The 232,762-nt window shown below is 49.6% G+C and overlaps 2 protein-coding genes and 1 long non-coding RNA gene across 15 annotated transcripts; 2 read left to right on the forward strand and 1 right to left on the reverse strand.

Moving 5' to 3' along the window:
* The first annotated feature begins 236 nt into the window (after positions 1–236).
* On the forward strand, positions 237–2,360 carry LOC121134018. The gene is made up of 3 exons (XR_005871020.1): positions 237–341; positions 901–1,137; positions 2,212–2,360. It is a non-coding gene; the product is annotated as an uncharacterized LOC121134018 (long non-coding RNA).
* Positions 2,361–3,371: 1,011 nt separating this feature from the next.
* On the forward strand, positions 3,372–49,228 carry Piwil1 (piwi like RNA-mediated gene silencing 1). Of its 7 annotated transcripts, none has more exons than XM_021233344.2 (23): positions 3,372–3,485; positions 8,043–8,220; positions 29,987–30,068; positions 31,509–31,589; positions 32,088–32,202; positions 33,238–33,363; positions 33,810–34,024; positions 34,303–34,424; positions 35,681–35,761; positions 36,210–36,407; positions 36,672–36,783; positions 37,782–37,908; positions 38,010–38,127; positions 38,583–38,697; positions 39,825–40,012; positions 40,346–40,418; positions 43,000–43,200; positions 43,311–43,414; positions 44,057–44,127; positions 44,245–44,398; positions 45,662–45,787; positions 47,629–47,776; positions 47,902–49,228. In XM_021233344.2, exons 4-23 carry the CDS (start codon positions 31,512–31,514, stop codon positions 48,016–48,018), a joined length of 2,589 nt encoding a protein of 862 aa, XP_021089003.1. In that variant the 5' UTR covers positions 3,372–3,485; positions 8,043–8,220; positions 29,987–30,068; positions 31,509–31,511; the 3' UTR covers positions 48,019–49,228. The 7 variants fall into 7 exon arrangements, with proteins under 7 accessions (XP_021089003.1, XP_021089006.1, XP_021089005.1 ...); XM_021233347.2 differs by having other exon boundaries at positions 31,512–31,589; XM_021233346.2 differs by lacking the exon at positions 3,372–3,485 and adding an exon at positions 3,565–3,580.
* A 5,380-nt stretch (positions 49,229–54,608) lies between these two features.
* On the reverse strand, positions 54,609–226,256 carry Rimbp2 (RIMS binding protein 2). Of its 7 annotated transcripts, none has more exons than XM_040731246.1 (23): positions 225,609–226,253; positions 174,323–174,435; positions 130,833–130,920; positions 123,423–123,537; positions 112,032–112,136; positions 106,055–106,105; positions 99,007–99,211; positions 96,071–96,207; positions 94,694–94,770; positions 92,823–92,932; positions 89,866–90,678; positions 86,304–86,455; positions 84,471–84,929; positions 83,063–83,209; positions 81,395–81,553; positions 78,533–79,243; positions 76,999–77,116; positions 70,827–71,011; positions 70,116–70,284; positions 68,423–68,526; positions 67,144–67,215; positions 58,081–58,215; positions 54,609–56,010 (listed from the first exon to the last, which is right to left on the reverse strand). In XM_040731246.1, the coding sequence occupies exons 5-23, from the start codon at positions 112,131–112,133 to the stop codon at positions 55,822–55,824; spliced, it is 4,095 nt and encodes a 1,364-aa protein (XP_040587180.1). In that variant the 5' UTR covers positions 112,134–112,136; positions 123,423–123,537; positions 130,833–130,920; positions 174,323–174,435; positions 225,609–226,253; the 3' UTR covers positions 54,609–55,821. The 7 variants fall into 7 exon arrangements, with proteins under 7 accessions (XP_040587180.1, XP_040587183.1, XP_021088972.1 ...); XM_040731248.1 differs by having other exon boundaries at positions 55,868–57,604; positions 225,609–226,256; XM_040731247.1 differs by having other exon boundaries at positions 55,868–57,607; positions 225,609–226,256.
* Between the last annotated feature and the right edge of the window lie 6,506 nt (positions 226,257–232,762).

Below are 232,762 nucleotides of genomic sequence, written 5' to 3' on the forward strand. Positions count from 1 at the left end.
CACGCCTTTAATCCCGGCACTTGGAGGGAGGCAGAGGCAGGTGAATCTCTGTGAGTTCGACACCACCCTGGTCTACAAGAGCTAGTTCCAGGACAGCCTCCAAAGTCACAGAGAAACCCTGTCTCTAAAAAACAAACAAACAAAACCCTAGATAAAGAATAAATACATAGAATTTATTTCAGTTCAAGGTTTCAGAGATTTCCATCCATGATCCGTTGTCTTCTTGCTTCCTGGCAGTGGCGAGACAGAAAATGACGGCGGTTAGTTTGCTGTGGAGCAGAGCTGTTCTTATCTCATGGAAGATAGGAGGTGGAGACACAGAGGAAGGGGACAGGAACAAGGTACATCCTTCACACCCACCCTTCCAGCTTTTCCATCCTAATTCTGCCTCCTATAGGTTCCACCACTTCCCAACAGTTACCCAGCTATAGCCCGGTCAGTGGCTTATTCCAGTGAAGAGATCAGATCCCTCACGACCTCTGAACACAGAAGCCCCTGGAGACAGGGCCTTCCAAACCTAAGCTATGGGAGGGCATTTCAAATACAAACCATAATAATAACTCATCGGGGGGGGGGGCGATGACCACACCAACCTAAATCCAGCTACCCAGCTCCTCCTCAGTCAGCTTCACACAGCTTTTAACACTCAAGTCTTTAGGGTGAGACCCTCCCTCCCCCCGCTCTGTGGCACAAGTATAGTCTGAGTCTACGACATGGTTTGAAACTCTAAGACTTCGGATCCAAAACTTGAAAATGGGCTCTTAGTTTTCCATAAACAAAGAGATTTACAAATTGCAAGGGTCAACAGACCTGGCTTTGGCCCAACCCCCCTCACTGCACTAGCTTGTTACAAAGTGGCATCTTCACCAAACATGATTGGAATGAGACTGTCTCCCGTAGGCTCCTGCGTTTGAACACTTGGCCTCCAGCTGGTAGCGCTTGGGATGTGTGATCTTACTGAAATAGGTCACTGTAGTGGGCTTTGAGAGCTTAAAGACCATGCCGTTTCCAGTGTCTCTTTCTGCTTTGGGCTTGTAAGACCGGAGCTATCAACTTATTGCTGCCATCGCCAGCCATGCCTGCCTGCTGCCACGGCTCCCCACTCTGAAGGGGATGGACTCTAACCACACTGGAACTGTAAGTCTAAATAAGCCCTTTCTCCTATAAGTTACCTTAGCCATGGTGTTTTATCACATCAGTAGAGAAGTAATGAAACAGCAATTCGAGATTTTTGGTCTTCAACAGACTGCCACATGCAACTGTGTTTTTTGTTTTTGTTTTTGTTTTGTTTTGTTTTTGAGACAGGGTTTGTCTGTGTAGCTTTGGAGCCTATATATCCTGGAACTGGCTCTGTAGACCAGGCTGGCCTCGAACTCACAGAGATCCAACCTGCCTTTGCCTCCGAGTGCTGGGATTAAAGGCGTGTGCTACCAACGCCCAGCTGCAAATGTGTTCTTGACTTCCTCTGGTACCAAAAGACATTTAGGGGCTGAGGCTATGGCTCTATCACTAAAGGGCTTGCCATGCAGGCATGAGGGCCTGAGTTTGGATTCCTAGCATCTATGTAAAAAGCCAGGCATGGTAGACAGCACTCATAATCCCAGCACTAAGAGGTAGAAATGGGTGGATCCCTGAGGCTGGCCTGCAGCTAGTCTAGCTGAATGGATGAGCTCCAGCTGGAGGGCTGGCGAGATGGCTCAGTAGGTAAAGGTGATTGCTACCAAGGCTGGCAACCTGAGTTTGATTCCTGGAACCCCCATAGAGGAGGGCAAGAGCTGACTTTTGAGATTATCCCCTGACCTACACTCATGTGCCATGACTCAGATACACACACATGTATGCATACACCACACACAAGAATAATTTTAGGAACATTTAATCTGCATAAGGTAAGTAGCTATGGGGATAATTGTAAAAGACTGTAACATAAGCCCCAGGAAGCAGCTCTGGGCACTCACAGACACAACTTAAAAACTCTATAAGACAGTCGGGCGTTGGTAGCGCACGACTTTAATCCCAGCACCAGGGAGGCAGAGGCGGGCGGATCTCTATGAGTTCGAGGCCAGCCTGGTCTATAGAGCTAGTTCCAGGACAGCCTCCAAAACAATATAGAGAAACCCTGTCTCAAAAAAAAAAAAAAACTCTATAAGACTGAGTAAAGTGTGAGGGTCTTCTGCTGTCAAAGTGATGTGCCTTGAAATTTATTTACAGATCCTACACCACTAAAAGGTTCAGGGCGTGGTGGCAGACCTGTAACACCAGCCCTTGGTAGAATACAGGAGAATCAGAAGTTCAAGGTCATCTTCGGCTACATAGTGAGCTCAAGTTCAGCCTGGGCTACATGAGAACCCGTCTCAGAAAACAAAACAAAACAAAATAAAAACATGCATGCATGCCATCCCTCTCCCCTCCTTTTAAATAGTATTTTTATTAATTTAAAATTGTAATATATTTTGATCATAACTCCCCCAAGACCCATCCTCCTCCACCCTTACTTCCTAACCACCTAGCTTCCCCCCACCTCCTCCTCCTCCTCCCCAGCTTTCTCCTCCTTCCTAGTTTGTGTTGCCCAACTGCTCTTGGGAGTGGGGCCTTCCCTGGAGTGTGTTTGAATTACCAGGAGGTCACACCATTAAATAAAACTCACCCCTCCACCTCCCCTTCCCTTCCCCTCCCCTCCCCCTCCCCTAACCCTCCCCTTTTCTCCCCCTTCCCTTTCCCCTCCCCCTCCCCTCCCCCTCCCCCTCACTATGTATCCACTGCCATTGCATTATGCACGGAGATTTCAGAGCTTTGAAATCCCTCTCTGCCTGCTCATTCATCTTTCCCTCCCCCAACTCCTGGCAACCCCGGGGTCATTCTCTGTCCCCATAGTTTTGCCTCCCTGGGAATATCATGGGATCTTTGTTTTTCCAGAGTGGCTTCTTTCACCTGGTAATGGCCATCTAGGTTTCTTCCTTGTCTCTGTGTGGCCCTATGGCTTTCCCTGCTGCACAACAGTACTGACAGGTTGGCCTATGGTCTTTTCATCCACTCGCTCATTGCAGGACGAATCAGTTGCCATCAAGTTTGGGCCATCACGAATAGAGTTGCTACAGAACATCTGTGTTGGTTTTTCATGTAAACTTTTTAATTCTCTGGGTAAACATCAAGAAAGGGGCCCTGGTTAGTTTTTGTCAATAGGGCACAAGTTAGAGTCACCTGGGAAGAGGGGCCCTCGGTGGAGGAATCGCCTCCATCAGGTTGGCCTGTGGGCAAGCGTGTGGGGCATTTTCTTGATTACTAACTGCTGAAGGAGGGCTCAGCCCACTGTGGGTGGCCCCACACCTGGGTAGGTGATCATGGGTTATATAAGGAAGCAGGCTGAGGACGGCATGGGGGAATGAGTCAGTAAGCGGTAACTTAACATGGCCTCTGCTTCAGTTTCCGCCTCAAGGTCCCGCTTGACTCCCTGGCCTTACTTCCCTGGACTGTGATGCGGAAGTGTAAGTCAAAGAAATCCCTGCCTCCCTTGGTTTTGGTCTCGGCTTTACCGGGCAATAGAAAGCCACCTAGAACAACACAATTATTTAAGCCTGCAGTGAGTATTATGTTGAGTTTTGCAAAAGCCTGTTCGGTAGCGGCTGTAGTACCCTTACCACAGTGGGCGAGTTCCTCCTTTCTCTGTCCTCCTCAGCAGTCTTCCGTGGTTGGTGTTCTACATTTGGGGTATTTTAATAGCTGTTGTTTTAACTTGCCATTCCCAGGGCTGAGAGATGACTGGTGTGTGCTGCTCTTATAGGGGACCAGAGTTCAAGTCCTAATTCCCTTGTTGTGCAGCTCACGGTTCTCGTAACTCCAGCTCCGGGAGAACTGTTCTCCTTCAGCTCTTCCCACGCACCTGTACATGCATGTGCATACAAACACAGACACACACATGTATATGACATTTGATTATAAAAAATAATCTTATTTACAATCCCCTAATGACTTTATGTTGAATGGCTGTCCCTGGATGACCTTGCCATTCCTAAGAGAATTTCAATATTTGCTTCTTAGACTAGTCAGAAGCTCCGATACAGCCCTGATGAACTTCTTCTTTCCCCCAGTAGCTGGAACGGGCCATTCCACTCCTCTGACAGACCACTCTGGTTCTCATTCCTTGCAGAAAATGAAGCCCCAAGCTTGTGCTTGGATGAATAGGACTTGGGATCGAAGCTTAGCGGGTGCCAGCCTAACTCTTAGAGCAGAAAGGGCATGCATCACTTAAGAATGAATTGTCAACATTAAAAGAAAAGACAATATAGTCCCCCCAAGATAGGGGTTAAAGTGAGGACAAATACAATCTTGGCTTCATTTGTGGACAAGTGTCAGGGGTTTGCACAACAGGGGCACATTCCAAAAGGCAGATTGCTCGACAAATTAAAAACAATTAAATCATGCAGTTAGTGAAAAATCTGACCAATGCCCAGAGTGCTCCTGTGCCCTGGCACCAGGAGATAAAGACACTTGACTGGCCATATGTGGTGGTGTTGACACATTTGTCCTGCCTGTCCCAGCCCGAAGACCCATTGCACCCTGGGAAGCCCCGAAGACAAACTCGGGAAGCCCTGCGCCATCCCCTGCTATGTTAAAAATGTGCGCCTATTTTCCCAAGCACACTTCGATTAAAGAGAGCACATCTGTTTTAAGTCCCCCTTTTATGAAAATTACTGTGCTTCCTCTGCATGCTTATCTTTTAATTTTGAAATTCTTTGTAGCAATAACTCAAGATAATAACCAACCATATTTCTGGCCCCTTTAAAAAATAAAGGGGGGGATGGGAGGAAAAAAAGAAGCAATGTGTCATTTTTTGAGCTTTGAACTCCAGGTTCCGATCCTCCCCCCTTTGGGCTCAGGGCCTCTTCATTTGCGTTTAGAATGGAGAAGCCCCCTGGATTATGCTGCCAGCCTCCCGGCCGCTGCAGACAGGCCCAGCTTGAGATTTGGGACTATTCATCACGCCCCCGGCAGGGGGGAGCCTTCCTCTCCTCACCAGCTCATCAGAGCGGCTCAGCTTCCTTTTCCAGACTCTGCCCTACCCCCAGCCCTTCCCCGGAGTCGCTCACGGGAGGGAAGACAGCTACAACAATACCGTGTACCTCACATGTACAGGCCTGCACCCCACCCCACCCCACACCAGGTCACACATTGACACCCCAAGCTCCCACCCATCTGGCATCTTTGTTTTGAGTAATTCAAGGAAGGTAGGGTTTGCTTGCAAATTGTTCTTTGATATTTAACAAGCTTTGTTTTTATTTAATGTGTGTGTGGGAGGGAGCTTTGCAAGTCCGGAAGGACAACATATGCCTGCAGTGCCCACAAGGTCCGGAAGGGGGCGTCAGGTTTCCCCGAGACCGGATTTACAGCTGATTGTGAGTCTCCACGTGGGCGCTGGGAATGATACCCAGGTCCTCTGCAAGAGCAGCCAGCGCTCTTAGCACTGAGCCAGCTCTCTGGTTGCATGTCTTTTCTGCTTTTAAAGTGTGTGTTTTGAGAAGCGTGTGTGTGTGTGTGTGTGTGTGTGTGTGTGTGTGTGTGTGTGTGTGTTTTGATCGTGCATGCCGTAGTGTGGACATCGGAGGACAACTTTGTGGAGTTGGTTCTCTCCTTCCACCTTTCCGGTTGGCTAATGGGATCAAACCTCAGGTGTGTAGGGCTCCGTGCCTGAAAAGCCAAGCGCCAGCCTTTGAGAGCCCAGGTGGTTGGTTCTCGGGTTGAATTTACCCTCCTGACTTCTTGCTCTAATCTGTTAGTTCCAAATAGCACAGAAGAACAGGGGCTTGCTTAACAGCAGTGGTGGGGCACAGCCGTAGTTCCAGAACTTGGGAGCTGAGGCATGAGAAAAGCCAAGAGACCTAGGCCAGCCTGGACTATAGAGTGAGATGCTGTTCCCTTCCCCCACCCCAAGAGAGATGGGTATAGAAGGGAGCACCCTGGGAAGGGGCCTAGAAATGTTTGTCAGGCATGCAAGGAGAGCTGGGGTTCTGGAAGACTCAAGCACGTGGATGTTCTGGCTAACTTACCCTCCTGGTAGCAAGAGACACATTCCAGACCCCACCCCTCCCACTCTGGGAATGTACATAAAACAAATATTTTTCAAAAGCCGAAGACCTCAAATGTTCTCATGCTCCCAAATGACAAAGGCCTTGCCTCCTGTCAATCATCTTTGCCGTCCAGAAGAGAAAATACAATTTTGGATTCTCAGGCCTGTTGGACGGTACAGAGAAACTTTCCGCGCATGCGGACTTCACAAAGAATCGGGCCGCTTCATTGTGAGACCTCCCGTGTTTTCCCACCAGCCACTTGGGCGAACGTCATTCTTCATCACTGCACACGCTCCATCCTGCAGTCCCTCCTCAGCTGGGCCTACAGAAGCTCTACCCCCACCCCACGTAGAACGGTGTTGTATGTGAACAGTCTTCAGTCTTTCTGAGTCACGTCTTGAAATGGGGGTAGAAAGATGGGAAACTAAGGGGATGCAGGGAAGAAAAGGAGTCTGGAGTCTGGCTGAAGCCACCGGAGGATCGAGATTCCAACACAGTTGACAGAAATTGCTGAAGCTTGCCAACACAGAAATGTTCCTTTCATACAGTGATATCTCAAATGAGAACATTAAAGTGAGGGGCTGGAGGGGCTGGGGAGTGGTTAAAAGCACTAGCCGCTCTTCAGAAGACTTGAGTTTGATCTCCAGCACCCACACAATGACTCACAATCATCTGTAACTCCAGTTCCAGGGGGAATCTAGCGCCCTCTCTTGGCCTCCATAGGCACTGCGTACAGATGGTGCATAAACAGGCGTGCATCCAGGCAAAGCAGGCATACATACGTTTGAAAAAATACAAATAAGGGGCTGAGCCGGCTCAGTGGTTAAGAGCACTTGCTACTCTTCTAGAGGACCTCCTAGATTTGGCTCCTAGCACCAATATTGGGCAGCTCACAACCACCCTAACTCCAGCTCCAGGGGTTCCAATACACACACAGGGAAGACACATGAAAATAATTCCAAAAAGAATATTAAAATAGCAATAGGGCAGGCACATGAAAATAATTCCAAAAAGAATATTAAAATAGCAATAGATGCTCAGTAACACCTCAGTGTACATGACAAAGGGTGACTCTTATCTCTTCTCAGATACAAAGCTGGGATTTCCCCAGGAATCTCACAGGAACCCACATTTACAAAGGAAGATTGTCTTTAGGTTTCTTTTTCCTTTAAGTATATATGTTTTGTCTGCATGTATGCAGGTGTGCCATGTGTATGCAGGCGTATTAGGCCAGAAGAGGGCATCAGATATCCCAGAATTGGAGTTACAAAGTCTGTAAGCCGGCATGTGGGTGCTGGGACCCGAATTCAGATCCTCAGCAAAAGCAGTCAGTGCTCTGAATCACTGAGCCATCTCTCCAGCCCCATGAAAGATGACATCGCCTCATCATGTGACCTTTGAGTTCCAAGGTTTTACTTTATCAGATTGTAATCCTACCTATATGACATATGAGAGTCCTCCTAGTATCTTTTAGAGGGAGGGAGGGAGGAGGGGGGAGGGACTTAGAAACTCTTTGAACAGTGTAATTCCCAAAGCTTCTAGAACCCTCTTTGCAGCTACACATAGGGGAGTTTGATGAGCCTGCACCCATCCTTGGATGCATCTTATGAACGGGTTTTCCAGCCCAAGGGCATCTTAGCAATCGGGAGCCAAGGAATACCGAAAGGTCACACCGTGCAACAAACCTCATACAACAGATGTTGGGGAGAAACGTGGAACGGAGACAACAGCGGGCTGGGTGGAGAGGGTGAGCGGTATAGGGTTTTTGGAGCATGCGCAGTGAGCTAGTGGAAAAGTATGGCCAGACGCACTGTTTGGCTGTTAACCCTGAGTTATGGGGGTGTGAATTTTCAAGTCCCAGGTTCAGGGACAGGCCAGGGGCAGGGTGATTTTCTTCTAGCCTGTTACCCTCCCCCCCGTATTAACTGCCATGCTTTAAAAGCCTATGTTAAAAGATTTTTTTAACTTAAATTTCAGCTCTGCTGTGAAATCCTCTTCTTCAGTGAATTCTCCACCTGAGCAGAGAGAGGTCTGTTGAGAGAACTCCTCTGGCCATCACAAGCTGCACAGAGCAGGAATAGAGCCCTGACTCCAGACCACACCACTGCAGCTGATAGTCCCATCCCCCCGATCACATCTAACACCCCATACAAAGGTAAGCGCCCTGTAGACACTAGTGCCGTGTTACTTAGAGGATGACACCCATGATGAAGCGTGTGCGCATTCCATGTAGACAAGACCATCACGTGTGTACAGGGGCCTGATGATGTTGGGTATCCTCAGGAGACATTCACCATGCTTTTCAAGACAGCATCTCACTGGCACAGGGTCCATCAGATACCTAAATTAGGCATGCCAGCCAGAGAGCCATGGGAGTGCTCACGTCTCTGCCTGCCCTGTGCTAGGACTGCAAGTGTACACCGCCATGCCCAGCTCTTTACACTGGTTCTGGGGATCAAACTCAGGTTCTCATGTCCTAATGGCAAGCACTATACAGAGGAGCCATCACCCAGCTCCAGGAAGCGAGTCTGCCGAGGTAAATGGAACGGCTTGTTTGTGTTTTAGCCTGGCCATCTTCATTCCTTAGCTGCTTGCTCTCTCTTGTTCCTCGCCTTCTAGAAGCTGAGGCTGCTGGCTCCAGATCTACTCCTGCTGCCACGGTCCTCAGGGTGTTCTCTTGTATATGTGCAGTGTCTGTTACCATACCCACCTTCCGTTACTGCCCTGCTGTGCCAGGGACAGGCTCATCTGGGACAGTGGTGTGGCACTCCAGTCTAAAGCCTCTCTGATCCCACTGTGTCCACACAGACTCATCTGGGACAATGCTGTAGCATTCAAACCTGGATCTCCTTGTCACAGGATGTGTCCCTCGGAGCAAAACGGCCTCTGTCTTTATCAAATCGGCAGTGGCTTGAGTGGGCTTGTGGACAATTGATACACCCTCAGAGAAGGTCACTGGACCCTCATGTAAGATTCTAGTTGCTCTCCTGTCCCTCTCAGCCATTCGTGTGTGATTATGCCTTAACTGTTTCAGGCTTCGGGTCTCGGGGGTATTAGAATATACAGGCTAAGGAAGGTTAACTGAGGGTGTGCGTCTGCTCCATCGATGCAGTTAAGGGGAAGTCATGATCCACACTGGGTGCAAGCTTACCCTGGCTGCTTTAAATCCCTGCCCCCTCCCCCCATTCCTACCAGTAAGTCTTCACCCAAGCTCTCTGAGTTAGCCCAATAAACTCCTTGGCTCCCCCGGGGGGGGGGGAACTTTGGTGGCATGGCACATAGGGTTATTGGGAGGACTTTATGGGGGAGGGAGGTGACATCTTCCTGGGGATGGAATTCTCCAGACACTTCTTGTCCTGTGTGCTCTGTCCATGAGCGCTGCAGCACGGTGGTTAGCCACTCTGCACAGAGAGGCTGTCTTCCACACCCAGTCCCTGGCCTTGCTTTCCTCATCTATAATTGGTCAACTCGCCCCTTTCCAAACCTTATAATCATCGTGCATGGCCAGAGAAGTGTTCGATTGATGACCGTGTACGTAGGTTCTGTGCACACTGTGCTATTTGCTGTTCCATTGGCTTCAGGTTTGGTGAAACTGCCAGTTGTCATTCAATGGATTAGCTTCCTGGCTCTGTGTGAGTTAGGTGAGGCCACTGAGATCTCCTGAGCCCACCCACTCACTAAGAGGACCGCAGTCTCTCTCCTTATTGGGTCCAGTCATCTGTTGGGACGGTCCCTTTCCTAGGATTCCTCTTTGCTGCGTGTGACATTTTCTGACTGCCTGTGACTCTCCTCACATACATCTTCACCCAGCAGGTGGTTTGCTGTATAGGAGACAGACAGCCTGTGCCTTTCTCAGCTGGTCCCCTCAGAACACACACACACACACACACACACACACACTGCCTCCTATGCTGCTGCAGGTCGTCATGAAGATCCCCAGAGTCTTCCTCTGGTGGCATCCATTGACCATGTTTGTCCTAAGCACCATGGACCAGAGGCTGTGCCTCCCTTTCTTGATGCTGCTATATGACATGTGATAGCCTCAGCCTTGTACACCTAGTCCCGCCTGGCTCCATCCTCAGACTCACCTCTGCTATTGGAGAACACCGCTCCTTCATGGGTTCTGGTCCCGGAAGCACATCGAGGAAGACTGGGGTGTCTATGGTCTGCCATTTCCAGGCCATTACTACAGAGAAGCACTGGGGAAACTTGTGGCAGCAGAGTCAGATAGCAGGACCACTCTAGTGATGCTGTCATGTCATAGTCACTGTGGGCAGATGTGACATGGTGTTGGGGACCTCACGAGAGTCAGGGACTAGCAAGCAGGAAGTGGGGCAGGGCTTCAGGGTCAGGAAACCACCAGCCTCCCTCCCCTGAAACCAACACAGTGGTCCTCTATCCTTATAGCCCAGCTCCAGCACATCCCCTTCTCCTGACTGCATTGAACACTGTGACCTTGGTGGTTCCCCTTTTCCCTTCCTGGGTCACTGGCTCATCCATCTCACAGCCTCAGAGTTACCTGGATCCCATTATGCTCCCCTCAGACACCACCTTCTCAGCAGGAACACTTACATCCTCTGACCACACACTTCCTAAACTCACAGCATCCCCATCCTTGGTCCCCTCCTTGCCGCTTTCTTCCTTCTTGCTTTTGCTCTTTATTGTCCCACATCACTGACGGGGCTCAGAAGTTTGCACAGCAGCTCTAGTCCGCAAAGGACCTTCATGAGGCCTGGGAGCCAATGGGCTACCCCACAGTGGCCAGGAGGCAGGCAGCACCAGCTCAGAGCTTAGAAAGAAGGTCTGCTCCCGCTGAGGCCACGCCCACTCCAGAAAGACCATGCCTCTTTTCTCGCCATGGTTCTCTACAAAGTGACTGGCAGATGGAACCCCAGGTGGGCACTTGCTAACTGCTCCTGGGTCTTCTAAGTATCTAAGTCGGACTCCCAAAGTAACAAATACAGCTGCTGATTAAGGCTTGCAGAGAGGAGGCATATTCTTAGCCCAAAACCACCCACAGATGTTTTCAAATTTGATTATCATGATGAACTAAATAAGTATCTTAGGTCGGAAGAAGAAAAAAAGAGGTCTCATCATGTTGTACTACTCTCTGCTCAAAGATGAGTTGTGTCCTCATGAGGCATTTAGCAATTTGTTTTGTCTTAATACTTTATTAGTATTTTCATGTACACTGATGTTTTGCCTGCATGTATGTCTGTGTGAGAGTATTAGAACCTCTGGAACAGCAGTCATAGATAGTTGTGAACTACCATGTGGGTGCTGGGAATTGAACCCAGGCCCTCTGGAAGAACAGCCGGTACTCTTAAACACTGAGCCGTCTCTCCAGCCCCCTAATTTAGCTATTTTGATAAATACTGTCTTAGGGAGAGGAATAACCCTTTTCTATAGAACCTCCGAAGTCACATCTTTTTAAATCCTTATTTATTTATTTATTTATTTATTTATTTATTTATTTATTTTGGTTTTATGAGACAGGGTTTCTCTGTATTGTTTTGGAGGCTGTCGGTCCAGCCCGGCCTCGAACTCAGAGATTGGCCTGCCTCTGCCTACCGAGTGCTGGGATTAAAAGCGTGCGCCACCACCGCCCGGCCAAATTCTTATTTTTTATAACGGTGCTCTCCATCTCTGTCTCTCCCTCCACCCCCACTCCCACCCCTCTCTGTATGTGCATGTGCACATGTGTGTGCATACACCTTATGCATGCAGTAACCTCAAAGGTCAGAAGAGGGCACCAGATAGCTTGCAACTGGAATTATGGAGGCTGTGAGCCACTATGTGGGTTCTAGGATTGAACCCAGGTCATCTACAAGAGGGTTACTTGCTCATAACTGCTGAGTCATCTCTTCAGCCCTGAGGTCAAACCTTTACTATATGTAACATGGTTTTAATTTGTTTTTATTCATTATGTCTTTATGTGCACGTGCACACAAGTGCTCAAGGAGGCCAGAAGAGGGCATCAGATTCCCTGGAACTAGAGTTCCAAGCGGTTGTGAGCCACCAAAAGTGGATGCTGAGAACTGAAACCTGGGTCCTCTGCAAGAGTAGCAAGCGCTCTTAACCACTGAGCCATTTTTCCTTCTTTTATAATGTGATATAATGAGTCATATTAGCAGGATGATTAATTCTGAAACAGTTTTTTTTTTTTTAACTTACAGACCATGAGTGGTATACATTTAAGAACAGTCTTTGATGTTTACAAGCACAAATGTTTTTATTTCATCGCCGGAGAGGTGACAAAATGTTCAGATGTGAGAACTTCAATCAGAGGGTGGATGGACTTCAGGGCTTTCAATGGGAATGCTCGGGCCTGAGAAGATGGTACAGCTGAGAGCACTCTATGTTCTTGCAGAGGACCTGGGTCCCCCCAGTTCCCCTTAATTCCAGCTCCAGGCAATCCAGTGCCCTCTTCTGGCCCATGTAGGTGCTGCACTCACATGCACATAGTCAAACATGAAACAAATCTTAAAGGGGAGTGTTTGGTGCTGGGGAAATTGCCCAGCTAATAAAGTGCTAGTTGCACAATGATGGGGTCCTGAGTTCGAGCCCTGAGCACCCATGTGAAAAGCTGGGCACGGCAGCATTCGTCAGCAACCATGCGCCAGGTGCTGCAGGGGTGGAGGCAGGGGGATCCCAGGAACTCACCGGCCAGCCAGTCTAGGCAATCAGTGAGCCCCAGGCTCAGTGAGAGGCCCTGTCTCAGTTAGGCAGAGATTAATTGAGAAAAACCTCCAGTGTTGACCTCTGGCCTGCACACATATGCACGTACACACATACAAACACACACAAGCAAGCATCCCCATAGAATAAAAATTTACATGTAGCTCCTCCCTGCCCTGCCGAGGACCCTGCATGGGAAAGCAAACCCAGATGACCTGACTAGGAAGAGCATAAATCACACAGCCACAAATGGTAATGACCCGACTCTTGTGGGAAATGGCAAGGCTTTGAAGAGATTTCAACAGATACTTTTTTAACAAAGGTCTTGGCAGGCTTGCATGTAAGGAAATGCGTTATTTCCAAGAGGCTGGAGTTTGTCCAATGTTTTCATTCATACTCCACATTCAAACTTAAAAGTTGTCAAGTCTCCAGTCTGATGATTGTTAGCGTATTTGTGTAGCTGCGGGGCTGTCATCGGTGTAGGATTTAGAACATTTTTAGCCACACAAGAAGCTAGCACATGTTGGTGAGAAATTGCCACACCTTCTACCTTCCCCAGATATCTGCCAGGACTGGTTTGCCTCTAAAATGGGCTCAACTCAGCCAGAAGTTTTCAAAGTTTACTCTTCCCATGGCAGGCGTGTTGCGTTCCTTTTCCTGGTTGAATAATGGTCCATTTCATGGCTACACCACATCTTGGTTAGCCTACTGTCCACGGATGAATGTATGGGTTGTTTCCACTTTAAAGGCATGAAAAGCATTCAGGCACAGACCTTTAAGTAGCCAAAGCACTTTCAGTTCCCTTGGATGTGTACCTATAGGTCTAATGGCTGGATCTCATGGGAAAGCCATGCTTGTAAGTTTCGAATGAACTAATAAACTGCCTTCCAGCATAGCCACTCTATGACACAATCAAACTAGTAATGCACAAAAGGTCCCAGTTTCCCTTTGCTCCTTGCAAGGAGGCTGTGCGTGCTGCTGTCTGGGAGTCTCCTTCCTACCCACTCCACCTTCTGGGAGTCTGATGGGACAGTTGCTTCACATCCTAATGCGACAAATGACCCCGGGAAAGAGGCCTTGTGTGCCCTGGGGGTTTGAACTCCCTCAGGTCTTCATGATTGCAGATCAAGTACCCTTACACAGTGAACATCTTCCCCAGCCTCTTATTTTGGTTTCCACATGTACTTCTGAGTGACTAATTAGGCTTCTTGACGTCTGTCTAAACCTCTGCCCGTTGCCCATTTTCAAAAGCTGTTTGTGTTCTTTGCCATGAATGGGTTACAGGAACACATAGGCCAGGTTCCAGGTTCCTGTCACATGTGTAACTTCAAAATGCATTCTTGGCTTCTGAGAATTCACTTTCTACCTTTGTTTTTACGCATTGGTGCTTTGCATGTACGTCTATGTGAGGGTTATCAGATCCCCTGGAGTTACAGACAGTTGTAGGCTGCCATGTAGCTGCTGAGAATGGAAACAGGTTCTCTGGAGGAGCAACCACTGCTCTTAACGGCTGAGCCATCTCTCCAGCTCCACTGTCTAGATTTTTGCTAGTATATTTTGATGCACTGGAATTTTTTTTCAATTTTAATGGGACTCACTTTGTCTTGTTATCTCTTGTGCTCCCTGTGTCATACCTTTTAAACCAGGATCCAATCCAACGCCGTGACGTTTACATCTTTAATGCTTAGTGGGCATCTGCTCCATTTTGGTGTTTGTTGTTATTAGGGTTAGCATGCTATGGTGTGAGGTTGGGCTACACCTCCATTCTGTTGGTTGTGGGGGTTACTGCTCACAATTTATTGAAAAGATTAGTCCTCACCCCATTGTGGCACCCTTGAGTATAACGATGCAAGTTTCTATCTGGGCCTTAACCTCAAGCATCCTCATCCATGAGCCCCTTCCCCTGTATCTGGCGGGAGGTAGCCTGTTGCCTTTGTAGGAAGCTGTTTTCCACATACATGGAAGCTGTGTGTGCTATTGTCTGTAAAGAGTTTACGCCCCACCTGCCCACATTTCAGGGTCCCACTCCATATCCTAGGAGGTTGATGGGGCAGTTGCATCTGATCCTAAGGCTAATGTGACAAATGAGTCACACCAGGCCTTGAATAGCAGAAATTTACCGTTTCACAATACTGGGGGTCTGAGGCCGGGATGTCAGCAAGGGCCCTAGAAAACTTTGGGTTTCTCCTGCTTTTTGCAGGCTGTCATAAGCTTTCACACTCCAACCTTTATCTCCCTCTGCATGTGACCTTTTCCTCGGTGTGTCCCTCTGACTTCTCCTTTTAAGTCACTGGTCATTGGCTTCAGGGCCTGACTTAGGAATGTTGTTAGTAATTATATTCATGGGGATCACTTCTGAATAAGGCTGACCACCCTGTGATTGTGTGTGGACATGAACCGCAGGGCAAGGGGGGGGGAGATTCTCACACTTAGGCCCACCCAGGCTCTTTTGCAGAACTGATTCTAGCTGTGCTCATCCATTCCAGGCAGCAGTTGGAATCGGGCACAGAGCTGTGGCATCCGCAAGGTCTGGCTATGACCTGGTGAACCAGTTCCAAGCCTTCCCCTTTTTCCCCAGACCTGGGGACAGTGACAAACCCATTGCTATTTGTCCCTGGATCGTAAGCATCCTCTTGCTGTCTCCCTGACCTCCGTGGGGGAAAACCCTTATTAAGGACAGCCACCGAACCACCTGAAGGGAGTCTGTTTTCCCACGGGGCCTCTGATTGAGTCAGTGATTGCAGCTGCTTTGCTACGTATACGAGATAAAGGTGATCTCAGCCGGGGTGAGTGGCTTTTGCATTTTATCTACACGCCAGCAAAAAGGGGATCTGTGGGGCTGTGCTGCACACTCTAGTAACACTGATAAATTAAAATTCCCTTTAAAACCAGGAGTGCAGGAGGATAGCTGTCCCAGCTAAGTCAGCAAGCCTGATGTTCTTGCTTCCCGCCGTGCCTAGATTCTCCAGGGCCTCTCCCGCCCAGGCTGCTATCTTCCTACTGTGCCTGGTGGTTTGATTACCAAGCGCGGCTGGTGTCCCGTTTGATAATATTCCTCTGAGGGACCAAGCCGCAAACCTTCGCATGCGCTGTTGCATCCTGCCATGCTCATTGAGGCCTGGAAAGGCAGGCGCCCTGTGATCCTGGCTGCGAGGTCTGGCTGCCAGAGATAGGAGCATGCCCGTGCTGGGGCTGGCTGGGGTGGGGCGGGGGTGGAGGGGCTGTCATTTCTGAGGGAAATTCTGTGCCCCCACATGGAGCATAGGCAGGAGGGTAACCTCAGCTGTGCCGACCGATGGTGACGTCATTCCCCGCCCCCCAGAAAAGCTATCTTACGGACAAGCTCAAACCAGACGTAGATACTTACTCTGTTCCGACTACACTGACTGTTGGACCCAGGTCCCTTTAACAAGTGAGAATCTGCGTCCTGTAAGGGTGTGTGATTTGTGTGCATAAGGGAGTTTAGCTTTATTTTCCCCTTTAAAATACAGCACAAGTGTTTTCACTTGCTACCAAGGGTTCTCCCATGGCTGCCAGTGATTACTGCATAGATTCACGCTCTGAGCCCCATATGGGTTGCGTTAGCTGGTCATCTGTATTTGGCATGGGATCTGCTCAAGGCTTTCCAGTGTTATCACCGACACCACCATATGAGCATCCTTGTTTCAACCCTCAGTGCTTTTCTTCTGACCATCTCCCTGCGTCGGGTTCTTTGTGAGAGAGTTCCGGTGTCCAAGGTCACCACATCTTAAAGAACGTTTACGTGTGAACTGATACCACAGGGGGAAAAGTGGTGGTTGTCTGTGTCCCACCAACATGCTGCTATACCCTCTCATTTTAAGGTTTTATTATTGTGTGTATGCACGGGCACACAAAAGCCGGATGACAATTTTCAAAAATGGACTTTTGCCTTCCACCTTTACATAAGTTCCAAGAGTCGAACTCGGGTCATTGGACTTGCACGACAAGTGCTTTTTCATGCTGAGCTATCTTGTCGGCCAGCTACTGTCTCTTAGACTATGTGACGAGGTGAGAAGTTCAGGTGATACTGTTCTGCTTTTGTCTCCTGCTGAGTGACACCACACATATGGACACACATGGTTTTTGTTCCAGTCATGTATGACTATCATCCCCATCCATTTATTCACTGGGTTCCTTAGAGGTGCTGGCTAGAGCGGTAGGAAGTCTTTCTATTTTGAAGTTAGCCTTTGTCGAAGGCAGTGTTCCTAGTTTGTCACGGATGCTTTTACAATTCCTTTTGAAACTCTTCAGGGTTTTTGGGGTCTAAAAGTGTGTGCGCAGCCATGCTCATGGGGCTTTTCCTTAGTCCTCTTTTGCGAATCATCCTTTCTCATCTTCTTATTTGTGTATGTGTGTATGCCAGGGCACGGGTGGAAGAAGGCATCAGCTCACTCTAGGCTGGAGTTAGAGGCATTTGCAGGATGCTTGCCATGTGGGTGAGTGCTGGGATGTGAACTCTGGTCCTCAGGATTGGATAGCAGTCATTCTGAAGCACTGAGCCATCTCTCCAGCCCTTCTTCATCCTTAGAGGGATTTGTAACCATGGATTTAAAGATTTATGTGGATGAGTGTTTTGCCTGCATATATGTGCATACACCATATCACATGCAGTGCTTATGGAGGCCAGAAGAGGGCGCCTGATACCCTTACTGGAGTTAGAGGCAGTTGTGAGTTACACCATGTGGGTGCTGGATTTTGTACCCAGGTTATCTGCAAGGGCAGCCAGTGCTCTTAACTCCTCCAGCCTCTGTTTTTGCTGCTACCTCTTTAAACCACTTTAGATGTGCTTCCTAGATGAAGTTGTAAACTAGGGATTTTGATGAACTAATTTTGCCCTTAGTGGTCATCTAGTTGTCTAAAAACAAGTTACTGAATTCTTTTGGCCTCTAACTTTGGTTTGAGATGTTGTGTGTTTTAATTGATCTTGGCCCTTCTGTCTTGTTCTAATGACCTATTTGATTCTTGCCAATGACCTTTGCCTTAATAATTGCATGTGTACAATTTATATATTTGTGCAGTTTGGCTTCAGGCTGTAAATGTACTCTATTTAAGGGCATTGTGTGCAGGCACGTGCATAATCTGTGTTACAAGTTTTTCCCTTGTGTCCTTTTTCAGAGATGGCCACCTGCTAAATATTGGTGAGGGTCCAGTTGTGACACAGGGGCCACAGATCAATATAAACAGACATTTTAATACAAAGCATAAAAGATTAACCTCCAAACCTAGGATGGGGAGTGGGGGACACAGACACTCAGCTCTGCTCAGAATTCATGGAGGTGACTTTGCAGTGCCCTGTGGGACAAAGAAACCCTGGTCTTCTCAGGTCACAGGGATTCTCAGACACTGGGCCAGCAGGAAGCCCCTTTGGGTGCAGGTGTGAGCCCTACACGGTTTGTCGAGAGAGGCTTGTTCAGGTGGGAGCCTAGCACTCAGAGCGTTCCTGCCAGGGGCCCCAGGAAAAGTAGCCTCAGGTAGGGTCTGCATATCGAGGTCATGGGCCGCCAGGTGCTTGGAGTGCACAGCTGAGCATCCCTGCTTCCCTGGGCCTGTGTCGATGTCCTTGTGTCTGCACGTTAGAACCAGTTCACCTGACTCAATCACAGTCTTCAGTATCCGCGTCGTTGGCCAGGGATGGACATTCATTCACTTCCATGTTCCCGTCGACATCAGCAAAGCTGTGTTTTCTGTTCATTTTTTTTTTCCCCCTGGCATTTACTCCCACAGTGTTGATTCCTTTACTCATTCGCTAGCTGGGCTATCAGATCTGAGCAGAGATGCCCAGTCAGGATTCCCATCTTTGTGAGTACCGACCTCCTCTTCCCTGTAGGTGGCCCTGTATGGGCAAGGGGTGTGCCCTATCCCAGATGGGGCTATTCTTCCATGCAAACAAGACCTAGAACTTTCTGTGTCTTTGTCAAATAGTCCCAGGCCCTCATCCGCCCAACCCCGAGGCCTTCCCTTTAGCAGATCCACTTGATGAGCTCTGTTAATTAGCATCTAGAAAATGAGCTGCCCCACCTTACTAGAGTCAACCTTATTAGCCATTGGTGGCGGCGTGTCATCTAAGCAGTCCAGCCTTGACTTGGATTTTTCTAGTGTTTTGTTAGGATTTAGAGCCTTTTGGTGGGAAAGGAGAATGTCTTTGTTTTCTTTCTTGAACTGTTTGGGAAGGTGGATTAGGCTGGCATTAGAAATCATACTGTAGCTAGGCGGTTGTGGCACCCGCCTTTAATCCTAGCACCCGGGAGGCAGAGGCAGGCGGATCTCTGAGTTTGAGGCCAGCCTGGTCTACAGAGTGAGTTCCAGGACAGCCAGGGCTACACAGAGAAACCCTGTCTTGGAAAAGAGAGAGAGGGAAAAGAGGAAGACATCACACTGTGGTGGTTTCTATCTTTCTCTGAGTGTCTAAACTGAGTGGTTTTCAAAGCTCAGTGTGTTCTGAGATCCACACAATCTTTCTCACCTCCAGCTAGTCCCTCATGGCCCTTGCTCCTGCTCTAACCAGTGACTCAGCCTGCTCTCTCTGCCCCTGGGACCCACAGGGACAGGTGCTTCTGGCCACTGGCCTGCGTCAGCTTCTCTGGTGGTCAGGGGAGGCCCCCTGCTGCTTTGCGCCACACCCTGCCCCTCCCATGTGCTGTGTGACCCAAAGAAAGCACCTGTCACCTCTCTGTGCCTATGAGAGAATACAGATGACCTCGTGGCTGTCAGGAAAAATTTCCCCAAACTTAGCTTACCCAGTGGGAGTGAGCATCTATAGGTTCCACAGGCTAAACACGTGGGAGATACTGGTTCCTTTTGAGGTTCTTTGGGAAAATCTGTCCCAGGCTTCACTCCTGGCTTTTAATGGCTCTTGGTCATCTTTGGAGTACCTTGGTTTTCAGCTACATCATTCCATATTGCCTTTATCTCCATACCCTCGCTGAATTCTTGTCTGTGCCCCAGTTGCCCCTATTTGATTTGGTTTTCATTTTGAGACAGGTCTAATGTGTCCCAGGCTGGCCTTGAACTTGATAATACAACTTCAGGGTAACTGTGAACTTCTAATCTTCCTAGTCCTACCTGTTGAGCACTATAGAGGCCCAGCTCCTATAGGCATGCTATAAGCTTGCACCACCACTCCTGGCTTATGTAGTGCTGGGGATCGAACCCAGGGCCTCATATATACAAGACAACCACACTGAGTCATACCCTCAGCCCCCTAGTCTCTCTTTATAAAAATACTGGCCAAAGTAGCAAGGGCCCATCCTTATGACCACATAGCAACAGTGACATCTCCAAAGACAAGTTTCCAAATGAGCCAGCCTGAGCCCTTGGGGGCTAGGCTAGCAGAGGACATAGCTCGTCTAGACCACCTCTCAATGGGGCTTTGGGGGATCACATGGGGTCATATGTGTACGATATCAAGAGAGGTGCCTGGGTGGTCTCGGATCCCGACAGCTGCTGTTGCTTTTGCAAAGGCTGTTCTCAGACACACCCACTGCCGCCCCAGCTTGGGAGGAGCTCTTCCCCTCCCCTCCAGGGTCATGTCGCCTTTGGCTTTGGCAGATAAACGCACAACTTGACCTCTTACTTCAGTTTCCTGCCCCCTCAGTCCACTCACCCAGCAGGCAGACGACACTGATCATGAACTCCTGTGTGAACCTGCCTGTCTTCCTTCCTTCTTTCCCATCCCTTCTCCTCTCCCTCCCTCTCCTCCTCCTCCCCCCATCACCACCTCCAAGAAAGCAGGACCTGGACCTATAGCACAGAACTGTCATTCCAGCTACTCAGGAGGCTGGGGCAAGAGGGTTGATTGCAGCTTCGGCATCTGTCTGGACTGCAGGATGAGTTCAAGGTTAGCCCAGGATACATAGTGGAACTCTGTTTCAAAATAAGAAGTGGAAAGGTCCGGGGATGTAGGTCAGTGGTAGTGTGCCTGCCTAGCATGTATAAGGCCCCAGGTTCCGTTCCAATGACTGAGGGGTCGGGGAGGGGGGGGGGGAGGGAAGGACCAAACACCAAAGAAGCGTTGAAATTGCCTATGACCAAAGCACTAGGACTGATGGCCAGAATCACTGGCCTTTCTAAGCCTTCTTGTAAGGTGCATGCCACCCTCTGCATTTTGAGAAACTGCCGTGTGTAACCCAAATGTCCTGTCTAGATAGGCATCTTCCTCTGCAGTGGCAGGACAGAACTTCCCCTGGTGCGAGCAGGCAGATGAAGGGTGAGCATTTCTGAGCCCAGGAAAACATGCACCAGCAGTTGAGTTTCCTTGTCTGCGTGTAAGCAGGCTGACAGCGCGTTGTTGAACTTTAGAGCCAAGATTCTTTCATCCTGGCTGTGACTCCAGGTTCTCCCTGCTCTGTATGAATGGGAAAGGGGAGGGGACCAGCCAACTGCTGTCAGCAAGCAGAAAGAGGAACGGAGGGGAGGGACTCCACTGACTAGGAATGAAGGGCTGCAGCAGGGAAAGGGTTAATCTCTGGGCTTTGCACAAACCTGGGGCTTCACTACACATGACACCCTTCCACCTCCTGGGCACTTGTCAGATGAAATAACCAGTGAGACATGTGGCATCTGATACCTGATACCCTTCTTGGGGGAAATGCCATTCCAAGAATACCCAGCACTTTGGTCTTCATTTGATGCACCTCCCCTCTTTTGATGAGTGGCCTAGTGGTCACCTTAGTGGGAGTCTACAGTCCAGAGATTAAAATGAAATGGTAGCTGGGCATGGAAAGCCACAACTGTAACTCGAACACTTTGAGAGGCTGAGGCAAAAAGAATATTGCAAGTAGGAGGTGAGGCTAACCTGAGCTACATGCTGAGATCCTGTCTCAAAAATCAATATGTGGGCTGGAGAGGTGGTTCCGTGGTTAAGAGCACTTGATGCTTCTTCGAAAAACCTGAGTTTGGTGCCCAGAATCCATGTTGGGTGAATCACAACTGCTTGTAAGTCAAGCTCCACAGGACTTTAGGCGAGTGCATGTACACACACACACACACACACACACACACACACACACACACACACAACTTAAACATAAAATCTTATTAAAACTCAATAAAGGGCTGGAGAGATGGCTCAGGTTAAGAGCACTGACTGCTTTTCCAGAGGTCCTGAGTTAAATTCCCAGCAACCACATGATGGCTCACAACCACCTACAATTCAATCTGGTGCCCTCTTCCTGCATGTAGGCAGAACACTGTATATGTAATAAATAAATAAATCTTTAAAAAAACTCAAATAGCCGGGCGTTGGTGGCGCACGCCTTTGATCCCAGCACTCGGGAGGCAGAGGCAGGCGGATCTCTGTGAGTTCGAGGCCAGCCTGGTCTACAAAGTGAGTTCCAGGACAGCCTCCAAAGCTACAGAGAAACCCTGTCTCGAAAAACCAAAAAAAAAAAAAAAAAAAAAAAAAAAACCTCAAATAGGGCCAGGAGCTATGGATTAGTAGTTTAGAGTGTTTTATGCTCTTGTAGAGAGCCCAAGTTTGGGTTCTCAGCACCCCACACAGTGACACACAACTGTAACTCCAGCTCCAGGTGGTCTGGTGCCTTCTTCTGACCTGCACAGGGACTGCACATGCTCAGGGACCGCACATGCATGCATGCAGGGAAACACTCAAACACATAAGTATACTTCAGAAATCAAAGTTTCAGAGGAAGAATCCAGGAAATACTGTTAACACATATGGTATGTGCTGGTTCCCTTTAGGACTCTCACAAACTCTGAATTGTGGATGGAACCTCACTTAGTGCAATGTTACCAGTCACTAACTCATCACAAGACTCCATGCTGCAGCCTGTGAAATGGAGCTGCTATGATGTGTCATGGTTAGTCTTGTGGCCTTGACACAACCTAGGATAAGCTGGGAAGACAGTCTTAGTGAGGATTGTTTCCCTCAGATTGGCTCGTGGGTGTGTCTGTGGAGGCTGTCTTGACTCCATCAGATTGGCCTGTGGGTGGTGTGTCTATGGAGGTTGTTTTTATTCTGTTAACTGATGTGGGAGGACTCAGCCTGAAAGGAGGGGACACGGTCCCTGGGTTTGAATCCCGCATTCTAAGAGAAGAGAAAAGGAGTGGAATAATTGTAGGCTTATTCATTCTCTCTCTGCTGGACCATGGATGTGATCAGCTGTTTTGAGCTCGGACTCTTGACTTCCCCACACACTCAGCCAGCAATCTGGAGTTGTAAATGCTTAATAAGCCCCCTCTCCTAACATTGCTGCTGCTGCAGCAAAAGGAAATGGAGCTGAGACAACCAAGTGTGCTACAGCCCCCAGCCCTCCCCCTCCAGTGGAGTTATACTGCATAGACTTCTCTAGCAAGTTTCATACTCATTTTATTGTTAATAAGAAAACCACTGGCCCTGGAAAGCTAATCAGAAAGCTAGGTCTTCTCATGTCCCCTCTGGTCCTGACTCCAACATAGAACCTAACTGCTGAAACAAGAGCTCCGTGGGGGAAATTGAAGTTTGCGCGCGCTTGTGGAAACCAATCACTCTCCACACCTCACCTGTTGAGACCAGGTCTCTCACTGAAAGCCAGGATGACCAGCAGACTTGAGGGATTCACGTATGTCACCTTCCCCAGTGCTGGGATTATAGAAGTGCCCTGCACCCAGGATGAGCTTCTACAAGGGTGTTGGAGATTCAAACTCAGGTCTTCAGATTGTGCAGCAAGTACCCTGTGGACTGAGCCATCTCCCCAGTGCCCTCCCCTGGGGTGGAGACTAGGGGGAGGGACTCTTAACGAAACAGCAGGCTGCAAGCTTGCCCGCAGCTTCTCCAGATGCCCCCCACTGTCACACTGCTGATGAAAGGATAGTCTTGAGTTCTCGGGAGCTGCCACAGGAGGACAGACATGTGTTTGTATCACATGCACAGCAGAGTGACGAAAGGCTGTGGCAGAGGCAGAGGGGTGTTGCCACCAAAGCCATCATAGAGCCTGAGACCAGTCACATGGTCCCCACCCCTCAGGATGCTGTAGCCCTGTTTTACCGGCTCTCTGACAATTGCAGTACCTGAAAACAACCCCCCTCCTCTGCTTGCACCCCAAGAGATGCCTTACACCCCTCGGTGTGGAGTGAAATAGACGAGGCCAGGAGAAGACAGCTTTGAACTGGCTCAACCCAGGAATAACTCATGCTTTAGCCTTGGCTTGGGGGAACAGGGGGACAGTCCAATCTGGCTTTTCTGGATTGTGACACTGCTGCCTTCTAGGGCTTGCTTCTGACCTCCCCCTCGCCTCTCTACCCGCCCCATCACGGGCCATTTAAATAACATTGTTCTAAGGCTTTGATGATCTCACTGTTTATCTTCCCGAAGAAGCTGAGCACAGATGACTCTCATCATATTTATGTAGCTTTAACCCCCTGACCCACCAGAGAGCCCAGCAGGTTCCCGCTTAACAAATGTCCCCCCTGTAGGGAAACAGCTCAGGGCTAACACGGCCCGCCTCTGAAAGCCATGAGCTTTCATCTGCATGGATGGGCACAGGAGCCCTGAAACCCTGAAACCCTGGGAAGAGTAGTTCCTCTTTGGAAGCGCAGCCTCGGTGTGCTGAATGTCTAGCTTCCAAGGGTCACCAGGAACTGGACTTGGTGGGACATGCTCATAACCTTTACAATGAACTTGACATGCAAGAAGACTCTGACACACCATAGCTGAGGTCTGTGTTCTGAAGTGTGGCTTTAAAATGGAAATAAGCTCCAAGTTTTGAATCACACCTCAATACTCAATACGGCATAAAAAAACGCATAATGTGGGCAGCAAAAATTACTGCCATCCCCTCAATCCAGAGTATCTGTCCTTCTGGATCTACAGATTCCTATGCAATGTGCATATGCACATGCAAAATGTAAGTTCATGGCTAAAGAGATATGCGAGAGAGAAAAAAGATGGTCCATAAGGAAGGCACGAGGAGAAGGAATGGAGAGTGGCTCTCTGAGGGAAAGATTGAGGGAGGCTTACCAAAGAGGTCCCTTAACACAAAGCAATGTGCAATTGCTTCACTGTGTACTGTTTTGTGATAAAGATGCACCTATATGTAACTTTTTAATGACTGAAAATTATGCTAACTTGCTCAACACCCACACAACTGGATACTTCTGCGGTTGCCACACAATTAATTCTCTTGACACTTGCTTTCCATAATTCTTTTTCCTTGGGGGCTGATGGGCACAGTCGCCCTGAAAAGGGGATTAATGAAAGCCAAATTGGAAAGGCACTCATAGGCAGTGTGATTGAACAAGAAATGTCTCCCATGGGCTCAGTAAGTGGCACTGTTTGGGAAGGTTAAGGAACCATTAGGGAGTAGAGCCTTGTTGGAAGTGTGTTATTGGGTTTGAAGGCCAGCAACAGGGAACTTTCTGTGCTCTCTCTGCTTCTCACATGCAGATGAAAATGTGACCAGCCACTGCCACCATGCTTTCACTGACTGTTGCCATCTTCCCCTCCACGAGGTCTCTCTCTCTCTCTCTCTCTCTCTCTCTCTCTCTCTCTCTCTCTCTCTCTCTCTCCCTCCCTCTCTCTCTCAAGTTGCTTTTGGTTATGGTGTCACATGACAGCAACAGAAAAGTAACCAATCTAGACATCTAATGCCTAGCTTGCATCCACTTAGCTCATCAGGGTATTTTTCCTTAATTTGAAATAGCAACTTTCCAGTTAGCACAGAAAAGAAAGGAGAGGAATAAGAAGAATGTGGCCATGTTTAAGGAAACCTTTTAAAAGCCTCATAGCATTCACAAATGTGTGATAAAATTCAAGTGCATTTGTGAAAACACCATAGTTTGTGTTTAAGTCCCCAGGGTCTCTCTTGATGGGCAACTCATTCTCCATCCCAGCCTCACCCCTATACCTCTGGTGATTAAGGTCTTTTTCCATCTCTGCTGTCCATCCTGGGTTGCCCACATCCCCTGCTCCTCTTTCTCCAGTCTTGAACTCCTGATACACCAAGGCAGGCCTTCTCACAGTAGGTTCCCTGCACCTTCAGCATCACCTAGAACCTGTTGGAAATATGCAATGTGGTCCAGTCCTGACATGCGGAGTTCACAGCACAGGGCAGGCTGGTCCATCGGCATGTAGCCAGCCACGTTTGTTCCGATTCTTTTCTCCTGGGGGAATCGCTGAGCTCAGAGGTCCAGCTTCCCACCCCCTCATTCTCAGGATGACTCACTGTGAATGCTGTGATCTCCAGTTACCTTAGTGTAGGAGTCCTGAAGTCTGTACCCAGCTTGAACTCCATACATGTGTGTATGTTCCTCAGCAGTCACTTTACCTGACTCATGCCTGCTCCCCTTTTGGTTTGGCAGAAATGCTCAGTTGGAGATGTACAAAGCAAAAGTAGGAACAGATAGGATGTAGGACTAAAATTATTGTTTTAAATAGAACAAATTAAGTGCATGCACCCCCCCCCACTTTGTGTGTGTGTGTTGTTGTTGTTGGAAATGGAATCCAGAGTCTGTCATCTGCTAAGCAAACACTCTACTATTGAAGTACACCCCAGTCCAAGATTAAGCTTTAACAATACAATGATCCCTTAGTATCCAAAGCGGGTTGGTTGGTTCTGAAACTTCATGAACACTAAAGTCCTCAGATCCTCAGGCTCTTGTAGGAATGGCGTCCCACATGCCTTATGGGATTGTGGTTCATCTATAGACTACTTAGGGTAGTCAATGCAATGTAATTCTATGTGATCCGTTGCACTGTGTGATCATGAAGTAACAATGAGGAAAAAGGCAGCAGTGTTCAAAACGTTGGCTGCATCCACAGGTGTAGAGCCCGTTGGTGACAAAGTATATGGTTTTTCTGAATTGCCATAACTGAAAGCAACATAAGAAGAAAAGGGCTTACTTTGGCCTACAGTTTCAGAGTGACAGAGCCCAACGTGGCAGGGATGCCATGGCAGCAGGAGCACAAAGTGACAGATCACATTACATCACCCATAGGAGGCAGAGAGAATGTGAGTGACGGCAGGAAGTGGGTTGAGGCCATAGGCTCCCAGAGCCCGCCCCAGTACTATACTTCCTCTAGCAAAGCTCTACCGCCTAAATGTTCCATAACCTCCCCAAGCAGCGCCACCTACTGAGGACCAAGTGTTTAAACACCTGAACCTGTGGGGTACTTTTCTCATTCAGACCACCACAGCAGGGCTGGCCGGATTAGAGTGTGTTTGAGTCACAGCACCTCAGAGGCTGTAGTCAGCAGTCTGAATGCCCACTCGTGCTGTGAGAATCTCAGACAGATCCTGGAACATGATACTTGGTCTGTGCAGGACACCTGCCGGTAGCCTGAAGAATCCCAGCATCCTTCAGGACTTCTTGCACTCACAGGTTGAGGAGCAGCCCTCTCCTTATTAGCTTCCAAACCAAGAATCCATTTTGTTATTGCTGTTTTGGGCCTAGAACTCACTATGTACACCAGGCTGGCCTTGAACTCAGAGATCCACTTACCCCTGCCTCCCAAGAGTGGTGGTTAAAGGCGTGCGCCACCATACCAGGATCGTTTGCTGTTTTGTTTGACAAGTTCTTGCTATGTAGCCCCCTGTTTGCCTGGGACTGCCAATCCTCCTGCCTCGGCCACCCAAGGGCTGAGGTTACAGGTGTGTGCTACCGTACCTGTGAAGGTATAGTTGTACCTAATAACTGATACTCCTAGCTGTCAATATAGGAAAAAAGTTAAAATTATAATGCTCTCCTAGTTCTTCTCTGGGTAGTTTAAAAACTTGAGGTGATCTTGGTGACATCAGACGAAGGCGTCATTGGGAGAGCCTAAGGCATTGCAGGCAGCTCGTGGTCGTAACACGTCCCAGGTATTTATCACTGGCCATTTGGTGCTTCATGTACCAAGCCATTCCACACTCCACATGGATGCTGTCATCCCTTCCTTCCACTGCTGTCCATTCATGACAGGATTGTTCCTGGATGCAATGTAAATGCAAGTTTCTTGCTTTATTGCACCATCTACTGGCACCCTTGTGGAACAACTTGCTTGTCACCAATGAAAAAGTTGAGTAGTTTTTCAAATCATGACTTGAGTGTTAAAAAAGTGAAAGTGTTGGGCGCACTGGCACAGGTCTATAATCCCAGAATTTTGGGGGGCAGAGGTAGGAGGATCATTGCAGGTTTGAGGCCAACCTGGCCTTCATAACGAGGTCCAGGCCAACCAGAGCTATGTAAGGAGACCCTATCTCAAAAAAAAAAATCATTATGAAGCTATTCTGTTTTTCAAACTGCTTTGCTTCAAGTGCCTTGGCATTTCTTATTAACTTTCTAAGACTAAGTGAGATTGTCTTTTTTTTTTCTTTCCCTACATATACCAGGTTAGTTTTGCCCCACCCATACCCCTAGTCCTCCAGCCTCAGCCTCCAGAATGCTGGTATTAACTGACATGCTCCCCCATACCCCAAATATGCCAACACTTTTAAAAAGAAAATTCCTTTCTCCCTTACCATGTTTACTGAATCTGGGACGTGTGGGTGTAATGGCCTGTGCTCTCCCCACTTTTAGAGACAGGGTTTCTCTGTGTGGCTTTGGAACCTGTCCTAGAACTTGCTCAGTAGCCCAGGCTGACTTCAAACACACAGAGATCTTCCTGCCTCTGCCTCCCGAGTGCTGGGATTAAAGTCGTGTGCCGCCACCACCACCAGGCATGGCTTGTTATTTTTAAGCCCAGCTAAAGTTGGTGGTCCAACTCTTTCTTTGCAGGCTGCTGGAAGGACACCTGGGTGCAATCTCATCCATTGAGTGAGGATTCTCACCTGGAGCAAGGACCAGGAGGAGGGGGTATTGGGCGGGGTCTCGAGGCCCCGCCCCACGCAAAACCGCCACCTGTGTGGCAGCCAATCAGGGCGCAGCACGTGTCTGCCTCGCCGTTAACCCAGAAGTCTCAGGTGGCAGCCCTGGGGGGCCTGTGTGGAGGGGCGGAGGGATCTGGCAGTTGGGGCTGTTGGCAGGTGCTGCGGAAGGTGCTGCAGCAGCAGTGTGAGGTGGTAGCAGCCGGGTACCCGCGAGAAGCCTGCCGTGTGAGGGGCTCAGGGGCTGCGGACCTAGGCGGGCTGAGCACGGGGGCAGGAGAGGACCGGACGCTGCTGGACCACAATTATCAGGGTCTGGAATTGAGCTGTGCCCACCTGTGCCTTGGCCTCGACAGACCTGTGCCCAGGCCTGATCCCCAACTAGGTCCTGGGCTTGGTCGCCATCTCTCTGTGTGTCTGTGGTTCCTACATCTCTCTCTGTTTGGGCTTCATCTGTACCTCTTTCTCTGTCTGGACCTTGTCCTCTCCTCTCACTGTTGAGGGCCCATTTGCCTCTTCTTGTTCCCAGCCTTATTTCCTCTTCTCCCAGGACGGAAGCCTGGTCCATGTCCCTCCTCCTGCCTGGCTTCCCTTCTCCTTGTTTCTGGGCCTCCTCCATGTGTCTCTCCGTGTCTGTGTCTGGGCCTGGTACCTACATCTCCATGACCAATCACGTAATCACATTTCTGCCTGCTGCAGTCCCCAGCCCTCTCTCCCTGCCTCTATAACTGGTTTTCCTACCAGCCTACCTGTCTTCCACATAGAACTCCAGTAATTGCCACTGCTGGTGTTACCACATCCAGAGAGAGCTGGCTAGGCTAGCTTACATGGTGCGCTCTGAGTTCATAGGGTGCCTTTGAGATCAAGCCACAGGGGCTTTTCTTACCCAAATATCCAACTCCTTGTGGGGTCCAGACCTCTGGAGATAAAGGGATCAATTCAAGAAAAGGTGATGTCTCTTGCAGTTGGCGCTACGGGGATGAGAGCCAGGGAACCACAAAATAGTGGGCAGGTGGTTTAGCGCCAAAAAGTTAGCTGGTAGGTGTTGGAGTTGAGTAGCCTTGTAGATTGGGGATACAAATTCCTCCAGGCAGGAATTTGAGGGCTCCAGATGTGGGGGCTGGAGGGAAAGTAAGGGGCGCTTTGGGATGGAAGAAAATTGGCACCTTAAATTATTGCCATCCTCTGTGAGTCCTCTGGTGGCATGGTCTGATGCTAGGCAGAACAGTGGCATCTTCTCCTCTGCTTTCTCTTGGTGCAAACTACCCACGTACCATGAAGTTAGCATCTTTGCCAGCCTTAAGCACTCCATGAAATGGCATTTTTTTCTTGCTAGCTGGAGCTAGTTTTGTCTGTAAGCTAGTGCCAGAGCTGTGTTGCTAGGTATGGAAGCTGTGTTTGAAGCTGTTCTCACTTGGCTGGGCCTCTGGCTCTTTCCCTCAGGAGTGTCCACACCAGCATCCAGACTGGGACATCTGTGGGACTGGAAGGAGGCCAAGCTGAAAACCTGAGCTGAGCTGACTAGGTGAGCCCAGGGAAGTTGTTGTAGGACCAACTTCTGCATGCTGGTCAGACAGCCCTGCAGCACTGGTTGTGTCGGGTCTGGGGCAGCGCAGGAGGAGACTTCCCTCTCCATAGAGCTTGCACCACCAGCGTGCAGTACATCCTTGCCAGTCAGAGGCAGCTCTGAGGACATCCCCTGTAGGTGGCCCCTGTTGAGCCCCTTACTGGTGCACTTTGGGATCCTTTAAATGTTACATCAGGTAGTCGTTGCCAGCAGGCCAAGCCCTGGACCCAGCACAAAGGAACAAACTGACGACACCCCAGGTGGAGTTGAAGTGGGGCACCTGGGCCTGTGGAAGGAGCTGTGGGGAAAAGATGAGGCTAGACAGTCATTGGCCCCGCCCTTAAAGGATGCACTAGGTTTCTTCAGTTCACAGAACAGAAAGCTGATCCCCGAGCCATGGGGTTGACAGTAGGTACCTGTGCTTAGCATGACACTTGACACTAGCCATGGTGTGCTGCACCTGACATAACCGTGTATGACGTGCTTTGAAAAGAGCTGGTCCACATGGTGCTTGCTCAAGGTTGAGGCTCTGGAGCCCGGATGACCCCATCTTCATCTTCTTCCCTGTGGTGGGTGATGAGCCTGCTGCTCACACCCACGTAGGACATAGGAGCAACTTGGAGAGAGACATCCCTGTAGTTTCTCCTGGTAGACCATGGCTAGGCATGCACATGTGGGGATAGGAATCTGAGAGATACAGGAGATGGGGTGCCTTGGGTTTGGGCAAGCTCCTTTCAGGATGTGGTTGGAACTGAAGAAGGGTTTGGAGGGAACCATGGGTCTGAGGAAGGACTCTCTGAGGTGCTAGAAATGCCCCTCTTCATTGAGTTATATTGGTGCGTGTGACACATAGACCCACCTGGGAAAGAAGGAACCTGTCCCAACACCACAATCCTCTGCACACTGGCTCCCTAAGTCTTAATCAAAATCTTTTTTATTATGTATGTATTATGTATCATTATGATTTATATGCATGTGTGAGATGCCTGCCTACCTGTGTGCATATGTGTGTACCTGGTGCCTGTGGAAGCCAGAGGAGGCCATCAGATCCCTCAGAACTGGTGGTTGTGAGCCATGGTGCTAGCCAAGCCCATGTCCACTACAAAAGCAGAAAGGGTTCTTGGCTGCTGAGCTACCTCTAGCCCCCTTGAAAACAAAGTATTTTATTACAGTACATTTCCACTTGAGCACTGCCATCTAGCACAGTGGACAGTCCCCAGTGCGTATCCGGTTTCCCTAAGAGTGCTATGTTGGGATACTAGCCCTGCATGCATGAAGCAAAGCCTTAATAGGAAAGATTCCACCATACAGAATTTGGGGCTTAAAATACTGGTGACAAAATGGTTGAATACACATGGACCCATTGAGCGCTATCTACAGTTATTTCCTCTCTGGCAGAAGATGACGGGCCGAGCCCGAGCCCGGGCCCGCGGCAGGGCCCGCGGTCAGGAGACGGTACAGCATGTTGGGGCTGCTGCGGTGAGTACCCACCTTTTCCAGCTCAGCAGTGTCTTGACACCCAGGCAGTGTGGCCTGTGGCAGGGAATTAAAAGACTTGTCCTAGAGCTCAGTGGTAGAGCACTTGTCCAGTATACAGGAGGCTCTGGGGTCCATCCGCAGCATATGTAACCTGGGAGCTGGGAGGAGTTAAGACCTTTTTTGGTGGGTCTCACTTAGATCCGCCCCCCTGCCCCTTTTTTGATTTTTCAAGACAGGGTTTCTCTGTAACAGCTCTAGCTGTCCTGGAACTCGCTCTATAGACCAGGCTGGCCTTGAACTCACAGAGATCCACCTGCCTTTCCTCCTGAGTGCTGGGGTTAAAGGTGTGCATCACCACTGCCTGACTCAGATCTCCTTTTAACAATCATATGCTTAATGACTAAGTTTCTGAATGCCGGGGACTAGTTTAGGACTGATGAGTTCTCTGGTGTCCACCCTGTGGCATACGGGAATTCAGTTGTGTTTATGCATAAGCAGAGCCAGCAGCCTGGGTGCATCCCACCGAGACCTCAGCAGTCACCCGCAGAGGGGGACTTGGTTGGCCGAGGACGACAGAGAGGAATGGTAGTTGGAGCCACGTCCAAATCACAAGGTAAGCAGGGAGGCAGGGAAGCACTGCCATGTGCAGGGTTCTGGGTGCTTCCACGAGGGCCCAGCACCAAGCTGCAGAGTGATGGCATGGATGCCACCACATGCAGGATGGAAATGAGACTGAAGTTTGCCAGGGCCATCTCAGCGACACACAATTAAACTTCAGACGTGGCCTGGGTATGCCTACATTTTTAGCATGTTTTCTTGCATCTGTAGTGGTTTCCTCACAGCCCTACTATGGGGTTGACTTACTGTGTCTTCACTTGTTTTGGGCTGGGCAGAGAATCAGCACAGGCAACTGCCAGCTCTCAGGCACTTTGCCAAAGTGTGCCCGGCTGCCAGCGGAGTGGGAAGTCTTGTCTTGGAGGGACATTTCTCCCCACATACATCTTCCTCCTCTGAAGGAGGGGAGATTGGTTTCTGGGAAGTCCACTAGTAGTTGCTGTTATAAGAGCCATACCCATGACTCCAGCTAGAATGCTACCACCAGACCACAAAGCCAGGGTTGTCCTGTGGCATGCTCTTGTTTTTAGGTCTCTGGCTGTGTACACACTGCACATGGAATGGCTTGGTAACTTTAGACTCCTAGGACTGTTTGCACAAAGATTGTTAGTGACCAGTGTGACCCAGTACGGGGGTGTACATGCCCCTACTGCTGGGTATAAGCAGAACTGAGAAGTCAGGAGGCTACCTGTCACACTCATGTATGTTCTCACCCAGGTTATAGAGTCAAAACCCTAACCCCTTGGCTCCCTGCAGCTGTAATTACAGCATGCCAGCCTACAGAGGACATGAAGGCTGTGAGACTCAGATTAGGAAAACCTATTTCCCAATCAACAAATCCATGCCTCAGATCCTGGTATCATATCCCAGGCACCTGGTCTGTTAGAGTGGCCAGAGCCAGGGTAGATAGCTCTGTGAAGGATGAGGTCACAAGATGGACAAGAGCGGGGTGCTTCTCCCACCTTGAGCCATTGGGAATACTGCCGTCCTCCAACCCAATCCAATCAGTGAGTTGCTTTCCTCTCTTCTGAAGAACTGCAGATCTCAGCTGGGTTTCAGGAGCTGTCATTGGCAGAGAGAGGCGGTCGTCGCCGAGACTTCCATGACCTTGGTGTGAACACCAGACAGAACCTTGACCATGTCAAAGAGTCGAAGACAGGTGGGCTCACAGAAGCACCTCTCCAGGGGGCATTCTTCATGTCACTGGGCTGTCATGCTCTGGCTCAGGGAGGAGGGGATGGTCTGCTCAGCAGCTGCAGCCTCTCCAGCCCCTCCCCTCTGTCTGTCTGTCTGTCTGTCTCTCTCTCTCTCTCTCTCTCTCTCTCTCTCACACACACACACACACACACACACACACAGCTGTGGCCACACATCTGGTGTACGTCTTAGCTGTGACTTCTGGCAGGTTTTGCTAAACATTTCATAAACCCCTTCTACAGAGATCTGTCATTTTTGTGGTGGGTATGTGGTCTTCCCTGAAGCTCCCCAGGGACAGCTGTCTTGAAGGCAAGTGCTGATCACTGTCCTCAGCTCTGCTGTGTCTGAAGGAAAGCTTTCATAGAGCATAACCATGCCAGGGACTGACTGTGTGTGGCGGCTCCTCAGGCTCCTCAGGCATCATCGTGAAGCTAAGCACCAACCACTTCCGGCTGACCTCACGCCCACAATGGGCCCTGTACCAGTACCACATCGACTATAATCCCCTGATGGAGGCCCGCAGGCTGCGCTCTGCACTGCTCTTCCAGCATGAAGACCTTATTGGAAGGTGTCATGCTTTTGATGGGACAATACTGTTTTTACCCAAGAGACTACAGCACAAGGTTATTTTCAAATGTCTCCACTGGCAGAGGGGTTGGGGGTGTCCACCTCAAAGCAAAGCTCAGAAAGGATCTGGAAGGGGCATAGGACCCCTCGAGGTCCTTTATGACTCACTGTGTCCTTGAGAAGGGCTGTGGAAAGTTACCTGAGGGCCGTCAGCTACTTGGCCAACTCTTAATCTGTGTTCGGGGGAACTTGTCTTAGTGCAGGGGCCGCAGGAGCCTGGACATGCTTTTCTCCACAGAAGGTAAGAGCTGGGTTCTCACCTCTCTGACTTTAGGTCACAGAAGTTTTCAGCCAGACTCGGAATGGGGAGCACGTGAGGATCACCATCACCCTGACCAACGAGCTGCCGCCCACCTCACCCACCTGCCTGCAGTTCTATAACATCATCTTCAGGAGGTGTGTGCCGCGGCAGCGTGTGTGCACCGTGGTTTGTGTTGGGGTGGGAGGTATTAGCATGTCTGCGCTACGTGGTCATTTTCAAATGTGGGTTTCTGACAGGAAGTTAATTTATCTGCCTCCAGGATTCTGCCCCTTCCCCAGCAGTGCTGACAGTATGCCTTGGAAATACTGTTTGAGCTGTTAGCACCTCGACTGCTCCTTCCCCAGGCCGGGTGGGCGGCTGCTGGGGCAGGGGGCAACCAAGTGGGAAGCAGCCAGCTTTTGGTGCACACAGTGCACTTTGCAAATAAGGAGACATGTTCTAGGAACTCAGGAGATGGCTGTGCAAGTGTGAGGACCTGGATTCAAATCCCCAGCACCCACAAAAAGTCAGGCATGACCATTTGCATGTAGCCTCAGTGCTGGGGGTGGGCAAGGCAGAGGCACTGGGCCTGCTGGCTGCCAGCCTAGCTCCAGGTTCACTGTAAGACCCTGCAAGGGGGTGAGTGAGGTGTGGAGAGGGATATTTGATGCCTTCCTTGCTTATGCATTGGGTACACACACCTGCACAAACCCCACACATAACACACACACACACACACACACACACACACACACACACACACACACACACACACACACACAAAGACATGGCCTACAGAAGACACCTCCCTGTGAGAAACCATCTAAATGAGGCAGCATTTGGGTTCATAATGTACTCCACTTCTAGATGGCTCACTGTGGAAGGATAGCTCACTGTGGAAGGATAGCTCACTGTGGAAGGATAGGATAGCTCACTGTGGAAGGATAGCTCACTGTGGAAGGATAGCTCACTGTGGAAGGATAGGATAGCTCACTGTGGAAGGATAGGATAGCTCACTGTGGAAGGATAGGATAGCTCACTGTGGAAGGATAGCTCACTGTGAGGAATACTTGACCCCAGGGAATGCATTTGCTTGGTGCATTTTTCTTCAAAGGAAAACTGCCCAGTTAGCACTAGTCAGCTGTTCACCCCTGCTTCTGCAGCTAGACACAGCCACAGACAGCATGCAGGTGGGTTATCCTGTTGCATCATGATAAAATGGAACCAATACAATTCAAATGTGTCTTGAATTTTTTCCAAGTTTTAGACATTTTAAGAATGTTAACTCCTAGGCAGTTTGGAAATGACTGGCCTGGCTAGGGGTGATAGCTTGCCACCCCTGCTGAATGTATGTGGCTCCAGGTAGCCCCTAGGATTTGCTGTGCTCACTCTTTTGACTTTCAATTTGTAGGCTCTTGAAAATCATGAATTTGCAACAAATAGGACGGAATTATTACAACCCAAGTGATCCGATTGATATTCCAAATCACAGGTTTGTAGAAAAGTTCACCATCCTTCAGGCTGTACAGACTTTGCAGTGTTCTATAAACTAGAAACAGCCTGTTGTTGGTGCTAATGAGTTAGGAAGTACGTAACCTGGCTTGAACGATGCAGATCATACCAGACTGCTTAGATTACAAATCAGGCCCATCCCAGGCAACAGCATGGACGGACCATGGACACTGCTGTCGGTCCTCAGCAGCAGCAGCTGAGGGTGCTGAGACATGGTGGCTCAGGGTGTTAGATGGCCCAAGGTAAGGGTGGGTTCAATCAGGTCAGAGTATAATTAGCAAGCTGAAGCTGAGGGAAGAGACAGGGCTCTGTCTAGAATCCTGTACTAGGAGGTGAGCTGGCTCTGCACTCTCTGCTTCAGACACGGGCGGGGGGGGGGGGGAGGGGAGGAAGCATGAGGCTGCACCTGACTCACCTTGTGTTGACAGGTTGGTGATCTGGCCTGGCTTCACGACGTCCATCCTCCAGTATGAGAACAACATCATGCTCTGCACGGATGTCAGCCACAAGGTCCTCCGCAGTGAGACTGTTCTGGACTTCATGTTCAACCTGTACCAGCAGACAGAGGAGCACAAGTTCCAGGAGCAAGTGTCAAAGGAGCTTATAGGCTTGATTGTCCTCACCAAGTAAGGCTCCATCTCAAGAGCCCGGGGCTAGAGAGTGGGACCGGGGGAGTCAGACAGAGGTGAACAGAAGGGAGCCAGATGTGTCGGATGTGTGGTACTTGTCTCTCCTGTGGTCACGTACGAAGGTCATGGCCTCCTGCTCTTCTCCCCTCTCCATTCCCTGTTTCCAGCCATTGTTTAGTCCCTCCCCCTGCCCTTCCCCATCACACATCTCCAGGGGGACTGGGAATGTGAGCTGGGGCCTCATGTCCCAGATGCCCACAGGTACAACAACAAGACCTACAGGGTGGATGACATTGACTGGGACCAGAATCCAAAGAGCACCTTCAAGAAGGCAGACGGCTCGGAGGTCAGCTTCCTGGAGTACTATAGGAAGGTAGGTCATCCCTTGGGTGGTGTCCAGGAGCACAGGCCCTGCTTAGTCTTGCCTGCATCACCGAGAAATTCCCCACGTGTCAGAAGCACCCTGCCCTAGCAGCTTTGTCCAGAAGAATGGTTGCATTTGATAGTGTATCTGGGACAGACAGGTACTGCCAGCGGTGGCAAGCAGCTTGCTGTGGTCCCTTGCCTGTAGCTTTTCCTGGCCTTTGCCAGCAGCTCCACTGTAGTGGGATCTCTTTTTCCAGCTCCTAGAGAGGTCTCCGTAAGGAATAGCTTGCTGCTTGGCAGATGACAGGAGACCAAGGGTCATCCCAGCACCTGTAGACTCCAGCACTACCTACCTGGATCCTGTGGCTGGATTCTAAGGAAATGGGGACAGGGAGACCTCAAACTCCTGCCATACTAGCCATGCATGTCTAGTGGTGTGTGAGGACAGTGTCTGAGGGAACATGAGCTTTTTTAAAACTCTAGTGGCTAGTTCTTTAAAGCAGAGTAAGCAAAGACATGTATCAGATTCTCTGATGGCATGGCTGACTGGTGACATTTTGCCCTAAGGTGGGCATTAAGACTAGACTAGCACAACTATGGCTCTTGGATGTGATGACACTCCTTTTGTGCTCAGTGAAAATATTTTAATCTAAATTAAATATTAAAATGGCTGTAGAATAAGCAGCTCGTGGTACAATAGATGACAGGAAAGAGCCTTCACACCCTGGGGCTGGGAGCATCATGACAGTAGTCTGAGAAGGCTGGTCTCCACAGCTAAGTCCTGAGGACTTGGTTACATGGAGCTCATCCACTTGGGAGAGCTGGGCCAGGCCCTCAGTGGGCGGAAAGAACTGGAGTACGAACACCGCCCCTCAGGACGGTGTGACACTGTATCTAACCCAGTTTGGGTCTCAGTTTCCCTTGTTAACTAGGCATCCACTGCACCCACCCATGAGCCACACTCCCTGGTTGGTGTGTAGCATGCCTTCCTTTCCTCCTGAGCAGCAGTACAACCAGGAAATCACGGACTTGAAGCAGCCAGTGCTGGTAAGCCAGCCCAAGCGGAGGAGAGGCCCCGGAGGCGCACTGCCTGGCCCAGCCATGCTCATCCCAGAGCTCTGTTACCTCACAGGTGCTTAGTGCTCCCCTCTTCTCTTCACTCACCCCTGTCTGCACCCACTGGGGGCACACAGTCTTGTTGACAGGCCCTCATCGGCCCTTCTCTGGTTGCAGGCCTGACTGATAAAATGCGCAATGATTTCAATGTGATGAAGGACCTGGCTGTGCACACACGACTGACCCCTGAGCAGCGGCAGCGGGAGGTGGGCCGCCTCATCGACTACATCCACAAGTAGGCCAGCTCGGCACTTGCTGCTGTTTTGGGTTCTCTATGGGTCTGGGAGGGATCTGGGAAGCAGGAAGTGTGGCCTCCTGTGTTGGTAGGGCTGTGGAGGGCTGTCCTGAGTTCCTGATACCAGTTCTTCTCAGGGAGCCAAGAAATGAAACTCCATATGCACATGTGTCCTCTCCAGTCCTGTCAGGGAAAGGCAGTGGGACGGAGCAGAGCAAGCAGTTCTTAGACACGCATTTCCCTGCTTGTGTAGACTGGCTCACTCATTGGGGCAGCCGTTTGGGCACTGGGACTGTTCAAGGGGTGGAAAGACGCTCATCTGTGTGTGTGTTCTAGGCCCGGGATGGCCTTGAAGTGTGCTGCAAGTCACAGTGGCACTCTGTCCACCGGAATGTGGGCGGCCAGCCTGACTGCTGCCTGCTCAGCAGTGCTGGCTCCGTGTGTTCAACTCACAGGGATGACAATGTGCAGAGGGAGCTTCGCGACTGGGGCCTGAGCTTTGACTCGAACTTGCTGTCCTTCTCAGGAAGAATCTTGCAATCTGAGAAGATCCACCAGGGTGGGAAGACGGTAAGGTTGGCGGGATGGTGTCTGGGCTAATTCTCACCAGAGCAGGAGACAGCCCACCATGCACCAGATGGCTCTTTGCAAACTCTGGGAAATCGCCAGAGCTACTTGATAGGGTCATTCTGCAAGAGGCAGCCCGTGACTCTAGTGCATGCAGAACCCAAAGCCCAGCCCTCAGGACAAGTGAAGATCTGCTAAAGGACTAAAAAGCTGAGAGGTGGTGGTGCACACCTTTAATCCCAGCATTTGGGTGGTAGAGGCAGGTGGATGAGTTCAAGGCTAGCTTGGCCTACAGAGTGAGTTCCAGAACCCAGGCAGGGCAGGGGTGGTGGTGAGGGGGGAGACTGAAGTAAGCAACAGGACTTGGGGTGCAGAAAGTCCTGCCAAGAAGTCCGGTTAGATTGGCTTTATCTCTGCCTGGGCCATGAGTCTCTCAGGAGTCATGCTAAATATTTAGAGTGTTTTCATGTTTTGTCCTCAGGAGAAGGCAAGACAGGGTTTCTCAAAAATAGTTTTATGAAATCAAATGCTTCAAATACCTACTCTTTTGAGCTGTTTCTAGCAATCCATACCATCCTGACCGAGGCAGGACTGAAAGATACAGTCTAGCAGGTGAAGCGCCAGAAGACTCACAGGGACCTTAGAAGCTCTGCGTATTTGCTGTAATGGTGACCACCAGAGGCTGTTCCTGAACTTGCTGTTGGCAGAGGACACCACCTACCATCGAGGGGCTCACCTCCCTTCCCTGCCCCACGCTGTGTAGACCAGGCTGGCCTCTACCACGTGGAGAGCTACTTGCCTCTCCCTCCTGATTGTTGGGATTAAAACAATGAGCCACCACCCCCAGTCTGAGTCTTAATTTGTATACCTTTAGTATAAGGAAAATGATACTTAAGTGTTTCAATAAGTCTTTGGGAGGAACGATGGAGAGTTTGTCCTGGGTACGCAGAAGAGTATGGTACAGGAAGATCCTCCAGCTGGATCTGTTGTCTTCTTTCCATTGGGGACTTGATCTGTCATTCTGATTCAAACTTAAGTGTGGTAGAATATGGCTCCAGATGTATGATGGGATTGTGCAAGACCAGTGTCTTCATCACAGCTGACAGTAGCATCTCTGCCCTTTATTCTAGTTTGATTACAACCCGCAGTTTGCAGACTGGTCCAAAGAAACAAGAGGCGCACCGCTGATCAGCGTGAAGCCACTGGATAACTGGCTGCTGATCTATACCCGCAGGAATTATGAAGCGGCCAACTCCCTGATCCAGAACCTGTTCAAAGTCACTCCGGCCATGGGCATCCAGATGAAAAAGGCGATCATGTAAGTGTCTGGGGCCAACTACTCTCCCGTCTGCAGAGTGATTGCAGTTATCAGAAGAGGGGGAGCATGTTCCAAAGTGATGCACCAGTGAGCTCATGACAGCTCTAAGATCGTCCATGGCTCTGCGTAACACAGAGGCATTGGATGGGAGAAAAGATCAGGCAGGGATGTTCTAGGGAGAAGTTCTTTAAACCAGGATGGTGGCACCGCTTGTTAGCCACACCCTTCCCTGAGCATCTAACCTGTGTCTGTACCATTTGGCACTGGTGCAGGGATGTTGACTGTGCTAAGGTCTGAGGGTTGCATACCGCCCATCGTTACTGTTGATCTTAGGATCGAGGTGGATGACAGAACAGAAGCTTACCTGAGAGCCTTGCAGCAGAAGGTGACATCAGACACTCAGATAGTAAGTAGCTGCTCGATGCAGACCGTGCTGGGACGGGGGTGGGGGTGCTCAGGGGACAGAGGACTGAGGTTTTGAGCTCAGGTGTTTTGACCTCAGTCAGGCTGCAGAGCTGATGCCCAGGTGGGTGTTGTGCCTTGCACAAGGTGAGAAGCCAGGGAGAAGGCCACCTTTGGCCTTGAGGCTCTGGTTCTAGAAGCTGTGGAGGTCACAGGGTGTGGTCAGCAGCCCGACTGCAGACCCCAGGGTGAGGCCAGTGTGCATGGGCTGCTGAGCACAGAGCATGCTGCCATGGGCACCTCTCCTGAGCTGGGGTGCCTTGACATTGGTGAGTGCCATCCTTCTGTCACGTGAGACTTGGCACCCAGGAGAGGAATGGTGACGAGGTAGGCTGGTGACAGCAGGTCCCATGTGTGCTTGCAGGAGTCCTCACAGTAGCGGTGTGAGTTGTGCCTGGAGAGAACACGGAGGTTGCAGTATTTGGGTTACCACTGGGAAGAACATCTTCCCGTCCTCACACTCCCCAGCACTAACTTCATCACAGTTTTAAACTGGTCTTGGAAGTGTAGACAGTCACCTGGGCCACTAATCCCAGGCATGCTGTCTGTGGCATCACTGTGCTGGGGCCCATGATCCCGTCACCTGGTGCTCCTACTCACACAAGGCACACCAGTTTGTGTGTTTCCTGAAAAAGCTGGTCCGCCTCGATCTGTGACCATGCTGCTGCTCATCTGGTTGCTGCTTGATCAGGGCCTTCATAAACAGAGTGGGGGAGGTCACTGAGCACCTCAGCAGTGTGGGTGGAGTCAGGGCTCCTGCAGCAACCAGGCTGGTATGAGCTCCTTACTGTCCTCACAGCAAGCTAAAGGTGGGAGACTGCCTACAAGGGAAGCACTCTGGGAAATTCATTCCACCCACTCCCCTCAGCCATGTGAGGGAGGGGGTCCTGCGTACTTGGACTTAGAAATTAGCCAGTTAACTGATATCTCTTCAAGTTTCCCATGAACATGCCCCACATTCTGATGTATTTTGCTGGTCTGTCTCCTCAAATCCTGAGGCCACCAGTACAGACCTCATTAGCCTGGGAGTTGGTAGCAATGGCTTTATAAAGTCATCGGCCTTCAATAATCAAACAAAACAGTTTCTGTGAAGCCAGTAACCGTTCCGGCTTAAGGCTGTGGTGACGGTGACCTGAAGCAAGTGGTGTGAAGCGGTCCCCATTGCCTTTGTACCTTAGTGGGAGCCTGTGAGGTACACGTGGTGGACAAAACAGGAGAATGGGCCTCCAGTGAAGGGGACACAGTGCTCTATGGCCGTGGTAAAGAGAAATTCATGAGTGGGAATGCACCATGGCCAGCTGCTGACAGGAGTATGTCTAGTCTTGCACTGGTCAGACTTATCACTGAGGCACATACTAGTGGGGAAAGACTGACTGTAGCTCATGTCTCAGAGTTTCTGCCCAGGATCACTTGGCTCCATGGCCTCTGGACTGGTGAAGCAGGGCATCCCATCAGGGAGGATGTGGAGACTCAGGGTTGCTTGCCCCAGAGCAGACAGAAAAGGGACCAGAGACTTCTTCATTGGTGACACAACCTACTTCCACCCAGCCTCGGCTCTTATCATTTCTGCCATCTCCCAATGTCACTAAGGCATGGCTCAGTAGGCAGATTAATTACCAACAGGGTCAGAACCCTGGATGTCCAGTCATGTGCCCAGATCCTACCTCTGAACACTGGTGCAGCAGAGTCCAAACCTTAAGCCAACGGAAGCTACCTTGAAGAGCCAGCTGGAAGCTTATATCTGGCTGCTGCAGAAGCAGTGAAGGGCACAGGAGCACCCATGCCCTCAGTAGTGTGTTCTTCCTGCTCAGGAGGTGCGGGAACAGGTTGTCCACATGGCTGGAGACCTGAACAGTGGCCTGCCATGTCCCAGCCACAGGCAGATAGATTGCTGCCATGACACCTCGAGTAATGTAGAGAGTACGTGGAACCTAGTTTGTTGGGGACCAGAGAGAATTGAAAAACAAGAGTCTGGGTGGACACTGGGAGCTGGAATTGTGAGTCACAAGCTGGATTTGACTTTAGCAGCTTGAATGCGGACCCTCAGAGTTTGGGCAATGGGAACACTCTGATCAGGGACCCTTTGTCCTCAGAATCGGCACATTTTTCCTGGGAAAGCTCACATTCTGTCCAGATTCCCGAGCCAGAGCTTTAGAGTTTATAGCCGTGGTTCTGAAGGAGCTGTGGGTTACGGCTCAGAGAGTTGCATGTCTGTCCACCCATGAGGCAAAGCTGTGCTGGCGTTCTGTTTGTCCTGAACCACTCTCACCAGTAGTGTGCCATGCCCTGGTCTCAGGTGGCAGTGGCTTTGTTTTACTGCCCAGGTTTTTTCTGCGCAGTGCCTCTCATTTAAGAGCCTGTCACTTAGAATAAACAATCAGCATTATAATGTTACTCCTGCCCTACTGATTAGCCACATGACTGAGCTGACAAGTGTCCTTTTCACCAAATGGCTCGTCTGTCCCTCTTGCTCTTGGTCTTCCGCACCCTGGTTCTCTGTAATGAGGTGCTTGGTTTGTTTTTAGGTCGTCTGTCTGTTGTCAAGTAATCGGAAGGACAAATACGATGCCATCAAAAAGTACCTGTGCACAGACTGCCCCACCCCAAGTCAGTGTGTGGTAGCCCGGACCCTGGGCAAGCAGCAAACAGTTATGGCCATCGCCACCAAGATCGCCCTGCAGATGAACTGCAAGATGGGTGGGGAGCTCTGGCGGGTGGACATGCCTGTGAGTCTTTCGTCGGAGACAGGGTGGTACTGTGTGGGCATTTAGGGAAAGGAGCCTTGCTCGTGGCTGCCAAAACCTGCCACAGCTAAATGACACTGTTTTCACTAAAGCTGAAGCTGGCGATGATTGTGGGCATCGACTGTTACCATGACACCACAGCTGGGCGGAGGTCCATCGCAGGATTCGTTGCCAGTATCAATGAAGGGATGACCCGGTGAGCCAGGGAGCAGCCGTGGCACCGTGAAGCATGGGACCGGCCTTCATGTCCCTGTCCTGCTACACTCAGCCTCACCATTCTGCTCTCTACCATGACCCTGTGACTGTAATCAAATGGCCAACTCTGAAAGTGCGGTGGTTTGGTAGATGGTCTTGGCCCATGGAATGTGTGTGACTCATGCTTTCAGTGTAACAGCCCAGGTCACTCAGTCCTCTGCTTTTCAATATTAGCTTATGGAATGTGTTTTATGGAATGAGGGAATAGCCCACAGCAGTGGAGTCTGGAGCCTGGCCACATGCTACTTGTAGATGTCGATGGCTGTGGCCTTGGTCTTGGGGAGCAAGGGGGAAGCATGGAAAGCCACATGGTCTGTCAGGAACACAGCAGCCAGCACTTGTGGTGGCTGGTGACCCCTCTGGTCACTCAGTTGTCCCTTGCTGAAGAAATTACACTGTTGCATTAGAATTTGGGAAACTGCCATGGGTGCCTTGAGAACAATCTCTTGCTCTCCTGCTTAGCTGAGAACTTCTGGGAATGTGGGGCAGATGGAAGGAATCTTCATAGAAAGATTCCTAGGAAGCCGGGAGCAGCTGAGTCTGGTGGACCCACGTCCTCACCACCCTGCTTTTTCCCCAACAGCTGGTTCTCCCGCTGCGTCTTTCAAGACCGTGGACAGGAACTGGTAGATGGCCTCAAGGTCTGCTTGCAAGGTGGGTGTGTGTACCCTTGTATCCTGACTGCGGCCTTTGGGCTGATCCTGAAAGTGGCTGGGAACTGGAAGAAATAGGTATTGTGTCTGAATGCAAAATCTACCTCACATTTTGCAGCTGCTCTGAGGGCTTGGAGTGGCTGCAATGAATATATGCCCAGCCGTGTCATTGTGTACCGGGACGGTGTAGGGGATGGACAGCTGAAGACCCTGGTCAATTATGAGGTCCCACAGTTCCTGGACTGTCTCAAGTCAGTCGGGAGAGGTTACAAGTAAGTTCATGGGTCAGACATGGCTGCCCACTCTGAAGTCAGTGTTGCTCAGTGGCAAGGAGACAGGTACATGGGCTTCATGGGAATTGGGCTGAAGGTAGGGATGGGTGCTGGAGACAGGGCTGAGCAGGCAGCCTTCCTGTTCCCTGACACTGGGTCTGGCTAAGTTATAGCTCGGCACTGCTCACCTCCTGTGGTTCGCTCAGGGTAGGGCACTTTCTGTGCTCCTCAGCAGCCCCTGCCGACACACCGCCCTGAGCTTCCTGATGTGAGCCCAGTCCAGGCAAGCAGATACTTTTGAAATTGAGCCCTGCGACTCACAGCACATGGACCCAGGACCCAGCTACGTCTGTGTTCTACCAAGAGCTGCAGGCAGCTGGCAGGGTTTGCCAACAGCAAGGCTTCACAGGCAGCTGGTGACATCTCTGGCAGGGCCCTGCTTCTCCTGTAAAGTCTTTGCCTGCTCATTGCCACCGTGTTGTGAAAGAGAAGCCCCTAGTGTGGGCCACATGAGCCTCATGCCCAAGGCCTCAGGAGCTGCCAATCACTGAAGGATGAGCAGTTTATACTGAGTAGTGTGCTCTTAGGACCTCACTTTGCCTGAGAATGGGGGTCAGTCATGTCTGAGCTTGGGAGGAGCTGATGTTATCTGGATCAGGGCTGCCAATCATGTTAGATGCAGCCTCATTCTGCAGTCTGATTCACTGACTTCCATGTGGATTGTGTATGCACAAGTGACAGTCCCAAGGAGTTTAAGAGGAGCATCTCAAGAGGTTGGAGGGTGAGGTGCTGAGTCTTCTGGAAGACTGCTCACTGCCCCTAGGGAGAAGAACTGCCTCGAGGCCTCGCGCTCTGGCTGTGTATCTAACGATCCTTTACTATGAGCAATGCAGGGGAAGCTGGTGGTAGTGTGTACATGCCTTTGAACCCACTCTCCTAGACAGGTCTCACAGTAGAAAATGCCTGCTGTAGTACTGACACCAAGTACTTAGGAAACGGGACAAAGGCAGTGTTCTGACGTGACAGGCATAGTAGACTCAGTCTGTGCCTGTCATGGGGCCCACAAGAGACATATGATTATCCACCTCCAGGTTACTCCTGGCCTTTGGTCTATCCTGGAGATAGGTTCTGACCCTCCTCCAGCATGCAGTGAGATGATGGGTCAAGAGGGTGGGGACTCTTCCCTAAGGGATGCGTGAGCATGTGACTTCTTGCCTAGACAGGCCACCAACTCAGCATGGCCATGTTCCTCCTTGTCCTCAGCCCAAGACTGACCGTGATTGTGGTGAAGAAGCGTGTCAATGCCAGGTTTTTTGCACAGTCTGGGGGAAGACTCCAGAACCCTCTTCCAGGGACAGTCATCGATGTAGAGGTCACTAGGCCAGAGTGGTAAGTTCTGGGGCCTCATGACTATCAACGTTAGCTTGTTTGTTTTCAGTTCCTGATGCTGTGTTTCTTAGAAGTCCCAGTTCTTCAGCTAAGCTGGTCCTGACATGCTCCCTAAAGGCCAGGATTCTCAGTGTTGAGACCCCAGGAGGTAGCACCCTCTGGCTGGTTCCTTGATAGTTGAGAGGTTTCTTGTGTGTGGCATTTCAGACTTTAGGAACAGCTTCTGCAGGCAGCATCTATACTTTGAAATATATAACCCATCCATAGATTGTTCCTCCTAGATTTTTAGATGTGTGGTGCTTGGTCAGGGTGATGAGAGGGTCTATGTGTCAGCAGCTCCGTAGCCTGCAGCCGACTTCAAAGTTAGAAAGCATGAGGGAGCTAGGCTGGCACAGCAGGCAGGCTCAACCTTATAGGTAGACAGATGTGCATCGCTGGTGACCGACACCACCTCACTTCTGGGCTTGGGATGGCTGTCCAAGAAGGTAGCTTTGTCCCTGGGGCATAGCAGTTTACCACCCATTCTGCAGCCTCCTTTGTTCTAGAGTGTGAGGCTGTAGAAGACTTCCAGCATTGCAGGTTAGGACTGGGAACCTCCTTAATGCCACCACATTCTCTGACTCAAATGTACAAGTTGTTGCTAACAGTAGAGCAACACTGAAAACCACATTGGTTGCTTAACTCTCCAGGGTAAGGCACATGCTCCAAAATCTGAACTCTGAAGCATTTGTGGGCCCTGGCATCCCAGAGATGGTCACAAAAATGTTTTGGTGCTGTCTTCTCAGCTATGTGATTGAATTAGGGGGTTTATTTTGAAATACACAATTTTTGGATTTTTCTTTTGTTCAGAGGTTGCGTATGGAATTGATTCTGGAGGAGTTCTGTGACTTCAGGAACAAAGTAGGGCAAACATAAGGTGGATGCCCAGAGAGGGCCAGTCTTTGTCTGAGGCCTCTCTCGCCCTTCACAGAGCCTAGTGTTGTCACTGAGTGTTCAGGCCACTAGACAAGAAGAGGGTTGGTAGCCTATGAGCTTAAGGACAACACCCATGTGAGTTAAGAGTAGAAGACATGTATTCTCACCAGATACCACTCAAGCATCTGTGAGAGCCACTCAAGCCCTTGGAGCCAATGGCAGGGACCTTTGGAGGTGGCAGTTTGGATGCTACACACATAGACCTCCCTCTTGGTCAGAGCTCCTCTGTTCCTGGCAGGCACATCACTGAGTGTGTGACTCTCGTTCTCTTCCAAACAGACTCAGTGTAGACTCCTTCTGGTTTCTGGTTATCTAGTTAGGTGTCAGTATTTCAGGGTTAGTTTCCTTTTTCCAGTAGGGTCAGATCACAGGAGCCTTCTGACTGGCACTCTTTGGTGGGTGCCAGGGAACAAAGACCTCTGCTGGATGTCTGGTTTCCCAGTATGCAGTTAGCTTGGGTTCTCACAACTGTACAGTTGCTCTACCTCGGACTCTTGCACCTTTGTTCTGAGCCTCAGTGATTAAATGTTTGCATTGCTGTTACTAAGATGGGCGCACAGGGAGGAAACTGGTTCTGCCATTTTCTGTGCCACTGCTGTGTGCCCATGTGTGGGAGTTCACTCCCGCCCTCCAGCATGCAGGGACCCAAGGCCCAGGAGTGTGGACAGCAAACTCTGTGGCTTTGGCGTGCTGACACATGGAAACAAGAGTCTTCTGCACACGCTGCCATGGTGGCTCATGAAGAGCCTGTCCTGGACGTTGTGGACACACTGGGACTGGAGGAAAAAGGAGGTTGTTTAGAGCACAGGTTTTTCCTCATAAAAAGTGCATGCCCTTGCCTTGCCTGGCTCTTCCCGCCTTTCCAGGTATGACTTTTTCATCGTGAGCCAGGCAGTAAGGAGTGGGAGTGTCTCCCCAACACACTACAATGTCATCTATGACAGCAGTGGCCTGAAGCCCGACCACATCCAGCGGCTGACCTACAAGCTCTGCCATGTGTACTACAATTGGCCTGTGAGTTTCAGCAGCACTGTTCAGGGCCCTAGTCAGGACCACCTGCCCTGCTGAGCCTGCTGTGGTAGGGCCCCTGGGAGTCCCACCCAGCTCAACCCAGTGACTGGCCCTCTTTCCCCCCACAGGGAGTCATCCGAGTCCCTGCACCCTGCCAGTATGCACATAAGCTGGCCTTCCTTGTGGGCCAGAGCATCCACAGAGAACCGAACCTCTCCCTGTCCAACCGCCTCTACTACCTCTAACCAACAGCGAGGGCCTGCACGCTGGCTTCCTTCTGGAACTCTGCCAATCCTTCCACTTCTACTTTTCACACAATTATCCTTCTAGTGGGGTGTTGGGGAGGGGTTGGGGAGCCACAGTTTTGTTTCTAGTGTTGGTATGTAGTAGCTATAGATTTAGCTAAGGTTTAATGTTTGCTTTGTTTCTCATAGTGTGTTGGGACAGTTGGCTTGGCAGAGCATTGGCAAGGCCCTTGGACCACAAATAGACTTTCCTAAAGCAGCCGTGCTGGCAGGTTCTCAGAGGTGTTCCTGGGAGCACATCCTACCAAACGCTGCTAACTTTGTTTTGTGCACATTTGAGTTTAAAGGAGGAAAAGAGTTAAGGCAAGAATACCCGCAGCATCGTAGTCAGGTGCTGTGTGGTCTCTGACACCTCAAGGCTTACAGGTAAAGGCTGGGTGCCTTTCATTATTTCTTTTAAGAGTTAGGTCATAAAGAATGAAAAGAGTTGTTGAAGAGGCTGGCAAGGCTGATGGAAAAGTAGTGAATGTTATTTGTTTGTTTTGCAATTTTCTTATCAAGTAAAATTAGAGCCCATTGCTTTATTTAACAGGGTAGTTTTTGGTTTTTTCTTTTTTTTTTTTCTTTTTTGAGACAGGGTTTCTCTGTGTATCTTTGACTGTACTGGAACTCACTCTGTAGACCAGACTGGTCTCGAGCTCAGAGATCTGCCTGCCTCTGTCTCCCGAGTATTGGGATTAAAGGTGTTCACCACCACGCCTGGCTAGTTTTTTTTTTGTTTTTGAACTAGTGGAGATCTCTCATGGGTAAAATTCCACCCTGAATGTAAATGTGTCTAGTGTGGTGGACATGCCTGTGGTCTCGGCACTCGGGAAGTGAAACCGGAGAACCCCAAGTTCACAGTTAGCCTAGGCTATGTGGTGAGACCTTCACCAAAAGACAAATAGATGTATGGGTTATGGGTGCCAGTGTCTGCATGAGCTATGGGAGCAACAACTGCATCTGTCCCTGGGGTCTGCAGGGCTGCAGCCTGTGAGACAGGCAGGCCACACCAGGTGTGACAACATCCATTTGTCTGGCTCTTTTGCAAAGAGGAGGCTTGCAGTTCTGCATGTCGTGAGAGCAGCTTGAAGTGTGGCTACTGTGAGATTTACTCATCCGTGATGTGTGTGCCCCTGGCACAGCTCAATAAAGTTTCCGTCTCACTTTCTCTGCGATGCCTCTCAGACCTGGCCTTATTGATGCTCTGTCAATGAAAAGCATTTTGTCTCCTTACAGTTCTGAAAGATAACTCCTGTGTCTGGCATCAGAGGGAGACACTCTGACTGTCAGGCCCTGAGAAGGGAAGGACAGTATCAGTGTCAAACTCAGATCAGGATGCCTGACAGGCCAGCACAGCTTCATTCTCCGGGGATTGGAGGGAAGGCTACAGTGTCCTCAGAGCTACAATATACTCTGATCGCCATTTCCAGAAATGGCATGCCATGGCTGTAGGTGCTCAGATGGTTCTCAAAGATGCCTGGCTCTTGTCCATCCCTGATGCCCCTACCCAGTGTCCCCGGCTGTTGTCTCTTGACCTGGGTTCTAGGTTATACTAAGAATCAGGACTTGGACAGATACATATGATTTGTCCAGAGATAATAGGGCAGGGATGGACTGGCTTGGTATACAGGGTCTGGCCTATCTTGCCTTTGCCTTTGGTACAGGTGGACTCCCTCAAACAAGGTGTGCAAGGTAGTAAGCCTCACCCCAAGAAAAAAATACTCCTTTGGTAGGGTGGGAGAGCCAACCCGGAGGTTTCCCTGGGGACCCAAACTCCCAGGGTAGCATAGCCACCCAGAGAGGGCCACCCTGCCTTGGCTCTGTGGTGGGGCCCTGCTGCAGGGCTCCTCCCAGGGTGGTTCTTCATGCTAACAGGAGACCCTGCCTTTCCGTTACCATAGTTGTCAGGGTTAGAGGCTAGATATTTACCAGCCCTGCCAAGCTGGGCTCATTCACATCACCCAAAGACCAATGAAGCAGGCAAGTTAGTGAAAAACCACAAAAGGGAGAATTACTCAGTGTGGCCACCCAGAAAGAGAAAGAGCCAGTAACCGGAAGCCATCCTCAGGGTGTCAGACACAGGATCTGGAAGTAAGGTTCAAACAGAGGGCAAGGGGTTTGCATAGCTAAGCTTGTATGGCCAGGGTGTCACCCCCACCATTGCCTGGGCCTCATTCTTCCTGCAAGGTATTCGGACAGGTTGTCAGAAAGTCATGAGATTTCTTTCTAGGCCACAAGCTCACCCTGGCTGGCACCTGTGTCCTATCCTTCTCCTTCCCCCACCATGAGACTCCTTAGACAAATTCTGCTTTCCAGGGTTCCACTGTTTTCTTTTGTAGTCAGTTTTTTTAACCAGATGTGAGGTTTACATCTGAAATGCCAGCTATGGGGAAGCTGAGGCTAAGAGGATTACTATGAGTCTAAAGCTAGCCCAGACCTGTGCCCCAAACAATAAAGACTTTCTGTATGGTCGTCAGCAGGGATTGCTACATGTCTTGATCTGGGGCCACACACAGAACACCTGTTCATTCCCAAAAGGCCACTAACAGACCAAGGAAGTCATTCCATCTGGGTCCACGGGTGAGCCAGGGTGTGTACTGGGCTTTCTTACAGGTGTGCACGGGTGAGCCAGGGTGAGCATTGGGGTTTCTTACAGGTGTGCATGGGTGACTCAAAGGCAGCTGCACCACCGGAAGCTCTCCCAGCCTGGTGAGACTCTTCAAAATTGCTTCAGTCCCAGCCCCAGTTAGCCATCCGTCATCTCTGCACTAGGTGTAGCACCCCACAAATAACATGTATCCTGGGGGTCAGGATGGTGTAGTAGCTGGAATTCATGACATCACAGCCAATCCACAGAAACAAGCACCCAGAGATGCAGCTTCACGCCGTGCCAGTCAGCACATCCTTCCCACCAGCATGCCAATCCCACTGACCCGTGATCCTGCCTCGGCTCCACACCAGCCTCCCGTGGTAGGGGTAACGCTGGCCAAACAGCATGCGCGGGTAGATTGGCATCTTGTGTGAATTATTAGGTTTCCTAGCTCTCAATACCTGGTAGTAAAGGGTTCTTTATGACTGCGTGTGTTTTAGGGCTGACCCCTTGGGGTTGTGTAACCTGGCTTGCCTTGTTCCTGGGGAAAACTGCTCGCCCTCTCTAAGCAGCCATCGATTGCTTGTCGCTCTTCATGTAGGGGTGGTGCCTGTGAGCTTTCCCCACCCACGCTGGCTTGTCACCTGGGGGTGTCATCGTGCAGGTCCCACTTAGGTGACAGCTTCCCTGTTGTTTATAGAAGACACCGTCTCACAGCAGATGTCCTGGTCCTCCGGCTCTTGAAGTCTTTCCACCCCACCCCCTTTCTTGATGTTCCCTGGGCCCTGGGTAGAGGAGCCGTATTGTAGATGTATCAGCTGGGGATCAGGTACCCCATGGTCATTTGTTCTCTGCATTTTAATGAGTTGTGGCTTTCTGAGGGGTGAGAGCTACTTATCTGTGGCGATATGGGTTAGCATTTAGACTGCAGTTAAGAATCATGTCTGTTTAGGGAAGAGGCAGCAGTTAGCCTGTAATACCCGGCAAGGACTCCCTCCTAGGGAGTGGGCCTTAATTATCTTACTGCCCCCCCCCCACCCTACCCTTTCTTCTCTCAGCTCTCAGAAGCTAAGGCTCTGTGATGTTCTTGTCACAGACAGCACTGGGTCCTGGCTTGGTCTGTTCTGTCTTCTGTGGGCCGACTAGATTTTTCTTACCTGATAGTACAGATGACCCCGGCACACCCTTCCTTTTCCTGCAGGGACGGGTATAGAGGAGAAATACACCGGGGGGGGGGAGCCCCTCTTTTAGCCTATCACTCCTGGTGGTCATTCCTTCAGATAGCCCAAGTCTCCCCTTGCTCCATGCTGTACCCAGAAGTCATGGGCATGATAGAGTCAGACACTGACAGAAACAGACACAGAGCTCTGGCCAGAGGCAGAGCAGCTGCTGCATTTGTGACCAGAGTGGTACCTTCTTTCTAAGGAAACTGTCACCAAGGAGAACAGAGTGTCACCAGAGACTGCCGGGTTCTTGAGACAGAATTCATTACCCAAATCTGACATGAATTCAACAGTCCGTGGGAAGACACTCTGGGAGGCCCAGATCTGAGCACAATGGCAGGGATGCCTGGGACTCAGCCTTCTCCATCCTCTCCCTACTGCAAGAAGCAGATTATGATGGTCCACTTCCAGGACCAGGTACATTCAGAGCTCAGCAGACAAGCAGACAAGCAGGAGGCACTGGACCTCCCGTCTTCCCCAGCGGGCAGCTGCTGTGTGCTTGTCTGGGCCTCAGTTCATCCTGGGTTGAAAAGTTACAGGCAGAACACGCTATCTGAGTAGGAGGGACTCTCAAGCCCCAGGGTATAAGACAAGGCCTTGCATCCCAGACCAATGGGACCCAGAACCCAGGAAGGGGGTGATAGTAGACACACAGGGGATTTCACCTCCACAAAGAACCCAGCCAGTGAGGGGTTCAGGGGGCCAGGAAAAACTGGGAATATAAAAACCATCCCTTGGTGTCTAGGCTGAAGCCCTGCTTTGCAAGGTGGGAAAATGAATGTCATTGTGGCTACTGAGCCTCTGAGGGACAAGCAGGAGGAGGTGACTGAGCAAGGGAGGGCTGGCATCGATGCCACTTCTCCCAGGACTGTGTGTGGGAAAGTGAACACCGTGTCACAGGAAGTGTCTCGCTCATCCATCCTTGATTACATCTCTTTCCTAAGTTGGAATCCTGGAATCAGTCCATTTAGAGGGCATGCACATGTGTTAGGTACGGATTCTGCCGCGTCAGCAGCGTGGCCATGCGGGAGCCTCTGTCCTTGGCTGAGTGACTCCGAGCTAGAAGGTGCTGTACTACAGTTTGTGTTCCTTTAACCAGTGATGTGGGAGTGTCTGTATTTTATGAACTCACTTTTGATAATTTTTGATGAAGCTTAAAGCAGTAGGAAAGGCGTTTCTGTGTATGATATCTCCCAAAAGGATACTGGCTTTAGACTTTCAGCTCAGTGAGGTTGTGGTGGATTGAGGCAGGGAGGAGCCTCAATCATGATAAACTTATATAGTCATTTTCAAGCAAGAGGTTGGGGGAGAAAGTTCAACCTAGCTCATTATCAAACTTTGATTTGTCTCTGATTTTTTTTGGGGGGTGGGTTGTAAATGTTATCATAAAGGTTGAATAAGTATGGTTCCCCTTCCTTGTGGACCTGAAGGGATTTGACTCTGTATGGAAATGCTTGTGGACCTGTTGGAGATGGTGTTAGGAAAAGTTTAACTGAGAGGAAGAGACCTGCCCTAAGCTGGGCAGAACCACCTCATGGGCTGAGGATGAGGAATAGCATTGTCTCTCTGCAGCCCAATGGGATATAAGGGAATGTTAGCGTGGTGTGGCTAGTTGCCTCACCGCCGATGCACCCCTAGGCGGTGGCCAGAGAATACCCTTCAGAGCAGCCAGGAAAGTTACCAGTATAGAGAACATTTATCCTAGAGGTCTTGGCTGGTTTTCCCTATTTTGAGAATTTTGTTTAAATGCAGTAACAGTATAATTCTACATGAATAACATTGCAGCAGTGGCTGTGATTACATAATTGTGCGGTCAGATTTAAAGTGATGGATTTGAACTGTTATTTTCATCTTGCCATAAACAGCCTGGTTTTCTCTCCTACTCAGAACAATTCTTGTTGAGGATTGAGCCTAAAACTGTCTCATGTGTTCAGGGCTTGACTGCCATCTGAGGGGCTCTTGGGAAGTGCCTGGATGGGGAGGGTGACAGTTTCGAGTCAGTTCATAGCTAAACAGGCCCTTAGAAGCCAGGATTGGCTGGAGAAAGTGGGTCCATGGGAAGGTGGCTTTTTGGGGAGTGCCTGTCCCCTGGTTCCCTGTGCTTCCTGGTCACACTGAGGAGAGCAGTCTTTTCTTGACCATGCCCTTCCGAAATCTTACCTCATCCCAACAGACTGGAGTCTGCAAGGGAGACCCCTACAGAGCTATGTGGCAAGTCAGGCCGCATTTCAAATGTGTTGAGTCAGAGCAGTTCTTCATTAACATCCCTAGAAAAGGTATGGGGGTGGGGGACTGCTAAGCAGTTGGTTTGAATCCGCAATTCAACAGATTCCTGAGGTCTGTGTGCATGTCTCTAGTAAGACTAATCACTGCTGTTTTCAACCGGGCGTTGGTGGAAGATGCCTTTAATCCCAGCACTCGGGAGGCAGAGGCAGGCGGATCTCTGTGAGTTCGAGGCCAGCCTGGTCTACAAAGTGAGTTCCAGACAGCCTCCAAAGCGACAGAGAAACCCTGTCTTGAAACCCCTCCCCCCAAAAAAACACTGCTGTTTTCCCATGAAGATTGCCACCAAAAGTGTCACACAAATGACTCCTAGAACAAGGTCCAAATTCATATTTTTAATTAGTCCCAGAAAATCCAAGCCCGTGGAGTTCTTTATAGACATGGAGCAGAAAGGAACTCTGTTCCTCTGCCATGGTAAGAGTATTTAAAATAAAGATGCAGAGTACATGGCATTGTACAAAATAACAAAGTTTATTTCTAGAAAATATGTCACCCTAACTGTACACATGCACACATCCACACAGCACTTCACACACTGAGGAAACAGCCTTTTAATCAATCTACCACATACAATTGTATTACAATTTACAATATAGTTTTTGAAGACACAATGGGGAAAGCTTTGCCATTCATTTATAAACCTTCCAGAAATTACAAAAGAAAGGCAGTCTGAAAAGTGTGTATAAAGAGTAAAAACAGTTTACAGTGGACAGGAATTACAAAGTGGTGACTGTCACACCTGCCAGCATCTTGGGAGGCTTGCTGTTCAAGGCTAGTGATGAAGGTACGTGTGGGGCTGTGTTTGAGAGATTTCAGTTTAGGCTCAGCCTGGTCTGGCTAACGAAGCGTGTGGTGGCTTTGCTGTGTGTGCTGTTGGTGGGTTTATCAGGGCAAGGCATTTCAACAAACAATGAAAGTAACAGAAATCTAAAAGCCACAGGATGGGACACTGAACGCAAAGCTTGTCAGCTCTCTGGCTGGCTGGCTAAGGGACATGCATGCTGCTGGGCGCTCCCTCTCCTTGGCTCTTGAGTGTGGTAGGATAAGTAAACATGTCCTGTGTGGTGCTGGCTGGCTTTGAAAGACCGAGGCAGGCATCTGAAAATGTAGGGCCTAGGCCACTGGGATGTGAAGCCACTGTGTCAGAGAGGATGGAGCCAGGAATGCACAACACATGCGAAGTATACACGGCGTTTTTATTCGACAGTACAAACCACTGTGCAGTTATAAGGCAGAACATCAAGGCGAATTAAACTAGGAATTTCAAGACCAGAGTGGAAATGACAGTAATGCATAATGAGGCAAGCATCTTGAGAAGTGGGGGAGGTCAGAAATCCTGTAAGGGCTGATGTCAAGTGTGTACAGGCTGGAACTGCAGGTAGGGGGCGCTGTAGAGAGCCTGCCCTCCCCTGCTGCTCAGCCAGCTGCCCCTCCCACCTCCCGCCCTAGACCTTGAATAGAACCTTGGGAGTGGAGAAGGAGGGGACCACAAAGCAGCCCCTCCCTTATCTCTCCGATGGTATTACGTGTATGGTAGTGTAAGAGTGCATCTCTCTACTGCTTTGGGGGCGGGGGAGGTCGAGGTTGGGTTTTGGGAGTCATGAAAGCCCTAGTTTGGAATTAAAGCAAGTGACATGGATTTGGAATTGTCCGGAGGCTCACGGGTCACTTCACCGCACCCAGCCTTTTCAGCAGTTTCTTGCCTCTGGAGAGCAGCCCTTTTTTCTTTTTCGAGGACATTTCCCTGCCTCTCCCAGGACTACCAGAACCCATAGATGACGTAGGTGACCCCGAATGGAGATGGGCTGTGGGGGATGGAGCTCTCCTTGCTGTCCCTGAACCCTCGGGAGGAACCTAGTAGGTACATTGCGACAGTTTTATTGAGTGTGTCAGTGCCAACAACAATTCACTCGGTAACGCGTACTGCCCCATCTCCCGCCAGCCAGGGGAAAGGGTGGGTGGTTCGTTTCTTCTTTCAATTTTAAAGTATGCCATGAGAAGCCCACGCCCGCTCCCAAGGCCCCTCAGAGAGAGGCTGGCCTCCATGGGCTTTCGCTGTCTTTGTCTTGGGAGACGGGGTGGCCATCGCTTTGGCAAAGAAAGCCAGGTCATAATTTACTCTGAAAATTCAGACTAAAAGCAGGGGAAGTTATTGTCAATCAGACGGATAGGCAAGGTGGCCGAGTACCCATCAATCATCGTAAAGCCAAAGCTCTCAGTGGGAATTTGGATGGACCGTGAACTAGGCAAGAGATAAGAAGGAAGACCCTGCCGTGTGGAGTGAGCCCTTGGGTCAGGTAGAGTCAGTCCTACAGAAACTTTGGGGATGGCACACTGTTTGAAAGAAAAAAAGCTGAAATGAACCTTAATCGCAATCTAAGGAAGCTCAAAGGCCCTTCTTGAACACTCTGACCGTTTCCAAATAGAGCAGTGTGTTTTCCCCAGCACATGTTGGGTTTTGAGAGACTTTTAGGTGGAAAAAAAACGCCAACCAACAGTGCTTTGGAGTGGTGGAATTTGATTCAGGGACAGAGTACCAATTTTAAGTGATTCTGGAGCTAGGCATATACCTGAGCATGGCCAATAATCACCAGGCCTCTCTAACACCCCAGAGTAAAACTTGGCAAGTGAAAGCTGGGCCCTTGGTGGGCATATGGACTGTACAAGGCAAGGGGGGCCCCAAGCTTGCTTGGATTTAAAAATCAAGGTCTAACTCTAATGGAGAACACCTAGGTGCACCCCAAAGCACACCTGAAGATACCATGGGGCCAGCTAGTGCAATCATGGGAGCTGCCAAGTCAGGAGACAGTATTGCATTGGTATGCCGGCACCTCTCTCCCCTCCGTGAGGGCTGAACAGTTGTGCTTTGAGGAGAGGGAACACCTGCTCCTAAGGCCGAGCTGCTGCAGCTGGGTGTTCCAGCCAGCTTTTGGCATGCCCGGAGCCAAGGCTGCCCCTCGCTGGGGGAGTGATCTGGGATCAAAGTTTTGTCTTGGCTATTAGTCTTTGAGTCAAACTTGCTTACAGTAAACACACGGATCAGGTTGTGCTTTTACTGAGGGTGGCTAACAATGCAATAGGCAGCTTTCCTTGTGAGTACACACTGGCGCACTCTGTAAACAAACGGCTTTAAGAAATATGCTCCCAAGGTTGGCCTTTCCCATATTCTCAATGGACATATTTAAAAATGATTGTTGGAGATGATTGGTTTCACTATGAATCCAGTTGTCTGCAACTGAGACCAGGTGAGATAACCTATAATACTTTAGGTCCAATGGGTTTTTTGAGACATATTTCTTTTCTCTCTTTCTTTAAGCCCACATTGAAGTCTTAAGACTACCACGCTGTCCGCTTAGGGTAGCTTAAGCCGGTATCTCTCTAAGGTGTCTTCGGTTGCTCACTTACGTGAAGGCTACATGCCTGATTAGGGTGTGAAATGAACACTCTTCTTCTATGTCCAAGCAGATGAGCGAAGAGATAAAAACATATACGTAAAATACAACAGATAAGAACTCGCAGTGATGGCGAAACGTAAAGATGAGACACTCAAGAGAATGCAGTCTCAGGCAGGCGTGCTACGCTACAGAAGCCCTGCCAGCTAGAGCCCTAAGGGGGCGGCAGTGGCATTCAGGTCCCCGAACCTCACTCTCTGTCAGCTGAACTGTGCACCTATCTTGGAGGCCAGGGCAGGCCTTGGAGTCAGGCAGACTGACTGAAACCAAAGGGTCCTTCTGTGGGACACCAACTTACAAGCTGGAGCTAAGCGTTTGTGGGCACAATGCCCAAAGAAGGACAGAGGGGGGAAAATCAGGGTAGATGCTGGTGGGGCCCAAGTCATGAAAGCAGCAATGCAAAGATTGCGCCAGACCGCAGAGAGGGGAAGAGGGAGGCAGGCAGGCGGGCAGGCTAAGGGGGCTGGCTTACCCTTTTGGCCTTGGAGCGCATGGGTGGGTCTTGGGAATAGTGGGAGGGAGCATCAGAAAGGTGGACCTCCACATCATCAGGCACTTCTTCCAGGAAGTTGGAAGGCACGAGGCCTTTCTGCCCATTCAGCTCTCCCTGTAAACAAAGGGTGGGGGAAGGGTCAAGGGAGCCACTTCTTTTTCCAGAGCCTATTTCTCCTGTAAGGACACCCTAAGAGGTCTGATGTGACCAGTCAATTCCGCTAAAAGTGGCAGGGCTTGAATGAATGTTGGGTAAGCACTCTCCCCAGAGTCTGCACCATGAAAAGCCCAGTCCTGAGCGAGGTATGAAATCACATCCCAGGCCAGCGCTCTGCTGCTGAGCTGAGCCGCACCCCCAGTCCTCTTAGTTATTTTGAAACAGGGTCTCAGTTATCCAGGCCAGCCTTGAACTCACAACCCTCCCGGGAAGTGGGAACTTCAGTCCTCTACAGGTCTTATTCTGGCCTATCAAGTGCAGCTCGTTTTAGGACTGAGGAGTAGATCTTATTTCAGCTCTGCCTGGAGCCGCTCCTTGGTTCTTAAGCCCCAAATCCTCTAGGGCTGGAGAATGACTCCATGGTGAAGCACTTGCTGGTGTCTGCATTCCACTGAGCCAGTTTGGGATACTGAGGGAGTTCAAGGCCAACCTCGGCAACTTGGCAAGATCCTATATCAAAATCAAAATGGCTGAGGGTGTTAAGACAGTGGGAGCTTGTAACAGCAGTGACCCCAGCCAATGCCACTCCTTGAAGGATCCAAAAGGACAAAGAAGGTTTTCCTCCTTATATATGAGCGTGTTGTTGCTGTAAAAATTGAATCAACAAGGTGGAGAGGAGTGTGCACCCCGGCAGACCTCTGCTTAAAGTGGTAGAAACGCTTGCAGCTGTGTTCACGCAACTGTGTTCACACACCTGCACACATCAGGTTAGTGGGGAGTTCGGTGAGTGCAATTCCCCAGCAGTCACACCACTCAATCCCCAGGGCTCCCAACACCAGCCTGCCTGCAAGTGCGCACACCAAGTTCAAACTTGGCTGGTAGGGCACCTCATGCCTGGTGGAACTCCAGCATTATGCTGACCCTGTGCTTCCCCCCCCCGGCCCATGACGGGCAGGGCACTCACAGTCACTCCTTGCGTGACTCAGTGCCCATGTGTGGCTTCCCCTTTTAAAGCTCCGTGCCATTCTCCTCCCCTCCCCCCTCCCATTGGCCCCTTCTCCTCTCTACCAATAAACTCCATGTAGGACTGTTGACTCAGCTCACGGTTTCTGTTTCATTACCAGTAACTAGCAAAATAACACCACCAGCTACTTGGGAGGGTGCAGCAGGAGGACTGCTTGGGACTAGCCCGGGCAAAACAGCATATTCTCCGCTCCAAAACAAAACAAACTTGGCTGGTCCTGACAACACGGGGTTGTGTTTCTTCATTGATGGTCTAGGACCCCAATCGCCTACCTCAAAGAACTTGCAAGCATTACAGTGCACAACCAGTATTGTACATAATGATAGGCCCAAGGGAGGGATATGTAGTTATATTGGTTTTTCTGCAAGAGGTTACTAACCGGAATATGTAAAGAACAGCAGCCACACAAAGACATCTAAAAATGGGCATTTCTTCAAATGAATAGACAAATGGCCAAAAGCCATTTGGGAAGATCACAACACCACTCATCACAGGGCAAACACAAATTATACTACAGGGGGGATCAGCAGGTAAGGTGCCTGCCATCAGAATGACGACCAGAGTTCAATCTCTGGACCCACTGCACTGAGCAGAAGGAGAGAACAAACTCCAAGTTCTCTCTGACCTCCACATGGCATCTGCTGCCCACCCTACCCCTGCAGATACAAAAAGTAAAAATCACATACGTGAACCCTACGCCATCAGGATGAGTGTAGGGAGAGATCTTAGGTACCTGTAGCCACTGATCACACCCAAAGTCACAGGTACATGGGAGAGGGCGGGGACATAAAGAGCTAGGAGGATGAGTCTTGGAGACCAGCAGAGCGCTGACCTCAAGCTCTCGGCTTCTCATGTAAGCGACTTCTCCCTAATAAAGTATCATACGACATCCCTTCCTGTATACTTAGTGTAGTTTACTATTCCTCTTCAGATGAGAATGGTTAAGAACTTCCCGGGAGCTCCCCAAACCAGGAAACAACATTGGGGAGGGTGTGGAGACTGGACCCACACGCAGCACTGGTGGGAATGCAGTGACATAGCTGCTGTGCAGCAGTGTGGTGGGGTCCCCCTCAGGGTGTGCACCTCAAAACCTGGAGACGGGTCTCAGAAAGCCGCACGCGCTATGTTTATGCCTACATCATCTGCACCAGCCAAAAGCCAAACACAACCAACACGTCTACTGTAGATGAATGGATCAACATAGGCATGCCACAGCATAGTCAGACTTAGGAGGAAACCCCATTCTGACACAACCATGCATGCCGAATTGAACCGGGTGCTGTGAAAGTGATTCTTCAAGGATTTCTGGGTAAGCTGCTAGGCGGGAAGTCTTACCACCAAAACCCGAGAAACAAAAAGAGCTCAGTGTGCCCTCCTGGAAGAGACAAGCAGCTTGTGAAGCCTGGGAAATCCCTGCGGGGAAGCAGAGCTCAGCTGGAAGCCCTCTTTACACCAGCCTGCCTGCCAATCAAGTTGCCCGGAGACAGCAGCACAAACTGCAAGGGAAAAGCTGCTCCCTGAACACACTCCACCTGCAGGGACAGAAGAGGCCAGGGTGGGCCCACGGGTCCAAGAGAACTACCGAGAAAGGACAAGTTCCCATTCCTCAACCAGAACACTGAGGCCACAGAGATGACTGACTCCCACAGGTCCCTCCTGCACACAGCAATGGAAGCCTTCTAGAGCCAGAGGGATCGGAGAACTTCCCCTGTCAACTCAGCACAACTAGGCCAGCAAGCCAAACTGTAAATGTTCTTTGTTATTTTCTATTACATAATTTCCAACCTTGCAAATGCATGTACATAGCGTTGCTTTTGCCTGTGTACTGCTCATATTTGAAGATGTCTATTTTACACCCCCACCCAAGTTTACTAATTTTACTTTCTCAGCCATACCTCACACACTCCCTACATCTTTCTTCTCCCCTTCTTAGATTTAACACTCTCTAAGATCTGTGAACCCTAACAATATGCCAGCTTCTCCCTCCTTCCACTTTATCCATCTCATTTTTTTCAAAGTCAACTTAATACCTAATCATTTTCCCTCTTACCATACGGCCCTCCCACTCCCAATCTCATTAAATGAACCTATGTGCACTCCATACTCCTTAGTTATCTTCTAACAGTGGTTGACACCTCAAGGGCCCCGGTTAACTGGAGAGTCTGACAGCTGTGGGGTAGCAATACCCAGTAGCCGTGGTGGTTTTCCTGGTTAATACGCCACCCAGGGAATAATACAGAGCCCCAAGCATTCATAGCTCCTGGACTGAGAAGTTATTTATGAACTACACAATCAACTGTACCAATCTTGCATGTTAAAAATACAGCAGCTGAAAGAAAATAGCAAATTTGAAAGAACTAAGCAACAAGAATAAGATGCATAAATCCCATCATGGTGACATAAAAAACATGAAAAACAAAGACACAGAACCCCTCCAAAAATCACTAATCCTGCAGCAGTGCCATCTAGTGAGAATGAGTTAAATGAAATCCCAGACACACAACTCAGTATCACAATCATAGGGATGTTCAAAACCCAGACATCCAGAGAAAATAAGGAGGGTGATGGACAGCGTGAAAAGGGATTCAACAAAGAAATGCTGAAGAAAACTGCATCTGAAGTACCAGAAATTGAAAAAAAGCACCATGAAAAGTCTCATTGACAGAACAGATGAAGGACAGAATATTTGAGCCTGAAGACAAGGTAGGAAAAAAAATGGAACTATCCAGCAAGGACAATGATAAAATACTGAGCTACACAATCTATCCTAAGTGGGAATTCTAAAACATAAGTGACACCCTAAGGAGATCAAATCTTTGGATTATAGGCATAGGAAGAAGAAAATCTGGCTCTAAAGGTATAGAAAGCATTTTCAAAACTTACAGTTCTCCAGAGTTAGGGAGAGAGGCTCAACCGGACCCCAAAGACAGACCAGAGAACCTCCCTCATGTTTCAATCAAAACACTAAATATACAGAACAATAAAGGGATGTTCAAGAGAACAACACCAAGTCGCAAATAACACAGACCCGTCAGAGTAATAGCAGATGTGGCAATTGATGTCTTAGAATTGGGCTGGTCTGGAAAATGCATTTCAGGTTCTGAAAGGCAACTTGGCCAACTCAGACTCCTACACACAGTAGGGGGATCTGTCATGATCACAGTTGAAACATTCCCTGTTGAAGACTGAAGGAATTTGTGACCACTAAGCTGACCCTACAGATAATATTTGAAGGAATCCTTCAGACTGAGGAGAGAAACAAATCCACCATGAGACTTTGAAGAACTACCAACCACACTGCGGTAACACTAAGAAAAACTAAACACTGCTAAATCAACGAAATGGCAGGAATAAGCACACAGCTTTCAGTAGCAACTCCAGGTGAATTGAGATCATTAGAATCCAATCAAAAGACACAGACTTGTAAATTGGATTGAAACAACACATGAAGCATCTATTTGTTGCCTCAAAAAATGCACCTTATCAAAAAAGTCCAATGCTGCCTTCGGGCAGAAGGATGGAAAGCATGGTCCAAACAAATGGGAACTAGAAAAAGCAAAACAAAACAAAACACAGCTGTTGCTTCTCTAATAGCTGACAAAATAGATGTGAACCAAACTAGTAAGATAGTGAAGGTGACTTAATACTAAGGGAGCAATCTTCAAGAGGACATCACCATTTACACATTCCTGAACACAGGAGCATCCAAGTTCATAAGTACTGCTAAGATGTCACAGAATAATTCCAGCACAGTAACAGTGGCTGACAGGTTGTTTTGATAGAAAAACATCTGAATTAAATGACACCATAGATCAAATGGACTCAATTGACACCTATAGAACATTCTATCCAAAAACTCTGGAATGCATATTGTTCTCAAAAACCCATGAAACTTGGTTTAAAACATATATCACACAATGCAAATCTGAACAAATACAGGAAAACTGAAGTAATTCCTTGTATCCTCTCTGATCACAGTGGAGTAAGACAGATCAACAGCAAGATGAACCCTGGAGCATACACAAGTTCACGAAGATTAAACAACATACAATTGAATGATGAATGAGGAATCAAAATGGAAATGAAAGCATCCCTAAAATCAAATGAAAATGAAAACATAACATGCCAGCAGCTCTGGGATACAACAAAGGCAGTCTTAGAAGGGCAGTTTGTAGCTACATTTAGGCCTACATCAAGAAATCAGAGTGCTCTTAAGTGAATACCTTCACAAGACACCTGAAAACTCTAGAAAAGGATCATGCCAAATCAGCAAATGGAAAGAAATAATTAGATCTGGGCAGCAATTAATGAAATGGAAAAAGATGCAAAGAGTCAATGACCAGAGAGTTGGTTCTTTGAAGAAAGGAGCAAGGTTCACAAACCCTTAGCCAACAGAAAGCAAGGAAAGACCCAAATTAGAGATGGGAAGGGAGCCATTATGACAGATACCAATGAGTGTCAGAAAATCATTGAATATTACCTTAGAAACCATATATTCCAATAAACTGGATGAATATGACCCATCAGAATAAAACAGGATTAGATAAACAATTTAATTAGATCTGTAACAGTGAGACTAAAGCAATGATTAAAATCTCCCAACATAAAAAAAAGTCCAGGCCCAGATGGATTCACTGGTGAATCTTACCAGATCTTCAAAGAAGAGTAAGACCAACATTTCTCAAACTATTCCTTAAAATACAAAAGGAACATTGCCAAGGTCTTTTAAAGAAGCTAGTATGACAGAGGTACCAAAAGCAGAAAAATATGCAATGCAGAGGAAAATAGCAGCACAATTTCTCTGATGAATACAAATGCTAAAATTCTCAACAAAATATTTACAAACCAAATTCAAGAGCCTTCTTATATGCTAATGAGGAGTGTATGAAGAAAGAAAGCAAAAAAACAACCCAACTTAGTGTATATATATGCATGCATATGTACACACATATATGCATATATGCACATATATATTCCATAGTTAATCAGTTAATAAAAAAGATCATTGACCATGACCCAGTTGGGTTTGTTCCAGAGATGCAGGATATTGTCAAGGAGAGGAATCACATGGTCATTTTAATAGATGCAGAAAAGGCTTTTGACAAAGTATAACACCCTACATATTAAGTCCTGGAGACATGTGGAATTAAAGACAAATGTCTTTTATAAAACCTGCACATAACAAACCTACAGCCAGAATTATATTAAATGGGAAAAACTTCAAAGTATTTTCATTAAGACCAGGAACAAGGCAAGGGTATCCGTTTCTCTATTTCATATGGTGTTGAAAGTCTTAGCTAGAGCAACGAGATAAGGAAACAAAGATTTGGGAAAAGAAGAGGTCAGAGTGTCTCTGTGGTAGATGTCATGATCCTGTATGTGAGAAACCCCAGGACTCCAACAGGAAACTCCCTACAGTTGATAAGAACCACCAGAAGAGTGGCAGAATGCAAATTAAAATACAAAACTTAGTAGCCTTCCCATGCAGTAGTGAGGAGTGTACTAAGAAATCAGGAAAACAAGCCTGTTCATCTTACATGCATGTATATATGTATGTATGTATGTATATATATGCTTATGCATATATTCCTATATGTGCATATATATTCCACAGTCAACGGGTTAATGATAAAAAATTTAGTAAACTAAATCAGGACTCTGTATCAGGAAGATAGATGTCTACTCTGTGTAGACACGCCTGCTACTGAAGTGTTATGAAAGTAAGACAGCAAGTGGAGGTGACAGCTATAAACATCAGAGACTAACAGTCATCGTTTGGAGCACTCAAGAGAATCAGCTGATGACAACAGATATGCATTCAAGACAGTAGTTCATGGAGAATACACACATCCTCAAGAGGGATTCAGTGCCGCCACAGTCATCTGCAGCCAGGCCTGGAGGCACAAGTCTGTGACGGAGCCACTCAGGACAGCATAGCGAGACTGTGTCTCAAAATGAAAAAGTAAGCTAAAGTCTGGGGATATAGCTCAAGGGTAGAGAATAGCAGTAAGATCCATAAATTCTTAAGACTGATTTAAAGACACGGTTTAAAAAGGAGTAAAAACTTCTTATTCTTTAGCTAGATGACAGGAAGTGTAGTCACTGTCACACAGACTTGATAGTTTTCCCTGAACCTAACCTAAATATGGCATATGATTTCACTAAACAGAGATATAAGGGTTTGCTGGAGGGGCAAGGTTCACTACAAAAGTATTCCCCTGAATATATTATAAAATGTGTTATAAAAATACAGAGTTTGAAAGAGCAGAGCCAAGAACTACAGTCTATGTAGTCCTCCATACAAGTTGAATTTAGCATATATGATACGGATGCATTGTGTGAGTATATGCAACATGTGTGCAAAGCCAATTGAGGAGAGTAGAAGAGGGAGCTGGAGTTATAGGCAGTTGTGAGCCACCAGGCGAGGGTGCTTGGAACCAAACCTGGGTCCTCTGCAAGAGAAGCAGGTATGGTTAACCTCTAAACCAGCTCTACGGCTGCAGGACAGGTTACTATAGAAATCATCTTTATAATGCTCTAACTCAGAAAAAAAACTAAACATAGCCATAAGTTAGCATGTGAATACTAAGCACAGAACTGAAGAAGTAAGACTAAAACTAACTCACTGTGATGAGCCTTCTACACACCATCCACAAAGACAATGGACTGAGACCTCATACAAAGCCATAGAACAAAGCTGCTCTCACAGTGAAACGCTAATGAGCAGACACCGTGACCTACAGAAAGACATTATCACTCTGTGCAAGGCTATCCCACCAAAACCCACACGGGGGCATAGAAAGTTCACCAAAATCTACAGGGTAGTGTGGCTATCCCACCAAAACTTGCTGTGAAATCTTGGTGGCTCAAAGGGTCAGAGCTCTAAAACCCTGCACGCCTCAGGCTGTGGAGGGGGACCCTCTGGGGCCATCCACCACTGCATGGAAAGGCAAGACTTCCAAGTATGTTCAGGAGGCCATAGAGGGGGATGGGGAGCAGCCTCACAGCGTGGCCACAGGTGGGGGGGCATGAAGAGGACATCCAATTACAGAAGCAGGAAGTTATAACTCCACCTTCCATATGCCCTCCCCTATTCGTTAGACAGCTGTAGAACAGGAGGGCAGCAGCATGGCTGGCACAGGGACTGGGCAGGAAGGGTAACTCTGGTGTCTGGCTGCGGGTGAAGGGAGTGCTATGAAGCCAGGGCTGGTCTACCTGAGGGTTTGGCTATGAGTGAGGGGAGGTGTGGGGAGGTGTGTGAAGCTGGGGCTTCTCCACATGTTTGTTTCTACATCCTATTCTCCAGGAAAGAAACCCCAGCACCCAGGCCATAAATAACCTAGAAAATCAAATTGTTCTGTAAATGTTTGGATGGTGGCAATTTTGTGTTTGCTTTGTCTGTGGTTTGTAGACACAGAAAATACTATAATTAGTAGAGAACAACAAGAGACCACAATACTAGCTTCCTTCCCTTCCTCCTCCTTTCCCCCTCTCCCTCCCTCCCCTTCTCTCCCCTTCCCTCCCTTTCTCCTTTTCTCTCATTGTTTCCTTCTCCCCCATGTTTCTTCCAGTTTTGAAACAGGATCTAGCTGCAGAGCCCAGGCTTGCCTTGAACTTATAATTCTCCTGCCTCATCTTCCCAAGTACCAGGGTTACAGCCATGTGTCACTGTGTCACTGTGGCCCCCAGACTTCTGTATCATATACAAAAGAGAACTCAGCTCAGAGAGGCAGCGAGCCAGGCAAGTGCTTCAGAACATGACGCGTGCCCTGCACAGCTTACGTGTTAATTTAAGAGGGAGCAAACCCACAAGATGGGACCCACAAGACGAACGGCATTTCTTGATGTTCCAAAAAACTTACGTAATAAAATCCATCTTCATCGATTTCACCAAAAACGGTAATAATGTCTCCCGTGCAGAATGGAAGTTCAGCCTGCAAAACAGAAGACAGGGCTAAGAGAAGAGCCTGGATTCTTCCCGCTGTTCGGGAATTAACCTGACTTTTCAACTAGGTCAAGGCATGGGGTGCAAAGCTGAGGGATGGCGGTGGACGTGTGCTCAAAGCTGGGCAAGGGTCTGTTCTAAGTAAGCCCCAGAGGAACAGTAGGTTAAAGGTCACTGCCACCTCCTGGCAATGCACAGGACATCTAGACGCATGGTAACTCTATACAGTTGGAAGATTGGGCAACATCCCTGGAGAGCGAGGACCATCGGTAAACACCCTCTCAGCACCAAGAAAATCGCCCAGCCCCACCATCAATTCATCACCAATCTGTCAAGTATCAGATCCCAGTCTGGGGAGAGCAGAGAGTGGTGAACCCAAGCCCCTGTGTCCAGGAGTCAAACTGTCCTTAGACCCTTCTTCGGACCAGAGCCCAGCAGAAGGGAGAAACAAAGCTAGCTGGGGATAAATACGAATAGGGCTGTGTCTCTGGTAAGAGTGAAGTGATAAGGTCCCCCAGCCAACAGCTGATAAACCAACCTGTGGGTAGGAATCCAGATCAATCTGGTTTGGGGTGGGGGACTCTGGAGGCAAAGACCTCAGCCTTATTTCTGAGGTTTTTTTCCTTATTTCTGATCATGTTCTGCCTGTGTGCCATGGGGTGCCTGGCTACCCCAGACACCAAGAACACTAGCCCTCCCTCTCATCTTTCATATCCATGTGTGGGACCGTCATCAGCCTCTCGCTAAAAGGGACTCCATATTGCCATGCCCAATAAGTGTGGGACGTGTGTTGCTCTTCCAATATATATACATTCTCAGCAGCAAACCTGTGCACTATGCTGGATCACGATGACTCCTAGCTGGGTAGGATGGGGTGGAGGAAGTTTGTGGGTGTGGCTAAGAATGGCCATTTGCTCACTTATCATTGACTTCTGGAGTTTCCACTGGCATCCTTGGACCTCGGTTGTCCATGGGTAACTAAAAAATGTGGACCTGTGTTCTGTGGCTGGCTGCGAGCCAGAGCATGTGACTGCCATCATCTCTGGAGTGGCTTGTCACTGAACCTCCCTTTCTACAATGCTCAGACAAGGGTGAGACCTAAAGGCACATGGCCTAAAGATGGTGCCCATGGGAAGCTTAGCCAGGAAGACACTGGTAGCAGCTCCAGGTCAGCATGAAAGAAGTTTGGCTGGTACCTCAACATCCACGTTGGGGGAGCTTTCCCTTGGGTCATAGTCATAGAGAGCCACCATTCTTCGTGTGGGCACAGAGTGACCCCGGCCACTTCTTCTACTTCTCTCTGCAAAACCATAAGATCCAGCTGTGAAGATCCCCAAATCGGTGGTGACTCCACTCAGTGCCCAAAGGGTGTGTGTGTGTAAGCTGCTAATATCCCCAGGTTGGGAGAACTGTCTCAGCCTCCAGTGCTTAATGCTTTTTTTTCTAGACTGTTCACCCTCACAGTAACATTCTTCCTTGTGTCTACCATACCACAGGGGCTCCATGAAGTAGGGGACCATCCTCCCAAAATGAACCCAAGTGGCCTGAGGCACCAGGTGGACCAGGTGGCTATGACTTGGGAAAGCCTAGTAGGCACCTGGGGGTTCTGACCATTGCTCCGAGAAAAAGCCACAGCTATCCCTCTTTCCTGGAGTGAAGATTGAAGCTCTTAAGACTCACAAAGCTAAGGAAACTTACAAGGCTCAGAACACTCGGAAATTTACGGGATTCACAAGGCCCCTCCCCAAGCTTCTGAAGCTGTGAATAATTGCTAGTGAACAAGACTCTTGGTAGAGTCACCTTCTAGGTATGCAGGGGCTCTAGGGGTACAGTTCCGGTGAGTTATCACATATGTTGGGGGTAGTGTCTTCGAGTCACCAAGAGTAGCACTGCCAGGTGGCAGCTTTGAATCACCAAAGGCAAGGTAAACACAGTTACCATAATGGACAGCGCAGGCAAAATAATGCCTACAATGGCCTGACTTTGGGGATAGGCTAATTAATCATGGTGTTTCTTGGAACAAAATAGATAAGCCCACCCAGCTTCTGTTTGATCTGTATAAGCAGAGAAACTCAAAAACAAATGAAAGGAAGGGTTATATTGGAACATACTAACAGAGAATCACAGTCCATCAACCAGTTTCCAGAGTTGAGCTAATTACAGATTCAGGGCCCCTTGAATAAAGGGAAGGCAAATAAATAAATGGATGGATGGATGAGGGGGGGTAGGCTGGTCCCACAAGGAAGGGTCATGTCACGATACTGACCAGTTCTACTGTCACCCTTCCTCCCATCCTTCCTAGTTTATTAATCTAACTGTACAGTGCGTGGAGGGAACCTCGACTGAGGATTTGCCTCTATCAGATTGGCCTGTGAGCATGTCTGTGGGGGGCATCTGTCCTGATTGATGATTAATATACGGATGGGGAACAGCCCTCTGTGGGCAGTGACACCCCTGGGCACTAGGTTGTAAAGAAAGCAGGCTGAGTAAGCCAGTAAGTAGCAGTCTACTATGGTCCCAACATAGCTTCTGTCAATGCTGGAAATAAACCCTTTCCTACAAGTCATTTTTGATGTTTTACCACAACAAAAAGCAAACGAGAACAAGAAGACTTTTAGCTGCACTTCCTCCATCAGGTGTGTGTGTGTGTGTGTGTGTGTGTGTGTGTGTGCATGCACACACGCATGCCATATTAGGATATGTGAATGCTCCTAAAGCATGTAGGTGTATTGCAGTACTGCCTTGCAGAGTGAGTTTTGCCCAACAAGAAGGGAAGGGGTCGCAAATCCTTAGAGGTACTGTGTGGCCTGTGCTTCTGGGGGCTGCAGCCCCCTCCCCATGGATTACTGCAAAGTATAAGCGCGGCAGAGCCTGAGGGACTGCGCTCACCTATTTTCTCCACGGGTGTGTTCAGGGGGAGGAAGCCTTGTCTCAGCAGCTGGTCCATCATCTCCTCATCATCTGCATGGATCTCGGAGACCATGTTACAGGGAATGAGGCCGAGCCGGGCACAAGTCTCTCCGCGGTAGAAGCCGTCTGCGTCTTTGTCTCCGTATACCTGGAACCATAGGGACAGCAGATCGTTTTCGATAGGCCGGCTCAGCCATACATCAGCCCCACTGGCAGCAGAGTCACCTAAGATCCCAAACTGCTTAGAACACACTTTTCAAAGCCCACCCTTCCCCTGCAGCAGTCACAGGTCCACTGGCCCAGCGACCATCCCCACCACCACACACACACCATATTGGTGTGCCTGCTTGAAGTTTAGATGCAGGACATGGAAACCTCTGCTTTTCAAATTCAGGCTCTGTAACTTAGGCTCTGGTTGCACATTAGTACCCAAGACACACTGCAGCATGCAGGTACGTATGCATGGGTGTGTGCACAACGCTATCAGGCAAACTTAAGTAAAGGCAGGGACCCTTTTCCTGGGTGGAGTAGAGGCAATGCCTGCTCTACATTCAAGGCTTTCACAATCCTGAGCTTTCTCCAACAGCCGTGAAGGCCAAAAGGCAACTACTTCCCATGCTCGCACCAGCACCAATCCATCCCCGCTGCCAGTCTCTGTCCCCTGTCCCCTGACACCGCAGCCATCGCTACCTTGATGATCTGTCCTTCTTTGAAGGGGAGTTCTTCTTCTGCAGCATCAGGGTTTGGGGACATGGTGAGTGGGTCATAGTCAAACAGTGCCACGAAGATGCGTGCCGGGAGATCCTCAGCACCAGGGTCAGTTTCCGACTCATCGTAGAAGTCTGGAGAAAGGCGGTCTCTCCCGGTGTATTCATCTGGGGCATGCAGGGGACAGAGCACAGGGATCATGTGACATCCGTGGGTGCATCTGTGGAAAGGGCGACCCTGAGTGCTTATCTCTGTCTGTTTGGGTTCAGCATGGGACCAGAAATCCCTCAGAGGTAGTCTATGGAAGCAGGTGATTGCTTCAGAACAGGACCTCACTCCAACCCAAGCCACACTATGAGCCAAAGCCATGGTAGCAAGAAGCCTTGAGTCGGTGGCTCTGCCGGAATAGGTGCTTGGTCCCCTGGGAGTGCAGATGTGACCCTCCTGAGGGGCTTCTGGGTCCTCAGCAGAACGCAAAGCTAACCATAATTTTACTCACCACTCACTCATCTCAGAGTTCAACATGGCTGGCAGTGCTGTTCTGCCAGCTCTGAGTGTTTAACCAGCAGCAGATACACCCTCCACGGATGGGAACTAATGCCTTTTCAGTACCTAGTGGTGGTTTCCTGTTGGATCCTAACGTGTGTGAGTGTGTGTCACTTCATACCATGAGATGTGTGGTTGCCCAGCTACACCCGCAGGATGCCCATTGCAGACACCACTCGTGCAGACACTAAACTCCACAATGATCCCGCCCCTTAAAAAGGTTAATTTTAATTGTGTGTTGAGCCTCAGAGGCTGGAGGAGTCCAGGGCCCCTCCATCCTTCAGGATCCGGAGTTACAGGTGGCTGTGAGCTTCTGCAGTCAAATGTCCACCGGAAGAGTAACACACGTCCTTAACTATTGAGCTACCTCTCTAGCCATCCCCCTTCCCCCACAATCCAGGGCACTCCCAGCATGGTGTCAATGCTTGACTGTTCCACAGTTTAGGGAGATGTGGTAAGAAATAAAAGTCTGTGTATGTTTGGGGCAGGTGAAAGTGCCCTTCAGATACTTTCTATGTCTAGTTGGTCCAATCTGAGCATGTGAAACCTGAAATACAGAGACCAGTTGTATATGCATGCACACACATGTATATGGGCATGCATTTCATAGAGAGGCAGGCAACAGGGCAGTGGCTCCCTACCTTCCTAATGCTGCGACCTTTTAATACAGTTCCTCGTGTTGTGGTGACCCCCAACCATAACATTATTTCATTGCTACTTATAGCTGTAATTTTTCTACTGTTACAAATTGCAATGTAAATATCTGATATGCAGCCCTATGAAAGGGTCATTCAGTCCCTGTCCTGGGGTCACAAGCACAAATGGAGAGCTGCTGCAATAGCACCTATGACCAGGTAACCTCCTGATCCTGTGAGCTCATCAGAAACTGAAATTGGCAGGAGAAAGAGAGGTTTGGGAGCTCAACCTGGCCAGACAACTATCTCCAGCCTGTGACTCGGGGGATGACATTGGTGGACAGAGAACACCAAAGAGGTGGCTTCTTTTAATCATCAAATAGTAATGATTTAAAGATGCATGCCTGCTCTATGAAGTGGCCACCACACTTGAGCATTGTCCCATCATCCTACAGTCACCATCTCCCAGACCCTAAATATATGTAATGTTCACCTGTTCCGTGTCAGAAAATCTAAGGGGAAAAGAACAAAATATCCCAGATTTTAAAATGAGGTTAAGTAAGAAACCTCCACGTCATACTATCTCCCTTGTCTTTATTTCTCTGAAGCCATTTGTACTTTAGGGTACAAACCATTTGTACTGCAGCCTTCTTGTCCTGGCACCTGTTCCTTTCTTGTTCACGTATTATAAACATGCCTCGAGGGCTGAAGAGATGGTTCAGAGGTTAAGATCACTGTCTGCTTTTGCAGAGGACTTGGGTTCAGTTTCCAGCATCCACACAGCAGTTACCAACAACCTGAAACTCCTGTTCTAGGGGGATCTGGGTGCCCTCTTCTGGCCTCCACAAGCACTGCATGTATACAGAGCACAGACATACATGCAAATGAATACTAATAATACACATAAAGACAAATGTTAATAAAAAATGATGTGTGTGTATGTGTCCATAAACAATATTCAGTAACTCTAAAAACACCAAATACAAAAAACAAAATGTCCTTTAACTTGTGCTTGGAATAAAATTTTCTACAGCCTGATCCGTTAATTTCTTCATTGTGGTTTTGGCAGGCAGCAGCCTGAGAACTCCCAGGATGATGTGTGGAACCTGGAGCAGCTCTGAGGCCCCACTTTGGATCTAGCTGGGGTATGCAAGAGGAGTTTCGCTCCCTGTTATGTGACCTGGCTGAATAAGTTTCAGCTATAGAAGCAGCCCTGGGGCTGGGCAGTGGTGACCCACACCTTTAATCCCAGCACTCAGGAGGCAGAGGCAGGAGGATCTCTGTGAGTTCCAGGCCAACCTGGTCTACAAGTTCTAGGGCAGCCTCCAAAGTCACGCAGAGAAACTCTGTGGAGAAAGAGAGGGAGGGAGGGAGGGGGAGGAAAGGAAGAAGGGAGAAAGGGAGGAAGGAAGGAAGGAAGGAAGGAAGGAAGGAAGGAAGGAAGGAAGGAAGGAAGGAAGGAAGGTGAGCCAGGGATTGGAACTTGTGGATGTGGCCTTGATCAACGTTTGGTGTCTGTCAGTTCTTTGTGCTTCTCTGAGTTGAGTTACATGGCACCTCTGTGGATAGTAAGCCTCTGTGGTCAGGAGCTGAGTGCAAGCCTAAGGATGGAGGCTTATGGTCAGCTTCCCCTGGACATGACCAGTAAGTCCTCCGGGATACACAAAGGTTCCTTTGCTCAGGAACAGCTTATGTACCTGATGTGCAGTAAATCTCACCCAAATGTCTGATGTTTTCTACAGCATGCAATGTTTTCTTGGCAGGGATGGGTTCTCTCTTCTGAAGGACTAGACTTTGCCCAACTAGTTTTCAATTGTCAACATTTCCTGTGGAACCAGGATGTGATATGTTCCCCCAAACCACCAGGAGAATGGGAAATGATGAGGGAGAGTTCAAGTTGATTATTAAGACAGACTCCATAACACTTGGAAGGGTGAGGTCATTCATCTTCTCAGAAAGATAGCCCCCCCTTGCATTTGATGGGTAAGTATGATTAACCCAAAGGACAAAAACTCCTGGGAAAAAAGTTGAGCACAACTAAATGTCTTTGGAAACAGGGAGCCAACTAAGAAACCCAGTGCCATTAGACAGGTGGCTAAGGAATGTGTCTTTTTCAATCATGCAGAACATGGCTCACTTAATATTAGTTCTAGAAATCAGAATATTAATAGCCACCATATTTTACTTAGTTGTGGCTCCACTATCTGTTAAAAATACACCAAGGAAAATATGATGTGAAGACTTCATTACCTCTATAAAAGAAAAAACAATACTTTGGAATACAGTATATTTATAAAATACTGATTGTTAATTTTTAAATTTTTCTCTTTTATTTTATGTGTATGCATGTGCACTCTGTGTGTGTGTGTGTGTGTGTGTGTGTGTGTGTGTGTGTGTGTGTGTAGACCACAAGAGGGCGCCAGATCCCCTGGAACTGGAGTTACAGAAGGTTGTGAGTTGCTATATGGGTGCTAGAAAATGAACCCAGGTCTTCTGCAAGAGCAGCAACTGCTCTTAACCACTGAGCCATGTCTCCAGACCCTAATCGCTACTATTTTAACATGCAAAGAGAATTAAGGACCAGAGGAACATGTTCTCTGACCTCTGAGCCCTGGTTATCAGTCGCTGACTCCTTGGCCCACCTGCCTGTGTTCTTGGTGAGTGACAGACCTATCACACGGATGTTTTCTTCTGAGGTGCTCACAGGCACTTAGGTTTGTCCTTCCACACATGGGCATACCATGTAAAGTGCTGGGTTCAAATTACATTTTTCACACAGGTTCTTGAGTGGCTACAAGAACTAAGAAAACGCAAGGGAGCTGTCGTAGGTTCATGCTCTTTCAAGAGTTAGGATGAAGGATGCGATCTTTATACACAGCCTTACTCTCTTTGGGGTCAGGAACATGCCTGCAGCCTCCTGAGTTCTTCACCTCAAGAATCCAGACACACCTTGCTTAAGATTCAATGGCAGGGTCCCAGGCAAGACAGTAAAGGCTGTCCCTGGCTCTTAATGACAAGGGTATCTGACGGGACAGTAGGGCTGTCCCCAGCTCTCAGTGACAAGGGTGGTTGGCATGTCTATGGGCATGGGATGCCCTTGCCTTTCCTTTTTTTTTGTTTTTTTCCCAGTCTCTGACTTGCTATGGCAATAGCATTAAGTTCCTGGCCTGAGAGACTGGAATAGGAATCCCACCCTAACTCCTTAAATGACATATATCTCAGAGCCCATAGAAATGCCCATTCCTGCTTATGATGTCTCTGCTTGGGGTGGTGGGGTGGTGGTGGGATTCACAAAAGCCTGTTTATTTGGCCACTGGACATCTCCAGCAGAGCTTCGCCCCTTATTAAACAGTAACAGAGACAGTCAATTTGGCTAGCAGAGCATGAGCTGAGCCTTGAGTGGGTCAGCCATGGCTCTCAAGCCTCAGGACAGAAGTCCTACTGAACGGGACAGCCCAAGCCCATTTCTGCTTACTTTGTCAACTGAGGTCGATTGGAGGCAAGGATCAGAGCACAGAGCCCTGTCTGATCTGCTATCTTGGGGTCCGTGGTTTCCCTGTCTGACTACACACCTTTTGTTATCTTTTGGATCACTAAAAACGGGTTTTGGTGGTAGTGATTGGGTGGGGTTTGGTGGGGTGGCATCGTTTGGGGTCCTTTTGGCACTGTGGGAGTGGGGATAGAATCTGAGGTCTCACACCTCATCAGCTAAGCCTCATCCCCAGCTGTAAGCACACGCAGCCGAGGATATCCGACATTCCAGGATGTCTTTAAGGGTAAAACAGATGCCTGGTGAAGATTTTAGACCTGCAAAAGCAAATGTCTCCCTGTGGCTGCAGGAGGAAGAAGCCTAGAAGGGATTCCTACTGCAGTTTGGCTTCCTCTTGGTGTTGAGAAAAGAACCATGTTCTAGCCCTTCCCGCTAGATGTGACTTAACTCCTTTCCACTTTGGGTCACCTGAGCAGGTTTTCTTTCTCTGAAATGGCAAACCTGGTATCATCCCCAGCCATTCCTGCTTAGAACCTCTGCAATGGTGTCCCTGCATGGGTCCGTGAGAGGAGTGAGTGTGTGTGTGTGTGTGTGTGTGTGTGTGTTCACAAAAGCCTGGTTTATATGGCTCCTCCCCATCCCCGTTGCCCCATGAACACCACTTCTTAGAATTACTGCCCCCATGATTCCATGCCAATGGCAGCAGAATCCCCCTGATCTGCAGCTACCCTTTGCATGGGTTGGTGACAATAACCAAATGACAGCTTTGGGCACCACTGGCTGAATTCCAAATGGTTTGTAAGAAAAGGAAGCCCAGCTGTCATGAGTGGGTGGAGAGAATGCAATTGGGCTGGGTGAGGGGAAGGGCCAGTGCGGAGTAGGGAAGGGAGCACATGTCCTGGGAACACTTCCAGCTTCCAAGTGTTCCCAAGACCAGCCCCAGTGTGGACTATGCCCTCAGGCAACTCAACTCACCTGGAGCCCATCGTGATATCTGGAGTGTAGAGTCAACTCAGCCTCTCTCTGTCTCTGTCTCTGTCTGTCTGTCTCTCCCCTCAGGAAATCCCTAAAGCACATCTCTGAGTATGTCTCTGAAGGTGGGTACAGAAATGATTTAGCAGGAGGAACTGTGTCCTTCATGGGGGAATGTGGGAACCACCAGGGGCTGGAGTTGATGGTGTAGGAAGGGGAAAGATAAAGCCAAAAATGTAGCATTTTGTTCTCTCCCCTTCTCCTCCCCCTCTCCCCACTGTCTCTGTGTCCCCCCAACACTGATGGCTGTCATAGGGTGAGCCACTCTCCCCCCCACACCCTCCCTGCCATGGTGGGCTGAACCCTGATGCTATGAGTTCTCTTGTCCTTGTCCCTTCAGTTGTTTCTCTTGGACATTTGCCACAGGGGCCAGAGTCCTAATGTGTGATCCCTGAACTGTTTTTAAGTAGGTGGTAGACAGAGAGTGAATGATACTGATCAGGCCACTAACCAATGGATGGCACCATCGTCGGTCGGTGCCTCTGAGGACCTCCGCCACTGTGAGAATACCTTCGGCTCACATGATCCATTCGGTCTGCTCGACCCATCAAAGCAGGGTTTCCTAAAATCTAGACCCAAAAGAACACCGTAGTTAGGTATGGCCGGCCTTGGAAGGAAAGGAGGAGTTATAGCCAAATCAATCCGGATTGGAAGCAGAAGCGCTAAAGGCAACTAAACGTAGCTTTTAACTGAAAGGTTAGCTGAGTGACCCGGGTGGGGGGAAGCCAGCCGGGCCCAGGAACCTGCTTTCTATGTCAGGGTCCCTTCCGGACACACCGCAGTGGGGCTGTGGTAAAAACGAGTCATGGGAGGAAGCTTTTGGTTGATGCTATTGCTCCTGAAGCCAAATCCTCTGAAGCAAATGGATTAGGGTTTGTTTTACAGCTCAGGCTCCATCTCACGTAAGTCTTCTCCTGGCTTTGTTGTCCCAGCCCCAGATGTCACACTAGCAGAGATACACTGCCATAGTTCCCAAAGTCCATCACAGACAGAGGGGTATGGAGGGTTCTGAACGCTCAGGGGGCAGTACCTGTGTGCTATCAGCTTTAATCTTGCTCTGGGGTTATCCTGGGCCCGAACAGGCCTCTTGTCTCAAGATGTCTACCTCCCATTTGGACTAGGGAGTCAGAACTGACTGAAGGGAAGCAGACCACTAGGAATCGGGCTAATGGCGGCCATTCCCAGGACACAGGAGCCAAGGAGCCTGTAGCCATGGGTGAGACTGGGTAGGCACCGTGGGGTGCAGGCAGGGCTGGCACGAGTGCGGGCACATCACAGAGTGCACAGCTCAGGAGGAGGCTTGCTACCATGCTGATAGCCCACCTGCGTGCCCACTGACAGTTGAGCACAGTGGGGGACAGATATTGTAGAAAGGATACAATTACAGAGATGTATGAAGCCTTGGATGACCCCCTGCTGTGTGGCAGACACGGGGGGGGGTGGGTGGGAGGGGGAGATTGGGAGTGAGGAAGACCTTGGGAACGATTTACAAAAATGAGTTTCTTCCCTGGTTATCCTCCATATTTTTCAACAGTTATAGATGAAAGCCAAAAGGAAAAAGAAAAACTTAAAAAGCCAAAACAACAAGGGCAAAAAGCCTTTGATCATACCAGCAGCCCTCCCTGAGTCCCTAAGGATCATTTTAGGGGGGCAGGGGATGTGTGTTTCCCCGAGTTCTAGATACTCAGCAGTTCAGCTAACCCTTAATTAAAACTTAGATTCAGTTGTCCTTTAAGTAAAGCAGCCGTAACCATCGCTGATTCTGTGGGGAGATCGTTACTCCAAAGCAAGAAAACCTCCGGGATGGTCAAGCAACTGGGAAGCAATGGGACTGAAGAAATCAAAAATGCAGGGAGAACCAAAGAGAGCGGCCCAGAGAGTCCCCGGATGCACTCCAAAACCCGAACCAAAGGCAAAAACCAACAAAAGGATGAGAGCACGGATTGGTTTGGCAAGCGTGTGGGGAGGATGGTTACTTGACACACCAAAGGGCCGTCGGCCACTCGGGGAGGAGGCTGTGCCAGACGCTCAGCTGCCCTACTGTCGGGCATGGCTGGGCTTTTCCTCCAGACACCCCGAAAATCTTCGTGGTCGCTGGCCTCGTCCCAGCCATCCCTCCTGGGCACGGGCCTCTCCGGGCTGAGCTGGGTGTCATCGCTCCTGATGACGTCACTGGGGTCCACCTGCTCCCCAAAGTCCTCTTCGATGCTGCTCTGTCGGGTCAGCGTCCGCCTCCGGGCCAGCAGGGGCCTTGGGCTTCTCCTACAGGGACAGTGACCAGGGCCTGGACTGCACTTGGCCGAGGTGCTCCTGAAACTAAATCGAGACTCCTCCTCCTCACTGCCGCAGTCCAAACCACTGTCCGGGCTCCTGGTGGCCGAGCGGCTGAACCGACAGCCTCTGTCTTCCAGAAAGAGATCCTCCATATGGATGCCCGGGCCCCTGTGCTCTGCAGGGTGCCAGGATCCCTGTAGGACTGGATGTCCCCAACAGGACCGTGCTGGCCCACGCTCCATGGCCAACAAGGCCCTGGCTCTCGAGGACCCCATGCCCTGCCTGAGCAGCGGCTCGCCATGCTCCGTGTCCTCCTCAGCTACCTCGGGGATACTGAACAGTCTCTTACTGCGGTGGGGCTGTTGGGGGAACTCGGGCTGCTCCAGGAAAGCTCCTTCCAAGCTCCTAGCCTTATGGCATTCCTTGGGGACAGCATGTGTGGGAGAGCGGTGTATGACCAGACATGAGGCGGTGGAGGAAGGAGAGAAAACACACACAGAATTAGTCTTGGCAGGGAGGCGGGGGTGGGGGGACAGCGTGAGGCAGCCTCTGCTTGTGGGGGACCTGCAGCATGCCTGCCGGGGCTCTGGAATGGAGCAAATGGGCCACATGGTGGGCGCAGAGCAGAAGGTAAGGGGCAGCACACAGACGAGCCAGCGGACGTCAGGAGCAGACGCCATGCGGGTGAGCCAGAGGGGAGGAAACAATGCTCCCAGGCCCCTGCCTGCCTCTGTGATGATGAGTTACCCAGAGTAGTGGGGGGATTTGTCTCTCATGGTGGCTGATTCCCTGCAGCCCAGGGACAGCTGCCATTGAATGCCCGGTAGAGATGGAGGTGGCCCCACAGTGTCCTTGGTCCTGTGGACTGTTGCCTTCCTAGCACTTAGCACCCCAGCTGGGCATCTACCTCTCCCTTAGCTAAAGCAGTAGCCATGTTCCTTTCAAGCGGACCTGTGTTCTGATGAATGTTGCCTTAACAGACCCCCGGCCTACTTGGTGCCTGCAACTATTTCCACGTGCACCTTTCCCTGCCAGCTCCGGACCTCAGCCTCTGTCTCTTTCCGAAGGGCATTTTATTTTTGGCGCCAACCGCTGCACTATACCCTCTTTTGGGGAAGATTTGACTGACTCAGGAAAGCGGCTGCCATCCCCTGCTGAGATCTGGGGCTGCATCTTACGATGGGTGTCTGTGATAGCCTCGCCAGCTGTCCCCACTGGTCTGTGGACACCTTGGTCCATGGGGAGCAGGGGCTGTTTCCTAGGACAGCCTGGTGTATGCTCTGCCACTGCCCACAAGTAGGTGTGCACAGGATCTGATAACTCGTGTGGCTTTCTCCTTCATAGCGGGATGTTTGGCTCAGGTGTGTTGAGCTCTATGAAACTGAAGGGAAAAGGATGAAAGCTGAAAAAGAGGGTTAACACGGGGTAGGCAGGTGAGCTGGGCCAGTTGGAGATGAAGAGTTATGTGCCCTGGTCCCTCCAGGAAGCCTGGCTTGGCTTAGCCAGGCACCGCCATGTGGGACCTTGGGTCTAGTGTGGCCACAGCTCCCAACCGCCCCTGGCGGTTTATTAGGAGATGCTTGAAACCCACAAGAAGTCCAGTGGGTGAGTGCCAGGCTCCTGTGGCTACCCTGATCCTATTCCCCTAGGATACTGTTGGGCTGTTTGTAAGAGGGAGAGAGGTCGGGGCTACACATCCTGCCTCACAACACCCTTATTGGCCATTCCTTTGTTAAGCAGTCCTTGGGAGGCAGCATCTAACATCTTCCCCTGTTCAGAGAAGAGTCTGGAAGGCGGGAAGCACACGTGTATGCCTTTCCCCGGCCCACCCATGAGCCCTTTCAAGGTGGCTCTTGCTCTGGAACATAGCCTAGAGCAGGCAGGATTCTCAGGCCGGGAGTCTTCAGGAGAGATCTGTGTGGGACCCACTGGGGAGGAGGGGCACAGGGAACCATGTGAGTCATACCATGCAGGGCCACATGGAGGTCCCCAAAGCCCCTGCAAGGACCTTTATGGGGAAAACGTCTATAGGGCTCCCCTAGAGGCCCCAGGCAGCCAGCGGTGACACATGTTTTCTTCTGTCCACCATAGTGCAGGGTACTGCACATCTGTAGAAATAAGCCCCAGAGGCCTCACCACCCCCACCCCCATTCTCATGAAGTAGCCACCCTTCTATACCAGGGGCGGATGGTATGGACTCTCTCCTGGTGTGGGGCTCTTGGGTGACGGACCCAGGAATGTGCTGTCCTAGGCCTCCTCTGGCCGCAGATGCATGGCTCTTGCCTGCATGGATTCCTCCTCCTTGTATGCAGGAATGTGCAGCCCAGCCCCGCAGTGCCGGTTCAGTGCTAACCCAGAAGCTTCACCTGCTGTGTGAGCATGTAAGGCTCGGGCTAGTTTTGTTGTCTATAATTCTGTTCCCACTACAGAGCTGGCTGTGTCTGGAGGTTCCAAGTGGATCCCCCAAATTCCAGACTTCTTGGCAAAGCAGACAGGAGCAGCGGGGAACTCCTGAATGCAACCATGAACCAGCCCCCGGATTTGGGGCACCCTGACATGGACTCAGGGCTCACCTTGAGGGCATTGTGAGAGGTGCCACTGGGCCGGCGCCGGCCCCCGTCCTCCAGCTGCATCTCTGTGTACAGCTCCTCCTCATCCTCTTCCATGATGTCCGACAGGTCTGACCCCCGGCTGCTCTCTGTGTGGTAATCATCTCCATGGCAACAGTGGGGCTGTGGTCAGAAAGGCACACAGATGGGACTTTTTTCTTTCTTATTTATTCTTTTTTATTTGTTATGTGTATTGGGTATTTTGCCTGCATGTCTATCTGTACACTACATGTGTGCCTAGTGCCTGTGTAGCGCAGAAGACGACATTGGCTCCCCTGGACCTGGAGCTACAAACAGCTGTGAACCACCATGTAGGTGCTGGGAATCAAACCTGGGTCTTCTGAAAGAACTGTCCTTAACCACCGAGTTATCTCCAGCTCCTGGTGGGACATCTTGGACATGCCACAGGCTCCCAGGCTATCCTCCCTGAGTCCTGGACCCATATTTGCCAACTGGCAGAGCCCATGCAACAAGGCACGTGGGGCACAGTGTATGCACATCTTGGTGAGGAAAACAAAGCCTGACACAACTTTGTCCAAGCAGCAGAGAGAGGACAGCACGGGTCACCCCACTCTGACAGGCATGAGGACCCTGGACTCTGGAGGACATAGAGCAAGCAGTATTGATAAGTCACATCCTATGACGCTCAACTTCCAACCTGTCACTCCTGTGCTACACCAGCTGAACAGAGGCTCAAGCCCAACGTTGCCAATTCAGATGGCTGAGGGCCAGGGCACCCATGTGTTCGTGTCTATACAGGGCTACACAAGAGCACATGACAAGGCAAGTGGTCACATGGGGTGACACTGAGACGTTTAAAAGAGCCATTGCCCAGCAAACAAATGTACATATGTATGCCCATGCACACAGAGACACATGCTCATGTGCATATATATGTCCACATATAAAAACACACATAGGAACATGCTCATAGGCACATTCACCACAATACATGTGCGCATACTCATACAGTGACACATAGATGCATAGAAACACATGCTGACATGCATATACATGTCCACACACACACACACACATGCATCTCCACACACAAGTGCACATAAACATGTACACAACAATATACGGGAATTCAATCATTCAGTCACAGGTACTTCATATGAACACATGTGCACAGGTACCATATATGAGCGCATAAACACACCCATGTGCATACATACCAAACAGACAAGTAGACATACATACACACACAAGCATTCACAGACATACATAAAACACATACACACATGCGTACCCACATAAACACACAGAACACATTTTTACAAGCCCACACATAAACACACATACATGTACATATTCGTGTACAAAGGTAGACACAGAGGCATGCACACACACAGGAGCATACACAAACAGGAACACATACACACACCATACACACTCATAACACAGGCGCACACACTTGTACACACGTGCACATATCAAATAAGCACAAGTGCATATACAAACGCACGTGCACACATAAGCACACTGATGCATGAGCACCCACATGCATATGTGAACACATGGACACACACCCAAGGCAGGTTAGGGCACTGTCTTCATAACTCTAAACCCCTACGCCTCCAGCTAGAGCCACTGCCAGCCGAGGGCTGATGCAGGGGTACACGCTCTCACCTGCTTGCCCAGCTCTGACCCTTTCAGGAAGTCATCCACAGATGTCCCTCTCCTCTTGACCTCGGGGGAGGCGTAGCCATCCTCCTCGTCTGAGTTGGCATACTGCCCAGCACCGCTTCGCTCCAGAAAGAGGCTCCTTTTCTCTAACTTGGAAAGAGAGAGGGACAAAGAAGAGAGGCCATGTGGGAAAGGGCTAGAGGAGACCCCAGGAGCACGCATGGCTGTTATCCTCACCCCAAGTGCTGAGAAGTGCAGGGAGATCCTTAGAGGTACCCTGGGGGGGGCCCTCCCACACTGAGCCCTGCAGAGCCTTCAGGGCAGATGCATGGAATGTGCTGGGCTGTGACCACATAAGCATGTGACTCTAGGGTGCTGCTGGAGAGTGGGTCCCAAGAGGTCCAGGCTCCTGGGGCCAGCTATTCCCCTCGCCTCTCCTCTCTATGAGACCCGAATCACTCTGAGTGTCCCTGGTGGGAACCTTAGACCTCAGTGGGAAATTTCTTCCTCTGTTGCTTGCCTCACCAGGCTTTCATTCAAACCGTGGCATTGAAGTAGGAGCCCGGAAAGGGTCTCTGACCCAGCCTAGCAGCTGCTGGGTCCTCCTGGATCTGCTCTGAGGCTGCACTGGGCTCTTCTGCTCCTTGGCCATAAGCATCACCCAGTGACCCCAATGTAGACCTGGCTCCAGCCTCACTGGACCTCGGAGCACCCTTGGAGCAAAGGCCCCAAGTTCACGAGTGTGTATTGTATCAGTGGCTACTATTGAGCAAACCAGATTTCACAGACAGTTTCCTAAAAGGTTCTAGGGTCCTGGAGTCAGGGTAGCTCTGTGCCCTCATGGGGATCCACGGGGCTACTAAACATGTGTTAGAAACATCCTCCCAGGCACCTGCAACTCCGGTGCTGACCCTTGGTCATGTATCCTCACTCTCCTGACCTAGACCCTGGGAGAAGGGTGCCCCAGCCTTGGCAGACATTCCCAGGGGTCACCATCCTGGTGAGACCCAAAGAACAACCCGACACTAAGAGGGGTCCTGCCAGTAGGTCCCGCTGACACCTTGGTGGAGAAACTTGACCTTGCCCCCAACATCTAGGCATCTGGTAGGTGGATACCCGGGAGAGGTGGGAAGGGGCACCCTATAGAGGTCTTAGTAATACACACCTTATTGCTCCCTTTGAGCACGTGTCCTAACCTCAGTCTCCATGATCACAATACCCCGCCCCCCAACACACATGCAAGTACTCAGGCAGGAATGTTTCAGTGGAAGGACACGCCCTGCCCAGTTCTAGGCTGAGGTCTAGAGTGCTCTCTGGTAGATCGGCTTCTACCTGCTAGGCACAGGGACAGGTCACACCCCCCACCCCTAAGAGTACGGGGACCAAAACCCTCTAGGAAGACACATCTTACCCTGCTGCTTTCAGCTACCCTCTGTGCGGCCTCCCGGGCCATGGCCTTGGCGACAGTGGTGGACACTGGGGCTCCTTGGGGCTGAGGGAGGATCCGGCTGGGTGAGGGTGACCTTCTGCCCGGGCCAGCACTATGCACGTCGGGGGGTGGTTCCAGCATGTGGCCACGTGCGGGGCCTGGTGGCCGGCTCTGCTCCCAGGACTCGTCTGCTTTGACGTGGGGACCCAGGTGTTGGTCTTTGGTATCCAGGTCACTTGCTAATGGCTTTGGTGGGGGAGCAGTCCTCGGGTGGGGGGCTGGAGGCACCAGGAGGTCAGGGGGGATGGCAGCGAGGGCAGAATCCATGGACTCTCCCTGTGCAGACAGGGTGCGCACACTCACGGCCTTGGCCTCCAGGCTTCGGAGCTGGACCAGCTCCACTGCCGTACCGTCTGCTGTGGGGGCGATGACCTCAGCCACCTGCACACAGAGAAAGCCATGTCATGGGCTGTCAGCATGCGCTGACCCAGCAGTGGCCTCTCCTTGGAGCCAGATGTCTGGCAGAAAAAAAAAAAGCCCAGCATCTTGAGCCCAACATCTGGCTCCAGTCAACTCGCAGAGCTAGCGAAAGCCAAAGAATCTCTGGGAGCCAAGGACCCAGGGAGCTGTGAGATCTATGAAGCAAAGCCGTCTCCTTCCATCCCTAGACCAGACGCAGGGTTCCACAGGGATCCGAACGTGAACTTGTTTACTGCCACCGCTGTAGGGAGGGGAGGAGGGGGCAGGGCAGGTGGGCTTCCTGTCTGTGCATGAAACCTGCCCTTAGAGATCATGGAACTTGCCCCGGGAGAGCCTATAGCCTTCAAGGGGTGAACATGGGAGAAATGGCTGGGTGCCTCATCCCAAGCCCAGCAGCCCAATCTGTCACCAGGGGGGAGGATGGGGTGGCAACGGTTGTGGTGGTTGGAACAGGAATGTCCCCATAGGCTCCTATATTTGAATGTTTGGTCACCAGAGAGTGGCACTATTAGGAGGTGTGGTCTTGTTGGAGGAAGTGTGTCACTAAGGGTGGGTTTGGGGGTTTCAGATGCTCCTCTCTCTCTCTCTCTCTCTCTCTCTCTCTCTCTCTCTCTCTCTCTCTCTCTCTCTCTCTCTCTCTCTCTCTCTCTCTCTCTGCTTCCTGTTGGCACCAAGGTAGAGCTCTCAGCTACCTCTCTAGCACCGCGTCTGCCTGTGTGCCTCCAGGAGGGATAATGGACTAAACCTCTGTTGTGAGCCAGCCCCAATTAAATGCTTTCACTCATAAGAGTTGCTGTGGTCATGGTGTCTCTTCACAGAAAAAAAACCCCTAACTAAGACACCAGTGAACAGATACACAGAAGCTTTCTAGAGACTTCCTCGGGGTAAAATTTCTGCTTCATGTGCCAGGATAGGGGTGACAGACTAAGAAGATGGGTTCTCCGCTCAGGGACACCAGAAATACAACTATTTCTCAGAGTCCAGGTCTGGTCACATACAAGTGGGAGATTGCCTACGTGGGTCTTAACCTGCTAACACAGAGTCTGTTAAAACTGGCAAGCCAGTTACTGCCTGGGAGCCTGATGCTGGTGAATTCAGAGGCGATGTGTCAGTGTTGGATGCGGCAGGGCAGGGCAGGGGTGAGGGAGGCAGAGAGGACACTGGACCCAGCTGGGAACCAAAATAGAATGGGACTTCTCTCAGACTTGTGGCAGATAGATCGCAGAGTGGAAGGCCCAGCAGGGATCTCCTGAAGGCTGGTGGAGACTTTGTTCCCACGGCCCCCCCCCCCCGTAAGCCTGCCCCTGCAGGGTAGACCTCACACCCCATGCTCACCCTCTGTCCTTTGGCATACACGCCGTATCCTGTGACATTTGCTCCATTGGACAGCCCAGTGGGAGTCAGCGCAGGGGGCTTCCAGGAGACCTGGACAGTAGCGGCTGTGGCCCCAGCTTGGACGGTGACAGCTTGTGGTGGGGCCGGGGGCCCTGGAAGGAGAGAGGAAACAGATGCTGTCAGAGCATGGTCCTGGGGCCTTTGTTCACTCGCTCCGCCCCACCTGGAAATGGAGCCGTCCACATGGTTGACAAGGCAGACAGGAAAGGAGAGGGGAGAGCGGGAACAGGAGACTGTAGGTAGCAAAGACAAGCATTCAGCTGGATGCCCATGCGAGCTGTGCTGCTTCCCACACCTGGCATTTATCCACCTGCATTTGGGAGGGGCCCCACTTTGCCTCTGAGAAACCTGCTCTTATGCTCCAATTGAATGGAGCTCCTTCTGCCAAGGGACTTGGGAGTCACACAGCCATGGATGGTTCTGGGGGAAAGACAACGCTGACACACCCACTCTTCCCGACTTCCTTACTTTTCCTCCTGACTGTTGCTCACACCCCCCATCTTCATGTTCATCACCAAACTCTAGAGACGGCAACCTTTGACTTCACACCACATATCAGACCATTCTATGGAACTGGGAAAACTCACGTCAAAAGAGTTCTGCCTGATCCAAATACTGCAAGGGTCTAGACTGGTGGCTTCCTTGTGGGCTGACATCATGGGAAGCATGCTCACTGGGTCTTAGGAAGAAAATGTGTTCAGAGTCACTTATTCAGGTAATAGGGAAATAGTTCCCAGGTCTCCAAGCCACTCCAGTGGCCCTGAGATAGTCCATCTGCCCTCAGACACCAGGGACAATAGCATTCTTTACTCCAGACTTGGGGTAGAATTTCCCTATTCCTCTTGACTGAGCATCCAGATGGCTTCATTTTGGAAGAAATGTACTCATAAGCCCAAGAGGCATCCCAGAGGAGGATACCACTCATCGGGGAATGTCCACATGCCAGCCATCCTATGCACTTTGCATGCTTTGTATTTCTAGGCCCTCACCAGAGTCCTAGGGGACTTCTCCGCATCATTTCGTAATGACATTATAAAGGATGCCTCCAACATCATTTTATAAATGAGGAAACTGAGGCTCAGAAAACCCACTCTGCTGCCCAGGGTAAGAAGTTAGATCCTTCACCCCAGCATGGACCTGTGGCCTGGTGGCACAGGTCCCCATTACTCTACTGTGACAAGGTCTCAGAAACTCAGCCTGGATCAGAGTCCATTTCTCCCTGGTGGCTCATACATGACATTTGTCTAAGGAAGGTGTGTTCAGAATGTGCCTCAAAAGCCAAAGTCCTCCTTTGAGAGGCACCCTGAAGGTAACAGTAGGAGTGACAGCTGACACTGTAGAGACAATGAGGTCAATCAAAGGTGGGATGGCGCCCTCAGGGAAACGAATCATCCAGAACTCAATTCCACAAGGAGAATGTATTTGAACAATGCTGGTAAAGAGTGAGTATTTTAGATAAATGAAAGCATAAGGAGTCCTACAGGAAACTCATCAGAGTTAAAAGGAGATGACCACAGGTGGAAACTTGGGCCGCACACAGGAAGACCAGAGTGCAGTGTAAGTGGCAGTTAGTTGCATTGGGGAATAAGAAAGGGCATTTTCTAAAATGCTTCAAAGAAATCATTATTTGAATGAGGAGAAAAGCAGTGTGTCAGGGGGATGTGAAGTGTCGTGAGCTGTTTGAGCTAAGAAATTGGTTCTGGAAGTGGGGTTGCCCCTTACTATCTCAGATCCAAGCATGCTTGGCTCAAGATCTCCTTAGAACTCCCCCTATGGATCAGGCTGGCCAGGCTCTATAACAGAGAGAAAAACTGCAAATAGCTAAGGGATTAAAGGCACCGTGCCTTGTGAACAGGTAGAAGATAAACCATTTCGGCAATGTTTACTGCTTACCCTGCAATAATAAAATGTCCGAGGGGAGAGAGCTTCTGGGTATCTGATGCCCTCTTCTAGCTTCCCTGGGCAACTGTACACACATGGCTCACATACCCATACTAACACACGTATGGGCACAGGCACACACACTCACATGTGCACAAACACATGTACTCATAATTGAAAAGAAATCATTTAAAAACTAGGCTCATCCACCCGTAAACACTAAGTTGAACCCGAGAAGTGTGAAGTTGTTGAATATTCAAAAGTAGCACAATCACCACATTAACATAATAAAGAATAATCATGACTTGATAGATGGAGAGATTATCAAGATTGGAAATTTAACTCAATCTTGATAAAAGTCTGGGCACACTAGGGATAGAAAGGAAGTATCAACCCTGATGAAGAACAGTGTTCTAGTTTCATTTCTGTGGTTGTGATAAAACACTGACCAAAAAAAGAAAAGAAAACAAAACAAAACCCTCAACTTGGGTGAGGAAGGTTTATTTGGCTTATACTTCTAGGTTACAGTCCATCTCTAAGGAAAGTTATGGCAGGAACTTGCTGCAAAAGTCATGGAGGAACACTGATTAGGGACTGGCTCTTTGGCTCATATTCAGCTAGCTTTCTTACAGAGCCTATGGCTACCTGCCTAGGGAATGGTACCTCCTACAGTGGACTGGACCCTCTTATATCAATTAACAACCAAGACAATCTCCCACAGATGTGCCCATAGACCAATGCGATCTAAACAACTCCTCGAGGCTCTCCTCCTACATGCTTCCAGGCTGTGACCAATGACCAACACCAACAGTTCCACAGTTTTCGTGACATATTTTAGTTTCATTCTCATCTTCTCGAGGATAGTCACACTGGGTTGACAGGGCACCATCTAGTCTTTTATTCTTCTCTTGGACATAAAGACACCCTTGAGTGTATATATGCATGTGTGTGCCCTGCACTTGTGTGGGCTGCCTCTTCCTCACAAACCTACTAGGATGCACACAGCGGCCACCAATATCACAAACACTCTGGGACACTAAAGAGGCAACTCACTAATATAAGAGCACAGGGTCCTATCTATACCAGGAGACCTCCAGAAGCCAGATGTGCCCTGTCCCCAAGAGTTATTGGAGAAGGTGAGAGAGGGCACACTCTCACCCAGTTACCACAAAGAAGGCAGAGGAGAGATGGGTTTGCCCTGTAGCAACTTCGGTGGACTACTTCATTCTTTGTACTGTTCATTGGCAAGTATTTATTTATAACAAAAACTAAGAAAGAAGGGACAGCATTAGAAAGACGTGTAAGCTCTTCAACTCATGATCCCCCTTGTGTTGTCTGAGGAGGCATAAGGTATAGAGTCCCAGACGTGGCCTCATTCCCCTCCCGTATATTCTAGGACAGTCTCTGACAGATCAAATGCTGAGGGCACATCCCCAAATGTTATCCAAGAGCCAACTCTAAACCCGTGAACGGGCTCTGAACTTCCTAAAGGATCTGAGGGTTTTGAAGGATCACATAGACTCCTATAATCACCTCCTCTTGCCTTTTCCTATCCATGCAGGGTGAGCTCTAGCATCCTTTCTTCATAGACCTCCACCCCGACCCAGAGGATGTGGCTTACCTGCAGGCAGGGTGGAGAACTCCACACAGGCCTCCTTCTTCTCCCTCTGCTCCAGGGGCAGCTGCCAGGGCATCTGGTGGGGCTGGGCCAAGACCTTCACCTTGTAAGCCATGTTAGGTCTGAGGTTGAAGAATTGATACTTGTACCTGGTGGCCTTCACAATGTCCAGCTCCTCCTCGTTAAGGAAGATGACATGGCTGTAGTTACTGTTGGTAGGCAGCCACGAGAGCTGGGCGGAGATCTGTGTGATGTTGTCCACACGCAGCTGGGACGGTGCTACGACTACATCCTTGCCCACCAGCAGCGTGCACTGTAGCTCGTCCGAGTTGCCCCGACTTGTGACGCACTGCACGGAGATGCGGTAGGTGCAGGTGGCTGTGTTAAGTTTCTCAATTAATGCCTTGGTTCTCCTGCCCAGGGCAAGGCTCATGCGTGTCTCCTTGTCTACCAGCACATTATAACTGCTCACGGTGCCCCAGCCAGGTGGGACAGCAGGAGGCTCCCAGCCCACGATGACACTTTTGGCAAGCTGTTTGATAAGGGTGATTTTCCTAGGGTAAGGCACAATGTCTTCTCCGATGTCGTCAATGCTCATGTCCAGAGTCCCCCCGCCATTGTCTGTGATGCCTGAGTCCACTTGAGTTGGGGAGTGAAGATGAAGGATACTGTCGTGCTCCAGGCTGATGCCAGAGTGGTTGAGAAAGTTCTGGTCCTGCTCACTCCCCAGGGTACCAGCCAACCGTGACTCATTGTCCTGGATGAAATCCACAAAATTGGAGGGCACCAAGCCCCTCTGCCCATCCAGAAGCTCTCCTGTTAGATACAAGAAGAGATGTTACTCGCCATCCCCTGGGCCCCTGGGCCCCACAGTACCGCACAAAGCAAAGCATCCCAGGAATTCACATATCTGTCCCCTCCATACCCTCTGACTGCCATAACCCCATCATCACCAAGTCTGAATTCCTCTGCCAGCCCTATGAGACTCTGAGTGTACACACCAAGCACACACTGGTAACAAGGAAACTGTTCAATAGGGATTCAAAAAGCTCATGTTGACTGAGTACCCAGCACTGGAAAACCCCAGCACACAGTTGGTGCGCAATAAAATGTCAAGATGAACAAACATGTCAGATCCATGGCTTTTGGAGACTAACAGATGTCTATTGTTTTTGATCATAGGTTCATATGAATAGGGATTTAAAGGTGACTCCCTACTGGGTAAATCATCAGAGCATCTATGTCCCTAGCATCCACCTGATGTGAAATAAAAACACTGGATTGGTTGTCAAAGTGTCAGAGACAATCAGAGTTGCCATTAAGTTGTGTGACATAAGCAAATGCTATACATTCTAAGCACTCCCTAACTTTTGTACAGGTGGGTAGCCTATTTTTATTCCAGAGAGCAGCTAAATTCTCCCCCCCTCTGTGTGTGTGTGTGTGTGTGTGTGTGTGTGTGTGTGTGTGTGTATGCTCTTGGATTAATGAGTCACAGAAGCTGCCAAAAAAGACTATGTAGAGGAGCTAGGGACTCCAACACACACACACACACACACACACACACACACACACACACAAACACACACAACCCTTTATCATAGCACACTTTCCAAGAGAGACCAGGTGATCCCAGGAGACTGTGGCACCATTGGATTTTTCCCTACCTGGATTCCCTTGCCTTGGGGGATCTGTGACATGGCATGTAGAGGGCAAATTAGGATTTGTATTATGTGTCTAACCTTCACTTAGGCCATGGGTCTTAAGGCAGTCAATCCTTTGCACCAAAGACATTCTGGCATATGGAAGTGATGATGGTAATGATGTTGGTAACAATAATGATGGTGGTGATAGTATCAGCAGTTGTTGTTGCTGGTGGTGGTAGTAATAATGATAGTATGGTAGTGATGATGATATGGTAATATTGTTATAATGATAATGATGGTGCTGGTTATGACGGTAATAATGACAGTGGTGGTGATGATGATGTAATAATGATAATGATGGTGGTGGTGATAATAATGGTGATTGATAATGGTGATGTGATGATGGTGATTATGGTAGTGGTGATGTTGATGTTGATGGGAACCATGAGCAATGACCATGTACAAGGCTATGTTCCAAGCACTTCCTAGCATCCAACCCATCTTGCAGACATTGAAAACAGTGAATGCTATTGCTATCGCCATCCTGCAATGGGAAAGATGGAGGCACACAGAATAGAAACAAGTCCTATTGTCACACAGACGATCAAAGCCTGAGTTTGGAACCCCTTTGAGTGAGGCCCTTGGAGCCTTTAGGCGGGCACAATGCATGATGGGGAAGCCTCACTCTTTCTGAGGAGTGGATAGAGGTAGAAAGGAGGTTGGGGGAAGGGAATGGGAGGCGAGGGGGGAGGGGAAACTGTGATTGGGTTATAAAATAAATAAAAATTTTAAAATGAATAAAAGAAAAATCACTTTATCTGTACAGAACATGTACAGAGTCTGTCTGTGGTCTGATCGTCATTGGCAGGTACTTAGGTGTGTTAGAAGCCATCTAGGAAGGAGTCCCAGTGCACAAGAGGAGGCACCCAGGCTATGTGCAAACACCTCATGATTTTAAAAGGGACTCAAGCATCCTTGAGGTTGAGTGTCGACCTGTTCCCCATGGATAATGAGAGGTGACTGTAGAAAGTCCATCAGCGTCAGTGTCAGCACGCAGCTGCCCAGGAGCTCTGCCAAGATGAACACTCAAGGCTCCCAAGTGCCAGCCATCTATGGCCATTAACACTTGGAAATCCAGCTCCACTGTCCTGGCAATCATCACAGAGGGAGACTGGGACCTCTGGGGATAGGGAGGGACAGAACAGAGGGCTAGCAGCCAGGAACATGTGGGAACCTGGTGCATCTCCCAGGGCCCGGGCAGGCTGGTCTTCTGCCTGGAACAAGTCAGTGCCCACCAACCGCAGCACATCCACAGACCTTCATAGAACCCATCCTCATCCATGTCCCCATAGACGTAGAGGTACTTTCCCGCCGTGAGAGGCAGCTCGGCTTCCGGGTTCTCATTGGGCCCATCAAAGGGGTTGTAACTGCGGGGAGAAGCAGTTTGCATGTTAGTGGTTCTGGCCATGGTCTGTCAGCATGTGGCCCTCACACCTGTTACATCTCAAATGGTGTCATAGCTCATGTGAGTGAGATCCTATGTCTGCTCCCAAGCTTCCTCTGGCTAGCTCACACCAATGGTTAAAGGTAGTATTTTGTTTATGGTCTAACAAATAAAGCTTACCTAAGTGCAGAGTGCAAAGCTAGCCACACTAACACTAGTCAGCCATAGAGGGCAGACAGTGGTGGCACACACCTTTAATCCCAGCATTAGAGGCGAATATGTGGAGGGATGAGACAGGAACTCTCTCTCTTTCCAGTCTGAAGATTTTGTAGAGGTAAGAGCTCTCTAGTAAGGTGGCTGCTTTGATTTTCTGATCTTCAGCTTGAACCCTACTATCTACTACAAACAAAGTGAACACTGTTGCTTTTATTTGTTATGATTTATTTCTTTATGTGTATATGTGCAGGGGTGTGTGTGTGTGTGTGTGTGTGTGTGTGTGTGTGTGTGTGTGTGTGCAGTGTCTGTAGAAGCCAGAAGAGGGCACTGAGTCCCTTTAAGCTGGAGTTGCAGGCAATTGCCAGCTGTGGGTGCTTGGAACTGAACCTGCATCCTCGAGGACTCTTAACAGCTAAGTCATCTCTCCAGCCCAACTATGTTACCTCTAAATATGTATTAACTCACTGAGGTAGAACAGCATTATACATGCTACTTACCATTTTTTCACCTTACAATGTAGGATACTGTATTCCTTTTTTTTTTTTTTTTTTTTTTTTGGTTTTACGAGACAGGGTTTCTCTGTATTGTTTTGGAGGCTGTTGGTCCAGCCTGGCCTCAAACTCACAGAGATCCGCCTGTCTCTGCCTCCCGAGTGCTGGGATTAAAGGCGTGCCCCACCACCGCCCAGCATGGATACTGTATTTCTATCTCATGAAATCTGCCATTGCCTTTTCAATTTTAGTACAGTATAACACTGTCAAGGTCACCAAACTTTATGGAATTGTTTTTCTAATATCAGATGTAGACACTGCTTCTAACTTCTGACTAATATTGTATTCAGTGTCCTACTAAATGTCCTTCTGGTATCTTTGCACACTTTCACAAAAAAAAAAAAATCCAGAAACTGCATTTGTTTGATCAACCATATGCCCTACTGAGTACTTCTAAGGTATGATGCCTGGGATTTCGGCAAGATAATAGAGGGTGGGGGATGGGAGGCATCGATGGAGGCTCTAGGCACTGTCTCCCCTGTGACATTCTGTTTGCCACCTGTTGTGGATTAAATGGTGTCCCCCCCAAAAAAATCTGTCACAAATCTCTGAATGTGGCCTCATTTCCCAAGAAGTCCGTCCCTGCACGTGTCACCCAGATGAGAAAATATCACACTGGCCAGGGTGGTCGTTAGTGCACGAGACACAGGAACACACCTAGAAGAGGAGGCCATGGGAAGGTGGAGACAGAGACTGGAGAGATGCGGCTATAAGCCAAGGCCACTGGGGCCACCAGAACCCGAGAAAGGCCTGAGACTCTGGCCCAGAGTCTTCCTGGGGCCATGGCCGTGGGGCACCTTAATTCAGCTGCTGACCTGGGGAGTGTGAGGGAGCAAGGCCCTGGATGCTCAGCTTGAGACACTGAATCAGAGAGGCTCTGGAGAACAAAGCATGATCTCATCCTGTACACCCCCACCCCCCACCCCTGCCTCTCACCAGCTTCTTCTGCCCCGGCACTCAAGGTGTTACACCCCTACCTGTAGCGGGCAACACACAGGTGCACCTTCCCCGAGCTGCTTTGCTTGGAGTTGTTAGAGTTCCGGTCATTGTCCATCTGTGAGGGCAGTGATGGTGGTTTGTAGTTAGTGATACTAAAGGCTGCATGTCCCCTCCAACACACACACACACACACACACACACACACACACACACACACACAGTGTCATGACACCTTCCATGGTGACATTCAGGAAATCTGCCTGCAATCTCACTGGGCTTCATTGGGACAGTAGCCCAGTCTACGACACTCTCATGAAACAGGAACCAGCTCCACAGACCTTTGCTGGAACCCTAGCCTGCCCATCAGCAGAGAGTTGGGAGCCTGAGACACCTGAATGTCATGCCAAGTAGCTTGTGGAAGACAGAGGTGACCACACCCTCTTCTTCCAGAGGGCTCTTGCTAGGGAGGACCCCAATTGCCATCTCCAGTGGCATTCAGTAAGCCACAGAGACCCACGGGAAAGGAAAAAGTAGGAATCCTCTTGCTAAGTATTTTGAAAATCCCCAGTTGCTGATGCAGGAAGCCAAATCCAGTCGAATTAATAAAACCACGTTTAATCTGAGCAAAGCAACTCCTGGGTGATTCTCAGGGGAAGAAGGCAGGAGAGAAGTCACGTGGCAGGGCTATGGGCCTGGTCCTAAATACCCTGTAGGCATGGTCTTGAGCATCTCAGGGGGAGTGGTCACTGCTTAGCGGGCTTTCTCAGGGGCGGGTCTGGAGAGAGAGAGGTAGGCCAAAGCAGAGCTCCCACCTAGACACCTCATTTCCCCTCTTCCACCCTGGGGTCTCAGCATCTGCAGAATTTAAGGACACTGCCACCAGAGTCCCTGTTGCAACAATCCCAGGACCTGTGGCCATACGCGTCTGAGATAAGGACACTATCACTCATCTCAGATAAAAGGGAGACTGAGTAACAGTGCCCTAGAGAAGGCAGGCTCCCCTCCCATTCCCTGTGTGTGCGGAAGGCAGAGCGTTTCTTCATGGTGCCTATCAAGCTATGCCGCTCCTTCCTGGGAGCCCTCCAGCGCCACCTGGTGTGACTTACACAGAGACTAGTGTTATTTGAGAGACCAAAGCCACACCTAACCCCACCCCCATCACCTCCCAGTTCTATTCATCCAACCAAATGCCCGGCTTCTCAGGTATACAGTGACACCAATTGATGAACCTCCGGGCTTCATAGCCCCTCCCTGTCAAATCAGAAGTCCGCATAGCCAGTTCTGTTGTCTGTAAAACCCTCACCAGGACTTGGCTGTCCAGATACTGATGGGGTGCTGTGTCCTCCTGCCACCTGTGTCCCCCCATAATATCCATGCCCCCAGGTTCAGTCTGGAGCTGGCTAAGTGGGACTCACCTCGGACTCAAATCTGCATCTTGGGCTGCTAGATCGTAACAGGAAGGAGGGCTTCACACACGGAGGCTCCAGCTTGTTCCCAGACAATGGGATATAGTCACCAATCACAGAATAGTGTCCAGTGGGGCCCTCGGGACCTAGCCAGGACACAGGAGCAGATGGGGGAGGAGACAGGCCATCATACCAGCATGCTAGCTTTTTTCCTTCCCTGTACTTCCCTCTCTTTTTGGTGCCCACGTCCTCATCCCCCCAGGCTGGTTCACTGAAGCCCTGGACTGGTTCATCATGGGTAGCATACAAGCTGGCTGTACTGAAGGTTTGGTGATGGCATATGATATGAGACACATCAGGGAGGGTTAGTACATCCAGAGCATGGGGTCTTTTCTTCTGTTGGCTTGAAATTGGGAAGCTGTGATGCCCAGTGACCCCATAGCCTTTCTAATCGGGATAGGAAAGAACACAGTGTGTCCACAGAGCTGGGCACTGTACTATGGAGAGGCAGAGCCTGGACCTTCTATAACATCATCAAAGGTACCTAAGTGAAGCTGTACCTTAAGTTACACTCTAGCTCTTCCCCTCTTAGATGACAACTACCTTACTACTCATACTGGTTTACATAGAAATCTGTGGTTACTCTGACCAAAAAAAAAAAGTTCCAACTTGTCCAGTTACCAAGTTTCTGGCTAGAAATGATTTGATAGGTTTCTCAGTACCAAAACAGGTCCCTGCACCCTATCCTTACAGGGTGTTACAGAGTACACTGACCCAGGATGGCCTGATCTAAACTTTGAAGTCACACTCCTTCAAATCAGGATCCAAACATAAAGTGTGGTACCCTCGGCTGCCTTCAGGTCAGCATGCCTCTTCCTGAACTGCCCCATCAAGAGGTTGCCCTACTGGGTGACAGAAGACCCCCAAGACCAAGTCAGGAAATAAAAAGGGACTAAAGCCAATGCAATTAGTGACCCAGCAAATGCCTTAAATAAAGAGGAAAATCCTGCCGCTCCCACCAGTGTGGAAGTACTTGGAGTGCCTTATTCAAAATAAAATAATCTAGGCACCAGAAGATGCAGACCACACTGGTCAGTCACATGTGGACTCTGATGATGCCAGAGTCCTTGAAGCAGAGAGAGAGAGAGTGGTGGCCACCTGGCCAAGTGGGTGGAATGGTGTAGAAACATTAGTGGCGAAGTCCTGGGCTTCAAGGTGAATAGGTTTAGGTCTTGGTATTCAGTACTTCATCTACGGTGCCTCATACTATATTGTTCCCAAACACAGTCAGGAAGCATATGCTCTGGGTCCCATGGCACATGAGCACATCTCTAAGGGATTATCTAGACTGGTAAATAGAGCTAATTAAAAGAGCAGGGGGTGTTCACAAGCAGCTACACCATAAAAGAAAATGTCTCTCCCGTATGGGTGGGGGCCTCATAAGCCCCTCCCACAGCAGCCATGAACTGTCTATAAAGCCTCAGAGAGAACGCAGGGCCTCTTGAGCCCATTCATGGCAGGAAGTTAATGGACCCAATCTTGTGCAGCTCTCTCCTGTAGATGATCATAGCTGCTGAAAGTTCAAGAGGGCACCAGCCAATTCTTGCCTAAGAAGAGTGGTGCACACCTGTAGCTGGTGCCAAACACTTGCATTCTGACTTCGGAGTCAGAACTGGACACATGCCAGGTATAGGTACCGGTGTAACCACCCCTACCCCAAAGAAACCTTCAGCTCTGCCTCAGGTGGCCTCCTAGGATTCTGCCATGCTGCTGAGGCGGTGATCTGTGTGACTCCCTTGCAGCTAGGATGCACCACGGGAAGGTGCAGGTCCTCTGGAGAGAACAGAAGCTGCCTTGTGCCTTTCACAGCTTGAATGCGGAGCCCAACCACCCCTTCTAGAACAGTCCCAGCCTCCTTCCACCTCACCATCTATCTGCAAGCATCTGTCTGGGCCAGAGGCTATCTTGAAGCCTATCTGATCTCTTGCATCTGAGCAGGGCTTCCTACACGACCCTGGCATCTAACAGGCATCACAGCCTTGGCACCCAGACACCTCCCGGATGCGCTCTGTGCAGTAACAGCCAGAAGGCCCTGGGCAGCCCCATTCCCTGCATCTTGTTCCTCATAGCAACGGTCGCTGGTGCTGTCATTTCCTGCAATGCGAGAGCTAGAAGGAAAGATGTAATAGCCGAGGAGCTGAAGGAAAGAGTGATGAGCACTGCCTAGTTTTTATAATAAAAAAAAAGCCAGGAGCACCTCTCCATTTTGATAAGAACCAGGAGAGACTGGAAATTGTCTTAACATAGTTACAAAAGGAAGTCTGGCATTCGGCTCCCTAATTGCTCCCCTAATTGAAATAAAGCAACGACTTGGGGGTTTGTTTTTGTTTTTTAGACAGAGTCTTGCACTATAGCCAAGGTTGTTCAGGAAGTAGCTGCAATTCTCTGGCATTGGCCTCTCAAGAGCTGGGTTACAGGTATGAGCCTGTGATCTGGAGGGAAGGGCTGGGGGATAGTTTAGTTGGAGTGAGGAATTGAGTTCCATCCCCAGCACCCATGCAAAAGTTAGACGTGGCAGCACATCTCAGAATCCCAGCATTAGAGCCACGGGGACAAGCAGATCCCTGGGGCTCACTTGCCAGTCATCCTAGGCTAATCCACAAACTCCAGGCCAATGCAAGGCCCTGCCTCAAAAGCAAGGTGGATAGTTCCTGAGGAACACCATCAAAGATTGACCTCTGTCCTCTACACATATGTATTCACTCACACATGCATGTGCCCCTGTACCCACACAAACATGCTCACCCCAGTACTAGAGAATCCAAGTCACTCTATGAATGGATAAGGACATAGCAGCCTGGGCTGTCCTTAGTCCTGCTGAGGTAGGTCTTCAAACTCCCCACCATAGGCACCCTCCCCGACTATTGCAAACATCTGACACTTACCTTTGCGTATGGAGTTGGCTAGTCCATTCATGTACTGTGGGAAAGGTTTGCCAGGGGCCAAGGGGACATCCAGCAAGGCCACTGAGCTGCTGCCCAGCAAGTCAATATTCCCAGTGTGTTGCCGGAACTTCTCCAGGTCCCGTGACAAAAGGTTAAACTGCTCACTCTGCACGCGACATTTCTCTTCCAGCTCTCGGACCTTGGACTACACAGCAGAGGCAGGACAGTGGTCAAAGAGGGGGTATTCAGTGGGGCAGATGTGCACGGGGGCACATGTGTCTTTTAGAGTGTGTGTGCGTGCACATGCTGTGTGCCTGTGTATGGCAGGGGCTGCTTCCACCTCCACAGAACAGCAGTGTCTGGTAGCCCAGCCTCACAGGCAGCCTGGCTGCCGGCCACCACGGGGAACAACAGGTGCCAAGAAATCTTGCCATCGCTCAGCTCCCAGCCAAGCGTGGATTGTTCCAGGCTCTGCGTGCAGCCTGGGCACTTTGTGGTTGGCACGCCTGCTTGATATTTGGAGCATGAGGCTGAAACAGCACTGACTAGGGAACAGCCCAGCTGCCAACCCATCATGCAATGCCATCTCCATGGGTGCCCATCCCATGGGCCTGCGGACCCCCAAAGAACACGGCTTGCAGCAACACCAGGGAAATTCTACTTGCTATTGGGTTAGAAACACCACTGTCATTGGCCAGCACCACCATGACACCTAGGGAAAGACAAGGACCTCCCGGGAAAACACATGGAAGAAAAGGGTGACCAGCAAGCTCCCTCCTTGGGCAGGACAGGTGTGGTAGGTTGCTCCCGAGTGCTGTGGGGCTCTCTATTGGAATTTCAGCATCATGAGGTGAGGCAAGGGTCTAATCTGTGTGCTTCCTGTTGCTCCCCAAGAACTTGACCCTGACCTAAGTACCTAGAGTCTTGTTCCATTACAGGCATATGGGAATGCGGAAAACTGGCTGTGAGCCAGTCTGTCACCTGGCTTGATCGGGGCTCAGGAGTGGACTATCATCCTCCACCTTCTATCCCTCCTCTGTCTCTCCCCCTCTCTCATCCTCTTCCTCAATCTCTTTTCCTTCCTTTTCTTCCTCTGCATCCTCTTTCTCCTCTTCTCTCAGAGCTTCACATCCTTTCCTTCCTCCACCCCCTCTTCCACTTCCTCATACTGTACTTCCTTCTCCTTCCCTTCTTCCTCTCCTCCCCCTCCTCCCCTTCTCTCTCCCCCTCCTCCCCCTCATCTCACTCTCCCTCCTCCTCCCACCTCCTCCCCTTCTCTTGCTCCCCCTCCTCTCCCTCCTCCTCCCCCTCGTCTCACTCTCCCTCCTCCCCCTCATCTCACTCTCCCTCCTCCTCCCCCTCCTCCCACTTCCCCTCCTCTTCTACCTCTTCTCCCTCTTCCTCATGCCATAAGCATTAAGTATCCCAGCTCTTTCATCCAGAACAGAGTGCTATTTATGTCTGAGATCACGGGTTTCTAAAAATAACTGCAATGGATCCCAAGCCTATAATTAATTTCTTCAATTCATTAAAAAAATCAGCAGGGTTCCTCTTTTTAAAAGCTGAATGAGGTTGGCTGAGACAGCCTTCACCTCGAAGGAAGGCAAGGGACCAAACCTCTGGGCTCTGCAGCACATATGGTCTGTGGAGAACATAGGGAGATTCAGGAGCCAGGACATGTATGACCTCAGGAGCAGAATCCATGTGTGAGATGGTGACATCAGGGTCACCAGAGGAACCAGCATCAAACATCCTGATGAGGGGAAAGTCATCTGAGCACCCGAGTTATCAAATGGGCTATGGGTACCCACAGAGGCCAGTGAGGTCCCATGTGTGTGAGGATGAGCAGGAAACAGCATTTGAATAATCCTACATTCTGAAAAGGATCGAGCATCTTGCACAACAACCAGACCTAAGGAGAGGCAGAAGGACTCTCCATCCACACCACAAAATATCAACGCTGTGCATTAGGGATCTGGTCAGTGTTTATCAGCGTTCAGCTTGTGAGAGGGTGTGGATATTCAAGGGCAACATAAGCATGTGTCCTCCGGTGGCAGCAGACCCCAGACATCTGCGTGTAGCTGTGCAAGTCCAAAACTACTACTGAATAAAAAGGTTGACATCAGTGTTGTATAGACAGGAGCTATGACCTCATACATGAACAACTGATACACTAAACCAAAGTGAGGGGTGGTCAGAGAGCACTGACTGGAGTTCTACATCCAAGGAGCCAACCAGCTCAGACCATCTGAGCCTGCCTCTCCAGGTCTATGTCCTCTCTGGCCCCTAGAGGCCACCAGAAGCCAGTTCAGAGGTCCCAGAGTCAAGTGGACTAGTTTACATGCCAGGGTTATAGCCACACTAACTTCTTCCCAAGCGTGAGGAATGGGAAAAGATGGTGTTGGCTAGTGACAGTGGAAGTATACGAACATGGGCCTAGAGCAATGCCTCAATGCTTTAGAGCAGCATTGGCTGCTCTTCTAGAAGACCCACGTTTGATTCCCAGTATCTACATGGAAGCTCACAACTGTTTATTACTTGAGTTCCAGTCAGTCCAAAGCCCTCTTCTGACCTCTGTGGGCACTGCATGTAAATGGTACACATATATACAGGTGAAACACCCATGCACATAAAATAGTTAAAGTATTTAAGCATGGAGTTGGCTCACATATCAAAGCACTGTCCCAAAAGTGAATAAATAAGAAACAGGAAGACGAAAGCTTTCTGTCCTTGAGCCAGTGACCAATGCTGGGTTTTTAAATATTCTTCTGTCTAGACAAAGCTCCAAGCACCCAGTTGCCTGGGGATATGTTGGGCTTGCAGATTTCCCTGCAGTAAGCACACAGGGAACTAATGGTGCATGATCAAGAGGCTTGGGTCTCCTTGATAGAACTAACTGAGGCATGCAGGCCAATGCCCCCTCTTGTGCATATGTCAGTAACTGTTTGCTTTATATCCACAAGGGGCGCTGCAGTGGGCCTAGCTTTGGGGGTGACTCAGAGTGAACTGAAAGGGAGGAGTAGGTAGAGCGTGGTCCTTAAGGTTACTACAGAGAATGTGAGTTCTAGGCCGGGCCACCCCTTGACAAACACTTTCTTCCCAACCCCTCGGAAGCTGTCTCCTTGAACATCAGAGAAAACAGCTTTGAAAGATGAGATGCCCACTCGGGCCTCAGCAGCTTCCAGCAGCAAGGAGGAAGAGTCCACAGCAGCCTCACATGCCTAGGTGCCCCTGTTGGTCCTTCCTCAGGAGCCTCTACTACGAACATGGCCCCCAGCTGCAGCTGCTGCGTGTCTGGGCCACTCATTGACTAGGTGCTCTGATAGCTTGAAGTCATCACCCACTTGTAGGACACTTCCAGGAACAGCAGTTCCGCTCCTGGCTTCTGCTTGGATTGTGTGGTGTTTACTTCAGTTCGCCTGGAGCATTGTGGAGCCTCTGTTGCACGGTGGGAACCTTGCCTGTGTGCTCACTCAGCCTCATGGGTATACCCACCCACTCTTCTCTGCTGGCCCAGCCCAAGCCGCTCAGAGAACAAGCACCTGCAGGCGGGGGATGGAGAAGTCTGAGCTGTGACCAGGAACGTGGCTGTGGCAGATGGCAAAGCATTCTATAATTGGACTAAGTGCAGCAGCTTACAAATACAGGCAGAGCATCTAAGAGCCGGGAGGCAAATACTCGAAGACGTGACTGCCGGCTTCCCTGCCGCCTCCACAAGAGTCTCTCTGACTTTCATTTCCCATGTTGTGGGGCTGCATGCTGGGCTCGTGTCCAGACTAAGGTGTCTTTGAAGGTAAAGGACACTTCTCCAATTAAAGACAGTGGGACATGCAGAAATCACCTGCAGAGTCGCCCACAAGCACATGGAGTCCCATGCATCTATCATGGTTGCCATAGGAACAGATCTTTATGGAAATAGCCTTGAACTTGAGGTCCAGACCCCTTGTTGTCATCCTGACATTGCCCACAAACACGGTGGTCTCCACCATACATTTTCCTGGCTGAGACTTTTCTCAGTGACAGAGAGGTGATATCACCAGGCACACTCTTCCCTTCTATCAAGAACAAATAGGCACACAGGCTAACGGCCAGTATTCTCTAAAGCCCCCTTGCAACTCAGCAGGACAGCTGTCCCCACCTCACCTACTGTACAGAAACGGATGCAGCTATGTGCTGGGGAATCAATCTTCTTCCCTTGGGGCCCCCACAAAGGGATGCTCACTGTGTTTCCTGATCAACTCCTGAAACTGGCATTCTCTTGGGTGCCTTAGGCAGAAGCCTCCCCACCTCACATACTGACCATGCACCCACTGGGAATTACAAATATCTGTAGAGCTGGTGGATATGCAGAGAGCTTTGCTGCAACACACGTCCCAACTCAGCCTCCTCTAGTGGCTATGTTGCTGATGCCACAGGGATGCAGACTACTTTTCTCAGCAGATTTCTGACTAAAGACAGTCACCCAGGTGACATCTAGGGTGTTCCACATACTCCAAAGATAACCACACCCTTAGAAGGTGTCCCCCAACTAGTGTGTGGGATGTTGCCTCCCTGTCTCTCCACAGTGGGGAGGGCTGGGCTGCAATGGGCAGGAGTTCTCAGTTATAACGTCTGAACGTGCATTGGTCAAGACTTCAAGTGCCCCTCTTTCTCGTCAGATAGGCTGATGCCTCCTCTGACATGTGGCTCAGCCCCAGACACCTGGAACCCTGAAGGGTTGCATAAAACAGGGCTCCGTCTGTGCGTTTCCTGGGTCCCAGGGGATCCATATTTATGACAAGCTCCCTGAGATGCCATGATGGTCAGTCTGAGGATCCCTCTTGAGAGCCCCTCATCTCGTGGTGAGGACGGCTACCCCTCCCTGACTTTAGTATCCACCGGCCCTTGGTCTGAGCCAGGGACCACATCAGGGAAAGTTGGAAAGAAAGAGCAGAGTAACCTGTCCCCTGTGGAAGGAGCTTGCTGTGGACTCTAGATGGATGGGATAGGAGGGCAAGCACTCAGGGGTCACACGTGAATTCTGATGGCCCATAATGGAATTCTAGGCATATTTCCAGGCCCTCCCGACCGTGCACCAGTCCCAAGAACATCAGTCCCAGCCTTTTGCCCACGGTCACCTGAATTCACAGCACAGGCAAGCAATGGGAAGACATGTGCGCAGGGCCAGCTCAGCACTCCAAGAAGGTGTTTGTGTATTCCTCTGCCCACTCCTCAGCTGGCACCAGCCTGAGGAGCCCTGATCCATACCCATATCAGGCACCTGCGTAGGGTCAGACCCTCAGGGTGCTTTGGAGGAGGAGGAGGAGGAGGAGGAGGAGGAAGAGGAGGAGGAGGAGGGTGAGCAGACCCAGGGCTCAGAGCTGCCGACGTAGGGAATGCACCACAGGGCACATGCGAGGGTGGAAAAACTACACTGAATACCTGCATGCACTCCAGAGTGTTCTGGGTGGAGAGCCAGACAAGACAATTACAGAAAGATGGCGTGAATGAAGTGGACAGTGCCCAGTACAGCCCACGGCCAAGTGGCCCTCCCCCGCTTCTGAACAAAGGCATGTCGAGTCATGGATGTTAGCATAGCTCCAAAGCGCAGGCGACCCAGCGGTGCTGTAACAGGCTGCGGTGACAACTCAGGGGGAGGTGGAAATGACATGGGCGACCAAGTCTGTGAACTCCCAGGCAACTGAAGAAAGGGACTCATTTCTAGCCAGGGGAGGTCAGGCTAAACTGTTCCCCAGGGAGGTGGGTGTCCACCTGGAGGAGGCCTGTTCCATTTTCCCACGGTGTGTGCCTTTCTGTCCTGCAACACACACACATGTCCCTCCTGATACTAACGGGAACTTTCCAAAGACCAGTGTCAATACATGGGACAGTGGCCAGAGAACCTTCCCTGTGGGAGGAGTAGATTCTGGAGGATGACACAAGAGGTGCACATGCTCTGTGTTCGGTAGCAGCTACTCCCCCAGGGAAGGGGACATCTTTCAACTACTTGGAAAGCTCCCCTTCCCTGGCAACAGGTAGCCTGGGGAACCACACAGTCAGTACGATTCACCACTATCCCAATCACAGTGTGACCACTGGCTAACTGGTCACTACGTATGAGGAATGAATGGCAAAGGCTCCTAAGGACACCAAGAGCTCAATTTCCTTCTACCTGTCTGTTATTCTCTAAGAAGACCAACACAGGACCAAAGCCACAGAGCAGGAGTGGTCACTCCCAGTGTGTCAGACCAGGAGGGGTCACTCCCAGTGCGCCATCCCAGATGATGGGACCTGGTGACTCCTTTGCTTCCACGCCCTCAGGACCACTGAGGAAGGTCTGCATGTGGCTGAGATGGCCACTCCCATGGAGACAATGATCCCAGAAGCGGCTGGTATGGCATTGACCACTTCATTCCTAGATCAGTGGCCTTCGACCTGTGGGTCTCGTCCCCTTTGGGGATTACGTATCAGATACCCTGCATGTCAGATATTTACATTACAATTCGTATCACTAGAAAATACAGTTATGAAGTGCCAATGAAATAATTTTGTAGTTGGGATCACCACATGATGAACTACACTAAAGGGTCACAGAATTAGGAAGCTTGAGAACCAATGTCCTAGACCCTCCCTTCTCTGAACCTGCAAATGTCTCTCCAACCAGAATACAAAGCTTCAGCAATGTCCCCTATGTCATCCCTCAGAGGATGGAGCCCCCCCAGGAATATAACCCAACACTGATCCTAGAAGAAACCCCTCCTCATTTCCCATTGAGAGCAGGTAGCCAAAAGGCACAGCCCACTGAGTCACACAGCATTGACCCAGGCTGTGTGGCTGAGGAAAAGTTGATTCACCTCTCTGTGCTGTTTCCTAAGTGATAGGGATAGAAATGATGGCAGTGCCTGGGAGAGGGTGGGCTTGCGAGGACAATGTGAGTGATGGGGTGCTGTGGCCATGTCTAGTTTTCTGACATGCAGTGAGTACCGTTTGCTTTCTGACATGCAGTGGGTACCGTTCGTTTTCTGGCAACTCTATAGTCTTCCAACCTCACCCACCCACCCATGCTCACCTCTAACAGCTGCACAGCTCCTTCATGCTCCTTCTTAGCTTCAACCTGAGCCTGTTCATGGTGGGGGGAAAAGAAGAGTATTTAGGAAGGAGAGGAGAGACTTGGGTCGGAAGCATGACCAGAGTGTTGCCCGCGGGTCCCGGTTTCCCAGTATGAGGGTAGATTCTGCAGGTGGCGCAGAGTCAGTTGGTTCTGATGATCTTTGGGCAGTCAGAGTCAGATAAAGGATGGACACTTAAGAATGGCAGCTGGAGGAGAACCGGCCCCGCCCCTTGCTCACCCCTGAAAGGGATGAACCAGCCAGGGCAATGCTGGAGAGCTCACCCTGGTGGTGAGGATGGGAGGGAGCTGGCGGGCTGACCAACCCAGCAACTACCCAGGCCCAGAACCAGGGCTATGGGTTGACCCACCCCAACATCCGCCCCCTCTGTGATCTGCTGGAGCATGGGAAGGAGCTGGCCCCACAGACCCAAAGCTTCAGGACCTCCATGACCCAGAAGAGGAGTCCCGGGGAGGGCCCAGCATCAGCAGTGTAGCAGATGGTGGGTGGCAGAGGCAGGCGGATCTCTGTGAGTTCGAGGCCAGCCTGGTCTACAGAGTGAGTTCCAGGACAGCCAGGGCTACACAGAGGTGGCTCTGGCCCTGAAGTTGAGAAGGAACCACGTGGGTTTGAACCAGAGCAGTGGGATCTCCAAGCGAAGCCTGAAGAGCACTGTCTTTAGTCTTCTCACCCATCCTCCTGCCTGGGAAACGTGGCACTTTCCTGCTTAAGCTCCAAGTCCTTCTCAGGTCACCTTGGCCTGAAGGAGGCACTGTGACTTTCCCATAGTTAGGGTCACACCGCACAGAAGAAGACATGTCCACATTTTACTGAAGGGATCTTGCATGAGAGCCCCTGTCTGGCAAAGGGCAGTTTACACCAAAAATTTAAATGTAATCTCATTGTTTCCTGCCCCCACTCCTCCTGAGGTTCCAGCATAGTGACAGTCCATGTCATATTTGTCTTTGTAGCCTTATCGCCTGAGGAGAGTGCCTGAATTTGTCCTACTGAAAGAAGAGATTAAATATAATCCTAGACTCCCTCCAATCAGTTTATTTGATGACTGCAGTGTCCAATTCCAGCCAGGAGCTCTGCTGGGGGATGCTGGGCAAGTAGGAGGGCCCTTTCCTTTGGGACTAAAGATGAGAAGTTGGAGCAACTGCAACCATCTTACCACCATGAGGGGAAAGGCTAGAATGGCCATGGGCCTACACATTAAAACCAAAGGTGAAGTGGGCCCAGAGGAAGGCAGAGAGAAATGAATTATGATGGCATTTGGGTTTCAGCTATGCCCGCAGCAGCTGGTTAAGGCCCTGGGCCTGACTACACCCAAAGTCAGACTGCAGTAATATAGGCAGATAAACTTTCCAGGATAAATGCTACCCACTGGTAAGAATATGGTGCTCCCATCAAGAATGGATAAACTGAGGTCTAAGGTTGCATTAGGACATGGAATAAAGAGACAGCCCAGGCCCCTGCCTCACCAGGCTGTGTGTCCAACTAAGCTGGGCTCATCGGTGGCCCCAAGCATTCTTCAGCTTCATTTATGGTTTGTTTTGAGACTAGGTTTTGTGTAGCCCAAGCTAGCCTCAAACTCACCACGTAGCTAAAGATAGACTAGGCGTCTTTCTCCTTCCACATCCCATGTGTCGGGGTGACAGGCACATGCTGTCACAGCTAATGTCTGCCGTATGCCTCATGCATGCTAGGCAAGTGCTATACCAACTGAGCTACATCCCCAGTGCCCCATTCTTCAGCTTGTGAATTGGTTTGTTTCTGGGCACTCCAGTCTCCTGCCTCATCACCTGCTCTAATGAAGAAGCCACGAGCCCATCCGGGCTCACACCGGGGTTTCCATTTCCGGAGAGTATCAGCTTGGACTTTGCACTGTCGCGGGTGAGAAGGGAACATTATTACCTCATCTCCTCCGCTGTGAGATTGTGTGTGGGCTGGACCTAGGCAAGAACTCAGCTCCATGGCATGGACTCAAAGGAGACTAAGCCCAAGATTTCTGAGAAGCACATTCACCACGCATCTCATTCTCACAGATTCCCAATGAGGGTTTAAGAGCCAGGCGAGCCGCTAGAACCCGGCCCACTAATCACACAGTTATTGAATTCGGCTCACGCATTGACACTTGAAATTGTTCCTTTCAAAACAAAACAGCAACAATGACAGAAGAAATAGCAAAATGTGGCAGGAGGGGAGGGAGAGGAACAGCCAGGAAGCAGAGAGATTTTTATAAATTCCTCTGTCATCGAGTCAAAGACAATTTTCAACTGTCAGGATTCAATCAACAAAGCACTCAGGCAGGCCTGGGAGGCCGGGCCAACTTGGCAGCAGTGACTCCATCTCTGCCTCTGGATGCTGATCAGGAGTTCATTTTCATAGGCCACTTCCAAGCTGGGCCATTTGGGCGATTGGAATAGATTGTTAAATTTAACACTCCACGTTGGCAGCTCAAGAGTCTTGAAAAAAAAATCTCAGCAGTAACTCAAGCGAGGCTCATTTTGGGGCCACTGCCAACATGGGGGAAGTGTGACCTTCGTGGAGACAGGATGCCTGCAGATGGAGGAGCATGGAGGAAGACTTCTGGCTCGCACGATGCCTGCAATGCTTTCCAGAACAGAGGGGACCTATCACCCGCAGGGTCAGCTGTCCAGGAGAGAGGGGCAGCCCACAGCTGAGGCGACAGATTCAAGACAGACACGCACACAGGAGGGACTCAGGACACAGGTATAGCATAGGACACTTGGCCCAGGAGCCATCCTGGGCCAGGGAGATGGGCGAGGGATGGAACTGAGCAGAGTCATCTTTATTGCTGTTATTTAAATTAGCTTAAACGAGCCTCTTGTAACTATTGGAGCTGCAAGGCCTCAACAGGAACCCCGAGTTGACAGCCATCAGGGCTGAGATGTTGACAAGCACGTGTCCACATCCCCGGGGCATGTCTAGGAAAACAGAAGCATGGTGCTGAAGCTTCAGGGACTTCTCAGTGACAGAACGTTTGCCTGGCATGTACAAAGTCCTGGCTTCCATCCCCAGAAGCACAAACAGCAGCAGGGGCCATGCTGTCCTGAGTCTATGTGTGATACTGGTCTGTGCATACCCCAGTCTCTACATTTAATAAAGCCTTGACTTCCACTCGAGGTGTAGAAATCAGCAAAGAACATGCTGTGCAGTGCACTCTGGCTCTTCGGCACCTCCCACTTCAGAAGCAGACCTAGGATTGAAAGCTGTCACTCCAAAGTGCAAGGCCTCACAAGGCCACACCTTTGTATATACAATGGATTGTTGCGTTGTAGAACAAGGACACAGATAGCCTGAGACTCTGAACGTCTGTAGCCACAGAAGTGGTATTCTAGAATAGCTCTGGAGAGGGCATCATGGGATCAGACTTGCACGGCGGACCTCTAGCCCAGTTGCAACCCCAAGCTCCTTAGTTGTAGCTGTAGAAGAGGAGGGCTCCACAGCCCAGGGCCCAGGAGGGCTGATTGCCACGGTCACAAGTCAGTCAGCAGATGCTTCCGGGATGTGAGGGGATGTACAATGGCAAGAATTCACCACCTCTTCCCTGTGATGAAGGCTGCGTTGGGACAGCTTCTTACCTATTCTTTGGGATAACCTGGAGCCCCAGCTCTGGAGTACCCACTACACGATGTCCTGTCCTGGAACCCTGATGCTTCCAAACCAACAAGCAGATACCTCTCCATACTGTCCAGTGTGGACCTGTGTCCTATGTCGTGCCTACAGTGTAGTTTGGTTAGGAGCAAGCTCACACAATATGACAGTTATGCAACATGCAATGACCTGGGGACCCTGAGCGGTTCTGATTACCTTCAAGGTGCTAGTCATCATGGGGTCTCCCTTGTTTTGTCATGTAGCTCTTCGTTCACCTCCATCCTGAGGTGGCAGAGTCCGGGGCTCCCCGGACACAGTATCTGCCACTCTGGATTGACTCAGTGTCTGACAGGAGAGCCAACTCTGTGTGGAAGACAGAGGTCAGCATGGGCAGTGCTCAGACAAAGTGGCTCCTGAACCTGGTGAAGAGTTGACTGTCTCATTCCAGTCCACCTTCCGGAACCTCCCTAACGCGTTTTCATTCGGGCTGTTGTTTCTAAGAAATTACAGAAACTGGCGTTTGATTTGATAGTTTCTCTTCCTCTGTCCTCACAGACGAAGCGGCATCCGTATGTCCAAAATAAAGAGCATGATGAAGAGACAAAAGCATCAAGGGAAACTGGATGACAGACAAAAGGAGATGAGCAAACAGGTGGGGCGGTCCCTTTTCTAATCAGATAGTTACTCTGCCAATATGACTCCAGGCTCCCAAGGAGCCATCTGTGGGGAAGCCATATCCTGTCACCCTTGTTAGATATTATTTGTATGTCTGCAGACTCTTTATCTGTCTCAGATGGACCCGGCCTGGGGATGCAGCTTCCAAGTTGTAATGAACAGATGAGAACAGCATCCTGCTCCCCCAGCCCTGGGGAGGAAGATAAGAGCAATATCCTGACAAGATATTGTTTCTCAGTGTGCTGGCCAACTTGTTATGACAGGCAGTAGTATTGTTGTGACAGTCCCCATGTGCTTAATGAAATCTATACCTAATGCAAGGTCTCCGATATTAACTAGAAAAAGGGGCTTCAAAATTCAGCTACCTGATGCCTCCAGCTGATAACTCTGACTGGGCAAAGCAGACAGATTTTTATCACCCCCAAGTTGGGTCATGCAGCTGAGTGTCCCAATAAGACCAAAGACCCATGACAATCGATCATTGGATGGGCATGGGACCACACAGAAGGTACAGGAGTCACCCACTACCCATCCTGACCAGCACTGAGCCAAGACTCAAACACACTGAGCCCATACCCACAGCCTAGCCTCTAATCCCATAGAAGCTCAGGTGCGGGTTATGCCATACTCCTGACACACAGTGGATAAGCTCTGCCTGCAGGGGCCAACTGCCCTCCTTAGAGAATGAGTAATAAGGGAGATGGGGATCCAGGGCTTCAGGCAAGAGAAGAGAAAGATGACAGCCAGTCAATCTCTGGTCTCCATATTCTGATTCTTCATGCCCCCCTCTCCCGGTCCCTGATCTTGCAATAGGGATCTTCCTACCTGGAAAAGAGGCAGGCCCGCAAAGCAAGCTTGGACTGAGGTAGGGGTGGGCTTCCTCAGTCCCACCCATCACAGGGTGGAAGGTATACCCTGAATCATCTGTCCCTGCTTCCTTTCTTCCTGGTGTCTCTTCTCTTTTCTCTTGGCATCTCTCACCTGTCCCCCACCCCCCCTTAATGGAATCTGCCATAAATACACCTAGGTTTACCACTTAATAACACATGTAAAAATACCACTTAATAACAGCAGCAGCTATGAACTCAAATCCTTCCATCCAATTATGTCATAACAGGCTACAACAGGAATGTACCAAACTCACACAGCCACAGTCTAAGTTCCCATGTCTTCACCAGCCACAGGCTTGGCCTGGCCTTTGCCTTTCCCAGGGACGGGATTTCATCCCAGGCCTGAATGAAGTCAGTGTGCAACCTGCTTTCCCAAAGCTAAAGCAAGACACGCCCCTGGCAGGAACTGTTTGCACGCTTTTCCTGCCACAGCCCAGCATCTGATGGGACAGCTTTGCATGGTTTATATGTTACAAGATAGAGCCTAGGGGCAGCCTAAGGGAAACCAGGACCCAGAGTGGAATAAAGGCCACAAAAGGGCTCTGCAGCCCCCAAGACACAGCCTGGTACACAGTTACAAAAACTTCCCCAGGCACAGCAGGCATGCACACACATATACATACACCTACTTAAAGCTCCCAGGTCTAGCACATACATATACCCCACCCAGGCAAGCACACAGACACAGACGCACACAAAGACACACAGATCCCCCCCACGCACACACACACACACTCACTCCTGGGCTCACCTGCTGCAGAAGCTGGATCTCCTGCTGCTTGGCATTGAGGATAGCCAGGGCTTGCTCATGCTCCAACTCCAGCTGTTGCCGCCGTTCAGCAGCCTCTCGCATATGCTGTGGGAACAGGGAGGCCCCTGAGCACCTGCTGCCCACCACCATGCACGGACAGCAGGCTTTCTCTGCCCCCACCCCCAGGAGCGGCACGACACACCCGCCTCCTCTCCCAGGCTTTTTCACTGGGAGGCAGAGAGATTGGGAAACCCTGGTCCTCAGACACCCTCCCCTGCTTTGGCTGTCTATATTCGCAGCACAGGAGAGCTGGCAGAGCTGCGGCTCAGGCAGAGGGAACCTCCTCTTCCCCCGGTGTGGCGTGGGAAGGCGTTCGCTCCTCTCCCTCTGCTTTAGCTCAGGTATTTTGCAAACACCAGACAAGGCTCCTCTCTGCTCCTGCCCAGCCTGCACTGCTTCCAGCTTCTTACCTGCATCGAAATCACATGACCCTCCACTAACACTGGAGGAGAGTGCTGTAAATATCCTTTTTTTGACCATGGGGAAACTGAGGCATGGTCTCACACAACAGGTAAAGTGCACATTTATCCAGGATCAAGACCAGAGTTCATGCCTACCACAAACCTCAGAGTCCCAATTTACACACACCGCTACCTCCATCCTCCAGTATGTCCCCCAGAGATGGTCCCAATGCACGAGATAGCTTCTCATTTGCCTGGGGACCACCCAGCCATCTTCATTAGAAAGAGTTCAAGAACTTAGGGTCTGATGCTTGCCTTGGACCTCTGATCATCACCAGCCCACCACAGAATCCCAGTCATGAGGATCAACAAGAATGGCAGAGGCTGTAGAACCTAAGCATCGTCACTTTGAACAACCACCAGCCTGGCCACAGCAGCACATATGTGAGCAAGAACCTTGTATGTGAGATGATTCCCAGCATGGAGGTTGCCGAGAACTACACGTGTGCGGGTGCGCGTTCGCACACACACACGTAATAAAACATCCATGGCCACCTTTTCCAAAGTTTAAATTTCACACATGAGTGCATGTGTGCATGCGTGCATGCGTGCGTGCGTGTGTGTGTGTGTGTGTGTGTGTGATATGTAGTATGTATATGCAGGTGCTTACACCTTTACATGCACCCTCAGAGAGCAGCGGATGACATTGGGTGACTCCCTGTATAACTCTCCACATTATTTTTTGAGACAGGGTCTCTCATCAACTTGGAACTTGCTGACTGGCTAGGCTATCTGGCCAGGAAGTCCTCAGGATCCTTCTGTATCTGCTCCCCACCCTAAACCCCAAGACTGGAATTACAAGCCATGCCTGGCTTTTTCTGGATGCTTGGGATCTGAACTCACGTCCTCATACTTGCACTGAAGGCACTCTCTCCACTGAACTAATCCCTTAAAGTCTAAATCCTTTACCTACAAGTCTGGGTTCCTTCCCAAGCAGGAAGGTTTCAACACACACCGCCTGGGTACTGGAGGCAGAAGCAAATCCAACTGCTCCCTGGAACACAGGCTTGTAGTGGCTTTCCATCTGTAGTGGACACTTCAGACCTGCTACCCTCCTTCCAGGCATCCTCTGACTTACGTGTGATGGTGATGGAGGGGAACCCTGGCACCTGGGACAGAGACCCAGCATGGCGCCTGCCTCCTTTGCTTGAACTAGTCAGTGATTTATTGTCATTTATTTTTAATCTGGCAATTGTATTGAGTCTTGGGCCTTTGTCGTTGTTTTGTTATACTATCTTCATTTAGTTGGTTTTGGATTGATGATTGATTGATTGATTGATTGATTGATTGATGACAGGATTGATAGGTAGCCAGCAGTCTGGACATGAAATTGTAATCCTCCTGCCTCAGCTTCCAGAGTGCTCATATTATACCCATGTGGCACCACGAGAGTTTGGTGTCAGGCTGGCCTGGAACTAACTATGTGCCTGGGGATGACTTTAAATTTCTGATCCTCCTGCTTCCACCTCCCCAGGGCTAAGATGCAAGTGTGAACCATCACACTTGACTGATGCACTACCTAGAGTTGAATCTGGGACCCATGCACGATAGCACATTCCCTATCAACTAAGCTACATACCCCCCATTCCCCAATGTCAGAGTTTTAAAGTTACATCATGAAATGAGAGACATGTCTCTGGGGGAAGGCAACTGACACTGTTCCCTGAACATCCCCACCTCATGGCACTAAAAGATCCATTCTCCTCAGAAACATTGTGGAGCCTGTTTGCCATAGTGGTGATGAAATCATACCCTACTGCACTATAGACCCCTGAGCGGCACCCTCAGCCCCTCACTGGGGGATTCTAGGCAGATGCTCTACGTCTGAGCCACACCCCAGCCTCTCACTGGGAGATTCTAGGCAGGCATTTTACTACCAAGTTAATCCTCCTGCCCCTTATTGGAGAGATTTCTAAGCAAGTTGTCTACCACTAAGCCACACCCATAGTGCCTCACTGGCAGATTCTAGGTACACACTCTACCACTGAGCCAAGCCTTTTGCCTGGGCTGAGCCTGTTTTCCGTGGACACAGGATTTCAGCTGGTTTGTCAACCTGGAAAAGTAAAGTCTTCCCCGGGTGCAGTGCTCAGGCACCATGACCTCTGCATCCCCTTTACTGTCTCCATAAGTCACTCCCAGGGAACTCCAGAGCTGTAATTATCCTGCACCTCCACAGACAGAAGTGATGGTTTCACTGTTGCTATGGAAATTCTCACAGGAACTCAGGATGCTGGGAAGACAGAACTCCCCAAGATATGAACAAAGTCCCATAAAGCAGTTACTATAACCTGCTCACACTGGGACTGGGCTGGGTCATTCCATCTGGCTAAAGACAAGGCAGACAGAGGACCACCAGGCGGCTATGAGAGGTACCCTGCGGATTTCCCCAGAACTTCAGGGATACCCAGCTTCCTCCACATCCTTCCCACCATCTCTGGATGACAGAACACCTGATGCTGGGTAAATAGTCGCACTGTGTTAAGGCAGCAAGGGGAAAGGGCTGCACTTCAATACAGGTGCACACTTTTCAGATATCTCCATCCATATGGGCTGGATCCTTGGACAGGAGACCCACAGGCAGTGAGCCATCTGGACCCTTGCTGCCTGATCTAGTATTGAGTCCTTCAGGTTTGACTTCCTGGGGTGGGGGCGGGGTAGGTGTGTTTTCATGGAGTCCTTCTGTCTGTCAGTGTGTCTGCGTTTGTTTGGTTCTGCCTGGCTGTGGCTCCCAGTAGAGCCTGGAGATATCTAACCACAACTACTGCAGCCTTCACTTCCCCTCTGCTTCAGTAAGATTTTATGGACCGGTAGCACAAAACATAACACATTCTTACGACACAAGGTATGGCAGATTCCCCAATCCCACACCAGCAGAGACCCTGGACACGCCCATCAGAATTCCCTGGGTTCCTAGGGAGTGTTGGAACCCCTTATATCCTTCACCAGTTCCTAATAGAATGCTTAACGATGGGAGGGTTTAGCCTACACCCTGGTTTCAAAGGCATCAGACCCTTACGGAGGAGAATGCAAGGTAGCAGGTGACTCTATCCGTAGTGAGCAGGAACAGAAGCAAAGTGACCCTGTAATGTTCCGAGGCCCACAGTGGCATACTGACGCCAAGTAGTGGAACTTACAAACAGCTCCACAATGTCCCCAAACACCATCTGGGGGCTCAATGGTTCAAGCATATGATCCTGGGAGAGACATTTCACTTCCAACCCACAGCACCCCCAAACACTGACTAGTAAGGTGACCGGCGGCTCTGCCACTAGCCCTACAAGTGGCCACAGCCACCTTGGTAAGATAATGATAGGAAGTGAGACACTGGCTGGACCAGCCACACACCAGCCCTATACCAAGTTGATGCCAAGCCCAGTGCTACTGTGATTGCTACTCTTCAACAGTCTCAGAGAGGCCAAGTTTGTTGCCTAACGCCACACAGCTAGAACCCGGCGGAGCCTGAACCCCACCAAGAATGTCAAAGCACAAAGCTAGTGCAACCCTGACCGCCACCATAGCCATCTCCAAACTCCACGAGGGGCAGGTGGGCTTCCTCCCATGCCGCGGACCCTGTGCGGCAACCGCCTTACAGCTGTTCAATTGCGCTATTATCCCAGCTAAATTCTGAGCTTCTGTTTATTTTGGAAGTGAGTGCTGCTAAATGCAGCCTGGGCACTCTTTATTTAGTGCCGGGAAGGAAGTGATTAGTGAGAGGAGGAGACCACACTCCTCACGAGGACGCAGAAGACATATTAGCCAAATGCACACACAGCTCCAGATGTGGGGCTGCAGGCAGTGGGTCCTCAGAGGTTGCAGGGGAAACAGACACACCGGCTTCCTGCGGGCTCTACCACCAGGTGGAGGTAAGTCACTCTCACCTCTCCTCGTGTTGGGGAGATGGTTCTAGCAGTAAAATGCTTGCCTCCGAAGCCTGAGGACTTGAGTTCAAACCCCCAAACCCCCACTAAAAAGCCAAGTACAGTGGTGTTTGCACATAATGCCAGCACTAGGGTTTGCTGACCAGCCTAGACTAATCAGAGAGCTCTGGGTCAGTTAAAGACTCTGTCTCAAACAAAAAAAGGGGACAATGCCTGTATTACTCGGGGCTCTCTAGAGGAACAGAACTTACAGAATGAATCTATGTATCTATATATAGAAGGGTGATTTGTTAGAATGGCTTATAGACTGTAGTCCAGCTAATCCAACAATAGCTGTCTACCAAAGGAAGGTCCAAGAACCCAGTAGTTGTTCAGTCTGTGAGACTGGATGGCTCAGCTGGTCCTCGGTATACGCTGGAATCCCAAAGAAGTAGGCTCTAATGCCAGTGAAGGAATGGGCTTGTCAGCAAGAGCAGGCAAAGTGAGCTAGCGTGGTAGTTAAAGAAGGAATGCCCCCCCAGGCTTATGTGTTTGACTGTTTGGTCCTTAGGGAGTGGCACTATTAGGAGGTATGGTCCTGTTGAAGTAGGTGTGAGCTTGATGGAGGAAGCATATCTCTGTGGGGGTGGGCTTTGAGGGCTCAGAAGCTCAAGCCTGCCGAGTGGTTCACAATTCACTTCTGCTGCCTACAGATCAAGATGCAGAACTCAAAGCTCCTTCTCCATCACCATGTCTGCCTGCACAACACCATGTTTCCTGCCATGAAGATAATGAACTAAACCTCTGAAACTGTAAGCCAGCCCCAATTAGATTTTTTTCTTTTATAAGAGTGGTTATGGTGTCTCTTACACACACACACACACACACACACACACACACACACACACACAAGGTAGAAAATGCATCACCAATGGACAATAGACTCAATAGACTGAGGCCTTTTTAAGCAGTTGGGGGAAGTGGCTAGCTGGTAACTGTCCTTGCTTCAGTGTCCCCCACTCCAGCCAACCCCTGTCCCCTCAGTACTGACTCATACCTGACTCCTTGGCCACAGAACCTCCAGAAAGAACGGATTCCACTCACACACCGAGAACTTCCTCTCCCCATCATTTCTATTCCTGAATCCTTCACCTGGAATCCCCCACGAACATGACAACAGAGGTAACCCCATGCTGTGTCCTTCTCTGTCCCCTCAGATAGAATCCCTCAGCAGCTCTGATGACTCCTGGCCAGTCCTCCAGGACACAGTCCCTGGACATCATCTATGTGTGGGGCTCCTGCTGCTGCTGTGGGTCCATAACAATGGGAATGGCCACTGCTCTGCTTCTTTCATTCCTAGGTGAATTGAGCTGCTTCCCCATCATCATTGCCACTTGTATGCTCGGCTTCCAGAAGAATCTTCTCCCTCTATTTATTGCCAGAGGCTACTTGTAATCATCTAGGAGTCAACAAAGCCCAGATTCAGCTCGTCCCAGAGACAAGCTCTGATTTCTCTATCAGTGATGTTGGAAGACCTCAGCAGATCCCAGAATCAAGCCACCAGCTTCTGTAGCTGAGGAGATGGGAGCCATCCTCAGTCTCCTTCCATCATCGCTCTATCCAAGCAGTAAAAGGCATCTTTACCATCCAGTCCTCCCCTACACCTGCTGGTATCTGCAGCTGCCACCAGGTGAGTCCCAGCCCCTCTCTCCCAGGTCATGATCAGATATCTCCTTGGCTCAGGCCTGATCCCTTCTTCCAGTGGTCCCTGAGAGACAGTTCTCAGTCAAGTCATCTTCTTCCCCTCACTAGACGTGGTGCAGTAGCCTCCACCCAGCTTGGGAAAAGTTTAGACTGTACCACACCGAGCATCCTCTTGTGGAGCATGCAGAGTGGTAGTCATGGAATCTCACCAAGCGGTTCTCACTGTGTCACACACGGCACCCATGCTGGTTAAATGAGGTCTCCCACATAGTCTCAGGCATTTGGATACCTGTCCCCAGTTGGTGGCACTGTTTTGGAAGACTTGGGGTATGGGATTATTGGAAGTACTAAGTCACTAGAGGTGAGCTTTGATAATGTGAAGACTCACCATTTTAAGCTTGGTGTCTCTGCTTCATGCATGGGTTCAAGACGTGAGTGCTCAGCTGCTGTTCCTGCAGCCATCCTGAACTCTTAAACCCTTTGGAACAATAAACCCAAGCAAAGGCATCCTTCTGTAGGTTGCCTTGGTCATGGTGTTTTACCACAGCAATAGAGAAGTAACTAATACAGCGTCCAGATGGTCAGCAATAGAGAAGTAAACTAATACGGTGTCTACGTGGTCACAATGCTGGCTGCCCCTGAGTACACAAGGCCCCTTGAAGGACAACTAAAATCCCTGCCCACCCCCAAGGTGGTATCTACCTAGTGGCATACCTCTATCTCAAGGCTTTGTGCTACACAGTGAGAAAACCTTGCTATCCAAAAACCTTACACACCATAGACAGGCAAAAATCACCATTTTCCCAGCCTGCTTGTGGCAGGATTTATTTTCAAAGCCATGGTATTTATAGCTGGATGTCAGCATTAACTGTGGAGCTTAAATTGCCTACAAATGTCAAGGGTGACCTCCTGAGGAGCAGACAGAGAGCTAGCTGAGCTGTCCCCTCCTCTCCTCCTCAGGGAATCAAGGGCCCTGTGCTGTGGACAGCCCTGCCTGAGCAGAGGCATGGAGGAAACACAGCTCCCCTTGGCAGACCTTCAATGTGATGGCTTGGAAAGCCACACTGGGGACTCCGTTATACCATAGTGGTAATGGAGTAGGGGGGAGCACTTTTTTGTGCGTGTGCCCATGCGTACACAGGTTCTGAGTCTGCATCTGCAGACATGGGAGGGGACACATCAGGCTATTTGTGTTCAGTGTGCATGAGTTCCTGCCCCATCTCAGGAACTCACCACAACGAGGGAGTCACGAGAGTTCCAGAAATTGGAATCTGTTTTCACAAAAAGTAGTTTAGTGTCTCAAACTGAGGGGAAGGAAATAGGTAGGGACCCTTAAGAGTCTCCCTGCAGGCTGCTGGGATGGTTCATCAGACAAAGGCACGCGCCACCAAGACTGATGACCTGGATTGGATCTCTGAAACCCGCATGGTAGAGGGAGAGAATCAACTCCCACCGAATTGTCCTCTGACGGCCACATGCTCCCCATGGCACGTGAGTTCACACACATACAAGCACACGTTATACAAGAAGGCAAATCAGTAAGGTGGGGAAACTAAAACAAAATCTCTGTGCTTTCCCAGCCACTCTGTTGTCGAGCATTTCTCCATTCCATCTGTCCACCAATGGGCAGTGAAACCATCACTCACAAGTACGGAAAAGCCCCTCTCAGTACAATTCACATCCCACATGAGTGGTTACCAAGCCCCAGGCCCAGGGATAGAGACCAGGAATTGGGGATCGGGGGTAAAGTGAGCCAGACTGCCTTCAAATGCCACTTGTCACACATTATCCAGCTGTATGTTCTAGCGTAGGGGACACGCTTCTCTGGGCCTTGGGCTTTTCTTATTTGCTCCACCAATCAACCAGGAGCCATCAGGGAAGCAGTATCTAGCGTCTTCAGCTAAATTAAACGATCAGGGTTAACAGGAAAGCCAGTGTGTGAACATGGCCATTGGAATAATTAGCCACAGACTAATGTCAAACAATAAAACATAAGACAGGCATCCTTCACTTACTGAACATCAGGTTCACACCATCACACTCGGAAGGCAATGTGCGTTGTAAGGCCATAGCATTCAGACAACCGTGACCACCAGACACCTGATGGATAAGTCACATTGACTGACATAAATGCCCACCCCACCTGCCATCAGCTTCCCAGCACTGGGCTGGAGGGGTGGGTTCCTCCTGATGCTCCACTCAGCAGGGAGTGAAGACATCTTCCGTGGTTGGTGAGGATGTCCCAGCGTGAGCCTAGAGTCTCTGTGCTGAGGACCCTGTGGTCACCATGAGCAGTTTCTAACACAAAGTGACTGCCTAGTCCAGCTGTCCATCCCTAGGATTCCTGTCACAGGACTGGTCTCTAAATTCAGCAAAACCCCATGCCCCAAGCCCCGTAACATCCCACCTCCACCCTGACTCCTACTGCCACCTCCAGCCATGAGCAGCTCATGTGGCCTTCAGCTTGAGCTCAGATTCTGAACGTGGCCTCCTCTCATCCTGATGGGCCCTGCCACCATTTCCTGACTGGACTGCCCATCATGCCTGATCCCTGCTTTCTTTGCCAGCTGACATCACTCAGCCCTCAGGAGCAGCTGTGACAAACAACATTGAAAGTGCTCAGATGCCACAGCACCTGTGTACCTGGTGACAAGGATGTCCTCTCACATCCTTCGGGACTTCGCCAGCTTCAGCCTCCAGACTATGGTGTCAGAGCTGGCCTTGTGCCAGATCCAAGCTTGTCCCTGCTTAGTCCTCTGTGCTATTGGCCAGACCTCACACATAGCTGGAGGGCAGAGGGCCAGGAGCTATATAGGAGCTAAGTGGTCATTAAAGCAAAGCCATCTAGCCCAACTGCCTTCAGACATGAGTAGGAACCTTGGCTGGACAGTGAGGGCCTCCAGCCAAGCCGAAGCATGCTGAGCAGCAGTTTCGCCCACCTGGACTGAAGAGCAACAATGAGTAGCTGAACAATTAATTGCTTTAAGTCACCAAGCCTGAGGACAGTCCATCGCATGGTGCCACTGTAATAGTAAGAAGTAGACTTGGTGTCCTAAGACTTTGAGGACAAGATCTAAATGTCTCAGGCTCCCCACACTTCTACAAGGGAGTACCATCCTGTTGATGTTAACAAGACCCTCTCTCAATTCACTTGGAAACATCTCCCTCTGCATATGAGAGTCCCAAGCACATTTCTAAGATGTATCCCATCACCCTATCTACCCATGGGCTTTTCTTCAGGGCACCATCACCCATCACTGAGGGAGACTCTGTGTCCCAGGTTCTTGGTCAGCAGTGCGTGGGTGATGGTCACTGCCTGGTGGCATCTGTGAGTGGTCACGTGTTACCCTCAGAGGCCATGCATGGTACCACTGAGAAATCTTGCTGTGTGGACCCCATTCAGAAGCACTGCAATGGTTCTGTCACTTTGACAAGGACACTAGGGACCCGGCATTCCCCGAAAGAAAGGGTAGGTAAACACAGTCTCCTTAAACAAGCTACTGTCTCCAAAGGAAAATGGACAGCATCTCATGGTGTTTTAAGTGGCATGGATTGGGTGCTGGGAACCAAACTTGGGTCCTCCGCAAAAGCAGCAACTGGTCTTAATTGATAAACCATTCTCTAGACCCAGCCAGTTATTATCTTAAAAGAATAGGAATCAAGAGGGATCCAGGCCAAAGAGAAGTCTACCTGACTGGCCTGACCCACAAGAGGGCCTCCGATCCATTTTGTGTTATTCTCACTAGAGTCCCACGAAAACAGTGTTCCCGGCCCCTCCTTCTCAATTTGATCCGGCTGGCTTCATGAAGATTCTGTCTTGACGACCATATGTGTAAACAGTAGAGGATGTGGTATGGGGGGACCCGGGTGTCCCCCTAACCAGTACTTCAGTTCCCTGGCTGGCACAGATGGTATCTAGGAACAGGCCTGTCTCAGTACTGCCAGCACTCGGTGTGGGACAGCTCTTTGCTATTGGGTCCTCACCTGTATGACAGGAGGTTTAGCATACCACTAGTGGCTCCCTTTCCTATACCAATTAATGTGCCTCTGACATCACCAAGTGACTCCTGGGGTCTTCCAAGAATGAACAACCTAAACTGTCCCCCTGGTCACTTCATGAATGAGCTCCAGATAGCCAGGATTCAAGGCAGTGACTTAATGACTGATGTGGTACTCTCTGTCTTCAGAGCCTCCTGAACTGGAAGCCCACCGAGGAGCCAGCTCCCCAGAGTAGCTTGGGTATGTCTCCATCAAAGTGCTGTGTGGGCACACACTTCTTGTGAGTTTCCAAATGAATAAACACTGGTTTCAAAGTTCTGCTTGATCTGAAGTGTGGCAGCGAGGGCCACACCAGAAAAGGAGCAAATGACCAAAAGGCCAGTAGGGTTGGAGGTGTTCCACCCTACGTTTCTGACTTAGTTAGGGTTTCTATTGCTGTGTCAAAACACCATGACCAAAAAGCAAGCTGTAGAGAAAAGGGCTTATTTGGCTTACACTTCCATATTGGTGTTCATCATCAAAGGAAGTCAGGACAGGAACTTAAACAGGGCAGGAACCTGGAGGCAGGAGCTGATGCAGAGGCCATGAAGAGATGCTGCTTACTGGCTTGCTCCCCATGATTTGGTCAGCCTGCTTTCTCAATGGGACATTAAGAGCTGGGCCCTCCCACATTAATCACTACTTAAGAAAATGCCCTACAGCTGGATCTTATGGAGGCGTTTTCTCAGTCGAGGTTCCCGTTCAGATAACTCTAGCTTGACACAAAACTAGCCAACATAGTATCCTTCTAACATCTCGTGATCAGAAGTTAATATATTTTGAACTCCACAAAAGCAATAAAAAGAAGGAATTCACTCAGTGTCATTCTGGGACAAGCCATCCTCCTATTAATTACAGAGGGGGAATTTGCAGGCAGCACCTGATTGGTATGATCGGAATCAGTAGAAGGGATACCTCTGTTCTAACCATATCAACAGCAGTTACAGACCCTCCCTTACAGACCTCCCAGAACAGCAGGAGATTCGTGGAGATTAGAAACCTGGGAAGATGCCTCTGGTCTTAGCTAAAGCATCCCCATTCCCACCTTCAGGGTGCTGAGCTGTGTTTAGCAACCTCAGAAATGGAATGCATAGTCAGGGTGGCTTCCAGAAACATCATCTTTGGCTATCACATTTATGCCAGAGATGGAGTAACTGTGGCCCCAAGAGCCATGAACTTTGAAGAGGTTTCGGAGCCTCCAGGAGGACAGTCTCTACCCCCACCCCGTTGTTGCTGCAGAAGGGTTGTCACAGCACATGAAGCCATCCTACCTTCAGGACCTGTTCCAAGTTCTCCAGTTTGGCTTGGAGCTGGTGTTTCTCCCTCACAATGAATCAAGCTCTCCTCTCAGGTCACCACAGGGAGTTAGGCATGTTCAGCCTTCACCTGTGAGCAGGACAGGAGACACGGAGGCCATTAGGATCTGAGTGGAATGGGATAGATATCGCACTGCTCCCCTCCTGCTCCTGTGCACTCTCTTCCAGAACAATAAAGAGCCTTGAGTTTTCCTGGACAGACTGTCTGGGGCTGTTCGTACAAGTCAGGGTCACCACCACCACACCCATAGTGATTGGTTCCAGCTTGGAATGAGACCCAATCCTGGCATATGGGCAATACTCTATCCCCTAGATGTAGTCACTGGCTGGAGAAGTCCTGTGACCCTTGTGTGTGGAGCTAATAAAAAAGGAGACTCTCTTCTCGGTGAGCCTGGGAAATCGAGGGGAAGGGCTATAGCTACTGTGTAATCTGCTGCCACAAGAGAACTGGTCTTGAATTAGGTCAATGAGAAGGACCCAGGACCAAGACACACAGATGTAAAAGGTAAAAAGAGCACCTAGATCTAGCTGTACCTGAAGCTGTTTATCTTCCTATCAAGGTTACTTGGGCCAATTGGAGTCATTTCTACCCCTTACACCATGAGAATACTAATAGATAAGAAAGTACTACCCAGACCATCTACAAGTACTAATTCTTCTGTCTAAAATCCTTTCCCAGCATTGACATTGGATGAAAATGGCATGTGCGCGCGCGCGCACACACACACACACACACACACACACACACACACACACACACACACACACACACACTTTTCTGTCTCTCTTGTTTCCCTAAAGCAGGTCGGGGCATGCCTTTGATGAGAGAAGTCCCTGCACTGAGCTTCTATTAATTCTTAGGAGGAAACATATTTCAACCCAAAGGCTGACTTCCAGCTTCCCTCCCTCCCCAGATGTTGGAACAGACTGTCACAATGCCGTGCTTTCCACCTCTAAAGTCCTCGTTGCCTCAGAGATTTTGTGAGCTATACTAGACAGTTTCACTGACTCCAAGGGAGAGGGGGCAGTCACATGGTACTCCTGGTGGCTACAGGGGCTCCTGCTGGGGGCCATGGGGATGTCTGGTATGCAGGAGCTCATGCAAGTCATCTTGTCGCCACCTGAGGCCTCTGGCAACAGACTCAGAAGAAGATGTCATTGTCTATCTCAGTCAAATGGCCCTCAATCTTGAGCCTCAGCCCCAGGCAGAGGCTTGCTGGAAGCTGCCATGTCTCATATTCCCATTTGTCAAGAGAGATGGAGGGGGGCCCACTCTGAGCACTCAGAAGTTGGTCTCATTTGGAGCCTGGTATAGCTTTATGAAGTGTTTTCAAGCCTAGCCTCTCCCTGCTAGAGCCTGTTAGAAACTTCCTGGGGTTTCCATAGAAATCTAAATAAAATCCTGGCCTTCTGCTAGCCTGGCCTGGGATGTCACATGCTGAGGACACCCCGGTCTCTGTTCCCTGAACAAATCAAGCCCATTCCCACTTTTGCACTTAGGAACTCCATTACCTGTGGTGATATTCCTACCCATCCTGCACCACTCCTATCCTGGTGCAGCCCTGTTATGGGGCAGAGCCCCTCTGGCAGGCTGCCCTGCCCACAGAAGGTAATGAAAACCTCATCCTGCCAACTGTCTCCACCCACTGCCAATTTGCCACGCTCCTTTTTTCCAGGCCTTTGCAATTTGGGTGATGATCCTGCATGGAAGCTGGCTCCTGGTGAATGTCATTGGAACTGTCCCCAGAAAGCACCCTGTGTTTCTTCAGCTTGTCCCCAGACAGCATCCTATATTAGACCATGTGGGGTTAGCTATCCTAGATCGTATATTGATGGAGACACAGCCTACTGCCCAGGTGGGCTCCTGCCCTCGGGTGGAATCCTATCCAGCCTCATCCCTGCCGCTGCTTCTGAAAGCTGTACCCCAACTCCTACATACCCCCAGCTCCCACCCCATGGCTATTGACCCTCTGTCCATTCTTTATAAGGACCATGACTCCATCTCCTACATTGCTTTATTGATGGGACTCTGTTTTACCCTACAGCTAGTACTAAGAAATCTATGTGACACAATCCCCAGTGACACTGGAGCCCAGTGACAGTGACTGCTTTGAGTGCAAAAGCATGTAAGGAAGGGTCTGGCTGGTCCTCTTCCAGCCACACTGAGGATACAGTGCTCAGAGTGGCGAAGAAGGCCCGGTAACTGTGTCCCAGAAGCCACTGTCCACACAGGGCAGAGCTCAGCAGGGCTCAACTTGCATTCACGTCCCTCTCTGGTTGGTATCCCCACCCAGGACACTCCTCTCATATGCATCCATGAAACAGGACTGACTCCTGTTTCTGCTGAGAAAAGATGGGGAGGGCCACTGGAGCTGACAGGCCAGAGAAGGGCTCTATCAAGTGACCTGTCGTCTCTCCCTGCTACCACCTTGGGGCCCAGTGAGTGGCGGTGGCCCAGCTGGCAAGGGCCCAGGGCATACCAGGAACCTAGCACTTCAGCTCACGGGTCCCAGCAGAGCCCAGCACATGCAGGGAGGTGAGGATGGAAGGAAGAACGGGTGTGTTTCTACACAAAGATGTGAGGCTCACAGCACATGTTCCTATGACCATAAAGCACCCCTTAAAACTCTCCATGTTGCCGTCGGAGATGTACTCGGCCTAGAATGTTCTCCTGGGAACTGAGTCAAGCTGCTTCCTGCAAAATAGAAATACTCAAAGCCACAAGGCACCCAAAGAGATCTCCCCAGGACAGACAGTACAGGATCCAGATAGCCAAAGGAAAAGGCCATGCCGCTCTCCTTTGTCCCCAAACATAAATAAAGATGCCTTGAGGTCCCTGCATGTGTGCAAGTATCTCTGAAACAAAACTGGAAATAAAAACTGGGGTTGGTCATGTCCTTTCCTTTGCTTAGCCTATCAAATCCTAAATGTCTGTGTGTCATCCCCACAAACTTCCATCACGTTCTCAATTAAACTAATGCCGCCATTTTTATACTGGCATTTGTAACTGAACGTGAACTCTGCCTGTAACAGGGTCACTGGATTTACAGGTTGCAGCTCGAAAGCCCTTGGGCTGTAGATTCACTGATGCAACACCCAGCTTGGGGCCTTGGCACCTCCAGGCTCACATGCTGCCCCATCAGGCAACGCTCACTCAGCAACACTAGCTTCCGGGTATCTGCTTGAACATGTCTAGCTCACAGATGATTCTAGAGGGAGCCACAAGGTTCCTGGCAGGGAGAAGGGCACAACACTTCTACCCGAAGCAAACAAAGCCTCAAACCTCAACCTGCCGTGGGACAGCTGTCCCGCCTGGGGGAAGCTCACAGCTCTGTCTAGCTCAGCCAATGAAGACATTAGAGTTACTTTGTGAGATCAGGAAACAGGTGACTTTGCAAGCCTCAAGGCATTGGGGACATTTTCTGTACTGCATCCCAGATTTGCAGGCTCAACGCTCTTCCACAAGGCTGTCCGCCAGAGGACTTCAGTGCAGTGTTTAATAGTCTAGCCCACATCTGGGTCTCAGAATCTATTGCCTCTGCTGGAACTTAGGAAGAGTAGGGCCACACACACCCTCTCATCCATAATTAATGTTGCTCTCACATGAGGGCTACTAAAACGCAGATTGCAACTCCAGGCAAGTACTGAAGAAGGAAAAGAGCAGACCCCTGAAGTCTTCCCGGGAGCCAGGTTTGTATTGACAAGCCCCTGCCTGCTATGAATCAGATGTAACAGTCACTGTTGTCCTGGGACTTCCCAGCTACTCGAGGACGCAAGATGCTCAGCCCTCGGGAAATCTGGTGAGCCGTTGTCTCCCGTGGAAGGCTCTAAGTCTGCAAGCTAGCTCACCCAGAACTGGGAAGAGAACAGAGCCTGGTCAGGCTGGCAAGGGGGTGGGACAGATCTGGGAAGGCTCTGCCAGCCTGCTGTTCCTGTCTGGGCACTGTGAGTCACCAGGTTCCTCTGACATCCCTGCAAAGCAGAGGGGAATCACTCTCTCTCAGCACCTAGAAACCTACCCACAGATTTATTTTTTACATAATTTTAACTGTGTGTGTGTGAGAGAGAGAGAGACAGAGAGAGAGAGAGACTATACACATGAGTGCAGGTATTCCCAGATACCAGAGGCATGAGATATCCTTTGGAAGCTAGAGTGACAGGTGACTGTAAGCTGCCTGATGTGGGCACTGGGAACTGAACTTAGGTCCTTTGTAAGAACATTGTGCGCTCTTAACCTCTGAGCCATCTTTCCAGGCCTCTAACAGCCTGTTTGACAGGGAATGCTGGGAATGGGCCCATAAGTCTCAGGCCTTAAGGAAAACACAAAACTGAACTAAGTCTACTCTTCAGAAATAGGGATGTCAAGGGCATCCCAGAGGCTGGGCAAAGAGGCTGCCTCAGAGCTGAGACTGTACCTGCTTCTGGGGGAGCACTGGCTTGGCCAGAAACCCACCACATCCCACCAAGCGAGGGGGGTTGACTTGAAAAGGAGGAAGAAGCCTATCCCACGGCCCAGGTCCCCACCAGCCCTACCATTCTATATCAGGCGCGTAAAGCAAATGTCACCATCAATAAATGTGACTCCTGGGCTGAAAAGGTCACAGAGCTTCTCCTGTGTGCATCCTTGGTGTGCGCGTGCCTGAGTCTCCCCTAGAACTGCTTTGAAGAAGAGAGGCTGATGGGAACAGGGAAAGGGGTGCTGGAAAGCACATCCGTTTTTAAGATATGGTTAAACTGTCCACGACGCCACCTCAACTAGTTTCAAGTCTAGTGATACTAATCAAGCTTGCTTCCCCACCCCCCTGCTCCCACGACTGCCACCCATGTCTAGAACTCTGTCTCCTTAAAGCAATGACTCCCAACCTCTGCTCCATTGGCCCCAGGCTCCCGCCACTCCATTTTCTGTCTCATCTTTGGCTACACCAGGGACCTCATTTAAGTACAGTCAAAGCCAGCTAGTCAAGAAGCTTAGTGTGTGTGGGGGGGGGTTGATGGCTCAAAGTCTGCCTGGTGACAGAGCAAGGACAAGGCCACCTTGGGCAACTTGAGAACCTGTCTCAAGATGAAAAGTAAAAAGAGAGCGGGTGGTGTGGCTCAGTAGTAGATGCTTACCCGGCATGTGCGAGGTCCTTGATTCTACCCCCAGACTTCAAATAAGCAAACAGATAAAAAGTTCAATTGTTCAGTCAGTATCCATCGTTTCTGTTGCTGGCTTCCCCTGATGTCCCCAAGGTTCACCCATGCCACATTTCATGTCCGAATGGCCTCTTGTTATGGATGAACACAGAACAGAGCCCAGCCAGGCTGTGCGGGGGTGGGAAAGGTCTGGGCACACCCCTGCCAGTGAGCTGTTACTGTCTGTACCCTGGGAGTGAGTCACCAGGCTCCTCTGACACCCCTGCGAAGGGCACAATCACTGGGTACCTCAAAGCCTATTTAAAACAGCAGGGAAAGCAGGCAGCAGGAGCAGACATTTCTGGCCTTAGGAAAAGTCAAGCTGGGATACCCGTGAGTCCCTTGTTTATCTTCACGGGATACATGGGTTTCTTCCAGCTTTGGGCCGCTGTAAGTTTATCCCATGGGCACACAAACCCATGCTTTTGATTTGTGTGGCTACACACCCTGTGACAGTGTCAACTGTCAACCTGACAGAGTCTAGACTCACCTGGGAGACAGACCTCCGAGTATGCCTATGGGCGGGTGATCTGATTTAGTTAACGAATGTAGGAAAGCTTGACTTGATTGCAGCTGGGACTTACATAGAGCAGGGCTATTCCATGGGCAGATCCTGGTCTATGTAAGATGGAGAAAGTGAGCTGGGCCCCAGCTAGCGTGCCATCATCCCTTGCTCTCTGCTTCGTGACTGTGGACCCAATGTGACCAGCTGCCTCAGACTCCTGCCACTATGTCTTCCCCCGCCTCGGTGGACCATAAAATAGACCCTCTCTCCCTTAAGTTGTTTTTGTCACAGTGTTTCACCACAGCAGCAACTAAAGGGGCTAACACAGACCCCAAGTGGGATTGCTGGATCGTACATAGCCCTAGCTAAATTCTGGAAGGATGTCCAGCCTACTTTCCCCAATGGCTGCCCAGTTCCCACCAGAAATGGACAGGGATCCCTACTCTCATTGACACTGCAATTTATTGGCAGGGGGAAAACTTCATATTTTTAAGATTTTTAATTATGTGTGACATCAGCAGCTCAAAAGCATCTAGTTGGGACTCAGGGACTGACCATGGTTGTGTCCTTGCCTAGCATGTTCAAGGCTCAGTTCCCCAAACTGAAAGGAAAAATCAAAGAATTTTTAAAGCCTGCCCCAGTGGGACAGGCCTGTCACTCTGTATCTCAGGAGACTAAACCAGGGGGACAGGGAGTTCTAGAACCACCTGATATACATAATGAAGCATGTGCCCTAAAAAAAACAAAACCCAAAAGCACTAATCCACTGCTCAACTAATACCAAAGGAACCTCTGCCTTCCACATGCTGGAGGCCCCGCAATGGAGGTGACGACGAAGACCAGACCAGAGGAGACAGATAGACAGACACGGCAGTGAAGATACACCAAAACGAGAAAGGACTGACTGACTAAAAGGCATAAAAACCAGGTGAGACAAGATCCCATAGCAGGAGAGGAGAGGTGAGCCTTCAGACTGGGGGCGACAGGCAGCTTAATGGGAAGGATTTGGGGCTTCAGTTGCCTGGGTTTGGGAAGAAGGGGCAGCAGAGCATTCTGAGCCCAGAAACTATATGGAGCTGAGACCAGACTGCGGTTCCAAACTGCAAAAAAAAAAAGAAAAAAAAAAAAAAGAAAAAAAAGTTGGGGTGGCTGAAGCTTGGTGAATGAGTGGCAGATACCAAGGTCACACAAGGTCACCAGAACTCCATATATTTGTGGGAGGCACAGGAGGAGAGGCACTGAGGAAGCCAAGATCACCCCATCTGCTATGGGGATCATGACAGGATGGCTAGTAGGGAGGTAGAGAGTCTAATTAAGAAACCATTTTTGCATCTTGGTAAGCAAAAACAGTAGCCTGGCATGAACGCCAGCAGCTATGGAAGCCAGGTGGAGAGCTGGGGCTTGGCCAGCATGCCCACAGCATAGAAGAGAAGGACAGAGGATAGAAGACCAGGCACAATTCAGGATGGGCCATCACTCTCTGGTTGGGGCTCCTGACTCAGTGTCTGGTAGATGTCTAGGTAGAGGTTCATGCTGGAGAGACACTGCTGTGTGATTCAGCAGACTGGAGTCTCAGGTCAACTTGGCTGGGTAGAGTCGGTCCATTCCACACGCTCTCCCTTCCCTATGGCTCCTCCCAGGCCTTTCTGAGGTATCCCAAGATGGGTTAACAGTGGCATTATTACCTGGTCATGCTGCTGTGCCCTCCAGGGAAGGCCTTTCCAAGGTCCTCAGTTGATGCTCCCTCTACACATCAGCTTTCAGATCATCTTTCTAGAAAAGAAGGAAAGGGCATGGTGAGATGAGGCAGAGCCTGGGGACACAAAGTTCTGGATAAGAGACTAGATCTAGGCTTGGTGCTGACCCTGGAACCTCAGCCAAGTGGGACCCCATCTTTCTTTCTAAGCCATGCATATCCCAGTTGCAGAATGGGACTGGTGACCTGTACTGTGATGCCATGTGAACACGGAGCTGCTTCTGGTACTAAGGGGGCAAGGCTCTGCCATTCAGTCTTTCAGCAGCTGCAGAAAGGTCAAACTCATTTCCCTTATCAAATTCCATTTCAGCGGCTACAGTTGGTGTTGCCAGGGGGAAATAGCAGGCTGTCTCACTCAAGGCAGGAGACACAACCCAAGACAGCTCCAGGCAAAGACAAAGACATGTAACCTCCTCTTCCTACTACTGCAGTGTTTCCAAATGAGTCCCAGCGCTTAGGGGTCACTTCCGACATTAGTCCCCACAGCATGGAGTCAGTCACAGAAAAGGGTGATGGGAAATAACCAATAGGCCAGATAAGAAAGAGTGCGGTCCTGGATAGTGATATTGAAGAACCTGGCCAGTGATAGACAGGAGTGAATGAGGGAGGTGCCCTGGCTGTGACTTCAATGCAACTGCTTAAACCACGTCATAGGCTCTGGGTGTTCCCTGTGGCAGCAGAGTACACACGTGGTTTGCACCTGGGTACAACTTAGCAAGTACTCAGCGCTCAGCCTTATCCTACCATAACTCTTAGATGGCGAGATGTCCCCTAAGAGGCATCATAGGCAACACTAGAGGGGACCAGGGCTGTCTACTCAGGGAAACCAGCATCATTCTAATTGAACTGAGCACCTCTGAAGTTTAAGCCACTCTAATTAACAATCCCCATTTAAGAAATGCCAAACAAAGATGCCTGTATATATACAGGGTGCGTGCTTGAGACCAGAAAGCCTCTAGACTGTGTGGGTTTGCAGCCGCAACACGACAAAGCCATCTCTACCAGGAAGCATGGGTGACAGCCAAGCTGACGATAGACAGAAGGACATGGCAGGGAGGACTAGGGATTTGACACAGTCTGATACAGGGTTTCTACAGGCTGAGGTCATGGACACCCCTGTCACATAGTGCATGTGACTCTCCTCTGTGTCAGAGCAGGACCCCTGTGGAGGTGGATACCACTGGCTACTGACCGCATCTGAGGGCTCAGTAATTAAGCTCAGTGACACACGCCCACAGCCTAGAGATGGGGAGACTGTGACTCACTTATTGTCACGACTATGTTGAGGAGTAATTCGGGGAACAGGGTCCCTCCTTCCCAGCCTCTTCTGGCCTGGAATAGTATTGCAAAAACAGGCAATCTGGAATAGCATTGCAAAAACAGGCAGTCTGGCTTGCACAGACTTCCTTGCTGCCTCAGATCATTAAACCTGTACACATGTGTTTACACATATGTGTACATGCATGTAGAAGCCAGAGAGTGACTACAACTGTCACACATCAGACATCATCAGTTTGTTTTTCTGAGGCAGCATGTTTCACTAAACTGGAGTTTGTCAATGGTCTGGGCTGGCCAGCAAGTCTAAAGGAACCTCTTGTCTCTACCTCTCCAGAGTATGTAGCTGGCTTGTTTTAAACGCAGGTTCTGGAAATTGAACTTAGATCCTCACACTTGCACGGCAAGTACTCTATTCTTGAGCCACCTCCCTAGTCCTGGATAATTAACTCTTTAGTGATGTATGTAGTTGCAGCCTTTGATCTTGCAATTTCAAAGCCCAGCAAAAGGGAACAGGGCTCAGGATCACCAGGCTTAGGATGCCTAAGAGACAACACATCCACTTGAGACATGTGAGTATATGAAGTCCTGGGTCTACACAGCAGACAGGAAAGCATCATCTACTTACACCCTGCAGATGGGCATACAGCCATGAGGGACAGCTGCAGGCAAGTGACCAGAAGGTCCCAGGACCAGACTTGAGACCCCCTGGGAATGCAATCCTGAAATCTTGGGCCAAAGCAGAAAGTCTAGTAAATAAGGCTTTATCAAGCCTTCAGTATTCACTGATACACTAACTAAAAAAAGACTGGATTGATTTTCTGACACGTAAAGCAGAACTATGGACAAAAAAGAAATTCCAATGAGGATGGGGGAGGAAGGAAAGACCCATTCCAGAGTTTGAATCTCAGCCACCCTCAAGGTAAGCGCTACACATGGACAATTGGCCCAGACACAAGAACATTCTAGACTGATGGTGAATGGGATGTGCCCACTTCAGTCAGCTGCAGCACAGACCCAAGTGTGGAAGCCACACAGGAAGAAGGGTACCCAGTGTCACCAGGGATGCTGTGTCTTCAGCAGCTGTCACCATGGCTTTCTCTCTCGGTTACTCCTGTTTTGATGTATGGTCTAGTGCCTCAAATAAAAACAGGCACAGTGTACTTGTTCCCAAAATAGACACATCTACAGACTGGATCAGGCTTGAAAGCGGGGCTCTTTGTTAGAGAAGTCAGGCAGATGTAGAACACAAATCCTGGTTGTGAGGGCACAGAGATCTGCTGGGCAGGAGTCCCCTATATGCGGGGAGAAAGCAGGCGATGCAGGGTGCTGGGCAGCTCTGTTCGTCTGAGCCTGGAGAGGCCGTCTGCACTTACTGCAGGTGAAACTGCAACCTCTCCAAATTTATAGCCTGGAGTCTCAACGTGGCAAGTTTTGGACAGAGCTCTTGGGAGATCCGTAAAGTTAAATGATGCTGTAAGGGTAACCCACACCGCCCTTCCCCTCTTTCTTCTATCCCTCCCATCCCTCCCATACACATTGCCATGTAAAGACAAAGCCTCCTGCAAGCATAAAGGGAACTGCAATAGTATAGAACTAGCCAGCTCCTTGACCTTGGAGTTCAGTCTCTGGAGTGTCTGTCATTCAGTGCATCCAGCCTAGGGCTCCCAGACCGCTCTATCACCTTGCCACAGCACTGAGAGGTAAGCCGGGTTTTCCCAATTCCCAAAGAGTGTGAGCGTATCAAGAAGTTGACAAGGAATGAACCAGCCCTTTGGATGTCTCCCATCCCCCAGGAATGCTCACCATATCCGCTTTCCAGCAGTAAGATGGGGAGAAGGGAAAACTGAAACTAGAGGGAAAGAATTGTCTGGAGAACTCGTGGGTTCTGCTTCCTCTGCACTCTGGCCTCAGCGGGTGCCCGACGGCACGTGTGTTCTAGAAATAGCCCCTGTGCCTGGGCTAGTGAGAAAGGAAGACAAGATAGGGCACATAAGACATTGACGGAAGCAGAAATACAGGTAGTCAAGGGAAACCTGGGGAACCTGGAGTGAGAGACAAATGAGAGAGAGTAAGGGCACAAAAATAGGAGCTGTCTCAGGTACCTCACGCCACGCGTACCACGGGAAACTCAAATGCCAGGCTCCCAGCAGTACTCACCCACCCATGAGACTTCTTGTAGAGATCTGCAGCTGGAGACAGAAGAAGAGGGGCTGCTAAAGACACCAGAGATGGAGAGACTGTGTTCTTGGCCTCCAGAGAGACCCTGAGAGCCAGGTGCCCAGGAGGAGTCATGGTTGACTCTGTAACAGTGTCTGAGCAGGCTACTTTTGCCCTCTGCTTTCTAAAATCTCTCCAGTCCTCCGAACACTTACCATATCGGCACTTCAGGGTGGCACCTCTATTGCCTGATGCAGAAACTAAGGCACAAGCAGGGGTTCATTAACAGCCTGGACAAGAAGTCTCTACATAGTAAGCTACAGTCAGGGCTTGAGCCAGGCAGTATACACCTCCAACTCCAGCCCCCCCACACCCCGACATACCTATTCTTGCCACACCACAGGCTCCTGTGTGGCAAACCCAGAAGTGTCTCTGACCAGAAGGTTCTAGAAGGCTGCACAGTTACTCCCAAGCTAGGGACTTGCAGGCACAGCCTGGGAATGGGACCTCAGGAGATCTCAGGGGAAACATTCATTTCCATGAACATACATACACATTACCAAACTCCACATAGAGCTGATACCTGCATCCTACTTCATGGACTCAAGCAACTGCCACATTGGCTGTCCAGGGTTAGCAGCCAAGCCAAGTCTCAACAGGGATTTTGTGAAAAGCAACTTTACAAGAGTTTAAACAGCAAAGCCTGAAAGAGGCCTGCCACAACAATGTAAACTTTCAAATGCAGCATTTTTGTGGAAGGATGTGTGAGTGTGCTTGTCCTTGTGTCCGTGGTGTGTGCTGTCGGTGTTGTATGCATGTGTGCATGCGCGGGGGTAGAGAAAGCAGAGGTTACATTGAGTGTCATCTTTTTTATTGAGGCAGAGTCTCTCATTAAACCTAAAACTCATTGATCAGCTAGGCTGGCTGGCCAGAGAGTCCCTGGGATCCTCCTGCCTCAGCCTCCCCAGGGCTGGGATTACAGATTCACTCTGCTGGGTCGGGTTCTTTATATAGGTTCCAGGAATCAAATTTGGCTCCTTGAGCCGGAACAGCAAGCCCTTTACCATCTGCCCAGCGCTGACTGTGACTTCTTTATCTCCAAAGGGAAGCTTGATTTAATGGTTGCAATGACATATCAAAGGAGTCTGGGTTTGCATTCTGAAGTTGGTTAGTTTTGTGAATTTGTTAATGAGTCATTCACTTTGGTTTTGTCATCTGAGAAAAGCTGCAAAAGTTTTAAACTCACTCTCATGTCTGGACATGTGTAATGATTTACAAATAATAAAGAACAGCAGCAGCACTGGGTTCAAATATAGACTGCATCATTACAACATGAAGTCGAATATAGTATTACCATACAAGAATGGTACCATCGATGACAAAGCAAGCCAACACTGGGTGGTGCTTGTTATCTCATTCTTTCTGGGAAGACTTTGCAAGTGGTGCCAGCCTGGTGACATTGGCAGGGAGGATAGAATTACTGCGGGGAGAAGGGGTCTTGAAGATATATTGGGGGGTAGAGAAATGTGCAATTTGCAAAGGAGTGAACAATGGAGAAACCAGTATAATTCCCAATTGCATTCTTAACACCCAGCCTGGTATACACAGATAAGTGTAGCTCTCACCCCTCATCATGAAGCATCCTTTTAAAGCAGATGGGAGACCATCACAGAAAGCCATATCTGGCCAAAATAAAAAGAACAAATCAGCTAACCCTGAGATGCTCACCCTCAGTTGCTGCATCCAACACATCCTCTCCACCTAAGGCTCGGGGAACAAAGAGGAAGACAGCATAGAAAGATTGTAAGAGCCAGAGGACCAGGACAAGATGCAAGATGGCTTCTGTGAGACTGTGTCTTCTTTATGTGACAAGGAAGCTATGCCCATGAAATCTCAATAGAATGATTGCCTTAACAAGGCCTGCACAATGACAGCACCAGCTGACTTGCCAGGGTGGGTGGGAGAAGTCTCCAAAGGCCCCACCCTTAGATGAAGAGCTACAGGCAATTAGTGGCTGCAGAGAAGGGAGAGAGAGAGAGAGAGAGAGAGAGAGAGAGAGAGAGAGAGAGAGAGAGAGAGAGAGAATCACTCTTCCCCAAGGACAAGCCCCTTGATGGATTATCCAGTCCCAAGTAGTGGGCCCTAAACACACGTACATATGAGCAACACTAAGTGGACTTAGCAGGTTTTATTTATATAATAAATGTAGGTAACAATAATAATTAAATAAAAAAGAGGTTATGAATTTGAGAGGGAGTTGTGAGCATTGGAGGAGTAGGAGTGGTGGAAAATGTGATGTAAATACAATATGATGCTCAAAGTTCTCAAAAAAAAAGCCAAACAGAAGGGAAAGTTTGCTCTGTCCAGGGTCCTGACCGTCTCTGGCCACATCTGCCCAGTGGAGTTGATACCATGACAGCCAGCTAATTGGCTGCCTGCAAGATAATCCGGATAATCACGCCTCAAAGAGCCTAGTCTGAAAGTCTAGCCCCAACCATAACAAGTTTGATTAGGAAAAAAATCATTTAACCTTCAATTCTTGGTGATTTTTTTTTGTGAGAGCATTTGAGTATGAAATACTGTTACGCAAGTGAGGGGACTGTGGCCCAAACTACTATCTGCTTTCCCAGAATGATGGGGAGGAGAGGCAATGCTAAGCCCCCATTTCCTTCTACTCTGAGAAAATTCTCAGTAGCTTGCTGCTAGGTGAAAGAAGCCGGGCCCCAAGAGTCATGCATTGTTTAATTCCACTCATATTAAAAATTCACAACAGGTGTATGTTTCCATAGAGATGGAGAGCCTGTGTTTATGATGCTGACAGATGCTGGGAAAGCTGGCAAAGAACCCCTCTGAGACCCCTGATGCTTGGCCCCTCTGAGGCTCTCGTGCCTGAGAGAACTTCCGGGTTACTTTTTCACTCCTTGTGACCTCAGTATGACCTGTGGACTTGCAATGTATCCCTGCAGGGAATGTGAACCCATAGGTTGTCAGCCTGAACTGCACATAAGAACACATAAACTACCCCCAAACTCCTAAAACGGGTTGAAGAGTACCTGTAATAAAATGGTCATGAAACATGACTAATCAGAACAGCAAGCTGAGAGAAGGAAGAAGGGCAGTGTGCAGGAAATTGTACAGCTGGAATCCCACACCTACAATATTGACCAGCTGCTACATGGTATGGCTAAGCTCAGAGTACACTAGCCACTAATGCAGGAAGGAAGGCGCATTTATATCTGTTGCTGTAAAAGATGAGCCTCCATGGGTCTCTCCACAGATAACAAGGCCATGAAGACATTAGGTGACTTTTAAAAAAGGTGCTGCTTCTTGCAGAGAGGATTGATTAATGGTTCGGAAATGATGACACTCTCCATTAAGACTCCACCAGCCTCCCCCTCACTCTCCTTCCAGCCCTGAGCCTCCAGCACTGCCTTGCAAATTCCCCAAGATGGTTGTTTCAGGCTCCGCCAGTGGGTAAAGATGCTGATGTGGCAAACTGACCCCGAGGAGGTGATGTGGTACAGGATACCATCCTCATTAACAGAGAAAAGTTCATCAGCACTCAGAAGGACGCATTCCCTTCCCAGCTCCTAAGACTGATGGTTGACTGGCTTCCTTATGCCACTCCAACTGAAAATCAACCAATTCTTGTTTAAAAATGATGTTGCAGACAGGTGTGGCAGTCCACCCATGTAATCGCAGCACTTGGAAGACTGAAACAGGATGGTTGCCATGACTTTGATCCTATCCTGGGTTACATAATAAGCACCAGATCTGTTAGGGCTACCTAATAAGACCTTGGGGGATTGATGTGACCACATATGTTAGGTGACAGACTGTGATACAGGCCAATAGAAAATCAGTGCCTCCATCTCCCTGATGCAGCTTCCTCCACCCAGGCCATTCATAGGGCATCTGTCACACTGCAAGGAAACCTCTTTCCTACTAAATCCACAGTTCCCAGGACTCAGAGCGATGCCTTCCAATGCCCTAAATGAGAGGAGGTGATCTTGCCCATCTGGAAAAGACACAGAGGAGCCATCAGGCTTAGTAACAAGCCTGGGTCAGTTTTGAAACTGCCCCTTTGCAAGCAGGACATGGGTGGAGAAAAACACAATAGTAAGCATACAAGTCTGCTCCAGCTAACTAGAGGCATTGCAAACAAACATGCAATTCTCTCTTCCTGCAGGGGCACTGGGCTCACTCTGAAAGCTGATGTAAGCATGTGCATAGAGCCCTGGTGACACACAGCTCCCCAAGTGTACCCAACAACCCAAGGAATGAAGGCATCCAGTGTAGACGGCTGCACACGGCCCACAGCCTTTATGTGTTCTCAAGGTTTAGAGATTGTGACTGACATTTAAAAATAAGAAATTTAATAGGAAAATAAGGATTGTTATTTTCTGGCAAAAAATAAAAACAAAACAAATACCAGCTGAAAAGCTGGCAACTCTGTGTTTCCAGACAATTAGTTGTAAACATCCATGTGTTTGTCATTGGACCTGTCTACTACAGGCTGTAGCTCAGAGAGGCTGGAAGACATACGGGGGAGTCACACAGAAATCTATTTCAAAGCCCAACTCAGGGTGGAAGATGGCTCAGTGGCTAAGAGCACAGACTGCTCTTCCAGAGGTTCTGGGTTCAATTCCCAGCATCCTTAATGAGATCTGGTGCCCTCTTCTGGCCTTCAGGCATACACACAGGCAGAACACTGTATACCTAATAAATAAATAAATCTTCAAAGCCCAACTCAATCGATACACTGTCTGTCGCACTCTAGTTTGTTGCTGTTACAGAAACACCTGGTGCTGGGTGCTTTATGAATACAAAAAAGGATTACTAGGACACAGTTTGAGAGGCTGGACATCTCAGGTCAGGCAGGACCCATATCTGGGCTCCAGTCAGTTCCCAAGGCTGTACCATCACAGACTGTGTTCAGGTGACAGGAGGCTCTACAGACGTCCCCCCAAGTGGCGTCTACAATTAGCAGGCTGATCCGGGGCTACGAATTTTTAGAGGTTTGTTCCCTCGTTGCCTGCAAGGTGCTCAAAGGCAGCTCATGCATCCTTCGCCTGTGACCTGACCACAGTCATCTTCACACTCAAGACACCAACTTCCTTCCTTTGTTTCAGCATGTCTTTGCTGCTGCTCTGTGGCTTTTTCACAAGAGAGTTAGAGTGGTTCCCTTTGAAGCATCCACAGACCACGAGGCTGGAACAGCAACTGGGTGACTCAGACTGTATCACACCTTCGAGGACCACGCTGTGCCTAAGACCTGCCTTTGGGCTGTTGTGTACGTTATCCACCTAACAAACGCTTAGACACTTACAAGGTGCCTGTCTAGGGATGCTCTGTGCAAACTGTAGATTCTCTTATTGGTAAGGAAGTGTCCCAATGTCCTGTCAGTGACTTTGACCAGGTGACTATACCAATCTGCTCAGAAACCCCAAATTCAGTACTGGGGCATCCCAAGGAACCCCAAGACAAGCTCTGCTCTTGTAGGTTGTATCCTAGTTGGGGAGACATACAAAGGACCACTGTTTGCCAGATGGATTAGGTTTTAGGAAAAGACAAGTCAAAATAAGAAAAAGCAAGAGAGCAGGGCTGTCTGGAGATAGGACATAAGCTAAGCCCAGCAAGCAAAAGGAGTCCATGGCTGTGTCAAGAGCAGGGGCCCCAAGGAAATGAGATTAGAGGTTCTGGGAGAATTGGAGGCAGATAGGGCTTTAACTGATGGTCAGGAAGACAATGTAGGGACAGCCAGGATACCACTGTCACAGCTGAGATCCAGGATGAAGGATCAGGCAAAACGCATGGCTTCATGGGGAACCACAGCATCTGAAGGGCAATCTCTTCTGTTTCGTTTTGTTTTTTTCAAGACACGGTTTCCTCTGTGTATCCCCGACTGTCCTGGAACTCACTCTGTACACTAGGCTGACCTCAAACTCAAAGATCTTCCTGCCTCTGCCTCCTGAGTGCTGGGGTTAAAGGTCTGCACCCCGCCCCATGGAAGGTAGAAGAGACAGCTCAGTGGTTAAGAGCATGTACTACTCTTCCAGAGACTGGGGTTCAGTTCTCAGCACCTACACAGGGCAGATCACAACTACCTTCAACTGCAGCTACCAAGAATCTGATGCCCTCTACTGGTCTATGCGCACAACTGCACTCATGCATGTACACACACACACACACACACACACACACACACACACAAGACAGACAGACAGATGTGTGATAGGAACAAAACTGGAGTCCTCTGCAAGAGCAGTGTGTGCCCTTAGCCACTGGGCCTTCACTCCGGCATCCAGAAAATAAAACAAAACTTTTAAAAAGAAATAGTAAAAAGGGGGGATAATGGAATCTATATGACACAAAAGTGGAGGGCGGGGACTGTTTGGAAGGAGAAAGGGAGCCAGCAAGGGGAGGGCAGAAGGGATCAAAGGGGACAAATAAAAACAAAATATAACGGCATGTGTGTATGAAAATGTCATGATGAAAACCACGACTTTGTACACTAACTTAAGAATTTGAATAAAAAATAAATTTTAAAAACTCAGCCATATGTTCAATGGAACCCAGACAATTTAGTCTCTCTGGCCCTCAGGGTTCTGTCTCCCGCCCTGGGGCTGTTCTCTTCGTCACTCGCCCCGTGGGAGGTGCAGGCTATTTGGAGTTCCAGCAGAATGACTCCACCTGCTCTCCCTCAGAAGCTCCACATTTCCCCACACTTTTGCCACCGTCAAACGTTTTACATTTAGACACAGAAAGCATTATCCTGTTGATGTAATCAATTTCCAGTACTTGTAAGTGTGAAAGTTTTTTAATCAGCCAATTGCCCATACGTTTATCATTTCTGTTTGGGGGAACTATCCTATAAGAAAACGCACCTTCAAAAGTTTACATTACTAGTTTGCAGATAGGAAATGGGGTTGCCACTGCAGATCAGAGAACATGCAATCCTGTAACCACCACATTGCTGAGAAATAGGTCTAGGATGCAAAGACACCAGCAGTAGGTGAGGAGACCATGAACTTGCCAAGAAAAAAAAGGCCCATCCTACACTGGACAAGGAGGAATTTATATTCTTTTAAATAAAGATCCCCCCCCGATTTCCAAGGTCTTGGGACCCCCCCAAGTAGCTCAGCAGCTAAGAGAGCACACAGCTGTTGCCAAGGAGTTTGGTTTCTACCAGCCACACCCACTTGTAATTACACCCACTTGTAATTCCAGCTATAGTGCCCTCTTCTGGCCTCTATGGGGACCTGCACCCAATACACGCATACCCACACACAGACACCAATACACATAATCAAAAAATAAAACAAATCTTTAATAGAAGAGGGTGGTATGCCATCCTTGTTGCCAATATGACCACAAAGGCAAATAGTTCCATAGCCCTTGGACTCTAGGAACTGTCATTGCTTAGCAGTCTGTGTGTTTTTCTAGAATGTTTCTCGAGACAGAGAAACCTGCCAAGGTTGTCATGACCTGGAGTTTGCTTTGTTGCCAAACCACCTGCTGATCTACCACTCAGCTTGAAGTCCTCAGCGACACCAGAAAAACCTGTCATGCTGGTCCTAGCCACGTAGGAAGCTTGGCTTACTCCTCTGTCTTTCCATCCTGTTTCCTTCCTCTTTCACCCCAATCCCCTTCACTTCCTGTCTACCTCACGCTAGGCACTCCAAGTCCCTGTGGAGAGGACATGCTATGTGTTCTATCTGGGACTCTGCTCTCCATGCTGCTGCCAACCTGGGATGTCCAGTTACGTGGTCAGTGCCGGGCTCTCGGCAGTGACCTTGCTGCTTCCTTGGATGTCACTGACAAGCTGGCCTCACAGGTAGTGAGCTATGACGTGCCCAGCCGACCCGACAGAGAGCCTGCCTCGGGGATCCTCTCTCCCTTTCTCTCGGCTCCTTAGCATGCTGCTCACTCCTGAGAGTCTCAGACCAAAGCAGGTAGTGTTCCAGTCTGAAGAGCCCAATTCTGAAATAAGCAGAGTCCTTTGTTCTGGCAGCACACGGGGAGGGAGGGCTGGAGGGAGGGAGAGGAGGGGTGAGGCTGCTCTGCCTGCTGGGTGCTTGAGCTCAGCGTGGACAGGTGGAGAGTGGGCAGGGAGAGGTGGTGTGACCCAGGGAGTCCTTGGATCCCTGAGCCGTGGTGCCCAGCAGTGTCCAGCCTTAGCGTGGGTCACATCTAGCTCCTGTTTATACGGACACGAGGGGTGTCGCGCTCTGCGGCTCTCACCCGCTCACCCACTTCATGCTCTCAGGAAGAAGCAGAGAGCCGCACAATTGGGGTTTGTCGAAAACAGTTAGTGGGGGGCAAATAAGTGGCTCAGCAGGTAACAGTGCCTGCCACCAAGCCTGGGCCCCACCCCCAGAACCCACAAGGTGGAAGGAGAGAACCGACTCCCGCAAGCCGTCCTCTGACCTCCACACATGACCTATTGCATGTGTGCACATGCGACATACACACAATAAATAAATAAATAAATAAATACACGCAGAAGCTTAAGATACAATAGACTTTTCCAAATTGTGAAAGACCATTTTTAAAAGGAAAAACTTAAACACGTTTATGTGAAGAAATCGAGTCAGGCATGGTATTGAATCCCTAGAATCCCAGCACGCCTAATGAGGACAGAGAGTCACAAGCGCAAGGCAGCCTGGGATACACGGAGAAACACTACCTCAAAACACAAGGGGTAAGAGGGGAGGAGAAGGGAGGGAAGGGGAGAGGAGGCATTCATACCAAATATTTTCCTTATTGAATAGGCTGTCCCCTTTGGGGACAACATTAATCACTCACGGCTGGTTCCTTCCTGCCAACTTTGTTTTCATTTTTGTTGCTGTTTTATCAAGGGTGCAGTGTCTCACTATGTATCCCTGTCTGGTCTGCAACTCCCTATGTAGACCAAGCTGGCCTCGAAATCACAGAGATCCACTTGCCTCTTCCTTCCTGAGTGAGAGGATTAAACATGTGTCTCAGAATGCTTGGTTTTTGTCTTTTTATTCTGCCCCAGAGGCAATCTTCACTCGTGGCAAAATTCTTTGTGTGGCCATAGCTGTACCTAAGCATACACACACACACACACACACACACACACACACACACACACACACACTATGGCTGGTGTAAGAGATTCCTTTGGTGCTTAATTATTACCCCACGCTCCAAAACAAGGCACTCTATATAGATATCATGGCCACTCCAGGGGAACTAAAAGTGCCAGCCACCTCAATGTCCCCTAATCCAGTCACCTCTGCTGGAAAAGAGGGAGACCTGGAGGCCCACTCTGCTTCTATTCCAGTGGTTCTCAACCTGTGTGCCGTAACCCCCATGGGGAGGTCACATATCATATATTTACATTATGATTCATAACATATAATTCAAAATTTATATTACAATTCAAAATTATACTTATGAAGCAGCAATGAAATAATTTTATGGTTGGGGTCACCACATTAGGAAGACTGAGAGCTACTGTCTATTCCCTGTTGGTCCCATGGAACTGAGGAGCAGGGTGGTGTGCTGTGAGAGTCCCAAGTGTAGAGGGAACATTTACTTGTACCCACTCTTGCAGAGAGAGCGACCTGGAGTGCAGGCTGTAAATGCTCTGCAGTTTTTCCAAGTCGTCACTGCCAAGGCCTTGAGGGAACAGGGTCTGTCTGCTCTCCCCTCAGGCAGCAGAGCTCGGAACAGTCAGGCTCTGTGTAAAGACAGAAACCTACATTTTTAAGCATGTGTATGTACGCCTGTGTATGCCCCTGAAGCATCCTCCAAGCCCTGAATTCCTTTAGTGTTATATAATGGAGTTGGTTTTCTAGCCAAATGATGATGTTGGGCTATGGGGTGGGGCGGGGTTCTTGGGCATGGCTGTATGAACTGTTTAGGAAGATGAATCTTGATTTATGTCCGTCCAAGGTTTTCATCTCACACCAACACTTCTTAACGGAACTACTTAGGCTTCTATGTAAGGCCTCAAGAAACAATAAAGCCCACAGAAGCTCCTCCTGGCTGGGTAGTTAGGCAGGGGGATTACAGCTTCTGCTCCAGGGGAAGCGAAGTTACTAAATGAGGCTGCCACAGTATCCTGAAATGGGGTCCTCAAGACCCATCTTTTTAGATATTAAACTAATGCTGGGAATCCATCATGGTACAGGTGAGGTTTGGAAAAGGCTGCCCCAGCCTAACTTGTACCTGCTTCTTTTCTTCTGACCCATGTGATTAGAAGCCATGTCTACGGAGTGAAATTGCAGAGAATGTAACAGGTCTCTTTGTTGCCTATGTGGGGCCAAATGACTGGAAGAGCCCACATTCTCTGGATTTGTTTTGTTACATGGGGTAAATGTCAGCAGACTTTTAAAAAAATATTTATGTACTATTTATTTTATTTTTATTTTATGTGAATTGGTATATGTCTGTTTGAGGGTGTTGGGTCCCCTGGAGCTGGAGTTACAGACAGTTGTGAGCTTCCGTGTGGGTGCTGGGAATTGAACCCTGGTCCTCTGGAAGAATAGCCAGTGCTCTTACCCACTTACCCATCTCGCCAGCCCTGTCAGTGGACATTTGAGCCCACCAAAAAAGCAGCCAAATGTTCCCATCATAAATACCAAGTGACCTTCAGCACAAGTTCATCTTGACTTTCTAAAAGTAAATATATTCCTTTCAAGACATTGATAAAGTCACTCTCAGAAAAAGGCTTGTCTAGAATAGTGGTGATGTCCATAGCATAGAGTTGGGAATGAGAGTCCTCTCTGTCCATGATGGCATCTTGACAGGCAGTACATGTGCAGTCCTGACTAGACCTATGCTAAAGTTAAGAACTTTCTTTTTGTTTAAACAGAAAAGAGGAGATGTTGGGGAAGTCTTGTGCATTTGTCAATAAAGCACTGTCTGGCCAATAGGGAATCTAGATAGGTGGGACTAGGAGTCCAGGAGGACTCTGGGAAGGAGAAACACAGGAAAGTCAAGATGTAATGCCATGGGGTAGGAAGCCCGGAACTATTCTCCGGTAAGAGAAATACTTAGATGAACAATTATGGGGTAATTACTTAAGTCAGAGCTAGCTAGTAAGAAACAAGCAAGGCCAACAGCTTCATAATTAATATAGACTCCTGTGTGTTTATTTGGGACTGATGCGGCTCTAGAACCAGGCTGGCGGGAAGGCTTCTCTCAAAGAAAAAGCTTCCCTTTACACTCCTCCAACGCTGTGCTGTGACCTTCAGTTCCCTCAGGTCTTACTTACCCCGCAGAGCTTTTCTAGAGACAAAGTGGCATAATCCAGATTTGCTAAGTTTGTAAGTGCTCAGGAAAATTCCAGAAGTTCTCATCACCCTGCCTGTTAACAGAGGAATCTGCAGCAATTCTGCCAAGGCTAGAAGAATAGTAGGGAAATGATAAGAGGTGTGTGTGAAATCTCATGGTTGTGAATAAAACCCACAGCCCTGCTATCACACGCCTACAAGCATTACAAATAGAACATCACAAGCATGCCCAACAATAGGTACTCGGTCCAAAGAACATAGAGGCCAGAGCCAAGGACTGGTAGATGGCTCAGTTAGTGAGCTGCTTGCCTTGTAGGCAGGAGGGCCTGAGTTCAATCCCCAGCACCCATGGAAAACAGCCAGCATGGTGGCACATACTTGTAATCCCAGAGCCAAAGAGGAAGAAAAAAAGAAAAATCCCTGGGGGCTCTCTCACACACCAAATGAGCCAGATACAATGGAATCTGACTCTAAAGGCATGCTTGAGCAAAAGCACTAAGTGAGGGGGTTTGCACATGCATGCACATGCACACACACGCTAGCATGGGCACGTATGCACATCGTGGTGCATGTGTAGAGGTCAGAGGGCAACTTGCAGGAGTTGGTTCGCTCCTTCCACCTCGTGATCCCAGGGATCAAACTCAGACAGCTGGGCTTAGCAGCAGACACCTCTACCCACTAAGCCATCTTGCTGGCCCCAGGCATTTCTTCAACTCTGACTCGCTTGGAGTCTACAATGACCCTAAGGATCCAGCATCACCATCACGCCCATTTGATGGAGAGAGACTAATGCAGAGCACTTCACTAACTTGCTGGGGTCACACAGGAAGGTGACCGTGGAGCCCGGATTCAAAAAAGTGTTGTGACCTCAGAGCTTGTTCATGGAACCATTTACTCTGTGCCCCAGATGCCCTTGGAGACGCCTCTCTCTATTAAGACAGAAAGTACTCTCTCTATTAAGACAGAAAGTACATCCCACTGAACACTAGGAGGCAGCATGAAAGTTTTGAAAGGAAACGAGCTTTCCCACAACCATCACATCTTGCATAGCAGCAGTGACTGAGATGTGGCAAGCCAGACTGCACAATGCCTGTCTCTTGCTGTCCTAGACACAGCGACCTTACCTCACATTTGGACCTCTGAGGTTACCTGCACCTTATGTGGTCAAGAACTGCACACAGCTCCTGTACATAAACTGCATTCTCTACTAGAGAAGACATTTTTCTGTGAGACTCACAAAAGCCAGAGAACAACACGTCTCAGAAATGATACAAAGGTTTTCAAAATCTAAAACTAAGGTCTACCCATAGGGGACAGTGGTTCCCCAAGTTGCCCTCTGCTTTGGAGGTGGAATTTTAATGGTATTTTTAGGGTCCTGACCTTGGGAAGATTGCTCTGCAAAACAGCTCATGCCAACCAAAGCCAATGGCTAGAGCCATGGAAGAGACTTTGTCAGAGACCCTGGAAATAGCACACTCCATATCTGGTAGAACTTCACCGGCGTCTGCTTGCAATCCAAACAATAGCCACAAAAGGCAACAGACGGGGGCTGCTTCTATAAATATGGTGGTGGTGGCGGTGAGCCGGGCTAAGCGGTGCCTAAAGGGAAGCTCTATGGTTGTCATGACAACCACTTGGCAAGGCAGGTGCACCTATCAGTCCTATACTTTGGTCAGAAAAGAATCCAAGGTGGTAATACGGAGTTAGACTCCCCACCCTGGCTACGCTGCTACACGTGGGTCTCAGCTTTAAACAGTTCCATTTTTAATGCAAAGACTTCTATCCTTTTGAGTCATACCATGGCAGACCTCCTCTGGCGACACGTGATATGTACTCTGTGTAGCCAGACCTTCATTAACAGCTAAAACACAAGGAACACGCTCAGAATAGCTCCATACCCAGTGACTCAGGTGGCACCCAAGAGCCCTGAGACCCGTGAGCTACTCTGTCTGCGAAACATCCCTCTTGCCATTTATCTCCCACAAATGACAGCAATTCAGGAAGCGGCTTCCGAAGATGCCGTCTAGGGACAGCTGGCACTTGCAGCTGGGATTCCAGACAGTTAATGAAGGAGCTATTCTGAAGGGCGTGGGCAGAGCTCAGGTCCCGGCAGGAATGCTCAGGTACCAGAGATAACTGGCTGAGCAACTGTGGAAAGTGATTACACCCCTGAGCATGAGGGGGCTGAGGAGGAGTGGGTGAGGGATGCTTGGAAGAAAGGAGGAGCCCAGTGAGGGGAGGGGGGGACTTGGAGGAAGGAGAAGCTGAGGTGAAGGAGTAGCTGGGGTAAGAGAAGATCAAAGACAAGAGGAGCTGGGGTGAGGGAGGGGTGTGAGGGATGAGAAGAGAGAAGAGTTGGGGAGAGTGAGGAGCTTGGAGGGTGGAGAATCTTGGGAAATAGGAGGAGCTGAGTTGTGTGGCTCTACACTGCAGGGCCGTGGCAAGGTGCATCTTTCCAGACCACACACCTAGAAAGGAAGGAGAGGCACCCCACCAGCTCTCTCCTATCCCAGCTCTAGGATGCTACTCACTGGCTACCTCCCCCGGAAGGCAGAATGCCGGAGCAAGCAGTGATGGCATCCACAGGGTTGGTGGGGTCCCGGGCAAGGTTGGACGAGCATGGTTCAGGACAAAGCGTGGAGAGGAAAACACACGGTCGGTGCCTGAGCGGTAGGACTGACCTCGAGGCCAGGAGATGACTGTCATCTTGTCAGACTCTGTGACCTTATCTACACAGATCAGCCATGACCTGCTGTGTGGTGAGCTGGGTTCCCTGCCCCCACCTCCCAGACTTATTTGGAAAGTCAGGCCACTGCGATCGTGACTGTTAAGATGAAAATCCTACAGGAGAGCCCCCCACCCCGCCGCCCCCGCCGCCCCCGCCGCCAAATACACCCAGATTCCTTACGAAAGGGACATTCCGACATAGACACATGCCAGGAAGACACTACAAAGACCAGCTAGAAAATGGGCAACATGTCCACAAACCAGCAACCCCTGGAAGTCACATGAGGGGCTGGAACACTCCCTCAGGGCCAGTGAGGAATCAATACCTCAGCCTTGAGCCACCAGGGCTGCCACAGTCACGAGAGTGGAAGGTGTGTTCTCAGCAGAACTCCTTCTAGAACATGACCAACTCCAGGTGACACCTTGCCTACAAGCCTGTATCAGACCCAGAGCAAGGGCCTGTTCAAGGTGTCACTACTCCTTGACCCACAGGGACAAGCACTGGGAACCCTCTGAAGACACAAGCCTGGGCTGACTTAGACATGGCAATAGCCGCAGACGCAGCTGTCTTTAAAGAATAAAAACTAACCATTCACAAGCCCCTCCCCTTCCCCAGGACTTGTCCACAGACAATACTGCCACCTCGGCCTTCATGGAAGGATAATACCCAAGGGACAATCCCATGGGCTAAGCCAAACTGCCTCCCTCCAGCTCCTGTACCCCAGAGCTGTCTGTAAGCAAGCTGCTTAAGGAAGGCCTCAAGACATCTCAGCAGGTAAAGACACCTCTGGCAAACCTGACAACCTGAGAACCACGCCTGAAACCCATGTGGTAGAAGGAAGGAACCAACTCCACAATTCTCTCATCTCCGCTTGTATGCTATGGCGCTCTCTCTGTCTCTCTCTCTCTGTCTCTCTCTGTCTCTCTCTGTCTCTCTCTCTCTCTCTCTCTCTCTCTCTCACACACACACACACACACACACACACACACATACACACACGACTCCTTTCCACTCCCTTGCCATGGGTCCCTTTTTTCCCTTTGGTCCCCTTCTGTTTTCCCCCTTCCCATCCTCTTCTGCCATTTTTTTATCTTCTCCTACCATGGAAGTAATTTCTTTCATATTTTTTGGTCAAGTAGAATTGAAAGGGTCCCACACTCCCCTCTTCTCCCATTTCCTCACCACTCAGTCTCCCCTCCTCTCTTGTCTTCATGAATATATTTATATAGACAGAATTAAGAAAATTAAATTGATTTCCTCATCCTCTCACTTCCCCTTCTTGTCTCCCCAAACCCCCACAGAGTTAAAACCTGGGACCTCATCCCCAGAACACTGTATATTGTTTGTTTGGGGTTTGTGCCACAGTAACAGACACAGTATTCAATTGCACATACAGATGTTTGCTGGGTGTATTCACTGTACATTTTATTTAATCTGGTTTTTTGTTTGTTTGGGGAGTTACTGGGGGGAGGTTGGTTTTGTTTATAAATATTAAAAAAAAGCAAAAACCTGAAAAAAAGGATTAAAACCTAAGCTTCTGTTTAGCCTTCTGTGACTCAGTTTCCCTATTTGTAAAGTGAGTGTGACAGAGCGCCAGCCTCATGGGGTGGCACATACTTGCATCATATGTACCATGAGTGCCCTGTGCAGAGCGCCTGCCTGGAGAGAACACATCTACCGACCTTGAACACCAGGACGATGACAATGACAATGACGACGGTAGTGATCACCCAGGGATGAGGCTCACCAGCCTGGGCTTCCTGCGGCTTCCTGCGGCTGCACTTGAACCCTTGCCATCCCAGGGAGTCAGCCCACCACCGAGCCCTCCCTCCTTGCCTCCCTGAGGACAGCTCTTAACAAGGTGACAACACGCACACCAGATGAAAGCGGAAACAGACGCTTCCACAGTTGTGATTGGTGGGACACATGGAATCATAATATTTTAGGATCACCAGCAGATGCACCTCCCCATGCGAACAAACACAGCTGCTGGGAGCCGGTTTCCTTCCGCCAGTGACCAAGACAGACTCACATCAACCGTTGGCACCCTCCACATGTGCCAGTTCCAGGGCGTGTGAGCACTGACGACAGTGGATGCCATCCCGGGGACCCCAGAGGAGAAGGACATAGGTAGCCCAGCTGGGAGATGACAAAAGTGTAGTCAACCAGAATTTACCTGGGTGGGCTGGTTCAAAGTCAAGGGCAGGAGGCCCTTTTAAAGAGGCTGCTTGAGGCAGCACTCCTGAAGCTTAGGCAGATGACAAAATGGGGAGGAAGGTGCTGATTTCTGAAGTCCAGGGATATCCCTGATACTCTGGATATCCCGAGACCATGGGTTTCTTTTTTACCCAGCAGTGATGAGGACTGAACCTATGCCCTCATGCATGCTAGGCAAGTGCTCTACCACTGAGCTACAGCCCTAGCCTTTGACTTTGGATTCCTAAGGAGCCTCCAAGATACACACTCCCTCCTGGAACTATCACTTTATATGTTGCTGCTAATAGCATCTACCACTCAAATGGCTTGCAGGTTTGGGCATGAGACTGAATTGGTCCAGCAGGCCTGAGGCTGGCTTCCTTTCCGCGCCAGAGGTGGGTTGAGACTGCCCAGGGCAGCAGCTCCGGTGCCTGTTTCGCATGTGAACCTCTCAGCTGGATGAGGCTGCTGAGGATGCTAGCTACGGCCACTTCACCCTGGAGACTGCAAGTCAAAGTCCGACCCCATCACTGTGCAGCCATCTGGTGCCTAGTTCACTCCTATCTGCTCCATGGTTCTGGCTTTTCCAGGCAAGTGAGTGACACCATGCCCCTCCTGAGTTGTTCACAGACCACTTAGCAGGAAGCCTTAATGCTCACTGGTCTTCCACCCCCACCCCCAGTTATAATACACACACACACACACACACACACAAAATGAGACTTATCGAGAAGCAGTATTTGCTCACAGCAAACAGGAGGTCACTCCCTCCCTGGGACGGAGATGATAAAGTATCAATTCAGGGTTCCACTTCCTGGGAAAGGCAAGTAGGACAGCTGCCACAACAATTAAAAAGTGATCACCAAGACGGAAAGCTGTTCCAAGGCTAGGCTTCATGGCAGGTGGATTTCTGCTTTCCCTGCTCTTCTCAGTATATTCCAGATTCCGGACCATGACTCCTCCCATCAAACCCCTTCCTTAACCTTGTCCTGCCTGCCTGCCTGCCTGCCTGAATCTTTGGTTCTGCAAGCTCTAGCCCCTTGAACTTCTGCCTGGATGACTCTTTGGATGTTGAGTCCCTAGCTGCACCCAGTAGTGGCAACCAGATCCTTCACCAGGCGTGGCCAAGTGTCCTCTGGGGCTTTCTGAGAACCCAGTCTTACCTGGAATAACACACACACACACAGAGACAGACAGAGAGAGAGAGAGAGAGAGAGAGAGAGAGAGAGAGAGAGAGAGAGAGAGAGAGAGAGATGGCAACAGGATTTTTCTACTTGAGCCAGGAGAGCAACTCATATCATATGGGACTATACTAAATGTAAACCTGCTTCTGAAAGGGGAAGTCACTGGTAAGAATCAACCCTTAGGACCTAGAATATCTTATCCCACCTAGCACCCAAGAACCTGATAAAAGTTTCTAATAATCATACACATATGTGAGGGGTGAATTGTGCCATGTCACAAGATTCCAGAGTCTCATTATGTTGTTTTTGGGGCTAGTCTAAGTCAGAATGAAGTCACCCTGGGGGAGGATAGCCTACAGCCATATACCTGCTGACCTTATTAAAGAGGGCACTTTGAAGGCACAGAAGGACAGAGGCAGAGAACTATATGGAGACTGAGACAGAGATCGGGGTGGGACTCTATAGGCAAAGACCACTCAAGATTGCCAGCTACCACCAGTGTCAGGAGGGAGGTATGGGGTTGATGTTCTCACAGTCGGTATTAGTTACTTTTGCATCTCTATGACAAAATATCTGACATGAGCAACTTGAGGGAAGAAGGGTTTACTCTGGCTCACAGTTCAAAGGGTTCAGTCCGTCCTAGTGGGGAAGATATAACTACATTCAGGGCAGATGAGTATGAAGGATCTCTTATTCATATAGCCACAGACAGGAAGCAGATGGGCTACAACTTCCAGTGCTCCTGAAGGCTAATGTCCATCCAAGTCCTGCCTCCTAAAGGTTAGAAACCCATTTCAAGCAGCCCCCTTACCTGCCGAGTCATCCATCCAGCCCACCCTCTTCTTCTTCTACTGACTGCGAGAGCAATGTTCATGCTGACTTGCAACATTAGATACAGCAGAAGAAACGCCACTTTGTGAACCTTCTTAGATCTTAAAACATGTGTCTGTTATTCTCCCAGTCTTGTTTGGGTACTCAGCAAGTGAAATGGGTATTTAACCTGAAGAGGAAGTCTGCGAAATTACTTCAAAGCTGCCCACCAAGGAACTTGGGGTGCTTATATGTCTACTAAGCCCTTGAGGGGGGTTGGGATAGCCTATAATAAACAAACAATGGATCAGTTTATACCAGGAGAGTTGTGAACACACACACAGCTGTAAGCCCCCAAAGTGGATCAGCCTCAGGAATAGGGAGTGGCCAGCCTCTACTTATCCCCATGTGTGAGATTGACACTTGGGCTGGAGTTAACTGGGTTCGGCAAAGCTGGGCGTCTTTGGGTGGAAACGTGAAGTGGGGGACTGGGGTGGTGCCGGAAGGTCCCAGAGAAGAGAGGGGAGACCTTCAGGCTCCTCTTCTCCCCACTCTCAGTACACATAGAGACCAGGAAAAGTGACGGATGCCTGAAAACACACAGGGCTCTGCCGGACAGGAAGGCAGCAGCCACAGCAAACATGAGTCTTCTCTCTGGGGAGCTGTCTGCATGTGACGGCTTGTCACAACTCTTCATCCACTTTCAGAAAGGAAGGAAATGGGGAAGACAGGAATATTGCAGAGCTTGCACGAGCTCCCTGTGCCCTGTATGTAATCCGAGCAGAAGTCTGTGACAGCTGGGTCAGCATGACTGATGTGGACACAGACCCATGTGCTGTCCACTCCACTCCCTGTGCCCTTCACTCTAATGGCAAAAATCAGAAGCTGGCAGCCCTTGTGCGTGTGGAACTTACTAGTGAAACATCACTGTCCAGGGTTTGGGCCTATGTCTAAGGGCTTTGCAAAATCCACTGTGAAAGGAAAGGGTACCTTATTGTCAGGGGTCCTGAATACCGGATCAGAGGTCAGTCGGAGGCTGGAGAAATGGCTCAGCAGTTAAGAGCACTGGCTTTTCTTCTAGAGGAATTGGATTTGATTCCCAGCCCACATGGTGGCCCACAACCATCTCTAACTCCAGTTCCAGGGGATTGAATATTTTTGCCTTGCCTCTGCAGGCACCACCAGGCACTGCACACAGCACACAGGCATACATGATGACAAAATACCCATACATATAAAGTAAATAAATTTTTTAGTTTAAAAAAATGGGCGGGCGGTAGTGGCGCACGCCTTTAATCCCAGCACTTAGGAGGCAGAGGCAGGCGGATCTCTGTGAGTTCGAGGCCGGGCTGGACCGACAGCCTCCAAAACAATACAGAGAAACCCTGTCTCGTAAAACCAAAAAAAAAAATGTTACTAGGGTAAGGTTCAGTGTGGGAACACCAGACCTTGAGCAGAGACCCACTTCCCCTTCTGCCTGGGAGTAGGCAGCTGTAAGACAATGTTTAGTAAAAACATGTTTACTAAAAACGATACAATGCCCGGGGCAATAAGTTCCTGGAAAAGGCCTTCCCACGGAAACTGCCCTGACCTCGACCTTGTCCAAAGACTAACCGCACCTTCAAACCCACACACATCCACCTCTGGTGTCAGAGCAGAACCAGCCAGGGTAGAGGAGAGAGCAGAAGCTTCTCTGGAGGGAGCCTTTCTTAGGAAGTTTTCTTGAACCTTTTTGGGGCCTGCTTAAAGTTTTCTTTACATTGTTGAACGAGTCTCTGTGTTGTCAATCCCCGACACCCTCTGCACGTTCTTGGACACAGGCCGCGCGGCAGACTCGACAGTTCAGTCTGTCCGATTCTTTTTTTTTAAGACTTATTTTTAACTATGTGTATGAAGAAGTGTATACGTGCATGCAGTACCAAAGCATCCAGAAGAGGGCATCAGATTCCTAGGGGCAGTTGTGTGCCTACCAACATCAGTGCCGGGAACTGAATTCATAATGTCTACTACAAGAACAGTACACACTCTTAACCACTGGAGCCACCTCTTCAGCCCCTTTGTCCAGCTCTCAACGAAGCCTTTCACAGACGTAGAGATGATCAGTACATGGGGAGTGACCTATGAAAGCGTAGACCCAACCCAGGAAGGAGGTTGTGCTGGCTTTGCGTTCAGGGCCAACAGCATTTGAAAGTTTAAGCAAACGCCTTGCTGTGACAGGTTCCCAGAAGAATCACCTTTTCCATAATGTTTACTTAAGTCTATGCTGCAGCCCACCTCTGCCACACGCACAATGGCGTGGTATTGGGTGCAAACCTCTACATTACCATATCCCAGTGGGTCCCATCCTCTCAGCAGACTGACTCTTCTTTTAAACAGCAAGTAGCCTGACTCTCCTCTGGATGTGGGACAGGGCACCTGGTGGCCTCCAGCAGCTCCATCTGCACCCCCGAACCTCACACTCAGCTCGGTGCTCCAATCCCAAGCTCTGTCATAGTCACCCTGCTGCAAAGCCTTTCCACTCACTGGGGACACCTTCACAGGATGGACCATACGGTCTATTCTCAACACAGTGTCACAGAGGGGCTGAGCATCGGAGACTGGAGTACAAGTCTTCTGAACACCTCTCTCCCCCTGGTGGAAAGTGCCAGATGGGCCTGGGTCCCTGTGGGGCAGCAGCAGTGAGCACAGGTCCCAGTCAATCAAAATGGACAGGTGTTGGAAGTGAGAAGCAAGCTCCCCCCAGGCTGTGAAAGCTGCAGAGGCAGGGGGTCACTTATCACCACAGCACGCCATATGCGGTGCAGATAGATCCAAGAATCAGCAGTCCCGCAAACAACAGAAGCAGAGTCCCGTGCCAAGTAATGGGCACACCCTTGTCCCAGCCTGCTGCCGCTGTCACAGACACTGCTGCACAGAATGCCTCTATATGCAACTATCGTCTGGAATTCCCTGCCAGGCCTGTTCCAGGCACTAGAGAAGAAGTGCCAGTCTCCTTGTGTGGAAGAAACCAACTATAGTGGGTACAGCTTACAGGCCAGGGGAACACTGCAAAATCTTTACAGGAAAGAGGGACAGAAAGAATGGGTTAGACAGGTGGGCAGCAAAAGTCACCCTGTATCAGTTCATATCAGCCCCTGGGGGCGGCCACAAGAGTCTCTGTCTGGCCCAGGTCCACTAGAGTCTAGTGGTTGAAAATAACCCTCCTGTGTCTTGCTCCCCCAGATGGCAGCTTACCAGGACACCATGCCAGGGAAGATGGAAGCCAAGCAAGATAAAGAAGGAGCTGACGAGGCTCTTCAGGGAAGAGTGCTACAGACAGAAGTTGTGCTGGTGAAGGCACGGAATGGGGACAGACTGGAAGACAGGGAGCCTCTGGTGTGACTAGGCTGGACAGCCTAGGGGTGGATCATGGGGGAGAGGGAGGAGCTGCCGGTGGGCGTGTCCTGTGGCTATGCTAAGAACCTTGGGTCTTACTTTGAACATGTCTTCTTGAGCTTTCTGGGTCTTTTAATGCAGACTTGAATACCATAGGGCCAAAGCAAAGTAAAATAAGAAAGAAAAGAGGGAAGGGAGTGGAAAGGGGAGAGAGGGAGGGAGGAGGGAGCTGGGAGGCTGGGCCAGCAGGCAAAGGAAGGCTATGACTTTGTGTCAGGGGACAAGACCATTGCACCTACCTACAAAGGAAATGGTTTCAGATACTGTGGGGGGCCCACTAGGCACTGTGGCTTCCACACCCCACAAATCTGTGGTCTCAGTAAATCGTTCCCCACGTTCCAAAAGCAGCTCAGCTGGCTCAAGGCCTGCAGTGACATCTCTGAAGCAAAGTGGAGGTGTTTACCTCCTCCAGCAGAAGCAGATGGTGCCTGGGGGTGTGTATGCACGCACTTGCTCATACTCAGACCGAAGTCATCGCCCCCCCCCAAAAAAAACAAGAGAAGCAAGCCAGTCAGTGCTGCTCCTCCTGGCCAAGTGTCCCGCTGGGCCTGGAAAGCTGCGGGGAGGAGGGTTAGGTGAGACGAGGCACTGGCAGGATGGGAGGGTGGTGCAAGCTCCTGAGCACAGCTGCTGGAGGCAGCAGTCAGAGCTGCCTAGGCATATGCGGGCACCACATGGCATAAACGAAGCCCCGAGTTCTGAACGTGTCACACCAGGGGAGAGATTGCAGGACGATGGGTTTCCATCACAGCCCAGCAGGCTCAGGGCCAAGATGCAGAGACCTTCCTGGGAAAAAAGCTGACACCACAGCCAGGAGGAAAGAATAAGCACTCTGTGCTCTGTCAGGGCCAAAGACTAAAGAATGAGGCAGCTATGGACTGAGGAATGAGCCAGGTAGGCTGACCCATGCTTTGGAGTCTGAGGCAGGGGGATAGGCATGAGCTCCAAACGAGCCTTGAGTGCACAGTGAGTTCAGCACTGGCCTGAGCTAAAGAGAGACTCTATCAAGAAAGCAGGAGGGGGAAGAGATTTTTTTAAAGTGACTAATGGGAGCTTGGAGAATTTGGCTTAGTGGTTAAGAGCACTTGTTGTTCTCACAAAGGACCTGGGTTCGATTCCCAGCACCAGCATGGAGGCTCACCACTTCCTCAGGCACCAGGCATGCAGGTGACACACAGAAGTCCACACAGCTAAACAGTCGTGTATGCAAAGCCAGTCCAAGAAAGAAAAAGAAGTGACTAGCGAACCTCTACTGATGGGAAGTAAGGAAGGAGAGAGGGGTCGGCTCTGCAGGCATGGAGACCAGGACAGGCTACGGTGCACCTCCGTCTTTGTGGCCCGCTGAACACCAAACTGCCCTGAACACAAGTCACAGACTGAGGCCTCTCATCCGTGCACTGCCCCAACTCTGTTCTCTCATCTACAAAACGGGGACAGGGACGCGCCTGACTCTGGAGACGGATACAGTGATGGGTTTGACTGGATTCCAGTTCTGAAGACAAAGGCTGGAAAGTGGTACCTCATGCTGGCCACGGCCACAGCTGCCTGCGATGGCCATTGCTGGTCTCAGTATCACAGTCCCCATGATCATAAACAATCCAGACGCTGCCAGGGACCGTGAACTGGAAGCTACATCCCACCCGAACCTCTCCCAGTGGCAAAGAGGACTTCAGACACTTTCCTTAAAGAATGGTGTGGCAAGGGTGGTGGCTCCTATAATTCCAGCGAGTGGGAGGCTGAGGCAGGGGGATTTCCACATGTTCCCAGGCAGCCTGGGCTACACTGTGAGGTTAAGGCCAGACGGGGCTAGAATGAGATCCTTTATCAAAAGGAAATAAACAGAAGAGGAAGGGAGGCAGGGAGAAGGAGAGGAGGAAGGGAGAGAGGAAGGCAGAGGAAGGAGGAATGACTGTACCAGGGAACAGAGCCACTGACGACATCACCTTTGTACCATAGAAGCCCAGTGCTAGCAAGCTGGATAGTGGCAACACGTCACACATCACAGGGAGTCACCTGTGCCATCCACACAAAGCCACTGTCCCCCTGGAACACCCCTGGGCTCATTGTCTGTGTATCTATTACAGAACAGGCAGGGTGGGCAGAGGGAGGTCAGCAAAGCAGGTTGATAACGGCGCGCAGCGTTGGGGTGGAAACCCAGAGGACTGTGTCCACCAGGTGCCATGTTCTCCCATTCATCGCTACCAGCCTCCCAGCCTGTCCTTTGCCACAGACATCTTTCTAAAACATCCCTGTTGTCTTAGTTCGGGTTCTTACTGCCATGAAAAGACACCATGACCACGGCAGCTCTTACAAAGAAAACACTTAATTGTGGGCGGCTCGCTTACAGTTCAGAGGTCCAGTCCATTATGATCAATGACGGGGGAGCATGGCGGCGTGCAGGCTGACGCGGCGCTGGAGCTGAGAGTCCTGCACCTTGATTCAGAGGCAACAGGAAGTCGACTGACTGTCACACCGACTGAAGCTTGAGAAAAAGACTTCAAAGCCCATCCCCACAGTGACACACTTCAAACAGAGGGTGTGACCAGACTAAAGCTGTGCCCTCCGGCCTCAAGGTCTGGACTGAAGGCATGTGTCATCCAGCCTCCTCCAACAAGACTACACTTTCTCCAACAAGGCCACACCCCCTAACAGTGCCACTCCCTGTGAGCTTATGGGTGCCAAATACTTTCAAACTACCACACCTAGTAGAGTCGCTTCTCTATTTAAGGGTCCTCAATGGCTCCCACTGACAACGGTAGACATTGCAAACCAGTCCAACCTCTGAAATCACAGTTTTGCCCCATCCTCCCCTGTCCCACATCTCCAGCCATGCTTACCCTCATTCCCTTAGCCCTGGCCAGCGCATCACCTGTATTCTATCTCTCAAGTACCCCGGCCTTACAGTGGCCCCGGGGCCTCTGCTCAGCCCCTCCTGTTTGCCCTTTCTGGAGACCTTGTCCCTGCCAGGTTCTTTCTCCATGCCACTGTCACCTTCTCAGAGAGGCCTCCCTCCACAGCAGACACCAGCCACCCTCTCCGCCATGGCTCTGCACTTTCTCTCCATTGCACAGATGATCACCACAGTCACAGCCCCCATAAACCATCATGGGTTCACGACACCTGGTGCATAAGGCATACACGGTACGTAGCCAATGACCCCGGCAGGGTCCTACTGGGCTGCATCACTTAATGATGTGCATTCTGCATCAAAATATGAACACAGGCTGAGTGGGCTCTGAAGGATGGAGGGGCTCTGTCTCATCCATTCATTTAGTTCAGATTTTAATGCTAAGTCCCAAACCCACCCAGCATGCTTTGTGATCAGGAGCAGAACACCCCGTCCTCAGCTTTGCTGGCTTGCAAGCTTGCCCTCCTTTTTGGATTGTTGGTAGGGTTCAATGAGTTAATGCCAGAATATTGCCCAGAAAGTCCCTGGCATCTATCAGGTACTTTTGAAGTATTAGCTGTACCATTATCACCATCATCACCATCATCACCATCCACTGCATCACTATGAAGTAATGGGTGCCCTGTGCCTTATTAAAATTTTGCTTAAAATATTGGGTAGTGGAGAGTCTTATCTTGCCTGTTTTAGTAGATCCAATATGAACAACTAGAGGTCATACACCCCCATTTAAAACCAGATAACAAACTAGTAGCACTCACTCACTCACATTTTGATTTAGAAATTCAGGGTTTTTGTTTGTTTGTTTGTTTTAATTTAACTGGTCACTTTTAGGAATTAGATTTTACCCAAGTCTTACTTTTTGTTTTCTGTTTAAAACCAAATAGTGTAGCCCTGCAAGCTGACACATTCTTCTGGTGCTAGGTCAAGGCCAGAGCTGTCCCTCTGAGGCAGTCAGGCTAAGGTGGCTTGGTCCCCAATACCCATACACCAACTCTCTTTCATCCTGTATGTCTTCCTCTTGGCTCCGCCTCCACCCCAGGATCTGAGCCAGTGCCTTGAGATTCTAAGAATGAGGTCTCCAGAAAAGACCCAAGTAATGAATAAGAGTGGTTACTTGGACTGACTGCCCCTGTAACCAATCAGGAAACACTCAGTGGGCGGGTCTCCCACATGATCCCTGCATTTCCTTGCTGTGTTGCCCCTAGGGAATTTGCAGACTAGGATGAAAACTCAGAGAAGAGACTCCCTCCCCCTTCCAACCCTCGTCCCATGGAGCTGGGTGGCAGCTCTCAAACCAGGCTTCTCACAAGTTGGGAGCACCTTGTTGACTCTCTCCCTTCCTCCTTCCTCCTCCCTCTCCTCCTCCCTCTCCTCCTCCTTCTCCTCCTCATGGGCCCCTCCCCACCAGGCCTCCACCACCTGTGCAGGCTCCTCAGCCCTCAGAACATCTGGTGCCATTCACACTCTTAACCTTGACTCCTAGTGATTCTCCACCCTGCCTGTAATGTCTTCCCTCCCAGGCCATCATCCAACTCCTCTTCAACCTTCAAAACCATGTCCTGCTAGACACTGTATGTCACTAGGACCTGCTGTCACATAGGCTATCCAGAGCTGAGACACAGGAGCAGGGAGGCAGAGCTCTGTCAGGAGGCCACAGAGATACTGTGCACAGCCTGGAGACCCTTCACCTTCGTCTTAAGAGAGTGAAAGTTGGTACCTTGGGATTTGATGTCTTCTAACATGCTGGGACATATTCCTCCCATCCAAGTACTAACCAGGCCTGACCCTGCTTAACTTCTGAGATCAGATGAGATCGGGCGCATTCAGGGTGGTATGACCGTAGACTGAGTTGTATTCCTATACATCAAATTCATGCTTGTCACAAGAATATATTAGACTGTTGTATTCAAAGCCCTTTAAGAAATAGGCATTCCTTGTTTTCTCTGCAAATGGTAGTCAGCTTGCAGCTTCCCTAGGAGTCTGCGAAGGTGCCCTATGATCAACACTGCTCACAGAGGATATTCATTCAGTGGACACTATTAAACTGCCATGATTGAAATTCTTCCCTGCAGCCCGTGAGTCCCCTGGGGGGAATTTGCAATGATAGAATCAGGATTTCCTTCTGAAATTAATCTCTCCAGGATTCCAATGCCACTGGGCCAGACGCCGGGAGATTGTCTTCTTCCCTGGCCTCTGAGAAAGCTGGTGACTCCATGCTGGTCACACCTGCTACCCGGAGACCAAAAGATCAATACACTAAGCCTCCCAGGATGCATCTTAATATTCCAGTCGCATCTAGTACAGCAACACACCACTGATTCCTATCCAGGAGACTGTGGCTAAATGAGAGGTTCTCACACGGGTGTAGGGAGACTACTCAGTCAGTGAGATAACCTGAATTCCATCCCTTGAGCTCACAGGGAAAGCCAGGCATAATGGCATGTGGAAGAACCCTGGGGCTTGTGACCAACTAGCCTGGTTTACTTGGCAAGTTATAGCCCAGTAAGAGACTGTCTCAAAATACAAAACAAATTGGGTAGCACCTAAGGAATGACACCCAAGGTTGTCCTTTAAACTCTCTATTCACAGGTATACATGTATACCTACACACATGAACACTCATGCATAGAAAGAGACACCCATGCACAAAAGGAAGATTTTCACCGAGACATGTCTATACACATACACACACACACACACACACACACACACACACACACACCCCTGCTCACACCAATGTGCTCCCCAGCATACACCTACTTGTTTAATGCTTTTCCTGTGGGCTGACTGGAGATCCAGCTCTCCTTGAGTGGCAGCTGACCATCCATGCTCTCAACTGGCCCTGTCCCTGTCTGTCAGCCACGAGTGTCATTTCTCCTACAAGTCTCTTTTGACATCTCAGCTGCAGAATGGGTCAGTGACAGGACAGTACACAAGCTGTGGCGTATGGCTGTTGGCACATGGACAGCTGAGATTGAGACATGTACCAGCCGTGAGGCTTCCTCACAGGTACCCTACTTTCTGCCTAGTGGCTGCTAGCTCCTGCCTGCCAGGTTTCCTGAGAACTGAAAGGACTTGGGAGCTGTCCTCTCTGAAGCTGGTAAAGCCAACCCCACTGTGAACACCCTGGTGGCGGTACAGTAGCTTCCTCCTGAATAGGCTTCAGTGCTCACCCCACTGGGTCAGTCTCAACAGCAGCCATCATGGAGAGACCCCAGTCCTTGATGGCTGTCTCTCTGCTGAGTGTCCATCCAAATAAAAGCCCGAGCCCACCCAGCCCCTCTTCTGCCAGTGACAGCCACCCAGTAAATCATTCACCATTTTTATGGGTTTAGCATTTTACCCAGCTTCTTCCGACCTTTAGTCCATCTGGAATTTATTTCAGTGTAAGATTCAGAAGACGGGATCCAACTGCAAATTATTTTTCAAGTTAGCATTACAGGTGCTTGAGCCCAGCTCTGTTTATACAATGATACTGGGATTTGAAGCTAAAAAAGAACTTGATATCAAATCTCTATGTGCAACACCACTAATGAAGGTGTGCTCAGCATGTTTGCGGGCTCCAGATTCTTCCATGACCCTTGCTGTGAGGTCAGCCCTACCAATACCCCCAATACTCTAATTCATCGGCATGGAGGCTGAAGCAGAAGTTGAGCCATCAGAAGAAGAGGGACTTTGTGTTTGTTGGTGATTAAGACCTCCAGCATCCTAGGACCCTGACAAAGACTCAAGTTGGAGGACCCTTGGGCAGAGCAGCCAGCCAAATGCACCCAGCTAGTGGGTGCAGGAGGGAAAAGAACCAATATCTCAGAACCTGGGTGCATGGCTTTACACTGTTCCCACAATTCTCCCTTCAGAGCTGGGGTCCAACTCAATGGAGAGCTCTTGCCTAGCATTCAGGAGGTTCTGGGTTTCATCTCATCACAAGAAAGAGGGAGGGGGAGGAAGAAGGGGTGGGAACAAGGAAGAAAAAGAAGGAAGGAAATGAGGGAGGGAGGGAAAGAAGGAAGGAAAAGAGGGAGGGAGAAACAAGGGGTCCCTTCTAGCTCTGCTTGGTAAACCCACAGGGGTACATTTTCTCTGATAGGAGGAACAGCCTGTCAGCCCTCCAGTGCCCTTCCAACAGGACTGCATTTCAGTCCCCACCTGCCTGCAGCATTCAGAGAAGTGCCATCGTGACCATCCCAGGGTACAGCCATGGGGCCCACGGGCACAGAGTGAAGGAGCACTCACTGGGTGCCTGGCATGTGTTCATGGCGGTCTCTGCATTGTCCCCCACTCTATCTTCAACACCATCTGTGACTCAGGTCTTACCCTTGCTTCCCACTTAGAGGAATAAACCTGGCCTACAGAGGTTCAGATACAGCCACACCTACTACAGGCAGAGCAAGGATGCCAACCAGCTGTCCATCACTCTGCCAGGACCCCTGCCCTTCTGTCTCTGGAGCCTCCCGTGACTGAGGGGGGGGGGCCAGGGGAGAGGGGAAACACACACACGAACTGCAGCTGTTGCTTGACTCCTAGACAAAGGAAAGTTCGGGATGACGAGTGGCCCCTGGAAGCAGTTCTCTATAAGGAAACTGATGCCCAAATACTGTGTGCAGTTGTTTTTTAAAGGCATGTAGGACTGCTTGAGTGGGAGCTAGAGCTGGGGTGTGGCTTGGCGGAAGGACACTTGCCTAACACTAACCGTGAGAGAGGCAGATGCCAAGGCTCCTGCTGAGTGGCAAGGTACTCAATTGCACCCCCCTTTCCCCAATGGACAGGAACAAAGGGTACCAGACAGGCCTTCCTTACCTCGCTCCATCTCTCAGACTCCATTACAAAATTAACTCTGGCAAAACCACACACAGCCTCCCTTTCAACTCCAACCCCACCCATCAGGGGAAAGTGTACTTATCTTCAGTCGGGAAAAACACTGGAACCCTTGGCTAAAGGGGAGCCACAGATGCGTTTAGAAGATACCAGATTTTTCACCCGGACAGGTCTATATGTAGATGGGTTCCCTGTCCCCAAAGCACACTGCTGGTCTCCGTAACTTCGGGAGACCTCCTCCTGCCAGGAACCACTGAGAAATTGCAGCCTTCACTTTGGATTGACTCATCTCACATGATGTGTTTTTTAAAAGCCACCAGAAAAGGCCAAGGCTGGAAGGATTCCAGCTTCCCATTTACAAGTCAAACTGGCCATGACTGGCTGAGGTGTTTCAGGGACAGCTTGCCAGAAGGTCTTTATTGGAGGGAGAGGGTCGGCCTAGAGCAAGAAGGGCCTGGGTGAAAGTGCCCAGCTGATTCCTGAAACCCATGAGAGGGAGACAACTCCCAGGCCAGTAATCCATTTCACTCCTGAGCACTGGTTCTCAACTTGTAGGGCGTGACCCCTTTGAGGTTGAATGACCTTTTCACAGGGGTCGCCTATCTGACACCTCACACACTAGATATTTACGTTATGATTCAGGACGGTACCAAAATTACAGTTATGGGGCAGCAACAAAAATAATTTCATGGTTTGGGGTCGCCACGACATGAGGAACTGTATTAAAGGACTACAGCATTAGCAAGGTTGGCAACCATTACTCTGGGGAGCTAACCAGTCACGTGGAAGTCTTACAGGTGAGGATCCACGAACTGCACTGCCAGCAACCCATCTATTGCAGCTGAGCTCCTCCCCAGGTGACGGTTTCTGCTAGTGGGGATGAGTTTATAAGTGGACACTGCTAAGCAAGCAGGCCACAAGCTGTTCAAACCTGCCACCCTGGGGGAATCGTGAAACAAGTGTCCCACAAGTGGGCAGGCTGTAACGCGGAGGACTCCGTGTCTGCAGAAACACGGGCATACATACACCCTACAGAATAAGAGCGATACTGCAGCCACCAGCTTGATGGAGCCAGAAGCGCGTGCCTGCGGTGGGCGTGAAGTGACGCTTATTGAGTCTGAAGGTCCTCACCTTCCCACCCTGCATGGTTCCAGAGGCGTGTGCGTGCAGGTGTCAATACCTAAATTATGCACCTTTAATTGCACATGGTTCATTTCTTAACAAATATTTTTTGCTGAGTAATGGAATACCATTTCGCTTGAAGACAGGAATTGTTTTGAGGCAGGGTTATACTGTCTAGCCCAGGCTAGCATCTGATTTTTGGAAATCATCTTGCCCTCTGTCTCCCTGGCACTGGGATAGCAGCTGTAAGAAGCACATCTGGCTTGGGGAAAAGGCATTCAACGGTATGTTTGTGACGGCTAATCAGCTTGACTACATCTGTAATCAGCTAAACCCCAGGCATCTGGGCACCATTTGAAGTGGGAAGACCCACCCCACCTCTGGATCATAACTTCTGGTGGCAGCCCACATAAAAAGACATGGAAGAAGGAAGTGTTCACTTTTTGCCTGCTTGTTCTCACTCCTGCTGGCAAATTCATCTGTCCTGATGCTGAGGCGCTTCTTCACTGGAACTAAAACCTACTTCTTTGGAGTCCAATGTAGAATGAAGACTGGCCGAGACGCCCAGCCTCCTGGACGGAACAACTGAGATTCTTGACCTGTCAGTTGGGAAACAGCCATTGTTGGACTAGCTGTACCACAGCCTGTAAGCACTCTAATAAATTCCCTTTTTAATATAGATTGATTCATTCTATTAAGTTCTACCTCTTGAGAACCCTGACTAATACCGTGTTTGCATTAAAACTCATAGAAACCTAATTTTTTTTAAAAAAGCCAATATGAAAAACAGTATTTGTTGAAGACTATTACGACTGTTAGATGGACACTCGTCTGAGCTGAACCCTTCAAGAACTGGATTGGCATCAATTCCCTGTGTGGCTGGACCTGGATCCCTCTCCGCCTCCTGAGCCCTGCTCACATCTCTATAAATCAAGCATTGCCACCAAATCACATCTGAGGGCTCCCCACTTTTCCTGCCAGGACCCCAAACAGAGACATCTTCCTCAGAGCCACACTTAATCACAGTGGGAAAGCTCACAAGAGCTTAGACTCTCAATGTCAAGGTAAACTCCCTGCAATTCAGCAAATCTAACTGGCACCACCATCAAAATCACTGGCAAGGCCAAATCAGTCCAGGCTACCGGGTCTCCTGTCTGCAGAAGGAGACAAACTTCATCACCTGGCTGCAAGCCTTCAGTCCAGGCTAGGCTCTTTCTGGATGGACAGTCAGGAACAGAGCAAAGGCCAGCTTACTAGCTAGCCAGTATGTTTATCTCCTTCATTTCTTGTTGGATTGGCAGCCTTTAGGCCGCAGGACGTCCACTGCACTTGAAAGCGAGCTACAGCCACAGATTAAAAATTAATTTACTGCCTAGCCTGGCTTCCACCTTGATGCCTTAATTGAGTTTTGTTGTGAGGGTAGCGCTGAGCTGCTGTGGTTCAGCCCAAGCCGGGGTCTCCATATTGAGCAAGAGGTTTGCAAGCTCTATCATGCAATTAGCTCCCAGCACACAGGCTGCTTATCTCCAGAGTCACTCCGAGTCCGCCCTGGTTCTCTGTGTGCACACGTAATGGAAACAGAGTTATTGATCTATATGCATCTTCAAAGACTCACTCCAGCAAGTCGAGGCTCAAAGAGAAAGATGGGGAGCCGAATCCATTGCTGAGAAAAAGGTTCTTCGGAGACACATATTCATTAATTAAATTAAACATCTAATTCAGCAGCTACTATGCATTTAGAATGTAAATGACTGTGGTGTAATTCCCTAGGGACCCTTATGGCTCTCCTCTTAAGTAAATGGCATATAACTTGAGAGAGGTTAAAGAGAGTACTGTCTATTACACCCCCATTGCCTCCTGGCCATGGAAGGTTTCCAGAGATTTCTTTATTTAATGAACATTTTACATAGTGTCAATTTATAACAGGCAAATGGCAGGCATTCTCCTCCACAATCACGAAGGATGCTGGACCAGGCATTCATTGTGGTTCCTCAGCACATGAAGAAGCAGGGACCCTCCTGACCTTATGAAAGCCCAGTGGGCCTTAGTCTTTCCAGCTCTGAAGCTCCACAGGAAATTCCAGGGTACTATCTGGGCTGGTGGTGTACCAGACCCACCCTCTGGAGTCATGAGGGAACCAGATGGATAGGCCTTAGGGCTGGAGAAATGGCTCAGCAGTTAAAAGTATGTCTTGCAGGAGACCTGCATTCAATTCCAAACATTTCCATCAGACAGCCCACAATGCCTGTAACTCTACCTTTGGTGGGGTCCAGCAGCCTCTTCTGAACTCCCTGAGCAATCACACTCGTGTGTTATTACCCATACAGAGACAACTGTTTGGAAGACTTGCGAGGACAGATAGAAGGAGCTGCAGATTTCCTGGTCATTTTAGAACCCTAAGATAGGTGCCCAGTGTGGCTCTCCTGGGAGGCTCCCTGGTCCCCAGAGCAACTTGGCAACTACTGAGATGACTGAGTCATCCCCACCTCCTCCCCACACCCGCCTGTCTGTCCATGTCTAAGAAGCCCTGGTCTCTGTCACCTAGAGCCCTGGGGGCCACATTACACTCCCTCCAGTTGAATGCCATCAACACAAAGTCTTTAGAGACAGTAGGCTAAAATGTCACAGGCAGTGCTAATTACCCTTTTTAAATAATGCATCAAGACAGAGATGCCCAGAAGCAGAGGTCTACTGTTGTTGAGGGATAAGGCCTCTGAGCAAGAGAGGCTGAACAGGCCACACCTACCACACAGCCTCCCATTTCTCAAAGCTACTGTTTAGGAAATGGCAAGCTCCCTACTGAGAGCTGCCTGTGGCTCCCTTAACAGATTCCCCCAAGTACACAGAGTCCAGAAGGATGACATCTGCCATTCTCACTTCTGCAAGGAGGTTTACAGACTTCAGGTTACCAGACTCTGGGCATCAGCTGAGCTAAAATGTGCCCCTCCTCCTCATTTCCCACGCATCCTCTGAACTGCACACTCCTGCCCCAGAATGCAGGACCCTCTCCAGGAACAGGATGCAGGCCTGTGCTGTAGGCTACTCATCATCCATGTGACACGAACCCATGCACACACACACCCATATGAAGGGACTTCCATTCTGCCTTGTAGGCCAGAGCTGTCCTTAGAGCACCATCAGACTGCTTGTATGTATGTATGTATGTATGTATGTATGTGTGTGTGTGTGTATATGTATGTATGTATGTGTGTATGTATGTATGTGTGTATGTATGTATGTCTAAGCAAGCCATGGGGAGCAAGCCAGTAAGCAGAACTCCTCCATGCCCTATGCATCAGCTCCTGCCTCCAGGTTCCTGTCCCGCTTGAGTTCCTGTCCTCCCTGTTTCTGATGATGAACTGGTATATGGGACTGTGAGCAGACTAAACCCTCTCCTCCCCAAGTTGCTTAGTCATGGCGTTTTATCACAGCAACTATAACCCTAACTAAGGTAGCATCCTACAAGAGCACGCAGCTCCTGGACCCAGGAGGCAGCATCAGAGGCATGGCTCACTCCTTTGGTTTGGGGATGGTTTGGTGACAATGCAGCCAGGTCTCCTCCTCCAGCCCAAGGAGGATGCCGGAATTCAGTCAGGCCCCTTTGAACTTAATCACTGAGCAGCAGGACCCAAAGACAGAAAGTGCTAAGGAGGCCCATCCTGCAGGACCACCCTGAAGATCCCTGCACTGACAGAGCTCTCTGGTACTTGCTCTTCTGGGATTCCTCAACAAGTTCCCTTCATAAGACAGATAATTCAGGGACTGGCAAGATACTCAGCCACTAAGAGAGCTTGCTGCCAGGCATGACCCCTTAAGTTTGACCCCTGGGTATCTATGATGGATAGAAAGAACCAACTCCCACAAGTTGTCCTCTAACTCCACATAAGAGCCACAGTGCACACACACACACACACACACACACACACACACACACACACACACACACACCGTGTTTTATAAAGATATGAGAAAAACCTTTAGAGAGGAAGCAGAGGAGGAGCTCCCCATCCCCATGGCACCCTGGGAAGTATGGCCTCCCTGATTTGACTAAAGGTCTCACACCCTGACTTGCCTGAGCTTCTGCATGGACAGATTCTTTGACAGATGCCTGCTAAGATTGGGAACACTGTCCTCTGATGGACAACTGTGGAGACCACACAATGATAGCACTGTTCCTGTCTGTTAACAGAAGGTGACAGTGTGCCAGGCCTGTGTGCTAAGAACTCATTAATGGGGTCTAACTAAAACCAAAGCCAGCCTGAAAGACAAAGGAGTTTGCTTTGTCTATAGACAGTCTTTGAGCTCCTGGATCAAGCCATTCCTGAACCAGAGAACTCCCTCTTCAGTTAAAGAGGTCAGTTAACTCCCACGCCTACAGTCCTTCCCTGGGGGACTTCAGAGCTGGTTTCCCACCACCAGCCATCTAAAGCCCTTACATCGGTGATGCCACTGGGTGCTGTGACTCCAGGAACCTAAATGTGCAGCTGCATCTGCAGCCTCGTTTTTTCCTAGTCTACAGAACAAAGAAGAACAAGCCATTCAGCCGTGGCCCGGGATCTGCATTGTCAGGAGCAAGTGGGAGAGTGTGACATCAAGATCTTTGGGGGTTGGAGATGTGAGTCAATCGGTAGCGTACTTGCCTAGCACTAGATACACAAAGCCCTGGATTCCATCCAGTGCCACAAGAAACCAGATGGGGTTAGTACACATCTGTACTCCCAGCACATGGCGGTGGAGGCAAGGAGGGTCGGGTGTTCAAAGCCAGCCTGGGTTACTTGAGAACCTATCTCCCAAGCACAGAAAGACCTCTTTGGTGTTCTGCCAACTTCAGACACCTACCTGGCCACCATTCCTGCCAATGCGTAATTTTCTCTTCTCAGGATGCATCCTGGCTAGTTTAATGTCAACTTCACACAAGCCGGAGTCATCTGAAAGGAGGGGATCTCAATTAAGAAAACGCCTCCATAGATCTTGCTGTAAGGCATTTTCTTAATTAGTGATTGGTAGGGCAGGGCCCAGCCCATGGTGGGTGGTGCCATCCCTGGACTGGTGGTCCCTGGTTCTATAAGAAAGCAGGCTGAGCAAGCCATGAGGAGCAAGCCAGTCCCTCCATGGTCTCTGCATCAGCTCCTGCCTCCAGGTTCCTTCCCTGCTTGAGCTCCTGACATGACTTCCTTTGATGATGAGCAGCAAAACCGCTTCCTCCCCAACTTCTTTTTAGTCATGGTGTTTCATCAAAGCAGCAGAAACCTGGCTAAAACAGCATGTCTCCCTTCCTCCTTCACTCTCTCTTCTGCTCTTTACTGTCCTGAGGCAAACACGGAGCCATGAGCACCCCAGGATCAGAGCATGCAAGCCAGACAACCTCACGCTCTACCTGACAGGAAGTCACAAGCAACCCATCTGCCTATGGCCAACGCCGTCTCTGATGTAAACACAGCCACCCCGTGTTGTTTTGCCTACTTAAGTAAAAGGAGTAAACAAAATCCTATTTGAAATGGATAATTGCTTTAGCCAGGAAGAATAATGACATAAAGAGCCACTTAAACTAGATGTTTCTGCCCAAACAACGTCATAATCAGACCGGAAGATGTGGGGTTCTCACCAAACCACCCGCCAAGAACTCAGCTTAGATTGGTGGTTCTGGGTCTCAGGAAGCAGCCACTGTGTACCATGCAACCCAAGACATCACAGGGTCCATCTCTGAGAACAGAGGAAGCAGGGTTCCCACTTCTCAGACACAGCTCCTGGAGTGTACCCACTGGGAATTGCCATTTTGTTTAATGAGATACTTTGTAAACACAAATATATGGAAAGAGCAAAGTTGGCATGAAAACACTGGCTAGCTCTCCACCTCCTCATCCCTACCCCCCCACATACACACACACACACACACACACACACACTTTGGCCTTCAGAAACTGTGTCTTGCATAGCTCAGGCTGGTCAGATAACAGAGGATCACCCTGAACTCTCTCAATCCTCTTCCTCCACCTCCCAAGAAGGTTAGAATTTTTCCTAATAAATAATTCTACAGTCATGCCCCCACCCCTCACCACACAGCCACAGTTATTCCCATCTACCACAAATTAAAAACACTAAGTGGAAAATTCTAGAAATAGTGATTTTTTTTAAACAACGTTCACTGTAGTGTGTTATTGCGGCTGTTCCATTTTATCGTTAGCTGTTAATCTCTCGCTGTGCTTTACTGATTGATATGTTTTGGTGCTGGGGATCAAATGCAGGGCCACCGAGCTGTATCTGGGCTCCTGTTACTCATTTGTAAATTAAGTTTTGTCATGGGCCAACACAGAACAAACAGGGTGTGTGTAGGGATCAGAAATCCATGACCCTCCGTGGGGGGAGGGCTGCTCAGAACACACTCTCATGAATGAAGGGATTATATTTTTCTCCATTAATACAACAGGAAGTTTGTTAATCACTGTTGTTTCTTTTGTTGCCTGCAGAACACTCCAGAAAATGTCACGTTGTGGGAATGGATATACACAATTGCTTCACCAAACAGGAAACCCTCAAATTCTCTAGAGACAGAAGAAATGATATCTATCTATCTATCTATCTATCTATCTATCTATCTATCTATCTATCTCTGTCTCTCCCTCCTTTCTCCTTTTTTTCCCCTCTTCCTCCCTCTCTCCACAACTCAATGCTTAGATCTAACCTCTGTTTGCAGAGCTCTTGACATCACACAGACAGTGGTTGTCTACTAAGCCAGGAGACTGGCTCTGTAAAGCTTATTTAGAAGGTAAAATAACAGATGGTGTGCTTCAAGGCTCTCAGGCACAGGGTAATGGGGGCACTTCCTGCCAGAGCCAGAGATCCCTATCTCAATAAATATTTGCCCAGCTCCTGTAATATATACACCAGCAGGTAATGTTAGACTGTGTACATCCAAGCAGGCACCTGAAAGATTAATTCCTGCCCATTTTAGAACACAGCACCAACCATGCCACTTGCATATTTGTGTCTCTGGGGCTACAACTTCAGCAAGGAAATACCAAAGTCTAAATGTGGTAGTCAGTGGGATTAGCAACAGAGAAGTTATCCGGGGCGCTTTAACATTGACTTTCATACGCCTCTCTGCAAAACGTGATTTCTTTTTCTCTGGAGCATCTGTTGTCTTTGAAATAAGACAGGGTAAATTATTTAAAGCTGCAAACACACAACACACATCACACTTCTGTGAAAGGGTTGTAGATGTCACAGTTTTCCCAGCTCAGGCCTGTGAATAAACATTTTAACATTTTTTTCAACCCACCAGGGAGCCCTGATCTCTGTTTGAAGGAATGTTTACAATGGTGTTGACAATCATGTTCTTTACAGTTTATGAAACTCTGCCCTGAGAGACCCTAAAGCCTAGTGATCTCGAAGGCATGCTTAAGGTGACAAGTCTATTGCATCCCTTGGGCTGAGGCATTCTTCAGTCTCTTGAGCACCCCTTCTCTGGGTCTCTAGGCCAATGAGTAAGACCCCCTGTTTCAAAGAGCAGGGGAATCTATCTCACTTTCCCTTCATGGTTAAGTAATTCAAACGTTTTATACCCTCCCAAAGCAGGAGAAGAGCTAAATTTAGATTCAGTTGTTATTGGTGTGTGGTCAGTTCAAGTTGGCAACAATCTGGCACCCTCCAAAAAGAATCAGTCCATTCCAAACACAGAAAAGATGCTAACTGTCTATTCCACAGCTCTCAGCCCAAGAACAACCAAAATTTGAACACATTCCAAAGTAAGGAGCCTTCAAAATACTCTTCTGTGACACCTAAGATAACATAACAGGGTAACTGTTACACATCTTGTCTTGGAGCTGACATGTAATATGCACACTTGAAAAAATGAAGAAATTATGACCCCCCTCCTTCAGCCAAGCCCTCCTCCACAGCATTCTTCATGACTCCTGACTTTTTAAGACAAACAGCTGCTCACTATCAATGATATCCACTGTAGAACTAATTTGATGCCATTATATAGATAATGCTAAAAATTAAAAGTTACATGGTGTTTTCCAGGCAGCTTCCTCCTCTGAGGATATCTCTTTTACTTTTCACTGAGGATTTGTGGCTCTCTCATCGTGGGAGCTAAATGGCTACCAAGCACACATCCTATATCCAAAATAACTGATAGGCATTCTGCCTCCTTGCAGGGCAAAAGAAATTGGAGGGTTAGGTGCGGATCCAATCGTCTGGGTCCTTTCTTCAACAGCACTGTCAATACTATCACTGTTATACCATTATCACTATTAATGTCATCAACATCACCATCAATAGATCACTGTCATCGTCATCATCAATATCATCACTGTTGTTGTCACTACCACCATCATTATCATTGCTACCATCATTGTTAACATTATCATACCATCACCATCAATATCATCACTGTCACTATCATCAGAAGCATCACCATCACCAGTATTAATATCATCAGCACCATTCCATCATTATCACCATCAATATCAGCACCATCAATATCATCACCATCCTCATATTGCCACAATTAGCACCACTACCATCAATCACTATCACTATCATCCCCATCCCCATCATGGCCATCATCTGCTCATCTGCAATTGCTGTGTCTGCCATGAGACATCATCACCTCTCCTAACATCCTACTTCCTGAAGTCTGAGGCTCACCGCCATTTGATTCTGCCAGAGACTCACCCCATGTCATGCACAGGCTCACTTCCTGCTTCACAACCCAAACTCAAATGCAGCAATCAATAGCAGTCGGCCCCCGACCAGCCACTTGCAGGCTGAAAGCCTGTGCGTGGCATCAGCAGCAACCGACATTCTACCCCTTAACCCCATCTCTTGATCGCAGTGTGAACTTCCTTGTGTTCAGGCCACACCTCTCTCGGCGTGGGAAGCTTCAAACCAAACACCACCCAGAGAAATCATAGAGAATCAGAACAGGGCTTCAGTGCAGACCTTAACATGAATTTTCTGAGTCTTCTCACTCACTCTGAGGAACGCCACCCCCCATCATACTCCTGTGCTAAACACCTGGAGGTCACGCTCATCTGAATGCTCCTTGCTCCACACTGACTTGACACAACACTCAGAACATGGAGTGATTTTAGCAGATACAAAACTTGACTTACAATCAACATCCTAACCTAGACTCTGAAGTCCTAATTCAAAAAGAAAACCAAACAAAAAAAAAAACTGGTCCGACCTACTTTTCCGTGATTGATGTTCTAGACTGACCACTCCCCATATATCTGACCTTAGGACCTTTGTACTACCACATCCCAGGATACAACCTTCTAAAGAGTGCAAACCACCTTTAGCGTGTTCTTCACTCCAGCTTCCCAAACCACCTTTAGCATGCTCTTCACTCCAGCTTCCCAAACCACCTTTAGCGTGCTCTTCACTCCAGCTTCCCAAACCAAAGGCATGCTCTGACACACGATAAATTTGTCTTGATGAAACTGTTGAACCACGAAGACCTTATATGACACAGGAAGAACGGAGTTTCTGAAGGGCCAGAGGGCCACTTACCACCAAGCACTGCAGCTGGGTTCCCTGTCTCTGGACACAGTAGGAGTCTTCCCAGTGTTGGATCTGTCAAATGGTCTTTAGAGCCTGCTGTCTTCAGGTGTGCCGGGCCATTTCTAAAGGGCAGGAAAGAGCGCACATGAGTTTCTGCAGGCAGAAGCACTTCCGGGTCAGCTTTCAGTCTCTTCCGCCTTCCTCCACCCCTGAGGGGCAGGGAAGTCGGGGGTGACACTACTCTGTCAGTGTTGATAGCAGCTGAGTGACTTGACTCATAATCCTCCCAGTCTGGAACTTTCTTTTGCTTCACCCAGATTTCCTGGTTGGCAACTATGAGAAGCCATATACTCCTGCCATAGCCCTTCCCAGGAGGGTCCCATGTAGATCATGCTGACTTGAATGCACTCTGAAACAAGGATAACCTTGAACTTCTGGTCCTCCTCCCTCCAGCTCCCAAGTACTAAGATTGTAAGCAGGTGCCTCCAAGCCCAGTGTATGTGGTACTGGTGATTGAACCCAGGACGTGTTGCATATTATACAAGCAGTATACCAACTAAGCCACACCCTTAGCCCCTCCTCCGTGACCCTTGAGTAGTCTTCCAGGTTCGGGGCTCTGCAAGAGCAATGTATTTAGGACTTGTTTCAGTTTGCTTCTCCTCAGCTATGATTTACCAAAAGAAAGAAAAATGACCAAAGGCAACTTAGGAAAAGGTCTATCTGGCTCACACCTTGAAGTCAGTGTCCAACTGCAGTGCTTTAATGAGAATGCCCCCCCAGAGGCTCATATGTTTGAATGCTTGGCCCCCAATTGGTGGAACCATTTGGGAAGGATTAGGAAGTATGGAGATGAAGGAGGAATGTCACTGGGGGTGGGCTTTGGGGGTTTCAAAAGCTGGTGCCATTCCCAGTGTGTCCCCTCTACCTCCTGCTTGTGGATCAGATGTAAATTCTCAACTGCTGCTCTAGTGCCGTGCCTGCCTGCCTGCTACCATGCTCCCTGCCATGATGGTCATGGACTCTAACCCTCTGAAACTGTAAGCCCCAAATAAAGTTTTTCTTCTGTAAGTTGTCTTGGTCATGGTGTCTTACCACAACAATAGAAAAGTAACTAAGATGTCAACATTGAAGGAAATCACAGCAGGAACTGGCATAGGAGCCATGGAGGAAGGCCGCTCACTGGCTCACCCACAAGCTTATGCTCAGCAAACTTTCGTATATAGCCTAGGCCCACTTGCCTAGGGTCGGTACTGCCCACAGTGGGCCCACCCACATTAACCGTCAATCAAAACAACCTCTCCTACACATGCCTGCAGACCAATCTGATCAAATCACTTGGGACTTCCTCTTCCTAGGTGACTCTAGATTACGTGAAGCTGGCAATAAAAACTAACCAGTGCTAGGCTCATTCCACAGACAAGTATGATGACAGTCAGGGTGGTGGGTAGAAGTCAACTTGGGGCTTGCTCTACTCTTGGTCTTTGTTATCAAAACAGGACTGATCATCCAGAAAGAATTTCCATCACCCAAACTAATAAGTAAAAACCAACAGAAAAACCAGCAAATATGAGAAGATGCCCATTTACCCATCAGGTATCAAAGAGCAGAAAGACTATGTGTCACTCATGACTAGGACACCTCGCACTGACCTTCTGCAAGGCTGGTTAACTGATTAGAGCCCCTATAATTGGGGGGGAGGTTGGAATGTTACAGGTCCAGAGCCTAGTTATAATTTATCTTAGTCTATCTTTAGTCCCCTTATAAACAGGCATTTATAACCCATCTCTGCACATGAGCTAACATCGTGGCAATCATTAGCAAATCCTTTGGAATGTATAAACAGACCACCTTCTTTCTACCAACCAAAAGGGTAAGAGAGACATCCATCCGGTAGCACCTGAGGTCCAGAGTGGAGGTCTTCCAGCTTTGCTGTAATCCGCCTACCTGGTGCCTCCAGCAGTGAGTTTGAAAAGCAACTTGCTTTTTATGACTTTGTTACTATAAAACTTCATGAAACTGTGAGCTTGTTGGAACAAGTAACTTAGGGTAACCTAGTCTTTGTTCCCAGGCCATGGTCACTCATGTTTGACTCCAGAATAAACTAGCTCTTTCCCCTTTGAGATAAGAGCTACATTTCTGTGTTTACACTCCAGACCCTCTAATTGAGATAAACAAAGTCTGAGACATTCTTTTCCTTTTTATTTTTCTAAAACAAGATTTTCAACTGTCTAGCATCAAGGGGATAAGATGACAACTTGAATGGCCCTGAATCTCATCAGCAGGCTCACAAGTGACCCCGGGCAGGAATTAAAACGGTGTGACAGAAAGAACAAAGACAGCCAGGCTTCATCTCAGACTTCAGAAATGAAAACCCATCGGCGTGGCTGGGATTCAATTAAGCAAGCGCTTGCCGCACACCTCTGCCCTGCCTGGCAGTCCTAAGACCAGTGGTGAATGAGGTCTGGTCTTTTCAAGACTCGGAGCTGGTGGAGAAGGGTGGAAGGTTCGCATATAATGTCAACTGGAGCTGGAATCTAATAAGATTAGGCGGATATGCAAGGAGGACGTGCGGGAAGACCGTCTAGACAGGGGGACAGTGAGGCTTGCTTTCTGGAGATACTTAATGAGAGTACTCCGGATGAAGAGGGTGCAGACAGAGGCCACGAGAGGTCACCATATTAGAAACAGAGAAATGAATCTTTCTGTGGCTGTTCCTCCTGGCTCGCAAGGTGTCCTGTTCTTGAACATCACCCCGCAGCAGCCTCACTTAGGTACCAAGTTGATAAATGGCTGATCCAGAGCAAAAGCCTCCCTACCATAGCCCCAGAAGCCTCCACAGTTCCCTTCCAGTCATCTAGACTGAGTCCACCTCTGACATCCACTAAGCTTTGTAGGGTCAAGTGGTCCCCCTCCCCTGGAATGATTTCATTCAAACCAAACCTCCCATCTAGATGTCAAGGTTTAGGGAGGTTGTGACTTGGTGGACAAGAGGTATTCCCATCCCTGGGACCCACATGGTGGAAGGAAAGAACCAACCCCCAAAAGCTGTCCCCTGACCTCCACAAACTATCCAAAGCAGAGGTGCGTGTGGAAACAAAAAAGAAAAAGAAAAACCCTTCTGATATTGCAAAGACGTGTGTCAGGGCGAGGTTGGGAATTCAGCTGGGCCTGCTCACAAACGATCAACCAGCTGGGCTCATTGACTTTTAATATTCTCTTGAAGGGAGGGTCCTGAGACCCTCACCTGAACATCTAGCCAGTCATCCCAACCAACTGTATGCAATTCCGTCCTAATTGTATGTGGCTGGGGGCGGGGCACTAGAGATCTAGGGAGGGTCCAAGGAGGGAAAGCTGCACTCTGCCAGGCATGGTGTGAGCAATGAGTATTTATATGGATTGAAGGTGGCATAATTAAAAAGAGAGGGGATGAATAACTCCAAGGAAAATTTAAAAGCTGTGCAATGAAGAACTGCAGTCCCTGCCACTGGTTGGGTCTACAGCTAATATATTACATGGCAATACTTCAATGCTACCTATTGGCTTGAGCAAGGTAACAACTTGACCCTGTGTGTAGGCCATGGGAGTGATGGGTAACTCCTCATCCTTTACAGGGCTTCCCAACCTCATCCTGTCTTCATTCTAGGCAGATAACTCTTAGAGTAGACGATTGAGCAGTAACCCTAAAACCAGATGCTACCAGCTCTCCGTCTCACATGACAGGTTTTCCCCGAAAGACCAATTTGTCCTTGCCAGAGAACCACTCATCTGTCATTGCACAAAGTGCTATTGTTTATTTATGAAATTTGATTCGTCAACAAATAGCAGTATAGGCTGGAGGGATGACTCCACAGTTAAGAGCACGTGTTGCTCTTTTAAGAGACAGGGGTTCAGTTCCCAGAACTCACATTTAAAAGAAAAAAAGAGGCACAGCAGTGCACACTTGTAATGCCTACACATACAGAGACAAGTAGCAAGACCCACGGATTCCGAGGATCACCTAAGGTCGCCCTCTGGCCTCTATACACACACACACACACACACACACACACAATCAATAATAATAATAAACTTTTTTAAGTGCAGGGCTGAGGAAATGGCTCACAAAAATGTGAGAACCAGAGTTTAGATCCCCCAAACCCACATAAATACTCACATGCCACATGCAATGCCAGCACCCTGGATCTAGAAATCCCTTCAGCAAACTAGCTAGCTCCGGGTTCAAGTGAGACACCCTTCCTCAAAACATAAGGTGGAATACAGTCAAGGGAGATGACAACAACCAACAGCAATGTCTGGGCTTGACACCAGAGCCACAGGTGCAGGTGTGCACATGCACACACACACACACACTCACACATACACACGTGCCACACACAAGTACACACATACACCACACACACATGTACACATGCCACACGCACGTACACACACACACTAACACATACATATGCCACACACGTACACACACACCACACACACATGTACACACATATACGCATGCCACACACACATGCCACACACACACACATATACATGCCACACACACATACACATGCCACACACATACACACACATATGCACACACACGTACACACACATACATACACACACCACACACACATGTACACACATATGCACATGCCATACACACATACACATGCTACACACATACATACACACACATATGCACACACACGTACACACACATACATACACACACCACACACACATGTATACATGCCACACACACACACCACACACACACATACAAGTACACACACCACACACAAGAAAGTGCATCAAAGTGCAACCCTCCAGTGTGACCCTCTGCCTGGCAGAGATGTGTCAGGGTTGCCACCTGACTTTCTCCTCAGAATACCAAGCACCAGCCCCTCCCTCTGCTCCTTGGAGGCATCATACTTTCTTAAGAAAACCATTAAGAATAGTATAAACAAGATGACAGAAACCATTCTAACCTGCAGGTTACAGGACCCTTTCCCGAGCCTGTGACTTTTTTTCTTTTTCCATTTTCAGGTGCGTGATGTGCCTATGTATGTATGCATGTTTTACATGCGTGTAGGCACACACATGCAGACACGTGCATGTGGAAGGAAGCCCAAAGTTGATGTCAGGAACTGTCCTCTATTGTCCTTCCACCTTGTTCACTGAGGCAACATCTGTCAATCAAACCCAGAGCTCATCAATACTTCTCCGCTTGCTAGCTGGCTTGCTCTGGAGATTTCCTGTCTCAGCCTTCAGAGGCTGGAACTACAGAGCGGTGGGGAGCCGGTCACAACCACCCAGCATTTCTGTGAGTTCTGCTCTTCATGTTTTCTGGGCAAGCTTTTTAAACACTGAACCATCTCTCCACTCTCCAGCCCCTAAGCCCATGTGTTACTAGAACCATAATTCCTCGGTCCATGGTACATTCCGTGAACTTGAGAGGGGTGTGTCTCTGCATAGTCATCTGTCGTCATTCTGGCTCCTGTACGAGATCTAATGTCCCGCCTGGCCGGCTGGATAGTCTGCTCATGGCTGGGAAGCGTGGGAAACTACTCTCGGAGGCTTCCTGGGAGTTAGGATTATTAATTCAAAAGTGGTCCGGCCGGATAACAGCTTTGAGAGGACCTGCGTGGCAGAACTGAGCGCAGAGCTAGGCTATCACTTTGTGCCGAGCTTTAATTAACTGAGCTGTGTAGGAAGATGGGAACAGAAGCCATGATTAATTGATGTACCTTTTACCTCGGCCATCGAATGCTGAGGCACATACACAAACACAGGCCACCTGCTCAGCTTTGTAAACAGGATCATTGAGGAGCAGGGGGTTCCTTCCACCACAAGGGCGGGTCTATTTCCTTGGATTCGCCCTACCCTGACAAAATAAACTACCCCCTGCTCTCCAGCCAGTGTGAGCTTCCCGCCAACACTGCTATGGGATGCTGAGATCCTCCTGATCATTCTCTGACTCTTCTCGCCCCTCTATACTCTTCATGGAGTTAAGCCTGGTCTCATCAGTCGGCCTCAAAATTCGAAAATCATTGTCCTCAAATGGAATAGGAAGCAGAGAAAAGACTCTGCCCAAGGCGTCTTCAGGACGAATAGACTCTGTGCTTAAGTTCGACTGTGATGTTTAAATGCGCAAGGGCAAAGCCAGTCTCAAAAGGAACAGCACTTCTAAGGAGTGGCAGCATGCAGCCTGTCACAGGTCTACCTGCGATGCCCTTATTGCCCTGAGTGACATGGGAGAGTAATCTATCCCATGAACTGACCCTCCAGGCCAAAGATCTCTCTCTTGGCTGACATTGGCCTAGAGACATGTCTATAGCTAAGTCCACAGATCACAACAGAAATGTAAACCTGGAGGATTTGAAGGTGTGAGTTACACATGCAGGCTACAAAGTCTGCCACTGCCCACCCTGCCCATCCCCAGGCCCAGCAATTCTTCTTGTGGCCAGCTGCAGCCCACAGGGAGGCTAGGCTTCCTGCCTGTCCAGCTAAGTGGAAATTCAGTCACTCACCTGGCTCTCCCCATCCCACATAGCAGGTACTTACAAATATGGGGTCAGTGGCTCCCGCAGGCTGGCCGGGCCTCCCCTCCAGCACCCCAGCGCTCACCAGCCTCTCCCAGCTCCAACACTGGCTGCTCTGCTCTGCTCTGCGCACGGGGCTGGAAGACTGTTTACTTATTCATGGACAGCCCCGGGCTCGGGAGCAGCTTTGTGTCAGTCAATAGAGAGGAAATTCAATCTGTAAATGGGGGCTGCTAGCACGGGTCATATCTGTCTCGGTGAGTCACACAGACGGAGCCACCGTGGAATCTGTGTTTCAACAATTAAGTAGGGCCCAGAAGGTCCTGCCTTTCCTACTCTGTCTCTCCTTTCTCTTGTGGGCTCCTTACCCCACAGGGCACATAGTTCTGGAAACCTATGGACCTGTGGACATATCAAAGCCCCAAAATATTGGGTCTCACTTGTATCGAAAAGTGCCTTACTCACAAGGTAGTGAGAAAACATAAAAGGCATGGAATGGGACCCGAGATTCTGTATCAGTTTACCTTTAAACCTAAAATTTCGTGTTTAGGTCCAAAACTATCACACACGCCCCTTAGCTGCTATTGTTTTGCACCATTCTGGGAAGGGGTTCCTCTCACCTCCCTCCATCCCATGCATGTGAGGGTCATTCACTGTGTCCATGACACGCATGTCACAGGGCCAGAGCTGGGACACTGGGTTCAAAGCCTTCATCCCCAGAAGGCACCTAGCTCCTCAGAAGCGCTGGAAACCATTGTTGAATTAAAGACTTTAAGTCTTGTGTTTCCACTTGGCCGTGAATGACAGAGCATTAGCGAGTGAAAATTGAAAGCAAGATAAAGCCTTCCCCCAGGAAAAGGAGTCAGGCTGCTCTAAGCCCTAGGGAGACATCAATAGAGTAATTCCAGAGACCTAGAGACACTTGTGGGCTGGCCTAGTGGGTAAAGCGCTTGCCTGACAACCTGAGTTCAATTCCCAGAACCCACATGAAAGAGGATGGAGAGAACCAACTCCACAAAAACTTTCCTCTGTCCTCCACATGCACATCACAGGGCGAATACACACACACACACACACACACACACACACACACACACACACACATCATAGTAACTAATATTTAAAGACACTTACAAGCTCCCTATTTGCCAGGAATCCTCAGCCCTCCAATGCAGCTTTCCATGTCAGGCTGTGCACAGAGATAGGCTCTGGCTGGCATGTTTCATCTCCAGATCCAATGCCCAGCAACTGTCACCTACAGGCTCTGGGCAGTGCACAGCACTGGGACCTTTCTGGGGCTGTCTGTCATGGCATTTAAGCCACCAATGAAATAGGTGGAAGGGCCCTCCACGGGAACTGCCACTGTCACTCAAGAAAAAAGCCTGCGGAGCTGAGAGCTGGACACCTGGGATGGTGCCTGCCTGAGTGCCGCTACCCAGAAGCCACGCCTGGAGTGTAATTAAATGCCTTCCCACCCAGGAGCCACCACATCAGGTTAATCATTTTATACAAACCTTAATCTCACTGCCGCTAAAAGCCTCTGACAACCACATGGCTCAGCCACAGACTCAGCTTGATAATTATTTGTCTCAGAACTGAAATTCAGTGTTGTGGTGTTTATTTTCTCAAATCAAATGATTTGGGAACTTTGATCTTCAGTGTTAACGCTAATTATTAACATTCCTGGGGCAGTGACAGGCAGCCAGCACTGTGAGCTCCTACTGAACGTTAAGCCCTGTGTTCCGAGCACCTTCACTAAAATCTCACATGGAGCCCTCGGAGACTCATGAGGTGGGCACTGAGACTGTCTCACAGGTGGAGAAACTGAGGCACAGCTCAGCAGGAAAGGTAGTGGGATTTTAACTTGACTGATCTAGACATATGTGGCCATGGGGCTTCCTCCTTACCCCATAAGGATGTAGGTGGTTGGTATAAACCATGGAGAAACCGGTCATTGGCCTTAGCTGTTTCCAAGGGAACATTGTGTGTGCACACATGCGTCTGTGTGTGTGTGTCTGTGTGTTTGCACATGTGCAGGTGCCAGTGTGTGAGTGTTTGTAGAGGGTCAGAAATTGACATACAGTCTCTTCTTTATTGTTCTTCTCCTCACATATTGAGGTAGGGGCACTCAGAGTTCACTGTCTGAGCTAGAGTGAGTGGCCAGCATTCTCCGGGAAGTCCTTGCCTCTGCCTGCCGTACACTGGGCTTCCACACCTATCTGGCACTCACATGGGTGATGAGGATTCAAACTTAGGTCCTCACACTTACATAGCAAGTATTTTACCCACTAAGTCATCTCCCCAGTCCCTGCTTTTCTTAATGTTAAATGAGTATCGTACAATGCTGGGCATGTGATATAGTGAAGATTGGGCAGGCACGCCCACAATAGCATTAAATGAAGTCAACAAGGCCCTCCTGGTACCCCGAGTGAAGGACAAAAAGGGAAATGGCTTCGCTCTCATTTTAACCCACCATGTCCCTTGTCAGTTGATGCTGGTGCTGCTGCTGAGCCACTTGGAGACGTGACCTAATAAAATCTACAGGTGACGGGAAGTCAGATGCTCCTAAACACTCTCCGCTCGGTACCCCTCCAAAGAGAAGGCTCAGAAATGAGACCCTTGATGCCGACTGACCGTCACCTGAAAGACAGGCCCCAAGGGGTCAGATGAAGAGTGCCCTGGGAGGGACACAACAGGTATCAAGCCAGATGCCACCTATGGCACGCTTTGGTGACAAGCCAGGAACTGCTCCCTGCCACGAAGTGCTGCTCTGGGTTCTGGTCTCTGTCACCTACAGCAGAAGTCCCTACCTTAAGCTCAGAGCCAGTGGGACTTTGAGCACAAGAAGGGACCTCTGCGGTGCTGGTTTTGAGCCCTGGGACCCCAGAGGCAGTATGGCCCTATGGGCTGAGTGCTGGAAGGTGAGTCCCAGAAGTGGAGGGAAACTTCAAGTAGGGTCATACTGCGGGGGTCTCTGCACCGTTACAGAAGACCCCAGGACTAGGAGAGAGAGGACTCAAGCACGGGGAATGAGGGTTCAAAGACCCTGAGGTAGGAGCCCAAAGAGCCACCCTCCTCTAATCACTCACAGGTGACTCCAGCAGACGCTAGCACTCCCAGGGCAGAAACGCCTGGCCCTGGTTCACTGTGATCTATGGTCCACACTGCAAGATAAGGGAAGGAGAGGGGGAAGCAAGAAGATTTCTTGAGCTGCATAAAGGTCTGAAGCCAGACTGGAAAATGGGGGAGGGGAATGAGGACATACCTGCTTCCTGGGCTATGATCTTAATAACAGCCCAGCTGCTTTTAATTTATGAGAGAGAGAGGGAGGGAGGGAGGGAGAGAGAGAGAGTCTGTGTGTGTGCCTGCATGTTTGTCTTTGTGTACATCTGTGTGTGTTCATGTGTGTGTCTGTGTACACCTGTGTATGTGTGTGTGCGCGTGCACGCACGCACGCACACGTGCACACAACCCAGGTTGCATACTGTCTCAAAATATAACTTTACATAGATCCTGACCATGCCTAACCCTGATTCATTAACCACTTAAGAAAACTAATATTACAAGTCTCCATGGATGTGGGAAGGTTAAAATTATCAGTATCTCAAGGGGTCTGAAGAGCACGTACAATTTAATTTGCTTGAGTTACTATGCCTGTGTGTCAACTTAACATCTGAGTATAATGTATTTGGGGTCACACTGTGAAGAGTTCAAGGCCAAGGTCCTGTCATAGTTACTGTGGAGAGTTGGCACAGCCAGCAAGGACATCAGGAAACCCCAGGCCAACCCTGCTCCTGGGGACAGCCCACCCAGGCCATCAGCACTGAAAGCCTTCATCCTGTGTGCTGTGTATCAAGTCTTTTGCACCCCGAGCCTCACATCTGTGTCCTCAGTACTGGCTGCCCTTGAGACTGTATTTGACACACAGAAGCTCTCCCGGGGTCCAAGCAGGGCCAGAGTGGATTTTAGGATTGGGTATAGTTGTATCCTTCTGACCAGAATTAAGAGAGCAAACTCCTCCACATTTGCCTGGCACTGGTCTGGGGTTTTAAATGTCTTGACTGTGTGATGGAAATGAGCTCAGAGACAATGCAATATTTCAGTATTGGCTCATTAGATAGAGACCCCTGTTATAACTAGGATACCCTTCCATAACACACACCATGTAAATCCAGAGATGGTGAGAGCCTTAAAGGCTACCACCTAGAAAACGAGGGGACACAGTCTTTGAAGGCCACACAACTCGTTGTCACAGAGCCAGGCTCTGAATCCAGAGCACAGACTCTGCAATCAGTAGAGGCAGAGGTGATGGGCACCCTAATAAGCAGACTTGCATTGGTCCCAGACTACTACTCCACAACATGAGCCTATAGGATCCCATGGAACACACATAGACTATGAACTCACATTCATGCATGTATGCGTGTGTGCACATAGGCGAGCACACACACACACACCATTGTATAAGAAAGCTACAGGGTACCCAAAATATAAGCAATGATTATCAAAGAGTAGACATAGCCCTACTTGCTATTTATTTATATCTTATTGTATGGGTGTTTTTCCTGAATAATATATATACATATATATATATGTTTGAATATATATGTATATATATATGTATATATATATAACAGTACAACAACAATGCTTGGTGCCTGGAGAGGACACCAGATCCCCTGGACCTGGAATTATAGATTGTCCGCTGCCACATGGGTGCTGAGAACCAAGCCAGGGTCCTTTGGAAGAGTAGCAAGTGCTCTTATCCACTGAGCCATATCTTCAGCCCAATGTCCACATTTCCTTGAATATTGTATATTCAAAGTATCTGAATATTTTATAATAAATTACAGATGGAAAACATCCCCCAGGGCTGTCATGGAAGGGAGAGCCTTGTGGACTGGTGACAGGAAGAAAGCCACACCCACACTGAGAGACCTCTGGCTGCTCACCAGATGCCTTCCAAACATTCTTGATTTCAAAATTCCATCCGCATTTATTTATTTGAAGGAAAATAATGGATATAATTAAATCACCCCCTTTAAACTATGCACAGAATGCATCATTTAAACACAGAATATTAATAATCATGATTAGTTAAATAAAACCATTCTGACATATCCCAAAATACACTCAGCCACATCCTTTACACAGCCCAGCAAAGACCCTAGCTACAAATACCAGAATTATCATGGCATTTTGGCTGCATTAGCATATGGGTGACCCAAATGTTTCTAAACTGTTATTCTTTCAAAGAATCCCCAATGAAGTTTAAATTATTGACACTACCGTGTGTTTTAAATGGGGCTGAGGAGATCGCTCAATCGATAAAGGACTTGTCATACAATCATGACAGCTTCAGTTAGCTCCCCCAGGACCCACATTAGAAAGCCAGATGCTGGAGTGGTGGATAGGTGGCTCAATAGCTAACAGCACTTGATGCTCTTTCAGAGAATCTGGGTTCAGTTCCCAGCACCCACATGGCAGCTCACAACCACCTGTAACTCCAGTCCCAGGGATCTGATGCCCTCTTCTGGCCTCTGCAGGGATTGCACACATGCAGTGCACATAAACACGTGAAACACAAATATGTACAAAATTACATCTTTTATAAAATATTTAAGCCAGACACAGTAGGACACCTCTGTAACCCCAGTACGAGTAGGGGCAGAAGCAAGAAGATCCCTCGAGCTTGGTGGTAACTAGCCTATTCTTGTGGACCAGCTCTAGGGTCAGTAAGAAATCCAGTCTCAAGAAATAAGATAAAGAGTAATTGAGCAAGAAAAAAAAAAAAGAGTAATTGAGCAAGACACCAGATGCCTTCCAGCTTCCATATCCACACATGTGCAGTCATACCAGCACATACGTGTACACAAACACACACATACACACATGACAGAACACACAGTGATTATCAATCCCAAGCATCATGAGTTAAATATCGTGGGATCCTGGGGACTGTATTTAATGCTGGTTCTATGACAATATGTGGATATCATGATTCTCTGTGAACCCACAACTTAGAAGTCCAAGGAACAGGACCCTGATCTCCGGCAGACCCTTTGCAGCAGCTAGCAGATGCAGTCGGAGTGCTTGGGGTTGGAGAGGAGAGACAGCTACAGAAGGGAGTGACTAAAGAGGACAGAGCCATGCTAAGCTGTTAGTGTTAGCCCACCTCTGCCCCAAGTAAGATGCTGATAGTTCAGGACCTCTGCCTGAAATAACACTCCATTATGCCTCCCTGGAAGATGAGGGTGGTAATGGTGTTCCGCCCCTGGCTGATACAGATTCTCCATCACACTCCTGTGGGCCGTGCCTTAAGCATCCAGCTGCAGATACAACAGGAAGAGGCTGTGCCTTGTATACATGTATACACACACACACACACACACATGCATGCACACACATGTGCATTCATGTACACATATGCACACATGTACACAGACATAAGCAAGCAACAGCCCACTCTCATGGGTTAGAATCAGACACATAGCCCACCCAGACCCAAGGACTTCTGGGAATGTGGTCCTCCCGAGAAACAAATAACTCCCTAACACTACCCCAGGCTAGGAGAAAGGGTGGGTTTTAATACAGAGACAGAACATGTGCCCTGGAAGAGATACTGACAAGAAACCCTTATCAGTTGTGCCTGATTTTCTCAGTTTGAGCTCCAAACAAGGCCTCTACCTGCCTCTGCTTCCTACGTGCTAGGGTTAAAGGCATGCTCCACCATGCCCAGCTCTTGAATTTTCAAAATTCTTGTATGAGAGAATATAAGTCCTTGTCTTTCTGTGTCTGGCTTATTTCACTTAACACAGTATCCTCCGGCTCCACTCACTTAAAACGCACCCACCCACGGCTCCCACAGCAGAGGACCAGTGGCATAGAGGCCACTGCATCCTCCAGCTGTGGGCTCAGGAGAGCACACAGCCAGAACTTAAACAGGGCAAGTCCTGCAGACATCAGAGAGGACGGAGGTTGCACACAGTACATCATGGGAGCTCAGATACCAAACACCAAGACATGCTGGCACCGAGGGACTAACCCGGCACGGATTTCATGGCTCCGTGATAAAGATCCCCAGGTCACTGTGGCAAGAAAGAGCCAATCATCTACGCTGCCAGCACCAGAACCAAGGGCAGCTGGCAAAGTGTTCAAAGGGCAACTTCTGCCCCCTCAGAGGCAGGTGCTTTCTGGGGACCCAGCCTATCCCCTCCCCCAACAGCCAATGCCATTCTTAAAAACCCTGCAGGGTGCATCCGAGCATCTTGGGCTTCTGTGCCATCTACTCCTCCGCTCTGCGGCCCTAAATAGAACTGCTTTTAGCAGCACATCTGCGCTGCTTCTACTTGAGGCAGCCCTCTATCCTGCGCCACGGCCTCGGAGAGAATCATCTCACAGCACATCATCGACCTGGCTCTGTGGATTCAGCGAGGAGGTTTTCCTGTGTCTTACAGCCCATGGTGGGGGGAGGTGGAGTCTCCCGTCCCCTGCGGAAACAAAAGCTTGTTTGTCCAAAGAGCACCCTCCTGCCTCAGCATTAGAAACCCTGTTAGACGCATCCAGAAAGCCCTTCAGACACAAATGCAGTGCTCCAAACCCTGCCAGTGAAGTGCCTGTTTGCTCAGAGATAGAAAGACCCTCGGCCACTTCACCGTTCCCTGCAAAGGGCCTGTGCCTACCGTGCCTGGTTTACTTGGTGCAACGAACTATCATTCCACCAGCTGAGCCACATCCCCAGCCCCTCGAGTGGCATTTGTAAATAATCACTGTTTTCTGGGGGGCCAGGGGAGGTGACGGGGAGAAGTTCCCCCCCCAACAAGCATGACTCCTATAGTTTAAAACGTGATGTACCCTCAAATTGCCGATCATAACATTCAAGCGGCTGACCTCAGATGAAAATGTCAAAGAGATCTCAAGCAGCACTTTCATACAACAGAAATGTATGCAGCAGGAGCTTTTATTTTTTAAATAGTTGCTTTGTAAATGTCATGGCAAGGATGCTAAGCAGAGATGGAAAAGAGCCTAGGACCTGTTTATTTCTATAAAGGGAAAAGAGCGAGAGTCCAGGTAGTGGAGTCTCCCCCACCCGCGCTTCTTGGGAGTCTCCTGCCTCCTTAAGGCTTTTTGCTTGGGCTCTCTGGAGGATTGTCGCCCCCAAAAACCTCGGCTCATTTATTTTGCTCTACAGCAATGGTCCTCAATCTTCTTAATGGCTGTGACCCCTTTACTACAGTTCCTCATGCTGTGGTGACCCCCACACACACTATAAAATCATTTCCATTACTAATTCATAACTGAGATTTTGCTACTGTTATGAATCCTAATGTAAATATCTGTTTGTCAATGTTCTTTCGGGGGTCACAACCCACAGGCTGAGAACCACTGCTCTACAGGGAAACAAGCTTGTGTGTGGCCTTGCAGGTTCTCACCCCACTGATGGGACAGACGGACAGACCCAGACACAGAGAGAGAGAGAGAGAGAGAGAGAGAGAGAGAGAGAGAGAGAGAGAGAGAGGCCACAGGAAGCAGGAGGCATAAAAGAACAGTGAGTCACACGGTTACCAAGGGGACTTACAGGCTCTGAAAGATAAAGCTAAAACAATAGTGGTTGTTAGGGTGAAATGTGAAGACCGTAACAAGAATGAAGGCGTAATGACGCCAGTGAGGTGTCAGTCGCCGTTCATCGGGTTCCTCCACCTGCCTGGCAGAGTTCCCAGCACACTTTGTCCAAAGTCACTGCAGCCTTCCCACCTGGTGACCCGCGCTCTCAGCCTGGCCTTATAGCTAAGAAAACCAACCCCAAGGTAAGCTGCTTAGCCACGGGGTTATGGGTATGACTGTCGGTCCAACAGTATCTGGAATCACCTAGGAGACACACTATGGGCTTGTCTGTGAGGGAGTTTCTAGACTGTGTCAGTTGAAGAGGGAAGACCCCCCCATACCCAACTGCAAGCACCATTCAGTGGGCACCATCCAGGGTGAGCGAAATGGAGAAGGCAAGGACACATCCGCAGTCGGGAAACCGGGATGTATGGTGACCTCCTGCCTTCCCCAGCATTGTGGAGTCAGCAGATGCCTCCCCTTCCTTAAACTGCCTTTGCATCAGGCACTTTTGTCCTAGCAGCGGCACAAGTGGCATGCACGGGTAGGGAGTGGGAGAGCAAGAACACACACAACCAAGGGGCCACCTGCAGGCCCTGGAGCTGCCCACGGTACTGTCCCATCCCAGCACTGACGAAGCCCCAGGCTCAGGGGCCGACTCACACAACTTGGCAGCTGCACTTGGATGGAACCTAGGAACCAATAGCCTTTGAGCTGGTTTTCGCCAGGCTTTCCAAAGCCCTGTCTCCTGGTCACACTGCCTTGGGTAAAGGATTGCTGAGGGATTGGGTGGATTACCTGACGTCTGAATCTGGAGATACACACTCATGGCGCTTTTAAGGAACTGTGGAAGCACCGGCCTTACCCTTCGCTGGGAAAATAAACTACTGCAACTTTTAGAAAGTGTTGTAATGGAAACTGTGTATCTGGGACTTAAAAACACTTTCTCTGGGGGCTGGAGAGATGGATCCCAGGTTAAGAGCGTGCATTGCTACTATAAAGGACCTGGATTGAGTTCCAAGCACCCACATGGGGGATCCACAACCCTCCAGCACCAGGTCTAGAGGATCTGACTCCCCCTTCTGGCTTCTGATGGCACTGCACTCATGTGTATGCCCACATAAATAAAAATAAATAAATAAACCTTTTCAAAATTTAGGAATATAATTTCTGCTTCAACTGCTTGCGGATATCTCATTATTCTCTGGTTTTTCCCTTTGTCTGCTCCTTTGTTCTGCTTCTACCTTATCTTCTTCATCTTGTTTGCAGTGTTGAATATTTAGGCTGATTTTTTAATATTCTTTTTAAAAGAAAGAGATTATAAAACGGCATGCTTTCTTGAACATGGCTGTGTCCCAGTCTTAACCAGCAGTACATAGTAAAGTTGGGAAACTACAGCCTGCAAGACAAACCTGCCCCCTAAGACCTCCTTCTAAGTGGAGATTGCATCATTTACGACATGAGCAGATCCTGCAAGAATCATGAAGGGTCACGTGAGGAGATACAGCATGTAGGATCCACAGGAAGCCATGGATGGCAGAGGTTAGAAGTCTACCTATCCCTGGCAGGGTCAGCTCTTGACAGTGTGAGGTAAATAGGACTGTCCCCTCTATGTCTTCTCTCATGACAGGGCCAGTAGCTTGTGCCCTGGGACTGCATTGCAAAGCGCTACAGGCTGAGAGCCCAGTGACAAGGCTGTTCCGTCTCTCCGTTCAAAAAAGCTGGAGGCCCGAGTTCAAACGGATGCTGCGGCTGCTTCCTTTTGAGGGCCGAATGGGAGAGCCTGCTTTAAGCTTGTCCCCGGGCCTCTAACAGTTTGTGGCATTCCTCAACTTAAGGATAGTTCTCTGTTGTCTCTGTAACACTCTCCTCCATATATGTGACAAATCCCACTCTGTAAGGACACAAGTCACACTGGGTTTGGGTCACTGAATAGCGTTTGCAACTGTGTAAAAAGATCCTATTTCCAAACAAGGTCATGTTCACTGAGGAAGAGTATCTCAGTGGCTCTGGGGAGACTCAGTTAACCCATCACAGTGTCAGAAAGTTAAAAAGAGGTGAGTGTCCACGACACACTGAAGACACATGGCCCAAACAGGCCCTGGCTGGGAAACAGAAAGCTCCAAGTGCAGACAAGGCTGGCAGTGAGCAGATACTCCAATAACTAAACTGACAGTTCTTAGGGATCAGTGACAAAGTATTCATCATCTGGGGCTGGCAAGCTGGCTCAGTGGGGGCTTGTCACCAAACCAGACAACCTGAGTTCAATCCCCAGAACCAACATGGCAGAAAGAAAAAATCCAACTCCCATAAGTTGTTCTCTGAGCTCTACATGTTTACTGTGACACACACACACACACACACACACACACACACACAAATGAAAGTGTTTAGTTACTTTCCTGTTGCTGTGATAAAATACCATGACCAGAAGCAACTTAAGGAAGAGTTTATGGGGGGAGGGGAAAGGGGAAAGAAGAGCGAGGGAGAAAGGAGGGAGAGTGGGAGGAGGAGGAAGAGGAGGAGGAGAGGGGAGACAGAGGGATATGGAAGGTGAGGGAGAGAGAGAGCTCACATACTCAAAAAATAGACTGAGGCTATAAACCCTCTAGTCTGCCACCAGTGATTACTTCCTCCAGCAAGGCTCCACCCCGGACAGCGCCACCTGCTGGAGACCAAGTGTTCAAACACCTGGACCTATAAGGGACATTTCTCATTCAAACCACCAGAACTGTTTTTAAACATTCACCATCTGAACAAAGCAAACAGCATCTACCTGCAATATTGACCCAAGGCAGCAGAGACAATCTGGCTGGCCAAGATGGTATTTTAGGGCCAGGGAGAGCTGACCATAAACTTTTATAAATATCTGTGTGTTCATCCTAATAGGTCTAACTGAGCTTCTCAGAACCTGAATTTCTTAACCCTTGGTGTTACTTAGAAGCGCCTCCCATTGGGCTGTTCTTTAACCCTTCCCTTGGTGGAAGCTTGTCTTGCCTTGGGTATTTCTATGCTGAGGGACTGGCTAGCATAGTTGTCATCTTGACACAACTAGAATTGTCTAGGTAGAGAATCTAGGTGAGCGATTGGGTGGTCCTGGGGGCCTGTCTGGGGTCTTTGAGATATGAGAGCTGTGTAATTGGGGAGTGGTAGGGATATGACACAGAGCTGGAGGTAAACTCCTTTCTCACCCCACCCCCCAGTCTCAACGGGGTTTTATATAGATCAGGGTGGCCTGTGGGGAATTAGCTTGATTTTCTTAATGGATGGGGAAACTCGGCCCTCTATGGGCAGCACTATTCCCTAGGCAAGGGTTCCTGAACTGTATGAGTGAAGAAGCCAGGCTGAGCACAAGCAAGCAGGTGAGTGTGTATTCACTTCTCTCTGCCCTTGACTGTGCATGTGCTGTGACTATCCACTTGAGGGTCCTGCCTTGACTTCCCCGTAGTGACGGACTGCAGCCTGGAACTGTGAGCTGAAGCAAGCCCTTTTCTCTATTAAGTCACTTTTGTTGGGGTATGTTGTCACAGCAACAGACATGAAAGAGCATCTGGGCGCGCACCAGGCCATTGCTCACCGAAGTGTTTCCAACAGTAGGGCAGCAAATCCCCGGGTCCCAGCCTTTCCCCACAACCACTCTCTACTCTTCTGCCAGATGACCTTCCAGAGGCTTTGAAAGGACCCAGGGAGCTGACAACAGATAACCCGAATACCAAAGAGCAGGAAGGAACTGTGGCAGGCTAGAGCCTGAACTGGAGCCCGAGGGCCTTCTGAGGTCAGGCTTGGCAGCCTGGGGAGAAGCAGTAAGAGCCTAGGATGAGGCTTTTAACTGTCCCAGCCCCGGAGTTGTCTGGCAGCCTTTTCAGTAAATAGCTTAGGCCTGCGCCAGGCTGGACTAGGAGCTGTCCATCCGTCTCAGTGCTGAAACAGCACAGTCAGGAGGAGTCGTAAACCAGAAGACTCTGGGGGCAAGGAAACAAATGTTAATATCTGCATTTATATATTTGCCATCAGTGCAGGTGTGCCTGCCTGCTCTGAATTCTGCGTCTGGAGGCAGAGCCGCCCTTTGGACTATGGGAGAGGGAGCCATGGAGGACTTCTGAAAACAGGAATCAGAGGAATCATATTTCACTGAGTAAATTGACAAAGGGTCAAAAAGCTTGACCTTGGCCTCTGATGTACTCGCTCTGAAAGCCAAACTGCCATTTAAATATTTATAGGCCAAGGTGGAGCTGCAGTCTGTGGTCTCTTGCTCTGGATCCTTGGTGGCTAGAGGCAGGGCCATTGTAAAAAAGATTCGTGCTCCCTTCCAGCAGGCTGAGGGCTGAGAGAGGGTGTTGAGCAATATGGGGATTCAGCTCTTCGGAACATCTGATGGCCAGCATTATTCACTACTGAGGTCTGAATCCTGAAAGGACAAGAAAGCCGGCCCTGCCTTTGGAGTTCACAGAGGTGGCAAATGCAGGGGTGAGGTAGGAGTTGCTCTCTGACTCTGTGGTCCATCCCTGTCAACCTCACTAGCATAGGCCTTGAAACCCCAGCAGTAGTAAGGCCCAAAGTCATGGCTGCTCCCTCGCTTTGCCGAGGCTGGGGTGAAGCTCGTCGGTGAGCCTTTCTCCATCTTCTCCGTCCTCTGTCTCTGTAGTCCAGGCTGGCCTTGAGTTTGCAGTTCTCCTGCTTCCTGTTTCCAAGTGCCAGTAATACAGTCTGAGTCACCACACCCGGATTAACACACTTGCTAAATGCACAGTGGGTGTCACTCATCTTCTGGCTCTCAGCCCTGCCTGCCTATTGTGCTGCCTTGAGTGGCCATCAGGCACCAAAACAAGGCTAGTCCACACAGAAATGCATAATTACAAGATGACCGCTGGGTTTTTAACCCTGAAGGTGTTGCAATGATATTTTAGATACATTGAGTTAAGTCAAATGTTATTACTAAAACCAATTTTTAATTGTTACTTTTACCTTTTTGGTAAAGTGTGTGTGTGTGTGTGTGTGTGTGTGTGTGTGTGTCCACGATGGTTGGTTAGACATGGCAACAGAAATCGGTGGTACCCAGTCATACAGCATCCATAGTCAGAAAGTAGAGAAGTGGATGCTGTACTTAGTTTCCTGTTTCTCTTTACAGTCCAGACCCCCAGGCCCTAGGCTGGTGCTGCCTACATTCAGGGTGGGTCTTTGCTCCTTAATTAACCCCATCTAGAAATGCTCTCAAATGTGCCTAGAAATTTGTGTCCCAGATGATTCTAGATTCTGTGGACAATCAATGCACATACCCCATTACAAACATTTACCCTTTATCAACTTGACACCTAAGAGTATCACATAACAGGGTCGGACTGAGGACAAGGTCACACAATCCCACATGAAGACCCTGCAATGGTGGAGGTTCTAGGTGGGTCCATCCCATGACCAGAAACTAATTTCCCTTGACATACATGCATAGTAGGGTTGGGGGTTCTTGGCCAGTGGTATCTGGATGAGTCATTCTTGATAGGATTGCTTCCATGTGTGTGACTGAGTAAAGGAAACTGGGTAAAGACCACAGCCCCTGAAGAGATGGCTCAGAGGTTAAGAGCACTGGCTGCTCTTCCAGAGGTCCTGAGTTCAATTCTCAGCAACCACATTGCAGCTCACAACCATCTGTAATGGGATCTGATGCCATCTTCTGGTGTGCAGGGATACATAGAGACAGAGCACTCATACATAAAATATATAAGTAAATAAAAGTTTTAAATGACTTTTTAAAGACCACAGCCCTACACCTGGCACAGAGAAACTTCTTCATAGACATTCATCTCAGTCTCTTGTCACTAACATGGGAGGTTCTAGAACTCCTAAAGTCTGAGTTTGTGTCCTCTCTGCTCCATATTAAGGGTAAACATCATATAGGTAACAACCCTTCCCTTCCAGCATTCAGTGTCTTGCTGACACAAGACCTGGGTACAGGAGTCATCCCTGCTCCCTCTAGGCTATTACCCTCTAGGCTCTTACAGCCTCAAGTCACAAAACAGACAGTGCCAATGCCTTCTGTCCTGTACATGCCTTCATCACAGAAAAATCTAGATTCTGTCCTTGGCCACCCCTTATGAAGCCCCTGAGCTCCACCCTATGAATCAGCCAGCAGGTGTCTCAGGGAGCTCTGGGGATAACCATTCTGGCACAACCCTGCCCCATGCAGAGTACACAATTCAAGTCTTACCCTTCCTTTTTCACCCGATTCCACTCATGTGTTCCTTGGACCACCAAGTTTCAACATGGGACCAAGAATGAGAGCTACCTGAAGGCACTCAGAACTCTGTCCAGACTAATTAACCAAAGTCTCCTGGTGGGGAAAAATCACACCTAGCTCTTTAAAACCATCCCTGGTGGCCCCAGTGTGCAGCCAAGTTGGGAACAACCAGCTTAAACAGCAGGTGCTGGGAGCAAGAGGGAACTGGTGGACTATTTTCAGCAGTTGTCAAGATGATGACAGAGGGGATGGAGGACAGGCTGAAGTCACTGATGGACCAGAAGTCATCATGTCTTGTCATCTGCTCCACCCCTCTCAGAAGACACAGCAGCCATGCTGAGGATGAAGAAAAGAGACACCTTGCCAAAGGGACAAGCCAGCCTAGGAGCAGCAAGGAAGCTGCTGGAAGGACTTTCTGGCCTTCAGTGGATCCAGATCCATCACCCTGACAACACGGAATCGTAAACGGGGCAAGGTCTCTTCCAGTCTTCATTCCTAATATCACCTTTCCATTGAAAGAGGTGGACAGCCACTAAGAGAAGAAAGGAGGTTCTAGAATAAAGAGAAGAACAAGTGGAGATACATGGGGAGGAAATTGGGTTCATTAAGGGACCACACACACACACACACACACACACACACACACACACACAAGATAGCATCCTCAAAAGATATGGCCTGGGGAGATGATTCAGTTGGTAAAGGGCTTGTTACACAAGCGTGAAGACCCAGGTTCAACCCTCCAAACTCACATTTAAAAAGGGGGGCAGCATAACTGCATGCTGAGGAAGCAAAAACAAAAAGATGGATCCCTGGAGCTTATTGACCAGCCAGCCTAGGACAAATGGATGTGCTCCACATCGGTGAGAGACCCTGCATCGAAGTAGACCAGGGCTGGAGAGATGGCTCGGCAGTTAAAAGCACTGACCACTCTTGCTGAGGACCTGGGTTCACTTCTCAGCACCCACATGGCAGCTCACAACGGGCTGTATCTCCAGCTCCAGGGGATCCTATGCCCTCTTCTGACCTTTGTGTAATGCACAGACACACATGCAGGCAAAACACCCATATCCATAAAATATTGCTTTAAATTGAAAAACGGGTAGAGTCAGCTCCTGAGGTTAATATCTGGCTTTGCAACACACATTGTATTGGAAAATTGCCATATGATGTTTAAGCTTGTTGCAAACAAGCTCTGGGAGCCAGTGGGTCCTCCCTTATCTGGACTCGAAAGTATCCTCTAAAATTTCTTTTCCTGAGTGGGCTGGACCCTAACCCTGTGACAGGGAGAAAAAGAGAGCAAAACAACTGAAGAGCACGCCCCCCCCCTTGAGATGGGCTAAAAGAAGAACCTTTCCCAGCAGAGGCCACTGATGCTTACCCCATGGTGTAAAAATGCCTGAAGTGGGACTGGAAGCCCAAAGCTCATCAATGGAAAAAGACTCTCAATAGGAGCCCGGCACGGCTGCTGCTTCCCCAGTTGGTCTCTGCAGGATGTTGTAAGCCCTGATTAGATGATGTTGCTTTGTTTGCTCTGTCAATCAGGCTACTCCAATCTTCTCTGCTGGATGTGTTAAACTCCTGACTGGGGACTGGGTGATGCTTCTCTCTCTCTCTCTCTCTCTCTCTCTCTCTCTGCTATTTCCTATTCCTAATTTTTCTTTCCCTTTTGCTTGCTATACACTTAATAAATTCACTCATTCAAAACTAAAAGTGTGGCTATCTGATCACTCTCCAGTACAGAACAGGCCTCCACATACGCATGCACATGTGTGCATGCATGCCTCTACACATACATACAGGTGTGTACACACACACATAAAATATATTCAACTTCACCTGCGGTTAGACAGATGCATGTTAAAGCTACATTTAGATTCTTTCAAATTAGCAAAAATTACCAAGTGCAGAAGCAAGCTGTGTGAGGAAGGTACCCCAGAGACCCCTGAAAATGGCATTCTGTAGGGGTCTTCCAAAAATTTGCTAATGTGTCTGCTTCTTGACACACAGCAACCTTTATGCTGGTAATTCATACTCAAGACAGTAAGAACTATCTGTGATGATATAAAAATATACAAGCATTACCAAAAAAAATATACAAGCATTGGGCGATGGAAATAGCCTTGGTAATAACTGTGAAATATGGGGTTGGAGAGGTGGCTCAGAAGGTAAGAGCAGTTACTGCTCTTGCAGGGAACCCAAGTTTAATTCCCAGCACTGACATAAGGCAGCTTACAGCCACCTGTAACTCTAGCTCCTGGGGATCCACTGCCTCTGGGATACCTACCTACCTACCTACCTACCTACCTACACACACACACACACACACACACACACACTTAAAAATAAAATATTTTTAAATAATGGCAGACAGAAATAGCCATAAAAGCTCATATCTAGCAAAGTGGTTGAAGAACGCACAGAGGCTTCCCACTGGCACGTGCTATGTGACACGACCATGAAGAAAGAAACGCCTCATGGAGTGGTGTGCACCAGTCTCCAAGATATGGTACAAGTTGGGGGAGGGCTGGTAATTAATCTTTTGCAGGGGGAGGTTGAGACAGGATCTCTTTATGTAGACCAGCTGTCTTGGAACTCACTATGTAGACCAGGCTGGCCTTGGACTCACTTGATTGCCAACTTCACAGGATTTTGAATCACCTAGGAGACACACCTCTGGGTGTGTCTATGAGGGAGTTTCCAGAGAGGTTTAGCTGAGGACAGAAGAGCCACCCTGATGTGGGTGACACCATCCTCATGAGCTAGAGACACCTGATATGCTTTGACTTAATGCTGATGAAGGGAGTCAATGCCTCTGGTTGGAAAACTGGGTTTTCTGTGTATAAGCTACTTTTCCTCAATGGGATGGCCCAGGTGAGCCCTCACTAATACCATGAAAAACGTATTTGTGACCTGAGCCCCAGCTGTTGCTCTCTCTGCTTCCTGACTACACAGACTATGTGATTGGCCACCTCCCTCTCCTGCCTGATGAACTGAGTTCAGTTCCCAGGACCAGAGAGAGAGACCTGACTCCCGCAAGTTGTCCTTTGACCTCCATGCCCACACTTTGATGCACCGGCACAAAAAACACAGAACAAATAACATAAAATATAACTTTTAAAGGAAAGAATGTGCATGTATGTGCTCATTGTGCCAAAAGAAGCACAAGGGGGTAGATCAGAAATGAATGGGTCGACGGCATACGTGGAAAGAAGTGGAGCAGGTGTGTTGGGATGGGGTAGAGACAGGGAGGGAAGGGCAGCTGGGTGGAGGTGGGATGGGATGGGGTGGGGATGGGGTGGGGTGGGGTGGGGCAGGAGGATGGCTTGGCAGGTGGTCCTTTGGTGGCTGTGGGGAATGAAGCTCTTGTGAAGATGTGGGCTCCCTCAGCTCTACTGTGTGGCTCTCTGTGTTGTGCTCAGGATACCACTATCCCAGGCGAGGGATCTCAGTGAGCACACACCAAAGAGGACGCCACTCTACTCTGACATGCCCCAGGAAACAAGCCTATCCCTTTCCTAAATGCTGCGGCGGGGGCTCTGGCATGAGGTGTATACTCAACGAAAAGAAATGACAGGTGAGGCAGGAACTTAACAAAAACACAGCAGCTGAACCGAGTTGAGCTTCCTCTGAGCTCTAGCCCTACGGAAGGACCGGGGTGAGGCAGCAGGGACTCCCAGGAGCTTACCTGGGTGTTATGAGGATTGTGCACCCTGAGGCAAAAGACAACTGCAAACAACTGAAAGGGACCAGCAGTGTTTTTCTAGGAATAAACTGCTAAGTGCACAGATTGTGTGGGGTGAATCTGGGCTTCTCACTGTCGGTAAAGGAGCTGAAACTGGACAGAGCAGAGACTAGGTGAGACAGTGGGCTGATCTCTAGTGGAGATCAGCTAGTCTGCAAACAGACTGGAAATAGAAAGGAGAGGGTTTGGCTAGCATGCATGAGGACTAGTGTTTACTACCTAGCACCACATAGAAACCAACACGGTGGTACAGCCAGTAATCCCAGCATGTGGGAGGTCAAGGCAAGAGGATCAGAAGTTCAAGGTTGTCCTTAACTACTATAAAGTTGGGGGTCAGCCTGCACTATAAAAGCCCCTGTCCAACAGAGAGGGAGAGCAAGGAAAGAATTATCTTGATACAGGAATTAGCAAGAAACCTGGCACTAGGGAAATTCCCAGGAATATACAGGGTGACTCCAGATAAAATTCTAAACAACAGCAGAGAGGGTACCTGCACTGGCCTTTCCCTGTAATCAGATTGAGGACTGTTGTAATTGTCATCATAGAACATTCATCCAGTAACTGATGGAAGCAAATGCAGAGATCCACAGCTAACCACTGGGCTGAACTCCCAGAGCTCAGTCAAAGAGAGGGAAGATAAATAATATGAGAAAGTGGTCAAGACCAGGATGAGGAAACCCACAGAAACAGCTGACCTGGGCTAGTGGGGACTACATAGGACCAAACTTGACCCCCTGAATGTAGGTGACAGTGGGTGGCTTGGGCAGTTTGTGGGACCACTGGCAGTGGGACCAAGATCTACCCCTAATGCATAAACTGGCATTTTGGAGCCCATTTCCTATGGAAAGATACCTTTCTCAGCCTGGACACAGAGGCGAAGGGCCTTGGTCCTGCCTCAACTGTGGTGATGACTTCTTTGACTCCCCCATGGGAGGCCTTACCTCTCTGAGGAGCAAAAGGGGGAAGGGGTGGAAGGCATGGGACAAGGGGAGAGAGGGGAAATGGATTTGTATGTAAAAAAAAGAGAAAAGAAACCCGCCCTCCCCCCAAAAAAGGCTGGAATTCCAGGTGCACAGCCCTCCTGTGACTCTGCCTTCATGAGCTTCCAGAAGCAGAGGCTCCCCTCCCCACCATAGTAGTGAACCCAACTATATCCATATCCAGTACCTGCCTTGGGTAGAGGAGGCAGGGGCTCCCCCCAATCTCTAGAAAGGTGGCAGACAAGTACGAGGAGCCCCTGAACCCCTTGCTGACTGGAGACAAAGAGACTCAAAGAGGAAGCCATGTGTCAAGAAATAAGAGAGTCAGATGTGATCGCTTGCCCCCTGGCACTCACGGAGCTGAGGCAGGAAGACTGTGAGCTCCAGGCTAGACCAAACTGCAAAATAAGGTCCCCAAGCCCACAAGAACCAGTGTGGAGAGCCCCGAGACACCCCCTTTCAATTTAAGCATTAAAATAAAAAATGTTGCCGGGCGGTGGTGGCGCACGCCTTTAATCCCAGCACTCGGGAGGCAGAGGCAGGCGGATCTCTGTGAGTTTGAGGCCAGGCTGGACCGACAGCCTCCAAAACAATACAGAGAAACCCTGTCTCGTAAAACCAAAAAAAAAAAAAAAAAAAGTCAATGAATCTGCCAATGAATAAAATTATACATAAGTAGGGTGGGGAAGAGAAGGTTTTTTTCCAAGCTTTGGGGGAGCCTGGGAAGCTGTAACTACTGAAACTGATTGGAATATCAACCATACAGAGCACTTAGACAAGATAGAGGAGGAGTGGGCACCCACAGGTTCTCATAGCACCTTACTAACCTTATCACACCAAAGAGGCACTGTGGACACCCCCCCCCATCATATGAGCACTGAAGCTACCAGGTTCTTGTAAGATGTACCAGACAGGGCAGCATCATGTCTCCTGTGTTCCCACACTAGCTCCGAATCCACTGCCTAGATCATCAGGCAGTCACCAACACCAACATCCAACTTCCCGACTCTGCTGGTTTGGCCGGTGTTTTCCAGGAGCTTGGCCTTGTTCTGGGATCTATCACTCGGTCTCAAATCCAACTTGCTTTTCCCCTCCCTTCTTTGTGAACTGTCTGTTGTGGAATATTATTTTAAAGTGTGTTATGTTTATTTATGCTGTGGAACACTTGTCTCAATGATGCAAAGATATGTTGCATTCCTTTATGCTGCATTTGTGAAGCTGTGGTTCTTTGCCTGACTAAAACACTTGATGGTCTAATAAAGAGCTGAACGGCCAATAGCGAAGCAGGAGAAAGGATAGGCGGGGCTGGCAGGCAGAGAGGATAAATAGGGGAATGCTGGGAAGAAACAATAAGGAGGGAGAAAAGAAGGGTGGCCAGCCACACAGCCAGCCAAGAGTAAGAGTGAAAGTAAGATATACAGAAGTAAGGGGCTGGAGAGATGGCTCAGAGGTTAAGAGCAGTGACTGCTCTTCCAGAGGTCCTGAGTTCAATTCCCAGCAACCACATGGTGGCTCACAACCATCTATATATAATGAGATCTGATGCCCTCTTCTGGCCTGGAAGCATGCATGCAGACAGAATACTGTATACATAATAAATAAATAAATCTTTAAAAAAAAAAAAAGATATACAGAAGTAAGAAAAGGAAAAAGCCCAGAGGCAAAAGCTAGATGGGATAATTTAAGTTAAGGAAAGCTGGCTAGAAATAAGCCACGCTAAGGCCAGGCATTTATAAGAAAGGATAAGCCTCCATTGTGGTTTATTTGGAAGCTGGGTGGCGGGCCTCACAAAGATTAAGAGCGAAGAGTAAAAGCAACCAATGACACTGAGAACAGGTTGCAGATAAGAGAGGGGAAAGCAGAAAGGAAACACGATCCCATTTGATGGAAGGGGTAGAGAGACCCGCAGGACCTATCCGTCTAACTTCATAGAAAGCTTGAAATTCCATCCTAATGAAAAGCTGCTGTGTTTGTGAGACCGGCTCTCACTGGCTGCAAACGCGTGGGCACAGGTGCACAACAACCATATTGTCATTTAATCAGAACTCCTGCAGGTGGGAAAATCAGCAGTGTTTGCAAGAAGAGATTTTGCCTGACTTGGTGCAATCATGAAGCCCTCAAGGGCATGCACCCACCAACCGGGTGTTATGGGTAAGCAAGCCACATATCGGTGTGGGCATAAGCCTTGTATCTTAGCATACAAACAGACACAGCTCTCAAGGCAAAGAAACCTTTTCCTTTTAAGTTTTGATCCACCATGCCCCAATTTCCATCACACCCATGCACCCCCAACTCTCACTGCTGCTTACTGCCATCCAGCCCTTCCATAGCATCTGCACAGAGAGCCCAGGAATCTCAACATCTAACCTTGACTCACTATGCTCACTTAGCTATGTGTACCAGAGGGAGGGAGGGGAGGAGACCCGCAGACTGTATTCCATGCATCTGGAAAGGGACAGCTCCCCAAAACTGGGTAGTTCTAAGAGAGGGAGGCAGAAACATCACTCACAGGGCTGTGAACAGGGCTACAGCATCAAAAGGCATGGAAACGAGGTGGAGGTATCTGAGTTCGAGGCCAGCCTGGTCTACATTGTGAGTTCTAGTCCAGCTAGGGCTCTATAGTGAGACTGTGCCTTAAAACAAAAAGACATGAAATTGGGCCTAGAGAGGTGATGGCTCAGCGGTTACGAGCACCATCTGCTCTCCCAGAGGACCTGCTGTGCCCAAATTCTGAAACCCCAAATCACCAAGAGACCCATTCCAATGCAAATGCAAAGAGCCTTTTATTGCAGTTGTTTAACGAGCTAACCCCCTTAGCTCAGGCCCTTCATCCATTCATCACAACAGATGGCTGGAGAAAGGCCCAGAAAAACCACAAGGTGGGGAATATACCAGGTAGCATAAGGGGAGTGTCTAGGGGTACGCAACAGTCTCAGGACTGGTGTGCTTCCGAGCTTGGACGACCTGCCCTGTGTTGATTGGTCAACTGGTTGTTATGGCCCATAGGCCCTCCCGGGACAGTTGCTATGTTCTGCACATCACTGTTGTGCACTTATAGTAAAGCACACCCAGAGCCATAAAGCACAGCCCCGACATCTAACTTCTGATTGGTCCCTTGCCATGAGGAGGGCATCTGACCTCCTAGTGAGTAGGACAGGAGGGGCAAAGTCAGGGGAGCACATGTTTAGCCTGTCATGGCTGCTAAAACAGGGGCCTGGTCCCTTCAGATCCAGTTCAACTCCAAACACCCATGTGGTAAGCAACCTTCTACAACTCTAGTCTCAGAGGCTGTGGCGCCCTCTTCTGACCTCCACCAGCACTGCATGCATGCTGTACACAGACACACATGCAAGCAAAACAGCCAGACACATAAAACAAAATAGATATCTTAAAAGAAGAAAGAAGGGCTGCTAAGATGGTGTCAGTGGCTAAGGGCACTCATGCCCAGCCTGACAACCTGAGTTCCATCCCTAGGTTCCACAAGGTAGAAGGAGAGACCTGACTTCTGCAAGTCCTCTGACCACCACACCCATGGCATAGCATGTGTGTATTCCAGCATGCCTGTGCTTACGTGTACACACACGTGCTCACACACACATACATACACACACACACACACGGATAAAATATAATAAAATTATCTAAAAGAAATGACGCTCCCATGGGCCATTACCATAGATAAATCCACGTGTTAATAGTGAGCTGCCCCATTGCCCCAACAATAGGTCAGCAGCTCCAAGGCCAGACAGATAGATGTGGAGGGCCTGAGGAAAGGGGGGAGCCCCCAGCAGGAAGGAATGAACACCCCACCTCTCTCCTAGGCTGGAGCTGGGACTCTAGCTCAGACAATCACAGATAAAGTGGGACTTCCAATAGGACTCTTAACAGGAAAGAGCATCCATGCTGGTGACAAACTGGTATGGTGGGCTGTCCTGCTGTCACAGAGGCTTCAAGTCTGAGACCCTCCCTAGCCTCACCATAGGAGGCCTTTCACTTGTCCTGATAAGCCTGCTGTAAACACAGCACCCTCCTGGCCTGAGCCATCCCTCCCATGGGTGAGTCCTCAGGGCTGAGCAGGTAGGAGAGCCTCCAGATCTGCAGACAATGAATATGGGTGGCTTGGGGACCTCGGGCATGAGCTGGTGTCTGCAGAAAGGAGAAAAAGGGAAACTCTTCCCAGCCCATGAGATCTACCCAGCTATGACAACAAAAACCTTCTGCAGACATTTCCAGTGTCTCTGGATGTAGATCTGGCTTTTGTTAACTCCACACAAAACTAGAGTTATCTGGGAAGAGGAGCCTCCATGGAGAAAATACCTCCATCAGATTGTCCTTTTTCAAATCCACAGGCGTTTTCTTGATTAATAGTTGATGTGGGAGGGCCCAGCCTACTGTGGGCAGGTGGTCCCTCCCGGCTAGTATTATAAAGCAGGCTGAGCAAGCCATGGGGAGCAAGCCAGTAAGCAGCACTCCTCCATGGTCTCTGCTTCAGTTCCTGCCTCGAATCCCTGCCGTAACTTCCCTTCATGATGAGCTATGGAACCTGTGAGCTGAAATAAACTTTTTCCTCCCCAAGTTGCTTCGGGTCAGGTGATTATCATGGCAATAGAAACCCAAAGACAGTGTGTTTAATGAAGGCACGGTGTATGCCTGAATAGCTCTGCCGAGTGCTCAAGAGAGTGCCAAAGACTGCCAGGACATCTGATGTCAGATTGCCATGGTGGAATGAGTCACGTGACAACCTAGTTGATGTGCTGATGCCTTCCCTGATTGGCTCTAGTGTTCACTGGAGACACCTCTTGTAAGGTCATGGTGGCATGATTCTTTGCAGCAGCAAACACTTATAACCTCACAGATCACCAGGCCTGGTGACACATGCTTGCCAATACAGCTGCTTAGGAGCCTGAGGCAGAAAGATTGCTAGTTCAAGGCCAGCCTGTGCTACAGAGTGCATCCAAAGCCAGACTGTGCTTCTTAGTTAAGATCTTGTCTGAAACTAATAAAAAGAGAACTCAGGGCGTGACTCAGCAACAGAGAGCTTGCTTAGCATGTGTGAGACCATGAATTCAATCCTCAGGACAAAAGGAAACACCAAGATCTGAATTTGTTGGCCACCTTGGGGTGGACTTTCTTGTATCACTCAACTCTAAGCTCCGGGATTGATCATGCCATTAGACCTCAGATCCCTGGTTCCAAGAAAATGTCCACAGTCAGAGATGGGAACCAGCCAGACCTGATTCTTGAAATCTGACTCATTAAGTCAACTAAATCACTTATCTGGCGGATTATTTATGGAAATAGTAATTGGTTCCCACCAGCAGGGAGGATGGCTAAACACCGTCTTCAGAGAGTTGTGGAGACTGGAGCTCAGGCACGATGTTACAAGACCCAAACCCCAGCTTCCTGAGGTTTCCTGGTTCCCCAGACCCCTTTCTTTCAAATCAAATGAGATCACTGTACCCTGAAATGGTGAGTGGGGCTCACTGACTACCCAGGCTGCCACCACCCGGGGCAAACCTCAGGTGTTCTAATGGACCCCTAAGATGGGGGAGCAAGGATGCTGAGGTGGACAGGGACTGTGGAAGAATAAAGATGGAAGCCACTCGGAAGTAAGGTGAGAATCCTGGTGCTACAGGCCTGTCATCCCAGCTACCTGGAAGGTTACAGCAGGAGGACGGAAACCCTGGGCTACAGAGTAAGTTCCAGCCTGAGCAGCTTAGTAAGACTCTGTCTCGAAACAAAAAGAGAAGTCTGGGACCATGGCTCAGTGGCAACGCACTTGCCTAGCATGTATAAGGCCCTGTGTTCAATGTGGAGTTGGGGAGGGGAGGAGTCAATGAGGGAGGGGGGGAGGAAGGAGGGAAAGAAACAAACAGATATTGCCAGAGCCTCTAATGTCTTCTCAAGAAAGCAGTCATCAACCTGGGGTATCAGTGAGCGTCTCTGTCCTATTTTAACACGGAGAAACTGGGAAACATGGCATGTCTGCAGGTCTTATAGGGGCATTTTAAAGGTCAGTCTCTGTAAGTGCACCTTCCTCTGCCCATGTACCCTCATTAAGAGGCTGCTTGCTTCTATAGCCCCCTCTCTTAGCATATGGATCCATGCTGCTCTCAGCCCACCTGTCCCCTCCCCCCCATGCCGCCCTGTCCCCTCCCCCCCCAGTCATGGCCCTTCTGCCTCTCTTTCTGAGTCTAGAGCTGGAAGTCAAAGTCCTTCAGATACAGCCACATGGGCTGCGTGGTGAGTTTGCGGCCAGGTTGGTATATGTAAATCCATACTGAGAAAAAATGGGAGACAGACTCACAAAGTCCCACTCCTAATGAGCCATTGGCAATTGGTGGCTACTGAGAGGGAGTGTCACTTCTCTTCAGGAATACATGCCCTGAGAGGGTACCCCACACTCCAGTAGGTGGCCCCTATCCCCATGCACGTACAAGCTACAGTAAGCAGACTCAGCAGATTTGGAGAAAAAAAGAGAGAGTGAGAAAAAAAAAAGCACATGAAGTCGTGAGGAATAGGGGAAGGATTGCATGGCTAGGAATGGGGGATGGGTTGGATTCAAACATTATACACACATGTAAATACGAAATGGAGTATTTAATAAATTAGCCAATGCTCCAAATCTCAACTCCCAGCTGGAGGTGACATGAGTCTGGTGTGTACACAGCTGCTTTTGAGAGAGGACAAAACCTAAGAAAAAGACTGCATAAGTGTTTATACACTGTGAATGTGTTAAACCTACCGGCTCAGGGGCCTTGAAATGGCCCAGTATAAAGAAAACATAACCTGTCTGATTCCTAACAAGAGCAGCCAATAGGATACAGGGTACGAAGTGATGAATCACCTGGGGGGTGAGAAGGGAATCTGGCTGACTGGTACCTCACTCACCGGCAGCCAGCCCTTTTGTCTCCAGGCAGGCTAGGGCCAGCAGGACTGATTCCTGCTGAGCTCAGGGAAGAACCCAGAGGTGACTGGGGGTTGCCACCCTGGGAGTTTGTGTCTAATAAACCATTTGTCCAGAGGTCAGAACGAACCCAAGCTCATCAATCCCTGAGAAATGGCCTCAAGGAGGACTCTCATCTCAAAGCCTCTTTTAAAATCTGCATTTTCTTTGGAGACCCAGGGGTGATGTTAGAGGCGGGGATGGCAGTGCCTTGTCGGGAAGGGACTTCCAGCATTCCGATAGGACAGTGCTGAAGGCAAGGTCATCCTGCCTCACACAACTTCCTCACACAGAAATGTTATGAGTAACCCGAGAGAGAGAGAGAGAGAGAGAGAGAGAGAGAGAGAGAGAGAGAGAGAGAGAGAGAGAGAGAGAGAGAGATGCGCTACTTCAAAATGTACAGAGAAATACTTCACTTTCCACAAATGGCCTTTAAACATGAGAAAGACCAGTCAGACTTCTCTACAGACGACAGAAGCCCAAGTGTGAGAACAAATTTCCTTGGCCATCAGCCACACCCTGAACAACCTATGGAAAATCGAGAGCAGGAAGTGTGCAAAGGTGACCCAACTTAGAAAAACCAGGGAGGGAAGGAAGGAGGCCTGCCTGGCCTTTTCCCCTCCGGCTCTTTAGGACAGTCTCCCTCCCTGACCTCAGACTCACTATATAGCCCAGGCTAGCCTTGACCTTGCAGGAATCCTCCAACATTCGGCCTCCCAAGTGCTGAGATTACAGGCATGAACCACCACCCACCTTATCTTGTTCTGTTTTAAGACGTGGTCTCACACACTAGCCAAGGCTGGCCTAGAATGCAGAATACAGCCCAGGCTAAATTCAACCTCGTAGGAATCCTCCTGTCTTGGTTGCATCTCTTTGAAGAGAAAATGTTTCCTCTCCTGGGATCCATCCTGCTAGGATCCTCAAAGGTGTTGAAATATTACCTACAGTGACTTCACAGAGAAGAGAGAAGAGCCACGTTTGGAAGGAGCCTGCTTGTCTCTCCACAGACCACTTCACCACAGTGCCCCTTCAGCAATGAGGGAAGACAATACACATACACATACACACACACACACACACACACACACACACACACACACACACACACCTGGGTGATGTCTGAGATCATATCAAGACAAGCAAGGTGTAGAAAAGGACAGAGACAGCCAGGTGATGGACTCTTGTTAGCCATGCAGGATTCTCACTCAGCCAACACACACTCATGACTGTGAGTTTGGTCCAGGTCTGCTACCCCCTTGCAGGGGAGACATGAGGAGTGTCTGGTAAAATGTCTCAATGGTTATTGCTGTGGAGTGTGGAGGCTGTCCCGTGGGTGATGTCAGGACACTGAAGAGCAAGCGAGAGAAACTTCAGAAGGAACAACCTTTCTGAGTGAAACTAATGCATCTCTCAACAGATGGTTTCAATGAGAATGGCTCCATAGGCTCCCCTGTCTAAAGGCTTGGTCCCCAGTAAGTGGAACTATTTTGGAAGGATCAGGAGGTGTGGCCTTGTTGGAAGAGGAGTGTCACTGGGTGTGGGCTTTGAAATTTCAAAAGCCCACACCAGACCACCCAGTCTCTCTCTCCACTCTCTCCAGTCACTCTCTCTCTCTCTCTCTCTCTCTCTCTCTCTCTCTCTCTCTCTTTCTCTCTCTCTCTCCCTCTCCCTACTGCCTTCTGATCAGGAAGCTCCAGCTCCAGCACACACCTGCCTGCCCCCACACTCTCTGCCGTGACAATCATGGACTAACCTCCTAAAATTACAAACAAGCCCCCCCCCCCCAGTTAAATGCTTTCTTTTGTAAGAGTTGCCTTGGTTGTGATGTCTCTTCACAGTGATATCACGGTGGCTAAGACATGAACCTCATCTTAGAGGCTTCTATTTGCAGTAACTGATGAGCAACACGAGTGGTCAAAGTGCAGAAAATAAGAGACTACAGAATGCTCAGCTCTAAAGGGACCATGTACACCACTCTCCTGCTGCCAAGCCTCGGGGAACAAGGCGGAAGAGGGTGCCGAGAGAGCATGAGACCCAGGGGAGGTGAATAACTACAAGGAAATCTCTTCTGGACACAGCAATGGAGCTGTGCACAGGAACTCGCAGCAATTGCAGCAGCACACCCAAAATCTGTGTGAGCCCCAGCCAGAACAAATCCCAACACGGAGAGGAGAGCTGGGCACACAACTCCACCCCATCCGTGGAGCAAATAGCAATTGTTAGCTGCTGGGAGAGAGAGTTTTCTCTAAGATGATAGTCCCCCATAAGTAGCCCATTCTCCAGTGGAAAACTGCAACCAAGAATATTTGGGCAATGCAAGTTGGTCTTAAAAAACATAAAAACAAAACCCACAAAGGTGGATGGGGAGAGAAGTAGGGGAGGATATCTGGACTCTCAAAGAACTAATTTTAAAAAGAAAGAAATGGCCCATGAATAGGCATTACCCAACTGCTCATCTAACTTCTTCCCAACAAGGATGAGTAAATAAAAATCTGTCCTTCCACGAAGTTGCTTTTCAGTAGAACACATGTCAGTCTTGTATATTAATCATTCAGTAACACTAAGGACTCTCGGTTTTGTCCAGCCATTACCTCCGTTGGTTCCAGAAAGTTCTCATCCCCCACTGTATTCTGAGCCCATTAAACATCAGCTCCCCGGCCCCTCTGCTCCCTGAAGGGAACCTCCATTCCACCCTCAGGCTCTGTCAATGCTGAATTTCCCTTAAGTCATCTCACATCTCATGCTAACCAGCCCAGTTTAAGCAATCCTATCAGACGAATTGAAGGTCATGGGTTTAATTACAAGCACTTGTAATTAAGAGATGTTGATTCTTTTCCCATTCCTGCCCCCACGTGACGGCAGTATTCCTTATAGATGTGACCAGGACAGGACTCAGTGTCCCTACAAAATGTGGACCCCACATCTGTCCTTGGAGCCTTGGGAGCACCCAGTATCCCTGCTCCAGCAGGAAAGATGCCTCATCTACGATGGAGGACCAGAAAAGCCTCCTTCCCATCCCAGCTCCGAGTAGAGATACGAGGCTCTATAACACAGTAGAAACATAGGCAAAGACACATGGTCCTGAATGGCTACAAGGAATCCATACTTGCCACTCCTGCGCCTACACATGATGCGGTAAACCTTCTGGACTGAGACATCCAAGTCCTGGCCATTCCCTGCTACTAGCATTAGCCTAACCCACAGCAAGACACATATGTGTGCAACTAAAATCCCCACAATGCATTGCTCACTGGAGACAGCTAATAGACGCTATTGCTAAAATCATGTCTTCAAAGTTGCAATATGCTAAGACAATGTGGTCTCCCAGGAAGTTCAGATGACATCAAAAATGAAAATGATAGGCGGCAGTGTCCACTTGGCATTTTATGGTGGAGCCAGCAGAAGCACAGAAACGGAAGGCCCTCCCCACCGCTACCCCACCCGCCATGGAAAGCACTGTCCAATACCGGCTTAGATATTACCATGCTGTGGAGGATCACACACTAACAAGAGACCCACTTCCTGTGGCTCTTCTCAGCAGGGCAGGGCTGTGGGGCTGGAGAGATGGCTCGGTGGTTTAGAATGTACTCTGCTCTTACAGAAGACCTGGGTTTGTTTAGTCCCCAGAACTCAAGTCTGGCAACTCACACCGGCCAGCAACTCCAGTTCCAGGGAATCCAACACCCTCTTCTGGATTCATCAGGTACTCACATGAAACGTGACCATTTGCTCACACAGACACACACAATACACACATAAGAAAAAAAAACTAAAAAAAAATCCTAAGAATAAAAGAGGAAAGACCAATCTCCACAGGATTCTGGCATTACAGATGTGACGGTGCATCTTTCAGATACAAACTGCCCTAGTATAACAAAGTATTTGTCCCCGAAAGATTTGTAAGTAAATGTTATCATACTTAAAATGGTATTCTAAAGAAATGGGCAGTCCTGTTTTCTCTGCTGATTACTCTAGGGCCATGAGAGGGTTAGGTGATTCATGTTTAAGGTGGAACTATTGGCCAAGCATTGTTGACACGATTGTAATCCCATAACTGGAGGCTTGGGATCACAGCTTTTCTTGGCCACCTTGGGTTATCCAGTGACCTGCTTTGGCTATGGTGAGTTAAATTGTGCCTTCATCATCCAAGAGTCCTATGAGCTTACTTGGCAACAGGTCCCTTGCAGACTTAGTTCAAGTAGATGTGAAGCTCAGGTTACCACTCCAGCTAGTCAATATAACTTAGAAGAGACTAGATGCATGGGGAAAATGACGACAACACAGAGATGTGGTGTCACAAGCCATGGAGTGCAGTGGACCTCACTGGAAGCAGGAATAGGGGGCGGGAGGACTCCCATCTTCTTCACCCACACACCTAGAAGAATGATCTGTCAATCCCCTAACCTTGAACCTAAGCAAGAGAAGATAATTTTCTGCTCTGGAAACTTGAGGCAGTGGCCCAGTGGTAGGACTTTTCTATCTCTCTATGTTCCCTTCGCTGTCTTCCATGAACTCTACAAGCCTGATCCAGGTACCACAGCCTGGCTTCCTTTTGCATCAGAAAATCTGGCCTCTCTGCCCGGAGGACCCTTCTGTGTGATGCTCATGAGAAAGGGGAGCCTCTTGAAAGAGCCATATTCTACTCCTGGTGGTGGTTCCCAGGATGGAGCCACGGACGGAACGTACAGATGCCTGGGACAGACATCTCAAGCAGCAGCCTTTGGCCTGCAGCTCACCTGGCTACACAGCCCAGCTGCCTCCCACGCCATTCTTTCGATCTCAGAAAAACCCATCCATCGGGCCTGGTGCTGGAGGTCCCTGCAGTTGTCCTGGCTACGGTGCCTTCCAGACCACAATCACCCACCTCCTCTAGCGTCCTTCTGAATGAAGACTCATTTGAATGTCATGTGACACCCATCACAGATCTTTCTCATCTTCATGCTAAGAGCTGTGGTGGATATCCTTTGCCCCAGGGGCTGCTTGAGTCATGGGGTACCACAAACAGGAAGTACCAGGACACTGAAGTGTGATGCGCACACGGAAACCATGAGGCCGCTGTCACCTTCCCAGCACCCCACATGAGACAGAAACTCAGACAAGGGATCCGATGCTGGATTCATGTCACTCTGCTGGTCCCGACAGCAGGGCTTCATGGACCGATGCCAAGCATAAATTCAAGAATCTGCTGAGATTAGAGGTCATCGACGTGCAGGAGGATGAGAGTCTGCCAAGACCATAACTCGACACAAGGCAGACAATGGCCCAGTGCTGGCCAACGGCCCGGCACACACAGCTAGAACAGTTATCACTTGGCTGGGTCCACGAGGGCGAGGCCATGTGTTCCAACACCAACAAGTGGGTATCTCCCGCCAGCTGACGGGAGGCCACGGAAGGGGCTCCACAGTCACGCTGGGAGCCAGAAGGATGGTGAGGAGGAAGGGGCGAAAGGGAAAGGGCACCAGGGAGAGAAGCAGAGGGGCGGAACCCAGGGCAGCTCAGAACACAAGGGGCTGGGCAGCCCAGCTTCCCTGTGAGCTGCAAGTGTGTGTGTGTGTGTGTGTGTGTGTGTGTGTGTGTGTGTGTGTGTGTGTGTACACATGTAGAACTCAGGACAACTTGTAGGAGTCTATTCTCTTTCCACCATGTAGGTCCCTGGTTTGGCACAATCACCCTTGCCCACTAAGACTTAGCGGGTAAGTCATCTTATCAGCCCCTCCCACTCTTTTTTGTTTTGAGATAGGGTCTGTGGTTTGCCAAGTAGGTTAGGCTGCTTTGCCAAAGAGCCCCAGGAATCCACCACCTCCACCTTCTCGGCTCTGAAGTCGTAAGCATGTCACAAAACCACCTGGCTTTCTCGCGTGAGTTCCGAGTAGTGAACTCAGGTTGTCTTGCTCGCACAACGGGCACTTCACCCCCTACTCCATGTCCCCAGCTCTATCTTACCTTTTCAGAATGGAAATAGCATGACAGCGTTTCCTGACTGCCCTCAGCAGGTTGTAGCCCCTACACATGCCTGCGTGTGGTCCTTTTCCTAAGCCAGAGGAGAAATGGAAGACGGAAGACGTGAGAGGAGACAGAGCCCACCTCCTCCCAGGCGCGTTCGCTAAACATCCACGCCTTTTCCTACATTCCCAGCTGCCCCCATTTGCTGTCTGTCACTGGGAAGAGGCACTGACCAAAAGCAACGTGGGGAAGACAGGGCTCATCTGGCCTCCGTGTTAACTGTCCATCATCAAGGGAAGCCAGGGTAGACATTCAAGGCAGGAACGGAAGCAGAGGCCGTGGAGGGGCACACTCCCGCTGGCCTGTTCCTCCTGGTGTGCTCAGTTGGCTTTCCTACACAATGGAGGACCACCTGCTCGGGGGTGACACCCCGCCCCCAACACACAAGCCAACCAATGGAGGCAATTCCTCAGTGAGGCTCCCCTCTTTCCAGGTGTGTCAAGTTAACAAAAAAAAAAAAACTACAAGGAGCATACCAGGTGACTAGAAACAGAACAAAATACACCGGTAGATAAAAGTTACATTTTGTAGGGCCAGCATAGGGGCGTTCGACATCAATCCCAGCACTCGGGGAGGCAGAGGCAGGTGGATCTCTAAATTCAAAGCTGGCCTGGTCTACATAATGAGATCTTGTCTTGAGATGGAAAACACTTTAGACAACACAGAGGAGTCAGAAGGGAAACACTTGAAAAAATTAAGAGTCTCCATTCACCTGGAATATGCAAGACATCCACATGTTTCTCTACCAGGAAAGACTTTTCCTAAGAAAGTATAAGTGCTTGTTTTCGAGTCATGAGTTTGAATGTTTTCTGAACTTGAAGCCTGCTCCAGGCATGAGTCTGTGGGTTTGAAAGTGCCGCCACAGAAAGAGCACAGTGAATTCTGGGCTCTTACAAAGTGTTGACTTTGGGAGAGGAGGGGCTATCTGGACTCCTGTCCTGGAAGGTTCCACATGTTCTTAGGAGGAGAGGATAGAGTTCTCCTTTTTACAAAGGGAAGCTTCCAACTTCAACCCAGGGACACAGAGCCTGAGTTCTCTGTGATAGGGCTGAATGTGGACCTGGGCCTAGACTGCCACCGGCCCAGCCTGGATCTGCCAAAGAGCCCACCTCCCATCCCCCCACCCATGCCCCATCTTTGTCTCCCTCTCCTCCTCTCCCCCCCCCCCAACCTCTTCCTTCCCTCTGATTATCACCAGTCCTGTAACTGCCGGATTCTGAGTAGCAGATGACAAATGGTGGCCTGATGGATCCATTACTCTCTTTTAATTTATTACATTTTAATTAATAAAGGCGCCCGTACTGGTTCACAGACATAAATCTCCTGACTCCCAAGGCCTTTCTCCAGGTCAGCATTTTTCTCTCTGCTCCCACCCCGCTCCCATCCTGGCCAACAGCAGGTCTCGACCCTGGACTGACATGTAGGTCTTAGGAAGGATCCCGAGCACAGCTGGTCTGATGGGTGGGGGTGGAGGGACCTCACATTCTCCAGCCAGCATACATCACCATGGATACATCAACCAGCGCAGGTGGCTCCCTGCCCATGGACCAGTGGCACACAGCCCTGAGACTCCACAATCAGGAAAAGTTAAGGCTAGGGAGAAGGGAAAGAAGCCCCTCCCCCTGGAGTCTAATTTACATATCCCAGGAGAGTCAGAAAAGTCAACATAGCAGATAAAAACCGAAATAACGCACAGAGATTATCCGTATGTTCACAAAGATATCTCAAACGAAGACGCTAAAAATAAGAAACAAACAGTGCGCAGGGGAGAAGGTTCGTGACCTAGACTTTAACTTAATCAGTGCTCAGCCACCTCTAAACCTAGGCTTCTCCCTTGGGTCTTTGCAGCATGGAGGCTCTGACTTTACCAGAGTGCTGGGGAGGAGGCAGGGAGGAAATTCCTGAGGCGGGGCCCTGTCTCCCCTCCACAGCAGATCACCTCACATTCTCAGTAAAAAGTTGGAGATGGTGATGCCCCCCGCCCCCATAAAGAGCTACCTTTCCCAGTATCTCCCTTTGCTAAGGATAGACCCTTCGCTCTGTGGAGTGAGCACACCACCCCCATGCTGTCCTTAGAGGGTGTTGGGACACCAGAAAATAGAGCTTTCAGGCTCCACCCCCTCTGCCCCAATGGGGCGTGGATGAGTCCTAGGGACTCCCCACAGTTGCCTGGTTACACTATAAGGGGCAGAGCAAGCTAGACTGTGTGTTCAACAGCTGAAACTGTGGTGCTTCTAGGAAAATTCCCAAACTGTCCACACCACAGTTACAAAGAAATAACCACACACTCCATCAAGGAGCTGGGAGTCAGGGGGCTAGGTAGTCTGTGTGTGTGCACGGTGGGTGGAGTGTGAGTATCTGGGGGGAAGGTGAGCTCTTCATTTGTTTCCACCTGTCAAGGACCCCCATGGTGGAGACAGAAGGCTCTAGAATCAGCATCTAAACTGGAGCCTTGGTCCCCTCCGCAGTCCCAGATCCAAAACCTGTGACTTTGGATGAGTGGCTTAAGTTCTCTGTCCTTACCCCGCCCCCCTCAGCCCCCCCCCCAAGACAGGGTTTCTCTGTATAACAGCCCTGGATGTCCTGGAACTCACTCTGTAGACCGGGCTGGCCTCGGACTCAGAGGTCCGCCTGCCTCTGCCTCCCAAGTGCTGGGGTTAAAGACGTGTGCCACCACTGCCCGGCTCTCTCTGCTTCTTTGCCCATGCATAAAGCTGGAGTGGGTAGCAACCATGTAGAAACTTCATGAAATAAATGCTTGAGCAGCCTAGCCCAGGCATATCAGTGTGACCCAGGACATCTCCTTCTCCATCAAGGGCCCAGAGAAGAAGACAACTGTCAGCACTGTATTCTTTGTCATGAAACACTGCTCCATGGTCAGGAGAAGTAGGTTTCCCACCAACACCTGGAAGCCAGAAGTAACCCTGGCTGCCAGTGATCCCACGAGAGCCTTGAGCAGCAATTAGCTAATCAACAGACAGAGACGTGCCTCTTCCACTGGCCGCTCACCCATCCAGGTGAGTCCACACTGCCTAGCCAGTCCCAGGTCACCTCAGTCTTCCCGGGAGTCTCTAACTCACTAATAAGAAAACTGCCACCTACTGTTGGTGTTTGAAAACCACCTTGTTTTAGAATCTGAGTGGGAAGAGTGTTTTTAAATGGCCATCCAGGAGGGGCGGTGGTGGCGCACGCCCTTAATCCCAGCAATCCAGAGGCAGAGGCAGGTGGATCTCCGAGTTCGAGGCCAGCCTGGTCTACAGAGCGAGTTCCAGGCTAGCCATGGCTACAAAGAGAAATCCTGTCTTTAAAAAGAAAAAAAAAAAAGACCATGCATGTTCTCAAGCTTCCACTCACTCTCAAGTTTACTGATGGGTGGGTTCTGCCCATCCCCCACCCCACTGTCTCCGTGGGCTGGGAGGTGGTCTGGCTGGGTGGCTGCTATCCCTGCTCAGCCCTGGCAGGCCTGGCTGGGCCTCTAATTGGATCCCCCCGCCCGGCATCGCCCCCAAATGACTTGCCACCACGAGTCCTGATTAGTGTTCTACACACGCTGTCAAGACCTCCTCTGGGGTTGGTGGCGTTCTACATTTCTGAGTCAGATCAATAGCTTTAATGTACAGTGTACACAGGGCTTGCTTTTAAGTGGAGTTTGTTGGGGAAGAAGAAAGTAAGATAGGATTATAGTTGCAGACAGGGCTTAGGGGCTACAAAGAGAAAAAAGACTTCTAGAAGCAAGGGGAAATCTAGAAGCAGAGTTTACATCCTCAGCAATACAGAGGCCTGGGGTCTGAATGTAGCAGAAGTGCAGGCGTGGAAAGTGAACCCCGCCAACTCACACGGGGCCTTGTGCAAAGTCCCCATAAGCATCCCCCTTTCTGTGCCCAGGACCAGGCTCCCTCTGAGTAAGACAATCAAGCAGCTGCATCATCCAAGAGGTCACAGAGAGGTCACAGCGCCGCCACGCCCTGCCTGAGAACAGTAACCACCAGCCCCTTCCAGATCCCAAAGCCAGATCCCAACCTGGCTTGTTTGCTTGTTTTGTTTTTAATCTTAGACTACATCGCATACTTTGTTTATTATGTGTGTGAGCACACATGCCACAGAATTCATGTGGAGATCAGAGGACAATTTTGTGGAGTCATTGCTCTCCTTCTGATGTGTGAGTCCTGGGGATCCAACTTAGACCATCAGTCTTGGTGGCAAGCACCTTTATCTATTGAGCTCGTTTGTTGACTTCTTGGTTAAAAAAAGAAAAAGAAAAATATGGAAATGTAGCTTAGTTGGTAGAGTGCTTGCTTAGCATGCTGGAAGCTTGGGGTTCCATCCCTAGCACTACATAAAATGGCATGGTGACCCACACCTGTAATCCCAGCGGTAAAGGCAGAAGAATGCCCAGTCTGGAATACATAGGATCATCTCTCAAAATAAGTAATTACAGGGACTGGGCAGATGGCTCAGCAGTGAAGAGGACTGTTACTCTTCTAGAGAACCCAAGTTCGATTCCCAGCTTCTGCATGGTGGCTCAAAACCGCCTGTAACTCCAGTTCTAGGCGATCTGACTCCCTCTTCTAGCCTCCCCTGGCACCAGCAAACACACACACACACACACACACACACACACACACACACACACACACATACACACACACAGTGCAGACATACATGCAGGCAGACACTCATACACATAAGAAAAAATCTTTTTAAAAATTAACTTTTTAGGTAAATACACCTAGAAGCCATCCTGTGTCCTGGATCATCCTGTAGGGTCCCCTGCCTGCCTCCCACCACAGCTCTGGCGATTTGTGTTCACCATGGTGAAGACCTGAGTTCAAATCCCTGTTTTACTGCTCTCTGACTGTATAGTCTCTGCTAGGGATTCACCGCTCCGTGCCTCAGTTTCTCCATCCACACAGTGTGGATGACAGTAAAGCCTGGGCCTCCAAAACAAGTTAGAACAGCACTGGGCCACGGCTTCTCACTGTTGGGACCATAGATGCCAACATTCACGATATGGCCAGGCTTGCAGTGCCAACCCCTTTGGGGACCACCTCTTAGTGGCTGCTTGCCTCTGATGTCTTGGAAGCCACAGCACCTCTCCTCTGTGACCCACAACTCTGTTCTCCTCTGTCTCAGACCCCGCCCCCAACCTCTTACTTCCCGTTCCCTAAGAGGTAGGATGAGACACACACACACACACACACACACACACACACACACACACACACACACGACCTGACCTTCTTGGCATCCTTTGTCACCCTTGGTGGATTAGCAGGGGGACCTCCCCAGAGCCAGTATTCAACCCAAGCATTTGCTATATAAGGATGCTCTGAAAGTCTGGGGGGTGGGGCCAGATGCTCCCAGGCTGTCCTTACGGTAAACATCACAGTGGGCACCTGGGCACAGGCCTGCTATCAGGATGCAAACCAGGAAGGCCGGGCACCCCCTCACCCACCACACCTGTGCCATGTATACATTAACTTTTTTTTAGGGGTGATGTGCAGTTTTCAAGTAGAGTCCTCATCTACAACGGTATTAAATTATGCACGTCTTTTAAAAAGCACCCTTATGGAAAACAGATAAAGGTAGTAAAATACAGGCAGGATTTCACATGAGTGTGGGAGGGGAGATGGAGAGAGGGCGGTGCTATTGGAGTCTGCACTGCTAGCCAGCAACACTGGCGCTTCTGGGATACCCATGTCTCCAGGGTGAAACCTGAAGGATCAGACCCCAGTGGGAATACATGAGAGTCTCTCCTGGCCCTTAGCGAGAGAATGCAGGCCAGAGACAGGTTTTCGGGGCAGTGGCTTGTGCTAACCTTGGCTGGGTTCACTTCTGGAAGAAAATAGTTCCCGTGTCCCCCTCTACGATAGTGAGCCATGCTGAAGTGGGGACAAGGCTACCCCTGGAACAACCAACCAGAAGAACCAGGCTAGCACACTGGCCTCGCTGCCTCCTGTCAAACCGCATGTTAAATGCCCCTGGGAAGCCTTGGAGTGGGAGACCTGAAGGTGGAGAGAATAACAACGAGGCTGGCAATATACGGTGCTGTTCTGTTCTCTGGCCGCCGCATGCTGCTCCCCACACCCACTTTCCATGAATGGAGCCTCAAGTCCCAAAGCAGAAAAGAAGCCCCCAGGCCCCAAGAACACCTGGGGCACAGCCAGGCATGGCCGGGGTCCTGGCTGACGATGCCAATGAAGAGTCTCGGGCCAGGCCCAGCGTCACTCTTTCTTGTGGCTGACTGCCAATCCAGACGTAGAGCTCTCCGCTCCTTCTCCAGGACCCTGTCTGTCTGCGCACCCTCATGCCTCCCTCTGACCCTGTGAGCCCGCCCCAGTTAAATGTCTTCCTTTGTCAGAACTGCCATGGCCGCGGTGTCTTTTCACAGCAATAGAAACCCTAACGCAGACGGGGATCAGGTCTCCATGACCGGGCTCGTGCGGCAGCTGTGAAACCAGGGACATTTCCCAATAACCCCACTACTCTCTTGATGGCTCCTCCCGTTCTGGGTCTCTGAATGACAACAGTGGCCTCTCCTCACAGCTTTGCCCAGCCAGTTGTCTTAATTGTCCTCTCTGGGGTGCTAAAATCCCCTTGCCCAGCCCCTCATGAGAGTTCGACTGGGTACTGTGGCCACAGTGAACGCCACTAACCACAGCGTCAGGCAGGGCAGGCCTGTGAGGGCACCACAGTGATGGCGGAGGCAGCTCCACGCTTGTGACCTATCCCAGGTGAATCCGGTGACAAAACAGAGACTTTAGGTATGACCACAGGCACCTCTTTCAGAACTCTCTGTCTTGGTTTCCCCACTATAAAGCGGAGGGTGGACAGTGTATCATCCTTATAGCCTTCTCAAGGAATGAGATTGTTCTAGAAAGATGTTCAGTATAAGCAAGTACTCAATAAGTAGCAGCTGTTGCATTTGGGGGCCTGTGTCAACTGGAATGAAGCCTCAAGGACAGGTCTGGCTCCCAGACTGTCACTAGACTCCAAGCTACCTATCAAGGATGCCAATGGAATTCACAAGATAACCTCAGTGGCCCCGGAGGCCAGCAGGGACTTCTCTCATCTCTCCTGCCCCTAGGGATTCGACTGTCTACTAAGCTCTGCTTGTGCTCTGATAGGCCGGAAATGCACAAGGATTGTGTAAACTGAAAATGCAGAAGAAGCGAGTCTAGACCTAGGGGCCCAGATCTGTCTTAGAGCAGAGATGGGTCTGATAACACACAGAGCTTCGGACAGCTAGCGGCCTCGGGGTACCGCTGACCTGGAAGTGAACCGCAATGGGCCGGCAGTCTGGAAGTCACTTCGGCCACAAGTCTAGTTCCCTGCAGGAATGCTGTGGGGCACCAGGGCAGGAGGAGGGAGACCCAGACATGTGTGCCCTGTACTCAGGCCTCATACCAAAGGAGGCCACCAGGAGGCAGCAGAGAGCAAATGGAGCATCCCAGTCGGTAGACAGTAGGGGAGGGTATCCTGCAGATAGGCAGGGGCTCTCAGAGGAAGTGACCTCTGAACAGAGCCCTGGACAAGTGGGCAGCTCTGGGTAGAGGTTTCTGGGCTAAGATGTCAGGGAGAAAGAGCGAGCGCAACCACATCACCAGTGCCCAGGGTCTTCTAGGGACCTCACAGTGGCTCCAGCAGACACTACATATGACAGGGTTTCCATGACACAGCAGGCTGGACCTGCTTTTATAGGACTCCGTCATGCTGAGTGGCCTGAAGATCAGAAATGGATACAGGATGCCCGGGAGGGACATGAGTCACAGCCCATGAGGAGATCTCAGGTCAAGGCCGCAGTGAGGGAAGTCAAACTTCAATGCGGAGGGAAAGGGGGCAGTGGTGGATAAACCTGGGTGGAGCCGGAGGGATCTAAATAAACGTCTAGACAGAAGGAATGTCCCGTCAAGATAGGAGAGAGGAAGTGCGGGTGGGAGAGTTACCTTCTACATGTCTGTGCTGTTAGCAGCAGTTCTGACCAGGCAGAGGGGTAGAATGCTTGCCTAGAATCCCCCAGTGAGGGATTTGGGTGGGACCAGAGTAATTGCCTGGAATCCCCCAGTGAGGGACTAGGTAGAGCTCCTGCCTACCTGCCTACTATGTGCAAGGCCTTGGGTTCCATCCCTAGTCTCTCTCTCTCTCTCTCTCTCTCTCTCTCTCTCTCTCTCTCTCTCTCTCTCTCTCTCTCTCTCTCTCTCTACACACACACACACACACACACACACACACACTGGTACTTTGGTTTTAAAAATGCCCTTCTATATATCATGATGTAAGTACTCACCCACCATCAAAAAGTCACGATTTGCTATATTCCACAGCATGGGGGAACCCTGAGATGGACGCAAAATCCACATAACACAGACCCCATGTCACAAGCTATGACACAGAGGAACTGCGTGGTTAGTGAATTATTCCTTGAGAAAGCTGTGTTACAAATGTTGACGCCAAGCTGGATGTGGTGACACATGCCTATGACCCCAGCATTCGGCAGTTGGAGGCAGGAGGATGAGGTTTAAGGATAGTTTGGGCTATAGGAGAACTTGTGTCAAAAAACAAATGGGTCAGCAAGATATCTCAGTGAGCAACAGTGTTTGCTGCCAAGCCAGACAACCTGAATTCAATCCCCAAAATTTATACGGTGGAAAGAAAGAACTGAGTCCCACAAGCTGGTGTCTGGTCTGCACACACACACACACACACACACACACACACACACACACACACACGATTGAATGAATTTTTTTCTTAACGCTGTCCCTCAGCACCTACTCTAGGAGCCAGAGGCCACGCCCTGAACATGAGTGGTTTTCAAAAGCTCCAGGAATGGAGTAGAGCATGCGCTGGATCCAAGGTGAGTCCCACTGTGTGCCACTGGCATGCCCATCCAGATGCAAAGGGCAGGGTAGGGCTGCAGTACAACAGAGGACCAGATATGGAACACGGGCTGTTTCTCATCGTCACGTGATCCAGGACAGGTCACTCCATCACCTCCTGTAAAGTGGGGAACCAGTGTCTGTGAGCCACACATACAAGCACCGCTCATTGACACGGGCCAGCATCAAGCAGCACCACTCTGCATATACAGTGACAGCCCTGGAAGCCATTGACTCTGCTCCCCCTGCCCCCCAGTAACAGCAGCCAGCTGGAAATATCAGTACCCTCTCAGCGTCTACGAGTGAGTCCTGTCCCTAACACACGGAGCAGGGGGGCGGGGTCTGACTCCTGATAAGTGTCCCTTCCCGATGTCCCTTTGCCCCCTCCATGTCATCTCAGCTTGCGACTGTGGTGCTTCCTAAGCTGATGGCAGAGAAGTAAGAGGAGCAGGTATCACAGGGTAGAGGGGGAACCATTACAGTGACTCCACAGTGCCATGTGTCACTAGACCAGGAAGCCTCCCTCCGACATGGCCAGGGACGCACTCGCTCACTCTGACAGCTCTGAGATACAGCCCAGAGCAGTGCTCACTGGAGCCACGAGGACCCTACCATGTGCCAGGACTCTGAAAACATCTCAGCCCCCTTCTTGGGGAAAGGGGTCTAAAACATGAGTGACAGACATTATGGAATAGAGCACTGCCGTGATCAAAGCTGCCCACCAGAAAAGCGTGCCCAGATTCACCCAGGGAAGCAGAGCACAGCAGGGGGCCGGCACACACCAGTTCATAGTCATCCAAACCCGGAGACAAAACATACAGACCCCAAACCAAGGTCACTGGAGGTGGCTGAAATGGAGACAGTTTAAAAAAAAGAAAAGTGCGAGCCAGGAGATAGTGGCGCATGCCTTTAATCGGGAGGCAGAGGCAGGCAGATTTCTGTGAGTTCAAGACCAGCCTGGTCTACAGGGCGAGTTCCAGGACAGGCTCCAAAGCTACAGAGAGAAACCCTGTCTTGAAAAACCAAGACCGAAACAAACAAACAAAGAAGCGTGGAGTTCGGTAAAAGAAGAGAGAGACAAGGTGAGAAAGACAGGAAGAGAAGAAAGAGAAAGGAGTTGGCCCCACCCTTCGTGGACAGCCCGGCAGCAAGAGCAGCAGGGCTCCCCAAGGCTGCCTGGCCTCTCCCACATCACCAGGAAATGACACCACTCACCACACAGGTGGAGGCAAATGAGAAGGCAGGGGGCAGGGTGTAGGGTTGTCATTGTTTTCCAGATGGGTCTGGGGGGTGCGTGGGGGAAGTTCTCTGGGGATTGGCACCTCCTCAAACCTTCCCATGGAATGGAAACTCCCCAGTCAAACTGCCCATGCGCTTGAACCCCAAAACGCTATGGCGCCACTGGGAGCTGCCCTTTGACCTAGGGGTGTTCACACGGGATCCCCAAGCAGCAGCAGCAGCCACCTCTGGGAACTTTTAGAAAGGTAGACGCTCCACCCCTCCCCTGAGCCGTGCCCCTGATACCATGAGTGGTAGACTCCCTACAGGGCAGCCTGATGTGTCTTCACAGATAGGTGTGTGAGCCCAGCATGACCTCTGCACTGGGGGGGGGGGGTTCCACAAGCTGAGCTCTGTGCCCTGGGTACTGAGCCAGTTGGTAACCATTTGTTCCTAAGCCTCATGCCTCTGTCACTCATGCCCCCAAAGAACCACCCTGTCTGGAGTTCAGAACCCATAAGAACTATGAATGCTGGGGGCCAGGAACTGCCAAGATGAGAAAGAAGCCAGTTTGGAGTTGGGGGAACTCTAGTGAGGCTGGGAAAAGTGTGTGTGTGAGACTGTTTTCAGAGGTCCCATGCTAGTTGCAGTCCACACGCGGGCTTGTTTGAGAAGCCTCCAGCTCCTAGCCCAGAACTGGGTAGAGGAGAAATCAGTCCTTCACCTGCCACAGAAGCCCAGGGCTCTGGGTACCGCCTCCTTCTCCACACTCCCCAACACCCGGAATCACCTCCCTCTTCCTCCTAGGCTGCTCCTTCTGTGACAGTACCCTGTCCCTGACATGAGCTGTCTCCCACCTTCTGCCTCCCTCCCCCTCCCCACAGCCACCAACACCCTGAGGATCTGTAACACAGAGAGACTTCCAGAGGGGCCCAGTGAGCCCCAAGTTCGGTCCCCACAGCCAACAGTGGACCTGCTTCCCTCCACTCGGGCTGGGAATGTGCTCCCTCTTTCCTTCCTTCTTTCTTCCTTTCTCCCTCCTTCCCTCCCTCCCTCCTTTCTTCATCCACACTTCCCTTCCTTTTCTAGTACTTTCCTCTTTCATCCTTTCTCCCTCTTCCTTTTCCCTTTCCCTCCTTTTCCTCTGTCCCTCCCTCCCTTTCTTCAGTCCCTCTTCTTTCTTCCCTTCCTTCCCCCTTTCTCTCTTCTCTCCATCACTCCTCTCTCTTCCTGATCTGATCACCCAGACATCAGCTCAAGGGACAGCCAGTATACTCTCCCTAGGGACAGAACCAAATTGCTCCCCCAGAGGTCCCAGCCAGCCATCGCCTCCCTGGGGCTCTGTCCACACAGGAGTCCTGCCAGGGTCATCCTGTAAACCTGCAAGCGCTGCCTTTTCAGGTGGAGGGGGAAAATCTGAACTAGCCAAAGGCCTCTGTACACCTACACGTACACACACACACACACTCACACAGGCTGTGCTGAGAACATCTGTCTCCACAAACAAACCATCACAGCCGCTCTCTGGGACGCTGTTTGACAAATTCACATTGCACATTTCAATCCGCGTGGGCAGTGGATGACAGAGAGACTGGACTGGGATGCTTCGAGCCCGCCCCTTCCCCTTCACCCCCCCCCCCCCCCCGCCCTGCGCCATCCCCCAGGACCCCAGCACTCTGTCTGAAACCAAGACCAAGTTTCTGCCCTCTGAAAAGGCTCTGCCCCAGCACCGTGGTGTCAAACTTTGCCCAGAGGGGCTTTTCTGAAAAGCTGGGGGCCCAAGAAGACAGGGAGAGCCACAGCGCCGCCGTCATCGCCATCGCTGACATGGTACACACACAGGCACGGTACAGATGAGAGAAGCCAGCCAGCCCTTCCCTTCACTCTGACAAGGATCCATTGGTGGCAAGCCACACGGTGACAGGAGCACAGCGGCATCCCACACCAAGCGTCGCCCGCTGCAGCCTCTGTCCTCAGCCACCGCTGCCCACCCAATGCCGAAGGGCATCCTCCCAACGCTGGAAAATAAACTTCACCAGGGCAAAGAGTTCCCTGCTAAGCCCCTGTCACCGGGCCACTGCGGTTCTAAGAAGAAAGGTGAATGGAACAGAAGCTATTTTTAGGAGGAAAAAAAATTAAATCTCAAATCGCAGCCTACCTTGAACGTTCTCGGTGTCCAGCCTCCTGGGCTCCCAGAGAGAGAGAAAGAACGAGCCAGAGCCTCCGCAGTACACTGTGTCAGATTACAATCTGGGGCCAGAGGGAGGGAGGGAGGAGAGAGAGAGAGAGAGAGAGAGAGAGAGAGAGAGAGAGAGAGAGAGAGAGAGAGAGAGAGAGAGAGAGAGAGAGAGAGAGAGAGAGAGAGAGAGAGAGAGAGAGATCCAATCAACACTGAAGGGCACGGGTGTGTGGGCACTGCTCGGAATCAGCCAGAAATTATTCATTTAATTTTTACAGGGAGGTGGGGGAGGGAGCAAGCGCAGGAGCCACCAGTCAGAGAGCAGCAGCCAGAGCTCGGAAAAGGCAATGTTTTAACACACACACACACACACACACTCACACGTGTGCACACACAAACGCGCATGCACACTTGCATCCCAAGATGGCTCTGTCCCTTCCCTGCCGGCGCCTCTCTCGTGAAGCCTTGGTCAAAAGCAGGGCAGAAATGGAGGCGGAGCTGGGGACCTTGATGCAGGGCTCAGGGCTGAAGAGCTCCCCTGGCGGCCCAGGGCTGGGTCTGCCCCTGCAGGTGGTCCAGGGCCCTGCGGCCAGGTGGAGGCAGACATCGATGCGCCCACCAAGCAGTGCTCCTGATGCAGAGTGAGGCGGCTGTGCCGAGCTCCCAGCTGTCTGGGTCCTTCATCCCTGTCCAGTCTCCCTCCCCATCCAGCTGCCCATCAACCCTATAAGCCCTTCCTATCCTCAACTTGGTAATTGCCAGATGTACCAGCTACCTAGCAACAGAGGAACAGAGGGGCAAGAAGAGAATAACAGGAAATGGGCTCTCTCTCTCTCTCTCTCTCTCTCTCTCTCTCTCTCTCTCTCTCTCTCTCTCTCTCTCTCTCTCTCTCTGTCTCTCCCCCCTAGGGTCATAATCTCACTGTTAACTCTATAAAGATGGTAAATAGCTCTGTTCCTCTCAAGAGCTACCTTAACCTGGCAACATCCTGATTGAGGCTGTGTGGGGCCCTGTGGCCTGTGTAAGGAAAAGACTGAGGAAAACTACAGACAAAACTGACACATATCACCTGCAGCTCCTGCCTACCAAAGGGTGTCTGGAAGCTGTCTGTGGCCTCTCTGACTAAGGGACCCACTCCCTGTGGGTTCACTTGTGGATCCTGAATGAACCACAGCAACTAAAACTAAGAGGCCAAGGAGCTGATACCCTCACACCCCCAAGATGATGCTCCCTACCACAAAAATGTGTTCAGCAAAATTTTCAGAGCCCACATCGGGACTCAAAGCTGACTATAACACCAACTCCAGGGGATTCAATGGGCACCTGCACACACACACACACACACACACACACACACTAAAATAAATCTTTTTTTAAAAAGTTTCCTAATCAGGACTCATTTTGCATTCTAAATATGATTCCCTTGGGAAGGGAGGCTCCACTCAGGCACCTGTGTCCCAAACATAGGTCCACATTGAAGTCTGGAAGCAGGGAGTGATATCCCTACCATACTCTATATTCCAGAGTCATTAGGTCCTGGCAACTGTCGACATCCTGAGACCATGGAAGGAACCAGAACCTACTCAAAGACTCATATGTTCTTCCTCACAGCAGTGATATCATAGCAGGCACTGAGGGAAACAGCTCAATGTCCAGAGACCAATGACTGGCCCACAGGATATAGTATGTCCATACAACAAAATAGTATTCAGCCATAAAAAAGCAAGAAGGACTGATTTCCACTATGCAATGTAAACACTTAAAATATTTTGCTTAGTATTTTCTATGAAATGCCCAGGATAGATGACTCCATAGAAATAAAAAGCATATTGGTGATGATAAAGATTGGAAAAAAACACTGTTTTTTGGGCATAAGGGCATGTTTAATGGGCATAAGGTTTATTCTGGGGCAATAGACGTAGCAAGGAACCAGAGGGGTAGTGACTGCACACACCATGGATAGTCCACAGGCCACTGAACTACACACTTGACAACAGCTGAAATGTGTCATTTAATCTGGGGTCACACTGGCCCAGCACTGATCCTCACTTTCCACATGGCCTGTGTCTGCCCCTCATCTGCAGAATCACCATCTGTTTGAAATATCACAACTTCCTGGGACTTTTGTCAGAGACAAAATATCTGAGCAGAAAATAAACTCACGGCTGCTCTAAAAGACTCATTCTGGGCCAGAGTAGAGTACATACCTGAAATCCCAGCACTCTGGGAAGCTGAGGCAGGAGGACTGCTGTAAGCCCAAGGCCAGCCTGGGTTACAGAGACCCTGCCTCTAAAGGGCAGTCTCTGAGACAGTGGCTACATGGGCTGGGTTGTAGCTAAGTAGTAGGCCACCCTGGGCTTCATCACCCCCCCTCCACAGAAAACAAAAATTTGGGACTGGAGAGATCGCTTGGTGGTTAAAAGCATTGGCTGCTTTTCCAGAGGAAAAGTCCAATTCCCAGCACCCACACGGGGCTCACAACCATCTGTAATTCCACTTCCAGGGGACCCGATGCCCTCTTCTGGTGGGCACTGTTCCCACATGGTACACAGACTTACACAAAGGCACAACACACATAGATCAAATTAAATTAAGTAATAAGCCCTTCTTTTTTTTTTTTTTTTGGTTTTTCGAGACAGGGTTTCTCTGTGGCTTTGGAGGCTGTCCTGGAACTCGCTTGGTAGTCCAGGCTGGTCTCGAACTCACAGAGATCCGCCTGCCTCTGCCTCCCGAGTGCTGGGATTAAAGGCGTGAGCCACCAATGCCCGGCTAATAAGCCCTTCTTAAGTAACAAAAATAAATAAAATTGGATGACTTTTGAACCCCACTTCCTTAGCAGAGAGGAAGTCATCTTCAAATTCCTACACATCCAATAAGCCCCAAGTCCAAGGCTCACTGGCTCTGTCCCTCCCTGCTGGTGTCTCTCAAGAGTGGTCAAAAATCAAGACAGAAATGGAGGCAGAGTTATGGCCATTGCCACCATCCTAAGTTCTGCAAGCCAGTGAGAATTCTTATACAGTGCAGTGCACAGCTCGGAGCACATTATTTCTTAGTGTCATTTCCTAATTCCACAAAAAAAATCAAGAAAAGATGGGTTTGTGTGGAAGATACTGGAAACGGTGTTAGACTCTCAGCTTCACGGGCACATCTCCTGAGACAAGGTGAGGCCACTCTGCTCCAGGATGGGTGAAGGCAGGTCCAGCCCAGCAGGAGGAACTGCCAAGTCTGAAAGATAAAACAAAAGCAGTCACCAGTCCTTGCTGGTCCCAGCCCATTCACTCCTGAGCCGAGGACAGACCTCGGGGCTCCCCGGGTCACCAGGCTGTCACAGACTATGACCAGTAACACATCACCAACAGTTTACCCCATGCTGGATAAAGCACATGCAGAGAAGTCACAAAAGGGTCACAAACTGAGCTGTATAATGAGGGCCCCCTCCGTGCCCCAGCCCTTGCCTGGTGGTGGCACACAGCCGCCTCCGTGGGGCTCTGTGGCCAGCAGAAGCGCCAGGCATTGGTGACAGCAGAGTTCTGAGGGCTCAGCACTAAACGGGATCTGCTGTTTGAAATGTGCCTAATAATAGGTCTCTCTGCTAATGCTGAGCGTCAGCGCCCCAGCAGGCCATCGCAGGGCACAGCCGGCTTCGCATCCAACCAGCTCCAAAGTGGGCAGAAAGTGAGGCTAAGTCCTTGACGCAGAATTTTGGAGTCAGGTGTTGACATAAGCCAAGCACTGTGCTAGGAGCTTCTTCACAGAAAAGCCTACACAATTCCCTGTGGGCCGAGAAGGGAAGTCTAGAAAGCAGGGAGGGCTGGAAGATGTGCTGACACAGTGATCTCCCAGAAACCCAGGGAAAGCATGGAAACACATGGGTGCTAAGAAGAATTGGGATGGGCATGGGTTGGGATGGGATAGGATGGGGATGGGGGTGGGATGTGATGGGAATGGAATGGGTCCAGGTTGAGATGGGGTGGGGATGAGGTTAGAATGGACATGCAGTTGGATGGGGGTGGGATGAGATGAATGGATGGATGGAATGGGAGGGGTCCAGGATTGATGCGGTGAAATGGGATGATGGGGTAGAATGATATGAGGTGGAGTAGGATGGAAGAATGGGATGGAGGATGGGATTAGATGGTATGGGATAGGATGGGTAGTGTTAAAGGATGAGATGGGGAATGGGATGTATAGTGGGATTGGATGGAAGAATTAATGGAAGATTCTACATATGCACTTAGAATAATTATTTTTGGAAACAAAAACATGCATATATTAAGTATCTGCTCATTAATTCAAGAAAAATATGCAAAACTCAGCAACATTCCTATTGGGAGTAAAAACCCACAAGGAAATCGAGGGGAAGGATGATACCACTCAGAGTAACATTCCCCACCCCGCTCTGCACCCCCCCCAAAAAACTTGAGTGTGCATGACTCACATTGGAAAGACTGAGGAATGAATAGGGGATGTTGCGTTTGAAAAGGTGGCAGGGTTGGCAGTGTGATGGCTAATCTTGTCACCTTGACTCCTCTGAGAAGATGCCTCTGCTGAGGAACTGCCGCCATCAGATTGACCTGTGAGCAAGTCTGGGGGCCATTTTCTTGATGAATGATTGATGTAGGAGGGTCCAGCCCACTGTGGGTAGTACCAGCCTTGGGAAGGTCATCCTGTGTTGCATAAGAAAGCAGGCTAAGAACCAGAAGAAGCAAGCCAATAAGCAGTGTTCCTCCATGGCCTCTGCTTCAGTTCCTGCCTCCAGGTTAGAGCATGAGTTTCTGCAAAGGCTTCCCTCCATGGTGGACTATAACTTGTAAGTCAAATAAACCCTTCCCTCCAAGTTGCTTTTGGCCAGTGTTTTATCACAAAAGCAGAGATGTGGGATAGAATAGGGAGATACTTAGATCATATAAAATTCTCCCTAAATCAACTGCCTCATTTATTGTGACTCGGTTACTTTTTTCTCTTGCTATGATAAAACGCCATGACAAAGGCAACTTGTAGAAGAAGGAGTTTATTTGGGCTTAGGGTTCCAGAGGGCTTAGGGCCCATCAAGGCGGGGAAGTGAGGCAGGACCAAAGGCATGGAAGCTGAGAGCTCACATCTTCAAATGCAAATACAAAGCAAGGAGAAAGAGAGAACCGTACGTGGGGTGGAGCTATAAACCCCCACGTTTATAGCTCCCTGGAGTGTGACGTACTTCCTCCCCTTCCCAAAGGGTCCAAAATATTCCCACGTAGCGCCACCTACTGGGGAACAGGTGTTCAACTACCTGAGCCTGTTGCAGGGAGATATTCTCATTCAAACCACCACAAAATCAGTACAATGAAGCAAAGTTGGGAGGTTTCAGACCTCTGAATTCTGAACCTGGACTTTCTATGAAAATTAGGCCTCAAAGTTCAACCTGGGATGTCTCTTCTTCAGGCAACAAGAGCCAGAAGGCAGCAGCTAAGCAGACACTGAAATACAGCATGAAGAGAAAAGGAGTCTGGCATGGCCGGTAGAAAACACTCACGTGCAAGCATGAGAGCCTGAGTTCAAATCCTAAGAATCCAGATAAAGATCCAGGCACGGTCACCCGTAACCCCGGTGCTGGGAAGAGGAGGTGGAAACAAGTTCAACAAATACCCAGATTGGGCGGGGGGGGCGGAGGGCACTGAAGAGATGACTCATGGGTTAAGAGCACTGGCTGCTCTTCCAGAGGTCCTGAGTTCAATTCCCAGCAACCACATGTTGGTTCACACCCATCTGTAGAAGGACCTGATCCCTCTTCTGTCCTGCAGGCATACATGCAAATAGAGCACTCATATACATAAATAAAGAAATCTTTTTAAAAAAATGCCCAGATGGGTTGTTATTTCACATGATGTGTGAGCACTGCATTTACACAGATTTCATTTAGTATATAAGATGTTTGCCTTACGAGGGTTCCCTGGCCACCAGTCTAGCCCCAGCTTCAATGAAAGTCCCTGGACCTTCAGTGAAAGAGAACAATGGGGTGAGTGACGGAACAAGATATGCAGTGCTCTCCTCTGGACCCCATGTGTGTGCACGGCCACACACACCTTCGCACGCATATACCACCACCCCACACACACAAGAGATAAGCAGCTTGGTCCTGCTGCATAGACAAACGGTAGACTCTCCAAGGTAATTAAAGGTTAATTAAGACAAAGAGACACTGCTAACAGGAGAGACGGACTGGGGCAGAGCTCAGGTGGTCGGCGTTTGGCTAACATACATGAGATCCTGGGCTCCCTCTCAAAATAAAGATGGTTAACTCAACAAATGTTCGGGAAACCGGATAATTAAGAAACACAACCTAGCCAGGCTGTGGTGGCCCACACCTTGAATCCCAGCACTTAGGAGGCAGAGGCAGGCTGATCTCTATGAGTTCAAAGCCAGCCTGGTCTACAAAGCAAGTTCCAGGACTCCCAGGGCCACACAGAGAAACCCTGTCTAGAAAATCAAAATAATCAAAGAAAGAAAGGAAAGAAGGAAGGAAGGAAAGAAGGAAGGAAGGAAAAGAAGAGAAGAGAAAAGAAAAGAAATTTTTGCTGGACATGGTGGTGCATACATTTAATCTAGCACTGGAAAGCCAGAGGTGGGTGACTCTCTGTGAAGTCAAGACCTACATAGCAAGCTTCAGAGAAACACAGAGAGACATTGTCTCATAAGAAGGTGAGGGAACAGGAAATCTGGTCAGGTAAACCAAATGCTTACACATAAAACTGAAATAACAACTCAACTGGGTATTTATTGAACTATATCATTATTTTAATGTATTCATTTTTAGCCTGTTTGTATCTAGAAAAATCTATCAATGGGTTGTGGGAAAAAGGTTCAATGCTTATTGAATTTCAGAGATCGCTCAAAACTAATCCTGGTTAGAAAGCCCATAGGCATCTTGATTTAGATGCTGGGGATGGAAAATTCACAAAAAATCATGAGTTCTGAGGCTGAAGAGATGGCTCAGCAGTTAAGAGCACTTGCTGCTCTTATAGAGAACCTAAGTTCAATTCCCAGCAACCACATGGCATCCCACAACCATCGATAACTCTATCTCCAGGGGATCAGATGCCCTCTTCTGGCCTCCAAGAGCACCAGGCATGCATATGGTATACAGGTATACTTGC

The sequence above is a fragment of the Mesocricetus auratus genome, unplaced genomic scaffold, assembly GCF_017639785.1.
Source record: "Mesocricetus auratus isolate SY011 unplaced genomic scaffold, BCM_Maur_2.0 Super-Scaffold_100025, whole genome shotgun sequence".
NCBI classification, from domain to species: Eukaryota; Metazoa; Chordata; class Mammalia; order Rodentia; family Cricetidae; genus Mesocricetus; species Mesocricetus auratus.

Bases quoted from the DNA above. Each gene is read 5' to 3' on its own strand.
- Piwil1 (XM_021233344.2), top strand. From the start codon at position 31,512: ATGACGGGCCGAGCCCGAGCCCGGGCCCGCGGCAGGGCCCGCGGTCAG. The intron at 32,203-33,237 runs GTAAGCAGGGAG...TCTCTTCTGAAG, and splicing joins AGCCACGTCCAAATCACAAG to AACTGCAGATCTCAGCTGGG. The intron at 34,025-34,302 runs GTTATTTTCAAA...CTCTGACTTTAG, and splicing joins CCAAGAGACTACAGCACAAG to GTCACAGAAGTTTTCAGCCA.
- Rimbp2 (XM_040731246.1), bottom strand. From the start codon at position 112,133: ATGCGAGAGGCTGCTGAACGGCGGCAACAGCTGGAGTTGGAGCATGAG. The intron at 79,244-81,394 runs GTGAGCCCTGAG...GCTGTCCCCAAG, and splicing joins CCTCTCACAATGCCCTCAAG to GAATGCCATAAGGCTAGGAG. The intron at 71,012-76,998 runs GTTAGTGGCCTG...TGCATGCCCCAG, and splicing joins GACGATGGTGCCATCCATTG to ATGAATACACCGGGAGAGAC.